Here is a 288,358-nt window from a genome sequence, read left to right as displayed (position 1 = left end):
CCGAACGTTGCGGGAGGGTCTAAGTCAGTAAGAATAGCACATTAGGTTTTTGAAATAGAACTTTTTAATAGCAGGAAAATGCACTGTAGATACCTCAGAATATGCATTTTGTTGGTTTTCAATATCAGAAATAGTGCTTGGCGGCGGGGCTTCGCCCCGCGCTGGAGGAGCTCCTAGCGCTCCCCCAGACCCCCTTGATAGTAATAGCGGGGAAGTTTTCTACTAACTCATGGAAGAACCTATTCTAGGGCACAATAAACGTCTTCCGAAAGCGAAAGAATGAAGGGTCAGAATGTAATAAAGATTATGTACACACACACACACACATAAATACATATAATTTTTTTTTCGCGGGGGAGGGGGGGGGTAGGGGTGGGTCGGGGGGGGGAGAAAAAAAATATATATATATATAATTTTGCTTTATTTAACTCATTTATAATAGATTATAATAATTTATTTAATATTGCGAAAAAAAATCTAAAAAGTTATTGGAATAGCTGTTAATGTTTTTAATGAAATCGGATAGAAATCGGATAGATTCAACCCATTTCATGTTCTTATTGAATAGATTAAGTATGCATTATTTTTCCTGCATTATGTTGATGAAAAGGGGAGAAATAATTTCCAAATTTTCATACACTAGGCCTACATTTTGCCAAGAGACAGTGAGTGAATGGTATGTAAGCCTATCATTGCACAACATATTGTATGATCGTTAGTTGTTCTGTTGTTTGTTTGTTTTTTGTTTAAATATGTTTTTGTTCCTACACAATGACTGTTCTCTGGCCCGTTAATGTTCGCAAAGAAAAAACTCTCTTTATTAGATTATAAAATAATCCAAATCAAGATGGGAAAATGGAATTTATGAATGACCCGTAATCGCCGTTTTTTCTCACAAATTTTTCCATGAATTTTAGACTATTATAAGTTAAAATCTTTAAAAAAAATTGTCGTGTTTTTTTTAAACAGTTATTTTTTTTTAAATGCTTCATAATATTTCTAAGCAGCCAAAAAAAACCCTCCTCCACCTGCAGATTATATTTACAAAGAAATGTATTACTTGTTAACAAAGACAAACGATCAATGTTTAATTTTGCGCTGAATCTACTAAGTTGGCATCGTTGCTGATATTGAAAGTGAAAACATGATTCGTTCTCATGTGACTGAATGACGTCATTTTACAACCACAGTTTTAAACGAAGTATAAATAGAATTTACAGACTTCCTGCTAATGCTGACAGGATCAGTAGTGCATATGTTTTTCCACCCAGAAGTGTTTATATTTATATACATTGTATATCTATATATGTAAGAACCTTTCAAATGTAGGCCTACTTGAACTGGATTTGGAGTCCTATGTGTTGAATATGCTATTTTACTAATCAATCAAACAAAGAAAGAAAGTTTAAAACGTATTCGTGTCCTTCGGTCAGACGAGCACACGATCTATCTATACCTATAATTACTATGCCGTTCGGAACCATTTTCCGTACCAGACGATCCACGCAATATGGAATAGTCATAAAACATTAAAACAACAAAACACAGGACCAGATTTACGCTACATTTTTTTTATTGAGGTAATTGAGAATGGATCCATCATTTGGGTCTCTTTATAGGCCCTATTCTATAAAAGGCAATTTTTTTTTTTTTGATTTTTTTTCTTAAAAATGATTGAAAATGAATGGAATAATTTCTTGTGAGCCTCCAATCATATAATAGCGTATGTGGCCTATAGGTTAATCCAGCTCTGAACATGTAGATGAAAAAAATGAGCATCCAATTAACAATTTTCATATCGTAAATTGTTGCATATTGTAAGGCAACAGTGAGTGGGTGGTGTGCATCGGAACATAATAGCTAAGCTTATATAAATAGCGACAGGTATGTTTGCACTTGAAGTTATTATCCTAAGCTGTTTTGAATACCTCTCGCTGCCTAGGCTGAGACGTAACAACTATATTCGTTTCTAAATAAACATATTTCCGAAACGTATAAAACAAAACTGCGCCGTCTTAGGCATATGGGTCATGACCGAATTTACAGACGTCAGTGTCCGTTTTCTAGGTTTTTTAAACTGCCAAATCTAAGTGGATATTGTAGGGACAACACTGAGTCTGAGGGACTTGACTAATTAGATAAATATAGAATACGATAATAAGTAGATTTAGAATCTAGATATCTAGACCTACATTTTCTGGTTTTATATAAGACTGTTACATACGTGTACGTTTGTTATTGTTTAGTTAATTGTGAATGCGTTTTATTTATTAGTCTAATCTAGATTCTATTTAACTAACTATAAAATATAGACCTATAGATTCTAATCTTAAATCTAGACTAGATCTAGATCCACAAAGACAAAAATAATCTTGTCATAAAACTTATATAATATATAAGTATTCTAGTCTAGTAATTCTACTTCTAGACTCTAGACTTAGAGTCTAATAGTAATAACTTTTAATAAGACATAGTGTCCTTATTTTCTATTGAAATTCATATTAGATCATCACTGTGAGTGTGACGCACTGTCACTGACTTTCAGAGACTTTATCATTATGAACTTGTAGACTTTACTTACTTACACAAGTAACTAGTCTAGATTTATAAGAAAGTAGATTGAGCTGTCTAGTGTCTACATTTAAATTTATAAATAATTATAATAATATTTATAATTTAATATTCATCAATTCATTGATAAAATTGATTGGATTTTCAATTCAACTTGTCTCTGTGAGTAGTGTGAATCAGTGAATGATGAATGTGAATGATTAAACTGATTATTTTCTAGACTTGCTACATTGCTAGATATCTAGACCTATTGTAATAATTGACCTAGATTAGGCTAGATCGTCCCTCTATAGACTCTTTACTAGTATATTTATATAGACATTATAGATCTAGATTCTAGATCTATATATTTATAATAATTTATCGAATATAGATCTAGAATCTATATTTATTATATATAGTCCATGACCATAGTTTCTAGATATTATATAGGTCTATAGTCATAGTAAAGTAATAGAAATTGTAAATTGTACTAGTTTGACTATATTAACTTATTAACTATATATAATTAATTATATATATATATGGCTCACTGTTTTTCTAGAAAATGATAATTTGTCTGTGCTTTATGCAATTTATGGGATCAAGTTGTGAAAGTTAAAAAGTTAGGGTCCTACAATTTTCAAGAAGTCCCTAAAAAGTCCTTTACACAATTTAGTTCCTTAAACTTACAGCACAAATTTAAATTACATTGATTTCACTCCAAACAACTCCTCTCCCCCCACCCCATTATTATTTTATATGCTTTCAAGTTATAATCAAAGTTAAATTTTCTGTAGAGTCTACTATGTAACCAGTAATTTGTCATTCATTCTATCATCTATATAAAAACTTAATTGTCAAATTACAATACATACTTTGCCTTAGTAATAAATAAGAGCCCAATAACAAGCATAGCTTTATGAAAACTTACCCAAGTATAAGAGCATAAACATATGAATCAAAAAGGTCATCTATATAGTTAATATAGTATCCTTAAGTTGATTTAGAATATTTTTTTCTCTGTGATTAAGAAACTCATATTCTTATATTCAGCCCTGAAAAAAAAAGTAGTATTGATTTTCATGTATCACTTTTATTTTTAGAATCACAAAATAAAAATGTCAAGATTATATCCAACACTAGAAGATATGAGAGTGGATCAACTCCAGACTGTGAGTAACATTTTGTTTTCAATTTAAAAAAAAAGAATTTTTAGAATAATTGTATCTCAGGGAATATTTCTCAGAAGAATATTTAATTGAATCTCACCGGGTTGTGATAAAAAGGGTAGAGTTTCAAAAGTACTGGTGAGATTATAGATCAAAATGAAAGGGAACTTTATTTCTTATGAAATACTTTTCAACTTATAATATACATAAATGACCCTCAAAAACTAACTATACTTGAATTTTAATTACAGTAGGTTGTCTACGATTCTCTTGTACTTTTCATTGAAGTTACATAACATTATTGTAAAAAATAGTTGGAAATAGTTATCTAGTATTTCCATGTTAACTCCAATGTTTGTATCATGTCAAAGGTTTGTTCTACTTTTATACCATTTATTTACTTCTATTTATTTTAGGCTCAGATCAATCATGAAAGGCAAGCCATTGGAGCTCCACAAGCCCAGTACCCCAATGTCCCCCCACAGGGTCAGTACCCACCTGCTCCCCTACAGTACCCACAGCAAACAGGCCAGTTACTATATCCTTCCCTCACAGAGTACATGGGGCTTGAGTTCACACCAGAAATGATGCAAGTCGTAGCTTCACAGGTATGTCTAAGACAAAAGTCTAATACTTAACCTGAAGTAAAACCCAGTAAAGAACTTAAGAAACTGAAATCTTTTTTTTTTAACTAATAAGTTATGGATAGATCAGGTAACTGAAAACCAAAAAGAAGGTTGAAAAAGGATAAATAAACAAATAAAATTTAACTTGTTTAAAGGTATGGGAAAATCTTTTTTAGAATTACATGCTAGACATGTAAGTAACAAAACATTTATTTGTTTTTTATTATAGGGATTACAAGTAGGAGTTCGTCAAACACAGTCAGGACAAACACAGATTGCACCAATTACTGGTAACAACTTGGCCTTGGCGAGGTCAGAAATCAAATCTGGTATCAGAGAAGTGGTACTCTGTAAAGATGGAGAAGGCAAACTAGGATTACGCATCAGGCATGTTAATAATGTAAGTAGCTTTTTTTTTTGTGAGTCTCACTGTTTTATAAGGTGGTTTGAGCTTTGGAGTAATGAGAGGGGAAAAAACTGTTTTGTAAGCATCCTTAGATGATAGGGAATAGCATATAAAACAGTAGACTGCTTGGAGCATCATATTGATAATCCCTAAGCCTACTAATAGGAGTTTGGATCTTATGCATTTCTGAGCATATCCAACTTAAATGAGTAACTTTTTCTGGTGACTGTAATGGAGATTGGTTATGTGTTGGCTATAATATTAAAATATCTAAATAAACTGTAAATCAAAAACAGAATGTTCAAATTTCATCTTTATGGGGGAGACTTTGAGATTTTGACTTTTTTTTCCTACTCACTTTTTTGAACAGTGTAAATGGTTTACATTCTAGATGGAATAAGACTTTCAAGGAAGTCTGTTTAGATCTTAACTGAAAAAGGCTGCTTAAGTATAAGTATACACCAAAAAAAATGATGTAAGACATTGACCAGGAAGTAAATAGAATGAGAGAAAGATTTAGAAAGAAATAGAGTGTTTATTAAACTTGGAGGAAAGATAAGTTGTTTTTAGGGAGTTGTTTAAGCTACATTGATTTATCATTTTAATGAGAGATTTTGTGTTGTAGTGAAATAATTAGCTGGGACACTTACACTTTTCTATCAATTGGAAATAATCAATTTAACGTCACTTTTTATTATGATTTATATTTATCAACTTAATTTGTATAGAATTTAGCTGGAATGTGAAAATAATGATTTGTGGCTAAAGCTTTTCTTATAGCTTACACATTTTTAAAATTAAAACCTACATGATATTGATATCTTTTTTTTTATTGAAGTATAAAAACAACATTACAATTTTTATATTATAAAATATAACCATGCTGAGTACTTATATTCTTATTTATTATATTTTAAAAACAATAACAGTTGGTTCCAAATTTAATTTTTAAAATTTTAATTATTTATTTTTAATAACCTATAACTGGCCCGTTACCGTAGTTTGTTTAAACAGATGCTTGGAATTCTACTTTATTAAATGTAAAAATAATCTTTTGACTACTCAGTGTTCACACCAATGTTTCAGGGTCTGTTTGTTGCCTTAGTTCAAGCTGGTTCACCTGCAGCTCTAGCTGGATTAAGATTTGGTGACCAGATCCTACAGATCAATGGAAAGACAGTAGCAGGCTGGGATAATGACAAGGCACACAACTTCTTGAAGAAAGTGGATGGCGCCAGAATCGATATGGCTGTTCGAGACAGGTACAAATTTTCTTTTGATCTCTTGAAGCAGCTAATTCTTAGCATCTACGGGTAATGTTTTCACAGACAATGAATCTGTAATGTTCTACCAGTCCTAAGTAACATTTTTTTAAACAAAAAATTAATGTTTTGCACTGATAATGTAAATATATGTATGGAAAGTGATTATAATTATGGACAGAACTTCTATGTCCAGAGTTTAACACAATTTAGTGCTATATAAATGACTTTATTTTTATCTTGCTTATAAAGATGTTTATTATTTGGTTTGTTAAGATGGAGCAACATGAGTAAATCTTTTAAATTATAAATGAAATATGATATACATTTTTACAAGACTTGTTGAATGGACTAATAAATTAATAGTGGCACTCATAAACCATTAGCTGTGAATATTTATGAAGTTGATCTAACAACAGTTTTGAAAGAGAACCTTTCATATTTTACGTCTATCAGCATTAGTCATATCTTATGGATTATCAAATGATATCTAAACAAACAAACAAACCTTTTTTAAAAAGACAATTCCTCCTTTATTGATTGTTTTTCATTTAATAACTAATGAATGTTAGATAAAAACAATGGAACGTTGTTTACCCTGCCCCCATCCCCCCTTCACAAAAAATTAAAAGTTAAGTTCCCCTTTCAGACCTTGTGGTCTATAGGGCAGATGATGTAAAGGTCATCTGTTTCTCTGGCCTACAGTTAACAAGGGTGTCATGTGGCCAGCACAACGACCAACCGCCTTTACTTTTCCCTAACTAATGTCAGGTACCCATTAGAGCTGGGTGGACTCAGAGGCGCCTGAAGATCCCGAAATTAAAAATCCAAGTCTTCACTAGGATTCCAACCCCGGGTCTTTACCAAGTGCCAAGTGCTTTACCGCTCAGCCACCGCTCCTGAAAGAATCTTGGTTAAGCAAATATCATCATTTTTCCTTTGCATTCCTCATGGAACATGGGGCCTCAGTGAAAACGTGCCACTTTCCACTGTCTCGTGTTAGTTTTTTATGGCTTTCCAGCTCTTTCCTGTCCTCTATGCTTCACTTAGAAGAAAATATGGATGTACTACACTTTATAATGATAGGCTTTTAGATCTAGACTTAGAAAATAATGTGCACAATTTTGCTGAACATCCATTTTTTAAACTCTTGAATCAATAATGCTTTACATTCCGAAATTCTAGAACACGATAGTACTTTCAAAAACCGATGTTAGATATAGATACCTACTTCTCTAGCTATATTTTTTTTCATTTTCTCAGATTGTCTAGGAATTCTTTTCTCAGCAATATACATCAACTTTTAAATTTCTAGGAAAATCATTTGAGTCATTTTGAGATCTGTGTCCAAGTTCATTCACCCACCATAAAGTTGTGCCTTGAATAGAGATATTCTAAAAAATTAACATTTAAAAGTAACTCTAATTGAGTAAATTTTTATTTAAATCAATATTTAGAATAATCTCCGCCCACCAGCTGCAACCAATATTTAGATCTAGATATATTACTGCGTGACCAAAAATAATTCTGAGACTCAGAAACATACAAAATTATAAAGCATTTGGGGTGGGAGTTTGAAACCTAATTAAGAAGGATAAATTTTGCTGCATCATGGTTGTTGTTTCTCTACTGATCCTCCTACTTAGATCAAAACAATACAAGATTTGAGATTAATATATTAAATTAATGTAAATAAATTACCTTAATAATTTTTTAATGAAAACTAATAATTCATCCCATTTTTTCAGGCCATTTGAACGTACAATTACAATGCAGAAAGACAGCAACGGCTATGTTGGATTTGTGTTTAAAGATGGTAGAATTAAATCTCTAGTGAAAGAATCTTCAGCAGCTCGCAACGGTGTCCTTACAGATCATCAGTTGATTGAGGTCGGAGGTCAAAATGTGGTTGGATTAAAGGTTAGCATCATAGTGTTGACATTGTTATGTGGAATGCTAATTGTATTTTACTTTCTAATCATTGCTATGTACTATCTTTTGTCTTGTTTCTTGTTCTTATCATAGTGATAGAAGTATCAATGTATTTGGGATTTGCTTGATGATGTGTTGAATTTGTATTTGCAGGACAAAGAAATTAGTGAGATCATTGATAGCTGTGGCAGAACTCTGACCATAACTGTCATGCCATGTTTTGTCTATGACCACATTGTCAAATGGTGAGTATTAGCTCACAAAAGCATTCTCATACTCTAGGTTTCTTTTAGTGTTACAAGTTTACCAAATAGAAAGTGTAATTTGTAGGGACACTTGCTTAGTAATTGGCATAGTTATGTGGTAATAGTTTTATTAGCTTATTATAGAAAAAAATATTTACAAGTTTGATTTGAAAAAGTACTTTCTATTGTTTTTGGCTTAGCCAATTACATAAGTGAATAATTAATTTGACTTATCCCTAGAAACAACAAAAATTGTGATTAAAAAAAAAATCATCTTCATGTCCAACTATTAAGGAAGTGCATATTATTTCATATGGTTATCCTGATCTAGCAATGACCTATATATTTTGTCATAATCTACTCTAATTATTTTTCTACTTGTTTTTCATCTAAGTTCTCTTTTCTAAGTCTGCACTTGTCTTCAGCAGTAGCTTTCTGTTGGCTGACAAATGTATGTTAGGATTTTCAGCAATATGTGGCCCTTCATGGGCAGCCTTGGTCCATAAACATAACATAGACTTAAAGTAGGCAAATATTTTGCTATATTAATAATACATTTCACATATCTGAGTGATTGAGATCAACGTTTGTCTTTCTTTTAGCATGGGTAACAGCATTGTGAAAAAGTTGATGGATCATTCTATCCCTGACCTATAAATGTGTGCAGCATGTAATTCAAGTACAAATCCAAGTCAAGGAATGTTGAATCTAGACAATGTCATCAAAACAAAAAACTCACAACTACTGTCTTTTCAGCATAAAAAAACTAGTTGGAAAAAATATAAATGATAATGAAATATTTCTACTGTTTTTACCTATATGTAGAAATCTTTTTCCTTTTAGAGAATTGTAATTTATAAAATGAGATGTCAAACTGTATTAAAACCTATGAATGAACCTACAACCACTTTTGTAGTTTTGAGAATAACTATGTCATTGATGTTGTCTTTATCTGATATGTACATACATTTTTTTTTTTACTTTTAATGTTGTTATTAATTAATTATTGTAGTCATTTATCAAACAGTTTTTCCATTCTCAACAAAGATTGAAATCAATGTCTAAACATATCCATAATGTTTGCTACTCAAAAGTCATTCATATTCTAACCCTATCAATGAACCAGTTTTCAGTTGAGTACTTTCATGTCACAATGTACTTTGATGTTAATTGAATTTTCCATTGAAAAAAAAAATCCATTTGAGATGAAATACAACACACATCCAAAACGTTAACATGTAACAAACTCTTCCAATCTTTTTTTTAGAATGATGTTTAATTTAATCCAAAGATTGTATATTTTGCTGTGTTAAATTTGTTAAGAATCTTTGAAAAAAAAATGTAAATTTGTAATAATTTTTTTTTTTTTTAATTGCATGCTAATTTTGTCAACCATTGCTGTTTTTGCTTTGTAGTTTTTCTTAACTTTGCACCTGCAAGAGGTCAGCCTCCACTCCTGCATATAGAAAGTACACAAAATAATGTAGTTTAAAAAAGTGCCACTGCACTTAATTAAGGGGGAAGGAATAAATAGTACAGCTAAATATTACTTAACTGTTTTACTTAGCTTTTAAAACAAAAATAATCTCAATGCCACCATAGTTGTCATCCACTGAACTATAAAACATCAAATATAGGCATCACTAAAGGTGCACATTCTTGTTCATTGGTTGAATTTTATTTTTTTTAATTATTGTTGAAAAATATGACTCTTAGGGCATAAAATTAAAAACTTTGTAATTTTATTTTTAAAAGTTATATTTTTCATTTAATAGTGAGCATCAATGCTAGTTGGTACAATTTGGGGGGGGGGGGGGCATTGCTGCCGAAATATTTTTTTTGTTTAGTTAGTCTCTTTGCTTACATATTTTTATCTGCTGTCAGAAAATTGAGTCAGATGTAAAAGTAAAGCAAAAGGCCCAGCAGAAAGACAAATTGAGCTTTAAGTCTACAAGGCTTTATGTCTGCAACAAGAAAATTGTTGTGTCTCAGTAAAACAAAACAGACAAAGATTTGAATTGTGTATTATTTATCCTGACTGACTGTAAATGTGATAACAACAGCTATTTGTGCCATTTAAAAAAAAAGAAATACATAATATATTTTCAAGAAGTGCATAAAATATATTTATAAAAAACTGTCACAAATTTCATTCTTTCATGTTTTAGCATGTTTACATTGAAAAAAGAACACATATAATTTGATTTAATTTGGATTTCATTCTATTTATCAAATGTCTAGTGCATTTAATTGAAATTGCCTGATGGCAATGGTATGTTTCATGAATAAATTTTGTTTCAGAAAAGAAGTTTTTTTTTTTTTTTTTGTTATGTTTATTTAACAAAATAAACGATTCGTTTTTCAACAATCTTGCCCCAAAAGTTTGCTACATCATACTTTTCAATGTAACTAATAAAACACTTAAAACCATGTCCATATTGTATGGCTTTAATAAAGCAAACACATTTTCACAGAGGAGTTACAAATGCATGTAAGAAGAATATCAACTGACACAATAAATCACGTTCATCAGATTGAATCACATTCGAAACTCTTTTTTTTTTTAAAGCAATTAAAAATTCAGTAGTTCATAAGTGATCATCTCCTGTATTTGTAGTTTTCTGCATAAAAAAAATGTACATGAGCTAAATGACTGTTTTCATTATTGTTATTAGTCATCAGTCCCAGAGTGTCCAACTCAAAACGTCAATATAATTTAGCTGTAGAAGTTAAGAAAAATGGTGGTTTGTTATTGGTTGTAAATTTCCTTGGTTCACTGTTGGCTAAAGGGATGAACTTTATTTCACCTGCCTTTGGATATAGACATCTTAAATGAACTTGATTTTGAAAACCTTAAATAGACAACATATAGTTCCCATACTCCATCTAACATTCAATCAAGTGATTCTTGATGAGTTTCTTTGTAAGACAACTTAATCTTATAAATTACAGACATTCCATTCCTAGTGCCATTAGAGAATGGGATGGGTTGCCTGAATCAGCCAGGAAAACCAACAACTTAGCAGAGTTTAAGTCACTGTTTTTTTTTTGTGTTTTTTTTTAAGTAACGTTTGATCTATAAGATAATGGTTCAGTGTTTTATATATCATTGCTAATTTTCTTTTTAGTCTTCTGACCTGAAGTGATTCTATGATTTTACTAATGGCGTTACTTTAGTTAAATGTGAATATTCATTTATTATACATCTCATGGATCTTTCGCATTTGTTCTAGTTTCTTTTCTTGAGTTGCTGGTTGCAAAGAGATGATGCATATAACGGGCTAACTAAATAGCATGTAAGTTTTATGTTCCTGTTTGATTGGACAAAATTTCATTTAATAAACCATAATGTTATTCTAGTAATTTCATTAAAATTGGGATAATTTTCTTTTATTATAATACCTAGATTTCAAACAACCAATCATTAAGCACATATTATAAACGATAACCAGTCAAACCTATTCACTAGAAACATTTGAAAGCTACTCAGACATATACACCAATGAATCAACCTTCAAGGCTACCACAAATGCTGGTCTTTCCTGAAAATAAACACAGAGTTTATTTAGTGCACCCAGCGGGACTTTTGCTTGAATTTTCAGACCAAAATTACAGACAGGAGACAACAATTGCCTCCCCGCAAAAAACAATATTTATTTTTATAGGCAAAGACACAGATTCATTCGTTCATTCTTTCAACTATCACATATTATCCTTCTTATGGTGGACGAAAAAATTCAAAACGCTAACCGTCATTACTTGCCTTGGGTCTAGAACAACTATGATATTTACCCGATCGAAAACGCAGCGTTTAAATTTACCAAAAAACGATTTTGTTTTAGCAATTTCGACCAGATATTACATTTTTTAAAGCCAACATATTGTAAAATACAAGATTATTCTTCCTTTTGTTTTTAATTATTATTTAAACTCTTTATGTGCGTAATCAAACAAAGCATTAGGATTTATTAAAAGAAAATTCTATAAATCAAATAAGAACATAAAACTAAAATGTTATTTAACCTTGGTTAGGCCAATAATAGAATATGCATCCTCCGTTTGGGACCCCTCAACTCAAGAAAACATTAAGAAACTGAAACAGACACAAAATAGAGCAGTGAGATTCATAACAAACGAATATTCACATTTGACTAGAGTAACACCTTTAGTAAAATCACTAAATTTAGAAAGCCTTCAGGACAGAAGGCTCAAAAGTAAAGTAGCAATTATACATAAAACACTGAACCATAATCTTCAAATACAAAAACAAAATTTGGTGAAATACTCTGAAAGACACAAAGATAAAGGCACATTCTTCATCCCATATGCTAGGACAAATTTGTACAAATACCCCTTCTTCCCTAGTGCTTTTAGAGCATGGAATGGGTTGCCTGAGCTAGCCAGGAAAACCAGTGACTTGGCAGAATTTAAGTAATTGGTTAATATGCATGACTAAATGCATGACGCGTATGACGTAATCGTCTTCTTTTTTTTGAAGTAACGTATGTATTATATAAGATAAGATAATGTAAACTTGGCATGAAACTTGCTTTTAAAGACATTGTATAAAACAATCTTTTTTTTTTTGTCATATAAAGCCGACTGAGTACGTGTTTTTGTGTGTAAAAATTTATAAAAACAAACTGAAATGTAAGTATAACTAGGCCCTGTTATATTTTGTGTGTTGAGGGTGGAGTTTTTTAAAAAAAGATAATAGAATGCTTATGTCAGAGAGAAGTGATATTCGAATTTACGGGCCTGCCTAATTCAATGTAGGCCTAATAGATACTTGAATTCGCTGGCCAAAGGAATATATGGGAAAGTGTTAAACTTGTGTGCCTTTATATTATTTTTGTTATACGTAAGAAGATCAGTGATGAATGCAGTATTTCTCGTGGCTGCGAGGCCCAAACTGTGACCTACATATTTTGCCAAATCCAGGGCAAGCATAACCATTGTCCGCAGGTGGTCGATTTAGATTTTCTTTTCGCCGTCTGCGTCTGTCCTCGGCAGTGGATTTTCTTTTGGTATAAGTAAGAAACTTACTTAGACTTAGGTCCTCCCGCGCCGTTCGGCGCATTGGGCGGCAAGCTGTCTCCATAATGATCTGTCACTGGCAATGTCTGAAGCCTCTTCCCATCTGGTGTCCACTGTTCTGAGGTCCTCCATGAAGGTGTGTCGCCAGGTAATACGAGGACGTCCCTGTTTGCGCTTTCCTCGTTTTGGCTTCCATGTTATCGCAACTCTTGGTGTGCGTAATTCATTTTGACGTAGAACATGTCCCGCAAACCTCATGCGACGCTCAGTCACAACCTCACTAAGTGTTCGACTCCCAGTTCGGCAAAGGATTTCCTTGTTTGAGATCCGGTCTGTGTAACTGACTCCCAAAATCCGTCTCAGCCATCTCTGTTGAGCCACATTTAGTCTTTTCTCAATTTTGACAGATGACTTCCACGTCTCACATGCATATGTAGCAGTTGGAATGACGATTGTGTTGAGAAGGTGTATTTTTGTCTCGAGTCCAATGGCTTGGCTAGTCCAAATAGGCTGCAGCCTTTGGAAAATGCTCCTTGCCTTTCCTATTCGGCACGCTACATCATGGTAAGCATCTCCATCATTTGTTAGGATGCTGCCAAGGTACGTGAACTAGTCCAGCTCTTCAAGCTTTGACTCGCCAAGTCTGACGGGGACACCCTTTGCCTTATATCCCACTCGCATAATTTTAGTCTTATCCAAGTTTATGCGGAGGCCAATTTTGGGTGCCTCTCTGTCTAGGCTCTCCGTCATTTCTTGAATGCATTTATTTGTAGCCCCGAGTAGTGCAACATCATCAGCAAAGTCCAAGTCCGTCAATCGGAGTTGTTCATGCCATGGAATACCAAAGGCAGTCTGGTTCATTGCTCTCCTCATTATGTAGTCGATGGCTAGGAGGAAAAGGAAGGGAGATAAGATGCACCCCTGTCTGACACCTGTCTCGATTGTAAAAAACTCTGTTGTTCCCTCTTCTGTTTTAATGCAGCAACTAGACTGACTGTAAAGGTGTCGTAGGATCTGGACGAATTTTTCTGGTATACCGTATTCTCTAACTATTTTCCATAGTGATTCTCGGTGGACACTATCAAACGCTTTTTTGAAGTCCACGAAACTGATCGTTAGACGTTGTTGGTACTCAAGACTTTGTTCTATGATATTTCGTAAAACGAAAATCTGCTCTGTACATGATCTGCCTCTTCGGAAAACTGCTTGTTCTTCTCTGAGCCCTTCATCTACAGACTGTTGAAGCCGTCTCAACAAAACAGTGCTGAAAACTTTGCCTGGGACAGAGAGGAGAGTAATGCCCCTCCAGTTGTTACAGTCTGCCAAGTTGCCCTTTTTTGGAAGCTTTACAATCACTCCCTTTTGCCAGTCCTCTGGGACTTTTGAAGTTCGCCAACAGAGATTTAAGAGATCAGTCATTCTGTTAACAATGCACTGTCCCCCATTTTTAGCATTTCTGCTGATATCATGTCTAGTCCTGGTGCTTTGTTATTCTTTAGCACTGCAATGGCCATGGTAACCTCCTCAGCAGTTATTGTGTCTGCCTTGACCTTGAGATCATTGTCTGGAGAGGGGTTCTTGAATATGTAAGTTAGGTCTGGCGACAGTTGGTTAAGGGTCTCTTTAAAGTGCTCTACCCATCTTGCATCCTGTTCTTCTTTCGTTAACAAAGTTTTGCCTTGCTTGTCTTTTATTGGTGCCCCATGTCCACTCTTTGCTCCAGTGAGATCTCGGACAATACGATGGAGGGTTTTTGTGTCATTTCTGCTTGCAGCTGCTTGTGCCTCTTGTCCCTTCTGCTCAATCCAGTCCCGTTTATCTTGCCGACAGCTTCTCTTTACTTTCAGATCTGCTTCCCTATAGGCTTCTTCCGCTAGGCTGCGATCCTGTGTTTCATTTTTCTGCACTCGTCCACGTTTGGCCTCTCGTCTATCAATTTCCATGTTCTGTCTTGTATCCACCGTTCCTTGTATGAACCTCGCCTCCTTCCGATAACTTCTTCCGCGCACCCAATAGTGGTATCTTTGAAGTTGGCCCACTCTTCTTCAAGGGTCAATATATCTGCAAGAGCCTCAAAGCGGTTCGTTAGTTTCAATTGGAACTGTGCTGCAGTATTGCCGTCTATAAGCTTCTCTACATTAAATGGGCGGGGTCGTGTGGCTCGTTTTGGTTGGCGTTTCAATCGGAGCTTACATTTGCCACTGACAAGGTAGTGGTCTGAGCCGATATCAGCTCCTCTGCGGGTCCGCACGTCTAACAGAGATGACCTCCATCGTTTGGAGATGCAAATGTAATCTATCTCGTTGAAGGTTTCTCCATTTGGTGATCGCCATGTTTTTTTGTGTATTTGTTTGTGCTTAAAATATGTGTTTCCAATTGAAAGGCTGTTGGATGCGCAGAGAGAAATCAAACGCTCGCCATTATCACTGATGTTTTCTGCAGAGCCATATGGTCCCATTACATATTCAAAGCCAGTTCGGATGAGATTGATTTTGGCGTTAAAATCTCCCATCAGTAGAATTAGGTCGTGAGTAGGTGTTTCATCAAGAGTGGTTTGTAGTTGATTATAGATCCCAAGGATGTCCAGCCGATAAGAGTCAAACTCTCTTAAAAGTTGGGCCAGTTTACCGCATTGATTCAGGGTTCTTACATTCCACGTGCCTATAAGAGTCGGTTTCCTTGCGTTGAAAGGCTTGCCATGTATCGGGTATTGGACTTCCAGTTGGCTTTGATCCAACACCGTCATCAGGGTTTGGCCGCCCTCGCCGCATGTATAGTTTTCATTATGTGTCGAGTTTGCCGTTTCTGTAGCAATAGTGGTTTTACAGGGTTGAGTCGCTAGCCCCACGCCTAGCCCTCCTCCTTTCTCACCCGGGCTTGGGACCGGCATATGGCGGATTTATAAGTAAGAAAAGAAAAGGGAAAATAGACAATATTTAGCTTGGGGACAAATCAACGGGCGTAGTCGGTGGTTAATTAATGCAATATTCCAACTAAGAACAGGACACTCCCATTTAAATTTAATCTTCACATAATAAATCACACTCTGTAGATACTGTGCCCACCCAAATGAAATCATGAGTTTTACCCTCTTTGAATGTTCAAATTTAATTTATCTTAGACACACCAATATATTAACCACTACAACCCAGCCTAATCAACACTTTGACAGTTAAAAAAAAAAGATCTGCAAAATGCATAGAAAAACTAACTTTCGGTCCAAGAGAAGATTGTCATAAAAAAAAAAAAGTAGATCATCCCACTGCATGGCCCGGGTCAACTATACAGATACAAGAAGTGTACAGATGTCACAACTTTCAACACACCTTTTGGTAGATTCAAGTTCCTTCGACTACCATTCTGGCTAAACTCTTCTGCATAAGTATTTGCAAAAAGATTTCACCAAGCTTTCAACAATATACAAGGGGTTGAGACAAAATGGACGAAATACTGATAGCAGGTAGAACAATAGAAGAGCATGACGATATAGACTTAGAAAAGTTCTTGACATAGCAATCACAAGATGCTGGAGTGAAGGGGATGAAGAACCGACAACAAAGATTAAAAACAAGATGGTCTGTCTTGATCTAAATCTAGCGAATGGCAAAAGTTGGCGAAAGTTGAAAAATGACAATCATGAATTGTATTCTAAATAACACGAATTTTTTTTAACTTTAAAAATGACTCATCCCTTGCTAACTCCCCTACTTTTGATGTCACAAAAAAATAACGTTGCGCATGGTTACGAAGCTAGCATACAAAATGGCGTCTCTTTTAATTGGATTATAATATTTTCCCTATTGCGCCAAACAAAAAATAAAAGCATGGCAGAGGTATTGATTTCTCAAAGGATAATTTTATATCTAAATCTATATAATTTTTTAATTATGTAATCAAATGAACGTATATCTAGGTCTATGACTAGTTGAACTCATCATCATCAGTCCCAATCTACCATGTTACGTAACTATTATAACTATATCTTAGGGGGATCTACTATAATCTAGGTATTAGATTAGGAGTGCTGTTGACTGCTGTGATGGTTCGCATAATCCCTCCAGCCATCTTGGTCAGCAGATGTCCATAGCAAGAGAAAGAACAGTCCTTTCATTTTTTATAGTCAACTTTTCTTTGGATGACCCTTTCTTCATGCTCTCTACACATTGATGCACTTTTTTTCTTCACAGTTTTAATAACTGAGGAATTTGAACAATTTCTCCTTTTTGCCAACCAGATTTTTTCCAGAAGAATTTACTATCATAAAGGCTTAAGTTATATTTTTCATCTGCAGTTTTTAACTTTCATAGCCATATATTATTATGGGCTATATGAGAAGTGTATAGAAACCACTAATTTTAATTTTACTTGGAAGCTGATGTTACTCTTCCATATTTCCCATAATTTAATAATAATGGATAAAGCTTGAATCAGATTTATAATAACTAGTCTCACGACATACATAGGCCTATTATTATTTTATAATTAAATCTACAGTACTAGAGTATAGAGATCATCAATAATCTAGAATTCTAAATCTAGATATTTACAAGAATTAAGAAATCTCCCTTTTCAATTTATGATAGGCTGCTCAATGTAACCTTTTATAATTGATTTGGTAGCCTATAGGATAATAGATCTATAGACTTAACCATCTAGAGATAAACTTGTCATAAAGACTGATAAAGATTTTGCCTAAATAGAGTTTCAGAAAATTATTTATCTAAAAGTAGATTCTAGAATTATAAATTAAATACTAGATGTACATATTTATAGAAAATTTTGGTTCAAGTTCATTACAATGAACTAAATTAACATTGCTCAGATGGTAATAGTTTGTGTTCATGCATTTATGTGTCCTGAAGTAATTAAGTTTTTGATTATTTCCAATGCTCATAAATTAATTGATTTTTAAATTATTATTTTCTTTTTTTTAATAGAGAACATTAAGTTGAATGATTTGAATTTCACAGCTTATAAGCTTAGATAACAAACCAAGAACACTATCAAATTAAATAATATCATTTAGATGATGATATAATGTCAACAGTATTAGTAGGCCTAAGTTTTTTTTTTTTTTAATTATTATTATTTATGTTTATCCTTAAGAGAATGTAAGAACATAACAATTTTTATTCAATGTGAAAATTTTTTTTTAATTTTAAGAAAGACAAGAGAGATCAAATGTATAGACCTAACAATACAAATGTAACAAATTTTGTAAACAAGCATTTAATTCATTTAAGTTTCAATGAAATTCAGTTTTATTTATGTTAGAAGTGAAACCATCATTTTTATTAGTCAGAATTATTTAAAGTTTTACTCTTCAATTTTTTATTTTTTTTTAGTTTATGTGACCATTTTTATTGGTCACTAAAAGTGGAAAACCTGCTATTAGTTTTGATGTTAAATACATAAGCAACATGTGTGTACTAATAAAAAGAACACTAGTAACATTTATATATATAAATCTGAGTCACACTAGTATGATCTAGTATGATGTGGTCTGTCTAATTGTAGTTATCCTAAATCAAGTAACCTACACAACCAACGATGCAGGTCATTAAGATTAGATCACAAAAAATAACTGCTGTAAGAATAGGTTAAAGAAAACAATAGCTGTAACAATAGACCACAAAACGCAATAGCTAGTAGAAACGTTATAACTTTTTATTTGGAAAAAAAACTTGAATTGAAGAATGAACCAGCACAATACATTCTTGAAATATTATAACACAATTTTGTAAACCCAGATTGAGAATACTGATATGGAAAACTAATGTTTCAATGACTGGCTTGATGTTTCCTTTGTGCCCCATTATATTCCTTGATTAATTGATTGATGAAAGAACAAGAATGAGAAGGACAATAACTTTGTATATACAGCTCATAGAATATTTTTTAGCTTTGATAAAAAAAAAATTCTTGAATAATAATTGCACAAGACCACTTCTATTATTATTAATAGGAGAAGCATTTTGATACAAGACAATCTGACTTGAAAATATTTAAGTTCATATTCATTTGGTTTCACTCCATGAAATGACATTTGTTTTGTTGGGCTTGTACATTTTACTTTATTTTGTGCATGTTTAGTTTTTCTTGAGTAAATTACACTTTATAGTTCATTAACATTCTCTAATAATTTTTGAATTTTCGCAGCATAAAAAGTTAGTAACAATAAAAAAAATTCAGCCAGATGAAATACAAAAGTTACCGCTATTGGTTAAGAGCAGAATCATGGCTGTAAGTTTACTCCTTTGTATGTGCACTGCTATGTTGTTAGTTAAGAGCAGAATCATGACTGTAAGTTTACTCCTTGTATGTGCACTGCTATGTTGTTAGTTAGAGCAGAATCATGACTGTAAGTTTACTCCTTGTATGTGCACTGCTATGTTGTTAGTTAAGAGCAGAATCATGGCTGTAAGTTTACTCCTTGTATGTGCACTGCTATGTTGTTAGTTAAGAGCAGAATCATGACTGTAAGTTTACTCCTTGTATGTGCACTGCTATGTTGTTAGTTAAGAGCAGAATCATGACTGTAAGTTTACTCCTTTGTATGTGCACTGCTATGTTGTTAGTTAGAGCAGAATCATTGTTACCCTTTGTATGTCTGTATGTAATTTTCTATTGTTTGCTTTGTTCTCTAATCATAACTTTAACATCTTACATTATAATAGCACATCTTAACCCTTTGATCTTTCCTATAGATAGATAGTTTAATATAAAATTCTATTGCTGTGAGTTTCTGGACAATTTTGAGTTGAAACTAAAATGTGATAAAAATTTCTTCCTTCTTTGTGAGAAAACACATGTATACATAGAAGCCTTAAAAAAATATCAAATTAAGATATTTTACAAAATTAGCTTAATTTAATGATGCTATGTAGGACTTGAATGTTATTTTTTTCTTTCTTTTTGTGAACAGTACCATGAACCTCCCAAAGATATCCAGGATGCCCAATATAATACAAAGAAACGTCTTATAGAGAGAAGAAAACTATTACAAGGGTGGGTAAGAGTTTTTTTTTTTACCAAGCTTAACCCTAACCCTCACTCACTCTGTCAATCTGTCTGTCAGGTAAAAAGGTTTGTACACATTATTTCTCACACACCCAATCTTGGATCAAGTTGAAATTTTGCACAATTATTTCTTGTACCTGACAAAACAAGAATCAATAAAAAAAAAACAACAGCAACAGGTTAATTAACTATTGGTAATTAATTATTTTGTTTGGTATAGAACAAGGTAAAGAAATCATACTTAACAGATGTGGTGGTATAAGTTGAATTAGTCCCTTTGAGGAGGCTTGAGCTCTGAGTGAACAAGTTTTATATGCATTTAAAAAAGTGATCATGGTAACATTTATCCAGATATGCTCTTCTCCCCCCTCCCCAACTGGTCCAGACAAGTGATAGAATCATAGCACATAGAGTAAGCTAAAACCATGGAATTGCGCTAAACAAAAACAATTTCTAAAAATATTTCTGATTGCACAGATTTATTATTGCTAATTTAGATTTATTACAAATTTAATCACATGACTGATCCACGCTAATTGATAAAACTAGCTTATTATAAGCTTTGTTTTTTTTTATGTTTTTCTTGTTTAGTAATATATCAACAAACTATTTCTTTAAAACAAAAAGGAATTGTTTACATGACAAATTCATAATACTCCATAAATAGATTGAACAAGACTGCTTTTCTTTGTTAATATAGACAAATATGTAAAATCTTTCTTTGATATTGAACTTATGGAATGGGTTGCCTGAGCTAGCCAGGAAAACCAGTTACTTGGCAGAATTTAAGTCATTGGTTAATATGCATGACTAAATGCATGTAATCATCTTCTTTTTTGAAGTAACGTCTGTATTATATAAGATAAGATAAGATTATATACAATACAACAAAATCATTAATTACAAATTTTCTATTCAGGCAAAATTTGACATCTGAAAAGGAGGACACAGAAAAAGAGAAGCATGCTAAACTGATAGGCCAGTTAAAGTAAGGGAGAGATTATTAGTAGTGTATTTCTTAGAATAACAAAATTATATTAGTGGTATGTTAACCCATATGGCCCCCTTCAATCACAGAGCAACATGGTTCATCTCATTTCTATGGAATGATGTTGCCCATACTGCAGCAGCCACCACCACCCCCCCCCCAATCACCTGGCAGCTTTTTATGTCCAACAGCAGGTACCTGATAAAACCAGTGGCAAGGCAGGTTCTGCCTGGGTGTAGGAATATGTGCTGTCATCTGCCTAAGGTTCACTGGCTCTTGATTTTTCCTCAATGTTGACTCCTGAGGCCTTTTCCATGTTTCTCTATAGCTTCACGCATTTAGGTGGGTAGCCAGCCAAGTCTAACAAACCCCTCCTGCCCAAAACTTTAGGCTCAAGTTGCTCGACTTCGCCCCTTCTCTTGCAAGTGATGGACTGAGCCATATGTGAAGGATTTGGAGTCACAGGCTATTTGAGACAACTGCCGGCCATTGGAAATAGGTAGTGGACTGCTTATAGCCATTTCCACTTCCCCACTTCCAGCAAAAAGAACCTTACTGAACAGCGTGAACCCATCAAGGCATGATAGAATTTTGAGCCTACAAAGTATTAGATAGTCAAGACAGCCAAAAGAGTAAAATATACTACATCCAGCCTCCAGATTTAACCAACTAGGCCAGAGGTTCTCAACCTGTATGTCAGGACCCCCTTGGGGGTTGAATGACGAATTGCCAGGGGTCGCCGAAGACCCCAGAAAATTTTGATTTTTTGTCTAATCATCATTGAAAGTTTTTTTTTGTCGATTCTTTCATGCTGTAACACGCATATCTGAACCAAACTTGATATTCAAGCTATTTCACATCCCGTTCTGTATGACATTGTGTTGCGCCTTCTTCTTCCATTTCCAAGAACAAATCTTTGTGAAACAAGGTTTTCCAGTTTTAGTTATTAAGTTTTAATTCAGAAGTAGACTTGATGCAGAAGGGGACATTTGTTGTGATACTGAATTCCTAATCTGGTGGAACAGAAACAAGCTCAACCTTCGCACTACTATTGGCATGTTTATAAATACTGTCGAAACACTATTTCTGTAACAATGTAGTTTACTGTCTCAAAGTTTGTTATCCATACATTATCATATTTGTCAAATTGTCTCTTAAGTAAGCAACATTATATTATGAATACACAATAGAAAAGTAAATAAATGCAAGTCTGAATAGTAACCTTTTTTTTTAAATTTAATTATGAGCACAAAAATTTATGGTTGGGTCGCAGCCTAGATGGAAATTATATTAGGGGTCGCTGAACAAAAAAGGTTGAGAACTGCTGAACTAGGCTGTTACCGTAATGAAAATAGCTCATGGGAATGATATTTAGTTGTGTAATGATAATAGCTCATGGGAATGAAATTAAGTTGTGTAATTGTGTAATGAAAATAGCTCATGGGAATGATATTAAGTTGTGTAATTGTGTAATGAAAATAGCTCATGGGAATGATATTAAGTTGTGTAATTGTGTAATGAAAATAGCTCATGGGAATGATATTAAGTTGTGTAATTGTGTAATGAAAATAGCTCATCTATAGAAAAACATCTAAAAATTTGTTAATTATTATTTAAACCAAAACCACCTTTTGACAACTTACCTACTATTCTTTAGGCCATTATCACATAGACCTTATACCAAAAAGCATTGATTCAGTCCAAGTATTAAATATTTAAATTCAATAGCATTTTTATTACAAGTATATTAGAAATCTACCATATTTTCTTTTAGTACAAGTTTAACTATATAGGAGAAAGATGTTTAATAATAATAATATTAATGATCTTTTTATCCATAAGGAAATTGTCTTACAATTTGTGCATTACACCAAACAAAACATTCAAACAATAGAATACCAAAATATACATTCACACCTTACTCAAAATTTACATGTGCAATATTTATATGGTTGAGTAAAAAAAAGTGTTTTTTATTTACTAAAAAGAGATCTGAATGCTAATTAATAAATAAGCAATGAATAAAAGGTGTAAGACTAATGAAGCAAAAAAATTTGACCATATTATTTTGTATTTTCATTTCAAGTAATTAGTTTTCTTTATAATTCTTTAGGGCTGCAGAAGCAAGGAACAGATTGAGAACAATAAGACTTCGCTATCAAGCCAACAAGGTGAGAAGAAAAGACAATTTTTACATAACATCAACTGATGTTCAATTGTTCATGCTTAAACATTTGACTAGTCAGTACTAGTTTCTTGACTGTTAGTTTTACACTACGTAAGCGTTCATAGCTCATAAAATGGTATTATTTTAAAATTGGTGTCAGAACCTTTACTGGGCTCAGTAAGGGTACTTTAAAATACTATGACTTCAATCATTGCAGATCGCTGATATACAAGCAATACTACTAAATATATTCCACAAAAATTCCAGCTATCCAAGAAAGAAGAACTTTAATATAAAAAAAACCCTCAGTGACAGAAAAAACACTGCACTGTGTCTAATGCAGATAAATCAAACGGACGTAACACTCAAATGTTATGTTGAGCCTACATTTTGTTTGTTAACAGCGCTGTATAAATGAAATTATTATTATTATTTTTATTCTCCCCCCCCCCCCTTTAAAAAAAGACAACTGATTTCATGCTTTAATAGAAGAAATAAAGGTAAAAGGATATCTTTGAAAAATCTTTAAGCTGTACTTTGACAAATGAACTGAAATGGCAGAAGAATAATTGTTGGTTTTATAATCCCTTATTGCCAGACTAGAACTGGAAAGTGAAGTGTAATTACTCTGAAGTCAAACTTACATTAGGCATTTAGGATACACAAAAAAAACACATGTTTAATTTGTTTTAGGCCCAGGAGATCTCCCATCTAATAGCATGCCAGCCAGTTGCTTTGAAGGCTGTCAGACTACAAGCCCTTGTTCCACCTCATTCAGAGATTAAAGAAAAAGGGGACCTTCTAGATAAATTTAGTGTGAGTATTTTATTCAGTGTCAAGGTTATTTCTGGCTTACTTATTAGGTTAAAAAAATGAATCCCATAAAATGTTTTTGTTTAAATAATTGTAGAGTAAATTTAGGGAAAAGATAAATAACTGGCTCAAAATGTTATTCAATTGATTACAGTCATATCCAGTTAATCAGTCTTGCCACTTAATTAGACAAAATCCTATTATAGAATTGATCCAATTAGTCAGACCAGCCAGGACCAAAACAGTAGCATTCGAATGTAGTCTGATTAACCGGATTCCTTTCTGTAAAAACAAATGTAGTGAGAAGGGGAGGGAAGAATAAGGATAAAGTAATAAATGTAAATACACAAACAACATTTGTCTCCACTTGGATTCTATGACATGACTTTTTCAAGGTTTCAAAAAAACAAAAAGATATTTTTATTAAGTATGAAGTGTAAGCTAATCTGAAGTAATTATCCCAATTAATGAGCATTGTAAATAAATCAAAGCTTATAGGTTTTTTAAAAAGTGATATTTAAATTAATGCTGATAAACAAGGTCTGAAAGGAGTACTTTATTTTACAAATTAATACTATCACAGAATTTCTAAATATTTGCTGTAATTAAAAATGAAATATATGTGTTCTTGTGCATTAAGTAGGCTGAAGCTCTGTATTAATTTTTGTTCATTTGAAAGATTAATTATCTATTATGATGTGATGTTTTCAGCGCCACAGAGTTGAAGCCCTATTGAATGACATGAAAGGTCTCCTGACAAACAGAGTCAACTGAGATCTTCTCACTGGTCTTACTAAATGACTTACTTGTAAGTAAAGTCACGCTGGAGAAGCAACCTACTGGAGCTTACAGCAGCTATGGTGTTCATCAAATATTTGTGTACAGGCATATTTCATTTCTATGGATATGTGTATATAGTCTCTGTACAAATACATTTCCACACACGATTTTTATATTATTTTATGTTTTTCTTTCTGAATATTATATTGAGATTTTGTTTTTCAATAGCTTAAGTTACATACAAACAATAATGTAACAATTTTTTTTATATAATTTATATTAAAATAAACAAACATGACTAAAAAGAAAGCTGTTGAATAATATATCTTTATTTTTTTTATAGTTTTTTGTAACATTAAGTTGTTAAAGAAAAACTAATTATGACATTTCTATGAAAGGATTTGATACCTTTTAACATATTTGAAGTTGGGTATTCAAAAAAAAAATAAATCTTTTTCTTATAAAAAAAGAAAGCTGTTGAATAATATATCTTTATTTTTTTTAGTTTTTTTGTAAAATATTAATATATTATAAAATTATTTTTTTTTTTAGAAACACTAATAATTTATTTTTTTTAACATTTTTATTTATTAACTGATTACAATGAATTTTAATTTCAAAAGTCTTAAAGATATGAACGTTTAAAATATATTTTGAGAAAAAAAAATTCTTTATAAAATGACATAACACAAAGAGTATGAAAATAAATCCTTTGATTTGTTGTACATACAAAAAAAAACTTTATTGTAAACATAATCTCAGTTTTACAGTAATGCATAGTGTTATTTGAAAATAGATTAAGATTTTACATATATTAACACGGAAAAATGCAGACCAGATACAATAACTTACTTCAAAAGATGGAGCATCAATAAAATTAGATAAAACCCTGTTTAAGCTAGACAACTGCTGCAATGAGAAAATCTGAAAGAGTAACATCAGCTTTCCAGTAAAATTAAAGCTTTGTTTTTCGCTTGTAATCTCTAATTCTACATGGTTGTGGAAGTTGGACATTGAATGCTGTGACCGAGAGAAGAGTAAATGAGAGTAAATGCTACAGAAAAATGATGGGTATCAGATACCAAGAAAAGAAAACAATTGAGTTACAAGGGAACACTCTGACTGGCAAAAAGGAGGAACTCCTCAATACTGTGAAGAGGCGAAAGCTGAGGTGGTGAGGTCATATTGTAAGACAATGACTCACTGTCTAAAGTCTTACTTCAAGTTACAATGAAAGGGGGAATGTCAAGGGACAGATAAGAACACAGATCCCATCTTCAAAGAAGTGTTAAATTAAGACATACATCTCAATATCCAATTAAAAAGATAATAGATACAAGATATTCTCATTTAAAGACTATTTGTCTTTATTTCATTCAATACAGAAAACAAAAACAACAATAAACTTATTAAAACAACTAAAATATTGTGGCTTACAGCACACTGTTACACTATTAAAATATCAAGACAGCATAAAGATTATTGCAAAAACCAATGCAGACATTCACACAATTTATACTGTGCAAGTATTAACCGAACAGGAAGACTAGAAACCAAATCAACATTCAACAAATTGGCAAACCTACATTGATACAGTATCTAGCTAACTATTTCCATAGTATCTACCATAAATATATATCTTTCATTTTGTAATACACAACTACTAGATGTGTCTAAGTCATTACATGCTGAGGTTAAATGGTTGGGTACCTTAAGTAAGTTGTCAGTACTACTGTCACCTATCACAGATATATCACCAGTTTCATTTTCATAGCTCAAATCATCTTTTAAAGATGTCTTGGTTGTTTTTTCCTGTACAGCTACTTCTTTAGCTGCCATTGATTCTTTTATGTTCAAGCTATTCTGTCAAATGATTAGTAACAAGCAAAATGTATTATCTATAATATAAAGAAGAATATAAGTATGTATGTATGTATGTATGTCCCGCATAGAAATCAAAATCGTTTGACCAATCTTGATAAAACTTGGCAAACACATTTCTTAAATCATGGCAGAGACTGTAGTTATGTATGTTCCTCCCAAAACCTGGGGGCCCCAAAAATAAAATAAAATACCTAAATTTATCACTATTAAAGAGTGAAACTTTTTAACAAATCGGGTACATCACAGTATTTTATTTTTTATTTGAATATGTCGGCTGACCTGGTAAACCCATTTTCACACTCTACTTTTATTTTCGTGGCAAATTTTTTTAAACATGTGAAAGGAATATTTGCCATGTTTGACAAAGATCTAAATCCAATCAATAGATCCATTACACCCAAACTAAGGCCTCCAGTCTGCGGGTCATATCCGACTAGTATTATCATATTTATACAGTCAAACCTCTATTATATCTTGTGTTTTACATAGCTATCTGTCTGTACTTATAGGTTAAATAGTAAGAATCAACAGAATCAATATAGTATTAAGAAGCTAATTAGCTCTCTGAAAGAACTAGATATTCAAAACTAATTAATGGTAGTACAATTGGAAATCTTGTTAATATCCAAAACATAAACCCAATCAAACAAACCCTTTTATAAATTAAATGCATAAAAAAATTATTAAAATAAGATTAAACACTCTTTAAAAACACACTATGCAGTCCTTTGAAGCATGTACAGGACACCAGTTTCCTGAAGAAAATTTCAATGTCTAGGCTTGCACCACATGCAAGTTGGCAAACACCACTTTAAAATTAAATATTTTCTAATTTTAGAAATACACTCACCAGATCAGTTTCATCCACTCCCGTCAATAGAACTGCTAAAGGCTTTTTCTTGGGGACTTTACGTTTCTGAAATAATGTGTACATCACAATAAATATTCTTTGAATAATCACTTTAAAGCACATAAAGTTCCCTAAGGGTGTTATTACCAATAAAATACTTCCAATGGCCTCCGCTAATAGCCTCTGACAACCAGTCCAAAGCCTGACCTTCACATGTGTCTCAGATATTGGGTCTGGTGGAACTATTATCACTGAAAGGAGAAGGGGCAATGGTGAGCAACTTGAGCCTAAACCAGTAACTTTTGGGCAGGAGGGGTTTGCTAGACCTGGCTAGCTACCCACCAAGCCGAAGGAAAAATCTGAATCCAAACCTCTGGGGCCTTGTGGCTATACCAAAACATGTGAAAGACTTCGGGACTTCAAAACAACACCCATAAGAGCTATGGAGGAAACTGCTGCCCTGATCTCTCTGGATGAAAGAAGAGAAATAAAAATCCTTTCCCAATTCACTAAATTGGAAACCTTGGAGAGGCACCCACTCAGAACAAAAATCCACAAAACTGGCACAAAAAACCGTCTCAAAAGGACCAATTTCATACAGGAATCTCTAAACCTAAAAAAGAAACACCAACTTGAAAAAATTACTCTGGAATCCTCGATACACTATAATGAATCTCCACCCTGGGACGAAAGCCCTCTTCCTACTATAAGGGACCATATTGAAAACATAAAAAGAAAATCTGATTACAGACCAACAGAGCTCAAGGAAATAGTGAACTGTTTTCTACATACCAATTACCCTAGCAATCAGTGGATCAGAGTTTACACGGATGGCTCATCCCATAAAGCCACCACAAATGGAGGAGCTGGAATACTTATCGAATGGCCAGATGGAGGAAAACTAGAAAAATCCTTTGCAACTGGAGAGCTCTCTGACAGTCACAGAGCAGAAAGGGAAGCACTAGCACTAGCTGCTACCATGCTAGCAAATCATCCAAGTTCCCCTCACAGTCAGATTGTCTTTCTAACAGACGCAAAAACAACCCTCCAAAGCCTGCAAAACTCTGATTCCCCTTATATTAAAAACCTCAGAACAGCACTCACAAAGCTCAACCACAACAGCAAAAAAACTGTTATTCAATGGATACCAGCTCACATACAACTAGCAGGAAATGAGAAGGCTGACACACTCGCCAAGAGTGGGAGAACAAACTCACAAGTAAACTCTGCACTCTATCCAGAAGAAATGAAGAAATTAATTGCAGATAAAATAAATGAGAAATGGACGAGCTCCCATCCAAATCACAAGAAAGATGATGCTTACTATAAGCTATCCCGACAAGACCAACGTCTAATCTTTCGACTCAGGACCGGACACAACAGAATGCGACAACACATGTTCCGGAAGCTCAAAATTGGAACCAGTGAAATCTGCCCATGTGGAGTATCACCAGAAAATGCCGACCACTTCCTCCAAAACTGCTCTCTCTACCAAGAGGCCCATTTAAGACATTGGCCCCAAATCACCCCAATAGAAAGAAAACTATATGGAGAGCTCCCTGATTTGGAAACCACTGCGCAGTTCATCTCATGTATTGGTCTAGTCATATGAACACTCCAACATAACAATGAGAACGATGAAGAAGAAGAAGAACTTCGGGAGGAAAAACCAGGTACCAGAACTCTTAGGCATTTTCCAACAAACAGTGCTAAACCCTGCTAAACCCAAACTATATTGACACTTGCTATTACTTGTGACACATCAGTGTGGACAACATCATTCCTAACATAGCTAATACCCAGGCTTTCACCTCATTTTTATGAGAAGATCCGTAGCCGCTTCTCAACTGAAGAAGACTGTAGATGAAATATTTATCAATGTATACAGTATCAAATACACATCCTCAATACTAAGTACCTTTTGAGTTCCAATTGATTTGCGCTGTTTCCTAGACTTCCATATATTAATGCCTTCATGGTACTCTTGGATATGCTGCTGAACATTCTTCTTGTAAAAAAAAATTCTGCCACAGTTCTCTATAGGGCACATCAATGGTTCCCTGGTTGTAGCATGTATTTTAATGTGTTGCGTCAAGTTAGACTTCTGTTTGAAGGTAGCTTGGCATATGGTACACGTGGGCACTAAGGAAACACAAGCAACATTATAAGTTAATATGTATTAGAATGTGAAAAGTAGTATAATGCTGCCAGTAAACTTTTAGAAAAGGCCAAGAGACAGAGTTAAGATTAAAGTCTGAATCTACTACTTGGAAAGTTAAGAAAAGCATGATTGTACTTTCTGTTTACACAAAGATGGCTGTAGAGTCAATTTTTTTTTAATATTTTTTTTTTACTTTATAGAGTTACAAATGAGACATGAATAGGCTGGCAAATGTTCTGAAACATTTTTTTAAGTCAATTATTCCCTCTTTGAAACAAAAGTAATGCCAACAAATCAAAATAAAAATTAACAATCAATTTGAAAAATCTGTAACAAATAAAAGATTTTACAATTTTGGGGGACATTTTGTAATAGTTTTGTTTTATATGTTTCATATCTCTTCAGAATTGAACATTATTACATCCTAGCCCAATTCTCCAGGATGGCAAGGAATGATGACAGGCAGGGTTTAAGCCCAGGACAATCAAGACAACAGTCCATAGTACATACCATACGACTAGGTAACTATTTATAGCTACTATTTATATTCAACTAGTGGTAACAATAGGATCAGTTCAAAGATTGAAAGAAAGTAAAACATGAAATGTACCTTGAGAATGATCCGCTGCTTTGTGTTTTCTTAATGCAGACCAATTAGGAAAAACTCGACTACATTCTTGAACATTGCAAGGATAACCTGAAAGTACAAAGTCGAGTTTTTACACACACCAAGTGGGATTTTTACATGTCAGCAATACAAATGAAAATTTATTAGGACAGCACTGTTAGTTTTAAAAAATCTTTTCTTCAGCTACCTTCATGTGTTTTCAAATGATGCTTTAATTTATTAGGAAAGCTGAAGGTTTTACTGCATCCTTCATAAGTACATCTGAAATAAAGCAATGGATAGCAAACATTGCAAACAGTCATTTCATTTTATTGTGTATGACATAAAAAAAAATGCTTTACCGTCTTTCCAAGATGTAAAAACTTATCTTTAAAAAAAAAAGGAGATTATGTCTAATGATTACTTTAGGTAAGGGGGAGAGATATACAATTATCTTTTTCACTAAAGACATAACCATCTTTAAAAAATAACAAGTAAACAAGCAAGTCAAAAAAAAATTTTTTTCATGACATTTTTTGCAAAATATGACATTTGTTAATAACTTCAAAAAGTCCCAAAGATTAAAGTAACCAAGTTCAGCTTTGTTGCCATCTTTATTTTCCATAACTCTTCTGCAGAGTTACATTAGAAAAAAAAAAAAAACACCAAGTTCCTAATCTAGAAAGTGACAAATTATTTTCTAGACTTTTGTTTTTTAGGAAAAGAATAGTTTCACCAAGCCAACGACACCAAGCACTCCTAGTTTAATAAATAAAAAAACCATTCAATTAGCCAATTAGTTATTACAAACTTTCATTCATGAATTTGACAGTTCATCATTTAAAAAATAATTGAATTCAAAGGACTGTAATTAAATAAAAAAAAAAAATGTACCAAATAATACTTGACCCACCTGTGACATTTATTGGCTAGTACTAACTGGGGGCAGTGTGTCAACTTATGAACGACCAGTTGTTTTTTCTTGTGGAATTTTTCTGTGCAATTTTCTTCAGTACACTACAATTAGAAAGCATAGAAGTGAACAATAGCTTGAAATACAAAAGCACATTCAGAAAAAAAGGTTTTATTTAGTACAGGATGATTATAAAGATTGAATTCACCTCAAATAATTTTCTTTTTGATGAAATGTTATGAGCTCTTTCCCTGTGATTGCTCAAACTAGTTTGATTTGCTAGCAGTAGATGGCACTCTGTACATCTTAAAAAAAAACACAAAAAAAACAGAGGTCTCAGTAATGTATAAATATATACATGTTGAAAAGTCGAAAGTTCTAAAGCTGTAGTTCATGAAATAAAGCAAAAAAAAAATTTAAAAAAAATAGAACTGCTTTAAATCTAAAACTCCATAGTTTGGAAGACACTAAACTTGTTTCTGCACAAGGAGAAAAAATATTAACCATTAATTTTAAGTATTTTTTTTAACTTACTCTAGCTTTAAACTTTCCTTGTAGTTGCTGTCATGAGTTCTTTTGGTGTGTCGTGAAAGATGCTGTGCTCTGGCATAGGATTTCTCACAGCCTTCATAAGCGCACACAAAAGGTTTCTAAAATTAAACATGTATGTGATTTATCAATGGATATTTAAAATAAAATGATGTCATTTACTTCACAACAAAGAAAAATGCTTTCTTAACTGAAAATAATTTATGCTCCATTAAAGAAAAGAGAATAATAGTTAAGAAATCATTTTCCGAAACTGCTACAGCTTGAAGTCAAACACTAGGTGATCCAGTTGGTACCCAAATTATTTTAAGTGATTTTTATCAATAAGAATTTACATCACAGAACTGTGTCTTTAATGGGGCAAACCTAAATGAATTGAGTCTAATCTGTTTCAAATAAATAGAAAATTAGGATTGTGAATAACTAGATATTTAGGATGTCCCTAAGTCCACCCAACTTTTAGGGTACCTGCCATTGGGGAAAGTAATGTGTGCTTGCCACATAATACCCTCATAAACCATCAGCAATCTATAGATCTTAACATAATCTGCCCCATAGATGAGAAGGTCTAATTAATGAATAAGTAGGCTACACTTAATTTACTAAATATTAGGCTAGTTTTAAAATCCCTAGATTTGATAAGATCTAGATTCTAGACTAGAATTTCCTAGTAGATCTATAATTTTTATTGACACCTGCTGTAATCAGTGAGTGTTAATTTATTACTCAGATTTGGTTAGATCTAGATCTAGATAAAATCTAGATATCTAATTAGTAATAGAATAGAAGATGATTGATATACTATGATATAGATAGTGATGGGCAAAAGTTAACTAAAAAGTTGCCAACTTTTAGTTTAACTAAAAAAAATTAGTTAAGGCCAAAGTTTAATTAAAAAAAAAAAAGTTTAGTTAAAATCCTAGTTTAATTAATTTTTTTTAGTTACAAACTAAAAAGTTTAATTACAAATTTTACAAACTTTTTAAACAGACATACCAATAAATATTTAGATCTATGTAATTTGGAGAATATATGTAATAAATAATAGAGAGGAGAAATAACTAGAGGGTGCACAGGTCACTAGAAAGCCTTTTGACCATTACCCTATAATGGTCGCTATTCCCGCCAATTCAATGTATTTGAAAGGCGAGAAAAATAAACGTGTTCATTATATTCTAGCAAGTTTCGCTGCTTGATAAATCCTGATAATTCCTTGCTTCTATTGATCTACATTTTGTTGCTTTTTTTTTTAAACACCAGTGTGTTCCTGTATAGTTGCAGACAAAGAATTTTGCTTTACTATAGATCTAAAAGAAATGTCGACTCTTTCTATTTTATTTTAAAACTTTTTACTAGTAGATAGATCTAGAGTCTAGTGACGTCTAGTCTATTAGTATTAGAATTAGTCTAGACTACTATAGTCATAATAGTCTATATTTAATTATTTTAGTCTCTAGGCTTAAGTAGAGTCTAACTCTTAGTAGTCTTAGATCTAGATGTAAATTTAAAATTATAAGTCAATAATATAGATCTAGGTAGTTTCGTATTCCCCCCGAGTCACGTGGTTGTGTGTATACAACGCGCACCGTGCTTAGTTTTAGTTAGTTTGTAGTGGGAATCTGAAGCGTTTTAAGTCAATATTTAGTGGTTTCAATTTACTCATTAGCGCTAAACTATAATTTGTTAATAACAGGAGAATCTACAGATAATTTTTTTTAATAGTTTCAACTAAAACAAATAGTTAAACCTTTGATAGAAGGTACCGAAGCGTTGACCTATAATCTGCCATACTGAGATCAAGATTTCTTGATCTACAATGAATGACTACACTTACAGTTCTTAGCGTTCGGGTAACCAGTCCTAGAAAAAAAAGTAACACTTTCATCCCCCCCCCCCCTTTTCCTCTCTGCCCAAAAGTAAACAAGCTTGAACTTGAGTGTGTGTATTGGTGGTCAGATAGCTCTAGGGCTAGTGTGTAGTCGATATGTCGACTAGTTGTTATAAAAGATAAAAAGACTGCCATGTGTTTTCCTTGTGCGTAATAGGCTTGAGTTGTTTAGCGAACAAATAACACATCTGATAGTCAAGGATAAATCGAGATCTACTCTTACAGTTACACAGGCCAAATGTGTCTTACCCCGCCCTTTCATTGTTAAATTTGGTTTCTAAGTAATAAAATAGATCTAGATCTATTTCGTCGACGCATTTTTGAAACTTTAATGTAACATTTTGTGAATTTCTTAAAAATGATAGAACTTTTAATAAAATAATAATACATCATGTATCCAACACAATAACCGGAAAATGAAATACATAACGTTAAAAAATAGCTGAAGTTTATGAAAATAACAATGTTTCAACTAATTTCGCCCATCACTATCTAAAGGTAACTTATATTAGAACTTGGACAATTACTTCTAATTTCTTTCTATAATAGTATTCTAATTCTAGTGATTCTATTAAGATCTACATCTATCCCATAAAGACATTTAAATCTTGTTTCATGTGCACAAATAAATGTTTATTACATTTTGCTAAAGAGATTGGTTGTGCTTTATATTTTTCATGTTTAGCTGCTTCGTCCTTAAAAAAGGTCAAAATAGTTTGTAAAGTTTCTTAGTTTAGTTTAACTAATTTTTTCAATTTGTGATTAACTAAAAGTTTAATTACTTTTTTTTAGTTCAAACTTGGTTTTAGTTTAACTAAAAAAATTTAGTTTAGTTCCCATCACTAGATATAGATCTACTCAAATGTACTGAATATAGAATAGATCTAGAGTGACTAGACTGAGATTAGTGAGATACTGTACTGTAGTCTGTACTGAAAAGAACTAGGTCTTACTAGGCTGCCTTGGACTTTGGCTTAAAATTGTACTGAATATTGACAATTCTGTTGATGTTCTTCTAAACTTCTAGATCTATCAGTCAATCAGTTAAAGCAACGCTACTAATACAGAGCCAGAGCTACAGAACAGAAGTCGATTATCAAGCTGTTACTGTAGTACTGTATGAATAATGAATGTATGTACTACTAGTAACTAGTCACTACACTATCATTTACTATGTCATGTCACTATGTCAACATCATTATTAAAAATGTCTATGTGTTGAGTAACAAAATAGTAACATTATTAGTTTACACTACTTAACTAAATCTAGATCTATAATGGCTATAATTAGAATATTTATATTATAATACTATACTATTAGATCTAATAGTAATACTAATTATAATTTTAGATCTAGATATTACTATGTCGTAGCTATGTAGAATGTAGTGTAGATCTAATTAGTCTAGTCTTAATTAGACTTTTAGTAAGTTTTAGTCGGGCAGTAATAATACTTTACTTTAATAGTAATATTTGAAAATATTTCTGAATTTAACTAACCAATCAGTTAACTCATAATCATATCTAGAGTCAGTAGAGTCTATATATAATATAGATCTAGGCACTAGGCAGGCTAGCCAGAGTAGCTGTGTGACTGTGTGACTAACCGCACGAAGTTTCACTAACCTCTCCTGTATGGGACCTAGCATGAATTTCTAATCTGTCCTTTCGTCGAAACTGTTTACCACAACTGTTGTAGGGGCACTTATAAAATTCATTTATTTCTGGCTGAGCGTGTAAATCACTTGGTTCCATATTTGTAAGGTTAGGTATCGCAGTTCATTATCATGCTTTCCTTTAGAACTTAGATCTCTACTTTACCATGTTTCTCAACTTTTCTCCGAGAGTGATGGGACTTTGTAAATGTCAGTGATGACTGACCTATACAAACATGGTCTGAAATCACTTCTTCAAGTTCCTCTTTTTAGGCAATTATTTAAGTTAATATAACCTACATCTAGTAGATATTCAAAGAAACTTCTGTGCCTGTGCATATCAGATATTGTGTTAAGGAATTATAGTTCAAGTTATTGTTGTGTTGCAGTGACTTATCTTACTATGATTGCACATCACACTCAAGGGAAACTGATAGTTGGCAGAAGGATCTCAGCTGACAAATCCTTAGTCTGCACTAAGTGTAGCAAAATAGGCCATATAGCTAGGTCTGCACTCTTTCTTAAGATAATTTTTATTGATCCAATCAAATGGAAATTATAGTTTAACTACAATTGACAACCTCAGCGTAACTACTGTACAATAACAATATAGATGCAAATACGAACAACATTCAGACACCAAAACACATATACACTCATAACCATCGCTTTATAAATTAGACTTCTATGTACTTCTCGATGACGACAGATGATCTTGTAACACTCTGATTGAAAGTGGCATGGAGGAGTTTTTAAATCTTTCTGTTTTAGTTCTAATGGAAAGGAGACGACCACTTCGTTCAGATCTTATGTAACAGTGGTTTAATGGAAGCATGTTATCTTTAAGAATCGTGAGTGTTTTGGAAAGGCATCTTTCATGAAATAGCTCTTCTTGAATCAACCGACTCAAAGATAATGCCTTATTATTATATTTATTTAAAGCATAACAATAAAAATATTTTTTTCAAGTACCATTTATCATGCAAGAAAGATGGTGAGACCAGAGGTAAAATGAGCTAGTAATTTAAAGTTATCTTTGTAACAATAAAGCAATTAAGTCCAATATAAATTTTTTAAAGTTTATTCTCTTTGAATATCCACAAGTCCATACATTTTGTTATTAAATATCACATTCTAATCATGAAATTGCTAAATGAAAGATTATAGGACAAAAAAATAGTTATTCAATTTAAATAGTTTTATTATTTATACATGTACCATTGGTATGCATGAGATTTATGAAAAAATTATAGACTACATATTTTTTAAAATATTTTTTTTAGCAAAATTTGCTACAAAAAATGTTTAGAATTGAAAATATTTATTGGTCATATATTTTTTTTTCACGTCTCAACATCACATGAATGATGAAAACAAGACTTAACAGAAACTTTAAATAGTACTGATCCAAATGTGACTAACACATTCAAACAATAAGAGATATAGAACCAAATCTATACTGAAGAGAACTAGGCCTTCGGCTTAAAATTGTACAAGATTGACAATTCTGTTGATCTTCTATCAGTTGTAGCAATGCCAATACAGAACAGAAGCCAATCCCCATGCCATGGCCAGCTGCCAAGCTGTATGCCCCATAAGTCACAAAGCCAGCAATTTGCCGAGTTGTGCAATCCACTAAATTATAGTTGGATAATGTTGAATGAGACTTGTATGATGTTACATCGGCACCTTCAACTTTCTTATTTTGACCCTCAGGCTCAGAGCTAACTGAACAATGAGATGACTGGGTTATGCTATTTTGGGAATTAATTTCTTCCTTTGACTTCAATTTTTTATTTCCCTTCTTTTTCTTCATCTCCTTTCTTTGTTTCCTGAAGGGATCTGGGTGTTTTTTCTCCACAGGTTCTGGATTATTACACTTCTTCACCAACATGCTTAAGTCACTAGCATTTGGAAGACAAATGTGGCTGTTCATTGTAGGCACACCACGTTTGATAAGTTTGACATGAACAGCCACTAGAGCTGAGGCAATCTGATCAGTTGAGTCAACAGCTATTGCTTTCAACAATGAACTATGACCTCCGCCTGAAGGAACTGCTTTACCCATACCTTTAGGTGTTTTTCTTTTTTCTTCCAGAAACTTTTTAGTTTGTGTCAAGGCTGAATTGAGAAGATTAAGAATCTTCTTATCCCTTAAAACAAAGTACTTTCCTTTATCTGACAAGTCTAAACAAGAGCTATATAAATGCTGATACCAGTCTCCCACAAGTTTCTCAAACTGAAAATAAAATGGTGAAGGGATACCCAGCTTGACGTAGTTAGGCCTTTTAGCTGGTGGTCTGCGGTTATATTTTAACTCAAGTTCCTTTGACTGACCCAAAAGCTCATCTTGACCAGATGATGTGTCTGGGTAGTCCCATGGTGTTGACAACTTCTTAGCCAGGAGATCTATATTGCGAGCCTCTTGCAGCCCGCCAACTCTAGCACCTCTGTACACCAAAGCTATCCAGAAGGCCATAGCCCAGCCAGCAGGTAAAATCAAATCCCAGCCACTTGAGAACCCCGAAGGCACAGAACTCTGGTGGTTCATGGAAGCTGCACCTGGCCGCTGAATGAGGATAACAGGTATTGCAGATTCCATTTCACCAAGATCCAATGTTGAGCCTGATGCAAGAAGAGTATTAAACAAGAGTTAAAAAAAAAAGAGGAATACTTTAAAAGACATGTAATATTACTTGCCCTTAAGGTAATAAAAACAAATCTTGTAAGAAAAATTATTTTTTTGTTCAATAATGTGGGAAATGAAACAAAAAGAAAGCTATATTTCTTTCTAAGAATGCATACTAGCTACCTTCTAACTTGAGTGGTAGACGATGCAAGACTAATGTAATAAAAGCAACTCACAGCTGATTCTTATCTGACTTGATGTAATTAATCATTTAAATACAGGCTTAAAAGAAATTTGTTAGTTTTATATATTTTGGATGTTGCTTTAAGATTAATACAACCTAGCCTAAACCTTTGGGCAGGATTCAACCCTGGAACCGTCAAGAAAAACAACCCAGAGCTCATGTCACACAATCAGGCACCATTTCTTTTAACCAATTTAATTTCAATTCCATAGCATGATAACGACCATCAAATTACGTCCAAAAAAAAAAAAAAAAGGCCACTCAACAAATGGTCTACAAACTGCAATACAGCAACCTATGAAATTAAAATCTTGCTATAGAGGCCAAGGGAACGTACTGTAAATTTATTTTGAATACCAATGATTGAAAATTAAACATTTTCAGTTTTGCGTTAGCCTTTGAATTTCCACAAAATCTCTAAATCGTGGCACTGGGTCAACATGAACAAAATAAACTATTTCAAGATTTAAATAATCTAAATGAGATGTTTACCTTAAAATAATAGGAAAATGAAAGCAGTGACTTACTTATAAGACTATGCATTACTCTAATATTGCTTTCAAGCCTTGGTCCAAGACCAAGTTGGTTTTTGAAAATTGTAGTTCAAGCACTGTGTCACAAGTGCACATTGAAAGTTTTATTTATAAAATTTTTGAGTTATATTAGAAGTAATCAATGCTGGTAGTATTGCAGTTACATTCATTATATTATCAATGGAGATCAATTCTTTATATTTCTTGCAGAGCTATCTCCCTTTAATCGGGATTTGAGAGGTATAAAATTTAGAGTGGGCTGAGATTGAGCAGCTTAATTAATAATAGAGTTTTCCCCTAAATTGCTATGAATTGATGTGGTTTAAACTATTGGGTGTTCACCACATTGTTTCTAGGAACACAAAAAGCCAATTTAAACTTCTTTTGTACTATTCTGACGAGTGACTTAACAATAACAAAGAATTTATTTAAAAGCCTACTACCTGGTATCTGGTTGTGACTCCTCATCTCATTCAATTTGTGCTCAGATATTTTAGTTGTTTTTACCAGGTTTCTGACAGTGGCATCCCATAATGCACTGCTTGCAACAGACTCAGTAAATAATTCATTAGGTAAGCTAGTAGTTAAGTTACCTATAAAAACAAACTGTGTTATTACTTATGACAATAGTTGTGTAATCTAAATTTAAAAAAACTTTTTATAATTTGTAGAGCTTTAAGAAAAACAAGCTGACAAAAAGACCCTTAAAAAATTATTTATACTTTTATCTATGCTAAAACAAAAAAATGATGGATTTATAACTGGGACAGGAATCGAACCTGTGACCTCTGGCATAATTACCAGCGCTCTGCCTTCTGAGCTACCCAGTTTGAACAAATATCTCATCATTCCTTAAACATTAGGGAAAAAAAATGTTGAAACTACAAGTACTGTCAAATTTGTGATTTTATAGAATTACTTACCCCTATTGACAACAGATACTTTTGTTCTCTTGGGAGGCAGCAACAATCTTGGATCCCTTACAGTCAGTCCAATGACACAATTATTGGGGGCTTCACCTGGTGAATGACACTTTATTAGCTGTTCCAACACTTGGGACTGATCACTGATAACATTAAGGGCATTCTCCTTTTTGTAATAGCCCTTCCACCATTGCCTTTTGTAGTCGGAATCATCCTCTTCTACACCAGCTTCCAAACTTTCATCATTGGGGCACTGAAGCCGGGCATCATCCTTTTCTAAGAATCCAGCAACATCATATAGTTTTAGGGTTTCCGACAGAACCATGTTAGAGGCAGGCCCAATAAGTCTAATTTTGACAAGCTCTCCTTTGAGCGGTGTGACCATGACATTGCTTGTCTCTATTCTCTCTTCAGAATGCAAGGCTCGGCTTGTTGTCTCAAAACATTTCTTCACTTCAGACAGAACTAACTCATAACTAGATCTATGACAGCATATCCACAGTGTTGAATCCTGATCATCCTGATTAAAACATGGCTGCCACAGAAATTTTACAGAACCTATAGCTTTATAAGGATAACTGTCATATGAGTACAATGTTAGAGTCCCTTCCCTTGTACCATGTGATGTAAGCTTAGCGGCAAATGTCAGCCCTTAAAAACAAAAAAAAAAATTCTTAAGAGTAAATAATATTTATTTATATGCTATAGGTGTGCAGAAAACCTAAGTAACAAGTAAAACTACACTAACGTGAATGTGGCAAAAAACTTAATATAGGTAAAATAATTTTTGTATATATACTAAGGATGAAAACTACTGTATTCCAAAAAGGATTGGGGAAAGGAAGGAGATGGCACATGCATAGATACACTTAATAATTTTATGCAATGAAAGCTTTGAGAATTATTTTATTTTAGACAGGTTTACCTCATTCCTAGAAAAATTATGGTTAAAACTGATTAGATGACCAGCTAAAAAAATAGCTTCACTAGTATATCAACTCAGGATTTGGAACTAATACAATTACCAGTACAAATATGAAAGTAAAAAACCATTACAAACCTGTTTTCTGACTAGTCAAGTGAGTCAAACCATTTAAGATCTGCTGCCTTTCACCTTTGATCTGTATATAATGCTCAAAGGACACATCCTGATGACAAAATAGTTTCATGAGGTCAAATCTCCAAACTTAAAGAACAATATAAGATATAATCCTCTATTAATGCTATTTAAATTTTGATTTTGTTTAATAATTTATTTTTTTTAATTTTCACTTTGAGCCCTAACCTTAAATTTTACTCTTCGGATAAAGACTTGGTTGGCACACAACTATTATAGCTTACTATGATAGGCTTAGAATGTCATCAGGCAACACTTTTCTTTTCCTATTACCTTTTATATTAACAGTGAAATTATAGTAGGAATGATAGGGAAAGTACCTTTAACACGCTGACATATATGGATCCGATGTTTAAAAACAGAGAATTATATTCTAAAGTAGAAGTTTCTCTTTTAATCTATATTAACTAACAAATGAACACATCTTACCTGCATTGCGCAATGATGACGAACGGCTCGATAGCAAGCCCTACCACTCTTGTCATTAGGATGGTGGGCAAGTTTACAGCCCCACCTCTCAAGCATTTTAAACCGTTTTGCATGCCAAATGTGTGTCTCAAGCCATTCAACTCTGCGTTTGCGTCTTTCATACTCAGACAACAAGTTTTTAGGTCGACGTCTGTGCTTTCTACTAGGACCTTTACCAGGTGATTTGGTCTTTTCAATCTGATATAATAATGTAAAAAAAGTATGAATGTAGAGATTAAATTATCGCAATTATTATTATTATTATCTGCTATTTCAATTATTATTAATTAACTCCTTATGTGAATTTTGTGATCAGTTTTATTCCTATTGTTGTACAAAGTCATAGGAGGTTACAAGCAGTTTTTTTTTAAACTTTTGCATAGGCAGAGCTCTTCATGTCTTGTACATAATGAAAAGATACATTTAGAATTTCCTAAATACCCAAAGTGAAAAGCTATTTATTTATTTCTCTTAACAATTTTCAGGTCTTGATATAAAGCAAACCAAAGAAATTTAGTATTTTAACCTAGACATAATGAATATTTTTTAATGTGATTTTTTTTTAAAGTTATCTCTCTTTGCTTATGACTTGATTATAATTTAATAAAACTGAAAACTGGGTTAATAAAAGGCTTAGATTGGATCATCCAGAACATAATTTGTCAAGAATTTAAAAATTCTAGGTCTTAATGAATTAAAAAAAAAATGACTGTTCATTTCACGATACCTCTGCTCGCACAACACTATGAAGTCTTCTTGGAACTCTTTTAAAATTATAACTCATAGCTCGTCTACGCATGTGGCGAGGGAGTTTTTGAAATGCCATATGATTACCACCAACATTTTTAACAACTTCTGAAAGTGCCTGTATTTCCAATGCTCGATTTTCTGCAAAGGCTTTAACTTTTATTGCTGGAAATATAGAAAAAAATTAGATTAAAATATATTATTACTTTCAATTTAAAAATAAGTCAACGTTTAACGAGATTCTAGATCATATTTCAATTTAAAAATAAGTCTACATTTCAACAAGATCATAGATCAAATTAAAACCTAGACCTATATTACTATATATTTATATATATATATCTTTAAACCTCTTTAATAAATTTAGGTATCAGCATATAATATCTAATTCTAGATTTTGACTCATACTATAGATATTCTAATTTATAATTTGTAGAATCTAGACAAAAGTTGTTAACAGTTAAAAACTTTCAATTTTATTATTTTTCTACATCTAGACTCATAAATATATTATAATAAATATTATTTATTATCATTAACAAGATTATCTAGATCTATAGATAAATAAGATAACCGATGCTATAATCAATGCTCTCTTTCCAGTACTAGTATTATATATGTATATATAGTATATTATATATAGTTAGTCCATCGTGGTTCGATGATGACCACTTTTTGTCATCCAGGGGGCTGAGGGCTTTGTGCCTCCTTTTGTGGCTGGTGAGACCTATGTGAGCTCGGAATGTTCGGCTGCACACTGGGCAGGTTATTCCAGCTGGAGCTAGCGTCATCATAGGCCAGCTTTTCTTCTGCCAGCAGTGTTCTCTTTTCCTCAACAATTTGTGCGCCAGTTTTCAAAGCGCGACGCCAAGATGCTCTGTCATGTGCTCCTCATTGTCGCCCAGGTGGCTGGGTTTATGCTGAATGCTTTCAGAGTATTATATATATATATATTATAATATATATGTAATATGTACTCTATATTGATCTATTACTTGATTCACGCATTAATAAAATGCTGCAAAAGTTTTATATATAGACTCTATTAAGATTATATTATATTTTTATTCTAATTTAGATCTATAGAATAGTCAATAATCTAAATCTAGATTTCTAGATAGTAGATTCTAGTCCTAGTTAGTCTAATACATAAATCATCAAGTAACTAAGTAAGTACCTCTAGTCAACTCTAAGACTTGAACATTGTAAGTCAGACAGAGTAGTAGTCTTAGGCTTAGTTGGAGTTGGTACAATCAATTACAATGTAGACATTACTCATTACTGAAGTCATTACTCAAAAATACTGTGATTACCATTCCAGGCATTGCCATTACATTACATGATTTAGATCTATAACATTTACATACAATGCCATGGTCATACAAACAAATTAAACAATCAAACATTGAAACATCATTACAAAAATTTCAATCAATATTCAAAGTATTGAAAGTTAAAAGTACCATTTATTGTTACGGCACCATTTACTCCCTCGTCTTCATCTAACTCGGTTTGATTCTCAATCCGTACTCTCTTTTGAGGTACGCTACCGGCAGCATTATCAGATACGTTGTTATTAGCAATATTTTTTCTCTTGCCCATTTTGCAGTGAAATAACGAAGTTGTCTATTTGTAACACATGTGTAACTAGAAGCACAAATCTATGAATGTTTCTATTTAACCTAAATCTTTTTGTTCTTCCGGGTCAATGTCTGTACGCTCAAAAGAGTATTCGCAATATAGATTTTCGGATCATCCATCAATATGTTTTGGCCTCCTTCAGTCTTAGAGCGACTATGGTTCATCTCGAACACTTTTTTATGTGACTGTGGGTCCCTATTTTGGAGAGACACTCCAGTCCACTTAGGCCTATATTGCAGGTTAATGTGGCTTTCACTTTGGTGGTAGATGAGCCAACCATTTTTCCTATGGTACACTTTTCTTCAAGAGCTGAGGCCCATGTTTTTTCGCTTTCCATAGCTTTCTTGGTCACTGTCTCTCTCCATCTAGTGCGGTCTAGGGCTATGTCTTCCCAATGATCAGTATCGATGTTCACTGATTTGAGGTTCCATTTAATTACATCCAAGTAACGGAGGTAGGGGCGACCAGTCGAGAGTTGTCCGTAGAGAATGACTTTCGGGATGCGATTGTCCAAGCCAACGCAGGCGGCGTTCTCTGAGGGCTGTAACGATGCTGGGAATACCTGTTCGGGTAAGGATCTCAGTATTGCACACTCTTTCTTTCCATGTGATTTTCAAGATCCTTCGGAGACATCGCAGATGGAATGAGTTTAGTTTTCTCCCTTGCTTTGCGTAGGTGGTCCACGATTCAATGCCGTACAGTAGCGTACTCAGAACGCATGCCTTGTAGACCTCCATTTTGGTCGCTGTAGTGAGCTTTTCTTCTTGTTTTCTTCGTGCTAATTGTTAAGCCATACTCTTTAAAGGCCTGAGAGAAGCGGGACATTAGTGACTGAAGCTACTCCTGTGAGTGTGCCACTACCGCTGCATCGTCTGCGAATAGCATATCTCATACGAGGGTGATTGTGATTTTAGTTATGACCCTCAGTCTGGCAATATTTAGGAGTTAGCCATCAAATCTGGAATGGAGATAGCCTTCGGTGGATTTGTCAAACGCGTTGTGAATTAGCAGTGAAAATAGTTTTCCAAAGAGGATTGGGGCCAGGAAACATCCTTGTTTAACTCCGCTGTTTATACTGAAACTTTCGGAACAGGCACCGTTGAACTGCACAGTAGTACGGTGCTAGTACCCATCATATTTTTGTGAAAGGAAACAATTACATTTAGCAGCTTGGATGGACAGCCCAAGATGCTGCATCTGTAAAATTTTAAAGAGGTCATCTCTGCTGACTTGGTATATATAGTCACGCCCATCATGTTAAGTTTGCCAATGACTAGCCTAATATTGCGATTAAAGTTGCGTTTCTGAGTGGGGAAAACATAAATGGAGGAAACATTAAAATTCTTTATTTTATTGAAAGTATCCGATATGAGATTCCGAGATTTAAACATAAACACGTAGCGGTAAAATTATTCACTTTCAGAAAAGAACAAAGTAGCCTTAGCATAAGAACTTAAAAGGTCTAAAATATCATTATGCTGGATTTTCAATATCTTTTCTAGTTTACGAGATCTAAAAGGGACGGACGGAAGGAGGGACGGACGGAAGGAAGGACGGACGGACGGACATTCCACATAAAACAAATAACTGCTATTTCCCTTTCGGGGGCCGCTAATAAATCTTTGTGATTTCAAATATTTCTACCAATAGTTTTTGTCTAGCACAATTTCATGATGATAGCTTTTTCAATACTCTATGATCCTATCACTTGTTTGGACCAGTTAAGAAAAGGGGGTGGGGCTAACAAATTTTAATTGTGGTTAGGTAATAATAAATAATTGTTTAAAGGTTCACTTTGATCGGAGAATAAGTGTGGGAGAGATAATGTGTACATTCAAGGGAACAAAACTCGACATATTAAGCCACATAGGCCCTATGTGAATACTGAAGTATTACTTTTCCTTGTTGGTATTAAACAAAATAATTAATAACCAGTGATTAACGGACTCATTTTTTTTAAATATATTAATTCATGTATTGTCTACGTAAATGAATAATTGTTTAAAGTTTCAGAGTTTTAGAGAAATAACGTGTTCAAAGATTTTAGCGGACAGACAGATAGACGGACAGAGTTGATATAAGCTTGATAAAAAGGAGAGAAAAAAAACGTTGAACTATATTCTTTTTTTAAGCAGCGTGAAGCACAATAAGTGAATATGAGAGGAAGTGTTAATGAATGAATGAAAAAGTAAGCACTTGAGAGAAAGAGAGAGCCAGAGAGAGAGAGGGGGGTAATTTAGTACGCCAGCAAGGTATCAGAGCTTGTCGGAAAGATTTTATTTTCAGTCGAAAATTAAGTGGCATTAGAAACTGTGCTTGTATCACATCGGAGTGGCAGTCGACTTCATTAGTTGCATGTTCCGATCACAAGTGTCAAAAAAAAAAGTTATTGATTAATAGCAATGCAAATATTCTCTGCCGGTTTTATTTGGTATGTGACCCATACCTACTATAGTACATCTGAAATACACGATTATAAAGGAACATGCCATTTTGCTTATTCGTACTACGAAAGCAGTGTTTCCCAAAATGGGGTATGCTTATCCCCCGGGGTACTGGAAGACGTTAAACTATGCTGATTTATTATATTATGTTATTAAATTAAAATAAATTAGTAATAAGTTTTAATTCACATTGTTTAATATTATTTGATTTTATGTTTACAAACTCAAAATCGGTGTTGTTAAACATCGTGAAAATAAATATTACAAAGATATGATATATGCTCTGGCTCTGTCATATAAATGCAAGTACATAGAGAAATGGGGGAGGGGGTTGACGAGGGGTACTCAGCAATACAAAAATTTTTAAAGGGCTACACATAGGTGTACGATTAAAAATGATAATACCAATTCAACTTCTACAGTGCTTTCGTTTTTTGAGACTTCGGGGTCTCGATCTTGCGGACTAATCGATTGCTTACATTTTGAGCGGCAGAAATACATTCAGGCAGAAGAACATAGCCGAGAACGTATTGAAATAGCAACAATAAAAATGCGAATGAATAGATCTAGTTTCGAAGAAAAAAAATCGCAGTATACGTCAAACGTGTAATTTTGAATATAGTGTGTCGAGGCTACGTTTTCAAGTTGTTTATTTAGTTCATCCGCTCGCCACGAAGGTACTCAAATGAAGAAACTTTAACTCAAGCAATTAACAGCAAATAATTTTATTAAGAAACTACAATCCTTAATATAGATAGTAGATCTTCAATTTTCGAGCACATTACTCATTCAAATGCTATCAACAATTCTAATTAGTCCAGCAAGTCAGTTTGTCATGAATGATACCACCTACAGGTCATTAGGCTCAGACAGCACGAAAACGCCTGTATGTCTGTTATCAATACTATTACATAGAAAAGAGTGGTAGGCTATGTTTGTGTGGTTTGAGCCGAATACAGCCATTCATTTTGTTTACAACTTCTCTTTACCCTTTCTGTGACGAGTCAGTGACTTTTTTAAATATCTGTAAAGGGCCCCCACCTACATCTGACGGAACTCTAAACCCTAACCGCATCCCCTTTGGGTTAAAACGCGGCGTTCTTGAGGTCAACTTCTGATGGATTTTTTTTACAAAGCTTATATCAACTCTAGTCTGTGTGTCTGTCTGGCCAAAAGTTTGTACACATTATTTCTCCGATACCTAATCTCAGATCAAACTGAAATTGTGTACAATTATTTCTTTTACCTGACAACACAAGCATCAATTTAAAAAATGACCAATTAGTTAGTAACTATTGGTAATAAATAGTACTTGATTTAATTGGTGATATATGCTGAATTAGTGCCCTTTCCAAGGGAAAGAAATAGTACTTGACTGAAGTGGTGGTATAAGCTGAATTAGTCCCCTTCATATTAGGCTTAGTGAACAATAAATAGCTATACAAACTCCCATGTTCATAGGCTCTTCTCTAGCCGAGTGTCTACCACAATGGCTTGAGTAGCTGAAGTCCACAAGTTCGAATTCAGGTCGTTCTCCTTTTTTTATATAAATTTAAAAAGCGATCAGCCAGATACCCTTTTCCAACTGGTCCATGAGATGCTATATATTTCATTTTCGACCATCTCTTGTCAACTCTGGGCAGAGAGGGGAACGCAGTTATATACAGGCCTAAGTACGATAATCGTCACAATAACTTTCTCGCCGTATAGAGTTATACAAACTAACAAAACGTTAATCGATTTAGTTTCTCAAGAGGTGAAATTATATGACAACCATTTGCTGACATTGACTGCACTGCCGCGTAGAAGAAGTTTCTTGGAATTAATTAACTTAGTACATATCACTACCCGTGTCAACACACACCACATTCGACTGTGCCGTAATTGAATTTTCTATTCACGGATTTATTTTTGAAGTCATGATTTTTACAGTACAATATAGGACAATTTTGTTTTTAAATCACAACGGAATTAGATCGATGTTTTATTTTTGACAAAAAAAAAAAAGATTTGAATTAGCCTCGGGTTTGTAGAAATGTCTCATTCACATCTTGAAATCGTTTCAAAGGTGCTTCACTATTCCTTCATGCTATCACTCATTATTGCTAACAGTCGAGGTAGGTTTTTCAGATTTTATTTGTTTATAAATTTAGGAAATGGGCTAAAAAAGATATTCATGCAAAATTCATGGTTAGCTTACATTGGGTATTGCTAACTAGGTAGGCTATACCAGACACCTGAGCGCCACCTGGGGACTTAAAGAGCAGGACAAAACTACGGAGGGATGAATAAAAAGGCATTTAGAATGCATTATAAATATTAAAAATCTCGAGATCGAATCCCGGTGGACTGGGTACCTAATATACATTGCTGGCCATATGATACACTCGTTAACCGTTGGCAATAGAAAGAGATGACGCATAGGGCGCAATATTTGAAAAGATTACCTGTTACATTTTATTGTATTTATTTAAACGCTTTCTTTTCTAATTGACGATGTCAACGTTGATTTGACCACCCATTAAACTTAATTGATTTTTTATTTATAAACTTTAATTTGTGTTGTATAGAAACAGCATGAACTCTCCTATGAGTCTATACAACATATAACATTTTCTGATAACAAACAAACAAAAGTTAATGAAGTTAAATCATAACAGGAGAGTGAAATACAAATGAGCGAAATGAATAATGCTATCGAAACGAGGAAAATAATAAAGGAGAGAAAGAGTTAATACTTCACACCATGGGCGTAGCCGGGGGGGGGTTGGGGTTTAAACCCCTCGAAATGAAATCTCTCCTGCGGGTTGGGGGGGGGGGAGATCGGAATTTAGTGTCTGATTTTTTGCTTTGATTTTGTTTATTTTAGGTGAGATTTTAATACTAAACCATCGCTTGCCCCAGCATAGCCAAGGGGGTTTTGAGTTTAAAACCCCCTCCAGCGGGGTTTGAAGCCAAAAAAAAACAACCCCTTCATTATATACAAAAATAAAAAATGAAACACTCAAAATGCTATAAGCGTAGCCCAAGGGGGGTTTAAGTTTACCCCCCCCCCTTTTTTTTCAGTTTAATGCAGAAAAATAGCTCTTCAATATAAATAAAAAACAAATTACACACTAAAAATTCTATGAGCGTAGCCAAGCCAAAGGGGGTCTTGAGTAAAGGACTAAGGGAGCGAAACGCTGTATTTTTCATATATATGGCTGTAATTAGCGATTCTTTCCATTAAATAGCGCCATGCGCATTTTTTTTTCTTTCGTAATTATCTGTTTATGTTCTAAGACATATTCTCTATTAAAAATTAATTAATTACGACTAATTAATTAATAGATTCGTTGATTTTTCGATTTACTAATGTGTTCTCGTTAATTATGATTAATTGTGTAAATGCTCAACTTGATCTGATTATGGGAAGTGGGAGAAATAGCGTGTAAACATTTATGACTAGACAAACAGACAGTGGTGAATTTATAAATTCTTTAAAATTCTATGCGACAATAAATTATCCGGGGCTGGGGACAGAGTCATCACATTGATTGAAACAAGTTTTTTTTAAATGACGCGCATAAAAGTGCACCCAATTTACGTCATGGCATGCCTATTGGATATTAAAAAGTGAAGTTCCCCTTTCAGACCTAATGGTCTATAGGGCAGATGATGTAAAGGTCATTGTCAAGTCTTTTATCTGAATGAGCGTTGTTCTTGTGTAATGTAGATACCTCTTCTGGTATCAATACAGTGTTCTTGCTTTGTTAATTAGAAATCTTTGTACACACGCTAAATCTTGCTGTCGCGTTTGTACACCTCTGGATCTACTGAGTAATAAGACCACAACATGTCTATTTAGAAAAACTCTCTAGCAGCACACGAAATATTTATTCTTCATAATAAGATACACAATGATTGGCAACTTCAGCCATCACAAAATAGCACAAATTATTTCACATAGAATAAACTTATAATCCTTGGAAAATTATCACATACATAGTTCTCAATACTTTTATCTTAAAAAACAAGACACGTCTGTCTTCTAACAAATCGGTGGGAAGCGTGGTCGAGAGGCTAAGTGCGCTTGAACTTGGCTTGTCTTGGCTACCTCGAGGTTTGAAACCCGACTCGGGCAGAGTTGTGTTTACTGAGCGCCTAAAGGCAGCACGGAAAACCAACTCCTAGATACCATCCCCCCCCCCCCCAACTGGTCCACAAATGAGATTGGACCAAAGCGCTCTGAGCATGCTATAAGCATGAAAGTAGCGCTATATAAAAGCTATAATAATAATCATGGTGTTGACTCTTTTTGCCCATGTGGTCTGCCCTAATCATGTGTCCAAAAATATTCCCTACTCCTCGTGAAATAACTTCTTCTTCATAAACTCACGTATCTCAACCAACCAATGTCACAGTCGACCCAATCATGGTGTGACAGTCATCTGTTTTTTTTTTTGGCCTACGGTTAACAAGAGTGTCATGTGGCCAGCACAACGACCAACCGCCTTTACTTTTCCCAAACTAACGTCGGGTACTCATTGGAGCTGGGTGGACTCAGAGGCGCCCGAAGATCCCGAAATAAAAAATCCCAGTCTTCACCAGGATTCGAACCCCTGTCCCCGCTCAGCCACCGCGCCTCCCAATTGGATATTAATAAACGTGTAAGAATCCTCCTTATTGGTTTAGGTTAAATTTCAGCATGAAGTTGTGAAAATGTATTGACAAAAATCAGGGAATAATAACATAGTATCTTAACAAGGATGCTGGTGTTATCTCCATCTCAATTTACTAGAGACATTTCATCTATGCAGGCATAAATTATGTTATTTCAAAAGTGAGTTTTAAACTCATTTCATATAAGATGTAAATGAGATTGAGAATTGGTTGGAAAATGAAAATAAAAAGATTTCTTCATCAGTTGTAGACCAGTTTCACTAATTGGATTTCCTATTGGGAAAACATCAATAAGTGGCATATATAATTACATTCTGAATTATTTATTTAAAAATACATTTTCATTCCAGTCTTAGCGCTTTGTTCTGAGAACTTTTTTGGCTCAAGATGCCAATACAAATGTCAATGTCAGGATCTATGTGAAGGAGATGGCAGCTGCGTAAGGAACAGTTCTCAGTGCTTACCTGGATGGTTTGGGTTAAAATGTCAATACCGTAAGTCAGAATTCAATAGCAATTGAGGTCATTGAACACTTGTTAAGTCCTACTCAATCAAATAATTAAGCCTTCAGATCTACATAAACACAAATCCCTATTTCAACGAATGTATTGTTTTGTTTACTAATGAGCAGAAGACATGGCAGAGACGGCAGATGTCCAGTCATGCTTGTCTAGTTCGGACAGACAGACATGTCAAAAAAGTTCCACTTTGGACACGATACTTTTAACATGGAGTGAGCCTCAAGTTTTTACCTGGCTAAGACTAATTTTGCTTGAAACAGGTGGGGTTTTTTGTTTTCTTCAATTTTTCAAATTGTCTAATTTTTGGATTCTCTAAAATTTCGTGATTGTTTTTTTTTTTTTGAAACATTTTACTATTTCAGCCACTTTCCAAGACATAGACATTAGGTTTAAAACGTCTCTGCATAACTTTGTTCTTGAGTGTTCCAATAGGATAAAGTTTCAACCTGACGAGAAGACAGTGGACATTGGCTGTGACTTAAATGTACCCATCAACAAGTTAAAAATTGTCAGCAAAGATGCGGCACAAATAAAATCTATATTTGTCAGTGGAGGTAAGACCCGGTACTATTCACACCACTGAACTATATATTTCTATGTCTATGTTGCAAACGTTTTAAACTGTTGATCAAAGAAAATGACTTCTTGTATAGGTCATAATGAGAGCTTCGCAATTTACCAACCCCGCTTAATTAATAAATGATAATCCAATCCCATTCACCTGGCCAGGCTCACACTAAACGATATTGTTACAAAATCTGTTCATTGAAAACGTATGAATATTAACAATAAAACATTCCTAACTATTCTATGTTGCTGAGGCATTTCACGAACATTGTATTAACTCTTTCTCTCCTAACTGACGATACCAGCATTGATTCCACCAAAATGTGGTAAATAATTTCGGAGAGAAAGAGTTAAAGCTATACGTTAGTAAGTTGCACTTCATCGTCTTCTCTTTATTATTATAGCTTTTATATAGCGCTACTTTCATGCTTATAGCATGCTCAGAGCGCTTTTGGTCCAATCTCATTTATGGACCAGTTGGGGGGGGGGGTAACTAGGAGTTGGTTTTCCGTGCTGCCTTTAGGCGCTCAGTAAACACAACTCTTCCCGAGTCGGGTGTCGAACCTCGAGCCCCCTTCTAGGTAGCCAAGCCAAGTTCAAGCGCACTTGGCCTCTCGACAACGCTTCCCTCTTCTGGTAAATCTGTCATGCCATGGGAATCGGTCTGTGCTTTTATGTTTTAAGACTTAAGCACAGTGGTGTAACTATAGTTGGGGGTCCGAATTTGAAAATCCTCCGGGTCCCCACTTGAGGGTTCCCCAAAAGAGTATTTGAGTTCCTCCTTATTTCTACATTAAATGTTAAGCTAATGTCATGTTATCATGCTATTCATGATGTTATGTCAATTAGTGACCATGTTGCATGTATTCCACGCATTAGACTTTAGACAAATATAAATATTAAGTAAATTATCTCATGTCATGATATCAAATGTCAAAATGCAAGGAGCCCTAAAGAGGCCAAGCCCCACTCCCTGGGTCCTCAAAATCCCTTGTTACGTCACTGCTTTAGCACAGTTTCCTATTTTGTAAGAAAACTTGAGTTGTCTGTTCAGAAAGATCATTTTATTGTCTCGAACTAGTTAGGAATTGCGTAACGCAGTGTTTCCCAAACTGTGTTCCGCGGAACCCTGGTGTTCCGCGAGGCCTGAATAGGTGTTCCACGAACTAATTAACTAGTAGGCCACCACGTGAATAAATTTCCGTAAAGGAAAAAGTTTGGGAAACATTGTCGTAATGTAATTTGGGGTCGGCTTCTTCGTGTCATTATCAATAGATAATGTGTGCCATATGAGGAGCGCCTCATGTGGCCTCTTCTGGAAAGCACACTTTTAGGAATTTTCTATCTAAACTTTTTATTTGGATCGTAAAGCACACCTTCGGACTTTAGACACTTTCTATACGTACCTTTATTTTAAAGCTCTTTTTTTTTTAAGTTTAGTTTGATCCCTGTTTTACTTTTCATTTGTTAAAATATAAGAAAATGATGAGCTCTTGTTTTAAATGCGTGCACCCAATAGAGTAGCTTTTTAGAAAGAAGAGCCATTGCCTTAGTTTGATTTTTCTACTATTTAACATTTATTGGAAGGATACTTGGATTATTTTATCTTATCTTATATAATACAGACGTTACTTCAAAAAAGAAGATGATTACGTCCTACGCGTCATGCATTTAGTCATGCATATTAACCAATAACTTAAATTCTGCCAAGTCACTGGTTTTCCTGGCTAGCTCAGGCAACCCATTCCATGCTCTAATAGCGCTAGGGAAGAAGGAGTATTTGTATTAATTTGTCCTAGCATATGGGACGAGGAACGTGCCTTGATCGGATGGATGTGAAAAGTTGATAGGATGAGGCATAACGATCTCCCACATTTGAAATGAATCTACCAAAAGAACTCAACTATCTACCAAAAGAAACTATCTAGAAAACAAGGCCTTTAGTTTTGAAAAGTATATACATTAAAAAAATAGTTTTGTTTTAATGGGTTTTCATAATTGTTTTCTGGTCTTGTACAGATACATTTCGACGAGCGCTAAGCTTCGCTATTACAGATAGCTTGGTTTCATTATATGCTTCAAAGTCCCGATGTTCAGCTGTCTAATTGTGAAAAAGAAAGAAAAATGTAATAATTATTGAAAATAGTAGAGACTAGTCCAACGAATGAAACCTGTCCCACCTCTCTACTGCCCATACGGTGCCCCCTCCAAATGTGGGAGATCTTTATGCCCCAGCTTATAGTATTTTAATGCTATCTTTGGTTCAACTCAGGTCGAAATGTTGCCTTGTTACAAAGGACATCCCAATCTTCTACGCATGACAGCGAAGAGCATTATGGAGCTCAGCGAGCAGTAGATGGCAGTGTAGTTCCTTCCTGCATTGAGCAAGGATGTACTCACACAAGTCTACAGGATGGACAGCCCAGCTGGACAGTCATGTTTGACAAGCCATACAATGTCAATAAGTTTGTTTTATATAACCGATGTAATTTGCTTTCAACAAAATGTTTATTTCTTCAATTGTTTATAAATTAAACGTAATCTAAAATGTGTTATTGTTGGAAGTTGATATTTGATATTTTGGGGGTTTCGGCACAATTAGGGCCATGTTGTGGCATTGTTGGAAGTAATGACCTTTGTATAAGTGCTCCATTATCTAGTAAAAGCTTCCAATGGCATGCGTCTCACATATTCTCTGAAAATCAGGTCAGATCATGATCTTCACCTGTGGCTCAGATATATGCCCGGTGAAATTGTTATCACTGATAGAAGAGACATCGGCGATTAACTGGAGCCTAAACCTGAAAGCTTCGGGCAAGAGGGGACTAAATTGCTTTGGCCGGACTTAGCCATGGCGGGGCCCTATGCGAAACGGATTGCGCGGGACCCAGCTAAGGTAGGGATACGGATAGTAAGTGAAAATTAAGAGTTTTGTATTAGACAAGAAATTCGTCTTTTTATTTTATTCATTCTGTACCACGTACAGAATTACTTTACGAGCCTTTCGTGTAGCGAAGTCATACTGTATATCATAAAAATTCTGTTTCATACTTAGATCACTCTCAATAGCAAGAATAACCAAAATGTTTCAATTTATCTTACAGAATTGTTGACCTCAAGTAATTCTTCATTAGTTTGAGGCGCGAGAAGATTCTTTCACCAGATTACACAATTATGCCTACGGGTATTGCAAAATGTCGTGTTTTTTTTTATCGCGCTTTTTCCATATTGAATTATACACCTAAATGACAATATTTCAGATTTTTATGAGTTTTCAAAAGATTCAAATAATTTCCCAAGATTTCTATGACTTTTTCTTATGTTTTGCAATTTCAGGAGATTTCCAGGAGCTCCTGGTAAATAAGGGGGCCGCGGGAAAATGTTTTAAGTTATAAAATAGATTAATTTAATAATTTACGCCTAGAATTAGTGCAGGGCCTATGAAAGTGCGGGGCCCACTGCGTTCACATAGGTTGTCGGCTATCCATCAGTCATAAAGAAAACTCTGATTGAGGGTTCCACGACAAATTGTTCACGACTATTTGTTCACCCGGAAAACCATTCACCCGACAATTTGTTCACACGACTATTCATTCACCCGACATAGCGTTCACTGACAACTTGTTCACAAACAACTTGTTCAATGACAACTTGTTAACCGAATAGGCCTATTAGTTAACGACAAATGATTCACATAACAACTCATTCGTTCACCGACAAATCTTTCACCGACAAATCGATCACTAGATCTAGATAGTAACTCTTAATAGTATATTCTCGTCGCGTATTTAGTTTGTTTACATTAAAAGTACAGTCGTTTTATGGTTGATGGCATCATTGGCATGGTAGAACTCTCAGACAGGGCTGGGGTTGAAGAGCCCTCAGTTCAGGCCTGTCTACCGGATAAACCCTTTCCGGTTGCCAACCTGGATAATGACGCCTATTCCAAAACTCGACATTATCCAAGGTAACAAATAGGTAGCAACATGCATGTTTGACATTCTCAATGTTATTCTAATAATGTTGATTTGTTTCGTTTCTATAAGTTGACGATAAGCCAGATCGACTAAAATACTTTGATCTTCAAGCTCTGGACTCCAATGACACCACAATATTTAGTTACCATGACGATCAGAGCACCCAGATGAGATACACTGTACTATACTTCCCTGGTGGACCAGTGGCATCTGTGAGGGTCAGTGAGGCATACAAAATGGACGATGAACCAGTGCCTATTGTCTCCATTAATGAATTTGAAGCTTTTGGAGGTAAACGTAGACCTAGACCTAGACCTTGACCTATCTCCCCATTAATAATTTTTAAAAATGATGCGTTTATAAATATTACATTTTAATATATTGCAGATATAGGCTTTTAAATGTTGTTTGATCTAGTACAGTAATCGCCAAAGTTCAATAAACTAAAAAGAAAATTAGAATAAATAAAAAGTTGCTATTGAGAAAAACACAAGATTATGGTGATTTTTATAAAATAACTTGATTGAAACGATTGTAGGCCTATATAGCCTATTATTATTATTATTTATTACGAATCAACATGTGCAAACCATAAAACATTTTTTTTTACAAAGACGTGGTCCTTTTATTCACAGATTGTGTACCTGGTCACTGGGGTTTGGATTGTAGGCTACAACGAAATGTCCCCAAGAATGCCAATTTAGTTGTCATTTGGAGACAGGTCTGTGTAGTAGGCCTTTTATTCTCTCCAGCCCAACTTCTAATGGTGAGCCACTGTTTCTTTAAACGTGTCTATTTTCTTTTAGAAACATAAGTTTCAAATCGAGAGACTCAATAGCTGTATTTTACAATACTGAGAAAGAGAGAGAGAAAGAGAGAAAAAGAGGAAGATATAGAGAAAGAGAGAAAAAGATATATAGACAGAGAAGAGATAAAGAGAGAGAGAGGAATAGAGAGATAGAAAGAGAGAGAGAGAGAAAGAAAGAGAGAAAAAGAGAGAGAGAAAGAGAAAAAGAGATATAGAGACAGAAAGAGATATATAGAGACAGGAAGAGAGAGAAAAAGAGAGAGTGAAAAAGAGAGAGTGAAAGAGAGATATAGAGAGAGAAAGAAAGATATATAGAGAGAAAGAGAGATATAGAGAGAAAGAGAGTGTGGAAGGGGGAGAAAGAGAGAGAGAGAGTAAGAGAGAAAAAGAGAAAGAGAGAGCAACAAACATACAGACAGAAAGAGAGAGACAGAGACAGACCGATTTCGAACATGTGTATTCTATAGTTTTAGTAATAAGAAGTTGATTTCTATTCTATTAAAAACGTGTTAATATATAGACCTACTTGCGTTTATGCGTTAATTAATGCAGCGGCGCCGAACGATACATTTCCTGGTCCTTAAGTAAATTGATATTGGGCGGTCCATGCTTCACAGTGATTGAAACTTGTTTGTGTGATTCAAGGGACTGCAATACGTTTGGCGCCAACTCATTTGCTGGAACCGCATGTGTGATTAATATAGTTTATATAGTTCATTGTTCCCAATACCAGAGTTGACTTCTGGGGCCTTAGCACTGCAAGGCAGTAGGGCTCTGAGATCAGAGTATTCATCAGCTAAATAAATCGCCATCTGACAAACTTTATGTCTGAAGCGCCCTTTTTTTTTCCCACACCAGGTATCATCCTTCACCCACCTATAAACATAAGTTATTTTTGTTAGACTTAAAAGGACTTAAGCCACTCAAATAGGTCAAGTGCTATTTAAGATCCACGCCATTTAAAGAGTATATTAAAGACAATCGGATGTTATCGCCAGAGTCAGCCTCGTTTTAAATACATTTGAAACTTGATGTGTATTCTATTAAAATTGCGAAGCAAGCAAAAAAAATAAATAAATTGTAATTAAACTTTTTATTGACTTGTTTTTTTATTCATGTCTTACAGAATGTGATAGTTTTGGCAAATGGTTTGGAGCAGGCTTCGGGGCAGGCATCGGAGTCACTTTAATAATTGGTGTCACTATTTTTGTGGTACTGTATTTCTTTCAAAACAAGTGTCGAAATTCGACTATAAAAACACCTCCAAACCAACATTCGAATAAAAATACATGCGTTACTAACACCGGAAGTTACAATTCCCATCACTATGACGCTGAAGAAAAACAATACGAAACCATATTCCGTATAGGAAATGTCAAGTCGTCCGAGATGCAGTCAGATAATATGGTGTATGAATCAGTGGAATAGTAGGCTTAAATTTAGTTAGTACTTTAAAAAAAATGTGATTGTGTAGTTCAGTGATGCCCAAACTACGGCCCGCGGGCCATATCCGGCCCGCGACGTGGTTCCGACCGGCCCGCCAAAACATCAGTACAAAATCTAGAAAATGAAAGAAAAATGAAAAGGTTGAAAAATTTATTTTCTTATTATTAGGACTTTTCTTGGAATTCATTCTAATCTATTGTCTTTCTAAAAACATTACAAAAATATGGTGGCATTGTTGGTTTGAGCCGCTAAGAAAAAATCGCTAATTTACGCCTAGAAGTAAGCGATTGACGAAAATATTTACCAAGAAGTCAAGTCAATGAGTCGGCTGTCTTGGAGGCTACAGAGTTGCTCACATTTAAAGAATAGAAATGTAGCGTAAAAAAATGCTTCCTACCAGTGATAGAATAAAATCGTCCTCAAAAAAAAAGTTGAAGCTTTGTGGCATGACAACTGCAAATTGAGTGGACGGTGTTGGTGAAAATCTCCATTTTAAATTAAACCATTTTAAACTAAAGGACAAAACAGCAGATTATGAAATAATTTCTATTGCCGCTGAGAAGTGACACCAACTGATTTTCTTACAAAGCCAGACTTCGCTTCTTGAGAAATTTCGAGCAATGCAGACGATAGATTTCTACAGAAACCTTTAGTAGAAAAACCTTTTTAGTTATAAAACACCTAAAATCCGTGTTACGTAATTAGCTTATGGGTGTACGGAAGCCAAATGGAGCCACGGGAATTGTAATAAAACAATTTAAAATGGTTTATTCTCAATTTCGAGGCGCGGTGGCTGAGCGGTAAAGTGCTTGGCTTCCGAACCGAGGTCCCAGTAAGAATCCTGGCAAGACTGTAATTTTAATTTCGAGATCTATGGGCGCCACTGAGTCCACCCAATTCTAATGGGTGCCGTACATTCGTTGGGGAAAGTATAGGTGGTTGGTCGTTGTGCTGGCCACATGAAACAAATAGATAACCTTCACATATTCTGTCACTGTCATATAGACTGCAAAGGTCTACCCCAACAATTCTCTATTTCACTTTTTTGTATTTTTTTTTTTGTTAACGTGGCCCGCGACCCGATTGTCGGAAATTATAATGGCCTGCAGGCCGTATAACGCTGGGCATCACTGGTGTAGTTAATGTCGCTATAGATCTAGTTTTTGTGGGGCAGACGCCTAGGAAGATAGAAACCAAATCAAGGACACGTATACCAGGATGGGTGGGTGAGTGTGCAATGCCCTAACCAACTAGTTTATGCTAACTTGGATAACTTATTTAAATGACTCAAAATAGATTTATAAATCAAATCCTTCACTGATAGCCTTACAAAGGACCGGCAAAAAAAAAAAAGACAAAAAGAGATTGACAAATCAAAGATATAAGGAACGAAAGATTGAATGAATGAATGAATTTTAAAAGGGCAAGAAAGAATGAATTCAAATGAGAAAGTAAGAGAACAAATGCAAAGAAGAAGAGATAGGAAAAAAAAAGAAAGAAATATATATGATACACATATCAATAAAATGAAGTCAAGTAAAAAAAAAAAGTTCCCTTGATATGTATTATAAGAAATATTGATAAATAAATGTTTGATTTTTTTTTTTTACTGAAATAAACAAAACTGTATGACGAGTGTGTTTGTTTTGTTTATGCACTTTCTCGTCAATATGACAAGAACAAAACAAAAGGCCCATGTAGCCCTACCAAGTTAATCCAGTGGGTGTATACTTCCAAGGTGCCCTACATCTCGCACAGTATTGAAGACGATCAACATTAAAAAATTCCAATGGCTGGATAAAACGTATATTTTAGCGTAAATAATACACTGAATTAAAAAAAAAAACTGATTCGCAGTTAAATTTGAATACAAATTTACATCACCACCATCCCCATTATTTATTTCTTGTAGTGATTTATTGTTGCAAGATGTCTTTCCAGTGAGCCCAATCAAACAGTTCTGTTAACTCTTTCTCTCCTTAATTATTTTTTCCACGTTTCGAAGGAATTCTTCTTTTTGCTCGTTACCATTTCACTACCCTGTTAGGATTAAGCTTCAATAGCTTTGTTGTTTGTGATTAGAAAATGTTTTAGTTGCTATAGAATAAAAGAGAAATGCATGCTCTTTTTATATAACACAAGTCAGGTCAAGTTTATAAATTCAAACATTAAAATTATTTAATGAGGTCAAATCAACGATGATATCGTCAATTAGGAGAGAAAGAGTTAATTATTCCTACGTAAATCATTGCTCAAAACTGGTAAATGTTCGTGTAATTTATTTAATTCGCGTATCCTTAGTAAATACAAAGGGACAGAACAGTTGAGTAGAGTGCGGAAATTCCCGCAGAAGTGAGCTCCAAATAAAAAGTCGTCAGCCAAATTTAATTTAAGATGATTATATTTTGAACGATTATAAATCTCAAACCAGAGTTTTTTATTGTTTGAACAATTTGGTGGTTATTTCATTTCCCTCAAAGATATATATAAACTGTCAAAATTGAAATACCTGTCCAGTTTTACTTTTTGAAGTTACCAATCTACAAGGAGTTATTGTAAGAACAACACTGGAGAGATGAAAACTACCAGCAAGTTATATATATATAATACTAATGGCAGTCTCGATACACGAGTACACATTCATTTCATAATAAGTATATGTATTATAATTGTATAAACATACTTGTATTTAGATTTCTTATTCCGTTTGGTAGGATTAATGCATACAAGAATTCTTTCTTTTTAAGTGAATGGAGCGGTTTGTCTCAGTGGCGTCAGAAGAGGGTGCAGGAGTAGGTGTAACAATCAATGAGTTAGCTTACTATTTTATTCTTCAACATAAAGAAACAAAATAAAAAAAAAGAGTTGTATAATTTTTTAGGGGGCGATTATTTTTTACCGGGGGGGGGGGGAGGTTAAATATATGACTAGATTGGCACATGAAATGCGTAGGACGTAATTCTTCATTTTTGAAGTGACGTCTATAGTTATATAATATGAGATAGGAATGGGAAAGGAGGCATTTAATAATTATGTACAATTTAAATTTCATCTTATTTACTAGTTACGTCTTATAGGTTATCTCTGGAGAAAATAATGTTTTAATGGAACATTTGTAAAGTAAGATCACATAATAATATGAAAATAGACTCATACAATCTTAACATTCAGTTAATCGTCCACACCCAGATCTCCATTGACCTCGCAGATGGGCTCAACTTGGAGAGTCAAGTGCCGTATCATACTCTGGCACTAGATCGCCATTTCCACCCAGAACATAGCCCAACTCGTCTGCTTCCACTTTTGCCTGACATCTCGATGCGTCCAGGGGAAAGAACTGTTGTCTTCCAATACGGCGTTCTATAAGGAGAATAACTCGAGTTATCCTTGTCTACAAAATGTCACGCGTAAGAACCGGCAGCTTGGTCTAAAAGGAGCTCCTTTCCCCACAGGTTTTTTTTTTAATAAGCAAAGGCGTCGCACTATTGGGTTTAAAAATACATTAATTAATTTTAAGAAAATTAATTTGAAGGGCATGGGAAATAATTGCAAGCCGCACCTTGTATAGTTTTATTGTAAGCTTATAGGGGTAAATGCTTATACATTCTGCTATAATAGTTCATATTACTATTAATATTAGCTAAGTGGAGGGCCTAGGTGGGAGTTTGGTGACCCCCCTCCCTTAGTCTGCACAGCCGAAAATTAGGCCCAGATAATATAGCAACACTATAGTTCTAGTCTTTGCAAATTCTTCTTATCAATCTTTGACACTATAGCTGTGTTATAAGAGGTGTAGACTTCAATGATTATTATTATATCCCAATATTTAAATGATACATAGAAGAGCTCCACAGAATGTCGAATAACTCCCTCCTTCTTTTACGTAAACAAACGCCAGCCATGCTGCATGTCTATTTTCATTGGACAGATTGGGAAACATTCATTCTATTCAATAAAGAAGCGAAACACGAGATGAATGTGTTACCCGTCCAGCGAGGCTGTCATTATGTCAGATTACCACGTGGGCCCTATTATTGAAATTACTATTTGTCATTAATATTTTAATGTGTTCTTTTTTTATTATTGTTTTATTTTAAATTTATTTTAGCCAACAAAGAGAAATTCTTGATAGTTTCTCAATAGTTGAGCACCACCTCCCCCCCCCAGAAAAAAAAAAGGAGACGCCTCTAACTTTACTCGATGCTAGAAACATTTAAGAGGAAATAGGCTGAGAGGGGTGGGCTGAGACTGGGCTGAAAAGGGTACATGGGGGGAAAAAATAATAAAGAAACAAAAGTTGGCAACAAGTCTTCAGGACTTTTGTCTTTAAAGCAGCCAAAACATTCAACTCTTTATGTTAACACTGGCTGGTTATAACAAGAATACAAAGTTCTGGACCTTCGTGAAAATTATCAATTTAAAAGTAAGTAGATCTATATGTAGCATTCACTTGTAGCATATTTTTTTGTAAAGATTAACACTTAGATTCTAACCTCCAATTAGATCAACAAAAAATGTGAATACTTCAGGAAGAACACGAAAAGAAAAATAAAATAAATAAACCGGGGGCGCCATGGCTGAGTTGTATGGCGCTTGGCTTTGAACCGAGGGTGCCGAGTTCGAATCCTAGTGAAGACGGATTTTTTATTTCGGGATCTTTGGGCGCCCATGTGTCCACCAACCTGACAAGGCTGACATTAGTCGGGGAAATGTAAAGGCGGTTGGTCGTTGTGCTGGCCAAATGACACCCTCGTCAACCGTGAGCTACAGAAACAGATGACCGTACATCATCCGCCCCATAGATCACAAGGTCTGAAAGGGGAACTTTACTTTTTTTTCTAGTTGACTAAACTAGACGTTGTGCATTTAGAAACATGTTTGTTTTTAACTACAAATGTAGCTTATAATGTATCTTCAGACCTTCACATACTTCTATCAAGTTCTTTGTCTAGGATTGCAACTAGTCAATATTTTCCCACGACTACAAGTCTTAATGTTCACGTTTAATGACAACCCAATTATTGGGAGTGTTTTTGTTATTGATTGTAATTTACTTTAAGACTTAAGACAACTTTTTGTTAATACAATTGGTTTTCCGTAACTCGGTGAGTTAGTTAGTCACAAATAAAATTACTGACGGAGTTGGATGGTCACAAAAGCAAATACTAAGGAGCGAAACATTATTTACTTTTTTTTTACAGTAATCCAGCTTTCCGTCATTAAAAAATTCAATAAAATTTAGGCCTATCATCGATTCGTCAATGTTATCGCCGACAAAGAATTGGGGTCATTTTTAAAAAGCTTATATCAACCTTGTCTTGCAAAAAGTTTGTATAGGGGCCTACGTTATTTCTCCCAAACCCAATCTGAAAGTTGAAATTTTTAACAATTATTTCTAGTACCTGACAAAACTAGAATCAATAATAATAATAATAATAGTTTCCTTTCTACGCAAATATGACTCCGAAGCAACCCCTCTGAACCTACACAATGCTGATGCCAATGTCAGTTTGGACGACGTAGGGCATGAGATTCGCCAATGGGAAGAAAAAAACCTCCAAGGAAAATTCCCGGCTTTATTACATGGGGACAACATCGACAAGGCTGCTTTCTTAACATGGCTCAAAGCAGGTCATCTCTACCCTAAAACAGAAGGCTTTGTCACGGCAATAGAGGACAGAGTAATCAGGACAAAAAATTACGAGAAGCATATCCTGAAACTCAATGTTGTCGACCAATGCCGAAAATGTGGAAATGTGGGCGAGTCAATTGAACACATTATGGCAGGATGTCCAGCCCTATCAGAATCAGCCTACCTAGGTCGCCATAACCAAGTTGCAAAGTTATTACACCAGCACTTGGCTTTGACGCACAATTTGATCGGTAAGGACACTCCTCATTTTAAATACTCGCCACAAGAGGTTTTTGAGTCTACTGAACATCTGCTGTACTGGGATAGGCCTATTCTTACCGACAAAACGGTAGATTTCATTCGCCCGGATCTTCTGTTCGTTGATAAAAAAGAAAAAACCGCTAGCATTATCGACATCGCCGTACCTCTGTCTCATAATTTAAGAAAAACTGAGATAGAAAAACAAAGAAAATATGGGAACCTAGGCTTGGAGATTAAGCGTCTATGGAAATTGTCCAAAATAACAATATACCCCATTGTTATATCAACCGAGGGGATAATAACAGCTGACCTCACAGACACCTTCAAGACCCTTAACATTCCTAGGAACATCCTCGTTGCCTGTTAGAGGTCGGTACTGCTGCAGACCTGCCACATCACCAGAAAATTCCTCAGTGGAAACTGTTAAAAGGGACTACGATGAATTATGTTTCTCTTTAGCGAAACTCGACCCTGGCAGCGCCGGAGAATGACTACTCGTTCATTTCTAACATAATAATAATAATAATAAACTACATGTATTGTTAATTCATTATTTTGTTTGGTATTGAACAAGGGAAAAGAAATCGTATTTGACAGATGTCGGGGTAGATATACGTTGAATTAGTCCGTTTGGGGAGGCTTGGGCACTGAGGGAATTGCCTAATGTATGTTTTACAATTTACATTAATGTCATTACGGTCCCCTGTGCATCTTATATTTATTTATTTTGAAACACTATCATTTGAAGATCAAGCACAATTGTGAATACATTGAAGTATACAGTTTGTCACATTGAACATGAATGGAGCTTCTCACCACGCTGTCAGGAGATGTCATAAACCCCAAAACAACGCAGCCAGAGAGAGGTCACGTGTGAAAACATTGAGGTCAGCCTTTCTTGACCTACAAAGGTCTCTCCCAGTAAGTACATAAGCATGTACAAACAATAACAAACGCACTTTAGTCAAATAAAAGCTGTGTATGTTCAATCTAATATTTATACAATTAAGAAAATTACCGTTAAACAGCACTTCATATGCCGCATTCAGGCTCATCTCACAGAACTTATTAGGTCTATAACTTTTTTATTTTTTTTTGGAGCGTCATTTTCATCCATGTTATTCGCATGTGAAAGTAGAACATGGCTGTGCGTTGAAGGAACCAGTCTTTTCCCGAGCGGCTCAATTTTCTTTGACTGAAATCAATTTTATGTCGCTGTCCGTGGCGTGTCTTGCTACCACTTCATCCCACAAAGTGCATGTATATCTATGTTCACAGCTCTAAAACCTCTTTTGATTCCATTCATATAGGAAGGTGGGACGACCAGTTTCTCCTATGTCAGTCGCTAGCTGCCGTAGAGGATGTCTTTTGGAATTCGTTATTCCTCCATGCGGAGGGCGGACATGACCAAGCCAACGCAGGCAGAGTTCCGCTATACCCCATCTTCTTATTTATGTTTGTTCACATTGTTTAAAGTGCAAAAGTACATCGTTTCCAAATGTGCGAAAACGGCAAACAGGATTAGATTGAAACATGTACACATGAAACATGTATATGCAATATTAGCTACACAGTCCTATACTTTAACATTTATGGTTTATGATTAATGGCTATAAAATAGCAACTATAATAATTATTAATTAGTTAAATGGCCCTTTCTGTTTAGGCTGTACCACCGAACACAAAACTATCAAAGCTGGATGTCTTGGTGTTGGCCACTACTTACATCTACCACTTGACCAAAACTCTGGAGAGACAGGATCACCAGAGTCTGACCAGTCCGGGAGTGAGCGGCTCCAACCTTACCTGGAAGCTGGACCACAGCTTGAAATCTCACGTCCGTCAGCACAGCGCTCCTCTCGTTTACCGCCCTCAAGCCCAGAATGCGTCTCGACACTGTAGACATCACGCTCGAGGATACCATGTTCACGTGACTGGGCGCGTGCTGGAAAGAGATGCGACAGAAGACCATGTGATATTGTCTCGTCCTGTGGGTGTCAGCTGTGGTTCACAAACTGCAGGTCAACATATGTCTGGTCAGCAACTGAGTGGACACATCGTGGATGCGAAGAAAGATGCGAGAGAAACTTCAGTAACAGGAGACAATGTTGGACATTTGAGTGCATCAACGACACACCGGACACTTGGAGTGTTACGTCCTGTGAAGGTATTCTAGTTCTATTATTAGATGTGACACGTCCTTAAACAAATGTGAGAGAATGAGAGGGAGAGAAAAAGAGAGAAGTAGAGAGAATGAGAGGGAGAGAAAAAGAGAGAAGTAGAGAGAAAGAGAGGGAGAAAAAAAAGAGGGAAGTAGAGAGAAAGAGAGGGAGAGAAAAAGAGAGAAGCAGAGAGAATGAGAGGGAGAGAAAAAGAGAGAAGTAGAGAGAAAGAGAGGGAGAGAAAAAGAGAGAAGTGGAGAGAATGAGAGGGAGAGAAAAAGAGAGAAGTAGAGAGAATGAGAGGGAGAGAAAAAGAGAGAAGTAGAGAGAAAGAGAGGGAGAGAAAAAGAGAGAAGCAGAGAGAATGAGAGGGAGAGAAAAAGAGAGAGGGAGAGAAAAAGAGAGAAGTAGAGAGAATGAGAGGGAGAGAAAAAGAGAGAGGGAGAGAAAAAGAGAGAAGTAGAGAGAATGAGAGGGAGAGAAAAAGAGAGAAGTATAGAGAAAGAGGGAGACAAAGATAAAGAGAAGTGAGAGGGAAAATGAGCAGGGAAGAGAAAAATATACAAAGATGGAGGGAGAACGTGCAGAAAATGAGAATAGAAAATGGGGGAGGGGGTAGAAACGTACGTAGAAAAAGGAGGGGGTGAAGTTTGTAAATAAGAGAAGGTAAGAACAAAAACAAAAAAAAGGAAAATGGATTTAAAGAGGGAGTAAAGAGAGAGGAAAACGAATAAAAACCTTGGAGAGAGAGAGAGAGAAACAGACAGAGACAGGCAGATAGAGATAGGCAGACAGAGAGAGAGAGACAGAGAAACAGACAGACGGAGAGAGACAGACAAAGACAGACAGAGAGATAGAGAACAAGACAGAGAGAGAGAGATAGAGACAGACTGACAGACAGAAAGATAGAGTGACAGACTGACAGAAAAATATCGGTATGATAAGGTGGTCAATCATGAAACAAGCTACATGTCCACATGTATGTTTATAGTCACAATAGAACAAAAAAATAAAATGTATTCTAAAATAAGTGGTAAGCAAGCTCATTAAAATGCGTGAGGGAGGGTGCGACAAATAATCTGATGATATAGTTCATGAAATGTATTTTTATCATTGTCAGGTTATTTAATTACCTTATGATTTTGTTTGTTAAATGTTTGCTTGTAAAATGTTTTACATGTTTCAGATGTTCCTTCAGAGTTGAAGATAATTAATTCCTAGTCCAAACCTCCCGCAGGACGACGGGGGTGGGAGCGGGCAGGGTTTGAATCCGGGACCATCGATAAATCTGAACGACATTCCGGCGCGCAAACCGCACGACCAGGCAGCCATCGTCTCTGTGAGCTATTAGTGAGTAAATGTTCCAACAGTTTGAGAAACGCGGGCAGCCAGACTGTTGTCTATTGCTTTAAAATAACGAAAAGGCCGACAGTTTCGCGAAGTTAAAAATGCTTCTTGGCCCACCCGAGGAATTACAAACCTACCAGGGTGCAAGAGTCAAGATTTGTGAATGGATCAAGTCCAAATGGTACGATAGCTGGGACCACTGCAGCACGAGACCGGAAGTCTTAGAAGTTTCTTAAAAGCCCAAACCGGAAGGACGAACCTAGGAAATTAGACAGGATCACGTGACACTGTGCGATGGGAACCTATTTCGGTAGGCTTCGAGAGAACCACGATCTCGGATGTCGACACTGCCACACAGGAGACGAAACAGTAGAAGACATCCTCAACGACTGCAGGGTGCTCTGAAGATACGACTAGTCTTGTAAACGATAAAGCTGGTGTATGCGGGGGTCTTGCCCTGTACGGAGACAGGCAAATCCCACAGAACACTGCCAGACCGTGCTGTAAGAGAGTAACATCAGCATGGAGGCTTTCTCATTGCTCCAGACAGTAAAGCTGGAAAATGGTTGGATAGTGTGCTGCCAAATTACACAAGGTGGTTTACTACATACATATATCATTCTCTGTGTACTATAAAAGCTGCTTTCCCTATAAACAGACCACTATAGAAAAAAAAACTATATGAAACAATATGGAGAGCTGCCTGATATGGCAACTACAGAGCAGTTCATCTCAGAAATTGTCTAGGCATTTGAAACCCCCTCCCCCCTACACACACATAATAATAAAAATACAGAAGAAGAGAAATTCAACTAACTATTTAGGTAGACAAACAGAGAGGGGAAGAGTAAAAATAAAAAAGAAAATTTTTGAGAGAAGTAGGCATGCAAGAAAGATGAAAAAAAAAAAAAGAAATAGTGGGGGTGGGGAAGGATGAGTGGAATGAGACTTTAATGGTCAATGCCTTTTTTATTTCTTTTCTCACAGAAGTGGCCAATGAGATCAAGACTTTATGACAGCATTCTGGGATGTACGACAAAAGGGACATTACTTTCACATTACAAGTGACTTTCATACTTAAGTTGTTTTTTTTTAATTAAAAAAATTCTTGAGTAAAAAAATACATTTGAGGGGAAGAAGCGACAAGAATTTGTCACTAGTAAGACAACCACTAACAGACATTTTAAAGCTTGAAAATGTAAACATCTTTTTTTTTTATTATTAATATGTGAGTGTTCAGAAATTAATACATGATTTTTCATTAATAACATATTTTACATACTACCACTCTTATAAGTACTAACATAGCCCCCCCCCCTCCTGTTCTGGGGCAACAACAGATTTCCCTGTTCTGAGGCAACTGCACATTTCCACAGTCCCCTGTTCTGAGCAACAAATTTCCATAGTCCCCTGTTCTGAGCAACAGATTTCCATAGTCCCCTGTTCTGAGCAACACATGTCCACAGTCCCCTGTACTGAGCAACAGATTTCCATAGTCCCCTGATCTGAAGCAACAAATTTCCATAGTCCCCTGATCTGAAGCAACAAATTTCCATAGTCCCCTGTTCAGGCAACAAATTTCCCAAGTCCCCTGATCTGAGGCACAAAACTCTGGTGATTTTGATATTTAATTATTAATATTGCAAGAATGATAATGAAGTCTTTGTCTTTGAAATCTGATGTTTAAGGAATACTTGTATTTTCATATGGCTAAATATTTGTATTAGACTGAAATCTCATTCACCTTTACCAGCTAACAAATTGTGTTCATAGAAATGACCAAAGTAAACAGAAATGTGTTGGAATTTTTTAAAAAATAATTCCTCTATATAGCTTACAAATTCATTGACAAAACCTGGGTGGAAAAACGTGGACACGTTCTAAAAAAAATGGCTCTAAAATATTCTTTGGGAAAACAATTGCCAACTATTTTGCCCCATTTGGAAAACTAGTTTGAATATTATCAAATTATCAAAGAAAATAATTTAAGTTTTAAGAGGAATAGACTAGACTACTTTTTCTGGTATTTCAGCATGTAGGCTCTATTCATTAAAATACTTTAATAAAGATCAGGAACATTTTGAGCAACATCTTCTAAGTCTAGATATTCAGGTCTAATATTATCTGACTCTGAGTAGATTTATACATTCACTTAAACAGAATTTTTTTCATGGGGATAAAATTGGGGTGGTGTAAAAAATGTTCCATTTTTTGTTTATTAAGAATAAAATATTTGATATTATGAAAGTCAAAGATTTTACAGAGGATGAATTATCTTTAAACTTTTTTTTTAAATTTTGCTTGTTTCAAAGTATTAATGCTTGATAATGCTATTTACACTAAAGTTGTCTGTTAATAAACAAATATATTCAACACCAATCTTTGTATTCATTAAACAGTCAATGTTTTATTTCTTAATATATCACATTTTTAAACTTGCTTGCACATTTTTAAATACCAGCCATCCTAATTTACAACACATCATGTCTATGTATATATAACATGTCTATGTACCAATTACAACACACGTCTATGTACCTTTTACAAAACATTTCACATGTAACAGACTCAATTGTTAAAGAGTATTTATATTCTGCTTTCATTTCTCAGTCCTCAAATTCTTCAATGATCAATTCTTCCTCATCTTGCTGCTGTTTCTGTACACTGGCTTGACTGCTGGATACAGTGTCCTCATCTTCTAAACTAGCACCATCCACACCTGTTTTACTGCCTAGGACAGGAAACTGAGATTCTAATGCGTCACTCTCCTCAAAATGATCTTCCTCTGTGATCACATCATTCTCATTGAGTCTTTCTTGCCTTGGTCTGTCAAATTAACATAACAATCAGCATTAAGGATGTATTACTTTGAAAAAGGGAATACAGCACAGAAACATAGTATTTTAAAGCAATAACATAAAACTTCTTGCTGAATAGTGAAAGAATGCTATTCAAATGTACTGTTAAGAAATAATTAAAAAAGAAGCAACTTTGACACTACAATCCCAATACATTAGAAAATGATTAGAAAGGTACTTTTATATCTGCTTGTTTAAAAAACGTTTCATAAAAAGAACTTTTTACCCAACAATAAAAAAAACATAAATAGGATGTTGCTTTTTTTCCATAATAAAAACCAAATGTTCAAAACTAAAGCTTAAATATGATAGATTAAAAACAAATCATGACTATCATCCAGGAAATTTGGCAGTTTATAAAGCTATGTGTTTTGAAAATATTTTAACTACAAATTTGATTAAAATTTTCAAATTCTCTCTTTTAATTCTTTTCTTCCTCTTTTTTTTACAAAGCTTATATCAGGTCACTGTCTATATGTATATATTATTTCTCCCACACACATTCTCGGATCAAGCTGAATATTCGCCTAGTTATTCATTGACATAGACAAGACATGAATCAATTAAAATAAAAGTAGCCAATCAGACAATTAATTACTAGTAGTTCATTATTTTGTTTGGTAGCAATCTTATCTTATCTTATATAATACAGACGTTACTTCAAAAAAGAAGATGATTACGTCCTACGCGTCATGCATTTAGTCATGCATATTAACCAATGACTTAAATTCTGCCAAGTCACTGGTTTTCCTGGCTAGCTCAGGCAACCCATTCCATGCTCTAATAGCACTAGGGAAGAAGGAGTATTTGTACAAATTTGTCCTAGCATATGGGACGAGGAATGTGCCTTTATCTTTGTGTCTTTCAGAGTATTTTATTAAATTTTGTTTTTGTATTTGAAGATTATGGTTCAGTGTTTTATGTATGATTGCTACTTTACTTTTGAGCCTTCTGTCCTGAAGGCTTTCTAAATTTAGTGATTTTACTAAAGGTGTTACTCTAGTCAAATGTGAATATTCGTTTGCTATGAATCTCACTGCTCTATTTTGTGTCTGTTCCAGTTTCTTAATGTTTTCTTGAGTTGAGGGGTCCCAAACGGAGGATGCATATTCTATTATTGGCCTAACCAAGGTTAAGTAACATTTTAGTTTTATGTTCTTATTTGATTTATAGAAATTTCTTTTAATAAATCCTAATGCTTTGTTTGATTTTTTTGTAGTTTCATCAATATGTGGATTCCATGATAGTTTTTCATTTATTATAACACCTAGGTATTTTGCGTTTTTAGTCTGTGATACTGGTTTGCCATGAATAAGATAAGTGGAATTAATTTGTTTTAGTTTTTTTGTTACTCTTAACAACTGACATTTTTCTGGGTGGAAAGACATGCTCCAATTTGATTCCCATTTCTGTAATTCATCTAATTCTCTTTGTGAAATATCTGTGTCTTGTGTTGTTTTTATTGTTCTATATATTATGCAATCGTCTGCAAATAATCTGACTTTTGTTCCTGAACTAATGCAATTTGGTAAATCATTTATGTAAATTAAAAATAGTAGTGGACCCAAGACTGTACCTTGAGGTACACCTGAGTTTACTGTTATCGGTGTTGATTTAGAGCCATTTATTATTACAGTTTGTTCTCTCCCTATCAGAAAGTCTTTAATCCACTGATGCAGTGGACCATTAATGCCGAAATATTTTAATTTTTTAAGCAAACTATGGTGGTGAACTTTGTCAAAAGCCTTAGAAAAATCTAGTAAGATAGCATCTATTTGTTCACTATTATCTAAACCTTTTGAAAAATCATCAATTAGTCCTATTAGTTGTGTTTCACATGATCTATATTTCCTAAAGCCATGTTGGTATGGTGTGAGGACATTATGTTTGTCTAAGTGGTTTATGATGTTGCTACATATTATGTGTTCTAGGATTTTACATGTGATGCTGGTAAGTGATACTGGTCTGTAGTTTCCTGGGTCAGATTTTTCTCCTTTTTTAAATAGGGGGGTGACATTAGCTTCTTTCCAGTCCTTTGGTACTCTGCCCTGGTTAAGTGAAGCCTGAAAGAGTATTTTGAACACTGGGGCTAGCTCATTACTTAGTTCTTTGAGTAATCTAGCTGGAATACCATCAGGTCCAGAAGCTTTATTTGGTTTGGTGTTGGCTAATAGTTTTTGAATTCCATTTTCTTGTACTACTATATCTTCTATGTTGTCTACTTGGTTCAAATTCAGTAATATGTCTTTGTCTCCTGGGGCTGAGAATGCTGATGCAAAGTATTTGTTTAGAATGTTTGCTTTAGTTTCATTATCATTATGTATTATGTTATGTTCATCTTTTAATGGCGCTACGCCTGTTGTTTCCATTTTCTTAGACTTAATGTATGACCATAGGTTTTTGTTGTTATCTTTAGATATTACATTGTTTATGTATTCACTCTGCAGCTGTCTGCTTACTTTTTGGGTTAAGTGTTTAATTTTTATATACTTTTTGTAAACTCTTTCTGCATTAGTTTCTTTAAATTTTCTATAGAGGTTTTCCTTCTGTTTACAAAGCTTCTTTAGTCTATTATTAAACCAGCATTTATTTATTTTGTTTGATGTGTATTTAGTTGGTATATGATTTTCTATAATGCTTTTAAGATGGTTTTTAATGAAATTCCAGAGGTCATCGACTGGTTGGTTAATGTCTTTTTCTAATAAGAATGTTTGTTGAAAGTTTAGTGCTGCTTGGTGTAGTTGTGTCAGGTTACATTTATTCCAGAGTAAGATTTTTCTTTTGGGTTTTGTATTGGCTACTGCTTTTATCTGACTGTGTATTTTTATGATCTCATGGTCTGATAGACCCGGGATAATTTCATAATCAACTACTAATCCAGGTCTGTTGGTTAAGAAGAGATCTAATGTGTTGTTTAATCTAGTTGGCTTTTTAATGATTTGATCTAAACTTAGGTTGTGTAAAGTTTCTATGAAAAGCTCATTTATGTCCTTAAGGTTTTGGTGTTTATCTATGGTTAGTGTTTTCCAATTTATATCAGGTAGGTTGAAATCACCCATAATCCAAAAAACTGCATTTTTATTTGTCTCTTTAAGTGTAGTAATCTGATTACATAGTTCCTGCATGTATTCTAAACTAGAATTTGGTGGTCTGTAAATGCTGCCTATTATTAGGGATGTTGAGGTGGTATTAATTTTACAAAATGTTGATTCTACATTTTTTGAGTTAGGTAAGGTAATTTCTTCTGCTATAAGAGTGTTTTTTATTCCTAAAAGAACTCCTCCATGATTATCAGCCCTATCTTTTCTAAAAATTTCATAATTACTATTGAAAATTTCTGCATTATAAATTTCAGGATGCAGCCAAGTTTCTGTTCCTGCAATTATGTCTGGCAACTAGGGAAACTAATACTTCATTATTCATAGATATAGCTCAATTTGTAGGGCTTAGTCTCCTTAAATAATTGTTAACGCATTCTCCGATCAAGTTGATATTTTAACAATTATTTATTGTACCTAACAAAACAAGAATCAATAAACAAAAATACTCAATTAATTATTGGTAATTAAATGATATTGAATAATGGAAATAACTTGTAAATTATTTGTAGATATAGTTGTAAATATGGAGTTCTCCTTTAAAACAAAAGCTTTGTTTTTTTAAAAGGATTTTAATTTTTTTGCTTGTTTTAATGTTATAAATAAAAAGAATGTTCATGAAACTCATTACTCTTTTTTATTTTTTGAGTCACTGTGTTCAGAACAGGAAGTAGACATTAATAGCTTGAAAGTAATAGCTTAAATTATTTTAGCAATTGTCAGTTCACTAACCTTGAGAAACTGTTTGATCTTATGAATTGAGTCATTTCTTGCACAAATCTAATCTGACCTGTAAAAGACATCTAGATACATTTATACACACACACAAAAACAGGATCTCTCAGAAAGTCAAGCCTAAGCAGACAATGACTATCACAAGAACGTTTCCTTTTTTTAAATCACCTAATTTCAAAAGAAAGTTCCTTGACTTTAAGTTAATGACAAATGTTGCTTTTAGGTAACAGTGAAAAAAAAACAACAACAGATAATGTCCTAAAAGTGAAGTTTTAAATAGACAAATTACCTGGGTCATGCAATGTTGGGTTAGTTAAACCAATGTAAGGAATAATCTCTGTGCACAATACTTCTGGCTCCCAATGGTAACCTGGAGACACAGAGCATATATGATCATCAATTTGAATTGAAAAGCTGTTGCAATGTTTTGTTCTGAAACTTTACATATGGAGCACTTCCAATATATTTCTACTTAGTTTAGAGGACTTTATGTACAGAAAATTGTAATGATTTCTTCAGAATAGTTCTAGCTAAGAAAAATGTTTTTCAAGTTGAAACAAATGAAAATGTGAGAGAAAAAAAAGGAGACTATTAGTTGTTGTTTGTTTCAAAAATACAGGTTTCACCCCAACATTCAAATAAATGACTAACAATTCATCCAATGGAACAAAGACAATTATTGAACAAAGCAAAAAAAAAATATTTATAACTATATATATAACTAAATTAATTAATTACCACTTATTGATTAACTGATTGGTTAATTTTTTTTTCAATTGATCCATATATTGACATTAACTATGAATAAATGTGCAAATTTCAACCTAAAGTGGGGGTGGGGAGTGCTTAAAATGTAATAATAGAAATAACTCCACATATACAGCCACACCTCTCAATAACTAGCATTTATTTCCCTCCCTTTTCAATACCAAACAAAATACAAACAAATAACTAATTACCCATAATTAATTAACTAACTGGTTAATATTTTTTTTGTTGGGTCATGTTTTGTTAGGTACAACAAATAATTGTGTTAAGTTTCAAACTGATCAGAGAATGGGTGTGGGAGAAATAACATGTACAAAAATTGTACCAGTCAGAGAGGCAAGAGTTAATATAAGCTTTGGAAAAACACAAAAGGTATAAATATGACTAATATATACATTTTAAGAAGAGTCAGAGGTTGAACAGTTTGACTTAATTTAACAATATGAAAAGTGTTGAACCAACCATAAATTCTTTCTCTTTTTTTTTGTAAGCCTACACTAACAACAGACTAGTGAGTACAATAAAATAGAGATAGATACCTCTAAACAGATGTCTGGCTGAGGCAAGGTTGTCACAGGTCTAAAGAGAAATTGAAACAACATTAGGATATTTTAAGTAAATTGAAACTTTGGCTAAAGAAAACAAGCATTTTTTTCCCTTGGTATTTCAATGTGCTTGAAGTAATTAGCTCAATTACTATTTTAGAAAGAAATCTTCATACTTGGATTAATCATGACTAAAGTTTTGTGTTATTTCTGAACAAAGCACAAAAGTCTCCTCTCATTTGATGTTAGAAACGTATTTTGTGTTTTAACAAAACAATTTCTTGCACATCTACAAATGTATACAAATGTTAGGTGCACACTAGACCTTAATTTCATTTAATTTCAACAAATGTTTTATTCATAAAAATAATCAAAGACATTTTTTTAGGTGTGATTTGAAATTCATCCAATCACCTCAACCCTAAGTTAATTCCTTACAAGAAATATAAGTTGTTTTTTTTCACTAATTTTTTAATTAAAAAAAAAAAATTCATTTTGCCATTCTGATGAACTTAAAAATCTTAAGATGATTTGACTGTTAATTAATCTCTATGTGGATGTATTAGGACCTACCTGTTTACTAACATGAAACCAATGAGATTTGTGTAAAGGCTTCCAGCCTTGGTTCTTTCTGATGCTATCATGATGACAAAAGTCTGTATTGGAATGGATATAGCCCCTTATTGCTATAGAAAGGGAATAGTCCTGTAATTCTTCTTTTGCCTATATTAATGTTAAATATAAAATGTCCTTAGCATACAAAAATTTAAGGTTTAAAAAAAAGAAGTCATGTACACTAACAATATCTCAACTTTGAAACCAATGAAATGTACAGTTTTGCTAAAATTAAAGTACAATGAAATGTACTTTTACTTTCCCCAAATATTTGTGTTGCAATGCAATTTAAAGTTAACAATGTTTTATGCTCCCATAATAATTAATTTTATTTACTTTGTCTTATGGACATTAAATATACTCTCAGGAATGCTTTCAAATCATTAAAATCTTTAATAAAAAATTTGATGCAGCTAATACTAAAAAGTAGACACATATTCTATATACCGTCCATAAAGCAGAGAGGTAATCAGCATCACTGAAATACTGTGTTGCCCTCTCCAAATCTTCCACTGTGGTCAAGAAATCCACATAGTTCTCATGAAGGAAAGAATTGAAATAGTCAGCAGAAACATGAGTATGGGAAACTATCTCCTGCATTTGTTTTAAAAAAAAATATATTAAAATAAAATTAAAATTATGGACATAGATTACATTAATTCTTATAGTTTGTATTGTATAGTTGAAATAAAAAAAATTTAAGTGCTCCTGGGATTCAGGGAATGAAAAGTAACTTTAAATCTTTAATAGTTAAAAGATTTGGAGTTTTTTTTTAAATGTCATGAATCAATAAAAAATTCACAATCTTTAATAGAATTTTAGTCTCTCTTAAGACTTAAGCTATAGCCTTTACAACTCAACAGCAAATCACTCTAGAAAACAACATTTTAAAAATCTAGCAAGTTTTCTTTATTTTTTTATTTATTTATCTTAATTTATTTTCTTTCAGTTAAAAATAATAGTCTGAAACTGTTACTGCATTATTTATGACTCAAAAACTCAACCATAGAAGATTATTTAAAACAAAAAAACAAATAATAACCTCAAGAAATTGTTTATTGTTTAGTATTTCTACTTTAGATTCTGAGGTGATATAAGACCAAGTTAAAATCTAGATGTGTTGATGTGAAAACATGTATATTTCTATTCATCAACTAGTTATCATACATGCATGTTTAACACATTAAGCAGCATCAACAATCTTATAAAATAAGACAATTTAGAAAGACTATGGCATAGTCCTCAGCACAAAAATTAGACTGATGCGTTCCTCAATTAAGGCAATATTACTGAAGGAATGCAAATCTGGGACTTTAAATGCAGAATTAGAGAGGAATATCCTAGAAATGGTTCTGAGATGTTATAGAAGGATTCTAGAAAACCCATTCAATAGCCGCTTTAAAAAAGTGGAAATTTGAAACAGGATCACAATTGTGATTGGACCCCATGATGACTTTCTGACGACTGTAAAAAAAAAAAAAATGCAAGTTAAGACTATTAGAGATCCTAGGGCTTGCAAAGATTCTATGCAGGAAAAATAGTAGCTGGGAAAGTTGGAGAGGCAGACATCGGAAGCAATGGAGGTCGAAATCACAGAATGGACACTGGCTTAATCCTGGACAAAGACAGAGATGACTGGATGAGATGGTTATGTGCCCCAATGTTCTAACAGACTAGGACAGGGGGAGGTGATGATTAAAAAATGAAATTTCTCAATGGATTTGCAGCTATATCTGAGTTAGAGAGTGGATGGTGTTATTTAATTTTAATACAAATCCTTTATATTTATTTATAAACTGCAATTTTAAGTAAAAGGGCTAACTATAGCCTAAGTAACAAAATATAGTATTTTCCTTAAAGAAAATAACAAGACACCAAAATAAAAAGGACTTGAATACAAGTCAATGATACAAGATTGTGTTTTTTTGTCCCTGTTGCACATCATGTGGTGAGCTAAATTAAAAAAAAGAATACAAGTGACAGAGTCATAAGTCAATACACTTACCTCAGGATGAAGAGATAGCGGGTCTCTCTCATGAATCTTTAAGTGAGATGGAAGCCTGAGATTGGGTTCAGAAGGATTTGCCTCTGTTCCTAATGAGGAAAAATGTTTTAAAAATTCTGTATCAATTGTCTTATACAGTTTGATTTTATTGTAGAAAAACATCTTGCAGAAAACAAATTAGATTTTGTTCTTATAATTACAGCAATCTACACACTTTGTTAAATTTAAGAATGTAATCGTGAACCAATGCAAGTTGCAAATAGTCAGTTCTGGTGACCCAAAGACCACTTCCAACAGTAAAATGAAAAAAAAAAGAAAAGTACGAAAAAGGAAGGTATTAAATATGTATATTTGTTATTAGAATAATTGTTGGTCTGGTATGGTTCTTATCATTATTACCCCACTATAACACCAGAAATACCTAACCTCATTCAACTAATAAATCTCATAATTGAAGGGAAGTAATTACTATTTGGTTAAAATTATAGGGAAAAAAATCTATACACAATTTACATTTTTGGTATTCTTATATTAAGTAAAAGCGAAGTGAAATGGGTAAACTAGGATACGCAGACCTATGTGGAATATCTTATAGCAATATGAGAAATAAAGGTGTCTTATCATGGAAATCATAGTTTGCTAAAACAAAATGTTGCAAATGGCATAATGAAGCTTTTTAAGTTATAAAATAAAAATAAACACTCAAACAATCACTTGTAAAATGATAAACTCTTACTTTTAAAATACAGAACTTTGCCAATAGTGTGAAAGAGAAAAACACTTTTATCCTTGGCCCCAATGACTAAGACATTTAGCTTATCATCTGTTTGTTTGGAAGTTTTAGATTTGAACTTTGTTCCAGTGCTGGATGATTTCTTTTTAGAAGTGGATGTAGAACAACAGAAAGATGCCAAGTCAGAAGTGTCTGGAAAAAACATTGCAGATAAAATTATAAATGTTGAAAGTGACAAACACAAAGGTGTAGGAATAATACAGCATCATTTTTTTTTTACAAAAATATCTTAAATTTTTCAGATGGTATAGGATATATATTTTTTTTTCATTACAATATAGTGGGAAGGTTGGGGGGGGGGGGAGGTACAGGTTAAGAATGAGATCATTTATTAACAAAATATAAAGAAAAAACAAATATTAATTGGAACATTCTGAACATATCCTTACATTTTTATTGCAAAAAACAAATTTGTATTTAAAAAAAAAACACTTTGAAATGCTAGCTTGCTTCAATGTTTTACAGAGTACAAGCAAATTATGAGGCCAGCACATTGACCATCTATTTTTACTTCTTCCCACAGTTTTCAGTTTCCCATTTAAGGAGAGTTCTATTTATAAACTGATTTAAATATGTTGTGAACATTGGCCTTTAGTTGAGAAGCAAAGTACTGTATTACAAAGGCTGTAATGTCATAAAAAAAATAACTGGATATTTGCTAAAATGAAAATATTAATGAAGCCAAATGTTTAATGACATAATTCAATGCTGCAAGTTTTATAGTCTTGTATGATATTACAATTGATTCAGCTTACCTAACTTGCAGGCGAACTGAAGTGCATTCAGTGCTGATCTCATGTCCCCTGCACTTGACATGGCTATTGTCTCAATGACAGAGGCACTGGGTTGTTTGATTAAACCCTAGTAAAGAAATTTTATTAAACAACCAGGTATGTACTTAATAATACTGATGATGTTAAAGAGTTAACTGATCAATTTTTTTTTACATTAAATAAGAAATATGTTCATAAAACACTATAATCAAGCTTTATAAAACAAAATTTTAAAAAATGTTATAGTATCAAATACAATTATCTATAAGATGGTACTAATACATTTAAAATGAAACAATAGATCAAAAGTTAAATTAGGTCAAGAAAGTTATTTCTAAAAAAAAAACAGGAAATTCTGTACACTGTTACAAAATGTTTGTCGAAGATAACATATTTCCTTACCATATTCTAGTCTATAAATACTATTTCAAAATACACATCAATTACTATAAATAGACATACCTGTAATACTTCTTTGTTAATGACTTTAGTTAAGACTTTGGACAATATAGTTGGTGCCACAGGGTTGAAACTAAAAATGTTTAATGTTACAAATTTCTTAGGAATTCTATACAATTGAAAGCATATAGACAGTATTAAAAAGTAATGGAACTAGTTCAGACCTTGCGATCCATAGGGCAGATGATGTATTTACTTTCTCTCAACTAATATTAGAGCTGGATGGATTCCAGGGGCATCCTAATAATTGTGAAATTCAAAATTTCAGTCTTCATCTAGATTCGAACCCAAGACTTCCTAGTTCGGAAGCCAAGCATTTTACCATTTAGCTATCATGCCCCCCATACAGACAGTATCAAGATTGGCTGCACTTTTTACAGCACAGAATTATTCAAACTTTGGGGTAAACAAAAATTGAAGCATAAAAAATATTGCTGTTCATAAGTTATGTTAGCTCCAAGTTGTAAATCTTTAGGTGTTTAAAGTAAAACCTACCTTATGTTGGTTAAAGTAAAACCTACCTTATGTGGTTACACCAAGTTGTAAATCTTTAAGTGTTTAAATTAAGACCTACCTTATGTTAGTTACAAGTTGTAAATCTTTAGGTGTTTAAAGTAAAACCTACCTTATGTTGGTTATACAAAGTTGATGTTGTAAGTCTTTAGGAAAAAGTTTCTGGATGTTAGAAGAACTGTTGTTAGATTCCGTCATGATTATAACCAGAGGACTTCTACCAGTAGACTGGTACTTGCTGGAATGAAAAAGCTTTGGGGGTGAATGTTTTTATGAAACATTTTCCTAAATAATTATGAAATATTGTCAAGTGCATTTAACAAATGTGGATTATAATAATAAAAACTTAGGGACCCATGTTAAGATCATACCTTTTTTACTGTAAAAACAATGTTGAAATAGAGTTGATTTTTTTTTTGTGAACAATGATTTATGAGAGAGTTGTGTGTGTAGCACCCATTTATCCTATTAGAAAAGGATAAAAAACTTTACCATTTATCAGATAAGAACCCCAGACCATTAGATCAGACTTTCCAGTCTGAAGCCTAACACGCTGTCCTTAATTATATAAGTTGGGTGTGGTGGCTGAGTAATAAAGCACTTCAGAAATGAGCGGTCTCAAGTTTTAATTCCGGTAGAGACTGGGTTTTGTAACTTTATAATTTTTACAATACCCCTAAGTCCACCCAGACAGAGAAAGCGATGGGAGGACACCATAAAAGAATGGCCTGCCATTGAAAGAGGTTCTAACTAAGGAGAGGAATGGAGAAAAAGTGGTCAGCGAGTCTTGCATGGTGCCCCAACAGTCCAACAGACTAAGGGATATGTAAAAAAAAAAGGTAAAAGGTAAGTTAAGGCGGCTGATCATTTGGTGGCCACATGACACCCTTTTGTTAGGGAGTGTATGTGTGTGTTTCCAATGTCCTGACAAGAAAAGGGCAGCAGTAGGTTATGGCTGAAGAGCTTCTGAAGAAACATCTACCATAAGTCACATGTGTAATAGTTGAGGGGAGTTATTTTAAGAGGTGTGAAACAGAAAGGACGTGTTTTGTTGTGACTCATATCTTGTTTTCATTTGTTTCTAAATACATCTACTTTCAAGTTGAATCTGAAAAGTTACATCAAGTCTCATTTAATCAAGAAGTTTATTCAAGTTTTTTCAAAGTTCTACAGTTAGATTATAAAACATCAGTTTAGTTGTATTTGGAGCTACAAACCAATGACCCAGCAGCAACACCTCTTTAACTACTAGCCATAGATACAGATGAATTTTGCATCCTCTTCCACAGAGATCACAAGGTTTGAAAGGGTTAACTCCTTCTTACCCTTCATTACATAAATATCCTACCTTAAAATGGTATGAAACTGTGTGGGGTCTCTCAAAAAGTTGTTTGGGATGTCTTTGACTACAATGACAGTATTTAATTGTCCACTGTTTTGGTTTGAGTCAACACTGGATGTCATTATGTCCAGTTTCTGATATTTATTAGCTCTCAGCAAGAAGTTGTGGAACAAAGCACTCTGGGACTGGCTACTGTAGGTATCTACTGTAGATCTTTCTTATAACAAAAAGAAAAAACTTTTTAAAAATAGGTTAAGAATAGCATAAGATTAAAGAAGACATAAACATTTTTACAAAGCTTATATTATTTTTGTCTGTCTGTCTGTCTTGTAAAAAGTTTGAACATGTTTTTCTCCCATTTCCCATTCTCTGATCAATTTGAAACTTTGCACAAATATTCATTGAGCCCGACAAGACACGAATCAATCAAAAAAAACAATTAATTATTGGTAATTAATTATTCTGTTTGATATCAAAATAAAGAGAAAAATTGCTACTTAATGAGAGATGGTTCCCCCCCCCTCCCCACACTTCCCATTCTTAGTTGAAAATTTGTATAATTATTATCAATGACAAACAGAAATCAATCCAAAAGTCAACCAATCAATTAGTAGAAATTAATTAATGTTTTTTGGAAGTAATTTACAGCTTTTTTCCTTAGATAAGCTTTGGTTTTTTAAAAAGTAATCTTTTTTCTATTGCTCATTAGAATATTTATTTTGAGAAAAAAAGAAAGATAACATTCATGAAATGTTGAAGACTCTTTGTTTAATTAAATGTTGTTTCTTTTTCTTGAATGAGTCTTTCTAAAAGAGTTTAGAACTTAACTTGATAAAGAAAACTGAATGAAGCCCAAAAGCTTCTTTACACACAAAATAAACTTTCACTCAGAAATAGTTACAGCATTTAATCTCAGTGTAGAAATATGTGAAAATACTAAATAAATTACAGGACATCAAATGGACAAGATACACATGCTACTCACTTCAAAACTACTGCTGTTAACATATATTAAACATTGTCATTCTGTCTCTCCCTTCCTCAGCCATTCACCCCCCTCTTTTATCCACTCATCTGGGAAAATCCTCCTTAATGTTTCATCAGATGAGAGACACACACACTCCATAACAAATGGACTATTATTGTTAACAAATAAACAAAGAAAACTGACCTGATCTATTGAAGTCTTCAGTAATGTACTGATCAGCAGCTAGTTCTGAATTGTTGGACCACTCTTGAACAGACAGACCCAACTCTTTGCATAGCAAGTGTAAACATACAGATTTACCTGCCCCTGCTGGACCTGTTATCAATAAGATCGCTGCCTTCTTCTGTGGAGAGAAAACACAAAAGATTTTTTACATTTGCAACCATAACTAGGTTAAGAGCTTCCAAAGTTTGCAAGTACTATTCATAAGCTATCAATACACTAGTTTGAGAAACACTGAGTACCTGCTTTATTGTCAGATATGCATATTCTGTATTTCTCATGCACCCTGATTAATAGTTGTGTATTTGTTTACTTAAGGCTGTCTGACTGTGTTTTTGTTCCCTGATGTCTGGTATGTTAATTTTATATCTGCTTGTGTGTAGCTGCTCTTGTTTGTTTCATGTTATCTTTTCTGTAGAGTGGCCAATACAGGGGTGCTCATCTTTTATCTATTTTCAAGCCCTGGGAGCAGACCAAGCTTTGGTTCCTGCATGTAGCTAATATTGCAATGGCCATGGGCAGTGTGGGCCTATGTACCCGTGATTACTCTTGGTGACCAAGGTGTGACAGTTGATTTGTATTTCTATTATTGAAATTTGAGCATTAAATATGGATCATTTGTATAGAGTTAATACAACTTAATTAAATTCCTGACATTTTCTAGACTTTTTCCAGACTTTCAAAAAAAATTTTGAGACTCAAATAAGATCATCATAATGGTACCAACTTTTAAAAAGACAAATAATATATGATTAAAAATCTTTTTTTTACTTACATAAAAATATTAATATATACACTATATACAAATGACAAGGAACTCAACAGTCTAAAATCTCCTGGAGCATTGACTGTTTTGTTCTTTCTAGAACAATCAGATCAGCTGACTTTGCTTTAACCTCATGGAGCATGTCATTAGATTTTGACAAAAACTTAAATTTTGTTGAGACTCTGCCTCATCAGCATATTTGTCAGCAGATGTCCTTCAAAATTTCTCTTCTTCCATGAGTTTTTTAACGTTTTCCTTTCAATTCTGACAGCTCATCGTCTTTTCCTTTTCAAATTTTTGGCTGTCTCAGCTTGTTTGGTCTTTTCTTTTTCTAAACAGTGTTGATTGTCACCAATCAGAGCTAGACTGATACAGGACATTAATCATTCTGACATCCAGAGGCAGCAGCTGTTATGTTAGTGATGCTTTTGTTATGACTACATTTGAAATGCCGCCAATTATTTTGAAAAAGTCACAAATCCTTTCTCTGTGGAACTAAAGTTTGCTGATGCATATTGTCAATTATTACCTCTTTGTTGCAAAAAAAAACCTCTTTCAACAGTCGCCTGGCCATGAGATAGCAAAAGTAAGGGTTTCAAAACATTCCAGAGAGCCGTATTTCAGGTTGTTATGTAGAAAATCATCCAAAGGTTCAGTAGCTGGATGAAACAGTTCAGTAACTTTTGTTTCAAATTGTTTTCCTCTAAAGCTTCAAGGCACTTGAATTTGTTGTATATCTGGTCACAGTCATTTAAAGCAATGCTTCCAGAATCTGGCAGAATTATTAACAAATCCCTAAACGGGAGGCTACTACTTGGGGAGATGATCCCATTAATGCTGGATTTAAACAAAACAATTTCTGCACCAAACGAATCATGACTGGTGATTTGTCTAGTAATTTAGCCATTAGACTTGCAATAAATTGTCTGCATTCATTTTTCAGTGTCATTATTTGCAGATTCTTCTTCTTCTTCTAGCCAGCTTTATTGCTGCTGAGCTGTGAGCTCTTTTGCAGACTGTGCCAAGGAAAAAAAGTGTGCTGTTTTCTTCAGTTGTTCAGCACTGCCGTACAGGGTGTTGGTTATGTTGGGCTGTAGTGGAAGTAGGGTCTGCCTAAGGTGGATTAGGGAGGGGCATTCAAAGAGGATATGGTTTACGGTTTCAGAGGGGTGGGTGCAGGGTCTGCAAAGGGGTAGTTGTGTGGAGTTTATTTTGTTCAGGTGGTAATTTAATAGTGGTGTGTGTCCTGTTCTTAGTTGGAAGATTGTAGATTGTTCTTTGCGGGGGAGGAAGTTAATACTGTCCAGTTTGTTAGGCGTAGTCATTTCTCTGTACATGGCTCTGCCTGTGTTTCCTGATGCCCATTGGTTGAGCCACTCCTCTTTGTGATTGTTGACTAACATTGACCTTAGGGTGAGGTAGTTAACAGGTCTATCTGGTTGTTCCATAGTTGAACCTGCCTTTGATAGCTTATCTGCCTTTTCATTTCCCATGATGCCAATGTGTCCAGGGATCCACTGTAGTGTAATATTGATATTTAATTTTGATATCATCTGGTGGATTATCACACTGAGTGTTGTCAACTCTCTTGGGCTGTTTGAGGTGCTGCTGTTAAGTGCTTCCAGAGTAGATTGGGAGTCTGTAAAGACAACAATATCTGATGGTGGTTGCACTCCTACATATAATTTGTTTTCTACTGTCTGGAGTGCTATGGTAATTGCCTCAATTTCGGCTTGGAAGTTTGAGCAGTAATCACCACAGGGTGCGCTTATCTCAAAGTGTTTATTTTTAGGGAAGACCAGGAAGGCACCAAGACCAGCATTGATGGTAGCTTTGAAAGCCGATCCGTCTGTATAAATATGGATAGCTGTTTTTGGATAGCTTTCGATTGTTTCAAGCGTGCCTACTTTGAGCTCCAGTGGATTTGATTCTTTTGTTAAGGTGTTATTTAGTAAATGTGTTTTGATGGTTGGTTGTTTGTAGTTTAGTCCGGGTGTAATGTTTGAAAACCTGGTAATTTTTTCTCTGTTATTGGGTAGGTGGTGTTTTAGGGCTAGTTCGTCAGTAAGTTGGATCAGAGTCCTTTGCTTTTTTTGGTTGTTTTTCCTATTTCTCTGTGTTAGTAATTTATTTGGATGATCGTCCTCCAACCTTCTGTATCTCTCAATAGCTTCTAATGCTGCTCTGTTGCGCCTTAACTTAAGAGGTTCAATATTGGAGTCTATTTCACAGGCTGCTGTGGGAGTAGTTCTCATACCTCCACTAATTAACCGCAAGGCTTGGTTTTGGATTGTATCTAATGATGATTGATAGGTTTTGTTGGCAGCTACTTGTATGGAGAGACAGTTATCCATTACAGATCTGACATATCCAGTGTATAACTGTCTTAAGGTTTTCTTTTCAGCTCCCCAGGATGTTCCTGCTAGGTGTTTTATTATGTTTAATCTTTGTGATGCCTTTTCTTTTAAATCTGCCATAAAGTGTTTTAGAGACAGTCTTTGGTCTAGTTTTACACCAAGATATGTTGGATTTTCTTCTTTATTTATTGGCTGAGAGTCTATTTTTAGGATGTAGTTTCTTTTTGCTGTTTTGTTGCTGTGGCTAAAGATTGAATAAACTGACTTTTCTTTGTTTATTTCCATTTTCCATAATTTTGAATATGTGGAGATAGTTGTGAGGGCTCTATTTAGTTTGGATCTAGTCAGCACTGGATATTTCTCTGTAGTCCAAATTAAAAGGTCGTCTGCATAAAGTGCCTTATTGACCGAAATGAGGTCCGGGAGGTCATTCATGAAGATTAGAAAGAGAGTGCAGCTAAGGGCTGAACCTTGTGGTAGTCCTTCTTCCAAACTTTTTTGACTAGAGATGGCACCTTCGAATCGGGTTTGGATGGTTCTGTTTTTTAAGAATGCTCTGATCCAGCTGTACATTTTTCCATGGATGCCCATTTTTTTCATCTTCAAAAATAGACCTTTTTTCCACACTCTGTCATAGGCTTGCTGCAAATCTATAAATACTGCTGTAGTGTGCTTGTTTTCATGAAACCCTTCTACTGTGTCCTGGATAAAACGAAAGAGGTGGTCTTCTGTTCTACTTGCTTTCCTGAAGCCAGCTTGTGCATTGTGGAGTGAGCAAGTACTTTCTAGCCACCAATAGTCGGTTATTGATCATTTTTTCTGCCATTTTGCCAATGTTGGATGTTAGAGAGATTGGTCTATAACTTTTTGGGTCTCCAGGTGGTTTATTTTTCTTTAAGATGGGTATTATGTTTGCGGTTCTCCATTCCTGTGGTATGTCTCCAGTTTTCCATGTATGGTTGATAAAGTTAAGTATACAGTTTTGGGCCTGTGGTCCTAGTCCCCGAATCATTTCATTTGTTATTTTATCGGGTCCAGGGGATTTTCTTGACTTGAGGCTTTTTAGGGCAGTATTGAGCTCATGTAGAGTGAAGGGAGTGTCAAAGATCTGACAGTTGACTGTTGGAGCTTTTTCTTCTTTCTTTAAGATATTACTGAAGGCCTGGTCCAATTGTTTTCTTGGCTTTGACTTGTTAATGCTGGCAAAATATTTATTGAAGGTTTCAGCCTTTTTAAGGTTTTCTGTTATTATGTCGTCAGTGTCTTTTATAGGTTGGGGGTTTGTTATTTGTTTCTTTCCTGCTAGCCGGTGCAGAAGGGTCCAGGCCTTTCGACCATCCTTGTTTAGATCTAGTTGTTCGCATGTTGTGGTCCACTTTTTCTTTTTTTCTGTTTTAATTTTGTATCTTATAAGCCCTGTCAATTTGTTGTACGTTGTCTTGTTCTCTCTAGTAGGATTTTTTTCTATAGTCTTCCTGGCCATGTTTCTTTCTTTTACTAATTTATCTAATTCAGGTGTCCAAAAAGGTTTGTATTTCTTAACTTGGCCTCGAGGGATGTATTTTTTTGCTGCTTGTAAGATGTTGGAGACTATAGTTGTGTAGGTTGAATTGATGTCTGTCTCAATTACGCTTGATAGTCTTGTGTCTGTTTCTTGTGAAAAAGCTGCCCAGTTAGCTTTTTTATAGTTCCATCTAGTTGTTTTGTTGGATTGGTATCTACCTGGCGTTCCAATATTGAGGAGTATAGGCCTGTGGTCACTACCTATGTCTTCAAGTACTGTTATTTTAGAAGAGTCGGTAATGTCTGTAGAGATAAAAGTTAGGTCAGGTCTGCTAGTTGTGTTGTGTGCTCTGTGGAGGAAAGTTGGAGGTGTAGTTTTGTTTTGCAGAAGGTGTAGGTTAGAGGCATTTGTTACATCCTCTATTTCTTTGCCACGCTTGTTGTAGTGTGGGTAGCCTAGGGAAGGTGTGTGTGCATTGAAGTCGCCAGCTATTATTGTCCTTGTGTAGTGTGGTAGTTGTATGTCTATTTCTGCTGTTGATGATGGTGGGCAATAGTAGTTTTTGATGGTGTACTTTGTTCCTCCTCTCCAAAGAAGTATTTCCTGCGTGTCGATGTCTGTATTGTTCTGTATTTGTTTTACTGTGGCTTGTGTGTCGTTTCTTATGAGGGTCATAATTCCCTGGCATTTGGTGGAAAGGCATCTGTACTGTGTGTAGCCTGTGATGTTTATTTTTTTCTTGGGCAGTAGTGTTTCTTGCAGTAGCGCTATGTGTATATCATGCTTCTTGAGTATGTGTTGGAGTTCTGTTGTCTTGTTTTGTAGGCCTAAGATGTTGAGTTGCAAAAGGTTTAGGTGTTTGCTGCTAGTCTGTTTTTTATTTCCAGTAGCTGACTTATCACAGGCAGTCCTGGAAGAAACTGCCATGCGCAGACCTTTTACGAGGCGACGTCTGAGCTCGTATGGATTTTTCGTTAAATTCCTTGGCATTTAGTGTAGGCTGGGTGTTTCCTCAAGCTTTTTTAAAATATATAAATATATAGTCCCCGCATTTTAAGGGAGTTTTCGGTCTTGGCAATTTTCTCCAATACTGACATAAAAGGAAACATCTAGGTCTGAAGACTGTAACCGGAATATCCATGGGACAAGGTGGGGTTGGCCAATGGTCCATTCTCCGCCATCCATAGAGCTCTCCAAATGGAACTTTTCTGCAGTAGAAAGCTTAAAGTGGACTGTGCCCTGGGTATGCTCTGTGGAATCGTCACATCCTGGATCCAGGCCCCTTCACGATATCACATTCACCAGATTTAGAAAAAAAACACTTCATGTTGGGTTTATGTCTAGTATTAGAATGTAGTGAGACAAGGACCTCCGTCTGGTGTAGTGCAATCCAGACCTCTGTCAAAAAGCACCTAGAGGGGGGGAAGGTCCACTATTATTCACTTAGTGAAATGCAAGTGGAAAGGCAGTGGGGTTATTTATTTCTCTTGGTCATTTCCAAGCCCCGATACCCACACGGGGGAGTATCGCCACAGAGTGGAGGTTTGGAGTCAGAGTTTTCCTTCTCCTAGATGGGTTGCGTTATTTAGGCTGACGTGCCCCATCAACACGAAGCTAAACTGGTTTTGAGGCGCCAGTGTTCCGCCTTTCATCCCTTCTCCTGTCAGTTTGTAAGAACAGATTCCGCCGGATTTTTGAGAAAATCATACGAGAAGGCCAGGAGCTGGATTTGACTGTCAGAGGCATTTAGAGACGCAAGCCATGAGAGCATTTCTTGGAAAGTGGGTGCTTATCCCCACTTTCACCCCCGGCATTGACAGTCCTTTGGAACCCTATTTGCAGATATGTTGCCTTACTCTTCTGCAACACTTTAGTAGATGCAATACCTATTTCAATCTTTTAAAAGGGCAAACAGATTTCTTTACTCTTTACATCAAGAGCAATCAGATCCCAAGGACTTTTAATTTTGCTCAGCTTTTTAGACTGAAGTATCCTTCCTAGCAAAGATTGAATGGTGGTGAGCTAATCATCAGCAATGAATGGTAGCATGGGTGTATTTGTCTGATATTTGGTCAGAAAAGGCTGGAGTTCTTGTGTAATGGACAACAAAATTTGAGCCTTGGCTTCTAGCAGAGCATCAGCAGCAAAGTCCACAAGATTTTTGTATGACTTACAAGTGGGTTCTTTTGATTTATCCCCCTTTTATTTTGTAGTACACTTTCACTGCAGGCCATATTTGTAGAGCTATCTGAATAGTATGAACAATTTCCAGCCACCTGTGTCCACAAAATCTAAATGCAAATGTACTTGTCCCTGTAAGATTAATAAAATCTTGTATGCCAATTAGTATTCAGGATGCAAGATAGTATGATCTTTTACTTGTAAATAATCATCATATTAAACAATTTATATGTTCATCATCAGTCATTAAGCATTATTTTTTTTAACCTTGTTAAACTGTCAAGCCCGGAAGATGAGCATTATTAGTTTACATAACCTAAAGGAATTTTTTTTTAAATCCATGTTAAGAAATGGTGAGTTAGGAAATGGCCCTTGCCTTTGAGCAAAATAAGAAATTGTTGTTAAGCAAGGCACTATTAGTTATTAAAAGTCTGATTAAAAGAGCATAATCAATAATTAATTTTGAGAGTCCACAGTAGCTCAAAGCATCTTTGAATTCTAACTTAATATGAAATCTTAATACAATGGATTATTTCTTTGGTTTATGAAGAAAAAAAATTATCTGTTGTGAAATTGTTATCGTTTTTTTAAATACTGACAATTCAGTGGTTTTAAAACTTATTAATATTTACTGCATAAATTTGATTTTCAATTACCAACCTGAAGACTATGAGATCAAAACCACCACCTCTTATAATATAACCTGCAGCCCAACATACTATTACTGATCAAAAACATTAAAGTGTTTACTCTATTGTGGTGGGTCAACAGCCAAAGTTAAACGTAAGTTAGTGTTATTGTTTTTTTTAATTTTTTTCCATTTCAATTACCTTTCCATTTTTAGAGGCATTCTGTAAGAGCCAATCAGCAACTTCCTCTACTTTCTTTTTGTGTATTGCCAACTCAGCCTAGTGAGAATATTCATTGGTTTAAAGATAATAAAGGAAATAGAATTATAAAAGAAAAAGTAAGGAATATATATTTTAAGAATCAAAAAATGTTCTTTCATCTTTTCAGGGTAAATGTATAATGTGCTAATCAAATGATACAACAGTCATGAAAATATAGAACTTAATTGCATATGTTTTCTTTTGGCTATTGCAGTAACTTTAAATTAAAAAAAAAAAACAAATATCAAAACCAAAAAAACTATTTTAATTATGATCCATTCATTTCATCAATAAGTAAAGATTATTTGATTCATATAATCAGAAATTAAAGAATATCAAGAAGGTAAAAAAAAAAAAAATGTTAACTAATGGTAAGAACTCCACATGTAGAGCTATATAATCTCAATAATGGAGAAGTTATTTTCCTTTTTCAATATCAAACAAAATAATTAAATAGTTAATTACCAATAATTAATTGAGTAATTTATTCATTTTTTAATTGATTCATCTTTTGTTGGGTACAATTAACATTGATTAAAGTTTAACTTGATATGAGAATGGGTGTGGGAGAAATAACATGTTCAAAATTTTTTACCAGACAAACAGAGTTGATATAATGCTATCTAAGCTTTGTAAAAATCAGCTTTGAATACTTCTTCATTTTTCATAGCCTAATTATCACATAAGTAGCAAAAATGTAATAAGAAGACTAAAAAAATGTGGATGGCTAAAGCATTTCTAGCCTAGCAGCTCCTTTACTTTCTTAGGGAAAAGGATTTGATTGCGATGACTAACAAGCATACAAGAAATCAGGTTGAAATACTGATGGGAGCAATAATTTTATTAAGGATTTTAGAAAATTTTATAGACTACCTATAGTAGTCAATGTTTATTTTTTGTAGCTTTAATTATTTCAGAGTCAGCAAACTTATATGTACACTACAAAATAAGGCTATTGGAGTATAGATCTTTCATAATTACTTTTAAATGACATAAAATTAACAGATCGATAAAACCTCTTACTCTGGATGTGGGTTTATACTTTTCGGACCATAATTCAGCCTGAAGCAAAAAATTCTGAAATGACTTGGATTGACTCTGATTTCTACTGGTATGTGGAGTTTCTCTTGGTCTTTTCCTGGATAGCACATCTTTAGCTGATGCTCTTTGAAATTCTAACAAAATTTTGTTAAAGTATCATCAAAGTTTGATTGCTGATGTTGATAATAGAAAGATTTAAAAACAGAATACACACATACACAAATAATATATTAAATTATTCAAAACAAAAATCATGTGGGCTACAATAAATTTTCTATAAATGTATTCTTTTTTTTTTAATAACAAAAAAAAAATGAATTAAAAAACAAATTCCTAATTTACCACTTTTGGATGGACACTGTGGGTTTGATGATGATTTATGTTTCTCGGGAGCAGTAATGTCACCAAAATTTCCAAATGATGAAGTCACCCAGCTCATTTCTTTCTGCAAAAAATTAAACTTCAATTAATGTATTCAATTGAAAATGCATATCAGATATTTACATTATAAATATGATGTTATAGCATTAGAAAAAGCACAGTTTTTGTGCTTATGAAAAAAAATAATTTAAGGTTTGGGTCGCCACATAGATCTAGTGGGGTATTGTAAAAAGGATGGTTAAGCTAAAAAAAAATTGAAAAGGTTGAGAACCGCTGATCTAGATCTATAATCTATAGCCTATGTAGATATTATAATAAATAATAATTATTCAATATACTATAATATAGGCTTACAGTAGACTAAGTACTAAAGTATAGTAGAGAACTGGGTAATAATAACTTATTAAATTATCTAAATAAAAACCTTTTCAGTAAATATTTTAAATTTTATATTAATAATTCTACATAATAGATCTAGATACACTTCTAGATCAAACTAGACTGTTAGATTTACTAGAGTTTACTAGTGGCCTAGCTTGGGTGGGGGGGGGGGAGAATTTGAAAATCCCCGGGCCCCCACTTGATAGGGGTCCCTTAATGAGTGTTTTTAAATTAAAAATTAAATATTACACAAAATGCAGGGGCCTCGAAAGAGGTCAAACCCCCAGGCCCCCAAATGATGGAAAATTCCTAGCTACTCAAACTGAGTTCACTAGTCAGTATAATATAATATTTAATGACTATATTTATATTATTATTAACTATAGTTATAGTTATAGACAGACATAGACTAATATAAATTATAAATAGAATATTATCAATAATTAGTATACTATACTGAGTATAATTTAAATAGAGAAGAGATAACTATCATACTATGTTACTTACAGTTACTCTACTAGTACTAGTAACTAGACTCTATGATTAAATTGATTAGTCTGAACTTATGATGTGACTATGTAGAAATACTAACTATGTGTATGTCTACTGTCTTGAGTAATTTGAACTAATCACTATATATATGTAATATAATAATATATGTTATAACTGATCATAATGATGATCGTGATATTGATAATCACAGATACTGAGACGTCTGAGATAATCAGTTACTCAGCAGTTAGTGAGTTACTGATTTACAATTACAGTATTAGTAAGTATTACAGTTACAGTGAATGATTTCACTGAAATTTCAGATTTAACTCGAGGCTTTTTTTTTTAATTTTCAAGATTTAGATCTAGAGATCTCACAAAAAAAAAGAGATTTACTCTAGATGTATAATCCTAAATATAGAATCTAGTTCAAGTAGTTCTAGGTCTAGTAGATCTAGATCTAGCTTTATAGTCTATAGTTTATTTAAAAATAACATTTCAGAAAAGTAATATAGATCTAGATCTAGAGATGTATAGGGAGAGTAACATCCCTTATGATTAGATCTAGAATCTGGATCAAAATCTTACTTTCTCGAAACAAATACAATTTAATAGATATATTATATATACACCTACAACAAAAATACTTTCAAACATTGGATTTAATTTTTAATTTATAATCTGTATTTTAATAAATAAAAGATTTAATAAATAATAGATCTAGATCTAATTCAATGTAGATCTAGATCTAGTAATTGTTTATTACATTTCTGTCAAAATTTTAACAATTTATTAAGGAACTCCAATGGCGGCGTAAATCAATGTAAACAACTGCGCCAAATTTAAACAATAAAAATGAAATAAAAAGTTGTTAATTGAAAAAAAAAACACTTTGGAAATGGCAAAATACTATTTTACTTTAATCGATATTGCAGTACTGTTTGTTTCTCTAATAACTCTTATTTTAAGCATTTGCACAGGTAAATATTGGAATTATTCAACTAGATCTAGAAATCTAGAGTAGATGATCTATCATCTAGATCTACATATCAGACATAGTTAGTACATCTAGAGATCTAGCTCAGTAGCTGCTAAAGTCTAAAGCTAGCTAGACTACTAATCTAGATCTAGAATCATTATCATTCTAATAAATCTAATTAGACTCTAGATCTAGTAGATCTAATCTAAATCTAAGCTCTAATGACTCTGCACTCTGTCTCTAGATTCTATATGTCTACTCTATGCAGACTAGACTCTAGACTACTGATTAAGCTTATCAATATACTTAGACTTAGAATAAGAATACCATTACTAGTATAGAGTAGTATAGACAGACAGTATTCTGTATAGAGTATAGTCATAGAAGTATAGAATAATTTAGATCTAGATAATAGAAAAAGATCTACTCATCTAGATCTAGATAATTAATAAATAGTAGTTTGGTAGATCACTGACACTGTCACTAATCACTAGATCTACTTTAATCTATTATGATTTACTCTTACTCTATAATACTCTAGATTCTAGAATTCTACTACTTTTTTAACAGTCTAACTATCTAATTATATTATACACTAATTAATAGTCTAATTCTAAAATATAGTAATCTAAATGTAATAGATCTATATACACTTTAACTTTAAGTATCATTATGATTATACACTTATGTCTTTTATACAGATTCTTAGTCTTAGAATGATTCTACTTCATTACAGATTATTAGTTCAATTCATGAAAATGATAACCAAAATGTGTATATAGTTAATATAGATTATAGATCTATAAGACAGAAACTTTTAAATAAGATAATTATTTATAGTAAATAGTATATACATATATAGATCTATCTTTCTTTGTGTAGTCCTTTAAAACTAAACTTTAGACTTCAGACTCTTGTGACTTGAGTAGTTTATTTAATATCCATTTTAGTGTTTTTAAAATGATAACACAAAAACTGAAAAAGTGACAAATTATGTCAAATAGATCATTTAATCTAGAATTTAGTAGAATCTAGATGTAGATTGAAAACAAATTTTAGATCTCATTTTTTTTTACAACAGGAAAAAGATTTCTTACTGCACCAAATGTATCCTTCAACTAGATAAGAAACATGGGGAGATTAATTTTTTGAGATAAAAAATTTACTAGATTGAAAAAATCTGATAGATCTAGTCCCTAGATCTAGTATTAGATCTAGATAGTATAGGAGAAAATGACACTATTTCTGCCTATCTCATGAGCCAATATCAAACTTCCTAACTAAAGAATAGGGAGAGTACACTTATGATCAAAATAATAAGTTTAGGCTTTGTTACCTGCGTCTGCAAAATAGCAAGCTTTTCTTTCTCACGCCACTCACTGTTTTCTTTTTTACTTCAACTTTTCTGTTTGGGTCTAGTTCTTGAAAATTTCTTTCCTGAAGTCCATCTGAGTATTTTTATTCATGTTTTATAATGAAGCCACCATCTGGCTTTAGAAATGATATTAATAAAGCTTATATTTGCTTCTGACAAATATGTCTTCTAGGCAGAATTTTTCAAAACCCTTCTGTATTGTGTATAGAAAGCATGTAAAATTACCATGACTATTTTATCAAAAGAGTGTGTTTTTGATTCTTACGTAATGGTTTTTTTTTCTTTTCATTTTCTTTATTTTCCACTAACCCATACATACTGTATTTTTTTTTAGATATCTTGATCTGTGTACAGTTTATGCTAGATGGCCAGATGTTATGGAGTTGGCTTATGGTTGGGTTCATCTCCCTGCCTTCGGTACTGATGAATAGCTTCAGCTTAGCCTGGCATGTGCATGACAAGACTATCACACCAACGGTCATTTTCTTTCATCTGTTGCTTATTGCACCCATTCACAGGTAAGTAAACGTATAATAAATTAAATTGTTTACTCAATTCAAAATTAATATTTTTAATTGCAAAAAGAAATATAGAGTTTTACTGTTGTTCAATACTTTAGACATTAGAGCGGGAGAACTTTGTTGGTTAAAGTCTTCAGATTTAACTTAATATTGCTAACTTTTGCTAGCACTGGCTAAAAGAGTGTACCATTTCAAATCTTTTAAAAATTATAACATATATGAACTGATTTGTAAAGACAGAGTATGAAAATTAGTGTACAACTCTGCAGTTAACATAGTATTTAAGATATTCTTGGTAGTGTTTTTATTTTAAACTGAAATATTAGTAAACTTTTAATATTATTTTGCAATAAAATTATTCATTAGTATATATTTTCAATAAGTGCATATATTTTAGTATTGTTCATTTGTTGAAGGTACTTGAAAGGAATCCTTTATGGCATCAATTCACTGAAAACTAGAAAGGTCACTCTCACTCAGAAAGCATTGAAGGAACAAAGTGATGCCACCATACTACGTTTGTTTGAGAGTTTTTTGGAGTGTGCTCCTCAGTTAGTTCTTCAGTGCTATATAGCACTCTACCAGAGAAGTGTTGTTTGGTTTGTAGGTCAGTTAATTTTAATTAAAAAATTATTTATTTTTTTTTGCACAAACATGTTAAGGCTTTGTAGACTTTACTGACATGAAAATCAAAAAAAAAAGATTAAAAGCTAATCTTAGTTTCAGTAGAGGGGAAAATAAGTCATAATTTATTAGTTTCCCCATTAATACCTTAGGTTTATTGATCAAGGAAACAGAGCTCACCTGTTTGTATGGCTATAGGTTTACAAAGGTATCAGATGATCATACTCTCTACTCTAATTGATATCAAGAATCCTGTAGAACTGCGTTGACTTATCAATATGTTCAATCCTGGTTTTCTTAAGATTTGAACCCTAGACCATCAACTTGGCAATCATGCCCATTCTGCTCACAGATTCCATTGCTCACCACTTTGATCAGTGATGGGAATTTTCCGACAATTGTCGGAATTCCGATAATTTCTTCTGATCCGATTTTCTAGAAAAAAAATCCGAAGTTTTCCAGACATTTTTTTTTTTCTAAATCCGATTTTTTTTTATGAAAAAAAAATCCGATTTTATTATTTTTCCATTTTCGGAAGAATGCGAAATAAGATTTTTGATTTGTTTTGAACCTGCGTACATCCGGTCTTTTGACACAGTTAAAGTTCTATTTTTAAAAAAAATGTGTGTTACCGTATTGTCTTATAAGTCTAGATCTTGGTCCAGACTAGAGTAGTTTGAATCAGTCTAGATAGATATATTCTAGATAAGATATCTAGATTCTTTAATTTGAATACTTTTGATCTAGATCTAGAGCATCTAGACTTCAATGGCTGCTTGCCAGCTTTTGAAAAGTATTTACTGTATTAGACTGATTAGACTTAAACGTAAGACTAAGAGTATCATGAATGATGCCCGGTCGCTATGTTACGTATGTAAACTATGTAGATCTAGCGCTAATCGCCGCTATTACTACAATTCTAGTTGTATTATTTTTTCGCTGTTGTTACAATGGCCCCTAGATTTTTCTAATTTGAACCCTGCCTGCCGACTTCCATGAGTTCAAACGGGATTAGATTTAGACATCTAGATCTATTATAATAATAATAAGATCTAGATCTACTCATCTAAATCTAATACTACTAATAGAGTTAGTGATACTGTGATAGACCTACCGTGTACCGGCCATCTGGATTTATATATAGATCTAGAATATACTTTTTTTTATATAGTAGTAAGTAGGCCTTCTTTAACTTCTTTACATGACTATAGTGAGTTACTGAGTATAAGCCTGATAGAATGTAGATATCTAATAATAATATATTGGATCTAGAGACTAGAGTCAAGTTATTAGATATAAGTAGCTCTAGATTATAGATCTATCTATAGTGAGGGATATATATATATTTTAATATAAAAGTTTAAAAATTTTCTCTAACTAATAACTTATCATTACTAATGCTATAAATGTATAAAAGCCCAGTGTGGTAGAGATCCATTTCTTCTAACCAACTTGTATCTGCATGAAAAAGAGTCACATAAGGAAGCCTTAATGTGCAGTTTTATTGCTAAACTTTCTCTTCTTCTAAGCATTGCTCCACATCTGGTTGTTCTTGCTTGTTTTGCTTAAGAACTCAGCTGAGATTCAGCAGCTTTTCAAAGCATTTTTGGTGGACTTCATGTGCAAAGCTTAATAAACAGTTTCTCCTGTACAAATGTGCAAAGCTTAATAAACAGTTTCTCCTGTACAACGTTTAATAATCAGTGAAACAACCAGAAGTGTAGCTTATACTTTTGAAGTATTTCTACAACTCAAGCATGTTTTTCAAACACATTTAATCCTTATAGTTGTTTGAGAAAGAAGTTGTTACAATATCTGTATATATCTATTATAGAATGCTCAGACTGCAAAAAGCTTTCTCCTCCCATCAATATATATACAAACAATAGTGCCATGAATGCATTTTGTGTGCAGTAATGCTCAATGCAGTGTAAATGTTATGTAATACAACATTAATTAAAGAAAATATTAAATAAAATGATTCTACATAGTTAAAAAAAAATTCAGCAACATCTTTTTTTAAGTCGCCACGACAGGCCAGTTCAAAAACGGGGGGGGGGGGGGGGGGGGGCGGCTTACAAAATTTCCTAAAATTTTTGCAAAGTCAGTTCCCATCACTGTTTGATTGGTTTTATTGTATTTGGTAAATGTTAACATTTTTAATGTGTAGTAATCTTATTGTAAAATATTTTTTGTAGGGATATCTGCTGCCTGCTCACTCATCTCTTTGACCTGGTCTATGACATCATACACAGATTCACAAAGGCGGGTTCACCCCACTAAAAGTGGCAGGCGAACCATAAGATTATTCCTACATTGGGCATGGCAACTCTTTGTAACAGCGTCAAGGATTGGAGCGCTGGTCTTTTTTGCTGGAACTGTTCACTATTGGATCTTTGCACTTATTGGTAATATTTAAAGTCAATTCTTAGTTACTTACAATACTTGATGTTTCTGTGCTAGTATCCATTCTCTTAAATATTGGTATACAAGATTATACAAGTTTTGAATTAAATTTTGCTATTATTTTTATAAGCAATTTTCTTTTCATGATATGTGAATTGTTCTTTTTAGAAATTAGTCAAAAACATTTATTAGCTTTTTTTTTTATAATGAACTGTAGTTACAAGCTTACAATAATATCTATAGCTAATATTTAGTTAGCATTATTTATTTAGTGTCAAAAAGCAATATAATATTAAGTCTATGGACAGGTCACAAAAAGAGAGGCATAGAAAGTTCCAGAATCTGAATTTACCTCTGATGTATTCAAATGACTGGAATGTCCTCTATATATGAGATCATGCAGGGGTTACAAAGGCATATAAAAATATTGTTAGATGATATATCTTGGTTAGTGTTGATAAAATATAGTCCCATGTACTGACAAGCCCAGTAAACGCTGCTAAAATCATGGCAAAAATAGGTCCACTGAACCTTAGAGTGGGGCAATCTGTAATAATATATATGTTATATTATGATTAATGCAAAATTTGAATCAGTTTGGAGTTTGAAGGCACAGTGGCTGAGCGGCAAAGCACTTGGCGTCTGAACCGGGGACCAGGGTACCTCTGAGTCCACCCAGCTCTAATGGGTACCTGACGTTAGTTGGGGAAAAGTGAAAAGTAAAGGTTGTACTGGCCACATGACACACTCATTAACTGTAGGCCAAAAAAAACAGATGACCTTTACATCATCTGCCCTATAGACCACGAGGTCTGAAAGGGGAACTTTACTTTACTTTAGAATGGAGTTAACTAATAATAATGAATGACCCTAGAAAATCTAAATGATTGATTTTGTTTGTTGTTTTTTTATTTTTTTCATCTTTCAATTTCTCAATTAATAACACAAGAAAATTTATTATCAATATTGAATCTATAACTGTCTTTTCTCTAAGTAACTTCTTCCTTATCAAATTGTTTAAGGCTTGTTTTGTTTTATTGCTTTTATTTTAACAATTTTTGTTTTTAATCTTCCCCAGGCTGTCATTGGATGATTGCATTTATCTGGTTGTCTGTGATGGGAACTGACTTTGGCACAGGACCTTGGGAGAAGTGGCTCTTCCGCCTTGTCTGTGGCTTCATCTATATATTTGTTTTTCTGAATGTGAATGAGGGGCCATCAAGATGGAGAATCACAACTTACTATGTTATTGTATTCCTTGAAAATACTGCCATGGTTGTTGTATTTCTGGTGACTGGAAATGGTGCGGAGATGGTCATCCCAGTTTCAATGATTGTTTTTGTTGCATTCTTCTTAGGTAAATCTTTAAATAGTTGTTTTTTTTTAATTTAAAGATAGATAAGTACCCATAGTAGCATTCAATGTGGTAAGCATACTATTAAGAAAGAAATGAATCTTACAACCACAGTGAATTACAGCTTCTCCCCAATAGTTTTTTTTTTTTACAAATTTTCTCTTAAATCATTGTTTTGTTTTGTTTTTAAATATGTTGCAAACTTTTGTAAGAAAAATGTTTTTTTTTTTAATTAATGACTTTTTGAATCTCCTGTACATCTCTATCTGTAAAATTTTCAGTGTTAAAATAATAGGTTCACCTTATTATTATATTATTATTATTATTATTATGATCTAGTATTTAAAGGAACTTAAGTTGGCTAAAAATTTCCTTTTTTTTTGTGTTTTTTTCTCTATACACTTTCTTTATATATCTGTACTCATGATGATGGAACCATTTTCTTTATTGTTAAGATAGGGAGGGATGTGAGAGTTGAAAGTAAATTATTGTGTTTTTGTTTCTGCCCAGGTCTCATGTTTATGATTCTTTACTATGACTTTCTACGCCGGACTGGACACAAAGGTCACATGAAAAGATTCCCTTCTACCAATCAGAGGGCTTCTGTCATCTCTGGATCTTCTGTAAGACTACTTTGTTCCATACCTTTTTATTTCAGATAGTAACATCCCAAACTTATTGGCTTCAGTTTAGTCTTTAAGTTTGAATTTTAACTTTTCATTTTCACGTTAAAGTGAAACAGAGACACAAAAAAAAAACAGCAACTCAAATTAATATGTAGTGTATTTGCCACTTTATAATTAATATAAATATAAGATGACATAGATGGTCAAGCAGGGACAGAAGAAGAGATAGCTGACTTGGTGATGCACAAGGACTTGTGCAGCATAAGGTATGCAAATCAATGCAGAAAAAAAACAAATTATGACCAAAACATCTTTAAAATGGACATCAAAATTGGAGTTGAAAAGCTGGAAAGTATTTGAAGTTTTAAGTACCTGAGAGTTATTGTTTCAGATGAAGGAGCCAAACCTTAACTACAGGCCTGAATCGTGCATTTCACAGCAGCACTTGCAAAGCTCAAAACAATATGAAAAGAGAAAGGCATATGCTCCTTGATCATGGTCACACTCTTGTTGGGAGGCCAAACATTGGATGCTAACTGCAGAATTAGAGAGGAGAATCCTAGCTATGAATTGAGATGATATAGAAGGATAATATATATATATTATCACCTACATAGATCTCATCACAAAATATGAAGATTTGAAACAGAATCACAATGGTAATTGGGCCTTACATCTGTCTAAAAATGCAAACAAAAACTTTATGGCCATATCACAAGACCTTCCTTCAGAGGAAAAAGAAAAAGATGCAGACAGAGAAAGTGATGGGAAGACAACATAAAGAAATGGATGGGCCTGTCATTGAGAGATTATATTCAAGTCAAATAACTGATAGAGATTATATTTAAGTCATATGACAGAAAAGGAGAAAGACAGTCGACAAATCATGTGTGGTGCTCCAACAATTAAACAGACTAAGTGACAGGTATAGGTCATTATACAGTCATATGATTCTGAAACTTATATCATTTGTGTAAGGAAAAAATCTCATGATTTAAAGATTGTGTCTGCCTTGTTACAATATTTGGTAAAGCAAGTGTGACAGTGTATGGTTAGGTTTGGGTGGATTGTGTGACTACATCACTTTGAGTTTTTAATACAAGAGTCAACCCTGAGGAAAAATCAGGAGCTGGCGACCCTAAGGCTGTTTGCAGCACCCAGTGCTACACTCTGGCAGAACCTGCGATGCCGCTGACCCTAAACTGTATCAGCACTGCCGTTCCTTTGGATACATCAGCTGCGAGGAGAGGGGGGAACTGATGTGTGGGCGACATCGTTCCGACCACAGCTAATGCCCAGGCATTCATCTCACCAAGATGATCCATAGTCGCTTCGCGACTGAAGGAGGCCATAGAGACAAGAGTAGTTAACACTGATCAGAAAAAAATTCAGCTTGTTTCTGTGTTTCTTTTATCTATAATTGTTTCACATTGGTATTTTTCTTTCAGATCCACTCACATGTGTTTTATATAATGAATTTTGCAAATATTTCTCCCATTATTTATTTTTTTCATTAATACATTGCATTTAAAGACATTTCAATTAATTTCAGATTGAAACAGGATCTCAGGTGTTTAGTGTAGAATCACCAAGTCCAGTTACTGTAATGCAGGAAACAGTCATAGACATTGACCATGACCTCACAAACTCCCACAATGCTACCAATAGTAGTCATCATGGACGACTGTCCCCAGTGAACTCCAGATACTCAGGATCAGAGAGTAATAGGTCACAGCTTTCTCTTCAGAAAGTCTGGCAGAGTGGAATGATTTCTTCATCTAGCTCCACTTCCTCTAGTTCACTTCTTTCTATGGTGGAATCTATCAATAGTGGAGTACACTCACCATCCATCAAATCCTCACGCTCCCATAATTCATCTTCCACCCTACTTCCTTCAAGACTTCCTTCTTCTGACAGTAATGCCCCTTTGCAGAATTTACAAGAAAATCTACTAGAAAGTTTACACAGTGTAGCCACTGACAGTCAGCTATATAAAAGTGTAAGCAACAAAAGCCCAACTCTGAGCAGAAGTTCATGGGCAAGGTCATCTGATCTCAATAGACATTCCATGGTTGTTGAAGACTTTACAGTATTAGGCTTTGACGATTCATCATCCACCGACAGAAAGACCAGTGACAGCAGCTCTTTTAGCAACCAACCCAAAAGCCTGTCACCACTAAATGTCTCTATTCTATGGAAGGACATCCACAGTCGTCTGCGGGCAACCATAGCTGCCACAATTGCAGAAGCTACAGGAAACGCATCATCCACAGAGTCCTCGCCAAATAAGAATCACTCCATTTCTTTCGCAGAAGACAGCTTAAACTCAACTCGTAAAACTTGGAACATTAGTCACAACAATGCTTTTATGGAGTCAGTGTCTAGCTTCAAAGAGGAATCCTCAAAACAAAGCATGGATTCTTCCAGACGTGAAGCTCTGGTTTCACTTCCTGATATTGTTGAAGCCCTTGATCTTATCTCAGAAATAAGCAGCCCAGATAAAACTTTTGTTAATTTGTTGGACTGTTCAGTTAAATCTATCCATTCACAACATGAACAGTCCAGTTTAAAGACTGAGTCCAGTTTACACCAGAGCAATGGATCTAAACTAAACACAAGTTCTTATCCTGAGGACTCAACTCTGACACTAAGTAAATTAGGAATGAAAGAATCAACTTCATTCAATAAAATGCAAAAGCAAGAACTTTTGTCAAGTAATTTAAGTCCAATGAAGTCCCCTGACCATTCTGAATTCTTCCCCTTACAAAGAATAGGTGAGGATGGCTCGCCATTCACTGATAAAGAACTAGTGCATGTTATGGCTAGCTCTTTACAGAGTTATATTGGTGCAAGCTCCTCTTATGACTCTAATGCTCGTGAGGGTTTGGCTTTGACGTTAGATGATCTTCAATTTGATGGAGAGACATCACCCACACAGTCAGCCGGCATGCTCAAAAAAAGTCGAAGTGCTTCTTCCCTTTTTCATGATAGTACTGAATCATCTCCAGCTAGTTCGGCTTCCAAAATGAACCAGGCACTTAGTATCCAAATGTCAGAAAAGTTTTCCCCTAATGCATTGAAAATCATTGACATCCCTAGCATTAGCAATTATACAGGAAGCAATTCGAGCAGACCAAAAAATGAAAGTGTTCCACCACACAGCTTGGCTCTGAGATTTATCATGGATGCCTATGGCTCTGGCACACCTGTCTCTAATAGATCACTCCATCTCTCAAAATCTAATTCTGTCTGTGCCTCTCTTTCATGTACTCCTAATGAACAAAGGCTATCTAATAGATCTGATGCTCCTAATTGGGAGGGTTCCAGTAAATTTGATGTTTTGCATCGAAGTCAGAATAGACAGCCCTTGCAAGTTCATGAGCTCAATAGACTTGACTTGCCAAAAAGTTTATCTAACAGAAGATCTAAATCGTCCTATAATGTTAATGACCCATCCATGAAAACTAGAGGTGCTGTATCATCCACAAAAAAACTCAGCGTTCATTTCTCTCCTTCGCCAACAAAGGAAGTGAAACTTGTTTCCTGTCCACAGAAAAAACTGTCATTGGTGGATTCTGACTCCGAAGTGAACTATGTGGCTGGGCATTATTGGCCTCCTCTATGTACAGAAGGGGACAAAGAAGTGCATCAGAAATCTCTCCCAATATTTTCCCCACATGCTATTCCTTCTAATTACAAATCTAATCGACCTAGTAATATGTTTGCAAACAAATCTTTGTCTAACTTAGAGTACTACTTTCCAAAAGTGACAAAAACCAGCCAGCAGAACATCACCCATCTACCTAGTCACACTCACAAAATGGAAAATTTAACTGATGATGAACTGCGAACGTCAGCAAGACATGTGGCCAGCTATTTCAGTGAGGCTCTAGACACACGCCAAGAGTCAAGACCTATCAAACATTTCTCACAACCTAATCTGCGTGTTCATCACCCAAGGCAACCTCTGCAGCCGCTTCACAATTCTCCTCATTTCTCACCAGAGTACATACAATCTAACAGGAGCCGCATTGAAAGTCTGCATGGGAGACAACTGGCCACACAGAATGAGCTTTCAAAAAGTCCAAGAAAGGTTAAGCATGTATCACATTCAAGCCACCCAGACCGACTCATTGTTAAACCACCATTGAAACATCTTCCTGGTAATCAATAGTGTATCATTGACATTAAACAAGCACCTTTGGTCGATGTTTTTCTGACAGCAGATCTTCTTCTGAACAATTTTGTTTGTAAATAATGTAAATGTAATACAAACATATTTGTCTCATAATTTCAAAACATATTTAAAAGAAATTGTTATTGTTATATAATTCAAACCTCAATTGCTCATGTTAAATACATATCTTTTAATTGAAGTGTTTTTACACAAACTATGCACAACTTTATACAAACTATAGATTATTGTATTGATTTTTTTTTCTCTATATAATTTTAATCATTTGTTTAATGTCTATTTATTTATTGTTTTTATTGTTGACTATTAATTTAAGATGTAATTACATGTGTAATTTGTGTTACGCCAGTATTTTAACAATATTTTTTTAAAGAGCTTTACACAACATTAACTGACAGCATTGACTTCAATACTTTTTATGTGTTTCAACTTTGAGATTATTTTTTTGCTTTTTAAACTTTTATGTTGTTTGTATTGTTCATGGTAAACTAGTCACTTGAATGTTGTTTACAGCATACAATCTACATGTAGATAAACTATAAGATTTTTTTTTTAGCTTACAGTTGTAAGCAATTTGATTCAATCAAAATATGTTGTTTTTTTTAATTAATTAACCATTTTTCTTAACATTTTTGTATAGTTTTTTAAACAAGCATTTTCTTGGTACATTCAAGATGGTTGTTCTTTCTTTTACAATAAAAATCTTATTAAAATTAAAAAGTTCTCACTTCCTTATTTGATATTCTGGAGTGTAAGATAAAAACATGGGCTGTCATGACTTTGCAATAGTAAAATGTCTGATTATGAAGCAGCTCAAGATCCTTTTTCTCTTTCCTATTGTCTAAAGTTTTTTTTATTATATAAAAAAGGAAATTCAGAAGTTTTGTCAATGTGTAGCTAAGAATCTTGAGTTTGACTGAGGAAACAGATGACCTTAACATCATCTGCCCTATAGATCGCAAGGCCTGAAAGGGGAACTTTATTTAATCAAATATTGGACTCCAAGACAAGCCTTATATGTAACTTATTTTTTAACAAACTGTTGATAAGCATTGTAAATATAAGAAATATAATTCACTGAACAAGTTTGTTAGGCAGATAAATTTAATAACATCCCAATACATGACAACAACATTATGTACATCTTCAAATGCACTTAGAATTTTTTTTTTTAATTTCACAGGACTCGATATAAAAACAAACATAATCTCCCAAGTTCTTAGTATAAATTCCGAGATGGAATCTGCAGTTGTAAACAATTATCATTATTTAAGATCATACACTAAAAAACAATTTATCAAGAGGAATAACTGAAAAATCTTTTGATAAGCTTAAGTTTGACTAAATATAAATTACATTAACACTGACCTGCAAAAGGGATAAACTCTAGACTGTCTTCATATTAGGCAAGAGAAAAAATAATGCACTACAATAATTGTACTAAGATAATATGTCATTAGCATAATAGCATAAGCTAATTGCATCATGAGAAGTAATTGCAAGGAGTAAAAAGGAGATGAATGAAAAAGAAATGGAAATAGAAAGCTTCTGGGTTTTCATTACTGCTAGGAAGTAATTAACAATGGCATTAATAAAAAAAAAAAAAAATTATTGAGTGACACTTAGAACAAGAATAGATCTAGACGTCTTGCCTTTTCTTAAAAAAAATATAATACATCACAGCCAATAAAAAATATTACTTGAACAAACTTCAATTTGAAAACGAAACAAAAAAAAAGTGATTCCTCCGTTATGAAGCTGATGAATTATCATAAGAATGATTATTTTACTCTTAATAACTAATGAATGATAGATTTTAAAACAAAATGGACCATTTTTTACTCTGCCCCAATGCCACCGCCCCCACGAAAAAAATCCTGGCTAAGTGAATATACACATCTACTGTATCATAAAATTCTGACAATAGGCCTATAGATCCAGAAAACATTTTCCTGAAGGTCTATTTATTTATTAAACTCTTTAATAGGGTCTACATGCAGGAATACCCGCTGGCATATATCTGTTCAATATTTCAATATAAAGATTGTCTAGACTAAATTTTAGAAAATTATTTTTTAAAATTATAGCTATCAAATGTAAGTTTTCCCAGTGTGGCCAATTAGCTAGTAATTCTTTTCCCAAAGATATACATCGTCAAATTAGTAGGAAAATTGTTTTCAAGAACTATGCCCACCGGGTTCCTACGATTTCGCTAGCTGATAAGAGAAATTGTAAAAAGTAGTTAAAAGGCACAAGCTAAGCTTTACATGTAAGTTTTACATGTTTCCCAAGTTCGTTCAGAAAGATTATTACATCCCAGCCTAAAATCCATCATGGCAGCAGAAAGGCTTTGAACACAGGACCATTGAGATGAGAGTGCATACCAAAAGACCTGGCCATTCAAAGGCAGGACAAGTAAATTTGAACAAGTTTTTGTTTTATTTGTTGAGAAGATAAATAAATAGACAAAATATTAACAATATACCCCACTCACATCTTAGAATTCTTACTATTGATGTATATCAATTTACTATAGCCTAAATCTTTTAGACATTTTTTTTTCTTGGTAATTTAACAACAGTTATGATATCCCTCTTTAGTATCTTTTCTAGACAGTTTAAGTGTTTTAATAGGCATTTCAACAGTATCAACAAAATGTTGGTTAGCTAGATCCCTATAGTGTAGTCAGTTAATAGTAACAAAAGTAGCCTAACATATAAATACAAATAATAAAAAATTAGAAGTTGATTAGCTAATTTTCATTAAACAATGTTCATAGACTAAAAAATTATGTCAAATGCATCTATTATTTAACATAAAGGGATGAAATATTTCTACATGGAAGATCCAGCAATAAGATCCGCATTAAAATAGCGTGCAAAGTTTTAAATTCTGTATTCCATTTTTTTTTTAAATCATGTCATTGAAACTGCTAGGACAAAAAGAGTACACAAATCACAGCATCACTCTACACCCATTCACTAAAGCAGTTTTCACAAGACATTACAGACAAAAAATGACTTTTTACTTCCCTTGTTTAAAAGCAGAGTCTGCTTAAATAGAGCTTTTTTTTCTGAACAAGGTAGAAAGTGGCATGTTGTAATAAAACCATTTGACAAGAATAGCTAAAAGGTCAGACATGTCCTGAAGTGGCTGTGGATGAGATGTGCACTGTACTAGTGGGCCCATGTAGAATGATGACTTGTTGAAAGTTTCTTTCGATTATTCCCATTCAAAAGACATCACTGTCACACTGTAATCACTGGTTCATTCCCAATTCTCCCAATCATCCTGATAGATAAGAAGAAATGAAGACTATAATTATTCATTAACAAAAATTAACCAAACAAAAACTGCAAATACTTGCATCAAATGAACTTAAATGTGGAAGGGCTAGAAATAACACTGCTAAGTAATTAGTGCAGACTAAGTTTTTACTTAGGACTTGCAGATATTGTAATGATGTTTACCTGACACTACAGAAAAAAAATTTACTATAATAATTAGTATTAATTTAATTTAATCAGGAAATGTAAAGTTAACCAGTTTTCTTAGTTACAGGAACTTTGTGTCCAAAAAATGACAGATCACTTTTACTTTCACCAACATTCTCATAATCCTGTACTAAAATCACCAGGACTTTATGTAACAAGGTACAACAAGGCAGCCTACTTCTTGGCCACAGTATCCCATAACTATACAAGTCTTTGGTCTAATCCAGCAGTTCTCAACCTTTTAGGCTTGGCGACCCTTTTTACACCCCCCCCCCCCACACACACTCTGCCAAGACACCCTTACACCCCCCCCACCCCACCCTGCACACACGCACAGGAACAGAAGAACAGACAAAAACAATCCATTTCTTCGATGGTCTTTGGCGACCCTGGCAAATCGTCAATCGATCCCCAAGGAGAGGTCTAATCCAAAGCATAATTCATGGTTTGGTGAGCATAAATACATTTTTATATCTAATAGCCTAATATTAAAACTTAAATATAAAATTAGAAAGTTGAGATACCCGTACTTTAACATTTTTTTTAAAAATTCAAACTCTAGATTATTTATTCGTCAGTTCATTTTTTAATAACACATTGCAACTCTGTAAAAAAAAAAAAAAAAATTCACACAAGAAATTAATAATTTACGTATCGTGCTCCTTTGAGAACATAGCAGTCTATGGAGCAGATAATATAAAGCTATGAAGGCAAGAAGTGATCAAGCAGTCACCTGACTGATGCATGGGAAGCTGAGCACCATACCACCACTGCTCTTCTTTAGACTACATTTACAACCTGAATTACACAGAAGAATCACTTACAGCATCCATATTAAGATTTTCACTCAATTTCTTGGCAATACTGTCAGCAGCCTTAAGGTCATCCTCTGTTATTTCAATGTCAAAGTCTTGCTCCCAGTCATCTTCTTGGCCCAGTTCTGGAACCAGGCACAAATATTCAGGTTTAGTGGCAGACAAAGATAAATAATAACTACTTTCTAAATTGACATATACATCCAATTAGAAGATAATATTGAAAAAGCATTGAAATTATTGTTTGTATTTTAATATAATTGTTATATATATATTTATGGAGATTTAAATAAAGCAAAGGGAAAATAAATTGGAATGAAAATTAGCAGAATCAGCAAAGTTAGGAACAATGTCATTGATGATTGGAATTTTTTTTTTTCGTTTTTGTTGGGGGGGGGGGGGGTGGAAGTGGGAAAAATAGAAGCAGGATAATTGGTTTAAAAATGTGAAAATTTTAAATTTTTTGTTTCAGTTTAAAAGTGTATGAATAAGTTTAAAAAAAAAAAAAAAAAAAAAAAAAAAAAAAAGCAATGGTCATAAATTGTATCAAGCAGCAGAAGTGAAGCAAAAAATAGGAAGGTATAACACCCATCACCAATGTGCATCCCACATTTTGAGGACCATTCAAAATGAAGTTGTTTATTTCCAACAATCAGCGTTGTCAAAATGTTGAGTTGGTTTCAAGAAATACAAAGAAAAAGAAAAACTGAAGATTTTTATAACAAAACAACCCAATAACAATTTCTAACAACTAATTACAAACTCACTTTTATCTACTGAAAAAAAAAATAAAGCAAGAAATTTTATTATCAGCAATAAGCTGAATTATATATATATATATATATATATATACACACATACATACACATTGTAAAAACTTTATTGCTAAGATGAGCATATATTTAAGACATGCATGTGATGTAAGTATAATGAAATACAAAATTTATTGATAAAATAATATAATACAGTATTGTCTGCAACTGTGCATCCTTTTTGTCTGTCAAGAAGCTGCATTGCTTTGAATAATTAAAAAGAGACTTATGATATAAAGAGTCTTATGATATTAGATCTTGTGTTATTAGAAAATTTGGCTCAAGAACAACAGTTCTGATCAGGGATAATGTATTTTATTGAAGCTTGGAAACATTTTAGTTAAACTTTACAGCTCTATAAAATATATTTTAATGACCTGTTAATCTTCTCTTATTTTTGTAAGTGGCTCTTTCATTGAGAAATGAAAAAGATTTAAATGTGTTTAGAGTGTTCGTTTTTTTTTCGCTACACGACTGACTGACTAAATTATATTGTAATTATCTTAGTTGGATAATCACCTTTTGTTTCACTGTTGTCAGAGAGTGGACTGATTCGTTCCCCTACCAACACCATGTCTCCCTTCACACTTATATTAATGTCATTGACATCCTGATCTTGTGGGCAATCACTATGACATGTGTTATTATCAGAGTTGCCTTCTAGAGTTACATGTTCTAGAGAGCTTTCACTTGTCTCTTCTGATGACTCTGAAGAATCCACTTTAGCTTGTGTCATTTTGGGTTCGAGGCAGGCACTTGGGTCGGGCACTGGAACTGATTCGAAAGGTGAGGTTGAATCTGGAGAAACACAAACCTGAGTCAATGACTCATCAGCTTCAAGTTTTTGAGTGGTCTGCTTAGCGCTCACTAAAGTTTCTACGTTTAAAACAAGATTGGGAACACTGGGTTTGTCAGCAAGACAAGTTGAACTTTCATTGGTAGTGACTCCACTAGAATCTTTTACTGTCTCTTGTTCAGTAACTTTGGAAACTAGAGTGGTTTGGTCATCAAGAACGAAAGAAGGCTTGCTGCCTGTGTCTACAAAGTCAGCTTTTGGAACATCTTCAGGAATATGTAGACTCCACAAGTTGGTCAGTGGAGGATTGTTGAGCTGAGAGAGGTGAGTCAGGTCATCAGAAACTTCTACAGTTTGACGTAATGGTACATCCACTGCATGGCTGTCCAGAGGCTCTGCAAAGTAAGCTTCCTCAGGTTCATCACCAACTTTTGCAGCATCTTCAGTTGGTGTAGCATTGTTCACACTCTCTGAAAGTTTATCAGGTAACAGATCTTTTACTTCTGTTAAAAGTAAATGTTCTTTTTGGTCCACTGTAGTAATTTCAGTGCTGCGTGTTTGAGGTTCACTTTCTGTTTGAGGCTCAGTCTGTTTTTGAGGATCAATCTGTGTAACAAGTTCAGTTTTTTTCTGAGGTTCAGGTTCATATTCATCCGCTCTTTGAGGTGGCTCAGGTTTTATCACTGTTATTTTCTGGCCACTGTGAGAAAGCTGGGGTTGCCGTGACACTTTTTCTCGATCACTGTGAGGATCTTCTTCTTCAGCACCACTCCAGTCTTCTTCATCTGAAAGGAAATGTTAAACAATTTCTCTCATTCACTAACCAATTCTTGTAAAGCTCATTGAATAAATTAGTAATGGTAATGGCACTAGATAGAATGTATATTTTCACTGAGTGGAATGTGTATAAGCCTGTGCCTTACTTTTTATTTTTTTGTTTAACTAATATAAAAGTCCAAGAGAAACAAACAAAAATGAAAAGTATAACTAATTATAACAAAAAAATGATTTTCTACTTGTTAATTTCACATTATTATTTCATCTTATTATTCTTACGACTTCACACAAAATATCAATAAGCAAATCAAATGAAAATGTATAGGTAGCACTAGTTTCTGATGTTTTTTTTTAAAGTTAATAAATGTTTTACATGTTTCAGATGTTCCTTCATAGTTGAAGATAATTTACTTCCTAGTCCAAATCTCCCACAGGATTACGGGGAGATGGCAGCGGGCAAGGTATGAACCCGGGACCATGGACAAGTACGAACGAACGACAGTCCTGGGTGCATACCAGGCAGCCACCATGAAGGTGGCATAGTAAAGGGTGAGAGTTCTTAAATTGATAACTCTTTAAACACCCTTGAACCCACACTGTTTTTAAAGATATCTAACATTAATTGGGGAAAGTGAAAGCAGTCGATCTTTGTACTGATCACATATAACTCAAGTGAATTTCGTGTTACTTTTAACAAAATTATGAAAAATCTATGCAGAAATCAAAAGATGAAGTCCCTAAGTACAATCATTACCATCCCACCCAAGAGAGTCTCCCCTGGCTTGTTCAGCTCTCTTCATCAAGGCTTGTTTCCTGGCTTCATCACACTCCAGCTGGTGGACCCTATAGAAATATCTTTGCCAAAACTCTGCATGTGACACTTCACCAGGCACCTGTGGATTGAGCTCATGAAAATAAACACTACTAATAAAATATAACACTCATAACTACATATTCTCAGTTATATTGCCTACACATAGATATTTGTGCATTCAAAAACCAACACAAAATTACCATTCTTGTGTAAAGAGCTCTGACTTCTACTTTGGACACTAACAGTTCAGAAATTTCTCCTTTGTGTTTGTCCATGTCAAAACTCTCCAGCCACATGTTGTACTGTTCAGGAGGACCTTTTGGTGGGTCCATATAGGTCCCAGCATCAAGTTGGATGGCATGTAGCCTGGCCTGAGGAATAATTTATAAGGTTACCAGCTTACATTTTGTAATGATATTGTTTTAAAATTACAACATACCCAACTAATAGAGGTGTGGTGGCTAAGTGGTTAAGTGCTTAGCTTCCTTGAGTCCTGGGTTCAAATCTCAGTGAAAACTGGGATTTTGAAATTTTGGATTTTTAGGACCCCCCTGAGTCCACCCAACTTTAATGGGTACCTGACTTTAATTGGGAAATTAAAGGCAGTTGCTCATTGTGCTTACCACATGACACCAGACACATTAACCGTTGGTCAAAGAAACAGATGACCTTAACATTATCTGCCCTATAGATTGCAAGGTCTGAAAGGGGAACTTTACTTTACTTTTACACAAATTATTAGCGCACAGAATATTTCAATCTTAACAATTTCAACTTCTCATTTTTACCTACATTTGTGCAGTATCATGATAATGAACTAATTTAATTAAAGATACAAATAAATTCTTAGATTATGGTCCAGAATTTAATTTTTAATTCAACAGGCTCATTTTGAATAGTGCTTTTGACTAGTACAATTCAACCTACAAAGCCAACGTAAGTAGAAACCAGAAATGTTATTATCAACAATTTGTAACATAGTGTTATAAACCTGGTGGTGGCACAGAGGGGGGTAGTGGTGTGAGTGTAGCCAGCCGACGCAAATTGCCCCAGGCCAGCGCTAGACGAGCGGTCAACCGTGAAGTTATAACGGTCAGCTGAGTCGAGTGTCAACATGACGTTCGGGAAGGATCACCGTCGTGAATAGAGCTCAGGAGCGTCACGAGGGATGTGGTCATGTGACGAAGCTAGAAACATCGAGCGATGTTCCGTCCAGTTCTAGAAGGCCAGCAGTGACCCTATATAAAGAGCGGAGATGTCGCAGTCAAGACGGTTCACGACAGGGGTACAGAACAGGGTCGACTATGGCACAGTTCAACGGTGTGGTTCTGTACAGAGCATTACGACGGTTCAGTGTGGAGTACTGTCAAGTACAGTTGAGCGACTGGCGTCTTGATCTTGGTCTGTGATTGAGTCTGACACAACGAGCCTAGTGTGTGAAGTCAGTCCTGAACTATTGAACCCAGTGCAAGCCCAGAACGAGACGGAGAGGCCAGTGCAAGAGTTGATACGGCGGTACATTGTTATCGGAGAGATATTTGTACAGTGTATGTGTTGCAAATTGTACAGTATTGGCTGTTATTTATTCAACTATTAAAGTTGTCAAGTTCTTTAAGTTGGTGGTGTATGGTGCAGTTTGCAGAGAGCCTGGATAGTGAGATTCGTAACAATATTTACAAAACAAAGTACGCTAACATTAAATAAAAAAAAAGCCCTTACCTTTCCTCTGTCATAGAGGCCGCTTCCATCAGCAGCTACCTTCATTGGCACATAATCATCATCTGGGGGGATGACCAGTACCTTAGAAATGTTGTCCAGAAAGGATGAAAAGCCAGCCTTGACCTTGTTTGTAGCTTGAGTTGTTTTCTCTTTCTAATAAAATAAATGTTTTTAGAGCTCAACCTTTTAGCAATATCTACTTCCTTTATTTACAGATGTAACTATGATAAAGGCAGTAGAACTTTAAAGCTACCTATGAAAAAAACAAAAACAAAACTTAGCTGTTGTGTGTGTGAGTGTGCATGTTATCATACAGGTCAAACAGGAATTATGAAGCTATGAGCAGGTATAATAGGGGGCATGAATGGTTGAGTGGTAAAGTGCTTGACTATTGAACTGATAGGGGTCGTGGGTTCACATCTTGGTGAAGCCTGATATTTTGAATTTAAGGATTTTTAAGATGCCTCTGAGTCTACACAACTCCAATAGGTACCCAAAAGTAAAGGCGATTGGTCATTGTGCTGGCCACAAGTCATCCTCATTAACTGTAGGCCATAGAAACAGATGACCTTAACATCATCTGTTAGATCTGAAAGGGTACTTTACTTTTTTTTTTTACAGGTAGGATACAGTTGACTGAGGTACCCTGACAAAATAGCACTGACAAAGTAGCGTGAAAAAATATTTTTTTCATTTATTTGCAAAAACTACTTTAGATATCGTAAAATATTAATAGAGCCAATATTTTTTTTTTATTTTAATGTTAACATTATTTTTAAATAATTTTGCAGGAAAGACTTTAAATATCTTAAAATACAAATATGCAACATTATGCAAAAATGAATCATTTCTAAAAAAAATCTTTTATTTATGTTCCATAAACGCACCTCAAAAACATGCTAATATACTTCTATATTTGTCAGATTTACACACACACATAAAGTTAAATTGTATGCAATGTCACACACTGCATAAGTGGCTTGTTTTCATACATTGGCATATAGCTGCAAGAAATCTGTTACGATAGAGGTGCTTTGTCTTGCTTGCAGCTTTGCTTCGTCCTCCAGCATTGTATCTTAGAATTTTCAGCGTTGAAAATCTCAGCGCTCTCCTGTTCTCGAGGAAGTAAGAAATAACTTGTAGACATTGGAGTGATGATCGTCAATAGACAGATGGAGTCACTCTGCGGTTTCGTCTCTGGCGACCAATATAGTTGTAATCCCGTCATACAAATTCCCTACAACATCTATCAGAGCATCATTAAGTTCTTCAAAGGCAGTATTTAAAGATAAGAATATTAATCGCCAGCTTAACTAATCGCCCTGGTTTGATCAAAGAGAGATGCCGCAGATAATCAAGATTTCTGATTATACTATTACACACATGTGTAAAACACACATCATCATATACCTAAATCTTGAACGGGTTAACTACATTTCAAAATAATTGTAATGCAATTTAAACATTGATGAAAAAGGAAAATGAGATAAAATTTTAAAGTACTCTCTTTCTCTGCAAATTTGCATACTTTTAGATCTATTAATATTGAAGAAGATAGAGGCCACAATGAAAATGCTGCTCAGGACCTTCACTTACTAAAATCCAGTACTTTTATACACATCATATATAAGTCTGCACTATTTATTCTTGCGCTATTTTGTCAGGAAATTTCGAGCTATTTTTGTCGGCGCTACTTTGTCAGGTGACCGTTGACTGATCATGCAAAATATAAAGTGTCATGCAAAAGTATATTCCCCAGGCTGCAAAAGCTTGATCAGGTTTTGATGGCTTATAGAATAAGCAGGGCTCATTCTAACACTTGAAAAAAAAAGATGTTCTTTTAAAATTGTGAATTCATTAGCACTGGAACCATATTTTTTATTCCATATTTTTAGATGATTTTACAATGATAAGGTTCATGCTAGGTTACTTTGGAGTTTAGAATGATTTACCATTTTGCCACAGAACAGGCCCATTCTGTGTAAGCCATAGTGATATCAAAACATGGATGACTTGGCTTTGTTTAGTAAGTCTGATAGCCTTAGTTCACTTCAGTTGTCTCTCACTGAGTGTTAATGGCTCTTTGAAATCTTTCTTAAATATTGCATTGCAGGTAAGGCAGTGATGATGATGATGTCACACTTAAGTTCTTGGCTTTTGTTAGAATGCAATATAATAACCTAAGAGCTAGCAAGTATTTTAGACTAAGTCCCCTTAATATGTCCTTCACAAATAAGAAAAGTCATTGCATTTACATGATTTCATTCACTAAAAATGTTTAAAAGCATGTCTATTTTTTGTTTAGAAACAAACATATTTTACTAACAATTTTAATTCACCTTTTTTCATGGTATAAAGTGGAAAAAAATACATACATTAAGAGTTTCAATTGTTTTCTCTACTGCCTTCTCTGTTTCTTTTTGCATTGTGCATGTGAACTCTGCTAAATCCTTCTTGACAAACTCTAAGGCTGTACTGGACTGAAACACAGACAAAGAAATGACTGACTCCATTAAATTAATTAGATTCACATTTTAACAGCATTTTGAATTATAATTTATTTCATGATACCATTTTCTAAAATTCAAAGAGAAGGGAAAAGTTACAATTAACCTTATTGTTTTCCTCTTTGAGCTCATGTTAAATAATCACAACTTAATTTGTTTGTATACATTGTCCAAGGGAAAGTTTAGTTACTTCTCATCTTTGGTTTGACATATAAAGGTCATATTGGTAAAACACTAAATCAGTGGTGTTGCAACCTTTTTCTTTCAAGGGCTGCATTAAAATAAATTGGGGAATGGGGGGGTGGGGGGGTGTGACAAGTCAAAAACTCGCTGTCAGAGTCACTCAAATTTATCACAGCATTAATTATTATTTTTCATTATTTATTTATTTTATTTTAATTATTTCCCCATCCAACCCCTAAATCATTCACCCGCCACACCTTTTCCGCTCCAGGCTAGACTTAGTCTACCACATTGGAGATAGCTAAGGCGCGTCCTTTCATTTATCTGCCCTTGACCGGGGCAAAGATAATCACACTATCTCTTTTGTCTTGCCCGCCGGATGTCTGAAGGACGGTCGCGGTTGACCCCACCTTGGTTTGAATGCAAGCTAATCCTTCCCCCCCCCCCCTTTCTCTCACGTCTCTCTTTGATCTAAGAGATTACCCTGGTCAACACACAGCGTGATATTCCAAGGTGCGACTCCCACCTCGAGTCAAATCCACCCACGTGTAAGAAAAATCTTAGCCTTGGACATTTCCGGTGTCCGCCCACACTTTTCAGGCATATATATATAGTAAACCAACTCAAATCACCCTCTCTTTCGCATACGAGCTGAGCTATCGAGTCTGGACTATATCACTTATTCTTTCTCCAAGAGGAATACCTGGTGGTAAGCCGAACTTAATCACAAGTTCCATCTTAATTACTCTGTGTATATTTCCATTGGATTTTATCATGTGTATTTTGCTTAGTTCATTTATATTTAATTAGTGCATTGTGTATTTCTCACTGGCGTAAGTAGAAAACATAAACTTGTGCTATGTATTTATTTATGTATTGCATTAATCTATTAATGCTACGTTGCTCAATTGATCGTTGATGCAACCATGTATATATTTGTACATCTTATTTTATTTCTTTTATCTCGGTTGACAGCCTTGATAATCTTACTAGCGCACTGATACTGCGTCTAGAAAAGAGATATGAATTATCTTCCCTGTAATGGATTATCTCCCCTTTACTCATTTTACTCTTATAAGAGTTACCCCGCTTGAACGGACACACTCTACATTCAAGCACGCTCCATTGTTCTCGACCCACGGTCATATGCAAACAAAGCGTCTCGGTCACTGACCACCGCCCAACTCACCCCCCCCCCCTTTTTCTTTCTCTATCCACCTGTGTTGTTTATTTGAGATTATTATTTCCCCTTCTATGTACATTTTTATATTATTACGTTCCCTTTCATGTACATTTTTATATTGCTACTATCTGCCATCTATTTTCCAAATCCCATTTGTCATCATCTCCCCTTTATGCTCTAAAGCAATTTTACCAATCTGACGAATGCACCTCAGTCGAGGGCATCGATAAGATGCATAAGAGACATGTCCTAACTTGTCTTTGTTTATCCGCAGCCTCCCTCAGGTGTCTGCCTATTTATGTGCTGAGTGCTATCCAGCACTGCACTGTCCTACTGAGACCTGCCTATTTATCGGATCACTTACCTGCCTATTTGCCTACTGGCCTATCTATGTGCTTAGTGCTAATCAGCGTTGCACTTGCCTAGTTGCTATCAAGAATCACCTATTGCCTAGTTACTGGATCAACGATCCATTTACCTGCAGTTGTGCTTAGTGCTATTCAGCGCTGCATTTGCCTACTGAGATCTACCCAACTCTACTACTTGGCGCTATCGGCATTGCCCGCCTATTCGACAGCCCACCTGTCAAGCTATTAGGTGCGACGTCCCTATAGACCAGATCTGTGTAAGACGTCATAGCTACGCCAACCCTCTGCAACTCACTGGACATATCCTGTCAACTACGCTGCCCACGGCAGATCAGCTCTGCCCGCAGTAACCTTGTGCCCACGGTATCCGGCCACCCGCCATACTGTGCCCACTACAGATACTAGAACTTGGGACTGAGACTCCACAAGAACTATATCGCCGGCGTCCCTCTATCCGCTAGAGCGCCACCTCCAGCTGCAGAACCTCAAGCCAGGACACAGCCAGCTGCGACATCAACAGGATAACCAGCTAAGTCAGAGGACAAAGTGACATACTCTCTTATTATGTGCAAGAGTGATGATTAAACATAGAATATACTAGGGATAGATGCAAACCCTCCCCCTTTTATTATTATATGTATATTTATGTAAGTAAATATCCTTTATTTTAACTTTTGTATCTATCTTTCATTGCTTTGTCTCGTTGCGTGTCTGCTCCCGATTCATATGTTGATAAGTGGGGGTGTGATTTCTTTTAAAAATAATCATCCCCTAGACATAAAACGAGCCAAACACACGTCACATTTCCCCACCTGTCACATTTTGGCGAGCCCGTCCGTGGATTTAACCCATTAGTACAGCAGGCACGAACAGGCAGCAATAACCAAATTTCCTATCAATATTTTTTTCTCTTAAAATATTTATAAGTATCATCACTTCGCATTATCAAGAGTGTCACTTTTGTCATATTTTCATTTATGATTATTATTGCATTTTATTTGTAATATTTCCTTGCAGGAATTTGTGATTAACGTAGGCAGACACCGCATTCCTTTTGCACTCTTTCCTGTAACCATCGACTCACTTTCACTAACCCACTTTCTTTAAGTCTAGCTCAATCCTTTTATCCATTCTATCGGCCCCTCCACCATCCTAGTACCTCTCATTACCCGCCCCTCATCACTATGGCCAGCGGCACACGCTCGAAAGCGGACTCTGACATGAAGCAGAAATTAGCTGAACTGAAGGATTTCGCAGCCACCATATTTGACGATGAGGCAGAACGGAAAGAATATGTGAGAGCACAATTTGAGGCGTTGAGAAGACAGGAAGACGAAAAGGAAGAAAAAAGAAAGGAAGACGAAAAGGAAGAAAGGAGATTAGCAAGGGAGCATGAAAGAAAGGAAGACGAAAAGGAAGAAAGGAGATTAGCAAGGGAGCATGAAATAGCTATGGAAAGGGAGAGAAGGGAAACTGAAACAGCGTTGAAGGAAAGGGAAGCGAGAAAGGAAGCTGAAATAGCTATTGCTAAAGAAAGAGAAGTCACAGAGCGAGAAAGAGAGCAACAAATAACGGCGAGAGAAAAGATAGCCGCGGACAAGGAGAACGAGGCCGCCCGCCAGGCTACTTCCGAGTCTCGCCCGGCTAGCCCAGCATCCTTTCAAAGTTCCTTGAACGGTCTACCCCACATGCCAATGGAGCACTTCGACGACAAGACAGAGAACATCGAAGTTTATCTTGTCCGCTTTGAGGAAGTAGCACGCTTTTACGGTCTGCCAGAGGAGAAATGGTGCTTCCGTCTATCCCAATGCCTCCGAGGCAAAGCCTACGAGGTTTACTCCAAACTTCCCTCCGGCCGGCGAGAGGACTACCCAGCCCTCAAACAGGCGCTACTCGTCCAGTTCGAGTTGACCGCCGAGGCCTACCACAAAAAGTTCAGAAGTTCCCACCTCGAACGCAGAGAGACCTACGGCAACCTCTGCGAAAGGCTGGACAAGTACCTTGTCAGGTGGCACGCCCTCAGCCAATTACCAGAGACTTTTGATGGCCTAGCATGCCTCATACTCTCTGAGCAGCTTTTGGAGTGCATGTCCCCAGAGGTCAGAGTTTATGTCAGGGAGCAACAAGCAACCGCACCCGCTGACATAGCTTCCGCCGCTGATAGGTACTTGAACGCTCGTAAGGACTTAAAAGGCAAAGCGACCGCGACAGACCAGCCAACGGACCAACCTACTTCTCCTGCTCAGCCCGACCTTCCTCCCAAAACTCCCCAGCATAACCAGGCACCAGGCCGGCAATCAGCCCCTAACAACCACAACAACCGCCCCAACCACCAGTCTCGCTATCACCAGGCTAACTACTCTCAGCGTGACACACGTCATAGCGCGCGTGACAGTAGACCCACTCCACAACGGCAGCGGCAGGCCCCACGGACCCTATCTACGGTGACGCCAGTCTCTCAACCCTCCGCGATCGATTCTTCTGACCAACCGGAGGAGGACACCTACTTCGTCTCCACGATGGCCGTGGCTCCTCAACCCACTGCCATTAATCTCGGCCAACCAGAACTCCCACCAGTGCTACCTCACCCCATCTCTTCTCCTCCGGGAGTAGAGAACATTCTGGCCAACGGTGTTGAAGTTTTGGGCCTATACGACTCAGGTTGTTCGTTTGGCGCGGTAATCAATAGGGCGCTGATTGACCCATCGGATTTCACTGGTGGAACAGTGACAATCCAGTCTATAGACCGTGGCACTCCTCCGCAGGTCCTACCTGTCGCGAGGGTACACGTGGAGTGCAGATACGTGCATGGCACCATTGACGCCGCCGTCATGGACACGCCAGTGTATGATTTCATTCTAGGCTCCAAATATGTCCCTCTTGGAGTAGTCAACAAACCCTACTTCTCTCTGCCCGTCGGTAGATCGACAAAGCAGAGAGGTGGCCGCAACCAGCAGGTTGGAAGCCCTGGTCGCCACGCTAACACGCCTAGTCTCGACTCATCAGCGAAGCTCAAACCACTTTGCCCTGGCATTGACACTGCTAGAAAGTCACGAGTTAAAGTGTGCCCGCGCACTCGTGAGGGTCTACTTGACCCAGGCTACTCAGCCAAAATTAAGCAACATTCCTCTGACATTGACAGTGTCAGAATGTCCCGAGGTAAGATTAACCCTTGCTCTCGTGGACTCACTCCTCTCCATGGCTCATCAGCCACTACTCCGAATCAACCTCTCCCTGGCATTGATAGTGTCAGGAAGTCACGAGGTAAGCCGAACACTCGCGCCCGTGAAAACACTTCTCCCTATGGCTCCTCAGCCACCATTCCAAATCAACCTCCCCCTGGCATTGATAGTGTCAGGAAGTCACGAGATAAGCCGAACCCTCGCGCTCGTGAAAGCACTTCTCACCATGGCTCCTCAGCCACCATTCAATATCGACCTTCCCCTGGCATTGACCATGTCAGGAAGCCACGATGTAAGCCACATTATTGCACTCGTGGGGACGTTCTCCGGCAGAACTCCACATTCTTTATCAGGCCACTCTTCCCTGACATTGATCGTGTCAGACGATACCGAGGTAAGCTGACTACTTACTCTCGTAAAGAAGCGCCTCACAGCGGCTTTGGAGGTAAGCCCCAACGTGCACACGTGCCTTGGGCACCCCGCCTGAGCCCCAATCACCCTCCCCAATCCGCCCCAGGAAGGAATTACTACTCATCCAATCGCCCAATCTACTCTCCCAAGCAACCCCAAAGGTTTCACCCAGGTGACTCCGTACTCAGGGACGGGAAGTAGACCACGGACAGACTTGGACAGACCCTCCTCCTGGCATGGCTACCCCTTTATTTTTCCAGATTTTTTTTTCTAATGCTGTGATAACAACTGATCTTAAAGTTAGAGTGACATCAGTCTGCTCGCACTTTATGGATCTTTCTGCGATAGATCCATCTTGGCGGCGGCGTATGTGACAAGTCAAAAACTCGCTGTCAGAGTCACTCAAATTTATCACAGCATTAATTATTATTTTTCATTATTTATTTATTTTATTTTAATTATTTCCCCATCCAACCCCTAAATCATTCACCCGCCACACCTTTTCCGCTCCAGGCTAGACTTAGTCTACCACATTGGAGATAGCTAAGGCGCGTCCTTTCATTTATCTGCCCTTGACCGGGGCAAAGATAATCACACTATCTCTTTTGTCTTGCCCGCCGGATGTCTGAAGGACGGTCGCGGTTGACCCCACCTTGGTTTGAATGCAAGCTAATCCTTCCCCCCCCCCTTTCTCTCACGTCTCTCTTTGATCTAAGAGATTACCCTGGTCAACACACAGCGTGATATTCCAAGGTGCGACTCCCACCTCGAGTCAAATCCACCCACGTGTAAGAAAAATCTTAGCCTTGGACATTTCCGGTGTCCGCCCACACTTTTCAGGCATATATATATAGTAAACCAACTCAAATCACCCTCTCTTTCGCATACGAGCTGAGCTATCGAGTCTGGACTATATCACTTATTCTTTCTCCAAGAGGAATACCTGGTGGTAAGCCGAACTTAATCACAAGTTCCATCTTAATTACTCTGTGTATATTTCCATTGGATTTTATCATGTGTATTTTGCTTAGTTCATTTATATTTAATTAGTGCATTGTGTATTTCTCACTGGCGTAAGTAGAAAACATAAACTTGTGCTATGTATTTATTTATGTATTGCATTAATCTATTAATGCTACGTTGCTCAATTGATCGTTGATGCAACCATGTATATATTTGTACATCTTATTTTATTTCTTTTATCTCGGTTGACAGCCTTGATAATCTTACTAGCGCACTGATACTGCGTCTAGAAAAGAGATATGAATTATCTTCCCTGTAATGGATTATCTCCCCTTTACTCATTTTACTCTTATAAGAGTTACCCCGCTTGAACGGACACACTCTACATTCAAGCACGCTCCATTGTTCTCGACCCACGGTCATATGCAAACAAAGCGTCTCGGTCACTGACCACCGCCCAACTCACCCCCCCCCCCTTTTTCTTTCTCTATCCACCTGTGTTGTTTATTTGAGATTATTATTTCCCCTTCTATGTACATTTTTATATTATTACGTTCCCTTTCATGTACATTTTTATATTGCTACTATCTGCCATCTATTTTCCAAATCCCATTTGTCATCATCTCCCCTTTATGCTCTAAAGCAATTTTACCAATCTGACGAATGCACCTCAGTCGAGGGCATCGATAAGATGCATAAGAGACATGTCCTAACTTGTCTTTGTTTATCCGCAGCCTCCCTCAGGTGTCTGCCTATTTATGTGCTGAGTGCTATCCAGCACTGCACTGTCCTACTGAGACCTGCCTATTTATCGGATCACTTACCTGCCTATTTGCCTACTGGCCTATCTATGTGCTTAGTGCTAATCAGCGTTGCACTTGCCTAGTTGCTATCAAGAATCACCTATTGCCTAGTTACTGGATCAACGATCCATTTACCTGCAGTTGTGCTTAGTGCTATTCAGCGCTGCATTTGCCTACTGAGATCTACCCAACTCTACTACTTGGCGCTATCGGCATTGCCCGCCTATTCGACAGCCCACCTGTCAAGCTATTAGGTGCGACGTCCCTATAGACCAGATCTGTGTAAGACGTCATAGCTACGCCAACCCTCTGCAACTCACTGGACATATCCTGTCAACTACGCTGCCCACGGCAGATCAGCTCTGCCCGCAGTAACCTTGTGCCCACGGTATCCGGCCACCCGCCATACTGTGCCCACTACAGATACTAGAACTTGGGACTGAGACTCCACAAGAACTATATCGCCGGCGTCCCTCTATCCGCTAGAGCGCCACCTCCAGCTGCAGAACCTCAAGCCAGGACACAGCCAGCTGCGACATCAACAGGATAACCAGCTAAGTCAGAGGACAAAGTGACATACTCTCTTATTATGTGCAAGAGTGATGATTAAACATAGAATATACTAGGGATAGATGCAAACCCTCCCCCTTTTATTATTATATGTATATTTATGTAAGTAAATATCCTTTATTTTAACTTTTGTATCTATCTTTCATTGCTTTGTCTCGTTGCGTGTCTGCTCCCGATTCATATGTTGATAAGTGGGGGTGTGATTTCTTTTAAAAATAATCATCCCCTAGACATAAAACGAGCCAAACACACGTCACATTTCCCCACCTGTCACAGGGGGGGGGCACACATTTTTTTTTTTGCAACACTGAGATCATTGCGCGAACGGGTCTTCACATCATCTTTATAGTCCTCAGACAACACCGCCTGCGCTGGCTTAGACATGTTCGCCGGATGGAGGACAATCGTATCCCAAAAGTCAATATTTTTGGGTAACTCGCGTCTGGCTCAAAAAAAACTGGTCACCCCATTTCCGTTATGTGGATGTAATAAAATGGGACATAAAAACAGTGAACATTGATACTGACCATTTGGAAGACCTAGCCCTTGACCGCACTAGATGGAGAGAGACTGTGACCAAGAAAGCTATTGGCACCAATAAAATATGGGCATCAGCAATTGAAGAAAAGCATGCCATACAAAAAATAGCCAGCTCCTCTAACACCAAAGCGAAAGCCACCTTAACCTGCTATAAATGTGGACGGGAGTGTCTCTCCAAAATAGGGCTCCACAGTCACATGAAAAAGTGTTTGAGATGAACCATAGTCGTTTTACGACTGAGGGAGGCCAAAAACTCAATATATATGTTTATTTGTACTTACAAATTCGAAAAATATGTGAAGTATTTAACTGTTTACACTCGTACTTAATGTTCCGGAATTGTGGAACTAGCTTACTAGTTGTTATCATTGTGACTGCTGTCAAATTACACTTAATCAGAATCGACTTGTTTATTTGTTGTTTATTTTCAAACAAGAAAAAATCTTGTTCACGATGTATGTGGACCCAAATAATGTGAAAGTTTAGCAGCAGAAGGTTTTTTATGCGTGGAAATACAGCTTCTGTCAACCTTAAAGCTGCCGCCAAAGAACTGACTGAAACTAACTTATCTTACAGATCATAATTTTTTGGAAGTATGTCTTCTGGACCTGAATCAGCTTCTGCACTAAATGGTGGTATTGAGGGTATTGAAGACAGGTTCCAAGCTCTTGACATCTTAAAATTTGCTTTCATATTCCAAAATCAAGGAATCTAAATAAGTCTTGTACTTTTCAACTTTTTCACTAGAAATAGTTTGACCTTTCAGCAAAGGAAAATGCCAAAACCTGTTTTTACTTGCTTGCCAGGAGAAATTGGAAATTTTTGTTTTAAAAGATTTAACATGCACATACGTTTCAAATGCAAACAACCCATTGCAATATTCTCATAGTAAAACGTGAAGACTGTCTTACATCCTTCATTAGAAATATTAGTAACAAAGTCACAGTACGTTCAAGGAACATAAAAATTTCTTCCTTGAGATCCCTTTTTTTTTTTTAAATGTGTGCCCCATGCTAAACCAGTGGATACTACTGTGGTACCAAACATTGGATTGTTTTGTTTACAAATCTTCAAATACTTTCCTGAACTGACTGTAGTTAAGACCCCTAGCTCTTATCAGTTTGATCACTAAAATAATTTAGTCAATAACATGTTTGATATTCAATGCAGTTTAGAGTTTATGATTGGGATATTGTTTTTTAATTTAATTTCTTTTTCTTAGTCAAAGCATGTTAGACCTGCCGTTTTGTTCCATGCCAACTCAAAATTTTCAACACAGTTCTTCATAGTAATAAAAATATTCTGGCCTAAGTTTGTGTCATTGAATGTTTTGAAATAAGAATAATCTTCGTTTACTTTAAACTTTTTAGAATGACATGTAGGGACAATGTTTCTTTAGCCTTTTCATCATAAGTGATAAGAGTCAGAAGTTTCAATGATTTATATAGATATTTATAATTATTTATTTCTAATATATTTGCATTTTTTATAAGTGTAATCTGTGAGCACACATGATTTCTGTATGAAGCTGGGGGGGGGGGGGGGGGGGGGGAACACTCTGGTAGGCTGCATGTGGTCTGCGGACCGTAATTTACCCACCCCTGCACTAAATGAATAAATTGACTTAAGCCATTAAAAACAATTTTATGACGTTACCTTTTCTTTTGCTGCTTGCACCCATCCTCCAAGCCAACTTTCCCAACTGTTCTTGTCTTGATTAGCTTGACTGTGAAAGTAATCATTATTCTCATTTATTATGCTTAAAGTACATACACTTTATTTATATCTATATTTGTAGAAGATAAAGATGATCTTGTTAAGATCTCTAGATCTAGAATCAGATTAGCAATTAGATTATATTTATAGTCTAGATCTAGATCTATTATTCTAGTAGTGAGTAGTGCTAGTGAATTAAACCAAAGTAAGATCATTTTATTTTAAATTATTTGAAGTTTGAAGCTCAAAATCTCTTCATGGTCTAGGATCCTGAGATGTAGAAGATCTAGTCCTAGAAAGATTCTAGATTAGATCTAGATCTATATATATATATATATATATCCTAGCAAAATCTCCCACAGGAGAGGGGAAGGTTTGAACCCAGGACCAAGTCCAATGGACCATCCATCATGATAACAATCCAAAGTCAAAAGTGCTTTTACTCCTGCGGGATGACAGGGGTGGATGGTGACCACGATGCCATTGACTTGGTTGACTTCAATTGACAATACAAAATTAAAATAGTCTAAATAGAGAGATCTAGACTCTAGACTCTACATTCCCTACATTTTTATTTTACTGAGTCACTGTCTCACTGTCTGTGTCTCTGGACTCAAGTCTCAGTCTGTGTCTCTGGACTCACTCAAGTGTCCCAAGTCTCTACTCTACTTTTTGACTCTACTCAGACTCAGTCTACTCTACTGACTTATCTCTGAACAGACAGACTACTGACTGAAATTGAGTGACTCTACTCAGACTACTCAGTTAACTCAGTACTGTCTCTCTCTCTCTAGTCACTCTAGAGTCAGATTGTCTAGTCTAGACTCTAGTAGTACTAGATCTAGATCTATTCTAGACCTAACCTAAGATTAAAATCATTAAAATTAAGTCATGATTATTAAAATTAAAGTTTTAAATTTAAATTAAAAACAAAGATTAAGATTAGTCTGGATTTAGATTCTAGTCTCTCTGACTCTAGGCTCATACTAGTCTAGTATATACTGACTCTATATTCAACTTCTTCTGATCTAGACTCATCTCTAGATCTATAGAACTAGATATAGTAGGTCTATACTATATGGATCTATTCTACTATTCTAGAATACTATTTTTTGGACTTACCCGTCTGCCATTGTTATTTGTTGTGATTGCAACAAATTACTCTCAAACTCAAAGATGTTTTTTTCACTGTACGTCTGTAGAATACAATATTAGATCTAGAAAATTATTATTTTATAATTAGATATATATTATTTTATTATTTTAAGATTATAAAATATATTAAACATAGATCTAGATCGATATATTATTTATTTATATTTGATTTGTCTTTTAAAGATAGGCTAGCTAGATCTAGATTTATGTCTGGTTTGAGAGTTTTGTCAAAAAAGAGAGATAACTCCATATTATTAGATTGCGAATAGGTGTATCATCAACACAAATACTTGAAATACACAGTCTAGATTTTTAGATCTAGGCTAGACTCTAGATCTAGTTCTAGTCCTATTTGTTAGTCTCAACGTTACGTTCTGGGAATTCGGTAAACAACCTCGTCCATTCAGACCATTCTTTTCTGTTTTTATCCCTAGTCTTCATATTCTCTAACGTTTTATCTTTATTAGCATCTTCATGATCTTGATGGTCTTGAGTAAATAATCAAAACCAGATTGAGATAAATCATATGTCATATGATAATATTAGAAGAATAAAATGTCTGAATTGTCTGGATATGAGTTTCATCAATGTCCAATGTTGTAATTTTTCATAGAGCATTTTTTCTAAATTTCATTTTGACACAGTCAGAGTTTACTGTGAAAAGAAGTTTTTTGACCAAAAGTTGTTATACTTTTTCTGTAAGGTAACTTTATAGAACATGATTAAACACCACTATTTAGATCTAGTATGTCAGTTTTCTTTCTTTCAGAACCAATGTGACATTACTGCATAACAGCTGAACAATGGACAATGACAACTACTACATTGTTCTGTGTAAAAATCCAATTCGTTTTGAACCAGTCAGCAAAGTCAACAATGTCTTCTTTGATGACGCCAATAAACAGGTCTGTGAGTTGTACTATTTTTTTTTTTTAATTTGCACTTATTTGCAGCTAAGCTGGTAGCTTTGTTTTCTTGTACATGTTGTTGATTGTATGCTGTTAAAGTTGGTTTCTAATTGATTTGATGGACTTGACAAAATATTGGGCATTTAAAATAATAAGATTTTACTGTTTTACATTTAATCTATAGTGGTGTTTGCTGATTTGTGTTAAATTATATAGTTACAGTTTTTTTATTATTTTTTTACTAGGCAAAAACCATCTTGATTATAAGATATTTAAATAATGTTTGTTTTCTTAACCAATCATTTCTTGACTTTTAGAGATAAAGTATTCTTACTTGCATATTTGAATATAAGAAAAATGTTTGTTCTTCCTGTGTTTTTTTTTTATGTAAAGATCACCTGTTTCTATGGCTTATTGTTTGACGAGAATGTTATGTGACTAACGTAGCGATTACAAGCCATGTACACATGTACATTTACTTTAAGAAGACATTTTTGTCTCTAGGTGTTTGCTGTCAGGTCTGGTGGCGCTATGGGTGTTGTCATGAAAGGGCCGGATGAGAAATCATCAGCATCGTTTAGGTATGATCTAAGTAAAGGGTCTTTGTTTTTCTAGGCAATATAAGTTGTAAAAGTTGCATCAAGTAGTTTGTGGTCAATGGGACTGGTTTCCCTCAGTTTCATTCAACTGTGCATATATATATTTATATATTTATTAGTACCATTTTTGATGATGATACAATTTTTTATTTGTTTCTTAAGATACCATAATAATAGTTTTATGTAATTAATAATATAAATTGAAATACAATTTTTTATTTGTTTTCTCATTTTGAAAATTTGAATAGGACAAGCTACAATATCATATGATCTTATCTTGACATTGTCTCATTCAATTTTTCTTCTTTTAATTTGCTTATACAGAATATACAGAATGGTCTTGCCACTGATTACTTTCAATTCCCTTTTTACCTATTCTAGAAAATAAACCATTTTTTATTCATGTAATTAAAATCTTGATTTGAAAATAATAATTTTTTTGTTTCGTTTTGTTTTTTTTTAGGATGGAAGACAGGGGTGATATAATTTCAATCAAATTTTCTCCAGATAAACGTATTCTAGCAGCCCAAAGAAGCAGTAAGACAGTTGTAAGTTATTGTCTTCTTAATTGAATTTTGTTTCTATTGAATTGTTATAACTTGATTTGCTTAACAAATAATAATGTCTATATTTTAGGTTGTTGTTTTTTTCAATTACTGGTGCTTTCTAGTTTTTGAACTGTCATTTTATGAATGTTCTATACAATAGGAAAAAAAAAATCAAGTAAAGAGCTTGATAAACATTTTTTGTTTTGTATAAATTCTGCTGTATGAATTCAGTGATCATACCAATCATTTTACAAATACCACTTTGGTTTATTGTAAATTTCATTTCATAGAACAGCTAAAGGAACTATGCTGGTCAATAGCAAACGTACAGGAAAACTTAATAAACTAAGTCATGTTACGAACAGTTTATCAATTTGTAAATAAATCAAAATAAAGTGCCCCTCTCAGACTTTGTGATCTAAAAGGGAGATGATGTAAATCTCATCTGTTTCTATGGACAATGACTAACGAGGGTATCATGTGTCCAGCACAATGACCAACAACCTTTACAAAAATTACTTTCCCCAATTAATGTCAGGTATCCATAAAAGTTGGGTGGTCTCTAGGGCATACTAAAAATCCCTAGCTTTGGAAGCCAAGCTCCAAATAAAATTTTAAAAAAATTAATTTCCCAACTAGCTTTTAGCTTTTCTCAAGTATATTTTTAAAAAATATGTAGGCTATTCCATTTGTGTTTGGGTTTTCACTAAACATTGTTTGTTTCTATCTCTTGACATTATTTTCAGGAATTTTTAAATTTTCAAGAAGATCTAAACACAGACCAGCAAGAGTATTCCCAAGCTTGTAAAGTAAGTTTTGAACTTGTGATGTACATATCCAATCTATTGACTTCTCTGCACATACTATTAAAATCATAATTAAAATTTCTCACATAGGGTAAAACCACAGAGATTCGAGGCTTTGTGTGGAGTTCTAATACTGAGATTATATTTATTACTAGTGGAGGACTTGAACATTATCAGGTATTGTGTGAACACTTCTGTAGCTTGTATTATAACAACTTAATTGAGTACACATATGTTAGTATATAAAAAGTAATGTGGTAAATAAAGTGTTGTTTTTTATTTTTTTAGGAAAAATTTCCCTTTTTTTTTTTAAGGTTGCTGGAAATAAAATGTTCTCACATTGTAATAAAAAACAGCAATATTAATTATAATGCTAGTTAAAAATATACAATCCATACCTGCATCTCCGTTATATTCAAATGCTTATGAATGAGACCCAAAAAAAATCAAAATAAATTTATTATTATGAAAAAAATCCTCATTAATTTGTTTTAGCAATTATTTTTATTGCTAAATATTTAAGTTTTCCTGACCTCATTGGGACTAATGTCCATAGAGAAGACATTTTTTACTGTTATCATTTTATCTGATGATTTTTTATCATAAATTATTTTTATGTAATATTTGGTAATATAAAATTTGTCATTTAACTAATATTTAACCATTTCAGGTTTTGCCAGAAAAAAGAAGTTTGAAAAGTTTAAAGACTCAAGCCTTGCAGGTCAATTGGTATGTTTGGCTGGTAGGTACAATCTAAGTGTCTGCGTGTGTTTCAAACAAATTAATTTTTTGTAGAGGAAGTTAGTATTGTTTTCAGGTTTTTTTAATATTGATAGTTTTATCAGACTACCAGCTTTATAATGTATCAGACTTCAGTAAGTCCTTTTCCCCTAACATACTGCTTTCATAGTATGTCACCCACAGAAATATTTGAACTTCATGTTGGAATTCTAACTGGTCTTAAAGGCGCAGTGGCCGAGTGGTAAAGAGCCTCTGAACTGGAGGGTCCAGGGTTCAAATCCTGATGTAGACTGGGATTTTTCATTTGTGGATGTTTAGGGCGTCTCTCTGTACACCCAGTACTAATGGATACCTGACATTAGTTAGGGAAAAGTAAAGGTGGTTGGTGGTAGTGCTGGCCACAACACCCTCATTAGCCATGGGCCACAGAAACAGATGACCTTTACATCATCTGCCCCATTTGAAATGGAACTTAACTTTTTTTTTTAAACTAACCTTACCTTTTTTAGTAAATTAGTCTTACATGATGGACAGAATATTTTCTTAATATATATATTTTTTTATTTTTTTTTAGGGCTCCAGCAATTTATTATTGATTTCTTCTGGGACACTTGGCAACACATTATATCCTTTTCAATTCAAAGTAAGTTCACCAGTTACTAGAGTTGTAAGTTTACAAATAGTATTAACCTATTTTTCTTGCCAGTTGATTATTTTGCTTAATTAACAAAGTCAATGTAGAGCCTAAAGAAAAAGTCTCTGTTTTAGACACCAGGTGTTATGACTAAACTTCCCAAATTTGAAGTGGACTTACCTGCTATGCCACGACCTCAGAAGCTAGCCTTATTAGACCGGGATGTCATTATGGCAGTTATGTAAGTCTAACATTCTTTTTTATTTAATTCTTTAACTTTTTAAAAAATGTTTCAGTGTAGAAAAGAAATTTTCATCAGCATTTATTTGAAGCACTTTAGCACTGAAATTGGATATAAGTAACAAATAAATATCTATATGTCATGGTACAAACATTAGACTGAACGTTGTAAAATTAAGGCTTAAAGTACACTTGATATGTGATCTTATAGGTAGCATAAAACACTAGCATAGTTATGGACAAAATAAAATGGGAGAAGAGAAGAAAAAATTGAAAACTTATTGCTGTATCATGTTGTTTTTTTTTTTTTTAATGTTCATATATAATTTACAGGTTTCTATGTTTCTGTCTTTCCAGTTATGAAAACTTGTACATAGTTGTGTTGCGTCATCCACCCTCTACATCCACTGGAGCAGAAATAGTTCTTTATCAAATACAAAAGTAGGTACACTTTGGTGATAAATGCTAAATTTTCATTGATCTGTGTATCAATAATTTTAACCCATATAGACATGCTTGTAAAAGTTTATTTTTTCTTAATTTTCTTAATCTTGCATGTCACATCCTGCAAAATTTAGACAATTTGAAGCTAAAATAGGAAAAAAATAGCAAATCCCAGTTTCCCACTTTCTCTTCATCATCATCATCATCATCATTCCTTTGAGTTCCTCATGGAACATAGGGCCTCGACATAAACACGCCACTCTCCACGGTCTCTTGCTAGCTTTTTGATGGTGTCCCAGCTCTTCCCGGTCTTCTCTGCTTCTTCAAGTACACTGCGTCGCCATGTTCTTTTTGGTCTTCCTCTGCGTCTTGTTCCCTGGGGGTTCCACTCTATGGCCTGCCTAGCTCTGTTGCTGGTATCTTTTCTAAGGGTGTGACCAATCCATCTCCACTTCCTCTCTAAGATCTGCACTTCTATATTTTTCTGTCCACTCATCTCCCACAGTTTGGTGTTTTCTACTTTGTCATACCAGTGTATTTTTAGGATATTTCTCAGGCATCTGTTGATGAAGGTCTGTATTTTTTTTGTTGTGGCTTCAGTTGTTCTCCATGTTTCAGAACCATACAGTAGGACAGCCTTGACATTAGAATTAAAGATTCTTAGTTTAGTCTTGTTTGAGATGTAAGGAGATTTCCAGGTTGGTTTTAGCTGTGTAAATGTCTGACGTGCTAGATTTATACGGCGTTTAATGTCTTCATCTGTTCCACCTGATATACTGACTACACTCCCAAGGTATATAAAATTTTCTACTTGATCTATTGTCTGAGAATCCAATACTATGTCTCCACTTTGTTTATTGTTTACTTTAAGTACTTTAGTTTTTTGGTGGTTTATTTTGAGGCCTACTCTTTTTCCTACTTCGCTTAAAGCTGTGACCTTTTCTTGCATATCCTGTAGTCTGTGTGATAATAGGGCTATGTCATCAGCGAATTCCAGATCTTCCAGCTTTTGTGTGAGAGTCCATTGGATTCCTTTCCCTGCGTTAGATTAGGCTTCTTTTGTGACCCAATCCAGTACTAGAAGGAACAGGAGTGGTGAAAGAAGACATCCCTGTTTGACTCCTGTTGTGACTGGAAATTCCTCTGACAGCTTGCCACAGTGTTAGTTTTGTAATATTGTCTATTTCATTGGTTATTCCATTTTGAAACAACTTGTATTTACAATAAGGATATTTCACTAATGGTGGACTAAACGATTTACAGTTGAAGTGATTTGTTTTCAATTTCAGAGAGGGTCTGGCTAGAAAAACTGATGTACTCAAGCTAGAAATGAGTGGACGATTTGCAATCAATGTTGTAGACAACCTGATCATGGTTCATCACCAGGCTTCCAAGGTTACAACTTTCATATCACTGTTTACATTTTATGCACATTTAACCAATGCTTCTCAAACCGTTGTCCCTAGCTTTTCTTCTGATGGCCTGACAGCAATTCTTTATATTGAATTGATAAATATTCAAAACTCTTGTATCTTATTTTCCAGGTTTTGTACTGTTTTGTTGAAAGTTATTTATTAATGAATATAAAGTTTTTGTGGGTTTTTGACTAATGATATCTTAAATCAAACCATATTTTGGGGTTTATTTTTACAGACATCTGTGATATTCGACATTCATTTAGAAGGCAAATCTGATGGCTATGTAACTTATCACTATCCAGTGTTATCCCCCCTTGGTATCAAACCCTTCAAACTTCTTCTTCCATGTAAGTTGAAAACATTGTGAGTACAAGTAAAAAAATTAATTCACACTTTCATAGACTTCATATAAATAGATAAAAGTGCTTACAATGGCAAAACTGCACAATAAAGAAACCTGCAATGGTAAATGTTTGATAGCTTCATTAGTGAGACATCTATCCCTTACATGGATGACATTACCAAAGCAGGAAGGGGTTACAGATGAACATCCGCAATGCACTTAAAGGATCAGTTCATGTATCAACTTTCTCTAACATCGTGAAAGGCTTGGTAGCAAAAAAACTTTTGATTGGAACAGCTAGAGAACTCTAAAACTGGCACATACATTTTGAAAAAAAGTTACCATTAAAAAAAAGGCACTGATGTTGAAAAAAATTACCTAAATCCCAAGCAGACTTCTTCAATTAAATGTAACAAAATATGCAGTTTTGTAGCCATCTGAAGTTCTGCAGTCTTCTTTATTGATGTGACATTAAAACAATGACTTACGATAAACAGTAGACTTACAATGATAGTGAAATAAAACCTTAATAAAATCAATCATGTTTTAAAACATTTTTAAATGTTTCAGCTCTAAATATGCAAGCTGGAACAGACAGAGCAGAATATAACTGTGAACTTTGTATCCTAAACAAATCTTGTTTAATTATATGTCCTGAAAAGGAAAAAAAAAAACATCTATAGTATATATATATAGCTTTTGATGAACGTTGTGTTTAAATAATAGAAATTTGGGCTACTGAACAAAGCTTTGAATCCTTGTGAAAATCTATTATGTCTAAGAATTTAGGTTTGGTCAGATATTATGATAGCCATGTATTATGATACCGATTATCATAGCAATGTGAAAACTAGACTTACAGCTCTTTAGAAGTTTTTGATGTTGAAGGTGATTAAAGCTAACTTAAATGACTATTTGAGTGAGGAAGGTTTTTATTTGATCTATTGCAACTTATTTTACATCTGTGGATTTTCTAGGACGATTACAAAAAAAAAAATGAATTTTAAAATCTTTATTTTGATCCAGACTTTATAAAACTGATCAAGTCTTTCAAACATTATAAACCCAAGTTGATAAACTGTGCTCTTCTGTGTTCAAACAAATCTCCTGTTTGTTGAACATAGCTCCTTGTAATTTTTTTTTACTTGGTCAGCCTTACGGCAGCCTATTCCTTGAAACAAAATTGTGTGTGTGTGTGAGTAGCTTTAGCTGGATATGTGAAATCAAAGCTTTAACCTGTTATCCTTTGTTGCATCCAGTAATAAGAAATGTTTAACTTGTTTCCTTAACTGACATCATAGACTCAGCAAATTGGATTGTATTTCAGCCAGATATTGTTATAGATGCCAAACTAGGTAATTTTTTTTATTATTATTATTTTTTTTTAAGCATCAAAAAATAAAAATAAAAGTTATTGCTGTTTAACTTTGTTAATGTTTACAAAAATTATCTTTCAGGCTGTTTATGGACTTTGCAAATTAGTTTAAACCCTTTAGTAACCATGATTCCAGATAAGGTAGGAAACATATTTTTACATACATGGGATATTTATAACAGAATATATTATAGAAATGATAAAATGTTTCTCAATGATGTAGATGTAATGAATACAATTTACATTTTTATGAAATGTAACTACCTTTACACAAACTCAAGACCCCCTGGTTTGGTAGCCTATTTCTTTACCACACCCCTAATACCAGAATTATATTAATAATGGAAATATGAAGTCACTTCTTTCTTTTCTTCATTGTCAGGACCGGTTGATACAGTTTCTTCTCAATCGTACTGACTCCAAGCCAGTGATACTAAACGTTTGTGCTCAGATGTTGGTGCCAGGTAAACAGGCTAGCTTGCAGTCTCTAGCCAAAGTATATGATATGCTGAATTTGACCTATAAACAACACCTGGACATACAGGGTCAGCTTTCTGTGAGTTCATTTTTTTTAAAACATAAAATTTTTTTTAATGTGAATTAGGTTGCAATTCTTGATTTCAAACATTTTTTTGTTCTATTTAGGCTGGTGAAACTGTCAGTGGAACTGGTAACAAAAAAGTTGTGATAGAACAGCCTGATATGTTCACACATGTTTTCTCAGTCTTTGAAGAACACAAGGTCATTAATTTTATTTTGCAATTATTGAGTAGTATTTTAATTATCATAAGGTTAACTATAATAATAATAAGGCTTGTCCAAAGATTAATGAGAATGCAGCATTTCCTGTTGCTATGCAGCTCCAGCTGTGACCTATATATTTTGCCACATCTAGTGCAGGCAAAACCATTGTCTGCCGATGGTCAGTTTAGAGTTTCTTTTCACCCTTTACGTCTGCCCTTGGCAGTGGATTTTCATTTGTTCACAAATGTTATCATGCAGCCTTTGTAAGTGACTTCCAGCTGTTTCATTCTGAAGCCCGCATGCAACCAGGTGCTTTCTTCTATGTCAGTTAAAGCAAGTTGGTCTTCATTCAAAGTGTTTCCGTGGGGCACATCTGTTACATCAGCCACCTTTTAGCTCACCCAAAAAAGATTGCTTTTGGCATAGTTTGTACTCGTATATTATAGAATTATATGATTTTTTTTATATAAACTCAAGAGGCGCAGGATGTGAAATTTTTTTTAGAACTAATTGTTCAAGAAAGATTTAGTTGATAACCAGCACAACAAAACCAGTCTTTAGTCTAAATATAACTTTTTTCCCCCCTAAATCTTTAATATAACTTCATTTAAAATGTATGTGTATGTGCATGATGTACTGACTGATAGTTACAACAAATGATGTATGATTGTCATATTTCAGGACATCAAATACAAGTTTATTGTAGCTGTACTCATTGAATACATTAGATCTCTAAATCAGTTTGGTATACTTGTACAGGTAAGAGGTAGAGTTTACGTTGTTGTACTGTTTCTCTTTTTTTCTTGTAGTGTTAAAGTAACTAATTATTATATTAGGCTTTTTGGGCAAATGTTGAGTTCCTTTGTTTCTGTTGTTACTGATTAGCACTTCGTCTCTGCATGTCCAGTGAAATCATTTTTAGTAACTATTGTTATTTTCCACAAAAGACATTTATATCTGATTGATGCTGAGTAAACTTCAGTCTAGGATTTAAAACCAATACCTTTGTTTAAATAGTTAATACTAACCACTAGTATGCCTTGACTTTTTTTTTAAAGGAAACGATAAATTCAGTATTACCTTTTTGTTGTTGCAGAATAGATTGTAGATATTTAATTCAGTTTTGCAAAAGTGATCAAATTTATCATTAAACAAAAGGTTGTTAGATATTTGTATGACCATCAATAAAAAAAAAAAGCTTGTCCACATCAAGTATGTTAGATTATCTACTTTTGTATCAATTTACTAATACCTTGAAAGTATTTTTTTCAGTTTACTTTATATTAGTTTATTGAAGGGAAATATTATGACTTGTGTTTACCTTTTATGTTTTCTATTTTATTAATCATTTTGTAACGGATATTTAATGTGTGTATCTTTGTGCAGCACTATCTCTATGAACTGATCATCAATATTCTAGTCCAGAACAATTGTTTCTACCAACTTCACCAGTTTCTTCAGTATCATGTTCTCAGTGACTCAAAACCATTGGTAAGGCTCATTTGTGTATGCAAATATTTTTTTTACAAAACATTTTTTTCAAAAAACAATTTTTTCATACATCCTTAATTTAAGTAACAGAGAGGACAGCATTATTGACATTATTTATAATTTTGATATAATCATCAAACTCCATTTGAATGAGGGCTTGAGAGGCTCAAATCTTCTCTTGCAAAAGCCCTGGACAGAAACCCCCACTGTTTTGCATAGTGCATACATGTCACTATACAGGTCAAAAATTTTTGGCTTCCTAGACCTGTCGAGATGGAGATCAGCAAGTCTGGGGCAGTCAAAAAGATTTTGAGACACGGTTTCCTCTTCTTCCCCACAGTAGGGGCACCCTGAGTCTAATTTCTAATTTGGCCATAGCTGTGAGAAATATGAGCCAATGGTACAGTGGCCTGTCCTGCTTTGTGCTATAATAGTTTGCTGATATAAATATTAGCAAAAGTCTATTCTGTTTAATTAGTGTATAAACAAGTTTTGATTCAGTATTACATAACTCTTGTTTACATACTGTATAAGCAATTAATTCTTGTTCTTTCTCAGGCTTGTTTGATGCTTTCATTAGAAACAGTTTATCCTCCTGCCCACCAGTTAGCCTTGGACATGCTCAAGGTATCACTCAGTCATTAAGATGTATATTTTAATCAGTACGATTTTTGTTTCTTTTGTTAACAGATTATTTTTTTTTAGTAATTTTGTCAAAATTGAATGAGCTTTTTATAAAGCTTATATCAACTCACTCTGTCTGTCTGGTAACAGGTTTGTATACATTATTTCTCCCAAAACCAATTTTGGATCAAGTTGAAATTATTTTTAATTATTTCTTCTACATGACAAAACAACAAAATAAATACATAATTAATTAACTATTGGTAATTAATTATTTTGTTTGGTATTGAACAAGGGAAAGAAATCATACTTGAGCCAAGAGTGAGCAAGTTTTTTTTATTCATTTAAAATGTAATCATGGTAACATTCACCCAGATATCCCCAACCATCCTTTCCCAACTGGTCCAGACAAGTGAAAGCTAAATGCATGAAATTGCACTAAACAAAAACAATTGGAAAAAATATTTCTAATCTCACATGTATTGTTAGTCTAGATCTATTACAAATTTAATTACATGACTTATCTGAACTAATTGATACAATTACACTTAATATAAGCCTTGTTTGTTTGTTTTTTATATTAATTAGTTTTTCTTGTTCTTTATACTGTCGTCAGAGACTTCAGACAGCGAATGAAGAAATTGTGGAAGTTTTACTTTCTAAACAGCAGCTGTTACCTGCACTCAGGTTATCTATTGTCTTCATATGTTTTTAAATATATGGAGATTATGATTTGCTTATAGTTTGGAAGGGTTGATGCAAAAATGTTCTTGTCAATTTGCATATTTAGTTCTAAAATTTGTAATCAACAATTCTCTAGGAACTACTTCATTTACTTCTACAATGTTCTATTTGCTGATTTATTTAGTACAATAATTCTCAATCAACTGGTATATTTCTACAATTCTCTATCTACTGACACATTTTGAGTTATCACAATCAAATGACACAAATCTACAATTCTCTTTTTTCTGTCAATATTTAGTTCTATAATTCTCTATGTATTGTTATAATAATTTCAATGAAATGGTTTATTTAGTTCTACAATTCTCTATGAACTGGTTTATTTAGTTCTACAATTCTCTATGAACTGGTTTATTTAGTTCTATAATGCTCTTTTAACTGGAACATCTAGTTGTTTAATTCTTTATCAATTGTCATACTAGCATTTAGTTCTGCAGCTTTCAATCAACTTAAATTTTATAATTCTAGGAATCAGAAAAACTGCAGACTTCTAATTCCATTCTTCTCTTTATATTAAAAGCTTGTACTTTGATTCCTCTATCATTCAGCTTGTCCATTTCTTTCTTTTCTTCTTTTAGTTCAATGCTTGGCCTTTAATTTTTCTTTCAGCTTTTTTTTTTGTGTTATATTAACAGTAACTCACACTATTACTTTGCAGATTTATTCGAAGTGTTGGGAATGTTGATGTGGTCTCTGCCAGAAAGTTTCTAGAGGCAGCCTTGAACACAAATGACAACATGATATTTTATACAGTTTTTAAATTCTTTGAACAAAGAAACCTGAAGCTGAAGGCCAACCCCAGATTTCAAACAGGTAATACAATCATCACACACAGAAACTGAAATGTGAAGTTCTGTTTTGTATTTTAAACATTCTTTTCAATTGCTAAGAAAGTATATTTACTGGAAATATAATGTTAAAATGTTTGAAAGTATTTAAATTATTTTTTTAAACTTTCATATTGTCCTTTTACAGGGATTTCTCACCACCTACTTTCTAATCCTTTTAATTTTGTCTAGATTGTTTTGTTGAATATTTCTTTTCATACAAAAGTATAATGTAATAGTGTCTCAAAACATCTAAACAATTAAAACATTAATATTTTTTAGTTTGTTTAGTCTCTCAAGAGAAAAAGAATTGCTACAATTTCCACTTTATCATTGGAAACTGCGTTTTATGTTTAATTTAACTTTGTATAAATGTGAAGTATCTGTATCACCAGCCAGATACAAATTCTCTTCATACTGTAATATTGCATTTCTTCTGGCCTTATGCTTATTTTTTTTTCTTGTTAGTTCATGTATTTACTTTATTTTCCAGGTGAACATTGTGAGCAGTATGTCCAACAGTTTGAATCTTTGTTTGGCTATGAAGCTTTTATGTCTTTACCTACAGTACAGTAAAGTCTGGAGATTTGACAGGACAAGCCACAATGGATAGGATTAGAGATGATTGATGAGTCAAGAAAACTTCAGACATTTATTTCCAGAAACTGAACATTTGAGATTATCTGATGTACAGATCAATAATTTGCCTGTTAATACAAATACTTTGATATTTATTTACTCTTTATTTATCTACAGCTCAGTTTTTGTGAGCCAGACACCAGTGGAAGCAATACTTAGAAAACAAAATGAATTTATTGAGGCTTATAGCGAAACAGTTTTTGGATTTTGTAAAGTTTAAAAATTAAACATTGTTATAATATCATATTTGTAGTCTAGTGAGAATGTTAGACTAGGTTTTTTTTTAGGATTTTTTTTTAAACAAAAACATTTTTTTAATTTGATCTCACTTGTGAATACCAAACTAAAAGTATGACACCCTGTTAATTATAATTTCAAAACAATGTTAAGTATCAATATGATGGCTGCCTGGTCCTGCGGTTTTTGCATGCTGCACTGTCGTTCAGATTCATCGATGGTCCCGGGTTCAAACCCTGCCCGCTCCCATCCCCCGTCATCCTGCGGGAGGTTTGGACTAGGAAGTAATTATCTTCAACTCTGAAGGAATATCCGAAACATATAAAACATTTTACAACATTTTGCAATATATAATTGACATTTCTGATCATTTTGATGAATTTGAAATAACCTATTGTGTAATTATACAATTTAGCACTTTGCATGGGTTATCTGTGCCTATCAACTCATAGCAATAATGCATTTACTGTCATCTATCCTAGTGCTTCACAGAGACTTTTGGCCTACATGAACATAAACTTATCAGGTTTGTAGGTGTATCCAAGATTCATATACATTCAAAATAAAGTGAGAGGCTGCCTTTTTATCAGATCACTTGGTCCAAAGCAGCATGCTTAGGATTCTTTTTCAGAATATGCTTTAGTGTGCACCCATGTCTATAAGATTCTTTACTCCTCATAAGAAAAAACAATTGTCTTCAGTCATTGCACATCCTTGGTACCCTTGTTAACATGTGATCTCTTCAAAAAAGTAATTTAGAATATTTATTTCCAATTTTTCTGAATCAGATTACTTTCAAAATGGAATGATACATTTAAAAAAGGCATTTCAATGTCAATAATTGAAACTAAAATATTGAAAAGCAAGATAATAATTCATTGTTTTTTAATCTAATTAAAAAAAAAAGAAAACAATTTCAGGCATTGACATTGCTCACTATGCAAATTAAGTCTGTAGATCTTTGTGTGCTAAATCTGTTATTATTAAATGTTTGTTAAGAAGGAAAGCAAAATATGCAGAAAACATTTAAACTTACAAATGCAAAACAATTTTATAGATACTGACACAAAATAAAAAAGTACACTCTTTTTGTTGCTAGGAAATTATTTTTTTTTCCAAGTTTCAATTGTAACAAAAAAAAAAGTGTTCAAACCTAAATGTGTCAGGAAAATGGAATCAATGTGTAGATTGAACAAATGTACTGCATCAGATGTACTCATCTTTCTGTTCATGTCTATTACTTCTATGAAGTATGTATGTTTATCAAATGTATAAAGATGGTATTGAGTGGCATTGAGCTAATAATAAACATTTTTAATATCACTTGATAGAAGAACGACAAGCCTGTATTTGTATTCTCTGAATTAGGTCTGTTGGTAGCTGGTAGTTGAAGAGATAACATAAGAAAGTCAACTTAAAGATTAAATTGAGCAAGTCATCTTTATTTTCCACTTAACAAGTGCCTCTAAATTTTCTGTTATTTCATTTGTTCTATGAACACATTGTAATGTTTTCTTATAAACACTCTGTGACTTGTAAATGTATGTATTGTTGAATGATGAGCACTTTGTTTATTTATGTGCACATATAATAGTGTTTTTTCTTTTATGAACAGGCATTGTATTGTTTATTTATTTATTGCACATTGTGTTGTTTGTATATTTATGTACAGTGCACATATTCTGTAGTAAATGAAATATTTGTAGAAACCAAAAAAATGTATTGAACCATCTTATTGAATTATGCTTAAATATGAGGAGATGTCAATATCTTGACAAATTTATATTTGCTGAAAATATTTTGAAAATCTCTCCAATTTTGTAGGCCTATTTGTCTGTTTCGGTCATCCTTTTGAGTGTCCACTTCCCCTGACATAAAAAAAAAAACTCAAGCTGTCATTCCTGGTAACGTCAGTGTGGTATTTTATTTTCCCATTAATTGTATTTTGTACATAACACACAATAAACAAAACAAAAAAAATGTTCGTGTTGTTCTGCTTGTGTTATAGGAAGTGATCTTGTGAAAAGTAAAAGCCTTGACTTACTCATCACTAATTCTCGTCACTTCTAGTTGTTGACTTCCCTTCAATCAAAGAACTACTATAGTTCATCTGTAGAGCACTTACTCTTGTAGCTTGTTCTACACCTATTCTGGATCTAGTCATTTTCCACTTTTCTTGAGCTATAGCTGCCTAGTGCATAGCTTTGCCTTGTCAGCAGGAAGGAACTATTTAATGATTATGAAGATTGTAACACAAAATCTCACTTCTTGGAATAACTAAGCACTGGAACGTTCAATGATAATCTGAAACTGATTGCAATTTTCCATTCTTATAGAAAACTTCTAGAAAATCTTTTCTTATTGATTTAAGTTTGATTAGAGATTAGAGACTCTAAGCGACAATTGAATAGTACAACGTAAATAAAATCAAAGTAAAAGTTATCCAGAACCTCTACAAGGTGACCACTAGTGCGGTGTACTTCAACAATAACATTGGGGACTGGTTTAAAGCCACGGTTGGAGTAAGGCGACGCTGCTTACTCTCACCAACACTTTTCAATGTCTTCCTTGAAAGGATAATGGAAGATGCTCTCGACGGCTATTGAAGGTAGGCTACTTTAAGCATTCGAGGAAGAAGAATAACTAACTTGCGCTTTGCTGATGATGGCCTAGCAGGGACAGAAGAACAAGACTTCCACAGTATATGTGGTCATGTGTTTTAATTACCGTTATGACGTCATTGTTTGTTGTGACTGTTTTGTGAAAAAGTCTTCTATGTCCACTTGTATAAACACAAAGTCTCTGTTATTATTATTAATAATAATTAATGTCTACAGTATATTATGTTATTTATTTATCTGTGACAACAGAACATTGTGTCAGATCTGATGCCAGATTTAGTGTCAGATTGGTTTAAGGCGCTTGTAACGGGTAGTGGTTTCTAAATTGCTAAAAGTATACATTTTATTTTTATCAAGTGGTGTTGTTAGTTCATTTTATTTTAGATCTAGACATGGAATCTAGAATTTATACGAATAATTATTTTTATCAAGTGGTGTTGTTCATTTTATTTTAGATCTAGACATGGAATCTAGAATTTATACGAATAATGGAATTATTCGATCCTCCTAAACCGTAGTCACTAGACGGTAATCTATCTGAAAGATGGAAAAAATGGAGACAAAGTTTTGAACTGTTTATGGTCGCCACTGAAAAGAATACGAAGCCCGAGCCAGTAAAGAAAGCTTTATTGTTACACCTGATCGGTGAACCCGCTCGAGACGTCTACAATACTTTTCAAGTATTGTGAAGATGAGGCTGTAGACAAAGTAATTGAAAGGTTTGAGAATCATTTTTTGCCTAAGTCCAACACTGTGTACGACAGATTTAAATTCTTTACAAGAAATCAGAAAGACGGTGAAACGTTTAACAGTAGGCTATTATCATGAGTTGAAGAGTTTGGCAAAAGAATGCAAGTTTGACAACCTTCGAGATGAACTCATCAGAGATCGATTGGTATGTGGTATACAGTGAGAGGGAGACTTTTGAGAGATGTAGACTTAACTTTAGAGAGAGCAGCAAGTAGGCCTATAATTCGTGCTGACGAGCATACCTAGAACCCAATGATAGATATGAAAGGAGTAAATGTAGATGCTGCTTATAAATTAAAGAAGACAGAACATAGAAAGCATGTCAAAAACTCACAGGAAAGAATGACAAAGAATCATGTAACAAGTATCATTAGAAATTGCAGATCTTGTGGTAGATCTCACGGAAAATACAATTGCCCAGCATTCGGACAGACATTAGGCCTATTATAATTATAGCTTTTAATAGCGCTACTTTCATGCTTATAGCATGCCCAGAGCGATTTATGGTCCAATCTCATTTGTGGACCGGTGGGGGTATCTAGGAGTTGGTTTTCCGTGCTGCCTTTAGGCAGCTCAGTAAACACAACTCTGCCCGAGTAGGATGTCGAACCTCGAGCCCCCTTCTAGGTAGCCAAGCAAAGCCAAGGTCAAGCGCCTCTCGACCACGCTTCCCATAGACATGCCGAAAATGTAAAAAGAGAAATCTTTTCGCTGCAAAATGTCGATCGAAACATTTAAAGGCTGTTGGAAGATGAAATTCAAGCAAGCCAAGTAAACCTAAATGGGTTGTGGTTTGAGTCAATGGGTACTGACAACAATGTCAGAGTTTGGATGGTTGTTGTCAATATTATGGGGAAAATAGTCAAAATGAAGATTGACACAGGAGCACAAGCTAATATCATGTCAGATTCAACGTGGAACACTTTAGAAACTGATAGTCAGTTAGAACACTCAAATACTACCCTACGAGCATTAGGGGATAAATCATTAGAACTGAAAGGAGTTGTATCGGTCACATTGAAAGTCGATAATGTGGAAGTCAAAGATGATCTGTATGTGATCAAGAACGAAATAAACCCAGTTTTAGGTATGAAGATATCTATTGCTTTGACACTAATTGAAGCAAAAGAAAACGTTGAAGTACATGATGTCAAGCGACAGAATGAAGTTCAACGAGAGTTGATGCAGAGAAATCATAGCGCGACAGCACAATTTCCGGGAAGTGATCAGAAGATTGTTGAGATTAGACGGAAAACTGAATCTGATGCTAAATTGAAACTAGTAATTAATTATGTCAGAGAAGGTTGGCCAAAGTTAAAAACTCAAGTTCATGAAACAGTAAAAGTGTATTGGTCATTTAAAGACAGTATTCGTGAAGAAAATGGAATTTTGTTTTATGGGAACAGAATTATAATTCCTTCAAGTATGAGAAATGAAATTCTTGAAAAGTTGCACACAGGTCATTTTGGTATTGAGAAAATCGAAGGAAAGATAGAGTGTGTTTTGGCCAGGATTGTCCAAAGATATTTTTTCGACAATAATAAAATGCTCAACATGTGCAACGTTCAAAAGAAATAATGTGAAGGAAAAATTACTACCTCATGCTGTACCAGACAGACCATGGAAAAAGGTTGCGACAGATTTGTTTGAATGGCGGAACAATTACTACTTGCTAGTTGTCGACTATTTCTCCAAATACCCTGAAATAAAACAACTGGAGAACAAAACAGCAGAATGTGTTATCAGGGCACTGAAAGGTATTTTTGCTAGACATGGCATACCAGAAGAAATAGTGAGCGACAATAGCTATCAATATAGATAGTTTGCTTCCGAGTCAGGCTTCAAGATAATCACATCAAGCCCCAGGTACCCTCAATCAAATGGTCAAAGTGAGGTGTATGTTGGTTTCGTAAAGCAGATATTCAACAAAGCATACAAAAGTGGGAAAGATCCATATCTCGCTTGTCCGAGTATAGAAATACTCCGATAAGCGGACTGCCTTATTCACCATGATGAGTAGTAGACTCAGGGACATCATTCCAACTGATCCCAAATTATTGAAATCATCGTAGCTGAAAATGCAGAGACATTACTAAAAGAACGACAGATGAGAAGTAAAGTGAAATACGATGCAAAAGCAAGACTACCTGTCGGAGAGAAAGTGAGAGTTCGTCTAGGACAAACATGGCAGAAAGCAGTTGTTAAAAAAACATTCATCACCCAGATCTTACATCATAAAGACAAATGATGGAAAATTCTACAGAAGAAATCAACGTTTTTTACATAAGAATTTCGATGAAGACACCTCTTGGTACTATGATACCGATGAAGACAAGGAAAAGCAAACTGTTGGAACAAACGAAACAGACAGTTATATACCAACGTTTAGAGAATTTGTTGTGCTGGTCAAGACAACCAGAAGTGGCCGAGTTGTTAAGGTTCCTTGTAGATATCAGTCTTAAGAACTTTAAAAGGAAGGATGTGATAATAACTTCAAAAGGAAGTTTGTTGTGAATGTTTTGTGAGAAAGTAATTAACAGGAAGTGAGGCAATAAAACAGATAGTCTCCTATGTCTACTTGTATAAACACAAAGTCTCTGTTATTATAATTATTATTATTATTAATTAATGTCTACAGTATGTTATTTATTTATATGTGACAACAGAACAGCATATGGCATGCAAATAAATGCCGAAAAAAAACCTCAAATTATGATCAAATGGGACATCGGCATTGGTGGTGAAAAACTGACAAGTGTCAGTAGTTTTAAATACCTCGGAGCTATGTCTCGGACGAAGGAACCAAAACTGAGCTACTGGCCCGAATTGCACAGTCCACAGCAGCACTTGCAAAACTCAAAACAATATGGAAAGACAATGGCATAGGTCCTCGAATCGACACCAAATCAGACTGGTGCGCTTCCTGGTTATGGCCACATTCTTATATGCTTGCGAGTCCTTGACGCTGACTGCAGATCTAGACTGCAGATCCTAGCAATGGAATGGAGATGCTACAGAAAAATCCTAGGTATCACATTTAAAGAAAGAAGAGATCAGAGACAGTGTTACTATAAAACAGCGATTTAACCCCACGATGACCTGCTAACTATTGTAAAAGAAAAAATGCAAACTGAAACTCTATGGCCATATTACAAGGTCTTCGGGGCTCGCAAAGACTTTCCTTTAGAGAACAGTACCTGGAAAAGGAAGAGGCAAACAGAGAAAGCGATGGGAAGACAACATAAAAGAATGGAGGGGCCTACCATTGAAAAAGATATCCAAGGCAAAAGATAGAGAGGAATGTAGGTTGACAAATCTTGTGTGGTGCCCCATGAACGGTCCAACAGACTAAAAGATGAAGATTAAATGTGTAATAATGATTAATATTGCTCTCTCTTTCTCTCCCCCCCCCCTCTCTCTCTCTCTCTCAAACTATTGGACTAGAGGTAAGAAGATGCTCCAGACGTTACCAGTGACAGATCTTTATGGAGACTGCGATACGCAAAACGGCGCAGGAGGATCCAAGTCTAAGTAGATTAAGTAAGTATGATTTTGTACTCCTTTTTACAAAGCTTATATCAACTCTCTGTGTCTCTGCTTCTCTATCTCTCTGTCTGTTTGGTCAAAAGTTTGTTTATACGTTATTTCTCCGACACCCAATCTCGGATCAAGCTGAAATTTTGCATAATTATTTCTTTTACCTGACAACACAATAATTAAATTTAAATTAAATGAATGTACTTTTAATGTAAAATTAAACACGCGACGACAATATAATATTAGCAGTAGCCTATGTTGCTATCTAGTGAACGATTTGTCGGTGAACAAATTGTCTGTGAGCCAGGCTAGTTAGGTGAACGAATATGAGTGTGAACGAATTTTCGGCTGAACGAAATGTCAGTGAACAATTTGTTGTGTTCTAACCTCAAAGTTGGTGGTTGGGAATGATCGAGGGCTTTCCTAATGGAGGATGCACACACACAAAAAATGCTGGCTGTTTCACTGATTATACAAGGGCCAACAAGTGTATTGTTGAATAGTAGTGTAATGAAAGTTATGTGTGTAGGCCTATATGTAGGTCTACGTATTTCTGTTTGTGAAGGGTGGGGGTTATAATGCATAGGTTTATATAATAAGGCTTGTCTTCGAGTCCGAAGATTAATGAGGAATGCAGTATTTCCCGTGGCTACGCAGCAGCCCAGCTGTGACCTAAATATTTTGCCACACCAGGGCAAGCATAACCATAGTCCGCCATTGGTCGATTAAGATTGGTTCAACCGTTTCAACGATAATTCGTTCACTAACATTTCGTTCACCAACAAATCGTTCATGACTTTTCGTTCACCCGACAATTCGTTCACCCGACATATCGCTCACCGACAGTTGGTTCACGACAAATCGTTCACCGACAAATCGTTCACTGGATAGTAACATATTGTTAATATTATTTATTGTCGTCAAGTCTTTAATTTATATATATATATATATATATATATATATATATATATATATATATATATATATATATATATATATAGATAGATAGATAGATAGATAGATAGATATAGATATATATAGAGAGATTTAAAGGAAAATTGCTTTTTTTTTTTTTAACTCATTCGCCCAAAAAAAAAAAGAAAGAAAATCTCTTGACATTGCCTGTTAATACTAATGTATAAAATACAACCAAATATTATTTGCAATTTTAATTTTCTTAAAATATTTTTATTGTTATCATTAAATAATTTATTTAATATACATTAAGATTATTTGTGCTACTTTTAGCCTATAAAATAATGATAACTTCTTTATATAATAAATTGGATAATAATTAGATTTAGATCTCGATCTATATAAATTATAATATAGATCTAGCTAGTGTTTATCAATAACCATTGCTCTAATCTGGTACTGCCGGGTGTTATTACATTCAAGATGGGTCTTGGTGACAAAGTTATTGCTGCCTCCAGTCCTAAAGAAGAGGTTTGTACAAATAAAGTGACCTAATATCTTGACATAGTCAATAATTATGGCAGTCTTTATATAAATCTAGTTAAAAAAGAATATTTCATATTAATAAATCGAGCTTAGACAGAATAAAAGTATTAAAATGATTGACCTTGCCAGGAGTTGCCACACAACTCACTCAAGTCAACTCACTGTTACTGTTAGTGTTACTCAGTCAACTGACTTGCCAGTTGCCTCACTAACTCACTTGAGTCGACTTGGTCCCCTTGGTCACAGTTGGTGTATGAATGAAGTTAGTGACTACTCTGAGCCTGGTTCAGTGGTTGATTTTGACAATAATAATATATGGCTCCTTTTGTCTCGAAAGGCAATGGATGCGCCCAAATGAGTCACTGGTTTTGGCTTAATCTTGAGACGGGGCAGAATCTGGTGTGGCTAATCAAGCCAATTCTAGAACGGCAGACTTTGCCACAATTCGTACATGTGTATGCCTCTGATTTAGGGCTAGCAGACAGGGCAGCTTTCTTTTTATCCCTCTTGATTAAAGCCGCTTCAATTCTTTTGTTCTCAGCAAGGGTTGTCCCAGCACGCACAGTCTGTCTCCATGCACTCTGGTCTTTGGCTATGTTTTCCCACATACTTTCGCTGATGCTTGAGGCTCTCATGTCTCGCTTGCAGACATCTCTATATGTTAGTCTTGGGCGGCCCTTGGCCTTGGGTCTGACTCCTTCCACAAGCTCAGCATATAAGATATCTTTCGGGATTCAGCCATCTGGCATGCGGGTGACATGTCCGAGCCAGCGTAATCTTCTTTGTGTCAGGAGAGTATACATGCTGTTCATATTGGCCAATCTTAAAACTTCCTGATTGGAGACATGGTCCCTCCAAGAGATGCCCATTATGCGTCTCAGGCAGCGCAAGTGGAAACTATTCAATCTGTGCTCTTGGTACATGTATGTTGACCAGCTTTCACTGCCATAAAGGAGAGTGCTCACAACACAGGCGTTGTAGACTAGGATTTTGGTCGCTGTGGTCAATTTACCATTTTCCCAGACGTGCTTGGAGAGTTTTGCCAATGCTGTGGTAGCTTTTCCTATCCTTTTTGACAGCTCGATGTCTAAGTCTAGGTTACTGACAATTGTTGAACCCAAGTAGGTAAATTCCTGCACCACTGAAAGGGTGTGGTTCCCAATTTGTATTATAGGTATTTCTGCGACGTCTTGTGCCAGGATTTCGGTCTTGGAGAGACTTATAGTAAGGCTAAACTCTTGACAAGCAGCTGCTAAGGCGTTCACTAGCTTCTGTAGACCTCCTTGTGAGTCAGATACGAGTGCCGCGTCATCGGCAAACAGCAGCTCCCTTATCAAGATACGACGCCTTTTCGTTTTGGCTTTAAGACGTGCCAGGTTAAAGAGCCTTCCATCGGATCTGCTATGGATGTATATTCCGTCTTCCAGGGATTTAAAAGCACTGGATAGTACGACTGAGAAGAAGATGCCAAATAATAATGAAGTTAGTGACTACTCTGAGCCTGGTTCAGTGGTTGATTTTGACAATAATAATATATGGCTCCTTTTGTCTCGAATAAAAGTATTAAAATGATTGACCTTGCCAGGAGTTGCCACACAACTCACTCAAGTCAACTCACTGTTAGTGTTACTCAGTCAACTGACTTGCCAGTTGCCTCACTAACTCACTTGAGTCGACTTGGTCCCCTTGGTCACAGTTGGTGTATGAATGAAGTTAGTGACTACTCTGAGCCTGGTTCAGTGGTTGATTTTGACAATAATAATATACTATTCCATCATACAACTAGATCTATGATATTATATGTTTATTACTATATGAGTATGACTATGAAGTATGATCTAAATTAATCTAAAATCTAGTCTAGAAACTTTAGACACTTTAGTTATGAGACCCAGTACTTGCTCTCAAGGGCTAGGGAGGTGAAATACAAATATATCTTTGAAAAAACAATTTTTCGTTAGTACATCATTAAAATACTTTAAAAGAACTTTCCAAATGGTGTATAAATTATGACCGTTAGAAATTTATGATTTTATTTGTGGTGTTTTGACCTAACATTAACATTGGTTGACATGGAACAAGTAAGATGAGAGCGTTGCTGGCTAAGCTGGAAGAGACATACCTCCAGATCAAAAGTTAAAATGTTTGAATTGAGTTTCATAGACGATAGATTTACTTATTAAAAAAGAAATTTAATAGTAGATCTAGTATTAGTAGTAAATTTATAGCTCAAAAATCTGATTTCATTTATATTTATGAACTTCAAATGTTTAAAATGTAAATATTGATGAAATAAACAAATTATTGGGTCTAGAGCTACAAGAAATGTCAGGTGTGGACAAATTGGCGGCGGCGTAATGGCAGAAAATAACAAAGTATTTAAAAATTGGGATCAAAATCGCCTGAAACAATTTTTTTTTTCAAATGCGTTTCTAAAAAATTGCAAGGTAAAAACTCTATAAACAGTATCTAAATCTATAGCTAATAATATCTACTGCAAGATTATAATTTCACTTGTTGTTGAAACGCAATATCTTCTATATAAAAAAATTAAAATCTGAAATGTCCATTGAGGTCAGTGTTATTTTGTTTTTTTTAAAGTTTGTACAATGTTGTCGATTGATTGATCTGAAAATTGGTAGGAATATAGCCAGACACATGTACTATAAGAAGGAAAAAAAATCAACACTACGACTTATCTGTAATGAGTATCAGTAAAAATAAAAATGTATATACTTTCAATGCAAAATATTTAAATAAATTTTTTTTTTTTCAAAAAATTGTCAAAGACAAAAATGTTCTCCATCATCAAAAGTAATCGAATTCACTCCTTTTAGCAATGATATCTTTACATATACTGTGCATAATCAATTTCAAACAAAGACCTATGTAGCAGTAAGAAAAACCCTATCTCAAGATTTTACGCCATTTTTGGACACAGGAATTTCCGGAATTTCACCTCCCTACTTATACTAATAGCAATTTTATAGTTTATAGATCTAGATCTAGAATCATGATTACATCTATTCTAGGTCCAGGTCTAGGAATCTAGACTATAACGTCTATAAGTAGTAGAGACAGTAGAGTTAGACTAGTCTCCAAATTTGAGATTTGTAGTCTATATTATTTTATCTAGAGTTCAAGCAATTTTTCCCAAACTGTGTTCCGAGAACACTGAGGCCTGAATTTTACATTTGATTTAGACTAGATCTGTAAAGTAAAAAGTAGTAAAGATTTCCTTTCTGATCTATGGTCAACTTTTCTGTGGCACACAGTTAATGTCATGTGGCCAGCAAAATGTCCACCCACCTTTACTTTTCCTCAACTAATGTCAGGTACACCCAATAGAGCTGGGTGGACTAGAGGCTCCCAGAGATCATAAAATAAAAAATCCCAGGATTTGAACACAGCACTGGTTTGAAAGCTTAGCACTTTACCAGACAGCCACCACACCCTCAAACTAGATCTTTTCCATCAAAAAAGTAAAAGAAATTGTGATGTGTTCTACATAGATTTAGACCTATTATTATATGCTTAACAAATGCTTATTTTTCACTATTTGGTGAGAAAATATTGTAAGATCTCAATCATATTATAGTAATTATATATGTTTGACTACACTTGACTGATATTATACGAATCAAAATATGTGTCTATTATCTTTCTTTCTGAGTATTTTATTAGCTAAAAATGTTTTAGTAATTGTTATAGTTTGTTTGTTTTTTTGTAAAATTACTCTTCTGTGTTATATTGAGTAACTTTACCAATAGTGTTGATTTTGTGTTGGGTGCTTAAGTATTTGCTTGTGATAAACATCACTGCTACACTGCTCTTGTTTTATTTGTTCTAGTATCTTTAATTTCTTGTTAAATTAAGAGAAAACATTCTTTTATAGATGCAAGATTGTCTGTCCTGGCCTGCAGTGATGCATACTTTTTGTTTTACCTTATACTTAGGATGCTTCATCAGTTTTGAATATAATCACATCCTAGCCCAAACCTCTGGTAGAACAATAGGGTTTTAACCTGGGACCATCAAGACTTCCAAACAACAATCCAGAATGCATACCACTAGATCAGGCAGCCCAAATCAAGTTTAGGAAAATTCCTTACTAGCCTGACTGATTATTGGTTAGCTTTAACTTTTTTTTTTTAATCAGATTTCATTCAGTCAAAGAAAAAAAATTAATTCAAGCTACATTTTTTTTTCAGCTTTCATCTGAAAATAGGGCACAAATTACTTATCAAAACAAACAAATCCAAGTATTCTTGTTAGACTGAAAGTCTTTATACTGTTGATTTATTCTAAAAACAATCATCTTCTATTCTCAACAAACTGCTACATAAAATTACACAGTAAAATAATGTAAACATTTTTACTTGTTCAAGTCTATGCCAATTGCACATTGCTAATTATAAACAAATATTAGTTTTCTAATATTCATGTATGCAAACGCGATATGAAGCTCTTCAAAATCGACACTGGCAACTGGGAAGAGGTGGCACTGGACAGATCCACATGGAGAGAGAGCATAAAGGAAGGGTCACGGATTGCAGATGTCATACACAACAGAAGCAGAAAGAAGGGTGAAAATGCAACAGCGCCTGGTGATTACATATGCCCAACCTGCGATCGCAGCTGTGTACCAAGGATTGGCCTCTTTAGTCACACAAGAAGTTGCAAAGGGAAAAGATCGTCTCTCGAGACGTAAAATGCCACAGAATATTCATTCATAACACTGTCTAGCATTTGTTTTAACCAATGTCTTCATGAATCACACATTACACAGACTTCATTGCTCTCCCAGTTTCCCCATAGTCTGTCATATCCATTTCTCTGTTGCCAGTTAAATATATCAAATATCAACTGACAGATTGTTTTCTCCTTAGCTCCTTCACTAAATTAATTACTCATGCACACATGCTATACTGTAATAGCTGAAAAAGTAATAAAAGTGATTAAGATAAAAGTTTGTTGCATCAGTATCAATGCTCCCTACAAAGTCATAAGTAATTTTTTTATTTTTTTTAAAATGAGAATAAGTTTATAAATCTGATTTTTCATTTAAGAATTTGTTTTGTATGTGTATATTCAACGTAGTGTTCTGCTATTATTTGATATTAAAAAGAAAAACAGTAATACTTAATGTAATTTTTGAATGCAAAAAAAAATCTTATTTTTTTAGATGGTAATAAAATGTTGTAATGTATAAAACTTGGTATTCAGATGTGATTTTGAGGAAATTGTAATGATATGTTACATTGTTCTTGACAGAACAATATCCTTCTCACTTCTGGGCTCAAATCAGATGTCTCATATTAATATCATACTATGACTATTCCAGTTGTAATTAAATTACTTTCAGGTGGGTGATAAAGCTAAACAACTCTCCGGTGAGGAGAGCAGTGACGGTGGGATTGAGGGTGATGAAGATTGTTTTTGCTTATGTTTTTGTGATGATGACGCAGATAAAGCAAAGGATAAGCCAGAAGATAATGCTGGCTCTGAGAAAGTAGGAAACAGTGTTAAACTTTTTTTTTTTCTTGTGGTGGTGTACAGGAGACCTCACTTTTTGACTAGTTTCTCCCCATTTCTTAGTTCACCAGCTAATGTAAAATTCACTATAAATACAAAATGGTCATAAGGCTTGAAACATTTTTTAACACACTATTTTGATGCGATGCCTTTAGTCTTAAATGAAAAGTTGTACTGTTGTGATACATGTTTCTCCAGTACACCATTGCTTGTTATCACATACAGTTATTCTTTAGTGTGTGAGATTTCTGTTCACTCAACAATTTTTTTTATTTTTTTATTTTTATTTTTTTATTGTAATAGTTTATCATTATACAGTTCATGTTTTGCTTAAGTTTAAATACGATAGTTAATACATCATGGCCATTGGTTGTTGGATAGCCCTTGTCTTATTTACATAACTACTTGAGTAAAGACCACTATGATATAACAATGTATTGAAAAACACACACTGTGTTCCTCTTTGCTTGAACAATTTTAGTATGGTGTTACTCTCAGGGAGTAACTTCGCTAGCACTGGTGTTTGCAGCATTACTCTCAGCGAGTAACTTGGTATATAATATTTATTTCAGTATTATGGTCAACTTTTTATTTCGCTCTTTTAAAAAAAAATTTTTTTTTTATTTTCCATATGTGAGAGTGATTGTTCTATGTTCTGGTTGCAGTTTTCCACTGTGTTCTAGGAGTTCCTCTTTTTTCATTTATTTCACTGGATCCTAAATAATGTAAATAATACAATTTCTAAGTGCATCTTTTATTAAATTTGAAGTGACAAAGTGATTTTTTAAATTAAAAAAACCAAAGGAACCCCCCCCCCCCCCCCCCTCTTCCAGATCTCGGGGAAAACTCCATATTTTCAATGAAACAATACCCGCTGAAAGAATTCAATTTTAAGTTCCCAATATCTTCATTTTCCTCTTATTTCAGTGTGTTTGTGTGTGATGTTCATCTCACCTGCAAGTATTGCATAAGATTCTTTTAAGATTCTTTTAACTCCAACCACATTTGTCATTATGATTATGTGTGTTTAAAATCCATTTGCTATTATGTATTTTATTTAATCTTGTGTAGTGAGGCATCAGTATTAGCACTGTATTTTTGGCTCCTTTGGTTTTAACGGTTTAGATAACATTTTAATAGGAGTACCGGCTAATACCATTTTTTATGCATTTGATTTCCACAGGGCAAATGTGAATGTTACTGCATATGTGCTGCTGATTCTAATGTTCAGTAACATTATTCAGATATTGAGTTACATTGGTGTCTTTGTTTGTTTGTGTTTTTAAATTCTATTGATTACTATTTAGCCATTGGTACAAATGTTATATTTTTTATTTGTAATTCAGAAAAAATTTGTATTCATTTTTTTTTTTTTATCTTTGTTGGATGATTTTATTATGCTGTATAATTTATGTTTAGCATTAATTAGTTATTTTACAGTTTTTAATGTCATATTGATGTTGAAAATATTTACCTGCAGCTTAAATATCTGCCATATTTATTTATTTTTTAAACTTATTCTAAGTTGATCTTAAAAGTTAAAATTATTAGAATTAATTCATTTTACTTTTTTTTTTCCCTCAGGAAGAGGAAAGTGCTGATTTAGTGGTAAGTATTCTTTTGTTTATAAAGAGAATTGTATTAAAATATTTCTTAGTTTTTCATCATAGAGTGTGAAGCTTATTGTATGGAAAAAGATTTGGCAAAATTCAGCACTAACAGCTTCATATTATTGGAAACATTCACAATTTTTTTTTTATAAACATTAACTGTCATGAAAATGTATATATTTGTTTAAATTTTATTTTTCCCAATTATAAAAATTTATTTTAGAACACAAAGTGAAATGTAAAGATTACTTTCATCATTGAACGCACATTTAAACTATTGAAAGGACCAAATACAGTTAAATTTGTTTGTATTAATTTAATTTCCCTATCATGCTGACTGTCATTTCTAAATTACTTGCCACTTCATATCATCTTTTAGACATAAAAAGTACTTAGTTCTATAAGCAAGTACCTTATCTTTGCTTTGACCTTGTACTAAAGTTCGTTGAATGTCTTTGACTCTCTAGGATCCATTTGTTGAGTTGAAAGAGAAATGTGCAGAGAAGCCTGAATGTGCTAAATACAAACAGAAATTAGATGAGTGTACAGCCAGAGTAGAGAGTCGGAGCAAGACAGCTGAAACTTGTACTGAAGAACTCATTGACTTTTTACATTGTGTAGATCATTGTGTAAGTGCATTTGTGTATGCTTCATTTCTGAATTCTTCCATACCATAGTCAGCTTCATTATGATATCATTTTTTGTTGTGCTATATTTGAATGTATTTTTTTAAAATTAATTTATAAGTGTTAGATTTTATTTGTGGTTTTTAAACTAACTTCATAAATTAAATAAGATGGATCATTGTTTACAATTACTATTTAATCTGGAACTATTGTACCTGCTTCTGTAAAGGGGAATTATTGGATCCCCAATCAAACAATTTAAATTGTTAGTTTTGAGGCATTAATTAATGAAAGTATATATATATATATTCACCTTAACTTATTGATAATAGTGATTTCGATCTCAAATGTATCTTCCAGACTCTCAGCTGCTCTGAACAATTATAAAAACTTTAGAAATCATATAGCAGTTCTAGCAAGTACCTAGGCCTCAATATTTGTAATATGGGAGGAGGGTTAGCTGCTGGTAAATATTTCCGTGTCAGTGGAATGGTAGTCTATTAAGTGAACCATCTTTAATTCTAATTTCAATATAGTTCACTTAAAAATATGTAAAGTATTCGAAGTTGACATCTATCAGCTTCAAAACAGTAAGAACAACCTCTATAATTAAATGGGCTGGTGTGCAGTTTGTCTTTTGTGTACGTCTTCATGTGGTCATTGCAAAAGCTGATTTGAGTATTTTTTTATGTGTCTTAGAATACAATGTTTTCCACATCGTACCATAGGTTTTGATGATTTCTCATGTAAAACTTTTTTTGATAAGTAGGATCTCTGTAATACTGTTATTCATTTGGCATACCTACTTTCTGGCATGAGCTGTCTACAGTTTTCACAACTATCTATACACTGTGCATCCATGAAATGCTCATTCTATCCATTCAGTGTGCAGGTTACATGGTGGCTATCCAGAGAAAACTACATGTCAATCTATAGTGGCTATCCTGGCTCACACTAAGACAATTTCATTTTCCATTGTTTCCGTTTGAATCTCTAATTTGATACTCATGCTAGAACCTCATCAGTTTTTATTACATCTAGCATCTACATTAATGCATCTAATGCAATTTTTTTATTAGGACCTAATTTAAATATTCCTATCTATTTCAGGCATCAAAATGTATATTTTCCAAGTTGAAGTAGTCTACACTGAACAGATGTCGTTAGTTGATCAAGAATTTTGTGTTGTTCAAGTTCTGCTTGATAAATATCTCTGTTGAATAACTAGATGGATTGAAAGAACTAGTTCTTAATAGATTAAAAACAATTTGTGATATCAGTATAAACATGAATCTGGCTCGCATACTAGGAATTTTTTCAATGGTCAAATCATCATTGGAATAGAATTGTACTGACTGTTGTATTACTGATGCATTAAAATGATTTTTATAATATTTAAGTTGAAGTTGTTGTTTTTATTGTTATATGTATTTGATGTTATAGCATTGAATACTTACTTTTTTTTTATATTAAATTTTTTTTATTTTTTTTTAATCTTTATTATAAATAGAAAAAAAAAATTTGAATAAAAATTAAATCAAACTTAACCTAATTTTTAGGTTTTAAAATGAAATACAAGGAAAGCCTAGATACTTCTTGCTATATAGATCTAGTAGATGCTCTTTTATTTAGTTAATTGAATTCTTAAAACAATTGTAACAAATAAGTCAAGTTTCTAAGCATATCCTTCTTACTCCTTGTTATTGATTAATATAATTAATTTTAAATGGCTATACATTTACAGGGGTTTCATAGTACTGAAGTAATCCTGCTGGGACGGTTTTAGATAAATTTATGTAGCCTCTTTTGATTTCAATTATCTAATAAGAACCTATAAACTCTTGTGCAATTACAACCTCGTTAGAGTCTATTTAGTTAATGAGCTTTAGCGAAACCTTGGAAACTGCTTACCTACCACCTGATCAACTTCTGTAAGATGCATCAGTAGCGGTTTTTTTTTTTTTGTGGGGGGCATAAACCGATTAGTTTCGGTATGTTTCAGAAGTTCAATTAGAAATGAAGATATTTTTTTATAAAAAATAGTTGCACAAACTTTTAGCAGGAAGGCAGGGGACAGTGGTGGGCGTGTTTCGAACCCGATACCGTTTTGACGACATATACCACCCTACCTACATAGAGAGTTGAGAACAGAAGGGGGCCAAGAAATACGACTTCTCGTATCTCACACTTTCTTCTTAGTCAAAAAAGTGGTCAAATGATAGAAGGTGGTAAAGGTTATAAAAAAAAGCAATCATTTATTACAGGCTGAAATTTCGAATTTAGTAGTAGCCTATGGCTGTTGATAGAGCGTCGCACTAATACGTAAATCTCGTGGAGTCCCATACTGGGCAATTTTTTGTTCTCTTTATTTTTCAATGACTAACAAAATATCATTTATGCTTAGTTTTATTATTTGTGCATAAAGTAAGAATGGATTTTAAAAAACAACAACAACATAGGCCTATATTATTTTTATCAGATTATTATCCGACACTTACTCTTCTTTTACAATTAGACTTAACGCTCGGTCCCAATGAGTCTGCGAAAGATAAACCAGTCCATTATTAGATATTCATAATAATAATAATAATCTTTATTATCGGTAAGGAAATGTGTCTTACAATTTGTGCATTACACCGAACAAATAACATAACTATAAGAAACCAAAGTGTACATTCACACCAGACTAACTCATAATTTACATGTGACAAAGTTTATACCAGATTGTTCTTATTTAATGATTTGATTGCCAGGGGAACAAAAGAGTGTTTGTGTCTGTTTGTCTTTGCTACCGGTGTCTTGTATCTCTTTTGTGATGGTAAAATCACAAAATCCTGACACAAAGGGTGATTCTTTATTTCGAGGATCTTGTTAGCTATTTTAGAGATGTTTGTCTCAAACAACTGCCCAAATGGGGTTTGTTTTTTGCCAGCAGCATTTAGGATTCTATAAAGTTTATTTTTAATGCTCAGATTGCCATACCAGGCAGTGATATTGAAACTTAAAATATTGCAGATGTGAGCGTGATAAAACATAGCCAAGGCCTTTTCGCTAACATTAAACGAGGACAGTTTTCTTAGTAATCGTAATCTTTGCTGCCCTTTTTTGCTGATATAATCAGTATTTGTAGTAAAATTTAGTTTATTGTCTAGGATAGTACCCAGGTATTTAAAGGTTTGCACAATTTCAAGTCTCTCCAGCTACAGAAACAATATCATTTTCCTTCTTGTCCCTACGAAAATCGATTATCATTTCTTTGTTTTTTTTTTACATTTAATAATAAAAAATTATCTTTACAGTATTTTTCAATGTGTTCTATTTCTTTGAAATACTCATTTACGTCTGAGCTTTCTGAGAGCAGGGCAAGAAGAGCCGCATCATCAGCGAATTTTGTGAAAGAGCAACAAGAACTATCGGATTGAAAATCATTGGTGTACAAAATGAACCACAATGGCGATGTCACAGCCCCTTGGCGCGCCCCTGTGTTAACTATGCGTTCATTAGATATAACATTGTTTACCCTAACCCTCTGAGCTCTCTGGGTCAAAGATTCATTAGCCCATAGTATTATGTATGGACTAATCTGCAACGCTTTCATCTTTTCAATGAGTAAATGAAGTTGTATAGTGTTAAAAGCTGATGAGAAATCAATAAAGAACAATCTTACATAAGTGTTCGGTAAGTCCAGATGTTTGTAGACACAGTTTAAAATATTTAGGATGGCATCGTCTACACCTTTACCCTTTTGGTAAGCAAATTGTAAAGGGTCTGAATAACTTATTACAAAGATCATTCAGAAGAAACATTCATATTCACCCATCTAGGCCTACTCTGCTACCGTCTTCCAGGTTGCAATATAACTGTAATGAAGTTTTTAACAAATAATCTTCGAAATCTTTTGAACTAGATAATTTATCGACAAATACAGAAATAATTTATCATACACGCACCCGCCAGAGGCGTAGTAAGGCACGGGGGGTGGCTTGATCTTTTTAGGGACCCCTGCATTATGACATGAGGTAATGTACTTAGTAATTATATATATTCCAATTGGCATAGAAAATTTGAACTAGTGAAATCTGCCCATGAAGTGTGTCACCAGAGAATGCAGACCTTGTCCGTCAAAACTGCATTCATTATCAAGAGGCCCGAACAAGACACTGGCCCCAAAACATCCCTATTGAAAGAAAACTGTATAGATCGAGAGCTGCAGGGGCGGACTGGGTGTCAAAATCGGCCCGGGCATTTCTATAAAATTCAGCCCACAAATTCTCTATCATGTGATGGGCATCCATTTCTAGGTGTATCGGTCCTTAAAAATCATTGTTAAGTTTGATAATGTATCGATATGCATGCATACAGTGAACTCTATATTTTAATAAGCAATATAGCGTCTTTTTAAATCAGCAATTATGTAGGCCCTAAAAAGATGAAGCTTACTAGTAGCACTGTCTACATTCTACATTTTATTTTAGGAAAATGTGTTCGATTAAGATAGTATTACACTGTAATGTCTGTGAAATATTTGTTTAAACACGACGCTCAGATGGCCTGTTATACAAATAATAATAATAACATAATAAGAATATTATAAAACCTTTAACAACTTGATATGTGCCATAGTGACTTCGATCAGGCCATTTCGGTGGCCCTACCGGCCCATTAGGGTACCGGCCCACCGGGCATTTGCCCAAATGCCCATATAGCCAGTCCGCCCCTGGAGAGCTGCCTGATTTGGAAACCACTGCACAATTCATCACATGTAGGATGATGTAGGCCTATTAGTCTAGTCATCTGAACTCTCCAACATAATAGTATGAGAACGAAGTAGGCATATATAAGTAAAATTAACAAAGCATAATCATTTAGATCATTTAGATTTAGCTTTTCATGAATAATGTCGTTGTTTATCGTACTTTCTGTGCAGGAAAGGCATCTATAAAATTATCTAGATCAATGCTGTATTTTTGACTCCACGTGAATAGCAAGATTACATGGCTGTGGTACAATATTTAATTTAAAATAATTTAGGGCTTTCATAATCAAGTGGGGGCGGGAAGGGACTTTCGAATTTGGACCCCCTCCTCCCCACCCTAACTACGCCACTGGGCCCTGGCACCCGCCAACTACACCATTGGTTGACTGAAGCCAATAAAAAATGCAGATACAAAGAATAAATGTATAGTAGTATATATAGCATTCAAACTTAAATATATTTAGATCTACTAAGTATCCAAAGTTGGCAACATAAAAAAAAAGGGGGGGGGGGGGAGAGCACTGTTACATGTGTTCTTAAAATAGGCACCACTGGGAGTAACAGCAAGCTCGAAGCGTCAGATGTGTCTTAAAATAGAAATGACGTGGCACTTCTGGCGGTCGCTCATATGAATCTGATTCACTGATGATTACATAACTTTAACTACAAAGAATAGTTCAAAGTGATGTTCAATTTCGAAAAGTAAAAAAATAATAGTTAGATCCATTTGCAATTTATTTTTAAATGGTGTTATTTAAACCCATGGTCTCTAAATAATAGCAATAATATTAATATTATGTGTTGTAGGCCTACGTATGTTCTCATTTGTGGAAAGTTGTGTGTTGTTTTTAATTGAAAAAAAAAGTCATTTTCATCACATTTCCTGTAAGGATCAGTAAAGCATCATACTTATATCTAGTCTTAACCTAGACTGAATAATTAACTGGTATAAATTTGAACACCATATCAATTAACAATTTATGTGAAATGAAAAATACAATTTTAACCATAGGCCTACATTATAGGATTTACCATTCGGTTGTAAATGTTAACTTTTGGGTTTTCCTGGAAATACTGGACGTAAAAAAATGGTAATCTGGCTATATTTAGCAAATTGTAAGTTATATTACACATTTTAGATGCTACAAAAAAAATTGATCAACCCCGACAAAAACAGAAGTAGGCTACTAAACATAATCTCAATGGCTTAAGGAATTCGGAACTTAAGTGGAGCCTATCCTCAATTTACATTTAGGCTACACAATTAAAGAGTGGCCTTTTTAAATAACTTGTTTTACATCTGTAAGCGTTAGGTCTGCATGCTATAAAATTCTTCACTTGCTCGTTTTCTGATAATTAGGCCAACTTAGATTTGGATTCTATATTTAATAGGCCTAGGGCCTCCAGTTGGTGGGAGCCTCGCACAGGACTAAAAAAAGAATTAGAGAAAAAAATTGCGAAACTAAAATATATTTAAGCATTATGACTCTATGTTTACTAGTCTAATTCTTTCTCTACTACGGAAATTACGTTTTAAGAATTTCAGTTAGGCCTATCTGTCGACCTATAGACGGGCATGTTTTTAATAAATTCTGTAATTTTATTTTTTCTTGATTTTTTTAAAAAATGTCATTTTATTTTGGGCCACCAAATCTACTTTGCCTTGGGCCTGCAATACCCACGTTGGCCCTGTCTCCCGTGCCGCTCGGCTCATCGGGTGGTAAACTGCCTCCACATAAATCGGTCTCCTGGAATGTTAGCAGCCTTCTCCCAAAAACTGGTGTCCATTACCCTGAGAAAAAGGCTGAGATCCTCATTGGAGGTGCGGCGTCCCGCCATGGTAGCGTGTGTCTCGTTTTGGCCTCAATGTTAATGTTTTTAAATGCTACCCTCGGGACACGTGTCGATTCTTCTGTCGGAGAAAATGTTCCTCAAACCTCGATAAGTGGTCGAGTACCATTTCGGCACAGCATTTCTCTGTGACCCAATCTCAGTGACTCTTAAAATTCGTCTCGTGGGCCCCATTTAACCTCTCTATTTTTGCAGATACAAAGTTGATGTGTATAATATTTCACATCTTTATTATAGCCTGAGTAAGAAGACCTAATTTAAAATATCAAATTAAATAAAAAAGGAAACGTTACCCTACGTATCTTAAATTTTAATAATCGCTCTTTGGTATAACATTACGCATAGGCATTTGAGCTTCTGTACGTATATGTAGAGCTATAGCTCTGAAAAAAGGAGCTATCTAGGCCTAAGGATTTTTAATATTTCAGGGGTTTTTTAGTGGAGATTTTTCTACTAAAAGTTATTCACATCAATTTGCTCTTAATTCTTTTAAAATACAAATGTGAGTTTTTACTTTTTAAACCGTGAAATAATTAGACAAAAGACAGATGGAGAGAGATGGTTGTCAGATCATGTGTGGAACCCCAACGCTACGGGGAAAAATAGGAGACGAATATAGATGAATAATTGGGGGGGGGGGGAATCCTGTGACTGCTTTTTTGCTTTAATTTTATTAGGCCTAGGCCTATAAGTGAGAGTTTAATGTTAAACCATATTACTTCCCCAGCGCACCTAAGAGGGGTTTTGACTTTAACCCTCCCATCCAGATTTTTTTTTTTTTTACATTGAAAACCCCCTCTTCAATATTAAACTAAAGTCTCCAAATTTTATGAGCGTAGCCAGTGGGGGTTTTGAGCTTAAATTAACCTCAAGATGAATTTGAGTTTAAAACCAAACAGATGGTCTTAACAGATGGATCTGAAGATAAACCTCTCTTTTTCTATAAAAAATCTAAAGCAAACTATAATGACCAAATCCATTATGAGGGTAGCCAAGAGGGGTTTTAAAGTTACCCCTCCCCTTTTCAGCAAAGGGAAAAGCAAAGTTACAATTAGCCTACTAAATTTCATGAGCGCAGCTAAAATGGATTTTGCGGTTTCCCTCCTACATTTAATAAAAAAAAAACATAATAATAAAGCAGATAGCCTATATAGTTACCATTTTCTGGGTTCTATTAATAAAGTGCACCGAATCGCATATTTGGTTTTTGACCTAAATTTTTTTTTATAGAAGAGTAGCAGGATAATACTTCAGAATTTATTTATTTTTTTTTTTTTTTAAGTTTTAAATACCGGAAATAATGCTTGGCGCCGGGGCTTCGCCAGACCCTCTAACTGGCAATGGCGGGGTATCTACTGTCTTTCCAATAAAGGAAGAGTGTATTCTAGGGTACAAAAAACGTCCGAAAGACTGAAGGGTAATAATATAATGAATTAATGATTAATTACGTATATACACACGCACACACACATTGGGAAAATCCCCCCCCCCCTGAACAAAATCTTGGCTACGCCCATGGGCCTACTTTATGTATTTTTTTAAAAATAGGATCTGAACAATCGAATCACAAATATATATTTGAATGCACCACCTCCCCTTTTTTACTTTAATATATCTAACCTTTTTAAAACTTTGGTTTTAAAAATATGTGTTTATATCATAATTCTGAACAAATTCGATCTTTATATTAAAAAAAATATTTAAGAATTTTATCTATGTAATATATAGTCTATGATCCTTACTAAAGTAGCTGCTACACAGATTGTTATTATTGTCATTGAATTTTCTTGTAAACAGCATAGGTGTTGTATCTTGTTGCCATATTAAAAAAAAAAACAACAACAAAAGAATTGCAAGGTATTGATCAGGATTCAGGATTTCCCATTGTCACAACCAGCATGGCACGACAATGGAGGCGCGGTGCATGAGATAGTAGCAGGACACGAGAGACGTTTCACGGCATGAAAGAGTTGGCAGAGCATGTAAGAGGTGAAGGGGCATTTTGGAATATCAAAGCGAGAGTTTACTGTGATAATAGGGGATCAAATCAACAGGTGTTGCCGGTGGGTAAATATAGGCATAGGCATATATATATATTATTTCCGGAATATATATTAAAGTCCCCCTCTCAAACCTTGCGATCTATAGGGCAGATGATGTAAAGGTCATTGTTTCTGCGGACCACGGTGTTAACGAGACCAGCACAACGTCCAAACGCCTTTACTTTTTCCCAACCAATGTTAGGTACAAGCTGGGTGGTCTCAGATAGGCGCCCTAAAAATCCTGAAATTGAAAATCCCACCCGGATTCGAACTCAGCCAACACGCCTCCACACACACATATTTACATATTTTGCTGCAGTGATCTATCTATCTATCTATCTATCTATCTATCTATCTATCTATCTATATATCTAGTTTTGGAACTTTAAACGGTTAAACGAGTGAATGTTTTATTAATTAGCACTTGTATATGACACTATAGATCTAAACTAAATCTAGATTGATTGAATATAAAATAAGAATATTGCTAATGGCTGGTTGCCTGGTCCTGTGATATGCGCTTCGGATTGCCGTTAAAATCGTCCCGAGTTCGAATACACGTGACCTCCGTGTATGTCGAAGGCGCCGCTGTAATCCTCTGTCGTCCTGAAGATCCCTGGAATTTATTTCCGACGATACCACCGAAACTTTTAAAACCAAAAAAAATCATTTATTCTTTTTCCTGAATGACCCACTAAAATATTTCTAAAAAAATAATAAGCCTCGGTGAATCATTATTATAGAGTATAAAGGCCTAGGGGAATTATAAAGTAGATAGGTGTAGAGTAAGTATCTAGATATACATAGATCTATAACTAATTTTAATAAGCAATACCTATTTTATAATAATGTCATAGGAAAAATCCTAATCAAAATATGTCCGTTGTCGACAGGCAGGGCGTATGCAAAGGCTCTATTTTTAGGGTATGACTAAGAGGATTTTCTCGTCGACCAACGTCGTGGCGGTGTTTACACCACGTGATGAAACGTAAGCAGAATGTTGCTTAATCTGCGTTTGTCACCGGCTATAAAAAGGACTGAACATCTGCGTTCATGATCATTCACTTTGAACAACTTGTCAGGCGATGATGACTAGACGCTTTCTTGTCCATGATTAAGGAACACCGTATTTAACTATAGGATATATTAAATTTAAGTAAGTATTCCAATAACTTTTATAATTTTTTTAGATACGTCTTGATAAATAGTTTTGGAATAAGTGGGCCTAATAAACATATCTCGTCTGATGACCTTGCCTAAACTGTTTCCCCACGTGGTGTGGGCGTCTTTGAATGACACAATTGCGTGATATTTCCAGAATGTTCGTTCTGTATATTTTAATAACAACATTTCTAGACACGATTTAGATTAGGTTTAAATTCGTCACTAATCTAATGAATTTTAGTGAAAAAAGACTCTACTAGTCTATCACTAGATCTAGAATCTAGAAGTTACTAGATCTAGATCTCTAATAATACGACTTTAGTCGCTTTATAGTTTATATTATTAGACTTATTAATATTCATTATTAAACTAGATCTAGATAAGACAAGTAAATCTAGAATAGATTCACTAGTACTAGTAGTAGTAGATCTAGATTCTAGATCTACTTCTAGATCTAATCTAAGTCTAAGTAAGTCTAGTCTAAAATGGTCTCAGTGACTCTTAGTTAGATTCTATAAGTATTTAAGTCAAATTAAGTATTATTATATAGTTAATATAGATCTAGAAATATAGACTATAATTTTAAATTATAGTATTTATTATTATAGTATTATACTTTATAGATCTAGATTCTAGATCTATACTCAGTAATACTAATAGTCTATCTACAATAGACTACATACTAGTACATAGTAACATACTAGATCTAGAATAATCTATAGATCTTTTTTTCTATAGTATAGTCTAGATTATAGACAGAATAGTTTTATATGTAGATCTAGTTTTAGTAAATTTTAGTAATGAAACAAATCTAGAGACTATTTTTACTATTGTAAAAGCTACAAGTAGTATAAGATTCTTACTAGATCTAGATCTACTCCTCTAGATCTAGAATCTAATGACATTATACACACAGTTAATAGAATATAGATCTATTATTATTTTCTAATAATAATTGATAATTGTCTAGATATTGACTCTTCTGTTGTTTACTAGATCTAGAATTTATTAACTAGACTCTATCTAGATCTGATCTCTATAGAGTCTTAGATCTTACATTTAAATTTGCGGCAATAGGACAGTAGCATAGTTGGACATGTTATATATTATCAGGATATAATTTACTACTTGAATCTATATCCAAGTACTTATGCATTGTATAAATTGACAGTTTCTTCAAATAGTTACTTTAACTCCATTGGACAAAGCTAAATAAGGGTTACATTATTAAAATGTAGATGACTAAGAAATATGTGTAGATTCTAGATGTATTAGTAAAGACTAAGGTCAACCTTACATGGCATCCAGTCTTGATAAACTCACATAAAAGCATGACAGTTTAGTGACATTCCGATTCATAAATTAAAGGGGCTCTGTCTTGATGCAAAGATTACTTAGAGATATTTATGACATGTAAACTTTCTAAATGATGATTCAGAATGTTTTACTATCCAGTGCTTGGACTTGTTGACATAGCTGCTAAATTTTTTTTTTTCTTGATCATTATTATTGAGAAATATTTATAGCAGTTCTCTGAAATCTATAGTTTAAAAAACCAGAAACAATTTTTAACAATTTCAAAATTGTTTTAATGTATAAACCTCTTTAAATAATACTTAATTTAGATTAATTCCTGTTGTATTTAGAATAAGCATATTCTAATTTTTTATATATTTTTTATGACAGATTAATACTTGTTTGAAGATGACATCCCAAAAAAGATATCGTCACCATCAGGAAAACCATAACAATCGTTACAGAGATTTGCCACCAAGATTTAAACGACAAAAATCATCCAGCTCACCTCCACCACCAGCTCCAGTAACTTCACCTGATAGCATTTTACAAGAAATTTCATCTCCAACATCCAAGTGTAATAAACTTTCTGTGGATAATACAACACCATGTGCTCTCTATTTCCCTCATTCTGAGTCAATTGAACCCACCAGTCCAGGAAAAGCTTCTGCATCTACTATTGACCCATTGAAATGGTCAACTCTGACAAGGAAAGATGTTCCAGTTTTGTCCACTGTAGACAATCAATATTATAACATCACTCCTATCATTCATGTTCCTCTTGGAACTCAGTTTGGTTACAGTCCCCCCCTCTCCCCATGGAATCAAGCCAATGCTACAACTATATCTGCATATCAAGGCCAGCCAAACTCGCTCTGTAAAAGTGATCCATGGTCTCAGACTCCTGCAGAATCTTATATTAGTCAGAGACTTCATAGTCCAGCTACCCTGAACTTTAACAACGAGAATCATGTACCAATGCATAATAAAGTTCAGCAACTTAGTCCTCCATTGCAGTGGAGCAAGTCTTCTAACATACCAGTACACACCCCACCTATTTCACTGCAGCAAAATGAGAAAAAAAATCAAAATTCAGGTAAAAACACACCAGCTAAACAAGGTATTGACTATTCTGATCCAGATATTCGTACTATTGAGATGCTGCGTGAGCTAGAAAGAGTTGCGGATGAAAAGCAAAATGATGATTTTGGTGTAGACAGAAAATCCCTAGTTTCTCATCATTTAAGAATGTTAATGTGTGCGGTAGACAGATACACAGAAGGTATCGATGATGATGTTTACAAGGATGAAGTAGCCAGTAACACAGATTCAAGCCACACTGTCAAACAAGACTCACTTGTCTCAGAAATGTGGCCAAAAGATCATTCTATGCTCTTGTCAGAAGATTCCAGTCCTACTAAACTTCATCCCTGGACAAACAAGATATTGTCTGCTGGTCAAGGTCAGCAAAGTATGTTAGCTTCAGAGTCACCTCTAAAGTCCTCTCCATCCAATACTTGGGACCTTTGGTCTAGTCCCACATTTGATATTTGTGATTTCTTCTTGTCTCAACCATTGCCATGTAGTGTTTCCGACTCAGAGTTGCCTCATTTTGACCTCTTTGGTAGCTGTCAAAGAGGAGATGACATTGAAGAAATAAAACCAAGAAAACCACTGTATAAACGTTAAACTTTTGAAAGTGAACTTTTAAGCATTTGATTATAGAATATGGCATATAAAGACTTTTATATATATTATATTATATATAGTAAATTTCTATTGATTAAATTTTTTTTGATCTGATGTGTTTTCCCATTAACTGGATATTTATAAAGAACGGTTAATAATTTTGAAATGCAAGGTCAATGATTTATTAAAGATTTTTCCATCGGATTTGTATACCTGTGAAAGAGATTTTGGACTTAACAATTTTTGTACAGTTATTGTCCTTTTTTTTTCATTTTGTACAAAGCCTTGTAAATGATGTATATGAATAGTATTGTACTAAAATGTTTATTTACTCAAGTAAATAGTTGTCATAAAAAAAAATCTAAATATGCAAGTTATGAAATGTTTTTATATTGATAGCATGTACTCAGTGTGTATATATAGGATTGTATTTATTTAGTATTGTATATTAATTCTGAGCCACTACTGTAAATTGTAATTTACAATTATACTGCTTTACTGATATTCTGTATACTGCACAGTAAAATGAAAAAAAAAAAAAAGGGGGGGGGGTATGTATTTAGCTAAATATGATTATACTGTCTTCGGTTTTTCTTTCAAGTCATCAGGGGAGATATTCAGATCTTTCATGTATAGAAATACTTTTATTTGAATGTTAATATTGTACAGAGGATTCTATTAGCATGAGACTTTGCTGTAAATATATGAAATAATTTGTCCATATTATTTTGTGCCATCACTTGTTTATACCTTTGGCTGTCATGAATTGGAAAGGTGGAATAAACTTTTTTTTTTAATTTGTCAAACATGGTATTGTTGTATTACATGTTAATGTGAAGTCTTGTTTATGGTTGATATATATATATATATATATATACACATACATCTATATAGTCATTCGACTTTTGAGGAAATATTTTAAAGAAATATTTATATTATAGCTGGCCTAAATTTTCATGCATGGTTCAAAATCATTTCTATAAAAATCTATTCTCTAGCAATATACAGATTGTATGTAAAAACTTGTGAACAACAGATTGTTCACCCATCAAATTACGTTTAAGAAAATAAATTGAGCACTATAGCACCGGTAATTGTGCTGAGTACATTACCGGTACTTAGAGAATGAACACTTGTACAATATTTTGCCCATGATGAATTGTGTGAGGGTACACATGGATCTATCAGTACCATGTGTATGTATGTGAAAAAAAACCAGGACAGCTGATCCCCACTTTAACTAGTCCACAAAAAAGACTGGACTAAAGCGCACTGAGCATACGGTAATCATGACCCCAAAAAAATAGTTCCACAAGAAGAAAGCTCTTCTCCAATGGATTTCAGCACAAATTGAAATAGAAGGGTACTGTAATGATTTGGATATCTCAGCTTTAACAGTGTAAGCTATAACAATATTGCACTGTACTAATAGTGGATTAAGACAAGTTTCTCGATCTTGTGTTGTCCCACTCCTGTAGACAAGATACATTCCTTACCAGCTATTCAAATTGCAATTTTAAGATAAAAAAAACATCTCTATTATTTATATACCGTAATCATACATTTATTTCTTAAAATCAATTATCTAAGTAAGCGTTTACAACTCGATATAACATTAAATATATAATGAGCTACATGTGCTGCTGGATCTCTTACATTAAAAATCTGCTTTGTGCTACTAGTAAGATAAAAAAAAGTCCGAATTTGATTTTCTCACTAGAATAGACTTTCATGGCCAATATATAATAGCCTCAAGCAATTTCGAAATTGGCTATGTTGAACATAAGAAAACTTAAGATCAGAAGCGTAGGAGGGGCGGCTTTTGAAATGGAATCAACTATACGGCTCCAGAAACTGTAGAGTTGTTTTTAAAAAAATGCCATACATCACCAGCATAATTTGATGTTTGTAAAATGTTTTACATGTTTCGAATGTTCCGTCAGAGTTGAAGATAATTACTTCCTAGTCCAAACCTCCCGCAGGACGACGGGGGATGGGAGCGGGCAGGGTTTGAACCCTGGACCATCGATAAATCTGAACGACAGTCCAGCGCGCAGGCAGGCAGCCATCCATATTGGAGAGATATAAATTATACTGGGTAGGCGTTAATTGTGAACTTCACACACCGTATTGTAGATGATTCCCTAGTTAAAAAGTAATCCAACAAGAGGAATATTATAATAGTCCTTATGAAAGGACGAGAGCAGTAGCGGTAACTTCCAACCTGTCGAACCATGAAGAATTACAAAGTCTGATCCCTAGTTTACACAATGTCGTAAAAGAGGTTAAAAGCAGTTACTGTAATACACAAAACAAAATCAAATTGAAGGACTTAACCCCAAAATGTACACAGTCTTTCAAATGTTGCTAATAGGCCTAAGACAAGAATTACAGTCGAAACTAAAATGAAAACAAAATTACTTAAGAAATGCAATGGGTCAGGAAAGACTTCAAGTTTGGCAGTTTTATCGTTAAAGCCGATAAATTGTAATACTAGAGCAAAGGATTTCGGTAAGGCCTAAAAAAAGAAAGTTTCTGTTTTTATTATTCCATTTTCTTAAATGTCATTTTTTAAAACATAAATTGTACAGTTTCGTGTCAATTATTTTAAAATAGGGCCTACATACTTTGCAGCACATGAACCGGGGGAAGAGGACGCTCACAAAATATTCTTCGCTGAGATGACCAGATATTTGGAGAGCGAAAGTGACACATATGCCGATCATTGAACTTATAAGGGACAGGATATAACTTTTGCCGATCATTGAACTTATAAGGGACAGGATATAATTTTTGCCGATTATTGAACTTATAATGGACAGGATATAATTTTTCTAGCAATATTGCTTTCAACAGCTTAGACTTTATAACAATATATCAGAATGTACTTACACACAATGTAGGCCTAGACACACAATAATAAAAAAGGTTTCTGTGCGATCCATATGAAAGCGTTAACCCTGTCAAATAGGCCTCTTCTCTCTCTCTCTCTCTCTGAAAGGCCTACTCTGTACAAATTTCGTTAAAGTTTACTAATGTCGCTGCTATATATTTTTTCCCCCACGAAGAGTGGCATAAAGAATTGTATCGTCAGGGGAAATAATTTCACGTTATTGTGGGGCTCGAAGCGTCCGTGAACGCTGTCAAAAAACTGGGCATCACTAACCTGCTTCTTTACTTTATTCATTATATAAGAGCCAAAACTTAAGTAAAAATTGCTTCACATTTGGTTCTTGCAAATTTGTATTTTGGGATCATTCATTTTTAAGTAATTTCAAAGTGAAATTAATTAGTTGAAAACAGTTATATGAAAAACTGTGATAGTCAAAAGTGCATTTAGCGGCTTTGAAGGATTTGTCACATAAGTAGGCCTATTTAAATGTTGGAGAAGTAGGCCTACCTTAATTGAAAATTACGATCTGAATGCTTGGTTTAATCACAGAAAATTGTGTTCGACATTACTAGTAGCCTATCTCACTCCATAAATTGTGGTTGTTGATTTTTTTCTTGCCTTCTTTATAAACGGAAACTCTGTCTGTGAACTTCCATGCTCGTTTTGTCTATGACATTTCTTACCCTGTCATCGACTTGAACAGAAGAGAATGCAAAGCGAAGGAACACTGTATGATGGAATTGATTAACAGAATCAGCGAGAAGCACGAAGAACAACAACACACAAAAAGTCAAAAGAAAACGTTCTACATCAGTTTCTAAGAATAAGGCATGATGCTCCAAGCTAAAAGTAGGCTACTAGGCCTACCCATGCATTGAACTAAGGAGCCTGCTAAGCGGTGAACATGATCAGAATTAACTCTTTCTCTCCGTAATTATTTACCACATTCTGGTGGAATCAACGCTGGTATAGCCAGGTAGGAGAGAAAGAGTTAAGGATAAAGAAGAAAACCCCGCAAGGTAGTACTTTTAAGTTATTAGTCAAATATTAAGAAAGATTTTAAAATAATAGTTTGAAACTGATTGACTTTTTTTTAATGAATGCAAGGCATTGGTCGTCCTACTAGGACATATTATGAAAAGCGACAGACGGTTGAAATTCAAAGCGGGACTGTCACGCCTAAATCGGGACGTCCGTCAACTTATCTTCGCCTACATAAAATTTCGGTCTTGCGCCGCCACTGAGCACGAATAAATGGATCATAAAAGTTCACACTTTGGACAAGCACATAAAAAAAAACGTAGGAAAAAAATCCAAACCAAAACTATAGAAATCGGTCTATTCTTGATTGGGCAATATACAGTGCTTTTTTTTTTGTAAAAAAAATAAATAAAAAATAAAAAAATAGGTGCTGTACTCAGTATTTGATTGCCTAACTTTTAACTACTAAAAATTGCGTTAAAATACAAGAAAAGTAATATTTTTTTTCAAAAAGGTGCAGGTACGCCGTACCGGTGCGTATAATACCGTATAATGCATATAGTAAATATATATATTAGAGAGAGAGAGAGAGAGAGACTGTCTGACAATACATCTAGACTGTCACTTAGCATATCTAGATCCATGGTCGTAGCCAGGGGGGGGGAGGGTTTTGGGGTTTAACCCCCCCCCCCCCTTATCGGAATTTAGTGACTGATGTTTTGCTTTGATTTTGTTTATTTTAGGTGAGATTTTAATACTAAACCATCACTTGCCCCAGCACAACCAAAGGGGTTTTGAGTTTAAAACCCCCTACCATGGTGGTTTTGAGTTTAAAACGCCCTACCAGGGGGGTTCGAGTTTTAAAAAAACCCTACTAGAAGGTTCGAGTTTAAAAACCCCTACCAGGGGTTTTGAGTTTAAAAACCCCTACCAGGGGTTTTGAGTTTAAAAACCCCTACCAGGGGTTTTGAGTTTTAAACCCCCTACCTGGGGTTTTTGCAGTTAACTCCCCCCTCTTCTATAAAACAAAACAAAAAAAAAGGCAAACGACAAACCCCTAATTCCAAGAGCACAGTTAAGGAAGATTTTGATTTTAAAACCCCCTCTTCAATATAAAAAAAAAAAAGCTAATTACGCACTCAAAATGTTATGAGCGTAGCTAAATGGGTTTTGACCCAGTTTTGAGTTTAAACCCCACTTCAGCGGGATTTGAAGGTAAAAAATACCTCTTTAATAATAAAAACAAAGCAAATTATACACTCAAAATGTTATGAGTGTAGTCAAAGGGGTTTTGAGTTTAAACTCCCCTCCAGTGGAGTTTGAAGCTAAAAAGTACCTCTTCAATATAAATAAAAGCAAATTGCTCACTCTAAAATCTATGAGCGTAGCCAAAGGGGTTTTGAGTTTAAACACCCCGCCAGGGGGGATTGAGGCTAAAAAGTACATCTTCAGTGTAAGAAAAAAAGCAAATTACGCACTCAAAATGCTATGAGCGTTGCCAAAAGGGGTTTTGAGTTTAAACCCCCATTCAGAGGGGTTTGATGCTAAAAAATACCTCTTCAATATAAATAAAAAAAAGCAAATTACACACTTAAATTATTTGAGCGTAGCCAATCCAATCGGAGGTTTTGAGTTTAAACCCCTCTTCTACAGATGGCTTTTTTAAAAAGTTTCAAACCCCTCCAGATGGTTTTGAGTTTAAGATCACCCTACAGAAAATTTTGAGGTGGAAAACCCCAAACAAATGATTTTGACGATAAAACTTCTCTTTTCAATATAAAATCTAAAGCAAACTACAGTCACTTAATTCCAAGAGCGTATTCAAGAGAGGTTACACATTTTTACCAGTGGCAGGGCTCCATTAATAAACTGCAGTGAATAGTCATCTGCCGAAATTGAAAAACACTAAATGTGGCTCAACAAAGATGGCTAAGATAGATTTTAGGAGTCAGTTATAGAGATCGGGTCTAAATCAAGGAAATCCTATGCCGAACTGGGAGTCGACCCCTTAGTAAGACTGTGAGAGAGCGACGCATGAGGTTTGCGGGACATGTTCTCCGACGAAATGAATTACGCATAAGAAGAATTGTAATGATATCCTAGAACAACTTGACGCCACTGATCATTCATGGCAGGTGGGAAGAGGCTTCAGACATTACCTGTGACAGATTTTTATGGAAACAGCTTGACGTCAAATGCTCCGAACAGCGCGGGATTCGAGGGTCTAAGTCAGTAAGAATAGCACATTACTGACATTAGGTTTTTGAAATAAAACTTTTTAATAGCAGGAAATTGCGCTGCAGATACCTCAGAATATGCATTTTGTTGGCTTTCAATATCAGAAATAGTGCTTGGCGGCGGGGCTTTGCCCCGCGCTGGGGGAGCTCCTAGCGCTCCCCCACTATAGCGCTCCCCCAGACCTCATTGCTAGTAATGGCGGGGAATCTACAATTTTTCCACTAACTCATGGAAGAACCTATTCTAGGGCACAATAAACGTCTTCCGAAAGAATGAAGGGTCAGAATGTAATAAAGATTATGTTTGCACACACACACATAAATACATATTAAAAAAAAAAATTCGCGGGGGGGGGGGGAGAGAAAAAAATCCCCCCTCCAACCCCCCCCCCCCCTTCCGAAAAAAAAAATTCTGGCTACGCACATGTCTAGATCTATAATCTATCTAGTAGATTTAGATTGCTACAAAGAAGTTGTAAATACTCTATAGATATATATAGATTCTATCTCAAACATCTATAGATATGTATGTAAGTATGTTGTATATAATGCATAAAAGAAATTATAGATCTATATAGATCATGGATCTATGTATATATATCTAGAATATAAATTGCTTCGTGAAAATTGGACCTCGTCATAATTTTGTATCCCAAGAGGTTGGGATCAAAGTTCAAGAGACAGTGTTGTCTGTGGGTATGAAAACATGGCTAGCTTACGACTGTGTATGTTGAGTCGAAATGTTAACTGTCGATTTAGGCCTAGCTTTGGAGGTATGATGTGAGAGTTTCATTTAAAATGTATTGTTTAATATATTTATTTTATTGGTGATACAAAATATTACTGAAGCCTATATAATTCACACAGAAAAAAAAATTAATTTAGATCTAGGATCAATAGATTTTTTGGCTTTTATTTCATTTTCACTTGCTTGGTTTCTGATTTCTGATTTATCTTTATCTAGATCTAGATTTAAATCTAAGCTCAAAATTATATATATAGAGAGCAATCATTTTTAAATCTGCTTTTTTAAAAATAGGGTACAAATTATGAAAGAGTCTATATTCTATATTATTATATTAATTTAAAATTTAAGGCTTAAGGAAGTTGTACTTAGACCTTTTAAAATGTATTTTTTTTTAGTTATTTCTGAACTTTGGACTTTGAATATTGCTTTGCTATTGTCATTGATAGATCTAACCTTCTAGGCATACAATAAAAAGCTTAGATTATAAATAATTTTATTCCCCAAGTCCAAGCCTATTTCAATAAAAAAAAGTCTTATCCCTCTCTAGATCTAGAATACTTGTTAGATTTCAAAATTATAATTTTATTTAAATGATAATGTTTAATGCTAAATGAATTTTAAAAAATCAACTATTTTTAACTAACTTTTAGACTTAAAAAAAGAAAAATTATGAATCTCAAAATTATAAGTAGTTTAGTTTTACTAAAAAAATATTTATTAATGCATAATTTTAATTAGAAAAAAAAGTTTCTTTAAGAAGGAAGTTCAATTTTTTGTTAACAAACTTTAAAAGTTTATAAAAATTTTCATCATGTGTTAGCAGTTGAAACGCACATCCTTATTTTCTGATCTTGTGATATCAACAGATTTGATTATCAAAAAATAATGCAATTAACAGCTATTTTGTCACAGTCTGGATTTGACAAAGGACCGGACAAGATGCTTGTAAAAACTATGCAGCCAATATCTGCACTTGAACATAGCAGGATTAGAACATTTTTTCCCCAAAAGCCACTGTAAAGCTACTCTGCAATATCATGATTGAGGTTAGAAGTGAAGTATTGCCAAGAAAGGCAATAAAATTACTGATAGGTTCCTTGCCAGTTTGCCACAAGTAAAACAAGAACCTTTTTGAACCTCATTTAATATTGTTAACAAAAGAACTGTAATATCCTTAGACTGCCAGGCTCACTACTTACATGACACATTAATATTTACATATTATTAAAGTCACCTGTATTAAAATGAAATCTTTTATTTATAGCCTTAAATCACAGTTTTCCTAGGCTTCTGTCTACAACAAGTACAATGAATGGTAAGTCTTTTTTTTTTTAATGAAAATATATCCTTACAATTTAAACAAACTGGTGGCAGAGAATATATAAGAAGGAAAAAAAGAAAGTAGAGCATAATAATCTGTTATAATGATGTGAATTCTAGTGTCCCTTTAGTTTGATTAAAACCCACTTGGAAACTTCAAATGTATATTAGCAGTATTTTATTTTGACAGGGAAATATCTCCAGCTAGATGTTCAAAATGATATTGCTGTCATTCGATTTGACAATCCAGATTCTAAAGTAAGTAATGTTGAGATAGACATTACAACACTCTACTCTGTTCACTTCTTGTAATAGTTTGGTTTCTAACACAAATTAAATGGTGTGATAAAGAAATGAGTATTTTTGTGTGTGTTTTTGCTTATCAAAACTTATCCAACTCAAAGGATGTGGTTGTAAGGGTTAAAGAGCAGAGCTAAGATACATAATCTTAGTGTTTCTAGTTCAGGTCTTATTAATCACATATATATTTGCTTCTTACCCAATAATGAAAGAACCAAATTTCAAAGAAAATGTGCCTTCATTTAATCATGGTTGAATTTGTCAAACCTAGAAAACTGGGAATTTGAATGTCAGAATTCTTCAAATGCCTCTGACTCCACTCAACTTTAATGGGTACCTAACATTAGTAAAGAAAAGTAAAAGTGGTTGGTCATTGTGCTGGCCAAATGACATCCTTGTTAACCATTGGCAGATGAAAGCAGATGAGCTTGACATCATCAGCCACATTGTTTGCAAGGTCTAAAAGTGACACTTTACAAACTCTTTATACTCACTTGCTACATATAGCTACTCTGACAAGCAGTATGCTCTTTATGGAGTAGGTCATTCCCTTTCTTGAAAGAAATGTTAACCTCCCTTTAGGATCTCTAGGGCTCAAAGCAAACTTTACTTATAACTAGTTAATATAAAGAAGGAGAAACATTTTTAACAGTATCATTTCAATTTGTTCTTTCATTGCTACATATATTTGCATATGTCATTGTGATTAAGGTAAATTATATTGAAAAAAAAACAACAAAAAAAAAAAGTTTACATTGAAACAATAACAAGTCATTGTTATTACCAGGTGAACACACTGTCTACTGCCATGCAAAGTGAATTTGAGGAAGTTGTTCGTCAGGTGAAAACTAATGACAAAATCAAAGGTGCTGTGGTGATTTCTAAAAAGCCAAATTGTTTTATAGCTGGAGCTGACATCAAGTAAGTGTGTGAATACATTTACATTGCAACCTATTTTTAATTAAACTGCATTTTATCCTGTTAAAAATTCAGAGAAAAAAAAATACAGCCTTACATCTTAAAAAAACTATAAAGAATAAGTCTATAGTGATTGGGTATCATATTTACAGATGAATTTAAAAATGATTTATCAAATGTAAGTGCTCCTTAAGGATCAAAACTACATGCTATAGACTTCCTGGCATTTATTCTGTTAATCTGAGCAGCAGTATTTTTTTTTTTTTTTTTTTTACTGATACCAGTATTAGAAATTGTATTGCAGGATTAGCAGACTTGTTGGTAGACACAAACACAGTAGAAACTTTCTAAAAAAAACAAGGCTAAAATAGAGCCTTTAAAACCCTAAGTAAACTATAGTTTTATTTTATATCCCCATCTAGAATTCTACTTTTCTCATGTAAAAATTGAGTGTCTGTTTCAAAGCCATTACAAAGTTTATGTACAAGGTCGTTTGAGCAGCATGACTAAAATAATATAGCTAGTGAAGAGCCTCAGCCTAGTTAGTGCTAATATGTCATGAACCACCAGTAATTTGTAGTTGTCTTTAAGGTTATATGCAGCTACTTACTGTGCACAATGTCAACAGAAACTTTTTCAAAACATTGAAAGAAAACATGTTCAATTATTTTAAATATTTCTCTACATCTAAGTTTATAATATACAAAACCATAATAAGACCAGCAGCAATGTATGGAAGTGAGACCTGGACACTAACAAAGACATCTGAAAATTTACTTAACACTTGGGAAAGAAAAATTCTTAGGAAAATCTATGGTGCCATACAGGATGAAACAGGGTGGAGGACACCACTAACCATGAGATATATCAATTGTATGAAGACCCACCAATAGTGAACAAAATAAAAAAGAACAGACTACGTTGGGCAGGTCACCTTGAAAGAATGTCAGACAACAGAGTATACAGGCAAAAACCAAAAGGCAGGCGACTCAAAGGCAGATCCCGAATGCGATGGATAATAGAAGCAGATCTGAAGCAGCTTGGGGTTAGGGCATGGAGACAAAAGGCCCAGGAGAGATCTGAATGGAAGGATGTGTTAAAGCAGGCCAGAGCCCTCCATGGGCTGTAGCGCCACTGGGATGGATGGATGGATGTAAAAAAAAGTTTTTGCGTTAATTATATATATTTCTTTTGGTTTACTATTTTAAGTTTTATTTAACTTCATCTGTTTAGATTTTTAAAAATATTGTATGGCGTTGTATTGATTTTAAGCTGTAAGTGCTATTTTATAATTTAATATTATTTTTCAGTATGCATCATATATGTTTGTGTTATGTTTCAGTATGATAGCTAGCTGTAAGTCCAAAGATGAAGTTAAAAAACTTTCTCAGAGAGGCCAGGAAGCCTTCCAAGCCATAGAAAGCAGTCAGAAACCCTTTGTCGCTGCTATTATGGGACAGTGTCTAGGAGGGGGTTGTGAGGTAGGGGATACTTGAAACAAATTTAATATATAGTATAGGTTTTTAAAATTCAGACGTTTTCATTGCACAGTTTGATGGTTAATACATTTTGAATAAGTTAGAGCTTTCCTATCTATATTAACTGGATCTTGAATATTTATCCAAAACTTAGACTTAGCAAATACAAAATTGTGTATGTTTTATACTATAGATAATAAGGTCTGAAAAGTGTACTTTACTCTTTTGATACAGCTAGCTCAGGCTTGTCATTATCGCATTGCAATGGCAGACAGAAAAACTGGACTTGGGCTACCAGAAGTAATGTTAGGACTTTTGCCAGGTGCTGGAGGTACACAACGTCTACCTAAATTGGTAATTTTAATTTTCTATTCTATACACCTCTAATTGACGTATACCGTATTGTCACAATAAATATATCCTTATCCATTACCCTTAGGTCGGTCACATGAAGTTCTCTGTTTGATGCAAACTTTTCAGTCTCATCCCAGTCAATCAATTTTATTTTCATGTCTGTTGCTTTTGGTTGATTTAACTTGCACATTGTCAGACTTTCCTTCAGAAATGAATCTTATTGTCTTAACCCAAATTTCCTGCAGGACTGAAGGTTTTGTTTCTATTTGCTGTATACTTATTGGTGTAGCTTAATCTTTTTTTTTTTTTTTTTTTATCAAGTGAACAAGATTGATTTATTTATTTATAAAATCCACTATTTTCATCTTGATTTATCAATAAATTTTTTCTAATTCCTGATTAGTCAATCAATTTATCAAATTCCATAGCTAGAAAATAATGTTTTTATTGTTTTTACTGTTATAGTACTTAATTGTGCCAGTTAAATGAGTTTTAAAAACAAGTTTTTTTTAGGCAGACAATTCATGTAAGCATTCTAATTAATAGTATAATTGCTATATTAATATATTGTAAAAGTTTTATTGTAAAATGTGTATTTAAATGATTGTGTATATTTATTTAAATGATTGCATATATTTATTTAAATGATTGTGTATATGTATTGAAATGATTTGAGTATATGTATTTAAAACAATCCACAAAGTGTTGTAATAACTGACATATTTGTTAACATCAGGTTTCAGTTCCAAATGCTCTAGACTTGATGTTAACAGGGAAAACGCTCAAAGCTGATAAAGCCAAAAAACTGGGTCTTGTTGACTTAACAGTACAACCTTTAGGTAAGTTTCTCTCTCTCTCTCTCTTTCTCTCTCTCTCTCTCTCTCTCTCATTATTTGGTCTTCAATTTTTGTTCCTAGTTAATTTGTTACTGAAAGTTACACAGAATGGGATGTTTCTTTTTTTTTTTTCATTTTTTATGACAATTTTATAACTGTTATAACACTTGACTCTAACTACATTGAACATGATACTAGCTTTCCTAGTCTTTCCATCTTTTGGATGACTGTCAAATCTGTTATCTTTTATTCCTGTGCATGGTCTGAGGCACCACTGTTGATTCATAACATGTCTCTATCCTCTGCTGCAATTCCGGTATCTGCAAAGTACAGATCAATCCCTTCTCTTTTGAATCTTTTTTAGCGGCCCCCGAAAGGGGAAAAGACGGTATTAGTTTTGTGCGAAATGTCTGTCCGTCTGTCCCGTTTAGATCTCGTAAACTAGAAAAGATATTGAAAATCCGACATCACAATATTTTAGACCATTCAAAGTTCTGATGCAACGGCTACTTTTTTTTTTCTGAAAGCGAAAAATCTAATTTTTAAAATCAGTTATGCAAGCAGTTTTTTAAAGAGAAAAAGCTAATTAGTATGCATTATAAGATAAACCTAAATTAAGACGAATAGTAATCTTATAAACATCATTTTCGTGAACTTTTTTTTATTGCAAATTTTTTTTTTTTTTTTTTGAGCATTCGAATAAGAGATTGGGCCTTTTCAAAACAATTACATCAAATATAAGACTTCAGTTAGGCCAGGAGAGGCGCGGTAGCTGAGCGGTAAAGCGCTTGGCTTCTGAACCGGGGGCCCCGGGTTCGAATCCTGGTGAAGACTGGGATTTTCAACTTCGGAATCCGGCGCCTCTGAGTCCATCCACCCAATGGGTACCTGATATTACTTGGGGAAAAGTAAAGGCGGTTGGTCGTTGTGCTGGCTACATGACACCATCGTTAACCGTAGGCCACAAAAACAGATGAACTTTACATCATCTGCCCTATAGACCACAAGGTCTGAAAGGGGAACTAGTTAGGCCAAGTTCACCTATCCTTTGATCTGCTGTACCGTTGGGGCACTACACAAGATCTGTCAACCTTCTTTCTCCATTCTTATCTCTCATTTGTCTTTGATATAATTTCATTTGGATGTTCTTTCTGAAAATATTGAAGCCTGCCTGGGTGGACCACTTCGGGGGCCGATTTTGAGTTTGTGTTTCCACACAAACTGTCTTTGTAATCTTGTTTAAACCTGATATGGTGTCATATAAGATATTTTTTGAAAGGCTTTTGGACTTTGAGAATTCAAGATATTTTATTGAAAGTTATTTTTTTTAAAGCCTTATTGATTCTTGAGGAAATTTGTTGTGACTAAAGGGACACTTTTCTCAAATAAAAACAAGTTTCCATCTTTATGCATTATCATGTCTGCTGTACATGTGGTACTTGATTTATTATCTCAAAATGTTTTCTTTTAGGTCCAGGTCTAAGTGACCCTGATACCAACTCATTAAATTATTTAGAACAAGTGGCCATCCAAACTGCAAGGTAAACATTTTTTCATTGCTCATGGACAACTGGTCTACAGTCATTTCATGTTAATCCAAAATGTACATAATTTATTTAGGATTTTATTGTAAGGCAGAGATTAATCTTTTTTTTTTATGCAATAATAGAATATATCTAACAACTTAGACGTTGAACAAAAATCCAAAGAGCATTATGTTGAACTGAAATGAATCTAATTTTTTTAAAGTATATGGTTAGATTTAACTAGCCATAAAAACAAATCTTGAATACAATAAATGTAATTCATGATGCTTTTTGATGCTATTTGGAGTGTCAACTCAAGATGTTTCAGTATTGCTTAGCATGAAGCTTTGTATGTTTCCTGACACAAAATATAAGCAATAAATGTAAAGAAATGACTTTTTGTTTTTCATTTAGAGATTCAAATTTTTAAATCTTTTAGCAACAAAATAATTTGTCCGTTTACATTCTGTCCAAGTTTTGTGCATTAAAATATTTCCTGCCATTTCTATCATGGTTTCAGTTGTATCTTAATGTGTCAACTGAATTTATTTATTAGTGTTTTCTCTTCTTTTGAACCTTGTTGATGAAGGCTGAATATTTGAAATTTTAGTGTTTAATTAAGTTCACTCAACTCACAAAAACAGAACTGCCATAAACCAACCATAAACAGCTAGTTTTTTTCTTAACATTATTACATCAATAGAATATTGTTTAACACAATTTTGTATTTTAGAGACTTGGTTTCTGGGGCATTGAAAAAAACACCAAAGAAAAAAGCTCTTCCAGACAGTAAGAACATTTTAATTAATATTTTTTTCTTTGACTAATAAAAATTCCAAATTGAAATTTATTTTGCTTGCTCAAAATCTTAATTTACAATTATTTTTACTTAACATTTTTTTTTGCTTAAAAAAACTATCTGTTATGATCTTGAAATACTTAAGTTTTCTATTCGTAGAGAATGCACTTTTAATTGAAATGTTTAGATAATAATAATAATGCTGAGCTGTTTCAATTACTTTTTATGACTATAGAAGTCATGGACCTAATGTTGAAGTATGATGTAGGCAGAAACTTTGTCTTCAATAAAGCTAAAACACAAGTCATGAAGTTATCTAGGGGATTGTATCCTGCACCCCTCAAGATTATTGAGGTAAATGATCTTCTTGTTAAATTAAGATTGTTTTGTGAGATATGTGTTTTAAAACCACAAATTAAGTATAAAGAAGGAAACATTTTTGTGAGAGTATTTAAAAAAAAAAAATTTTCACTTGTTTATGAAAAGAAGTACTTTCTGACATCTAGTACTTAACTTACTTACTTACTTAGACTTAGGTCCTCCTGCGCCATTTGGCGCATTGGGCAGCAAGCTGTCTTCACAAAGATCTGTCACTGGCAATGTCTGAAGCATCTTCCCACCTGTTGTCCACTGTTCTGAGGTCCTCCATGAAGGTGTGGCGTCAAGTTATACGAGAACATCCCTGTTTGCGCTTTCCTTGTATTGGCCTCCATGGAATGGGTAGCTCATTTTGTCAAGAGAACATGTCCCGCAAACCCCATGCGACACTCTGTCACAACCTCACTAAGTGTTCGACTCCCAGTTCGACATAGGATTTCCTTGTTTAAGACCCAATCTCAGCCATTTTTGTTAAGCCACATTTGGTAACAGGGTAACAAAAATAATTAAATTTCTATGGAAAAAGTAGATCATATAATATATAAATTGAATTTCATCAGTAAAAATATAAAAAATCACTTTCTTTTTCATTCTATTTTTCAAGGTAGTTAAAAAAGGTGTTGAAAAAGGACCAAAGGCTGGTTACCCTGCAGAAGCAGAAGTAAGAGTTACTCATCATTATAGTCTGCTCTTCATTTTATGGGCAAACTTAATAATATTTAGCTTGATTGAGCATCTGTTTTTTTTTTCTTTTTCTTTTAGGCATTTGGAGAGTTGGCAATGACCTCTCAGTCTAAAGCTCTGATTGGTCTTTATCATGGACAGACTGCTTGTAAAAAGAATCCATTTGGAAAACCACAAAAAACTGTGAAGTAATTTTTTTTTTATTTGTTGTTGTTGTTGACTATGTACATCTTGAAATGAAGCTAATAATTTTTTATTTCCCCCATTAGGCTGGGTGTTTCCTCAGGCTTTTAAAAAAAATATATAGTCCCCGCATTTTAAAGGAGTTTTCGGTCATGTCAATTTTCTCCAATACTGACATAAAAGGAAACATCTGGGTCTGAAGACTGTAACCGGAATATCCATGGGACAAGGTGGGGTTGGCCAATGGTCCATTCTCCGCCATCCATAGAGCTCTCCAAATGGAACTTTTCTGCAGTAGAAAGCTTAAAGTGGACTGTGCCCTGGCTATGCCCTAAGTTAGTCAACAATCACAAAGAAACCGTAAACCATATCCTCTTTGAATGCCCCTCCCTAATCCACCTTAGGCAGACCCTACTTCCACTACAGCCCAACATAACCAACACCCTGTACGGCAGTGCTGAACAACTGAAGAAAACAGCACACTTTTTTTCCTTAGCCCAGTCTGCAAAAGAGCTCACAGCTCAGCAGCAATAAAGCTGGCTAGAAGAAGAAGAAGATTTCCCCATTGTTATTGCATTCTATGGCAAATGTATTTTTTTTCTGCACAGGACTATTGGTGTGTTGGGAGCTGGACTCATGGGTGCTGGAATAGCTCAGGTTTCCATTGATAAAAATATGAAGGTAAATGCAGCATTGATTATTTTGTTTAGATATGCATGATAACATCTTTGATGTAAGAAGAACATGAGACTCTTTAAAGTAATCAACAAAGAACTTCAAACTCATGTGTTACAACATTTTTTTGGCTTTTTTCTTTTTTCCCCATTTCAATACACTTTCATACCATTCCACATTAACACCTAGCTTTCCACTGACCATTTTAATGTTTTTGGTTGTCTCTTGTATCAATATAGCTATTTAGTTTGTCATACTATTTGATCATTGGCTATCTAATTTGTCATACCATTTGGTAATCAGCTATGTAGTTTGCATGTGTAATGGGTAGCTATCAATATTTTTATATTAATGCATGCAGTCTGGCTATCTTATAATATATCAATTAATTGCAATGTAAACAGCTAAATGTTCTGTTATGTTCTTACTACCTGGCTTTTTATAATGATGGTTTCAATACTCTTGATTATCAAACCAATAGTCTTGAGTACAAAATTTGATAAATACTGTACGTTTAATTTGGGACTAAATATGAATGTTTTCACAAATAGCCCTCTCCTACAATTGCAATGGGATGAGTAGTGGTAAGGCTCTTGGCTTCTGAACTGGAGATCCTGGGTTTGAATCCTGGCAAAGACTAAGATTTTTACTTTTGGGATCTTTAGGGCGCTTCTGAGTCCACCCAGCCTTAATAGGTACATGGCATCAGTTAGGGAAAAGTAAAGGCGGTTGGTCGTGCTGGCTCCATGACACCTTAGTTAACCATGGGCCTTAGAAAGAGATGATCTTTACATCATTTGCCCCAAATATCACAAGGTCTGAAAGGGGAACTTTACTTTTTACTATTACAAATGCAATGTGGATTTGTAAAGAGTAATTCTAATGGTAGATTAACTAATGTATCAGGAGTTATATGTTAAATGTTAATATATTATATATATTATATATGTTATATAATACTCTTCAGGTTTTATTGAAAGATATGTCTTTGAAAGGACTTGCAAGAGGACAAGATCAAATACAAAAAGGATTTGATGGAGCAGTCAAGAAAAAGAAAATCTCAGCGTAATTTAGTTTAAAATATTTTTATTTAGACTTACAAATTCAAAGTTGGGAATAAACTTGTTCTCCCCAACTTTGTTAAGAAATAGATTACTGTCTTTGTATACTGATGTATCTTGTTGTGACACTTAGGTTTGAACGAGAAGTCATTCTGTCCAACCTTGATCCTACACTAACATATGATAGATTTAGCTCATGTGACATGGTCATAGAAGCTGTGTTTGAGGATATCAACATTAAACATAAAGTCATTAAGGAACTTGAAAAGGTGTGTACAATGTGCCCTTTTTTTTTTAGACTTTGAAACTTGACTATTAAAAGTGTTCCAGCTACCAAAATATGTTAGTAATGATTAGATGATGGTCATAGTTAAGTGAGGTAAAGTTACCATGATCTTTTATTTGCTTTAAAAAATGATACAAAACAAGGTGATGTAGGAAAATAAGCATTTTGTCAGTTGTATTATAAAGAAAATTTCTTAGAAATATTGACATAGATTTAAGCTACTAGTTTAATATTGCAAGATACACACTAGGACATTATTATATAAATGGTATTTGTTGAACATAATCTGCCATTAATGGCTTACTTGTCTTCTCTACAGTTCACAACACCAGAATGTATATTTGCATCAAACACATCAGCACTTCCTATCTCTAAAATAGCAGAGGGACATTCTCGACCAGACAAGGTACAGAAAAGTCCTTTTTTTTTTTTTATTTTTTTTTAATTTTTATTTGATGATTATGCCCCAGTTCTGTGTCAGAATACTATAGAGCATAAATTGAATATCTCTTTTAAGACAAATAGTTACACAAGAAGTTGTAGTATCATACATCTTATGTTAATTATTCAGGAAAACTTCCTATAAAAATAGATCTACCTCATATGAATATATGTTTATATAAACTTGAAATGCTGCTTACCTTTCTTAACCCGCTAGCTCTGATTTCTGGTTTGAAAAATTAAAAAAAAAAAGAAAATATAAAATCTAGTAATACTAATAAATAAATAACATAAAAAAATGTAACAATATGTATAATACCTTATGAATAAAAAAAAAACTTTAAAAATACTACAGTTTCTGGGAGGAGGGTTATACACTAATGTATGGGCACTTTGTTTGCAAAACTCTCAGAAAAAAACATATTAAAAAAGCTTTACACATCTGGTTTTCATTTTAAAAAAAGTCACCAATCTCTTGTTCTGAATATACATGAAGAGCTCTTCTAATAGGAAAGTAAAAACAAATGCATTAGGACTTGATGTCTACTGTGCATCCTATTGTGGTAGGAGCTAGTGAGTTTAACACCTTCTTAAAAACAGAAATAAAAACAATTACGGGAGATAGCTCATTGTTTCACTGAAACTAGCAAAGGGAACTACTTTTGGGGGAAAAAAGAAAAACATGAAAGGAGCTATTTTATGTCAACGTTACGTTTTAGTTTGGACTAAAGAATATCAGAAAGAGATTATTCAAAGGTGAGAGTGACTAAGAAAGTATAAAAAAAATTGTAACGAATATATAGAAGAGTGAGCTACAAGAGGCATGGAGGGATGAGTTAGTAACAAGATTACTAGAAAGACAGATTACATGAGAAAGATGGAGGGAGAGATAGTAGTATAGATGGAGGAAATCACATTGGGATCTAAAGAATCTCTTAAGTATGAAGTGTCTTTCAACAAATATTTTGATTTCTGAATTCCTTTCTCACTATGTAAATTCCTATTCTTACCTTTTTGTTTGCTATGGCAGGTTTATCTTTTATGTACAATTTCTATGACTCAGGTTATTGGAATGCATTACTTCTCTCCTGTGGACAAAATGCAACTTTTGGAAATCATCACAACAGATAAAACTTCCAAAGAAACAGCAGGTATGTCATTTTTCCTTTATAGAATATTCTTAGAAAAAAGTAAAGTTACTCCTTTCAGACCTTTGTGGTCTATAGGGCTGATGATGTAAAGGTCATCTATTTCAGTGGCATACGGTTAACAAGGGTTTAATGTGGCTAGAACAACGATCAACTGCCTTTACTTCTCCCCAACTAAAGTAATGTTAGAGCTGGGTGGACTCAAAGGCACCCTACGATCTCAAAATTAAAAATCCCAGTCTTTACCAGGATTTGAACACCGGACCTCGGTTCGGAAACCAAGCGCTTTACCGTTCAGCCACTCCTCCTCCAAACATACAGTAACACTTATTAGAGTGCTTCAGGTTCCTCTTCACTTACTTAATAAACAAATTTATGTTATAAAGTGCCCCTTTCAGACTTTGCGATCTATAAGGCAGATGATTTAAATCTCATCTGTTTCTATGGATAATGGCTAACGAATGTTCTTAAGCAGGGCTAATTTATAGAATTCAGGATAGAAAAATTATAGAAAAATCAGGACTATTGTGGAGTTTTGTTTAGACTCATTTAGAAATCTCTTACTCTGGACAGTTGTGTTTTTTTTTAGGTCTTTTTTAGTATCATTAATTTTAGACATACCAAATATCAATAGTTAGCTCAAAACTATACAAACTCTTGGTGTGTTCTGATGAATATATTCTAAATCCATTGCCCTACAGCTGCAGCAGTTGATGTTGGCCTGAGGCAAGGTAAAGTTGTCATCACTGTGAAAGATGGACCAGGGTTCTATACCACTAGAATGTTAGCACCAATCATGATAGAGTTTATTAGAGTGCTTCAGGTTCGTCTTCACATAATTGGCTTAGTCATTTGATCTCTTCTTGTGTTTGTGAACTTTTCATGTATTCTAAAAAAAATAGATAATAAGAATTTACCACTGATATTGCAAGGGTTATTTTATCATTCTAACAAAAAATGTAAACACATTTTGTTTTTCAGCAATGAATGATAGCAATATATATTGCACTCTTCCTTAATCTTTTTTGTTTTTTCTGTTCAGATATCAATATGCCTAACTTTTAGCAGATCATGTAGCTTTTTTTTTTTTTCTTTATTTTATACATGAAAAAACAAAAACTTGGTTGAACTTGCTGCTTCATTGCCAGTTTCTGTGATGTAACTATTAATCTCCAGCTGTTGAGTTTTTTCAGAATACCTAGAGCTGTCTTTTGAAAACTGTTCTACTGTCATAATGTTTTTAAACTAATGGTCAAACATTTTAACAGTTCAAAAAAATTCAACTTTTTTATTCGTTACCAAATTAATGGAGATCTCATTCTCTAAACAGTAAAAAAAAGTAGTTGATTGGAATGTGATGCTACCATATTTACTACTTCTAGGGCATGATTGGGGAGGATGACAGTAAATCAATAAAAATGTTTACCATAGCAGACAAAATATTACAAAAGAGAAAAAAAAAATGTGCTGAAATTTTCTGAGACAAAATAGAGGTTGAAAAATTGCTTTCGCATGTTTGACATTTCAGGAGCATATCATTATTATGATGATATTTGCCTTATACAAACATATGTTTTTATACTAAAGTTCTGATTCAAATTGTATAACTTAAACAGTTATTACAAATAGAAAGAAAGAGAATTAAAACTTGCCATTGTTTAAAAGAACAAAACTTAAAATGCTAACATACACAATATTTCAGATATTTAAAAAAAGTGACATGTATGTAATCTTGGAATCTTTTTCATCCATGTATTATGAGTATCTAGTATCTAGTTTAGCTTTAGTGTATGCATTGCTTCTTTCATCTCTCTAGGAAGGCACAAGTCCTAAGAAGTTGGATACCCTAGCTAAAGATTTAGGTTTCCCAGTAGGTGTGTCCTCCCTCTCAGATGAAGTAGGTTTAGATGTGGCTGCCCATGTAGCTGAAGATCTCTCAAAAGCATTTCCAGATCGGTTCAAAGGAGGTAATCCTGAAGTTCTTAAAACAATGGTTGCTCAGGGATTTTTAGGTAAGTTATCCTTCTTATGAGCATAAGGTTATAAATATGGAAAATCTAATATTTACAACAAAAACATTCAATATAGATGATTTTTGGACTTCAAATTTTGTAAGACTGTAACTGGTGTAATAAGGTATAACCCTAACTATTATGGTATTATGCTAACCTTGATTATATTTTATCAATCAATATAATGACCAACTTTGACTTTACTAACAACTGCAATCTTCTATCTAGAGTGCATTTTAAAAGAAATCTTTTAACAAGCTACATATTTACATTTATTACATTTTTACTATTTATATGTTTAAAAATGTATTACATTATTCTTGTCAATGGTATTTTCAGCAGTATATTAAAATTCTGAAGTTAAAACTGTATTTTTTGCTAGTGATCTCTGTACTCCTATATGGTTCTGAAATTTGGACACTGAGGCTGAAAGCAGAATTGAAGCCTTTGAAAATAAATGCTACAGAAAATTTTTTGGGTATCGAATTCCAGAAAAAGAAGACAAATGACTTTGTATTTTTACAACTCGACACTCTGGGTGGCAAAAAGGTGGAACTCCTCAATACTGTGAAGAGTTGAAAGCTGAGCTGGTTCAGTCTAATGGTAAGACATGACTCGCTGTCAAAAGTCATCCTTCAATTGGAAGGAGCATGAAAAAAGGGTCATCCAAAGAAAAGCTGGCTGGACAAAGTAAAAGAATGGTCCGGCTTCTCTCTGAGATATCTTGCTGACCAGGAAAAGTGAAGAGATTTGGTGACAAGAACTGTCACAGCATGCCTTGGATGAAATTGAAGGGATAAATGATGAGATAATTATGATGTTTTTAAAAATAACGTGACCTGTCAAGTGCATTAACAAAATGTGACTTTTATTTTATTTCTTTTTGTATCTCAAGCTAGTTTATACTAAAACCATGTGAGACTTGTAGAGGTCATTGAAGTAAATCCTCATGGAAATCAGTGTACCTTTGTTTTACGGGTAGTGTCACCCTAGTTCAGTGTACCTTTGTTTTATGGGCTATATCTCTTCTCTGTGTTGCAGGCCGTAAGTCTGGTAAAGGTTGGTTTCTGTATGAGGAAGGAAGTAAAGACAAACCAGAAAATCCACAAGCTCTAGAAATTCTGAAACAGTTTCACATTCCTCCAGCTGCTGGGTAAGAAAACTAGTTTAGCCCTTAATGTATTCTTAAAGGCAGTGATTTCTGCCAAACTTGTGAATCACAGTCTGATTTGCTGTCTGGTCTTTTGTGACAATTCGTCAGCACATCTGGTGTCATCCATCCATCCATCCCAGTGGCGCTACAGCCCATGGAGGGCTCTGGCCTGCTTTAACACATCCTTCCATTCAGATCTCTCCTGGGCCTTTCGTCTCCACGCCCTAACCCCAAGCTGCTTCAGATCTGCTTCCACATCATCTATCCATCGCATTCGGGGTCTGCCTTTGGGTCGCCTGCCATCTGGTGTCAATTTTGCTTAATTCTGTAATGTGCAGTAGTGACTCTAGAAAGTTCAGGGACCTCTGCCCTCTTTACTTTTTGTTTACATAAATGCAGATTTTTTATACAAGAGTGTGAACACTGGTTTGTGCCTTTTATTTAGGGAATGTGAAAGTAATCTATAATTCAAGCATTTAAGCTCTGCAGATAGATGCAAGTCTGTGAGTCACACAAACATGTTTTGTGAAAGAAAAAGGAAAGTGATGGTTTTGACAATCTTTGATATGTTTTAATTTATAAATAATTAATATATTATCATTGATTGATGTTGTCAATTGAATAATAGCAATATTAGTTCTAGAGCTAGAAAGTCTATTTATTTTTCCTTCCAAGAGCAGTTAATGCATTAAGTTAAATAATATCTAGATCTAGTTAAAATTAGGTCTACATCTAGATAGATATCTAGGTCTATTTATTTAAAAGGAAAAAAGTTAAATCTGTGTTTAGATTAGACCTAGCAGTCACTGTAAGAAGTGCAAGAATGGTGTGATGCAAAACTGGTTATATCTAGATCTTCTTTCAGTATTGTTGAAGGGAATGACGTAGGAACCAGTTAAAAACTCATTCTATCGTAGTCCAGTATTTTTTCAGATTTGAAGAATTTAATGTCCAATTTATTAACTATTAATGTTTCTAATCCTCTAAGGAAAAAAAAAAGATATATTGTTTATTATAACAACTTTTTACTCAGAATCTAAATATATCAATAACTCCAATTGAAAAACCATAACGTTCCCTTTAAGTTGGCCAAAGTATTTTTAATATATTTGATTCTATAAGTTCTTCAAATTTAAGGTTATAGTTTTTTCTTTTTGAAATAATTTCTAATATAATTTTATTTCTAGTGAAAACATCATAGTAGCTGTTTTGAAGTTAATTACAACCTAAATATGAAAATAAATTAATTAAACTTGATGACTCCATACTGATTAGATGTAACATCTACAGTTGTTCACTTTCTGTGACGCTTTACAAGCATCAAAAATAATTTTGAAGAGATAATTCAAGTGCTTAAGCAAAAGTTTGCATTTAAAATCCTTCAAAGAACTGTCTTTGAACTTGAGTCTAGAGGACTAGGAAAAAAAAGGAGCACTTCTATGAACTACACAATACAGATTGACCATAGAAAAATGTGGTGGCATCTAAATCACCTACCATATTCAGATGTATGTATCATAACATATTATTTGACAGAATCACAGATGAAGACTTGAAATATCGTCTGCTCTATAGACTAGTCAATGAAGCTGTATTGTGTTTACAAGAAGGAATCCTTTCTAATCCAGTGAGTAATGTTTTATCATCATTTATCTTGAAGGCAACCCAATCTCCAAATTTTTGTTCAACTTGAGCTCAGAATGTTGATAGGTTGCATTGCTGATTCTTTCTTAGAAACTTATTTTATTTAAAAGATATATGTTTAGTATCTTTATGGGTTAAATTTTAGGTTGGCTTAATGATATATGTTAACAGGCTAAATGATATATGTTAACAGGCTAAATGATATATGTTACAACTAAAAAGCTCCATTCATTTAATTTTCAACAGCTTGATGGAGACATTGGAGCAGTATTTGGTATTGGATTCCCTCCATTTTTAGGAGGTAGGCCAAATTACTTTTTATTTTTTTGTTTCACAAACTTTATATAGCTAGGTTTTTGTTTTATTTATTATTAGACCACCAAAGAAATGTTTTGAGATGTTGAATATTGAAACTTTTGGCTTTAAAATAACATTTCTTTCTGTGGACTGCAATAATTGACCTTGTTAATGTTAATAAATTGTATTATCTGAGTATTGATTGATTAATTCCTACGGTAAATGACAAAATACCAGGATAATTTCATTGTATCATTCTTTACAAATTAAATATTTCAAATGTTAACATGATACCTTAGCTTGTATTTATTTAAATATCAAAGAGAAAAAGTTTTGTAAGATCTTTTAGGCCTAGACCAATGTAATGTAAATAAAAACTACCCATAAAGAAACCAGAGTATATATAGGATAAATTTAGTAGACTTCCTTCAATAAATTGTACTTCTGCTATTAAGTCTTATTGCCATCATAAAAACTAGAAGTGTCTTTGAATAACTTTTGCTCTGATTTAATCAGGTCCCTTTAGATACCTTGACATCCATGGAGCTAAGCCAGTTGTTGAACGAATGTTGAAGTATCGTGATTTGTTTGGTGCTCAGTTTGAACCTTGCCAACTCCTGAAGGACCATGCCAATGACTCTAGCAAGAAGTTTCATCAATAATGCTAGCTCAACCAGACCCACAGTGTTGACCAGATAGTTGAAGGCAGTGTAAGCTATAAATTTGCCCTCTATGTGCCATGATGTACAGTCACATTCTTGATCAATAAATAGTTTTGACAAATTTTTGTGATAAAACAATTTTTATACATTGTCCATATATTATATACTAAATAATGATGTGATGGAGCTTAGCTTTGTTATTTGTTTATGTGATTTATAACGATGTGTACATTTACTCTGAAGACTGTTTTAGGATTGACTCATCCTTTACTTCATTATCACTGGTGACATGCCTAGTTGCTTTTTAAAACCTATGTTGGCATTGTACTCTTATTAAATGTATAGTCATTAGCTACTTAACAAATTACAGCACAAACTGCTAGGCTGCCGTCATTGATAATGGTAAAGTGCCATGTTATGTTTATTTATTGACATTTTCTTTAAAGAGTTCATACATTTTTCTTTACCTTTTATTGAAAATTAAAAATTTTCTTTTTGTAATATTCAGTTTTCTTTTAGTTTATTGGCTCTAATAAATGTTTTGTATTTAATGTGGAGTTAAAGTACACGAGGGAGAGGGTTTCAATTATTCTTCCCTTTTCCTACTGATTGGAATTCCACTTCCCTTGATAAATAACAAAGCAGTTTATGGCAGACAGCCACACATAAGACAATAATAAATCCTGAATAAAAATGTGAATATAAATATTTTATTTACATCAATTCATGAGCATGAGACCTTAATCTTCTAACAGCAAATATGTGTCATTCTCTCTAGACAGTCTTACAGTTGCAGCTCCATAATAATCTAGTACATATGCAGAGCCATCAGAAGGATTTAATACCTGGAAATAAAGTATTGGTTGATTAAATACAAAGAATTCATTGTAATTAAACACATACAAACCAATCGGAGGTGCAGTGGCTGAGGGGTAAAGCGCTTGGCTTCTGAATCCTGGTGAAGACTGAGATTTTTAATTTCAGGATCTTTGGGCGCCTCTGAGTCCACCCAGCTCTAAATGGGTACCTGATATTAGTTGGGGAAAAGTAAAGGCAGTTGGTCATTGTGCTGTCCACAAGACACCCTCATTAACCATAGGCCACTTTCTTTTTTACAAAACCAATCACTAATTTTAATGAAATTACAGAAAATAAAATCTAGATACATACAGGACCAAAATATAATGAACATTGCATTAAATGAATTTGAAGCAAAAAGATAAACAAAGCAATTTAGAATGCTCAGTGTAACTTGTATTTGCACAAAATGTAAGTTTTAATCAGGTACTAATGACCCTTGAGAGCGATGTCTGACTGTTAATGCACTTGGTTTCCAAACTGGGTTCAAATCCTGGTTACAACTGGGGGTTTTTAATTTTGGGATCTTAAGGATACCTGTGAGTCCACCAATCTCTAAAGGGTGGCTGACATTGGTATGGTAAAAGTAAAGGCAGTTGGTCGTTGTGCTGGCCACATGACACCCTCATTAACCACGGGCCACAGAGCAGATGACCTTATAAATCATCAGCCATATAGATTGCAAGGTCTGAGAGGGGAACTAGTAATGACCTTGTTAATGGAACAACAATGGGATTGAGCATAAATAGATTAGCTGAATGACATTTTGCCTGGTGAAAAATGAGTAGTTATTTCTCCCACACCCATTCTTGTGTTCAGTAGAAACTGCACAATTACTCATTAGCTTATACAATGAATCGATTCAAAAAAATTAAACAATTACTAATTATTTTGTTTGACCACTCAGTATTCACATATGTAGGGTTTTGTCTCTGTAGATAGTTTACACCACACCACTCCCATTCTCTGATCAAGTTGAAACTTTAAACAATTATTTATTGTACCTAACAAAACATGAATCAATTAATTATTGGTAATTATTCTGTTCGACATTGAATAAAGGAAATAACTTCTACATCATTGAGAAATATATTGTAAGCGTAGATAGGCTTTGCTTTTTAAAAAAGGATTTTTTGTGTGTATTTTTTTGCTTGTTTACCACTAATGTACTATAAGACAGTTATAGAGTATTTTTAAAAGATTTTACGACATAGCAGTCCATAAAACAGGTAATTTAAAGTTCTCTTATTTTAACAGTTAATGAAACCACCATGTAGCCTGAATAATGACACAAAAGTACCAATAGGTTGCTGGGTTATGCAGAGTTTACAAATAGACATTTTTAATTGCTGGGTTATGCAGAGTTTAAAAATACCCATTTTTTAAAAGAGACTCCTCTGTTTATGTAGCCCAATAGTTACACACTCTACCACCCCTGCCCTTATAATATGGTATATATTGATACACTAACTACAGACCAAAGAAAAGACAATTCCTTACCTGTGTTGCTATCAATAAAATATCTATGAGTTGTCCTAAAAACATGAAGCCCAATGTGGAAAACTTTAAAAGACCTAAATAAAACAAGAAACAGTTGTTTGAAATAATGTTTACTTTTTTTTTTATTTAGATAAAACTTTATTTGAAAGAAAAACAAATCAGTACTCTACAATACTTTAGCTCTCTAAAATATCACTAGCAGACTACTATAATCCTATGTATCTATTGCTTGTTGTCCTAAATATAATCAATGGAGACTTATACCTAAAGTACAGTTGTATGTTATACAATTTACCTATAGCAGGGTATCCTAAATAAAATCTGTCAACTCCAAACATTCCTAAAAATACAGAGAGCAATAATGCTGTTTCAAAGGAATGTCCATTTCTGAAATAGAATGAAGTTTATTTTTATTTGCATTACTTACTAAGAGTTACAATGATTAGTTTAAAAGAAATACTGGCTTCTAAAACACTTACAGAAAACATTAACCAGTCTTGCTTTAAAAAAAAAATTCAGTAACAGTACATGGAAGAAAGCTGATCAAGCAGAACAATGAGTTCTTGGACCAAAATTAATATGTAAGGTAAATCTCATACCATTTTCATTGCACAGATTAAGATCTTTCAATACACTTACGTCCATTTACAAGGTACAGGTTTTAGAAATGTTCCATTGTTGAACTGACCCTCACACACAACATCTGGAGCAGTTTTACACCAAGCTGAACAATGACAGAAAATACAAAGCAATGACACAAAATTTATATACACTTAGTCAGTGAAAGAGATTTATTAAAAAACTAAGCAAGAGAAAAGAAACTAATAGAACGGTAATAAGCTTTTTCAAAATGTTTAATATTCACAAAGACCTAAATAAATATTAATGGTAAAGTAGAAATGTCACAATTTAAAATTGCCTCATTATTCAGTAAAAAAAACCTTAACAGGTTAACAGGATTTTTTTCCTAATGTCTCATGGTAGGATTAGGAGAAAAAAACCCAAGGAAAATATACTGTGAAGAGATGAAAGTGGAGCTGGTTTGGTCATATTGTAAGACATGACTCATTGCCAAAAGTCATTATTCAAGGTACAGTGGAGGGGACATGAAGAAAGGATCATCCAAAGAAAAGATGGCTGGACATTGTAAAAGAATAGACATGGCTTTTCTCTTGATATCCTGCTAAGAAAAGCTGCTCACTGGGAAAAATGTAGGGATTAAGTGACGTGAAATCTCGCAGCACCCCTATGATGAAAGTGTGATAGGTGTGATAATTGTATTATTTCTATAGTTAGTTGGTATAAATCTTCTAACTTAAAGACAAGCCTTATTAATTATTAGTTGGTATAAAGTAAGTAAGGGGGCGTGGTGGCTTAGTGATTAAGTATTTGATTTCATGGGTTCAAATCTCGGTGAAGACTGGGATTTTGAATTTTGGGATTTTCAGGGCGCTCGAGTCCACCCAGCTCTAAAGGATACCTGAATTTAGTTGGGGAAAGTAAAGGTGGTTGGTCGTTGTGCAGAAAATTTATGTTTTTTTTTTTATTAGATTGTTTGTTTGAAAGAAGGTGTTAAACTGCTAGTTAGTGGATGTTTGTGGGATAGTTAGTTTTGTTATGGAGTATATTTTTTAAAATGTACACAATCAAGTAGCGCTATTTTCTTCTATAGGCGATGGCATCATTTGTCGTAATTATATTTTGTGTATTTTTTTTTTACTTGTCCTATTGTCATAATTAAGAGTGACGTAATGTATTAGCTCTTATTTTGTGGTGCATTTTACGCCATTTTGGTCTTGATGGAAAAACTAAACTGTTTGTGGTCCTGAATGATTTTTTTTTTTTTTTTTTTTAATACTGGACAGCCTTAGCATATTGCCTTGAAGTTATTCTTGGTAGGACCATTTGACCCCTGTTTAGGGTGAGATTTATTTATATTGTAAAGATAATTTTTTTTATATGGATTTGTTTGTATTTGTAGTTTTAGATCAGACGTTAGAATCTCTTATTTATTTCTATAGGGTTTCAGTGTTGATGTACATATTGACACTGTGGGTTCTGATATTGTTGTCATCATCTTTGTCATTCTTGTTAGTCGGAGGTTAATGAAAGTTCTTGTATGCTATCAAGATAGACATTTATAGACAGTACCTAAATCTTTGGTAGAAATGATGAAACTGTGATGTTGTTTAATTCAATATTATCAAGTAATATGTAATGGGCAAATGATGTTGCTAAATTATTAAGGTGCTTACCTTATTTATGCTAATTAAGTAATTACTTGGACTGAATTTATGATGTATTATTTTCATATGTATATGTAATAACTTATCATTCACATTGTTAATTTTCATACCATTGTATAAATATCATTGTATTAACTTCATAATTTATTTTAAAATTATCATTTACATCATCTAGTAATTTATGTAAAACTGAATGTGTATGGTGTGTCTGTTAGGCTGAACTTTGGGACTAGTATAATTATCAAGTACAAACACTCATACATATTACAACTAAAATTATATTCTATTGCCTAGACATTTAAATATCTAATAATACATAATCAAAGTCCTGGCAGTTTGTTTTTGTGGTGAGTGGAGTTACTGCCCTTGGGCCAATGTTTTAATCCTGGGCATAATAATCTAATCAGAAAAGCAGTTTTTTTAATTTCAGTAGTCTTTTAAAGGAAATAATTGTTCATATTGTGAGAACACTATGGTAGGTCATTTGTTGATTAAATGAGCAATAACCATGAAATGGAAAATATAGCATAAAGAGAAAAGGTATGAAGTAACAGCAGTGAATAAAAGCTAATAACAAATAATAAATGTAACCTAAATACATATTTTAATGCTAGTAAGTAAAAGTAGAAATTGAAAGAACATACATTACCATTAACATATTGTTTTTCTTTAGAACACCCCAGAGGTTGTTGAGTGTCAAGATCAATCTCAGGATTAGAGCATAAATATCTATAACAGCATTAAAGAAAGTTGTTTTTTTTTAGTAGCAAAAACCTGCTTTGACTGAATGGATAAAAACAGTGGCTATAATAATATAGATTATGGTACTTCTGAGACAGTGAATAGAAATGTAATGGGCAAATGATGTTGCTAAATTATTAAATTATATACAATTGGAATAAAAAAGGATACTGGCCTAACAATAATTCACTACATTTCTTTAAACTTCCAGTTCTTTCCCCCTGAATATCATTTTCAGCCATTGTGACTAAAATGTGGGATAAAAATGTTCCAATAAGAAATAGCTTGTTTTTCTGACATAAGCAGAGAAAAGAGTAAAAGACATCCATGCTTTAATTTACAAAACTTTAGTCTGAACTAGAATGCTACACTGGATTTCCTTGATCATTACAGGAGACACTTGATAAGGATTCCAGGTTCTGGAAAAGAAAAAAAGTTTCAAAAATTAGTCAGCCAGTCTGAAGTCAACGCTTCTAGTCCTGCCATGTTTCTCTCTAAAAAACTACAGTCTGCAGGCTTTTTCAGTGCACAGATCAAAGGTTTGGAACCCACCCCCACTTATCTTAGACAGACGACATGCTACAGTACATTCAAGAAGAACATTAAGACCTAACTGTTTAAAACCTTTTTAGATTAGTTTGTCATTTTAGCTCTTGTGTTTATGTTTGTTATCTCAGCACCTTGAGCCTACATTTTGTTTGTTAACAGCACTCTTTAAATTAAATTATTATTATTATTAAGTCTATGTCAAACATTAAACTCAAAAGTTAGTATACTAGTATATTAAGACACTGCATGCTTTTAAAAATAGCTATCTGTACTCGTCAGACTAACTTGTAACAACAAAGTAATGATTAAAGTGCATGAGCCTCCTACATATTTTTGGCACAGATGATGTTCTGCTTCTCTAGCTGGATTATGAAAATGAGTGGAACATGCATTTTTACTTGTACCAGTATATGGAATGTCAATACACAAAAAATGGGGAACAAGGGAAGGGCTAACACAATACTCAAAAACACATTTTATTTATGTCCAACAAACAAAAGTACTGCAGAAAAAATAATTACATACCAGTGGGGTAGCTAGGGTAGGAGGAGGAGGGGAGGGGGAATTCGGCAATCCCCCTGGGCCCCCGCATGAGTGTATTTTACATTAAATATTACACAAAATGCAGGGGCCCCCAAAGAGGTCAAGCCCCCCCTGGACCCCAAATGATGGAAAATTCATAGCTACGCCTCTGTTACATACTATGTGCATCCATGTGTTAATCTAGTTATGCATGTTAATTAGCAATTAGAGACTATAATGTAAAATGTATTATTTTGTGTATCCAAAACATCCAGGCAAACTTGAAAGATGACATGTGAACTTTAGGTAACCTCAATTACTTGCCTAAGAAAAAAAATGAATAACCTAGAGGCTTTAAAATAAGAATTATGGTCCATAAGAAACTAAATAATCCAGTGCAAATGACCACAAAAATAATTATTAGAGACTTAAACTCTGCTAAGTCATCTATTTCCCAGGCTGATTGAGGCAACCCATTCCATGTTCTATTGGCATTAGGGAAGAAGGAGCACTTGTAAGAATTTTTCCAAGCGAATAAGAAATGTGACTTTATCTTTGTGTCTTTCTGAGCATTTTTATTAGACTGTGTAAGTTTTATGTATTATTGCTACTTTACTTATTTATTATTATTATTTTATTCTTTTGTCCTGAAATGGTGTTAATCTATTCAAATGTGAATATTTATTTGTTATAAATCTCATGGATCTATCTAGATCTAGAAGTACTACTTACGACTATACTAGCTTTAGATCTATTATATAAATATAATTATAAAAGATCTATATGATCTTGACTAGAATTTAGATAGTAAATTTCTAATTTTTCAAAATTGCAATTAAAGGTAGAACTTCCCATCGAAGGCCCCTAGTTTTTCAGGTCAATTATTTGGCAGCTGTCTATTCGCACGTACGATGACATACTGACATGACCTCATTACGTGCGCGTACATAATATAGATCCAGAGTTTTCACCTCATTAGAGCATGACAAGATCTACTACCGACACCATCTAGCCGGTTGTGACCTTGAGACCTGATTACCATAGCGATAGACAGCGCGGTGCTGCCATTTGTGTCACATTCTTCAAAAGGGTCCTTCAATGGGAAGTTTTACCCATAATTTATGGTCCTCATATATAAAATAATATTCAGAAGAACAGCCAGCATTACATAAATAACATTGCATAATTTTTTTTGCTTTCTCCAATAAAAAGTCCTTATTCCTAACCACACTTTTTTTTTCATCCCTCAAAATTCCAAAATAAAGGCAGTTTTAAACAAAGCATACACTTCTTGAATCCTCATTGCTTTCGAGCATATTAAATTTCTCCCAAACTACACAAATTTTAACAATATAGATTATTATAGATCAGTGATGCTCAACCTAATTCGACCTGCGGGCCATTTTAACTTTCGACACGCGTGTCGCGGGCCACATCAACAAAAAGGTAAAAAAAAAACAAAAGTGAAATCAAAATTAACCTGAAACGATTTAAAACAACTGGATCTAGAACTTACATTAATTTAATGGGATATTTAAAGTATATCACTTTTTACGCATCTAAAAATGGCTTCATTTCTCTACTTAAAATGTGAGCAACATTTTAGTTAACTTTATCACCAACTTATTTTCTTATCTCTTTTTGGTAAATATTCCCATCGACCCTCCAATCTCTTGGCGTAGTTTAACCATGGTGGTTTAACCAATCTTTTATACGCAGCTCAAACCAAGAAGGCCTTCATATTTGTTTTATATTGCCTCCGTATATGTTGTTGTTTCTGAAACAGTCAGACTTTCTTTACAAAACTATTATGTTAACTTATGTTCCACAATAAGATCCATTCACTCTTTCTGGAATTTCATAAACTCATAAACGCACTCGTTAAACGTCATGGTGACCAATCCATCAGAGAAAAGTGAGGGCCCTAACGAAGATAAAGATACATTTTCAAATTTTTTGAATGGAGGAGGATTTTCTACTTTTTGTGCCGACGTTTCGGCGGGCCGGATGGAACCATGTCGCGGGCCGGTTCTGGCCCACGGGCCGTACTTTGGGCATCACTGTTATAGATCTAGATTATAGCTCTAACCTCTATAACTTCTAACTCTAAATCTTCCAAAAAAAAAATATTCAAGTAGGCCCTTGATAATATATTAAATATATTATAATTTTATATTGCTTATGATTACTTATGATTATCATTTCATTATCATTCATTATGATCTTTATTTTATGATTATGTAATTGACTCAGTTATTAGCCTTATAATTAATATAATCCTAGTGACAATTTTTAGGATTTTACATTTTTGATTTAGATATAGATTGGAGACCTACTTGTAGATATCGATCTAGTCATTCTAAATTTTCTACATATTATCGTTTACTAGAGTCTTTAAATTTCAAACTGTAGTACTTTGCTCCACGTATGCTTTCATACAGATGTTTCGTGTTCTTTGAAAAGACATTTGTATGTGTTAAACAGCAGTAACGAGCAGTGTAAAAGTAAAAGTATTTCAGCCATAACCTATATATTAATAGAACCCTTTCTGTATTATATCTCTAATCGTGCCCACCATATCTAGACTTCTAGACTATGTCAGGCGGGCATAATGATTATGTTTTGGGTAATAGTTTAGATACGCAGATACCTTTGCCGACCACCATGTTGTTTGTTAAGCATATTTATCTCCCTTACCTATATTGAACTTTCAATAACTTTTTTTAAAGAGAGTTTTTGTTCTTATGCTGTCAACTTATGATTTTTTAAGTGTATTTACTGAAATGAAGGTCTAAATAAAATGTTATTAATAAATTGATGAACTTGTTATTTCTTCTTTTTTTCTACTTATGAAATTATTAATTAAAAAATATATGTTAACAATTAGATCTATAATTAATATATTAACTCACCAAGCAAAGCGAAACAATGATAAAATAAAAAACAAATATGCATGAATTAAATGAAATGAAACACGCATCTAGATATACATGTTATGTTTAATTATTATTATTTTTTGAACAAAATTATGCATTATGACTTAGTGATCTTTTTAGAGCAATGACAATAAATGATATAGATCTAGTACGGGAAACTTATTGCTATAAGAAATAATACTTTTATGTTTATCTGTTGATGATTAAGACTACAGTTAGATCTATACATTTCTAACGAATTTTGAGCGCTCTCTATTTTCGTAAAATCACACCACGAAGAGTAAGAATTGTATGAAGCTGACACAGATCAGTGTCCCTTTCTCTTTCGCCGTGAGGTCTTCTGAGTGGAGTCTACTGTCTACCAGAGATTGTTTGGCGTGTGTTTTATGATCAGATAGGACTAATGTCTGTGTTTATAACTCTTACCACTACCTCTGGCTCCACCTCTCTTGGAGGGAGGATAGGTCGAGTGTAACTAGATCACGAACGTCTTTGTTAAACGTTACGTAGCACCTGTTAAACTATCATGTTTCACAATCTGAAATTTACATTGCGTAGAGCCAATGTATAAAGAAACAGATAAGAAGCATATACACTACTATTTAGACAATTTATGCATCTTTACTTTCGGAGTTCATTAAAAAAAAAAAACTCCTCACCTATTACACTAAATTTGTTTAAGATGTGTAGTTGTTGGGGGGGGGGGAGGGTTAGCGACTCCACCTACCAACCCTTCTCTTCACATGGATCCACTAGCGCCCATGTATTACATTCCGTTACGGAGTCCAAAGCAAGTTTTTCTCTCCCGCCGTACCGTACAGGTGGCGATTGTCTCCGTTTATTCTTACGTACCTTTAAACCCTCGCTGCGCCGGCCGTCACACGCGATCTTTGTCTTTATGGCAGAACTAGGTGTGATGTAACATCACCTTCCCCTGCTCGGAGCTTCGCCGGCGCCGTGGTCATATTAGGTCATCTACTGCTAGGATCGCTGGTATGCTCATAAAGGGAGAAGGGCAAGGTACGGTGTTTTACTTGGTCAAAATTTATCCTTCTTTGCTTTCTTTGTCGGTTCGTTTCACCGACATGCAGTTCAACTGAGGTCTAGTCGGATGAGACTAAGACTGAAACGTGACGCAACATAACGATGTCACGATCAAAACTCTCTTGGTTGTATCCTATAATGTCGGCCAGCTTGTACAGATAGTTATGTACGACAAAAACTCCCGTGGTTGGATCATATCGTGTTGGCCGGCAGTCTATAAGTAGTTACATCAAGAAGTAGTTACGTATGACAAATACACTCTGATTGTCATAGATTCTAGTCCCCCTCCCCTATTTGGTCCACAGAAGTAGTGACATAGTATTTTTATCTTGAAGCTCTTTCATCTCATTAAAGAGATTTGATAAAGCCTTTGATTTTCATCGCCCCATCCCTATTTGGAGCCATCACAAGGTTACTAACTATGATGCCATTGTAACATTTCCGGAATCTGTTATAAAGGAGTTCCCTTTCACTCTTCAGTCCTATCATTACTTTCTCTACCTTGTTGTAGATATTGCTTGTTCTTATATTGTGCATTGTTTTTCATTCAATATGATTATAAGTTACCGTACATAATAAGAGAAGGATAAAGAACTTGTACTTATAGCTACCATATTTTTTTTTTAACAGCAGCATATGGAGCTGATGAAAAAAGATACAACATGGGCCACAACTGCAGAAATGCTTGCAGCTGCTACACTACTGCAAAGAGACACCTATACATTCTCACCAAACCACAACAAAACAAAATACTCATGGCTATTATTAAAACCTTTATTTCATGATGCAAACACATACATACTATCTCACACAGACAACCATATATGCTGCAACACAACACTATTGCATACAAATGGTAATCACTTTGATGTGGTTGTACCACAAAAGGCCACATGTAACTGTTTTTTGCCAAATCCACTGCTTGGAGTATGATGCTTTAGCCTAAATTTTTAAGTGTTGATTAATATTTCATCTTACAATCTATTCAGATTAGATCTATTTGGCTATTTGATTTTTTTCTTGCATGCTTTTAATATCTTAAATAACATTTATTGTCTATTATTTTCACATATTTAAAGTCAGGGTACCGGTATCTATTTATTTAATTACTTTTATTTTGCCAATAAAAGATATTTTGTTAGGCTTAGAGTTATTTTTTTATTTTTTCTATTAATTTTTTTGTCTGTTGTTATTACTTTAACTACATGATTTTAATTTCGATTTTTAGTTATTTTTCAAAGTACAAAAGATTGTTTGCATTTTAAATGAATTTTAATATTAGATCTAATAGCTGCTAGAAAGAAAGACAAAGCAGCAACAAAAAAAGGTGGCAAGTAATTCAAGGGAGATAGTCTAGTACTAAGCCTTAAAACCAAAATGGCGTATTTCCAATGACAATTATGGTAATTAGAAATAAAACTTAAAAATATATATTTTAAAAACTATTTATCTCCGAGGAAATCAAATTACATATTTGTAATCTGCATTTTTTTCTGCATATTCTGAAAATATAACAGAAACCTAATTTAGCGTTTCTAGTGTCGTATACTAATACCCTAGATCTATGTCTAGAATAAGTCTAGATCTAGCTCAACCGTATCTTCGTAAATTTAGGACACAGTGACAGTGACTCACACACCGGGTCCGGGAGGAGATGAAATGTAAACAATAAATACAGACCTATATATATTTTATTTTGCATTCAGTATTTTCATTTCGCATTATTAATAAATAATGAAAAATCGGCAATTTTTTAAATTTTTTTTTTTTTGTGTCGGAATTCAGACTTGGCGGAACAAAAAATCGTGAATGCGGAACGGCGGAACATGTGAGCTTTTTTGGTGTTTTTGCGGGACGGTTCCGCATAATGCGGGACTGTAGGCATAGCGTTTTCGTATTTTGCTACATGTAAAGAGATTTTGTAAGACGCTCACAAAGTATTATCTTCTCTATATGATGTAGAAGAGAGATTGTGTGGGTCTGTCTATTCTGATCTTTGAGTGTTCAAACGTTTTTCAAATCTTCATCTATTTTGTCAGGGTGCAGGCAATGCCTCAAATGATCCTCCAGTATAATTGATTTCATATTGGTATAAAAAGGCACTTAGGCAACCGCTAGTAGGCCTATGACACCCTCGGCCGATCTTTCCTTATACCTTTAAACTTCTATTTCTTCCCAACACTGTGACAGAAATAACCATTTTTGGAGCCTCTGTATACCGTGCTGCCTGTCTCCGCTCCTTGAAACCGGCAGACATTAGTTATCCCGGTTGCTGTTGTGCCTTTCTTGTGTTTGGCGTTCACGACCCCGGAACACTATGATACAATCCCTTTGCATATGACCAGGGGTGTTGCAATTCCAGCAGCGAAAGGGTGTTCTATCGTGACCTCCGTGTCGAAGGCGCCGGTTCTATTATGTCTGATGTAGGGTCGCCTTTCGTCTCTAGTCTCTTCCACCACCCTTCTGACCAGCCGTGCAACATCCTCCTCCTGGGGTCGTCTTTCGTCCATAGCCTCCCCCACCAGTCTTCGTACGGTACCAGCTGTGTAGGATCTTCCTCCCGAACATCTATCGTCCGGCTGTAATGAGTGGCCTTCGCTAAATCTCTGGCCGCTTCGTAGGACAGATCATAGATAAGGGCTTCACTTACGTTCCGTTTTCCGCGGATTCGGATGGCTTTTTTAAGTTCCGCAACTCGCACTTCATCTATGAAGGCATCTGTAACAATAACATCCAAAAATTCTGGTGTTGCCAATGGATAAACAGGATGGGGAGCAAGGTAGTAAAAAGTGTTTTGCAAGTGGAAGGACAATTTGATAAAATGGTGTCTCAAGCGAAAGGAGGAATAGGGCAAGATGTAATATCTTGGGGAAGAATGTTTTTTGACGACAACAGCTATAGGCTGACGTCAGGTTCTAAATAGCTTGAAGATGATAAGCTCTTACGTGGTCAAGGGCAATTGAGGCCAGATGATGAAATGATTATAAAAAGAATAAAAATGAAAATGACAGGTAAGAAAGAGAATAGAGAGATTACAAAGAAAGACAGTAAGAGAATAAAGTAAAAAGCGAGGGGGAAAAGGACAAAGTGAAAGTGAAGAAAAAAAGAAGGAACTTAAAGAGAAAGAGAACAAATAAGCAAGAAAGAGTTAGGAGAGAGAAAGAACTATGACAAAAAAAAAAGAAAGATTAAGGAAAACAATGCTCATCAAAGAGGTAACTCATTTTTATCAGACCTATAATAAGTGATATAAAGCCTTTAAAAGTAGACGAAAAAATGTGTTTGGGTAATCTAAAGAAAGAGAGACAGAAGAGGGAAAAAGATAGTTAGAAAAAATAGACAGGAGATAGGCCTATAGGACTAAGAGAGACAGAAAATAAAGAAAGAAGAGACAGGATAAAGAAAGGACTAAGAGAGACAGAAGAAAGAGAAAGGATGTAAAAGGAATAAGAGAGACAGAAGAGAAGAAAGCAGCAAGAGACAGGAGAGAGAAAGATATGAGACAGAGATGAAACAGACAGGAGATAGAAAGGACTAATAGAGATAGAAAGAGAAGAAAGAGACAGGATATAGAAAGGACCAAGAGAGACAGAAAGAGAAGTAAGAGACATTAGAGAGAAAAGACTAAGACAGACAGAGAAGAAAGAAGTAAGAGATAGGAGAGAGAAAGAGGACAGTAAGATTAGAAAGAGACAGGAGAGTGAAAAACTAAGGGAGACAGAAAGAGAAGAAAGAGAAAGGAAGGACTAAGAGAACAGAAAGAGAATAAATGAGAAAGAGACAAAAGAGAAAAAAGACTACCTGTCACAGAACTAGAATAAAGAAGAAAGAGATGAAAGATGAGAAAGAAAAAGATTTCAGTGAGGGAAGAGAAAAATTGAAAATACAAAGAAGAGGGTAAGATAGAAAAAAGAAAGAGGAAATTTAAGAGAGACATAAAGAGAATAAAGAAGAAAGAGACAGGAGAGAAAACGGACTAAGAGAGACATAAATAGGATAAAGAAGAAAGAGACAACAGAGAATGGACTAAGAGAGACAGAAAGAAAAGAAAGAAGAAAGAGACAAAAGAGAGAAAGAACTAACAGATACAGAATAAAGAAGAAAAACACCCAAAGAGAAGAAAGTAGAGACAAAAAGAGAAAGGACTAAGAGAGACAGAAACGGAAGAGAGAAGTAAAAGACAGGAGAGAGAAAAGACTAAGAGAGACAGAAAGAGAATAAAGAAGAAATTGGCAGGAGAGAGAAGTGACAAAAAGAGACAGAAAGAGAATAAAGAAAAAAGAGAAAGAAGCGATAAAGGATTAAGAAAGAGAATATATAAAGTAGAAAGAAAGAGGAAGGAGAGAGAAAGGACTTTGAGAAAGAGAATAAGAAAGATTGAGTAGAAAGGCGATGTTGGGAAGAAGAAATGAGAGAGACATAAGAGAAAGACCCTATCTGATGTACAGTATTGGTATTTTTTTTATATGGAGTTGTTTGCGAGAGAACGAGAGATGAAAGATGAGAAAGAAAAAGATTTCAGTGAGAGAACAGAAAAATTGAAGATACAAAGAGTAGAGAAAGATAGAAAAAAGAAAGAGGAAATTTATTGAATAGAGAGAAGAGATGATAGAACAAGAGATAAGAGAGGAAGACTGAGACAGAGAGAAAGAGAAAGAAAAAGAAGTGAGAGAGAAAGGTAAAAAAGTGAGAGAAAAAAAGAAGAATGAAGAAAGTTTAGGAAAGAAAACGTGTAATTACTTGAAATCAGCGATTGGCGTTGAAATTTTAAGCATGTTATTTTCTCCTATATGTGTGTTGTTGTCAAGTTGCATAATGTGCTTTAATGAGTCGTTCTGGCGATTGCTGGCATGTAAATTTTAGGGTAAGTATGCTCCGTTTATATATTGGTTTTCGCATGTATCATCTAGTTTTCTTTTAGGACCCTCTACCATCCAATCTTCTATCACCTCAAATTATAAACTGAGAGCGCGAACGTTTAAGTAAGCAGCGGAGCAGTCTAAAAGGTGCACATCCTTTCTACATCCTTTAGTAAGTCAGTAAGGGTAAGTGTCAGGGAGAGGTATGGCGAGAATGATTGATATTTTGATATGATTGTTATATCCCCTTGTTATGAATGTGAAGTGTTGCACGTGTTGTGAACTGAGTGATTAAGTCTTCGTTGAATGTGCGAGAGAATGTGTTAAGTCAGTAGTGTCTTGCTCCCGGTCCAGGAAGGTTGGATAATCGCTTCCTGGACTGGTGTTTAAGTAATATTTATTGTGCATTATTTGAGCTATATTGGATATTAAAATATCATTGTTATATTCTTGGAGATCTAGAGTTGGAGTTGATGTGTATCTAGTGGTAACTGTTCGTATGTGAGTAAATAAGCAAGTATTAATAAATGTAATTGAATATTCATACCCCTAACGAGCCAAATTAAGAAACACAAGAGAGAACAAGAGACAAGCAGCAGCATATATATATATTAAGTTAAACCCCCCTGACATCTGGAGGCTTCGTCCGGGCAGGTATCGTTGTACCTGTTACCTATCATTTATCTATTCGATCAGCCATACGAGATACTACCTTGACATATTTGAGTGGATTTAAGAGAATCTGTATTATTTAACACCAGTGTATTAACCAGTGTACTAATACAGTATTATTCTTGACATCTGAGGGCCTGTCCGGGCAGGTCTGTTATACCTGTTATGTCATTCGTCACGTTAAAGAAGTCGATAAGAAAATAAAGAATAAGCAACACAAGCAAAGAAATGGATACCGATTTTTTTTAGCTTCGTCCAGTCTGGGACAGTAACTATTGTACATGACATTGTCTACTCAAGTTGGAGTCAAGGCAATCTATTTGTAACCTACTCCTCGTTGACATTTTTGGGCCTCGTTCGGCCAGTATTTGAGAGTCTTTCGACACACACTGAAGAACTTGACATTGTTTACATTTTTGAGCACAGCGAGAACACGGAGGAACTAATTTTTTTTTCGCCATCAACACGTTATTGTTGAAGTCAAGCAGTCTACTAGAACTCTACGAAAGGTCATTGACTAATTTTGACTTGCAGCTACTTCTGGTATACCGAGGTCATTGCGTCACCCACCATTTAAAGAGACATCACCATTTAAGGAGACATCACCATTTAAAGGGACATCACCATTTAATGAGACACTACTAGTACTACTACTACTTACTTACTATTGGATTATTGGATTTAGAGACATCACCATTTAAAGAGACATCGCCATTTAGAGAGACATCGCCATTTGAAGAGACATCGCCATTTAAAGAGACATCGCCATTTAAAGAGACACAACTACTACTAGTATTCACTTACTATTGGATTATTCTACATGAATGCAATTACTCAAGTAATCGGGATTTATCTTCCTTTGTTACATTGATGTTGGATTATACTGGACTTTAGCGCATCGATGCCCTCTTGGTCATTGTTGAACGTAAAGGAAATAGCAAGTGCCGGTATCACTGTCTCTAACCTATGGGACTGACTTGATTATTTGTATATCTGGTATCTTTTGGATTATTATTACACTACCTGACTAGATAGTATTTTTTTTTGTATGCACCCATTATTATTATTAGTATTATATCAATGTTTCAATAATTTTGTTTTGTATTTGTTTCATTCTCTAAATCTGCTGTGAGTCATAAAGTGTTTACAAGGAGGCCGAACAGCGTCCTGACACTCCAGAAGTTCTACATTCTTAAAGCAACACTGTCGTGTGGAAAGAGTTGTCATTTCTTTCCTGGCATCAGACACAGATAAGTTGAGTTTTCTTTTGTCTGTTGTATAGGGCATTCAGGGTCGAGTGTACATTGCCTTTTCAGTAGTGGGGTGAAAATTTTTTTCTGTTGATCCTTTTTATAATTTATTGTCTTGTGTAAATTGAACAATGTTACTTGTTAACTTAGCCTTTATAAATTAATTTAAGCTTATTCAGTAATATTTCTTGTTATTTGTGATTACCATGGGCGAGTTTAAACCTAGGTCAATTGAGGTAGCCTATTAATAGAACAGGCCCACATGTTTGGAATTGAGGGTGATGAGCTACGAGAGTTTGTTTTAAACCAACAAAAGCTAGATTTAGAAAGATTAAAAGATTTAAACCAACAAAAACTAAATATAGAAAGATTAAAATTAGAATTAGAAAGAAAGGCAATAGAAGTGGTAAAGTTGAAAATGGAACTGGAAGTAAAACTGTCATTACAGGGAGATGTGAACTATAAAATAGAAATTGAAAATGAACATATTAACTAATTAGGAACAAAATAACTGTCAGGATATTGATAATAATATAAATGGGATAGAAGATAATGAAGAAATTGAGAATGTCTTATCAAGTAAGGAACTAAATGATTGTAATTATACTGTTTATGATATTAATGAGATAGAAAAGGGAAAAGTAATTGAATATGTCTTCACTAATATGGAACTAAAGGATTGTAATTATATTATTAATGATATGAGAGAGACTGAAGATAAGGAAGTATTAATTGAAAATGTCTTAACTACTAAGGAACTTATTGATAAGGAACTTATTGATTGTCAGTTTATTGACAATAATATTATTCATGTTCTGAGACCATTTCACAGAGTACACAAACCATTAAAGAGATTAAACCTAACAAAAGGAGTTTATCAAGTTGTTGGTACTGGTAAAGTTTAACCAGACGCCAATTGGCTACAAATGTTTTTGTACCTAAAAATCCACAGAAGACGAAAAATAAGTCTTAAAGAAGTTTGTCAAGTTGTTGGTGGGGGTAAAGTTAAACCAGACCCCAATAGGCTACAAATGTTTTTGTTCCTAAAACTTCCAAGAAAAAGAAAAAAGAAATTTTGACGTAGTGTTTCCCTCTCCCTGTTGCTGAGAAGGGGAATATCCACGAGGGTCACCTGAATTCCCGAGTGCGACTTGACAATAGAGAAAATTCAGCCTTGTTTGTCCTCTTCTTGTATTATATTTTTTTTTTACCAAATCTTTATACATTGTATTATGTAAACAGTACACCCAAAATAGCTTGCTGTGTGTTTCACCAAGTGGATTGCATTCTTCCGGTAAAGTACCTCGGCAGAGAGCTGATCCATAGAGAGTGGCATTATGTCATCAGCAGCGAGTGTCCGACGCCTAGACAGATACCTCTGATACTTATGTGAATTCACAATCCAGTTTGACCACAGACCATTGTCTATTAGCAGATACACTGTCAAAACGTAGCATAGTTGTATTAGTTATAATTGTTAGAATTCATCTTTTTTTTTCCCAGTACAATGAGAAACGCGGCTTTAACTGTTAGAGATTGTTTAATTTTTGTATATTATTGCTATAGACATGAGTTGATCCTTTCTTTTGTTTCTGGTGTTTTTTTTACATATAAAATACAAACTTTGAACGATTAGGCCTAATTCAAATTGTAATTTAACTCTCCACGCCACTATTTTTTTTTTGTTCTCATTTTTTTTTAAGGTTAATAGGGGCTATTTCACTTTAATGTACATTATATACATTTGTGTGTAGATATATATATGTTTATATATATGTATATAAGTATGTGTATGACACAGTATATATATGTATATTTTTGAATGACTGTTATCTAATAAGTCATATCGTGAAAGGGGGGATGTCAGGGAGAGGTATGGCGAGAATGAATGTTAGTTTGATATTTTGATATGATTGTTATATCCCCTTGTTATGAATGTGAAGTGTTGCACATGTTGTGAACTGAGTGATTAAGTCTTCGTTGAATGTGCGAGAGAATGTGTTAAGTCAGTAGTGTCTTGCTCCCGGTCCAGGAAGGTTGGATAGTCGCTTCCTGGACTGGTGTTTAAGTAATATTTATTGTGCATTATTTGAGCTATATTGGATATTAAAATATCATTGTTATATTCTTGGAGATCTAGAGTTGGAGTTGATGTGTATCTAGTGGTAACTGTTCGTATGTGAGTAAATAAGCAAGTATTAATAAATGTAATTGAATATTCATACCCCTAACGAGCCAAGTTAAGAAACACAAGAGAGAACAAGAGACAAGCAGCAGCATATATATATATATTAAGTTGAACCCCCCTGACAGTAAGCATAAAGCTTAGTGATAAGACAATGTTCAAGGAGATATAATAGTAATGCATTAGATTTCAAAGATTAAACAAGATGACCCATAAAAGAGGCACATAAAGCCCAAAAAAAGAGGCAAAGACAAGAGGCCTAAGGCCCGAGGATTCCTATGATGATAAAGCTAAAACTGAATAGCGCAAATTCTGAGGTTAATTACGTAGAAAGAGAGAGACATGTCTAGATATTAATGATAGTATTTTTGTTCAACATTCATGCCATTGATTAGAGCAGATCTAGAATATAGAAATCTATATTCTAATATTTTTTATTGAGGTTAAAACCCTCCTCTTCAATAAAAAAAAAGTTTAAGTTTAAACACCCTCAAGATGGTTTGGAGTTTTAAAAGAAAACACAGCGGGGTTTTGAGCTGTAAACCTCTTATTCAATATAAAATTCAAGCAAACTACACACACACACACACAATTCTATGAGCGTAACCAAGAGTTTAAACCCCCTCTCCAGATGATTTTGTGTTTAAACCCCCTACAGATAGCTTTGAGGTGGAATACCCGTACCCTTCTTCAATATTATTCTAAAACAAACTAGTCACCGAATTCTATGAGAGTAGCTAAAGGGGGGGGGGGGGGGAGTTTGTTTAAAAAAAAAAACTAGCGATTTTTAGTTTTGATGATAAAACTTCACTTTTCGATACTCGTCCCGAGACATGACGTTAAACTGCGCTCCTCTTTCCTTAGCACTTTTGGAGCTCAAAAGTGCCCTACTTCTTTTCTATCATTGTGTCTGCCTCCTCTTTTCCTAAGTCTGCCTTCATTGATCATCACACTGTCTCCTTAACTTTAAATTCTCACTACGTCCGGTGGCTGGAGGGTCAATCAGGGAGCTGCTGCATCGGACACATGTCCGATGTAGCAGCTGACTGAGTATAGCACCTGTGTAGCCCTGGCGGGCTCATTCTGGACATCCGAATGGCCCGCCCCCTTGTTGGACTCGATGGCGGGTGGGGAGCACAGGTGCCGAATTAACCAAAATATATATGGACAAAAAAACACACACAAAACTACTTGCCCCAGACCTATGCCTGGGCAAGAAACGTCGAATAGACGATAAAAAAGAGGAGGTCCCAAAAAGCTGTGCCACCTGGCCATCATTTCTGGTGGTTAGGTGCACAGAGGAGGGTAAAAGCCTGACAAAGTTGAGCCCTTTTATTATCTATAAGGGACTCAAGTCAGTAGTGGGAGAGCCCAAGAGTGTGTCTAAGCTACACAAATCAATGGAACTCCTTGTAGAAGTAGACAGCAAGACACACTCTGATGGGCTTTTAAGATGCAGAAGACTGTGATCTCCAAGTGGAAGTCATGCCACACAAGAGTATGAACACCAGCAGAGGTGTAATCAGCTCTAGGGACCTACTGGAATGTTCCGAGAAGGAAATAGTGGAGGGCATTGAAGGAGTCACCCATGCCCGGCGCATTACCAGGCGCAGGGAGGGTGAGGAGGTCAAAACCGCCACTATTATCCTCACATTCGGAACTAGGACACCGCCAGAGTATGTGAAGGCAGGATACCTACGAGTTCCAGTGAGGCCCTACATACCTAACCCCATGAGGTGCTTCAAGTGCCAGGGTTATGGACACGGCGCGGCAGTCTGCAAGAGGAACACTGTGTGTGCCAGATGTGCTGGAGAGGGTCATGAGGACAAGGGCTGCACAGCCTAGTTCAAATGCACAAACTGTCAAGCTGGCCACTCAGCCTACTCCAAGGACTGCCCTGTGTGGAAACAGGAGGTTGCCGTGCAGGAGTACAAGGCAAGAAACGGATGTACCTTTAGCCAGGCGAAATCGGCTGTACTGGCCCTACCCAAGGGCCAATTCGGCTTGACAAAGACCTACGCCCAGGCTGTTGCTAAGAAAGGAAGATCCATAGCCACACAGAAGGACACATTGACCCCACCACCCCCTCCTCCTCCTCCAACTCAGAAGAAAACACCGCCAAAGAACACACCTCTGAAGAAACAAGAAAGCCCTGTTGTCATGCTAAAGAACAGGTTCTCTGTGCTCACTGATGAGAGCATGGAGACTGAGCAGCATGTCAAAACCAATACTCCGGGAGAACCCGGAGACATCATGTCTGACACAGGTTCTCCTCAGAGAACCCAGCCAGACACCCCAACCTCTACCGAGTTAGAGGTTGACCAACTCCCTAAGGGGAGAAATCAAAGCGGAGAGGATGCCCGAGGTGAGAGAGGAGGAAATAACCCTCTCCAGAGAGAAAGACTTCCCCCAAAAGGGGGTTGTCCTCCTCTCCATCCAAACCCAAGAATAAAAATACCAAGGTCACTGGAATAAAGGGAAACCCCTTCGGGGGCCTCCCAAGGCCAAATAGCTCCAAGTAGGTCATCTAGAATAAGCCATGGATTCCAGAATTGTACAGTGGAATTGTAGAGGCCTCAAGGCCAATTACGAGGAAATGCAGCTACTGATGGACTCTGAGACTCCTGTAGCTGTCTGCTTACAGGAAACATTTCTGAAAGATTGCATCAGCTTCCGAAGCTACCGTGCTTACACCAAGAATGTTGAGGATGCAGAGAGAGCATCAGGTGGAGTCTGTATCCTTGTGAAGGATAGCATCCCCCATGAGAGGGTAGAACTACAGACCACACTACAGGCCGTAGCAGCTAGGATAACCCTTCACAAGGTTATCACTTGCTGCAGCCTGTATCTACCACCAGGCGCTCCATTAAACAGAACAGACATGGAGGACCTATTGAAACAACTCCCCCGGCCTTATTTAATCCTTGGGGATTTCAATGCCCATAACACCATGTGGGGATCCAACAATACCGACACAAGAGGTCGTATGCTGGAGGATATCTTCCTCCAACATGATTTATGCATACTTAATGATGCATCACCGACCTACTTGCACCCAGGAACTGGATCATTCACATGCATTGACCTCACCGTATGCGTCCCCGGACTTCTGGACGATTTTAAATGGTCAGTTAGCAATGATCTACGGGGAAGTGATCACTTCCCAATCATCATTACTAACAATCTCCCTTCATTGGGACGACCTCAGCGGTGGAAACTGAATAAGGCCGATTGGGAACAATTCCAAAAAAGATGCTCTGAGGATATCACAGAAAATATCCTCCATGAACAAAACCCAGCTGATACCTTTGCTAGCAAGCTACTAAGTATAGCCAGGAAAGTTGTACCCCTAACCTCTGCAAATCCAAAACGGCCTAGCAAACCATGGTTTGATACAGCTTGCAAAAGTGCTATTGGTGATAGGAAAAAACGACTGGCTGCATTTATAAAGAATCCTTCCCAGGAAAACCTAAAGCTATTCAGGATAGCTAGAGCAAAGGCTAGACAAACCATACGGTCAGCCAAAAGGAATTCCTGGAGAAGTTTTGTCGGCAGTCTGGATGCCAAAACTTCTGCTAGAGCGGTTTGGAAGGCAGTAAGGCGAATCAAAGGGAAAGAATCAAATGCAATAGGGCATTTGAAAAACCAAGGACGAACTGTCACGTCCCCCAGAGAAATAGCTGACTGCCTTGCATCCTCAATAGCAGAAAAATCATCCACTGCACACTACACGCCAGAGTTCCAAAAAGTCAAAACCAGGGAGGAAAGACACCCCATTGATTTCAGGTCAGAGAACAATGAAGACTACAACAAACCGTTCTCGCTTGAGGAACTGAGGGAATCGCTGGACAAGTCACATGACACAGCGCCTGGAGAAGACGAAATCCATTACCAGTTCCTCAAGCACCTCCCCGAACCCTCATTGGCAGTCCTGCTAGGGGTCTATAACTGTGTGTGGCAAACAGGCGCTTTCCCAAACAGCTGGAGGAAAGCCACAGTTATACCGATACCTAAACCGGGAAGAGACGGCTCTGACCCAGCTAACTATCGACCAATAGCACTAACAAGCTGCATCTGCAAAACCATGGAAAGAATGATTAACAGTAGGCTGGTCTGGTACCTGGAAAGGAATAAAGTGATCTCAAACTACCAGTGCGGATTCCGGCAGGGGCGGACAACAACTGACCACCTGGTAAGGCTGGAAGCTTATATTAGAAATGCATTACTCAGAAGAGAACATCTAGTAGCTGTATTCTTCGATATAGAAAAGGCCTATGACACAACCTGGAAACATGGCATTCTACGTGACCTGGCGCTTATGGGGCTTAAGGGACACCTCCCCCGTTTTGTGGAGGAATTTCTGAAAGATCGAAAATTTCAGGTTTGAGTGGGCAACTCCGCTTCTGACACTCATGACCAGGAAATGGGTGTACCCCAGGGCAGCATTCTGTCAGTCACCCTGTTCAACATTAAAATAAATAGCATCATAAATGCGCTGTCCCCTGGCATAGAGTGCTCTTTGTATGTTGATGACTTTGTCATTCTTACTTATGGGAAAAACATGAACACCTTAGAAAGAAAATTACAGTTATGTTTAAACAAAATTCAGGGTTGGGCAAACTATAATGGTTTCAAATTCTCAGACTCCAAAACAGTTAGTATGCATTTTTGTAATCTAAGGGGACTCCACCCAGACCCTGAACTATTTATACACAAAAAGAAGATCCCTGTCGTGAAAACTACAAAATTTTTAGGCCTCACCTTAGATTCCAAATTTAATTTTCTCCCCCACATTAAGGAACTTAAGAAGAAATGCCAAAAGTCATTAAACATACTAAGAGTACTCAGCCATACGGACTGGGGAGCTGACAGAGATACCTTGCTGCTGCTCTATCGGAGTCTAATTCGATCCAAGCTAGACTACGGATCCATAATATATGGAGCAGCAAGGAAGTCGTACCTAAAAATACTGGAACCAATACAAAATGCTGCCCTGCGTCTCTGTCTCGGCGCGTTTCGTACATCACCTATCCCAAGTCTCCATGTGGAGGCTGGAGAACTCCCCATGGATATAAGAATGAAAAAGCTTGCAATGCAGTATATAGTCAAGCTAAAATCCAACCCCACGAACCCTGCTTTTGACTCCATATTTAACCCCACAGAGGTAGAATTATACAATCGAAGGCCTAACGTCATACAGCCGTTGGGCCTTCGAATAAGAGAACCCATCCAAAATTTAACCCCACCCATTGACCAAATCTCTAAAAATAGAAACCCCTCAGAATCCTCCTTGGCTAATGAATAAACCCAAATTAAATTTATCCCTCCTTAATTTCAAAAAAGAAAATACAGACCCAAGCATACTACAAGTCCACTTTAGGGAACTGCAGGAGAGCTACGGAGATTGTGGCACCATCTACACAGACGGATCCAAAATGGAGGGAAAGGTCGCGTGTGCCTGCTCCTTTCGGAACAAAACAATCTCCCGTAGACTCCCCGATGGCTGCTCCATCTTTACGGCCGAATAGCACGCAATATTGCTTGCACTTATGGCCGTAAAAGCATCAGAAAGGAGTAAATTTATAATCTGCTCCGACTCCAAATCTGCATTGCAAGCTTTGGGGCGGATGAAGACTGACATCCCATTGGTACATAAGAGCCTGAAGCTGTTGGACCAAATAACAGCCGACCGTAGGCATGTCACCTTCATCTGGGTCCCCTCCCATGTTGGCATTGAGGGAAACGAAGCCGCAGACAGAAAAGCAAAGAGAGCCCTAAATCATGCGGTGTCAGGAACCCAAATTCCCTACTCGGACCTGAGACAAAGTATTGCCTCTGCCACCTATCGAGAGTGGCAGAACCGATGGGAGGCTGAGACTCACAGTAAACTCAGGCAGATTGTGGCGGATGTCAGGTGGCGGCCCACATCTAAGGGTCTGACAAGGCGTGGTAGCACAACCATGTCCAGACTTAGGATTGGCCACACCTACATCACGCACTCTTTTGTACTGAAGAGAGAGGAGCCCCCACTCTGCGAGTACTGTGACTCTCGCCTCACCGTGGAACATATCCTCGTTGATTGCCCCAGATACCAGGATGTCAGGGCGAAATATTTTAGAGCCACTAATCTAAAAACACTATTTAATAATGTCGACCCTGGGAAGGTACTGGGCTTTATTCGGGAAGTGGGGCTATCTACGAAGATGTGATTTCTGAATTTGTGAACATGCACTATTTCCATTAGATTTTTACCAAATATTTAAATTTTTACTACCTTTACTATTTTAACTGTGAATAGACCTTGATTTTAATGATATGACTGTATAGAATCTGGCCCTTGTTGTTTAGAGAGAGAGTGGTCCTTGAGGGACTGCAGGCACGACATGGCCTAAATTGTGCCGATGTGCCTCAAATCAAAAATCAAATCAAAATCAAATCACTTTTCGATATAAAATCTAAAACATTCCCCAAATTCCAATAGGGTAGCCAAGAAGAGTTACAAATTTCCACTATTCGTTGGGCTCCATTAATAAGGTGCAGATTAGCAGATTTGGTTTTTGATTTAAAGGGGTCCATTCGGCTTTACAAAGATCTACATCCAGGCTGTGGTTAAGGTAGGAAAGTCCATAGCCACACAGACGGACACATTAACTCCATCATCCCATCCTCCCCTCCAACTCAGAAGAAAACACCGCCATGAAGCAATCCTCCAAAGCGAAATGAAAAGGAAATATCCATCTAATTAAAGCGGAGGCTATTTTCTCCTTCCTCATTTCAGGTATCTTCTACTTTAGTTTGGCTTCCCATAAAAGTAAATAAGCTAGGTTCTTTTTTCTTAAATTGATTCTTATGTTGTCAGATAAAAGAAATAAGTGTGCAAAATTTCAGCTTAAACCGAGATTGAGTCCCGGAGAAATAACGTATCCAAACCATTTAACAGTCAAGTAAATTGAAACAAGTTTTGTTTGTAAAAACCAAGATGACAAAGAGTTGGTCTTCCTCATAGATCTACCCAGGGTTACGCTGTTTGCAATGCATGTAAATAGACAGGTTTCGGTTTTTTTAGCATGCATTTCAGAGTCTATGAACTTACAAAGTATTTATATAAGACATTAGTCTTTGATAACCCAGTGGACGAAACAGCCAACGTGAAAATTGCACGGTTTTCTACATGTAGAGAAAGCGAAAGCAACATTTGGTGTAAGTCTTTCACGGTCTTCGTAGTGGCACTCTCAATAGAAAACAGAGATGAGAACAGAGAAGAGGAATCATAATCACATGGGAGCTTCCAAAATACCCTGAACATTGCTGGTGGTAAGGAAGAACTCCCTCGAGGGGCTTGGATGTGGCCTAGCTAAAGTAGAGGTAACAGAACAATAGCGAAAGGAGCCAAGACAATATTGTAATAACTTAATAGAGCCAACTCAACGAGACATAGATGTTTATTTACAGGGACATCACAGGTACACAAAATAACATCTGTCTTTTCACATCGGCTCTCGACTTGGGCGAAAATCGTTCTTCTTCCTAATGTTGACATCCTTTTCATTCTAGCCTATCACAGTGCGCACCTTCTAGCTTAGATGGCAATGCGCATGGCACATAGTTATAACAATATGCAGAGTGGATGAGATAAAATTAGCATCTAGTTGATGAAAGCGGGGGTGGGAGGGGGACGGGAAGGGGAGGTGTGAATGACCAATCTCTTATTCCTGGCCTCTGGAAGGCTAACTCCTTCTCTTTGGTCGTTAGGTATCTCATAAGGCGCTTTGGCTCGACTCTATTGAAAATAACACTGCTTACATATAACTTTTAAAAAAGGCTTTACTTTCAAACAATTGTCATAATGGATTAAGTGATTCGCTCGTTATACACAGGATAACTTGTAATCTTAAGTTTTGTTTCATAATTTATAGACAATTCTCATTCTTATGAAATTTGGATATTAATTGCATTTTAATTATGATTAGCGTGGAAATATTGACAAAAATGTTTCAACCCCTTAACAGCCGCCAAATGAGTTGCTAAATGAGTTGAGCGAAAACATATATGGGCTGAAATGCTTTAAAATCTCGTAACTAGATTAAATAGTAAAAAAAAATAGTCTTTTCTGTGCAAGTTTAGCCCAGTTAAGCACACAATATACCTCTTATTCTTCTTGTCAAACAAGAAAAACATTAAAAATACTATTTAAAAAAAAATATTTAAAATGATAAGCCCTAGATACAGACTTAATAAATCTTATAAAGCGATTATTTTACTTGATGAAAAAAAAAAAAACAAGACATACAGATAAAGTTTTTATAAGCTTTTTAAAAACATAACATTTTAACCCCCCCCCCCCCCACAAAAAAAAATCTGGTTAAGGGAATGTATAGATCAATTATAATCTTAATAATATTCTATTGAAATACCGTTTGGCCTTTTTCGTAAAATGATTCCACCCTCCTTTGTTTTGCACACCCATTTGGAATGTGCGACTTGAAAAGAGGCATGTAATAAGCCAAAGCATGTACTCCTAGTTGAGACCTTCATCTTTCTATCTCCAATGTGTATCTTGCGTTATTTGTAAAAGTTCTCAGGCTATATTTTTAGGAAGTCTATCAGCTGTTTCTCTTGTCAGTGAGGCCGATTGAGCTGCAGCTGATCTTTAAAGCACTTCTTGAGGGTAGGGCAACTTTGATGTATATCTATGCAATTTGTCTTATCTTATGGGATAAAGAATGTGCTTTTATCTTTGTGTTTTTCTGAATATTAGTGGCTTTTTGAGTATTATAATAATATATGATATCTTATACATAAAGATTATGGTTCAGTGTTTTATGTGTTATTGCTACTGATACTTTACCAAGTCTTCCATTCTGAAGAGTCTCTGAAATTGAAGGATTTTACTTAAGGTGTTACTCTAGTCGATTGTAAATATTTGTTTGTTTTAGCATTTCTCTTATCTTCTGAAGAGAGCACCTGGTTGCATGCGGCCTCAAAACGAGACAGCTGGAGGTCACTCACAAAGGCCGTGGGATACACATTTGAGACCATAAGAAAATCCGCTGCCGAGGACAAACGCAGATGGAGTAAAAAAAAACTAAATCGACCACCTGCCCTGGATGTGGCAAAATATGTAGGTCACAGCTGGGGCTGGGCAGCCACAAAAAAACTCTGCATTCCTCACTAATCTTTGGATTCGAAGACAAGCCTTATTTTTATCTACTTAACATTAAAGGATTGGACTCCATGTACTCATTTCACTATAAGAACATCTTTGACTAAATTTACATTAAATATCATCTCCCTTCTTCCGTTTGGGTGAAAAAGTATTTTTAACTATGAATTAACTTATTTGAGTTATAGGCCTACCAATGCAGAGACATGTTTTAAAGTTGTACCTGATGAATTATTTTTAATTTATAATTAGTATAAATTTTATTTATTTAAATTAATTCAAAAGATCATCATATTATACTTGTTTTTTGCTTGGCATGCTTTTTTGAAACAATGTTTCACATTCTCTTTGTGTGTGCATGTACTGAAATATACATAATAGTTTATTTAAAAAAAACACTTAAATATTCATATATATGACTATAATTTAATGACAAACAACAACTTAATTATTTTAAGACATTAATATCTTTAAGATCCATTGATATTTTGTATACAATTTCAAAATACAAAATGATGTAGAATGGCCAGGAAATTGGTATTCCTTCCTTTCATTGTTCAATTACTGATTCAAAGTTTTTCTGTCTTGTAATCATTAGTATTAACTATTGCATTGTAAATAAAAGTAAATTACCCCTTTCAGACTTTGGGATCTAATACGGCAGATGTTGTAAAGGGCATCTATTTCTATGGCCGATGGTTAACTAGGGTGGACAGCACTTCAGTCAACACTTGGCCACTATACCCCAACTACACATCTTTTGTAATACCATAATATTTTTTCACTTATTATGAAATGTTGAAATAAATACCTTTGATTCGGCCGGATGTTGGTTTTGTGGCTCTGCCTTGTTTGCATACAAATTTTAGCCACTCATCATGACGCGTAGGACGTAATCATCTTTTTTTTTTTGAAGTAACGTCTGTATTATATAAGATAAGATAAGGATTCTTTTAAAAAATTAATAAAACTTTATTTATAATAAATGGAGAAAGTTTAAAATAAATCTCTCTATATTTATTTCCAACTAGGACTACGTTATTTTCATTCAAAATTACAAGCTACTTTATTTATAATTTATTATTTGTTTTATTTATTAGAAGGACTTCAAACAGTTATTTCTGTTAGTAGATTTTTTATATAAAATTCGGAACGATTTTTGTGACGATTTGTAAGAAAATTAAAGTAATGTAGGTTGATTTCTTTTTCAAAATCAAATCCGGAACATTCTTAACATATATAAAAAAAAAATATAACTGTTATGTTTCAGCAAGAGAATTCAATGTAAAATAAGTCTGAAAAGTGTTTTTCAATAATCGTTTCTAGTAACTTACTTCCTTTTTTACAAATTCTGAACGACCTATTGTCGATATTTTTTTTTTTTTAAAAGTCATTTGACATAAATTTGTTTTAAGTTGAAAATACGGAACGATTTGATATCGATAATTAAACTATAGTGACGTATTTTCAAAGAATACACACCTGCACATGTACTCACCACTGATCTACATATTACCAATTACCAGGTCTAGTAAACCACAAATTCTTTACCTGTATGGTGACATACATGCAATAGACAAAACAAAAAGGCTTCTACTTCATTAATATTCTAAACTAGAGCCCCTTACCTTATATACTGCCCATTATTTAAGATGTTGAGATGGTATTGATTTTTTCCCATATTTCATTCCATTTTCTCTTTTGATAGAATAGTTTCTTTTTGCTATCGGTGTGTGTTTGTCTTATATTTTTTTTTTTAGAAAATAACTCTTTAATATTCATCTGACCTGTCATTACTAAGAAATTCAAAATAACTTAGATTAGATTTTAATTGATCTGATGGTGCAAAAAAAAAAAAAAAGTGGCTAGAATTTGGCTACTCAGAATCCAGGGGGGTGCAAGTGCACCGCTTTGCACCCCCCTGCGGGAGCCCATGTTGGCAATGACAACAGAGGATATGAAGAGATCATGGGAAAACATTGATTAGGTGAGATGAATGAAAATGGAGAGAGATTTGCAGATATGTGTGCCACAAGCAACTTCGTGATTGGAGGAACTGTCTTCCCATACAAACGAAAACACAAAACAACGTGGATATCATCAGACCTATCAACAAAGAACCAAATAGACCATGTCTGTACTGTGAATAAGTTCCGTGGATCTCTTCAGGATGTACGTAAAGACGAAAAGAAGATGTTGCTTCAGATCATTTTCTGTGGCAAAAATCAAATCAATAATTTCTGCGTAATTTGATGAGGTCGATTGTTTTTTGCTCAGCGGAAGGACCGTCACACCAGGACATTAAACTACTTATAATTCGGTACTTTTTTACACATCGTATATAAGTCTTCGCTATTTTGTTTTGCGCTATTTTGTTGGGAAATTTCGCGCTATTTTGTCGCGCTATTTGTCCGCGCTTGCTTTGTTTTGTCGGGAAACCATATACCAGCCTATAGATAGATAGATATATCATTTAGGGCATTGATGCTCAACCTTATTCAGCTGGCGGGCCATTTTAATTTACGACACTCGTGTCGTGGGACATATCAATAAAATGTAAAAAAAAAAAAAAAACTAAATATTTTATACCCGTGAATCTAGTATGCTTACTTCAATTAGTCCATGAGAAGTTTATAAAAAAAAAACTTTTAAACATCTGATCTGCATATATGAGACACCAAGTCAGAGCACTGAATCTAGAATTTTAGATGTTTGTTTGTAAAATGTTTTACATGTTTCGGAAGTTCCTTCAGAGTTGAAGATAGTTTACTTCCTAGTCCAAACCTCCCGCAGGACGACGGGGGATGGGAGCGGGCAGGGTTTGAACCCTCGACCGTCGATAAATCTGAACGACAGTCCAGCGCGCAAACCGCACGACTAGGCAGCCAGATGTTCGTCCATGAGACTATTACGTAACATGGGTTCACTACACGATTCATCACTGAAAATTATTGTAATTATTGTGATCATCGTTAACGCTTGTTTTCCGTCGATATTTAGGCAGGTTTCTACAAGCAACGCCGATTAGAAATCAACTGCCTGCATCATTTGAAATTTATCAGGGATGTTTTTACTTTCATCCCATGTAGCCTAAGTCTATCAGTTCTAGTTGCAGCTTTGTTAGGGCCCTTGACACATTATTGGCAGCAGAGGGATTTTTGAAACGACAAATATTGCTCAAAAATCTGAACACTATCATTATGACATGGTTACGACCTGATACCTTGCCACATAGATTTTGTTGGTGAATTATTCAATGAAGCCACAGACGCTCGGTTCCCTAGCTTTGATTTGACAACTTTTGTAATAACTCTTGGAGTCAACCACACTTGTGACACCATCATTAGTCACTGTCACTAATCTCTCCCAAAAGAGAACGTTCCTCTGTGATGGTTGAAGGATTTTACCAGAGGTCGACCCATGTACACTCCTCATATCTACTGACTTCTCTTATTTCAATACGGTTGTAGAACTATATACTCCGAATAAATATCAAGATTTTGAGACGTATAATGAGGGGTCACGATGCCCAATACGTCATCCTAAGTGAGTGCCACACGCAGAGAGGCACCAAAAAAAATCTGTCGTAGATTTTTTAGTTAAGTAATACTTTCTTAGGTTATTTTCATCTTCCTTTTTATTTATAAGCCTGGGCCTACAAGGCCTATATTTCTATGTGATGTTAATGGATAATGGCCCATGGCCATGGGGGATGTGGGGCATTGTTTCTTGCGGGCCGTATTTTGGGCATTACTTCGTATTACTTTACGTAAGTAGATACGTAATACCACCATAATATTACAGATACTTTGATCTAGATCAGCATATTCTAGATTTCGATTACTTTAGATCTAGTCGCTAGAAAATTTTGATTATACTTATAGATATCTAGAGCTACTCAGTTAATGTTTTTAATGCTTATGTTTTGAAGTGGTTTACTAAAAACGTGAATCATAACATCAAGTGTCCTGAACTTGTAGTTCTAGATTATAGCAGACTAAGCAGACAATGACTTCATTTAAAACTTTACAGCTTACTTTAGCGTTGATAAAACCAGATATTGTTGCACACCCGCATATTTTAAATGTTTGTCTTTTAATTAAAATGCTGTTCATAGATCTAGATTTAGATAAGAAAACATAAAATACAGAAAACCTAGTAACTAGTAGTACTAGCTCTACAACTCTACACTGCACAGTACGCAGTACTCAAGTACTGTACATGATCTGAATTTCTGAATGATCATGACATGATAGATCTACCAGATCTAGCCTAGAGTCTAGATGTAGATCTACATAGATCTAGATCTAGTTGATAGATGATAATAGATCATTATCATATAAAAATCATAATCTACATCTATTCTAGATATCTAGATGATGATAATTAGGTATACCGATAATTATATCTAAATCTAGATCTAGCTAGACTAAGTCTTCTAAGTCTTAGACCTTATTATTATTAGATTTAGATCAATCATCAGAGCAGATCTATCTAATCTATTCTAGGTCTAGAAATTAGAATAGATAGAGAATTAGAGTTTAGACCAGTCGAGTCTAGACTATTTTAGAATATTCTTAATTCTATCTATAATTTTAGTCTATATCTAGATCTATATCCTACTCTTCTACTTTCACTACTAGATCTAGTATTTATTAATTTAACGCACAATTAGGCTTATCCTCAAGCCTTAGGCAGGCTTAGATTACTTAGAATTAGTCCTAATTAGAATATCAATAGTGACAATAGATTTAAAAATAATATAATAATAATCTAGAGCCTAGTAGATCTAGATTTCTAGATCAAACAAATTTTTTTTACTAAGCTAAGCCTTAAATTAGTCCTTAAGCTAAGACTTATTTAGATTTAGAATCAGACTATTAATTATAATATAAATATTATACTCACTAGAAGAGTTAAAATCTACTACTAGAGTAACTAGTGCATGGGCGTAGCCAGTTTTGATGTTCACCCCTCCCCCACCTGATTTTGTGACTGTTGTTTTATTAATTTTTTATTTTATTGCAGGAAAAGTTTTAATGTTTAACCATCACTTTCCCTCGTATTGCCAAGGGGGGGGGGGGGGGTTAGTTTTTAAAGACCCTATTCAATTTAAGTCTAAAGTCAACTACAGTCACTTACTTCCAAGAGCTTATTTAAGGTGGGTCCTGAGTTTAAAAAGCCCTCCAGAGGGTTTGGATTCTAAAACCTCCCTCCAGTTTTTTTTCATGGATTCTAAAACCTCCTCCAGGGGGTTTTGAAGTTAGTACTTCTCTCTTCAATACAAAAAAATAGTCACAAAATTCCATGAGTATATATGAGTTTAAAACCTTCCCAAACCATCTTCAGAGGAAATTGAGTTTACCCCCAGGTGGTTTCGAGGTTAAAAATCCCACCCTTCAATAAAAAAATTAATAGGACTTACAGTTACCTAATTCCATGAGCCTAGCCAAGGAGGATTTTGTAAAACTTTCAATCAAAGGTCATAGATTTTTCAGGTCAATAATATGGAAGCTGTCTATCTGCATATCTTTATGTCTTTAATTAGGGAATTTTAGTAATATTATAACACATATTTTTTTTTTTTGCTGGTAGTAACCTTCAATTGTGACCAGGTGACCTTAGTGATAGACACTGGAATGCCACTTGCATAACATTCTTCAAAGGGGTCTTCGATGTAAAGTTACACTGAATAATCTAAATAATTACATACACATAGTGCTTTATTTGTGACAATATGCACCGGTATGGCGTACCGGGACCTTTTGCAATGTGAGGGGAAAAAAAATATTTTTCTTGTATTTTAACATTTATTATTAATTTATTAGTAGTTAAAAGTTAGGCAATCCATCACTGAGTACCGGCACCTTTTTTTTTTTTTTTACAAAAAAGCACTGCATACACATAATATCATAGCATTTTATAAGATATTAAGTACATATAGATCTAAATCAATCAATTATTATTTTTATAAATAACTAGCATTACATACACACCGGCTATGTCCGTTGATTTATTCTTAGGCTTTGTATTGTTTATTATGGCAGAACAAAAAGCAGATGATGTAACAGAGATGCCCCATGGAAATGCTTTAAAGACCAGCTTAGACACCACCTTGGTTTAACTGATATAGAAGAGAGCACCTGGCTGAATTAAGTATCGGAATGGGACAAATGGAGATCACTTCCAGATGCTGTAGGATACATTTTTGAAGCCAAAAGAAAGTCCATAACTGGGAACAGATGTAGATGGCAAAAAAAAAATCTAAATTGACCACCAGCAGAAAATGGTTATGTCTGGGCTGTGTGGCAAAATATGTTGGTCACAGCTGGGTCTGTGTACTCACAGGAAATAATGCATTCCTCATTAATCTTGTGACTCGAAGACAAGCCTTATTGTGGCTAGAATATATTATAGATTTATACTCCATTTCACTTCGAATCTAGATCTAGATCTAAAAAGATAGCTGTAAATATAGATATTAAAATGATGCTGTATTATACTACAGTGAGTAAATTATAACATTAGATATATTCAAGTTAAATTCATGGACTGTAATTCAGTAACTATCATACAAAATTTGTATAATTGCAAACATACTTAATATTTATGCTTGAAGCAGCATAGTACATGGTGCATAAATTTTCTGTTTCAATTTTATTTTTTAAGTGTTATTTTTAAATCCTTCTAGACAGGTTTCCTCAGTTCGAACCCTGCCTAAAGCCATCCCCTGCCATCCTGCAGAAGGTTTGGGGTATTATGTAATTATCTTTTAATCTGAAGGATTTAAATGTTCAGATAACAGAGAGAAAAAAAATCAGGCTTTCATAATTAAAATATCCATATCCTACACATGGATTATTTAAATTAAATGATTGTTATTTTGTATTTGTGAGTTATATGTTTATCCCTGCTCATAAAATAATAAATTCACCACATGTCATTGTCATATATAAAAAAATACACTCCTAATTTTTCATTTACTTTTTGTAGTATGCTTATTAATTCTAACCATGTAAGAACTTTATTAATTCTTTAGTTTTATGGATTTGTTGTTACAGAATGTAACAAGGATGATATTAGAGAATGGTTTTTATGTGATAGAATCCAAGAGACTGATCCTTACAACATCTCAAGCTGAGCAGTTTTATGCAGAACATAAAGGCATGTGTAAACTTTTTATACATTGGACGAATGAGCAATGAGAGTATTAGAACTATCTTAATTAAATGGAATATAAGAATATTGGAATGTATTTTCTATTTTAAGTACAGAAGTTTTTTTCCCCCAAAGCAAAACAAGTTTTATGGTAAATCATGTTTTAAAAAAAGTTTCTATGTAATGAATTATAAATAAACAGCTATGTATGTTTTATTTCATTACAGGAAAATTTTTCCAGAATAGATTGGTTTCATTTATGAGCAGGTAATAGTTTTTATTTTTGCTAGGTTATCATTTGAACTAATTACATTTAAACTATAATTAATCTTATCAATACAATTTCACTATTTTTAGCACCTATATAAATTTCACTATTTTTAGCACCTATTTAGCTTGATTAGCTAACCATACACTCTCTGCTATTTCATGCCGGTGTTGTTTTTTTTATAAGTTTCAGGCACTGTTTTTGAAATGAAATGTGCTTACCCAAATCTCCTGCAGGAGATGTTAGGAGGGTTTGAACCCAGAACTGTTGTGATAACAGTCCTAAGTGTAAACATGACCTGGCAACCTTCTACTATGCCAGTAAAAATGAGATGATGCCTTAGCTTCTAGGGAAAACCTCTTTTGTGCAATCCTTTATTTGATCAACACTTCAGTCAGCATTGTCGAGGGAGTAAAATTACTCCTACCAAGATAGTGAAAAAATATGAGTTATATACCTTTCTTCTTCTAGCCGGCTTTTTTGCTTCTGTGCTGTAAGCTCTTTTACAGACAGTCCCAAGGTTTGCTGTTCTCTTCAGTTGTTTAGCCCTGCCATACAGTGTTGGTTATGTATGGCTTTAGTGGTAGTAAGGTGGATTAAGTTAGGGCGTTCATAGAGGATATAGCGTTACGGTTTCATAAGCATGAGTGCAGTGTTTACAAAGGAGTGGGTGTGTGAGATTTATTTTGTTAATGTACTAATCTAAAGGTAGAAGATTGCTATTTGCAGGGGAGGAAGTTAATACTCTTTGTTTGGCATGGTGGGTTAAAGTTAACCTTTAATGAAGTCCAGTAGGGAATCCGTTATCCCTTTGATTGTTAGAAAGGATTTTATCCAACAACCAGGCCTGTCTGAGGGCTCCCAGTAGAAGCGGCCATAATGACTGGGTAGGAGTGGACCGTATCACTTACACAGCGCCCCCGGTACTATTTATTCCACACGCTTTAAGTGGCAGAGGGCAGCGCTAACCATGGGAAGCTTGTCTCATATTCCTTTACTGTTACCTCCACTGTTCCATGAGGGGCTGTCCCTCCAGCTATCTGGTTACTGATGGCGGCCCCCTTTGTGGAACAGCATGGCAGACTTTTTGGACTGGGGTTCGGGCTATTTGTTCCATCCCTACCCCCAGTGAGATAAAAAAAAAAAGCTCACCCAGGGAATACCGCAAGGGCCTTGTTCACTAGTACTTAGCCTATCTAGTTCCACTACTAGATTTTTCTACGGTGGCGCCAGGCTGAGCCTTTAATAGTTAATCAGCCTTTTCATTTCCCATGATGCCTAGTGTCCAGGGATTCACTGTAATGATTATGGTATTAAATTTTGATTATCCTGATTATTGTTGTCATCTCTCTTGGGCTGGATAAGGTACTGCTAGAGGATTGGGAGGCTGCAAAGACAATAATATCTGATAATAATTACATTCCATTATAGTCCAGAAGCTATGTTTGAAAATCTGCTCATTTTTTCTCTGTTGGATAGTGTTTTAGGGCTAGTTCATATCTTATCTTATCTTATATAATACAGATGTTACTTCAAAAAAGAAGATGATTACGTCCTACGCGTCATGCATTTAGTCATGCATATTAACCAATGACTTAAATTCTGCCAAGTCACTGGTTCTTGGCTAGCTCAGGCAACCCATTCCATGCTCTAATAGCACTAGGGAAGAAGGAGTATTTGTACAGCTGGTACCACCAGATTCTAGGCCTTCTATGAAGGTGTGGCACCATGTTAGAGGTGCCTGAGCTGGTTTTTAAAGCATTTTTAGAGAGCATCTCTGTTGGAAGGGGTAAACTATGTAGGAAAGGATTGTGCAAGCACATAAATAACCATACTCCTCCATCAATGCTAACTACTAAGACTAAGGTCCTCCCGCGCCGTTCGGCGCATTGGGCGGCAAGCTGTCTCCATAATGATCTGTCACTGGCAATGTCTGAAGCCTCCTCCAACCTGGTGTCCACTGTTCTGAGGTCCTCCATGAAGGTGTGTCGCCAGGTAATACGAGGACATCCCTGTTTGCGCTTTCCTCGTTTTGGCTTCCATGTTATCGCAACTCTTGGTGTGCATAATTCATTTTGACGTAGAACATGTCCCGCAAACCTCATGCGACGCTCAGTCACAACCTCACTAAGTGTTCGACTCCCAGTTCGGCATACGATTTCCTTGTTTGAGATCCAGTCTGTGTAACTGACTCCCAAAATCCGTCTCAGCCATCTCTGTTGAGCCACATTTAGTCTTTTCTCAATTTTGACAGATGACTTCCACGTCTCACATGCATATGTAGCAGTTGGAATGACAATTGTGTTGAGAAGGTGTATTTTTGTCTCGAGTCCAATGGCTTGGCTAGTCCAAATAGGCTGCAGCCTTTGGAAAATGCTCCCTGCTTTTCCTATTCGGCACGCTACATCATGGTAAGCATTTCCATCATTTGTTATGATGCTGCCAAGGTACGTGAACTTGTCCAGCTCTTCAAGCTTTGACTCGCCAAGTCTGACGGGGACACCCTTTGCCTTATATCCCACTCGCATAATTTTAGTCTTATCCAAGTTTGTGCGGAGGCCAATTTTGGGTGCCTCTCTGTCTAGGCTCTCCGTCATTTCTTGAATGCATTTATTTGTAGCCCCGAGTAGTGCAACATCATCAGCAAAGTCCAAGTCCGTCAATCGGAGTTGTTCATGCCATGGAATACCAAAGGCAGTCTGGTTCATTGCTCTCCTCATTATGTAGTCGATGGCTAGGAGGAAAAGGAAGGGAGATAAGATGCACCCCTGTCTCACACCTGTCTCGATTGTAAAAAACTCTGTTGTTCCCTCTTCTGTTTTAATGCAGCAACTAGACTGACTGTAAAGGTGTCGTAGGATCTGGACGAATTTTTCTGGGATACCGTATTCTCTAACTATTTTCCATAGTGATTCTCGGTGGACACTATCAAACGCTTTTTTGAAGTCCACGAAACTGATCGTTAGCCGTTGTTGGTACTCAAGACTTTGTTCTATGATATTTCGTAAAACGAAAATCTGCTCTGTACATGATATGCCTCTTTGGAAACCTGCTTGTTCTTCTCTGAGCCTTTCATCTACAGACTGTTGAAGCCGTCTCAACAAAACAGTGCTGAAAACTTTGCCTGGGACAGAGAGGAGAGTAATGCCCCTCCAGTTGTTGCAGTCTGCCAAGTTGCCCTTTTTTGGAAGCTTTACAATAACTCCCTTTTGCCAGTCCTCTGGGACTTTTGAAGTTCGCCAACAGAGATGAGATCAGTCATTCTGTTAACAATGCACTGTCCCCCATATTTTAGCATTTCTGCTGATATCATGTCTAGTCCTGGTGCTTTGTTATTCTTTAGCAATGCAATGGCCATGGTAACCTCCTCAGCAGTTATTGGGTGTCTTGACCTTGAGATCATTGTCTGGAGAGGGGTCTTTGAATATGTAAGTTAGGTCTGGCGACAGTTGGTTAAGGGTCTCTTTAAAGTGCTCTACCCATCTTGCATCCTGTTCTTCTTTCGTTAACAAAGTTTTGCCTTGCTTGTCTTTTATTGGTGCCCCATGTCCACTCTTTGCTCCAGTGTGATCTCGGACTATACGATGGAGGGTTTTTGTGTCATTTCTGCTTGCAGCTGCTTGTGCCTCTTGTCCCTTCTGCTCAATCCAGTCCCGTTTATCTTGCCGACAGCTTCTCTTTACTTTCAGATCTGCTTCCCTATAGGCTTCTTCCGCTAGGCTGAAATCCTGTGTTTCATTTTTCTGATCTCGTCTACGTTTGGCCTCTTTCCTCTCATCTATCAATTTCCATGTTCTGTCTTGTATCCACCGTTCCTTGTATGAACCTCACCTCCTTCCGATAACTTCTTCCGCGCACCCAATAGTGGTATCTTTGAAGTTGGCCCACTCTTCTTCAAGGGTCAATATATCTGTAAGAGCCTCAAAGCGGTTCGTTAGTTTCAATTGGAACTGTGCTGCAGTATTGCCGTCTTTAAGCTTCTCTACATTAAATGGGCGGGGTCGTGTGGCTCGTTTTGGTTGGCGTTTCAATCAGAGCTTACATTTGCCACTGACAAGGTAGTGGTCTGAGCCGATATCAGCTCCTCTGCGGGTCCGCACGTCTAACAGAGATGACCTCCATCGTTTGGAGATGCAAATGTAATCTATCTCATTGAAGGTTTCTCCATTTGGTGATCGCCATGTTTTTTTGTGTATTTGTTTGTGCTTAAAATATGTGTTTCCAATTGAAAGGCTGTTGGATGCGCAGAGAGAAATCAAACGCTCGCCATTATCACTGATGTTTTCTGCATCAATGCAGGCTTATATATTTAACATTACTCATTTTGATAAAATAAGATTTTTATTAATAGATTTGATCATTTCTTGTTTACAGCGGTCCATTATGGACTTATATTTTATGTGGTGACAATGCTATCAGTAGATGGAGAAAGTTAATGGGACCAACTAAAGTTCTCAAGTAAAAGTGAATAGCAAATATCTTTATTATAGATTACTTTAATTTATTTTATTATTTCAAGAAAAAAAAATTAGTTTAATTTTTAGGCCTTAAAATCTTAGGTCATTGGAGTAATAAATATTTATTTTTTTACTCAGAACTGTTTATGATGAACCATTAAGTATAAGAGGATTGTATGGACTGACAGATACAAGAAACTGTACCCATGGCTCAGGTAAATCAGAATGATATAGCCTAAAGAATAGCAATTGGGTTGGAGAAATAGAAATGTAATACTGAATTTTAGCTGTTCCCTTTTATTAATTTCAACTACATATAAAATAGTCCAATAATATTGATAGTTCAAATTGTATGAAATTCGACTCATAAGAGTTGTTGGCCTTCCTCAGTCAAAGAAAGCTTATGGTTCATCTCATAAAACACTTTTTCATGGTGATGTAGAGCCCAATGTGAAGAGACATCTCTTCCACATACAACACAGGCAAAGGTGGGCATTGGCATTGGTGGTTAAGGAGCCAGCCATATTTCGTTTGTTTTGATTTTCTTTCAGAGCTGTCGCAAATAATTTTGTTTACTATCAAGAGCTCCTTTCTCTCTCCACATAATGTGGTGTAGGGATTATGTGTTCCCAGTAGTCATCATCAATGTCCACTGCTTTAAAAGTCCCATTTGATTACATCAACATAACAGAGGTGGGATGACTAGTTTTTCTTGTGCCTGTTTTAAGTTGTCCATAAAGGATGGCTCTCAGGATAAATTCTATAAAATCTTTAAAACTAATGAATTTTTCTTGTGAAAAGAACAATGGGAAAAAGAAGTTTGTGTTGCTTTTGAGTTTGTAAATGTTTTTAGCATTACTTTTTTATGTTACTTAAAAAAAAATTTTTTTTAAAAGTAAATTGATAACTAGTTTACTTTTTTATGCAGAAACTTTATAGGGAAACAACTTTTATTTTTGTTGCCATTTTTCTAAAAAAAAACAAAAACAAAAAATAAAAAACTAGAACTAACCACAGTTGTTGTAAAGCATTATTGAGAATTTTATTTAAAACCATGTTGTTTAATGTAAAATACATTTGATAATTTTAGATTATTAAAAACTATTTCAAAGGTTTTTCAAATAGCTTTTTTAAAAATAAAATAATATTAAATTAATTTTCATAATGATTGAATATTCTGAAGGAAATTAACATTAAACTGTAAGTTATAAACATTTGAAAAAAAAATTGTGAAAAATGTTTTTAATCAAAACTATTATCACCTATAATACTACTTGAATATGTACAAATAACATCTTTATTTTGAGTACATGTCTGACACTGAACCAAAAACTTTGTTGCAGATTCAGAAGAAAATGCTGAAAGAGAGATACAATTTTTCTTCCCAGAATTCAATATAAAAAAATGGTATGAGACAGAGCATGATTTCTTCAGGCAAGATTTTGTTGAATTTGATCATGATAAACTGAAACATGTTATATGTTCATAAAATACTAAACTATTCAAAAGTAGGCTATGTTTTGTCAGACAAAGTTATATGTGATTACAGTACTGTATCATTAAGAATAAATCATGCATTTTATATAAACATTGTTCAGCAGTGAATAGTCACTTGTACAATATTGTAATAAATTTATAATTAATGTAAATAATAAACAATAATATCCACTTGCTGAGAAGGTATAAAAGTTGATTATAAGTTGATTATTAGAGACCAATTTATTAATCATATTGTTTTTTTATAACATGCTTAGAAATCAGTTTTTATTTCATGTCAGTATTGATGTACATTTACATTTGGAAAAAAATGAATTCTCTGTCTTTTTGAGAATGTATAGTTGACCATATGAACTGTTTACAATTTTTCCTCAAACGTGTAATAAATATATATGATTTTTGAATCATTTAATGAAATAACTTTGAATTATTATTTGTTGCTGTACTATCTTTTGCTTTATGTTACCTAGATGCCAAAAAAACAACAACATTGAAATATTGATTTGAATATTACCTATGAGTGTTGACAATTATTAAAATATAAATAATTTAAATTCTATCAACTTCCAGAGCTTTACAACATGTCAAATGAAAAAAAAAAAAAAAAAAAAGCATTAAACATTTGTTTATTCCTGGTGACATTTTATCAACATTAAATTATTGCAGTCTGAAGTTTTCATTTGTAGCTGAAGTTTCATAGTCTTTGAACTTAGTGTTTAACTTAAGAAATTTCTTCACATTTTGATAGGTTAAGAAAATTTGCATATTAATTTAAAAAAATGTTTGAATATGTTCACACTCCAGTTAATTATAAACTAATTCAATGTTGTTCCTTAAAGCATTGTCATAGACTCATATACACAGATGAAGAAATAGCCCAAGATTCCAGATGCTAGGGCGGCCATTGAAGCATTAAATGTAAGCTTTGAGTAGACATTAGCTTGATTATAGTTTCCTAGGGACTTCTCGATAGAACACTGCAGAAAATAAATTTTCAAAAGAATATCAATAATAGCTTTATAATCCTGGGGAAAAAATAGTTTTACTTCAGTCCATTACACTGAGCAAACTATAACAAGTGAAATGTTCCTTTATTAAACATCTCATTCAAAGTTTACAAGTGGAGTTGACATCAGGAAATGTTCACATGACATGGGCTAAATTGTACCTGGGCCACATTGTGTTGATGTGCCATAAAGTCTAAATTAAAAAGTTTCCTTTCATTCAATAATTTATTTACATTTTAGGCCCCAGAGGAAAGACCTTGTAGAGGGCAGACGCAGAAAATTTAAGAAAAACTTATAGACCCTGGAAGACAATAGAACATTGACATTATCATTATTATTAAATTATTTTGGAAATGTATGAGGTTTCTCTAAATTCAAAAGTGACTACCTAAACATTAATGAAAAGACACCGATAGGATTTTTAGGGCTCCCCTGAGTCCACCCAACTCTAATGGGTACCTGACTTTAGTTGGGGAAAGTAAAGGTGGTTGATCATTGTGCTAGCCACATGACACCCTGCTCATTAACCGTTGGCCATAGAAAAAAATGACCTTAGCATCATCTGCCCCATAGATTGCAAGGCCTGAATGGGGGAACTTTACTTTTTTACATATACTAGGAAGGTTGCTGTTTTCCTAGGCTCCGAGTCATCTTTCATTTTACTGGTAACAGAATTCAACTGTACGCCCCCACCCCCTTTTTTTTAAATTTTGAGCTGGATCGGAATCCAAAAGTCTATCCCTTGATGACCTCCTTCCAAGCAGATCGATATATATATATATATCTACACTATATGTTGACTAAACTGACCATGTTTGAATAGTAAATAGCCACCAGACCAACTGGCCAACAAAATAAACAGGAAATAAATGCCAGGGCTTGATAGTCAGACTTTTCTTGGATCTCGAAGCTTCCATTACCGACCACTGGCTGGACCTGAAAATGGACAGTTCTTGTGAGCATTGATACTGATAAAAATCTTTATAGGATGCCTTTTACCTACTTGTTTATATATGAGTGTGTGTAACTGAAGTGTGCCGGGATATGCTTTTTCCTTTCTTTTTCTCTTTCTTCTCCCTCTCTTGCTTTCTCGTTTTTTCCCTTTTTCTTCTCCCTCTCTCTCTCTCTTTTTCTCTCTTTCCCTCCTCAACCTCTCTTCTCTCTCTTTCTCTCCGTCTCTTTCTTTCTCCCTCTCTCTCCTCCCTCCCTCTTTCTCTCTCTCGCTCCCTCTCTCACCTTCTCTCTCCTTCTCTATCTACAGGCACGACATGGCCTAAATTGTGCCGATGTGCCTAAAATCAAATCTATTTCTTATCTTTGTTGTTTCCTAGCGTTGAATGATGAGCATCTTCTTATCTTATATAATACAGACGTTACTTCAAAAAAGAAGATGATTACGTCCTACGCGTCATGCATTTAGTCATGCATATTAATCAATGACTTAAATTCTGCCAAGTCACTGGTTTTCCTGGCTAGCTCAGGCAACCCTTTCCATGCTCTAATAGCACTAGGGAAGAAGGAGTGTTTGTACAAATGTGTCCTAGCAAATGGGACGAGGAATGTGCCTTTATCTTTGTGTCTTTCAGAGTATTTTTATTAAACTTTGTTTTTGTATTTGAAGATTATGGTTCAGTGTTTTATGTATGATGAGCATCACTTCAGACTCAATCCAAACAAAAAAGTCTGCGTGTTTTTGTAGGCCTATATCGCATCTTTCATGTCTTGGCATGCTCAGTACGCTCTGGTCTAATCTTTTATGTGAGCTCGACAGACTGGATAGGTAACCAAGCGGGTTGTCTCACTCGGCCACACATCGCATTCAACAGCTTTCAACTTTGTGAGTTCCACATAATTGAATTTGAACGAGAAGTATTCATAACCATTGAGTAAACCTGGTTCAGTTATCTTGTTTGTATAATGTGTGAACTTTGTGTGTGTGTGTGTGTGTGAATTAGACCTTTATAATTTAAAGCACAAACTCTATGCAGCTGGCTACGCACGGTATTTAGAACGAATCGTTATCAATCTCTATTCAACGGCATATTTACCAATCTAAATTACATTTACAACCAAACTTCTTCTTCTTCGTTCTCATTTTTATGTTCAGATGACCAGACCAATACATGAGATGAACTGCGCAGTGGTTTCCAAATCAGGGAGCTCTCCATATAGTTTTCTTTCTATTGGGGTGATTTGAGGCCAATGTCTTATACGGGCCTCTTGATAAAGAGAGCAGTTTTGGAGGACGTGGTCGGCATTCTCTGGTGATACTCCACATGGGCAGATTTAACTGGTTCCAATTTTGAGCTTCCGGTACATGTGTTGTCGCATTCTGTTGTGTCCAGTCCTGAGTCAAAAGATTAGACGTTGGTCTTGTCAGGATAGCTTGTAGTAAGCGTCATCTTTCTTGTGATTTGGATGAGAGCTCGTCCATTTCTCATTTATTTTATTAAGAATTATTTCTTCAATTCTTCTGGATAGAGTGCAGAGTTTATTAGTGAGTTAGTTCTCCCACTCTTGGCGAGTGTGTCGGCCTTCTCATTTCCATCTAGTTCTATATGAGCTGGGATCCATTGAATAACAGTTTTTTTGCTGTTGTTGTTGAGCTTTGTAAGTGCTGTTCTGAGGTTTTTAATATAAGAGGAAGAGTTTTGCTAGCTTTGGAGGGTTGTTTTCGCATCGGTACAACCAAACAAGAAGCAGGAGTGTATAATTTGAACAATGCGAACATATGGAAGAACATAACTTACCATAGGTTCACGTTGCTGGCGTGAGGCTGGTTTTAAAGAGAAATGATCTCCCCTTTCTTTCTCCAGAATGAACTGAGCCTGGGGTTGGAATGACCTATAACCTCTGGGAGTATCCACTACTGCGGAGCCAGTCTCTACACATTCTGCGTACGATGGCGGTGCAACCGCTGCAAATAGATTGAATACATCCCTAATTATTATCTATATAACAGCTAGCCACAGGACAATAGACTTAATCATGATTAATAAATACCAGTCAAAACAATATTTCCAATAGCAAGTTTCTATGACAACCAGTCCCTTGCTCTTCAGTAAGTTTTAACCAGGAGGCTCTCGTTAACCTTGACTAGGACAAAGAAAACTGAATTGGAACCTCTGCTGCCCAGCAGCTGTACCAAAACATCGAAAAGGCTTCGGGAGTCAACCCAGTTGCGTAGCAAGTTACCCGTGGGCCCGGATTCAAAACTATGTTTTTGGGCCTCCCCCCACCCCCACCATAAACTAATTTAATGCGCGTCTAAAAATCGAGTAGTCCGTATATTGATCAAAATACATTCCAAAGCCAGTAGTTTTAAATGGGCTTTTACAAAAGTGCAAAGTGTCATCCCCTAGGGATCAATTGGGCACAACCCATGGGTCTATAAATGCAATGAAACCCCCACATGTTGTTACGTCACTGGTGTGGGCCGCTAATGGTCCTAGGCCCGAATTCATTGAACCCCTTCGCGCCGTGGATGCTTCGCCACTAGTAAACCCTTAGAAAAATCATGTGACCGTGACTCTTAGGCAGCTCCCAGCACATTGTGCTACACCCTACAGAATCTGCCACGTCGCTTATCCCAAACAGTATTAGATACCTTCTATTAGACACATCAGCTGCGAAGAGATATGAGAACTGTTGTGTGGGCCACATCGTGCCGACCAATAGCTAATGTCCTGTCATTCATTTCATTTCTATTGAATGAATTATAGTCAACTCTAGTTAACAGGAATTATTATGGTATAGGGTCAAAGGTCTAGCTGCCATTGAAATCACTACTTTGTCTCATCATTTTTCAATGCAATTCTTAACTCCCTATTATCCTAAAACCAATGTGATTGTGAATGTAGATATTTATTTCAATCTTGTCAAAATATCAAGTTGATCTCATTCGTTTTACCGTCAACATGATTAGGTCAACATTATTCTTTTGTTTTTCAAAATGTCAACAAACAAAAAATCCATGTCTGTCGTTAAAGTTTTATCAATATTTACCAGTTGATGTCGTAATATAATCTAATTGTATTTCACTTAAAATTATTAGTAAAACAAACCAGTTTGACCCATGCTCTTTGCATGACCTCCACTCCATTCTGACGGGGCAGAGAATGCCCCATATTGAGGTAGTTCTACCAATGCATACATAGGTGACGTATTCATCTTTAATGTCGTCTGCTCTTGAATCTCCAGTACACTGGGTGATCTCTCTTTGTGCACAAGGCTAGAGTAAACTTGGTCGGTACAAATCATAGCAACAGATAGTCTTTCATTGCTTGGTTTCAAGGCTGGTGAGGTCATCCCCAAATAGTCGTCGTTACTTCTTCCGGGTTGAAGGAAAGTGTCGTGGCGGACGTTGGGGCTAATGATATTTGCATAAAGAAATCTTTCAGGAGGGCTGGCAGCTAGCAAGTGTGCATCTAAAATTATTCCTTTGCTTGATTGGGTGGAGGCGTCCATATTTTGTAAAGCTGTAGTCGATTGGGTACAAACATCAACAATACGTGAATCTGTTGTTGATTGAATGGAAACGTCCGCTTTTTGTACCGCAGATGTTGATTGGGCGAGAATATTGTTTTTCTGTAAGCCCTGCTTTGATTGATAGCCAGCTTCCATTTCTAGAAATGTGTAGTTTCCCACCTGCAGAAGTCTCCAGTAGAGAGTACACCTTTGTTTTGATCAGCACAGAGAAATGGATTCAGTGCGTATGCCTTGTTAGTAGGCCTAGTAGCTCTAGCATTGGGCAAAGCCTGAAAGTGGAAGACGTTGTATCAGGTTTTTACTGTGTCGTTAACGTCATGCATTGATTTGCACCTGAAAATAATTGATAAAAGCAAGCATAGTTAAATATACAGTTTATAGACGCTGCTTTTAAATGACGACTCTAATGTTTTGTGATCATGGATCCTATAGAATTTGCTTAGAACTTTTAAAATGTTTACTGTAGTTGTCATTGCACTGTAAATACATAAAATATAATGTAGTTTATTGTTCCCCCCTCATTATCTTCGTCTGTCTTTATTTTACCCAATACTCTCTCTCTCTCTCTCTCTCCCTCTCACTCCCTCTCTCCCTCTTCCTCTCTCTCTCTTTTTTACTTTCATCGTTCACCATGTTTCACATTCTTTACTTTTTATAACATTTTCAATCATAAATTAGTTTCAGTCAAAGATATTCCTACTCTAACCCAAACTAAAGGAAACAAAAGATGCGCAACATAATGTTGTAACACAAGGGATGATCAGACAAAACATATTCCAGAACCAGCGCCACACGTATTTTGTGTAGTGCTGTACATAGAACCGGGGCTAGGTTGTGTGGTTTCATCTTCGACCTTTTCAAGCGCCTGAATCATACACAAATCAGAGTGGGTCCCAGGCTCCCATAATGCGCGGTATTTTGGCGGTCACCCCTACACTGCTCTTCGGTGCTCTGTGGCTGTTATACACGTTTCTTAATATCTTGAAATCTGCCTGGTGTGATGGACATCAAGCGGACGAATAGTCAATGACATGTCATCGCATTAGAAGACCTAAAATCCATAGGCACTAGCTGGGAAGAAGCTGTAGAAGGGGCCTGTGGAAGTGACCTCTGGAAGTGGCCTGTGGAACAGTGGAAGTGGCTCGTGGAATTGGGTTGTGGAATTGGCTTGTTGATTTGGCCTGTGGAAGTGGCCTGTGGAAGTGACCCGTGGAAGTGGCCCGTGGAAGTAACCTCTAGAATTGGCATGTGGAAGTGGCTTGTTGATTTGGCCCGTGGAAATGGCCTGTGGAAGTGACCTCTTGAATTGGCCTGTGCAAGTGGCTTATGGAAGTGGCTTGTTGATTTGGCACGTGAAAGTGGCCTGTGGAAGTGGCTTGTTGATTTGGCATGTGGAAGTGGCTTGTTGATTTGGCCTGTGGAAGTGGCCCGTGAAAGTGGCCTGTGGAATTGACCTCTGGAAGTGGCCTGTGGCCGATCTCTGTGAAGAGAGCTTTCCGCCCTGGCGTGAGAGGGTTTATCTTTAATTATACTATCTCAATAATGAGACTCTAGGCGACGCATACTGGGCATGGGCGGCATTATGGGGGGGGGGTATTGGTAAGTGGTTGTCTTAGGGGAACCCCCTTGTCCGCGATAAAGAGAAAAGTCACCGTCAGCACATCTTAGAAATATTCGTGGCCCTGAAATGACACTTGCACAGTGTCCCGCGAACTGCTAAGGCCGCCTCTGGACTGTGCAGGGTTAAGGGGAAAAAAAAGTCATAAAGTAACCAAATGCAGTTGTATCTAGATTTTAAATCTGGTATATTATATATTTATAAATCGTCCTGACTGACTCCTGACTTCAAACCAATCATCCAATATATCATGTTATCTAGATAGTTAGCTCTAAATGCGACAATGTTACGTTATTGATACTCCAGAAATATATTTAAAAAGCTGATGCCAACAATTTCTGTATTTTACCTCAATCTTGCCTCATCTTCTTCTTACATTATGGTAAATACAATTATCTAATCACAATTAGATCTACATTTTAATTTATTTATCTGCATATTTCATTGACAGGAAGGAAGTCTTTCCGGATTTAAGAAAGGGTTGTAACTCGTACTGTACACCTATATAACTCGTAATACCTTTGATAAGTGATAAAAATAAAATAAACTCCCAAATCTAATACATACAATTACACCGAAACTTGTGCATTTTGAAATCGTTTGCGGTGTTTATCATGTACTGTGTATATCAGTGTTTCTCAAACTTTTACCGGTGGTGCCCCTAATTTAAAAAAAAATAAATTCGTTGCCCCTTCCCCCCCCCCTCCCATTTTTAGCCCGAACGTCGCGCCCCGGGGGAAAAAGAAGGAGGGGGGGTCGCGCCTTACAGTTTGAGAAACACTGGTGCATGTAGTTCCTGTTGTAGCTCATTTCCGAGTAGGTCCTACCGACCTACGTGTAGGTGTGCATTTCTAATTGGATAGCGAAACAAACCGATGTAAACTGACTTGTCTTGACGGCATAAGTGAAAGGAGCTTTTTATGAACTTTGAGGTTTAGCTTGACATTCGACGGTTGCATTCGTTATCAAACTTAGTTTTACAACTAGCGCGAGATGTAGGCGAATGTAGGCTTATATTAGAGTTTAGGCCTAGAATTTTCGGACGCCATCTTGACATTTTCTGACCATTATTAGATCATCTCGCAGAATCCCGTAGTTTTTTTTTTTCAAATGTACAAATTATATTTAATTCATTTTTTCAATTTCCATAGAAATATCTTCCCTAGTGCTATTAGAGCATGGAATGGGTTGCCTGAGCTAGCAAGGAAAACCAGTGACTAGGCAGAATTTAAGTCATTGGTTAATATGCATGACTGATTGCATGACATCATCTTCTTTTTTGAAGTAACGTCTGTATTATATAAGATAAGATATCAAATATGAAGATCTCGGATTATAAAACACGTTAATTTGCCTTTAAAAAATGTGAAAGCTTCTAATGTACCCAAACTTGTCATCATCAATTTGGTTCTTTTTCCGTGTCTTCATACGTTGTTTTTCTGTTAAGTTTCACATGGATGTATGACTTAGTGTCGTTTGTCTCTTAACTCTTTCTCTCCTAATCGACGATACCATCGTTGATTTTGACCTCATAAAATTAAAAACATGTTTAATTTTTTTACATTGATTTTGAATTGTATAAAAAGAGCATACATTTCCCTTTAACTCTATACCAGATACAACATTTTCTGATAACAAATAACAAAGCTATTGAAGCCAAATCATAACAGGGGAGTGAAATAGTAATGAGGAAAATGAAGAATGCCTTCAAAACGTGGAAAAATAATTACGGAGAGAAAGAATTAATCCAATCTTAATCTTGGGGTAACGGGTAGAGATCCCATTCAGATATAGTGGTTTTTAAAATAAATAAATAAATAAAAATTAAAAAGGACATTTCAAATCAGTCTTTGGTCTCAAACACGAATTCTGCATTGAATACATGAAGACATAAAGATAATTCTGAAAAACCTGAAGGATGCAGTCAGGTAAAGGTTACTGATTAACATACATAATTAGATTGACACGTGAAAATGCTTAGGACGTGATTTGATTTTTGAAGTAACGTCTGTTATCTATAAGATAATATTAGTAAAATATCGTCCCTTTTCACCTATGGAGTGCTGTTAGCAATAAAATAGGCATCTAGACTTCCATAAAAGTTTGTAATATTTGCTGAACCTTCTATAAAAGTGTTGTTTTTTTCATTCTAGTCACCACTTGTGGTGTCATGACTTATTAATACATTATTAGAACTAGAGAGTTAATTTAAGACAAGTAATGAGTTGCTTGAATCAGCCAGGAAAACCAAAGTCTTGACAGAGTTTAAGTCATTGATTAACATGAATGACTACATTGACAAAATGAAAGCGTAGGGCGTTAACATCTTCTTTTTAAAAGTAACGTCTGTAAACTATAAGATAAGATTAGATGACCAGGAAGTGATTTGGTTTATTGAAAATCATGAATTACAATAATGTAAAAAAAAAAAAGTAAAGCTTCCCTTTCAGACTTTGTGGTCTATAGACCGGATGATGTAAAGGTTATCAGTTTCTGGGGCCTACGGTTAACGACCAACCGCCTTTACTTTTCCCCAACACGAGAGAAATTCGAAGCTCGATAACTGCATCCAGAAGTTGAGCATGAACTGTACTTGCGGCACTTCACACAGAAAACAAACAACAAAGTATTTATACTCCTGCCATCATCTTTGGAACACATCTTCAACTTGACCTTGAAGTGACCTATCTCCTAGACGTGAGACTGTTAGTTGAGAATGACTGCGAGCGCATTGGACTCTGGTCTCAACGTGGCTGCATGTGAACCTGAAGCTCCCTTGAGAGGCGTCTGTCGGGGGAGAGTCTGCTGAAACAGCGTGTCCAATCAACAGCTGTGCAGACGAAAACAGTGCTATGTGTCAAACAATCACGTCATCGTTGCAACTGAAGAAGAGAAAGCTACGGTCGCAGAGAACAGATGACTTCGTGGGGAGCACGCTCCCTGCCGACTTGGACCCCTTCCCCCCGATCGACCTCCACCTGAACTGTCAAACCTGAACTGCGCTGTTTCTTTTCGGTACGAAAAGCGCTTAGAAGGGGGCAATGTTGTAATCTTGCCGTACAAACCGCCATCCAAGATAGTGCAGAAAGGTGCGCACCATTAGATGTTGACATTAGGAAGGATAGATCGATTTCCGCCCATGTCTAGAACAAGAACCGATATGAAGATGCTATGTTCAAGGCAGACGTATTGAAATGCATTCTTTAAAAAGAGACACTTTCTCTTTAGGGCCTATAAAACAAATAGATTGGCTTATTATTGACACCAATCTATTTACCTTAACGTTGGGAAATATTTTATTTCAATGTTTTTTTGTTTTTTTTTAAAGAGATTTTCTACTTTGTGCCGACGTTTCGGTGGGCCGAAAGGAACAACATCGCCGGCCGGATGTGGCCCGCGGGTCGTATTTTCTGCATAACTGATAAAGTATCAACTTGATCGAAAATGCATGAGGGAGAAATATTTTTAAGGGGACTTAACCCAACAAATTTATTCATATCTGTGAATACTGAAGTACTAGTTTCCCTTGTTTCTATAAAATAAAATAATTAATTACCATTAATTAATTGTCTAATTGGTTACTTTTTTTTTATTGATTAATGTCTTGTTGATATCAATGAATAAGCGAAGTTTCAACTTGATCCGAGAATGGGTATGGGAGAAATAACGTGTATACACTTTTTTACCGACAGACAGACAGACACAGTTGATATAAGCTTTGTAAAAATACACCCATCGGTCGAGCGAGGGAGGTGAAGGATTATCGCCCTTATCATTGTGATTGAACACAATGCAATCTATTAAATGAAATGCACTAAACAGAACATATTGTACATGAAAATGTAGTCAACACACATCACTATGAAAGTATAGAACACATTGCGTTTAAACGCTAATGTACTAAATAAACACAACAACGTTATCTCATAACTTTAATGATACTTTTCACCAGGTGTGACATGAGTATAAGTGCAGCCCATGACATGACAAGTCCAAGAGGTAAGTACAAGCCAAGTCTTATGTCGACAGAACTTTTAGAGACACTCTGAAAAGTATTACAAATAATTTTATGTAGATATTATATTGATTATTTATAGTGAGGTTCTAGGCAGTAGATTCGTATAATTATAGTGATGCAGATAATGTAATTATAGATGCTCTAGACCAGGGGTTCTCAACCTGTGGATCGCGACCCCCTTGGGGGTTGATTGACGATTTGCCAGTGGTCGCCTAAGACTATCAAAAATAAGGATTGTTATTGTCGATTCTTCTATTGCTGTGTGTGTCTAGGGGGTGGGGGGGGGTCGCGGCAGAGTGGGAGATTGTAAAAAGAGGTCGCCGAGCTTAAAAGGTTGAGAACCGCTGCTCTAGACAGTAAATAGATAGATAGTAATGCTTTAGGGTTAGACGTAGATAGATGTACTTGTAATCATGTTCCAAACACTACATTGATGTATATATAGTGATGTTTTAGACCAGGGGTGGGCAAATTACGGCCCGCGGGCCACATGCGGCCCGCCGAAGTGTTTTATGCGGCCCGCCAACACCTACAGAAATCAGGTGTGCCCACAGTATATAAATTTAAAAATGCAAATATTAAAAATAATATCTTTATAAATTATTGAAACTGTCTCATTTTTAAAAGTTTCAAGTAAACGAAGATTATGCTTATTGGCTATACATCAATATACTAAATTCAAGACACAATCTCTGACTGTTGGGTAGGCTTGGAACAAGGTGGCAAGTGTATCAACTGATGGAATTCGATCTTTGACTGAGAAAAATATTATTTTTTAAAATAAAAAAATCGCAACCATAATCTCTAAACAGGAAAGTTTGCACAAAGCTGCATAAAATTTCTTCATTTTATATGAACGGAAGACATCGTAATTAAACAAAATTCAAACCAGTGGAGTTCACCACGAGTTGTACCGATTTATGAACAAACTAATCCAATGTATCCCCTAGCTTAGCATGGCGCATGAAAATAATATAAAAAAATAAAGGAAGAAATAGCTATGTTACTTGAAAGACATTGACTGTGACTTTGTTACAAATATTTCTAATAAAGAGTGGAAGACAGATTTCATAATTATTACAACAATGATTGCACTTGTTTGTTGACATGAAATGTATATGCATGTTAAATCTTTTCAAACAAGGCTTTCCTATTTCTACAGGCAAGCAATAGAAAATAGTTTTTGTCATTTTCCTATGGTGAAAGGTGAAACTATCTTTACTGAAATGATTAACAGTACAACACTAATTATTAAGATTCCATAAGTTTGCAATTTATAAAAGCAAATTTTACGACGTTAAGAACCAGTTTTCAATACCATCAGCTTGCCATTTAGCGCAGAAGCTGATTCAGCTCCAAAGGACATGACTCCAAGCAAAGAAGTTTACAGTCAGTAACTCCACGGGAGTCTTATGGGTGCCAGAAGCTGTATTTCGACACTTTAAAAAAACAACTGTGCTTCTGTTCACACTATTTGGGTACACATACATCTGTTCTTCTTCTTCGCTCTCATTTTACATGTTGGAGGGTTCAGATCAGTAATCCTATATCTGAGATGAACCGCAATGTGGTTTCCAGATCAGGCAGTTCTCCAAATAGTCTTTGGAGAGTCTTGTTCGGGTCTCTTGATTTAGTATGCACCACTGAAAGACATGGTCAGCATTCTCTGGTGATGCTCCACAAGGGCAGGTTTCGCTCGACCCGACATTTAACTTCCGGAACATATTAGTGTCTCATTCAGTGAGCAAAAATTGTTTTGTGGAAACTAAACAAACATTATCACTGGTCAATGTTTACTGACTGTAATTTGACAGCAGCCACAGGGGTAACAACTAGTAAGAGTTTCACAGTTCCGGAACATTTTGCACGAGTGTAAAAAGTAAAATATTGCACATTAAGTACAACTGTAAATTTGTAAGGAAATTGTGATATAAAATGACAACAGCAATTGTAAAAAAAATCGTACAATTGGTTTCAATAATTGCTAACTCTTGTAATTTTTTAACGCGTGGAGTGTGACAAAAAAAAAGATACATGAATATAATACAATGTAAATATGAATTAAAAGACATTCTACACAGTTATCTAGCGTATCTTTCTAAGATATATATATGCGGCCCGCCATTCCCAAATTTGTTTTTATGCGGCCCTCGATACAGAAAGGTTGCCCACCCCTGTTTTAGACAGTAGATTCGTGTATATATAGTGATGTTTCAGACAGTAAACCATGGGCCATAACCTATTGTGTTGTAGGAATAAAAATGTTGACCCTTTGCCATTTCCTTAAAATACGCAGTCAAATACTTTTCAACACAACTATGAGACTTCTAGGTATATACGGAAAGAAACTTTTACCCCGGCGGAATGTGACATAAAGTTATTGAAATCATAACGGTGATGTATTAATACGCTTTGCTGCGAACGTAATTCCAAAGACAGGTTCAAGTAGGCCTTTTGCTTTCATAATTTGTTTTCTTTTCCATGTTTCGAATGTTCCTTCAGAATTGAAGATTATTACATTCAAGCCCAAACTTTTAAACGACGGCGATGTGACGGGCTGGGTTCAAACCCGTGACTAAAGATCAGAATGCACACTGCATTACATGGTACCATGGGCGTAGCCAGGATTTTTTTTTCGGGGGGAAGGGTTGGGTGTGTGTGTGTCACTAGCGGATCCAGAACTTTGAAGTGGGGGGGGGCGATTTTTTTCCAAACCCTAACTCTAACGCTCAATAAACCCTAACCCTATGCATAAACGTGCGTAGAGCGCGCGCGCACACACACACACAAACATATAAATAAATATATATATATATCATTTCTCAACCTTCGTCGAAAACAAAACAACTGGGGCAGCGCTATAAGGTTCTCTTGTGGGGACAATAGCGTTTTCTTGCTTTTTTCACTGTAGAAACGTATTCTCCTGACATCTGCAGCTCATTACTCATCAATGGAGTTCGGGGCGAAGCCCCGACGCCAAAAGCATTTTCCTGCATTCTTCATTGCAGAAACGCATTCTCCTGACATCTACAGCTCATTATTCACCAATGGAGTTCGGGGCGAAGCCCCGACGACAAGCGTTTTCTTGCTTTTTTCACTGTAGAAACGTATACTCCTGACATCTGCAGCTCATTATTCGTCAATGGAGTTCGGGGCGAAGCCCCGACGCCAAAAGCATTTTCTAGCATTCTTCATTGCAGAAACGCATTCTCCTGACATCTACAGCTTATTATTCATCAATGGAGTGGGGGCGAAGCCCCGACGACAAAAGCGTTTTCTTGCTTTTTTCACTGTAGAAACGTATTCTCCTGACATCTACAGCTCATTATTCATCAATGGATTTCGGGGCGAAGCCCCGACGCCAAAAGCGTTTTCTTTCATTCTTCACTGCAGAAACGCATTCTCCTGACCTAAAGCTCATTATTCATACTATTAAAAAGGACCTTTCGAATAATGTTGTACTTGAAAAATATTTTAATATAAATGTATAGGCCCATAATACATTGCAAATAAAACTGATTTGTTCCTTGAAAAGATAGGATACCCCACATATTTAGATTTTTGCTTTGAGGATCGCCGCCGAAAAAAAAATTTTTTGATAAATAGTATTTAAGAAAATATAAGTATAAATTGTGAGCTATAGTCCCAAATTTATTTAACTAGAAAAATATCAGATTGAGTAAAGGTTGGGAAAAGGCGACTATGAAATTGTTGAGTTTAGAACTCATCTCAATCATGACTTTTATACTGAAAAATTTCGTTTGAATTTTAACTTTTCCAATGCATAGTCTTTCTTAAAATAATTATGATAAATTCATGTGAAATTACATAAACTTTGGTCTGGAAATGGGAGGGGCGGTAGAGTGAAAACGATTAATCCTCGCTCCTTTAATAATTTCTGCTAAAGATTGCATTGGGCATTAAAGAATAGGTATGGGGCGACTCGATATAAGAATTTAATTTATAGTATATATAAATTATATTAGTGACAGATTTTTTAAAATTTTGTAATTTCTTAACTATAATACAAAAAAAAAGTATTGATTTGTCCGATTGGGGAAATGCGATTGCATGTATCGCCCCTCCCACCTGGTACAACCCTTTTTCATTTACTAATGATACAATTCGAGATTAGAGTGTGGTACGACATAATATACAATGGGTCACATATCAATACGTAGTTTATATTATATAGATGTTCAACTAATTTTGTTCACAAACTATGATTCTCCACAAAAATAGGACCGCCCCCCCCCAGCACTCAGAGGGCTAGAGTGGGGAGGGCAGTACATGCAATCGCCCCCCCCCCCTCACCCCACCGAATCGGCCAAGATACCAGAAAGGAAGCGACATAATATACAATTTATATATTAATTCAACTAATTTTGTTCACAAACTATGATTTCTCCATAAAAACGGACCGCCCCCCCCCACTCAAAGGGTTTAGGTGGGAAAGGCAGTAGAGGTATTCGCCCCCCCCCCCCCACCAATCGGCCAACAGGGAACGACATAATATAAAGATCGGTTAAAATATCAATAACAAGTTTTAAAAATATAGATATTTAATTGATTTTGTTAGCAAGCTGTGATTTCTACAAACAATTTGGACCGCCCCCCACTCGAAAGTGCAGGGGGGGGGCGGGATTGATACCATCGCCCCCTCCCGACCCCACCAAATCGGCCAACATACAAGAGTTGGGGGGGGGGCGAAATAATCTAAAAATAGGTTGAAATATAAATAATTAGTATATATTTTTAACATAAGTAATAAATTCGTATACCAATTGTGTGAATCCTATACTAAAGTTCGTCCGCCCCCCCCCCTTCCGGGGGGGGGGTCGGCCGAGTGGGGGGGGCGATCGCCCCTACCGCCCCCCCCCTGGATCCGCCAGTGGTGTGTGTGTGTGTATAATCTTTATTACATTCTGACCCATCATTCTTTCGGAAGACGCTTATTGCGCCCTAGAATAGGTTCTTCACGGTGTTAGTGGGAAAATTGACTCCCCGTCATTGCCAGCAAGGGGATCTGAGGAAGCGCTAGGAGTTCCCCCAGCGCGGGCGGAGCCCTTCCGCCAATCACTATTTCTGATATTGAAAGCCAACAAAATGCATATTCTGAGGTATCTACATTGCATTTTCCTGCTATTAAAAATTTTTATTTCAAAAACCTAATGTGCTATTCTTACTGACTTAGACCTTCCCGCGCCGTTCCGCGCATTTGCTGGCAAGCTGTTTCCACAAAAATCTATCACTTGTAATGTCTGAATTAGGATTACTTCGCAACTCTTCTTGTGCGTAATTCATTTTGTCGGAGAACATGTCCCGAAAACCTCATGCGACGCTCTGTGACAAGCTTACTAAGGTTTCGACTCCCCATTCGGCATAGGATTTCCTTGATTTACACCCAATCTCTATAACTGCCTCCTAAAATCTGTCTTAGCCATCTTTGTTGAGCCACAATTAGTGTTTTTCAATTTCGGCAGATGACTATTCACTTCACTTTATTGATTGAGCCCCGCCACTGGTAGAAATGTGTAACCTCTCTTGAATACGCTCTTGGAATTAAGTGACTGTAGTTTGCTTTAGATTTTATATCGAAAAGGGAAGTTGTATCGTCAAAATCATCTGTTAGGGGTTTTAAACTAAAAAATCTCTGGAGTTTTGTGGAGGGTTTTTAAATTCAAAACCCCATTTAGCTACGGTTATAGAATTTAGTAACTGTAGTTTGCTTTAGAATAATATTGAAGATAGAGGTTTTCACCTCAAAACGCTCTGTAGGGGGATTTTAAACTCAAAACCATCTGGAGGGGTTTTAAACTTAAAAAAAAAAACATCTGTAGGAGAGGGATTTAAACTCAAAACCCCCCATTGGCTTGGCTACGCTCCAATAATTTTAGTGTGTAATTTGCTTTTTTATATCGAAGATGTATTTTTTAGCATCAAACCACTCTGAAGGGGGGTTTAAACTCATTTCATTTCGTGGGTGGGGGGTTAACCCCAAACCCCCCCCTTTCGGCTACGCCCATGCATGGTACCATTCTATTATTTAACTGAGATTATCCACCAAACAGTTTTAAATAAAATCGTATTCAACAAACCTTCAACTGGACAGAATCTTTAAGATCAGACGTGACAGCGTTCAAAATCGAACTAGAAGACGTCACTTGTGATGATTTGGCCACAGACGTAGTAGGTGTAATGTATTCACTTTCTGTTGTGCCTTGATTGTTCAACATTGGATAAACCGTCGATGTCGCTTGTGTGGCTATGGGAACTGTGGTCGATGTTGCTGATGTAGTTGTTGTTAGGGTAGTTGTTGTAGGCGTAGTTGATGTCGCAAAAGTCGTTGTTATTGGCGTGGTTGTAATTATGGTTGTTGATGGTATGGTTGTGTTTGTGGTTGATGTTGTTTTTGCAGTAGTTGTGGACATTGTTGTAGTGGCAGCTGTGCTTGTGGTCGAGAAAGGACTTAATGGTGTTGTAGACGTAGTTGCTGTTGTGGACATGGGTGTGGATGTAGACGTCGCTGTTGGTGTTGTTGTGGATAATGTAGACGTTGTCGTTGTGAGCGTGGTTGTAGATATCGTAGACGTGGTTGTTAATGGATGAGTTGTTGTGGTTGTAGAAGTGACTGTTGTTGAGGGCGCTGTTATTGATGTGGTTGTTTGTACCGATGTAGTTGTAGGAATAAATAAAGTAGCTGTATCTGTTGAAGGTGTTGTGTATGTGGCTGTTATTGAGGAGGTTGTGCTTGACGTAGGCGTTGTTGTATATGTGGTTGCTAAGGGTGTTGTCGTGGTTGTTGTAGTTAAAGTAGGTGTTGTTGACGGCATGGGTGTACTTGAAGTAGATGTTGTTTTAGTTGTATTTGGTGTTTGTGTGAACGAAGTCGTGATTATAGTTGAGGCCGTGTTTGTTGTTATAGGTGTTGTGGTTGAAGTAGGAGTTGTACGTGTAGTTGTTGTTGGTGGGGTTGATGATGTTGTTGTTGTGGGCGTGGTTGTTGTTATAACTGTTGTGGCAGAAGTTGGTGTAGTTATATGTGTAGTTGTTATAGGTGTTGTGGTTGAAATAGATGTTGTTTGTGTAGTTGTTGCTGTTGGCGTGGTTATTGTTGAGGCCGTGTTTGTTGTTGTAGGTGTTGTGGTTGAAGTAGATGTTGTTTGTGTAGTAGTTGTTGCTGTTGGCGTCGTTGTCGTCGCCGGCGTTGTTGTTGTTATAGGTGTTGTGGTTGAAATAGATGTTGTTTGTGTAGTTGTTGCTGTAGGCGTGGTTATTGTTGAGGCCGTGTTTGTTGTTATAGTTGTTGTGGTTGAAGTAGGAGTTGAATGTGTAGTTGTTGTTGGTGGTTTGGCTGTTGTTGTGGGCGTGGTTGTAAGTGTTGTGGTTGAAGAAGGTGTTGTTACACGCGTAGTTGTTGTAGGCGTGGTTGTCGTTATGGGCGTGGTTGTTGTTATAAGTGTTGTGGTAGAAGTTGGTGTAGTTATATGTGTAGTTGTTGTTGGCGTGGTTGTAAGTGTTGTGGTTGAAGAAGGTGTTGTTACATGCGTAGTTGTTGTAGGCGTGGTTGTCGTTATGGGCGTGGTTGTTGTTATAAGTGTTGTGGTAGAAGTTGGTGTAGTTATATGTGTAGTTGTTGTTGGCGTGGTTGTAAGTGTTGTGGTTGAAGAAGGTGTTGTTACATGCGTAGTTGTTGTAGGCGTGGTTGTCGTTATGGGCGTGGTTGTTGTTATAAGTGTTGTGGTAGAAGTTGGTGTAGTTATATGTGTAGTTGTTGTTGGCGTGGTTGCTGTTGTTACATGTGTTGTGGTTGAAGTAGATAGTGTTGTATGTGTAGTTGTTGTTGTTGGCGTGGTTGTCGTCACGGGTGTTGTTGTTGTTATTGGTGTTGCGGTTGAAACAGATGTTGTATGTGTAGTTGTTGTTGTACTTGATGTTGTTGTCGAGACTGTGGTTGAAGGTGTGGTTGTCATGGGTGTGGTTGGTGTTGGCGTTGTGGTATGCGTGGTTGTTGTGGGCGTGGTTGTTGATGTCGATGTTGTCGTTGTGTTTAGCGGTAAAAGTGGTTGGGAGGTGAAGTTAATGAAGTATGTAGCAAAGCTCTCTACCACTGTTGCCCTAAGGGGGGAAAAAGTGAAAGCAATCAAAATATTTAATCCAATGGAGATCTTTTGATTATACTTTATTATACAGCACATTTATATGTATTTGTAAACTATGGTACATACAGTTATTATACAGCACATTTATATGTATTTGTAAACTATGGTACATACAGTTATTATACAGCACATTTATATGTATTTGTAGACTATGGTACATACAGTTATTATACAGCACATTTATATGTATTTGTAAACTATGGTACATACAGTTATTATACAGCACATTTATATGTATTTGTAGACTATGGTACATACAGTTATTGTGGAACTATGCGCACACGACTTCAGGGGGTTGATGCGCACACCAAAGGATTTCCTTTTTTCAGTCAGTAACCATCCGGTCGTATCAGTCCGGCATGTTTATTGGATCAGCTTTTTTCCCCTGACCAACCCTTACGTGTGTTCCTTTTAAAAACAACAGCAGCAACAAGAAGAATAGCAGCTGACACAACAACAGAAATAAGAGTATACAATCAAAATGAATTCGAATAAATAGGCCTTCAGTGTAGGGGAGTTGACCAGTTGAGTCCTATGTCAAATTACTTTTGCGGCTCTAAGTTCCACTGTATGCCAAACTGGATTCAGTCAAAAGTCAACAGTAGAAATGATAGTAAACTAGAATGACACAAAGGAGTTCGAATGACTGCCTGAGCTGTCCACGACATGCGCTTGGTCTTTCTTTAATATGGTCTCCTTCAGTCTCAAAAAGACTTTGGGTCAATTCATAGAAATGTCGCCCTCAAGCAAACTTCCCTTCTCCACGCAGCTAATGTATCCCAGGAATCGGCGAGTGCTGATACAGTTTGGGATTAGCGGCATCGCAGGCTCAGTCACAGTGTAGCACCATGTGCTGCAGACTGCTTAAAGGTCGCCAACTCCTGATTTTTCCTCAAAGTTGACTCCAAAAGCCTTCCCCATGTCTTGATATATCTACAAGGCAGCAGGCGTTTGAATTCAGGGTTTTCTTTCTCTTAGATGGGTAGCCAGTCAACGCTAACGAGCCCCATTCAGCTCGAGCTTTCTATTATAGCATTTTAAAAAGACCTCTAAAAACAAACACAATAACTTTCGACCTTTTCCTTCAACATTCCCTCTTGCCGTCCAGTCCAACATGTTTACAAAGCGACTGGTCAAGGTCTAAACTTGAAGGTTCGCTCATTTTTATTTACTTTTGACCCACTTTGTCAAAACCTGCCTGTTGATCAAATGCGTAACCGAGCGTATTGCTAGTGGAGAACTGAATTCGTTTCAGCATTTAGCCTAAATCTGCTAAATACTTGTAAAAATAAATTATGACGCTTTATAAGATAAAACTGAATGGAAAGAGAACAGGGGAGCTAAAATAGTATCCCGGTAAAGAAATAAACGAAAGGAAGGCCACCAAATGCAAACCACGAATACGATGGTTTAATGATGCAGAGGCAAATCTCGGGCATAAAGACAAATCATAGAGGATAGATCTGAATGGAAAGATGTGTTGAAGCAGGCAAGGGCCCTCCATGGGCTGTAGTACCGATATGATGGATGGATTTATGCCTTGGCTTTGGAGGATATTAGGGGCATCATCATGCGGATAACCCTGTGAACTACGCACACTTTGTTGGATTCTGGGACTTTATATTTACCTGAAAATGACTCTTCCAACGAGAACGTTTGGAGCTCGCCATGTTGCTTTCAAAGTTTGTTTCAATGCAGAAGATACGTGAGTCAGAGTCTGTTCAGTGAAAACAAACACAAGGTATGTTAAAAACATGAAGTTTATAAAAATGATGAAAAGAAATGTGGAAGCTGTGAAAATCGAATAAAGATATTTACTCTTTTTTTTTTATAAGAACAATTGCTAACAGGTATCTTTTCTTTTTCTATCCTGTCTATTTAACAGGAGATACTGTAGGTCTCTACTCTACACGCTATCAAACTAGGTCTAGTACCCTAGGTATTTTCTTTCAGTTTGTTTCTATGTTATTTAATCTTCAAAGCAAACGTTAAGTTAACGATTACATGCTTCATCAACTGAAGTGCTTCATACAGAGATCTCTAAGCCTACTTTATTTTTAGGCATACCGGTATATTGTTCTGCTATTTCTGAATTTCTCAGAATCTAAATAAAGTTAGGGCCCACATATTTAAAAAAAAAACTCAAAACAGGTCTACAAAGTTTAAATGGAAAGAGAGTTGAAATATAGGGGGAAAATGTGTAGTTCAGAACTGAAGGAACGTCTGTAATTCATAAGTTTAAAAAATAGTATATGAATCATAGTCCTATTAAGTACTAGCTGTAGGCATGCTACAGTTTAGTGTGTAAGAACATTAGGCCTTGATTAGGCCTACTAATAGTTATCATTTTTTTTTCCAAAGCTTATATCCGCTCACTCGGACTGTCTGGTAAAAAGTGTGTACACGTTATTTCTCCCACACCCTATCTTGGATTTATCTGAAACTTCGCACCACTATTCATTGACATAGACAAGACATGAATCAATTTTAAAAAGTAACCAATTAGACAATTAATTACCGTAATTCATTATTTTGTATACTAGCAAGAAGGGAAACTAATAATTCAACATTCACAGTGATGGCTCAATTTGTTGGGTTTAGTCCCTTTAAATAATTGTTAACGCTGTTTCTCCCTCACACATTCTCCGATCACGTTGATACTTTAAACAATTATTTATTTTACCTAACAAAACATGAATAGATAAACAAAAATACTCAATTAGTCAATTAATTATTGGTAATTAATTATTTTGTTTGATATCGAATAAAGAAAATAACTTGTACATTATTGGTACATAGTTTAAAGGTTTTTAGTTCTCTCCCTGTTGATAAGCTTTGTTTTTCTTTTTTTTTTTTATGATTTTTTTTATTTTGCTTGTTAATGTTGCCAAAAATACCCAGATTCGTATTCGAGCCATGTTTTATATTTCTTTTCTGGTCTGAATTTTAATTATTTAAAAGACATTATTAAAACTAATTATTATCGAAATCTTCACCAATTATCACCAAATAGGGAGATTAGATTAATCAAGAAAGAGATCAAGTTTAGACTTACCGCCAAACAAATTGGCTGAGCTTCTGGAGGGATTGCAAAACTGCCAACCAAGTTACTATTGGCATCCACAGCCTGCAGTAAAAAACCTTTGAATGGTGTTAAACTTGTGCTGTTCAGGGTAACTGTTGAAATGAAATTGAACTGATTGACTAACAATGTCTTCATTGTTGACTTTAGCCAAATCTTCACTAGTGTATGTAGCAATGTATTTACGAATGTCTTAAGCCTTGACTTTACTCAAATATTTAGCAACATCTTCACTAATGTCTTACGAGTTCTCTTTACTTGCATTTTTTTAAAATTAAATTCCTAAAAGTAATAAGGAGCATCTTCATTAATATTTTTTTTTTCCATGTGGTTCCTAATGTGTTGTAATGTCTGCACATGAGTGCTTTATTCGTGTTTTTACAAGCTGTGCTCTAATTGTTACAAAGCTTATATCAACTCACTCTGTTTGTCTGTCTGGTAAAAAGTTTGTACAGTGGCGTAGCTAGGGTGGGGGAGGGAGGAGGAGAGTTTGAAAATACCCACGGGCCCTCCCCCCCCCCACTTGAGAGGTGCCCCCAAATTAGTGTTTTTACATTGAATATTAAATATTACGCAGAATGCAGGGGCCCCCAAAGAGGTCAAGCCCCCCCCTGGGCCCCCAAACAATGGAAAATTCCTACCTACGCCCCTGTTTTTGTCCATGTGGTCCCTAATGTCGTGTTTTTCACTAACGTCTTTACAAGCTGTAGCTAATTTGTACAAAGCTTCTATCAACTCACTCTGTCTGTCTGGTCAAAAATTTATACACGTGTTTTCTCTCACACCCAATCTCGGATTAAGCTGAAATTGAGCACAATTATTTCTTTCACCTGACTAGAATTTTGTTTTTAATTAACCATTTAGTAAATTAACTTTAAGTAATTAATTATTTTGTTTGGTATCTTGATCAAGGGAAAGAAATTGTACTTGACAAATATGGTGATATAAGTTGAATTAGTCCCCTTGAGGAATCTAGAGCCCTGAGTTAACCCCTTTTTTTTCATTTAAATACAATCATGTAAACATTCACCCCTTCTTCCCTCCCCCTCCCCCCTGGTCTAGACAAGTGATAGGGTCATAATGTATTGGGAAAACTAAAAACTAAAACCAAACAATTGGGTCAAATATTTCTATCGCACAGATAGGTCAAGCATACATAGAATTACATGGCAGATCTAAAATTAATTGATACAATTACACTTAATATAAGCTTTGTATTTTTTTAAAAAGTATTTTTGTTATAGTTGACTTGTTAAGAATGTGTTTTGCCATGCAGTACAAATATTTGTGGAGGCGTAGAGGGAAGGTATGGGGGAAATGTTCTTGTTAATATAATTTATGATTTTATAGACAGCGAAAAGGGAACCTAAATCAACCACAACCGGACAACGTTTAGGTCTGCGCTGTAAAGTTTCCCTTTCAGACCTTGCGATCTATGGGAAGAGATGATGTAAAAGTCATCTGTTTCTGTGGCCTACGGTTAACGAGGGTATCTAGTGTCCAGCACAACGACCAACCGCCTTTTCTTTTCCCCAACAATGTCAGGTACCCATTAGAGCTGGGTGGGCTCAGAGGTGCCCAAAGATCCCGAAATTAAAAATCTTAGTCTTCACCAGGATTTGAACCCGGGTCTGCTCTGGATGTGGCAAACATTTTTAGGTCCCAACTGGGACTGCGTATCCACGTGAAATACTGTACTCCTCATTAATCTTCGGACTAGAATAAAAACCTTATTTTATTATTATATATTTAAATATTTTACAAAAAATAAAAGGATGTAGAATTTTTATAATATAACACATTGGAGTATAGTCTCACCTTCCACTGTATCTTGCGGTAGATATGTTGATTTGGATAAACTCAATCTGTATGGGTTGTTGGGCTGGTTGTTTGAGCCGCCATGATCTGGAATCATTGTATCACACACGAAGTCCGGTGCACCAGTTGGGTAAGCTCCAACAAAGTGAATCAGCCAATACAAAACAAGCAACGTCTTGATATGCATTCCTTGTATCTTCTAGACCATTCAACTGTTTAGTATACAAACGTTTTATTTGAAAGAGTTCTGTTTGGTTTATATAGTAGAGTGTCTGCTTGTGTAGCCTACTGATTTAATGCTACAGTAAAGCTTCTTGCAAAGTATTTTAGTCGATTCTTCTCCAGATGTTATATAGGAATGTACAGCAATACGTCATAGTGTAGTATCTCAGTGCAATATTTAAGTGGATACCATTGAAGATGTCTATATCCTAGTAGAGTGTATTCATTGTACAATATTTTATGAAGAGAAAGATGTGTACGTGTTTAATATCTATGCATGTGCTTTATTGATCTGTTTTATCGGACTAAGTTAATTATTTTATGACTGATGATGTCATTCCACTACGTATTTCATGAAATGACAAAAGATGTCAAAATGATGACAAAATTCAGATGTCCTGTGGATGAAAAAAAAAGTTGATGTGAATATTTTCATGTAGAGCTTTAATCTATATTCTTTTTATTCTTTATTATTTAAAACGTATTGAAAAGTTTCTTTCTAGAGAATAAAAAATAGGTTTATATCTTATTAAGGAACACATATAAGACATTTTATTTCATAATTATTATTACATATAAAACGAAACAAATGAAAGGAGATGAATGTGTTACTATTCCATGACATCAAACTTCTTCTCAATGATCGAAGATGGTAACGAAGATGTTTTACTCATTAATTGAAGACGACTGTGGGAACTGTGTAGTAACCTAAACATTACAATAAAATAACTGGCATACAATCATCATATTCGTTTCTATAGAGCGTGTATATTATAAATAAATACAAACTTGTTCAAAACTGTTGCCAACAACAAATTAGTTCCCAAAGTAATTTTCTTTCAGCATCATAAAGACAGACTATTGTTTCATTATCTTCCTACATTGCAAGAAAAAGGCTAATTTACACACCCAAAACCTTGAGATCCTCATTCGACACGTCTGACTCACTAATACAATAGGATCACACAGTTTACAGGTGAATCTGAAAGATACCTGTCTAGTGACGTCTATTTATTAATATTTTATCTGCACTTCATATCTACCTTTCTGACACAAGTCGGTATTAGTGTTTATTTAATCTGTGAACATACACAGTTAAAGTATAAGGTAAAAGGATTAGTGTGTTTTATACAAAACAGTTTTATTAAAAAAACAAAGATTATACGAAGTGCAATTGTATCATAAGTTTGGATCAGTCATGTAATTACATTTGTAATAGATCTAAATCAACAACAATAAATCAGTGCGATTAATAATATTTTTACCAATTGTTTTGTTTAGCGCTATTTCATACTTTTAGCTTTCTCAATACGCCATGATCCTATCACTTATCTGTAAGGAAAGGGGTATCTGGGTGGATTTTACCTTGATTGGTTTTTTAAAGCATTTACAAAAAAAAAAAAAAGGGGCGGGGGAGGGGAATGACCTCCTCGGGCCGACATGCTGACCACTCTGCTAATGAGCTACTTATGACTAGAGAAGTTTGTATAGTTATATATTGCTTATTTCAATTTAGAGCGGAGACCTATAAAGGGGAATAATTCAGCTTATACAACCACTTCAGTCAAGTTTATTATCTTTCCCTTGTTCGAGATATCAAACTGAATATTTAATTACCAATAGTTAATGAAGTAATTAATTAATTGGTAAAAATTTGTATTGAATCTTGTGTTGTCAGGCAAAAGAAATAATTATGCAAAATTTCAACTTGATCCGAGATTTAGTGTCGGAGAAATAACGTGTACAAAATTTTTACCAGACAGACAGAGTGAGTTGATATAAGCTTTGTAAATACTAACCAATTCCCCCCCCCACACACACACACACCAACTTCATAGTATGTGTATTTACATTGGTCACTATAAGCATTTAAGTAGATCGAGATCAAGTAGATCATAGAGATCAAGAAATCGAGTCATTTCAAAACTGGACAGATGGTCAATTTCCAATCGCTAGCTGACCCTAAATAGAAACGTGGAAAATCTAAGTCACAAGTCACGGGATCGTTCACTGGACGATCTGTTCAGATGCTATACACTGCTGCTACTTTTTGTGTGTAAAGATCTGAATAGTTGTCAGTATCAATCAATTTTTTTTTTGGTCTTTCCTCACTTGGTCAATTACAAGAATGCCAGCTCCTGTATTCTCTCGAAATCTTTAAATGTTTTGATTTTGAGCAGTCGGAACCATTTGGGCATTTTTAAATATATGTACATATATAAGGATTTAGGCCCTTTTTTACGTTTTGACACGTTTTTTTCTTTTCATGGATTTATGCCCCCTTTTACGTCTTGATACTTTTTTTTTCATGGATTTAGGCCCCTTTATACATTTTGATAAGTTTTTTTTTCATGGATTTAGGCCTCTTTATGCATTTTGATAAGTTTTTTTTTTCATGGATTTAGGCATTTTTTTACGTTTTGATTTTTTTTTTCATGGATTTAGGCCCCTTTATACATTTTGATAAGTTTTTTTTTCATGGATTTAGGCCCCTTTATACGTTTTGATAAGTTTTTTTTCTCCCAATTCCCACTCTGGGATCAAGTTGAAATTTTGCATAATTATTCATAGTCAATGACAATTCACGAATCAATCCAAAAATTAATCAATTAGCTAACCATTTAGAACTAATTAATTTATTTTATTTTATATATCAGAAAGGGAGCTAAATACTGTAATTTCCAAATAAGTGGCAGTAATTAGTGGTTCTTTCCCTTATATTAGCTTTGTGTTTTTTTTTAAGTATTATTTCTCTGTTGCTTGTTTAGTCTTCTGGTATTAGCCTGATAGTTTGTAAGTATATAGAAGTTTCCCTTTTTTTTTCAATAAACCGAATTAATTTAATTTAATTTTCAAATTACATCTGGATTCCCAGATCTTTTCTATTGCTGCATAAACAACAGAAAATACCATATATGTTCTTAATCTCATTTAATCTCAGCATGAAATATTTTCGGAAACTCAGTGAGGCCTGAGTGATTCAATTAATGTACCCACAACGAAAATTCAGAAACAAAAATTCTTAGTAAAGAACGCATATTCTGTGAAGTAAATATGAATCAAGCAAGGGTCCTACATGTCTGCTTAATCAATATGTTCGTCATTACTACTTCTTAGGAATTTTCTTCGTAAAAAGAAATTTAAAAAAATACACATAGTATTTTTCGAAGCTAAAATGAAGCTTAGGGGAGGGGCAACACCGGCAAAAGTTTGAGAAACACTTCTATAGCAATTACAATGTTATTGTGTTATACATAGTACATTTCATTATTTTTATATTGGAATATTGCAGACCTATCTTGGAATATAAATTAGAGCCTCTGATATGTTTGGAAACCAAATAATGAAAATTAAGATAGGCACGAAGTATGATAAATTTTAGGTTTAGGTAAAGTAAATCATACATTAACATACAATAATAGAAAATTTAATGTAACGTAGGTTGGGTGGAGGAGTGTAGGTTGGGACGAGCACATGATGGAGAAGAGGTTGCGCACGCGCACAGGGCGGATGGTGAGGAGAATGGTGACATAGGGAGCATAGGTTGGGCACGTGCATAGGTTGGGCACGGACATAGGTTGGGCACGGGCATAGGTTGGGCACGTGCATAGGTTGGGCACGTGCATAGGGAGGATGGTGAGGAGAATGGTGACATAGGGAGCATAGGTTGGGCACGGACATAGGTTGGGCACGTGCATAGATTGGGCACGGACATAGGTTGGGCACGGACATAGGTTGGGCACGGACATAGGTTGGGCACGTGCATAGGTTGGGCACGGACATAGGTTGGGCACGTGCATAGATTGGGCACGTGCATAGGAAGGATGGTGAGGAGAATGGTGACATAGGGAGCATAGGTTGGGCACGGGCATAGGTTGGGCACGTGCATAGGGAGGATGTAGACGACTTGAGTCACATAACGTGACTATTAATCAAATAAATCAAACCCTAAAAATAATTAAAAAAACGTGTGAAGTGTTACCAAAGATTCTATCTCCTTTGAACTGTTATTTCCTTAGAGTCAAATCCTGTACAGTTGTCTTTCTTAGAAAGTGGACGCATCAATTCCGGTTCGTTTTGTATTGTAGTAATAATGATGATCAGAAATTCACAATTTTTAGATTTTGATTTTTTTTTTATTCCTCTTCTATTATTAATCTTTCACCAAAACAACAGTGAGTCACGAGCTTCTCTATCTCTTTTATACAGATTACTATCTAACTTTAAACAACAATGGTTATCACGTGACAGTTTTTTTTTCATTGTTTTATCAATATTATCACATGACTGTTCGTTTTGGTGAATGAGGTCCATTTTATAGACAAATACACACACGATTCAGAGATGTAATACATTATTTCATCTTTTTATAGACATGCAATAAGCTTACACACAGGCTAAGCCGTAACAAACTTTTTAGCGATTTAGTGTATTTTTAGTGATTTTGTGTATTTTTAGTGATTTAATGTATCTCTTACTGTGAAAATTCTTTTTTTCTCTTTCCTTCTTTTTCTCTCTCTTTTTATCTGATCTATAACTCCCTACTTAATATAGTCACATACGCTTTAGGCCCGTGAATTCTAGTATCTAGTAATTTCTAGTATCACCTACTGATCATTTGTTTTTCTCTTTATTTTTCAATAAAACTATAATGCTTCCTCTGTATAGAGAGAGACAGACAGACAGACAGAGATGGACAGAGAGAGACAGACAGACAGAGAGAGCGACAGACAGGCACAGAGAGAGACAGAGAGAGAGAGAGTCAGATTGAGAGAGACAGACTGAGAGAGAAAGACAGAGAGACAGAGAGAGATTGAGAGAGACAGACAGACAGATAGAGACAGACAGACAGAGAGAGACAGACAGACAGACAGAGACAGATAGAGAGAGCGACAGACAGGCACAGAGAGAGACAGAGAGAGAGAGAGTCAGATTGAGAGAGACAGACTGAGAGAGAAAGACAGAGAGACAGAGAGAGATTGAGAGAGACAGACAGACAGAGAGAGACAGATAGACAGAGAGAGACAGACAGACAGAGACAGACAGATAGAGAGAGCGACAGACAGGCACAGAGAGAGACAGAGAGAGAGAGAGTCAGATTGAGAGAGACAGACTGAGAGAGAAAGACAGAGAGACAGAGAGAGATTGAGAGAGACAGACAGACAGAGAGAGACAGACAGACAGAGACAGACAGAGAGAGCGACAGACAGGCACAGAGAGAGACAGAGAGAGAGAGTCAGATTGAGAGAGACAGACTGAGAGAGAAAGACAGAGAGACAGAGAGAGAGATTGAGAGAGACAGACAGACAGACAGAGACAGACAGACAGCGAGAGACAGACAGACAGAGAGAGACAGACAGACAGACAGAGAGAGAAAGAGACAGACAGAGAGAGAGTGAGTTACAGACAGACAGAGAAAGACAGAGAGAGAGTCGATAATGTAGCTCCTTTTTTAATAATAGGCCTATTTAAATAAATGCTATTACACTGTGTTCAGTTATACGCTGTTTATACATCCACGACTGCAGCTCTATACATTTTATGAGGTCTGTCTGTCCGTCTTTCACGATTATATCTTTAGAAAAACTTGGAATAATTACTGAAAATCTGGTTCCGTTATATTTTGCAGGTTATATTTATGTTAAGTTTATTATAATTTTACATTCTCTCTTCGTATAATACTGCAAGTATTTATTAATACGAGAACAAAGAGGAAAATTACTGTGGGGTGCTTACTTTAGAATGATAACATGGTTTGTAAAATGGAACCGCCCCAGCCCCCCTTCTTCCCGCAGTTTACTCCGCCCCTGAGTCCGTTCGACACTAGTTCTGTTCTAGCGCATTATCGAATCAAACGAAAGTGGTCTCAAGTGAGCGGTACTTGAGTGTGGGGCAGGAGAGAGGACGAGTTGGCTGGTGGCACGCGATACTAAATCACCGACTTCGTCTGCCAGTGAAACATCGCTGTGTACGGTGTCACATCAACACTTTGCACCAAGACAAAATAGTTTCTCGAAGGCACTGGGTAAGTTTTAATTTGTCTTGCAGCCAAGTTTACTCAATTGTTTTGTTTTTTTTAAGTTTGTGAATATAAATTATAAAGATGGAAGAACTTTTATTTAAATAAGTAAAGTCTTCGATGCGAAAAAAAAAAAGGGTTAAGGATAGTTCACAACGCACGTATATTTCACTAAAAGTATTTGAAATATTTTGTGTCGTACGAAAAGGAAATACATGATAAATATTGTATCTTAAACAAATGCTTGTTTACTTAAAAAACAACAACCTAGCCATAGATCTAACTCTTTTTATGGGAGATATCACTAGTAATACGAAGGCTGTTTTCTGGTCTTTATTTAATTTTTATTGTTAGCGGCCCCCGAAAGGGGAATAGACGCTAATAGTTTTGTGTGGTCTGTCTGTCCGTCCCGTTTAGATCTCGTAAACTAGAAAAGATATTGAATATCCGACATCATGATAATTTAGAATTTAGACCATTCAAAGTTCTGATGCAACAGCTACTTTTTTTCTCTTCTGATAGCAAAAAACAATTTTTAAAATCAACTATGCAAGCAGTATTTTTTTAATAAAAATACACCATTTTTACAATCATTCACTATTAATTCTTTCTCTCCTAACTGACGATACCAACGTTGATACCAGCGTTGATTCCACCACAATGTGGTAAATAATTACGGAGAGAAGAGTTAATAGTAACAAATACGGGAGGCTATTTAGTAATGGAGACGACTATTTACCATATTCATAACATATGTATGCAAACGGTTTTAGATTTTTTTAAAAAAATATTTGTTTCTGAAATTATATTGCTAAGTAATTTCTGTCATATTTAACTACTACATTAAAAAAAAATGTTTATCTTTCATTTTTACAGAGAACATTTTTTATTTAGTATGCATATAAGTAAACATAATTTAAAACAACATATTATAGCGTGAACTGCGATAAGCCACCCTAGCTATTGAATACTAGCCGCTCTCTTTTTTTTTTTTTTTTTTTCCTTTTTTTTTTTAACACTTTACGTAACAATTAGATCAATTAGACAATCGTTATATGACATTAGCTTGGCCAGGTTAACGTCTAACTCCTTCACTTTCACCTATTCCTTGGTCTGCTGGACCGTTGGGGTACCACACAAGATCTGCCAACCTTCTTTCTCCATTCTTCTATGTCATTTGCCTTTGATAGAATTTCATTCTTTCTGAAAATATTGAAACCTGCCTTTTACCTGCTTGGTGGACCACTTTGTAACCTTGTTTTATTGATTGTACAGTGCTACAAAGTGCAAAAAAAAATATTATATATGGGGTGGTAAACTATATTTATATATTTATATATATACTGTTTCTAATATTGTAAAGTTTATCAATTATTCCGCATTCTGTACACTGGCTACACAAAAGATGTTTAGTTTTATCTTCATTTTACGAAAATCTCAATTATAAGAAAATAATTTATTTTGTTTATGGTGACACAATAAATTTTCACTATTGATATTAAGCACTAGATTTAGTTTAATTAATTTACGCAGACGTCTATTAATGTTTTCTTTAATTATGTCTTGTAACAGTCTTGTTGTTGTTGTTGTTGTTTTAAATTAAATTCCAATTCGTTTTCCGTTTCGACTTCTTGAACCATAGACATAAATAAATACTAAAAACACTAAAAAATTATTTAAGCTAAAATTAGCAAATAAATAAATGAACAGTTTCTGTAAATGTCTCTATTTATATCCTGAATGTGCAAGAAATCGTTGGGGAGGTGCTAGTAAAAAATGCGTTGTAGACGCCGGTAGAATGATTTTCTGAAGCTCAAGATTATAAAAGTGTAACATATGTTAAAGAGCCCTATCTCTTTGTATTAATGTCGCGGCCATGGGAGATAGTAAGTTGAGCAACCGCCCCAGGCCACACGCCTAAGGGGAGGGGGGGCAGCGATAGGATATTCCCTTGTCACCGTCAGCTTCGAAAACGAAACCAGTTGTCATAATTAGAATTATTCAAATTTCATGAAAGCTCTTATATTGTATTTGGTTTCGAAATACTGTATGCTGTATACCTACCTAAAGTTCTCCGTCTTGTACCAATAATAAGGTCTACATCATTAGAGGCTTACGGCTCACGGGCCCACGTATAACACTCGACCGGGGCCCCACCTACTGCTAAGGCCGCCTCTGCGAGACAATTCTTACCATGTACTCTGCTGATTCTTGACACAATGAAAACTTATTTTTTTAAAGTCACCTTCAGCTTTCCCTTAGTTTGTTGAACCTTTTCGGATCCACACAAGATCTTTTGCCCATCTTTCTCCAGTCCTCTTGTCTTTTGCCTTAGATAGACTATCTTTCAATGAAAGACCTTTCCTTTCTTTAATGTTGTCTTCCCATCGCTTCCTCTGTCTGCCTCTTCTTCTTTTTCCTGGTACTGTTCCCTAAAGAGCCTTGACGATTTTGTTATATGGCCATAGAGTTTAAGCTTGAGGTTGTTTTTAGTTAGCCAGGTCATAGTGGAGTCCTATTGCTGTATTAATCATGTTTCTAATCTCTTCACTCCTGGTGCGGTCTTTGCAAATGATACCTAGGATGTTTCTGCAGCACACAACTCCATTGCTGGGATTCTCCTCTCCAGATTTGCAGTCTCTTTTAAATCAGCAAAACCTAGATAGAAAAAAATGTGAAGAATTCTTGTCAGATACGGTATTTTAAATGAACTCATATTTTCTTATGTCTAACTAGAGCTACAATAATTTAAATAAAATAGTAAAAACAAATAATAGAAATAGAAAATAAATACAATTCATACACTGAAAAGAAATGTTTCTTACAAACAGTTAACTCGTCCATTTTAGTTTCTTTAACACTTTCTCTCCGTAATTATTTACCACATTCTGGTGGAATCAACGTTGGTATCGTCAGTTAGGAGAGAAAGAGTTAATTACATTTGACACGTTTCTCCGTTTTCTGCGTTTTCTCAGTCTTACTTTTAGTTCCTTCATAGGAATCACAGGGTCAAAAACACTAACAAAAAGTGCACAAATGTAAGAATTTATTTTGACTTCTCTTTGTCCTTATCGAGTTGAAATTTCACACATAAACTCGTACTGCGTGACAACACGTGTATTTACATTTCAGAAAGATAACTTTATTAATTACTTTCCGGATATGACCCGCGGGCTGCAGGCCTTAATTTGGGGTATATCTGATGGGGAATGTTACCTTGACATTTTTTAAATATAATTTTGCAACGAAAATGAAAGTAGAGTGTGAAAATGGGTTTACCCGTTTAGCTGACATATTCATATTAAATATAAAATACTGTGAAGACGGCTTACCCGATTTGTTTTAAAGTTTTGTTGTTTAATAGTAGGTACTAGTAGGTACTTTTTTGTCTATAAGTTGTGGATGGGACATTAAACATACACTACGGTCTCCGCCATGATCTATGGAACATTTATGCCAAATTTTATCAAGATTGGTCAAACGATTTTGATTTTTTATTCGGGACATACATACATACAAACACACATACATACATACATACATACATACATACATTCATACATACACACACATACACACATACATACATACGCCTTACTTTCTTCTTTATATAATAGATTCAACAGATTTTTTGTTATGTGTTGTGTGGAAAGAATAAATCATCTAGTGCAGCTATTTCATCCCTGTATGATATTATTTATAATAGTCATCTCATAAAATAGTTGTTTATACATGTTACAATTTAACAACGGATTAAGATGTTTTCATTTCGGCTTCTGTATTAAAGAAGCCGAAAATCCTCATTTTTCAAAACTTTTTTTTTTTTTAGTTCTTTTACAGGAAAATTAATGGCAAAATATGAATATTTAATTGATATTACAATATTAAAGTAGAAATTGATTTTGTTTTTAAAAACTTGTTCAACTGTAGCTTTTCTTTTCAAAGCTAGACCCATTCACCTGTTTATAAGCAGAAAATCTCACTATTAAAGTAGCTGACTTTCATTAAGCTCTACCGTACGAGGTATAAATATCCTTTCGACAGTGTTGCTCATTACACGCTCTCGGGCCTTATCCGGCTCATGTCTCAATGCTATCCTGCCCGCTCAGCCACCGCGTCTCCATATGGTTGGTATGCTGCTATTTAAATGATTATTCGTGTTTGTATTATGTTTGTTTCAATAACATCACGATCGCAAGTCCTGACCACATAGGTTTAGTCCCATTAAACTCAACTTTTTTTTTTTTTTTGGCAATGATTTGGCACGTGACACGGGACTCACGTGTGTCAGAAGTAATAAGGGGACAAAAATTGTGAAAATAAAAAGTTGAATCAGTTCCTGATGTTATTGAAAAAAACATAATACAAACACAAATAATCATAGCAGCATATCAACCATATGGAGACGCGTTGGCTGAGCGGTATAGCGCTTGACTTCCGAACCGAAGGTCCAGGGTTCAAATCTCAGTTCTTTTTAATTTCGGGATCTTATGGCGTCTCTGAGTTCCCCTAGCTATAATGGGTTCTTGACATTAGTTGGGAGAAAGTAAAGGTGGTTGGTCGTTGTACTCGTAAACCGTGGGTCCCAGAAACAGATCTCATATCTGCCCTATAGACCGCAAGGTCTGAAAGGAGAACTTTACTTTTTTACTACACCAATCATATATAGAAACGTTGAACAAACCGAACAAACGAATGCCAAAAACGTAAAATCATTTTTTTATAATAATAATAATAATCTTTATTATCCGTAAGGAAATTTGTCTTACAATTTGTGCATTACACCAAACAAAAAACATTGTAACTATAAGAAACCAAAGTGTACATTCACACCAGACTCACTCATAATTTACATGTGACAAAGTTTATACCAGATTGTTCTTATTTAATGATTTGATTGCCAGGGGAACAAAAGAGTGTTTGTGTCTGTTTGTCTTTGCTATCGGTGTCTTGTATCTCTTTTGTGATGGTAAAATAACAAAATCCTGACACAAAGGGTGATTCTTTATTTCGAGGATCTTGTTAGCTTTTTTAGAGATGTTTGTCTCAAACAACTGCCCAAATGGGGTTTGTTTTTTGCCAATGATTTTGCCAGCAGCATTTAGGATTCTATAAAGTTTATTTTTATTTTTAATGCTCAGATATTGAAACTTAAAATATTGCAGATGTGAGCGTGATAAAACATAGCCAAGGCCTTTTCGCTAACATTAAACGTGGACAGTTTTCTTATTAATCGTAATCTTTTCGAATACTTCTCCAAATTCTTTTAGTTCTTCGTTACATTATTTCCATAAGAACTAGTGTAGCTTAACAGTTTCTTATACAGTGACACGGCACTGGTACTGAGGGTAAAAGCCAGCAGGGTGTTAGCTTCTTTTTTATTTTGTGTACTTTCTTGTATACTGCCTCGACCCCCGTTGAAACCCGCTGTGCCTATTTTATTGTTTTCTTTGCACGCGCCAGTGACACTAGGGGAGCGGTCAATGATATGACTATGTAAACTAATTAGAAGAACTCTCTAGTCAGGGAAAGAGTGGAGATCTACATAAAATAGTCACCGCGCGAACTAGCATCACGGCGCGTCATAGCGCTCCAGATAACATTTGTTTATATAAATCTCTAACACCTACCGAGAGAGGAGAGAAGAGGAGACGGACAGAAGAGAAAGAGAGACAGAGATGGAGAATGAGATACAGAGTGAGAGCGACTGGGCAGAAGATAAAAACCTTTTCACAATCTCAAATGTTTTTATAAAATTAAATAGAAAATTTATTTAAAATCATCAAAGTGCATGCAAACTATAAGTTACCCTAACCGCTGAGCTAGCCCCAAATTTTAACCCAAACCCATTACTAGCACGCATCATTAACATTTGGGTTTTTAGTCCAGCTTATTCTTGGTGTATCCTGCGGAAAGGTTCAAGCAAAGTCAGGAGTAAGAACTGAAGCAGACGTGAGTTATGGGGGTCAAAGAATTTGCAAACTATGTCATAATAAACAAAGACATCCAGAATAAGAAGTCGATAGTCTGCTAATTCAGGGGGCTAAGAGGATTTTTAAAAAAATCAGATTTAAAATGAGAGATTTAATTCCCTAATTTATGAATCTGCATAGCAAAACAACTGTATTCCAGTAATGATTTTTTTTTATTTTGCACGAGGACTGCTCAAATTGGAATCACTATGAACTGTCGCGTCTTCACACTCACTGAGCGGCGGCCAGCGCAACACACGATAAATCTAGAGCACGTACAATAAAAAAACAAATAGAAAACCGGCTCATGACATTTTTGACGACTTTGGCCCCCATGCTATTTCATAAACTGGATGGACGAATTCCTAAATGGTCATGGCCGTTCAACTTGAAGCCATATTTGGCGTTTCCCCATTTGGCCGACCAGCTTCCACTTTGACCTTTTTCGGTCTTTGGACATAACATATTTATTTGGACTGCTCTTCCTTCACATAAATGCCGAATATGAAATTAATAGGGCATTTCATTTTAACCCTTTCTCCCCTCGGTTTACTATTGCAAAGTATCATTTTAGGACCTATAAGGCAGACATGTTAGTTAATCGGTATCATGATTCTATAAAGTTATGTGGCCAGCAAAATGACCATGTTTTTCACGAGGAACGTCCTAAAATCGTGTTCTTTATAAAACAAAAACACAGAAATAAATATTTGGATAAGTTTATAACATGGATGCTCATTTGAAAGATTAAAACTATATTAGTGATAGTTAGAGCCAAACCTAACCCACCCCAGACCTAACCCACCCCACACCTAACCTTAACGTGAAACAAAGAGACAAGCAATCAGTGAAACAAAGGCACGAAGAAAGAAGCAATCAGTGAAACTAAGAGACATGCGATCCGTAAAACAAAGAGGCGAAGATACAAGAAATAAGTTAAACAAAGAAACAAGCAATCGGTGAAACAAAGAGACATGCAATCCGTGAAACAAAGAAACAAGCAATCAATGTCTTGTATCTCAGTGGTCATCCACTTAGCGGGCCACTTGTGACGTCCCCTGCTCAATTTGTAGTGCGTGTCGTACGATAGACTAAAGTGTTCTAGAGTAGAGTCTTCATAGTTTGTTTTTAAATTTATGTATAATAACTAGATTTAGTCTTTATATAGATATATCTATAGTAGAATCAAAGGAAAAGCCTTAATTGATTTCATGTTTTCCGTCTGTCCTTCCGTCTGTACGTTTATTCTATTTAAAAAAAAACTCTTTATGGAACATTTGGCATGTTATACTCAAAAAAGATGCAATGAGTTTCTTTTTCTAAAAGCGAACACTATTTTTACAAAGCTTATATCAACTCTGTCTGTCTTTCTGTGTGTCTGTCTGGCCAAAAGTTTGTACACGTTATTTCTCGGACACCCAATCTCGAATCAAGTTGAGATTTTGCACAGTTATTTCTGTTACACAAGAATCAATAATAATAATAATAAACAAATTAGTAATTTAATGATTGGTAATAAATTACTTTGTTTGGTATCTCAAACAAGGGAAAGACATAGTTATTGACTGAAATGGTGGTATAAGCTGTATTACCTTTATATTAGGCTGCCGTCTGAGGCTTAGTGAACACAAACATGAAATAGAAACAATAGATAACTATACAATCTTCCATGTTCATAGACTCTTCGCTAGCAGAGTGGTTACCGCGTTGGCTTGAGAAGCCTGAGAAGTTAGAATTCAGGTCGTCCTTCCCACATCCGGAAAAACCTAAAAATTTTTTTTTAAATACCTTAATTTATTTCTATTAAAGAACGAAGCTTTTTAACAAATCACAGTATTTTATATTAGATATCAATATGTCGGCTAAAATGTAGGGGAACTTCGCGCTAAATTAGTGATATACAAACTAAGGGCCGCGGGCTGCGGATCATATCCGGCTATAAATAAATAAATATACCTGCACTAACATTTAGCGCACTGCCTTATGTATATATAGTGGGCTCGGTGGCTTAGGAATTTGGGGTCCTGGGTTCAAATCTCGTGAAGATTGCGATGATGAATTTTGGGGTTTTTAGAGCCCCATGAGTCTACCGAACTCTAATGTGTACTTGACTTTAGTTGGCGAAAGTAAAGGTGATGGTCGTTGTGCTGGCCACATGACACCGTTGGCCAAAGAAACAGATGACCTTAACATCACCTGCGCCATGATCACAAGGTCTGAAAGGGAGCTTAACTTATGTATATATAAAGTTCCAGTCTTCATGTCCTTGTAAAATCATTTGCTAGATCGTTCATACAAGAAAGCAATTGAAATAAGGTCATTGGCACCCTTACTTGTAATAATGAAGTACTGATACTCTGTAATAAGAAAAAATAAAATTTAATTTTTTCAAATCCTATAGGTCAGATGGCTCTAAAGGTAAAATAAAAGGAATTCAATAATTAATGAAGTAATCTTTCTAAAGTTTAAGTAAAATAAAATGATGTCAAATTTTAAGATTCATTTTTTCGTTACTATGACGAAAAGTTGGTAGTAGGCACTGACAAATCGTCTCTAGTATATATTACAGTATAGCAGTAGTATAGTAGTAGGTCGTGAAAGAAAGTTAAATACATCTTTGTAGTTCAATGACAAGTATACTTACACTTCTGTCTGGTTTTGTTTCTCAACGTTCAAGAGAACCTGCTAGAATTGTGTGTGGCCGAGAGGCTATGTAGCCTTGAGTTTGGCTTGGCTACCTATTCAAGGGCTCAAGGCTCGACACCCGACTCGAGCAGAGTTGTGTTTACTGAGTGCCTAAAGGCAGCACGGAAAACCTTCTCCCAGATACCCCTTTTTCGAACTGGTCGACAAAAGAGATTGGACCATAGCGCTCTGAGCATTCTTATAAGCATGAAAGTTACGCTATTTCAAAGCTATTCAAAATCAAGAATAATATATTTTTTAAATCCTTTAAAAAAAAAAAAGTTTATTTAAGTGAAAGAACTCCCCACTTACAACTATATCTCTCAATAATGTAGAAGTTATTTCCCTTATTCGATATCAAACAAAATCATTAATTGACAAATTTTTATTTTTTTTATTTTTAAAAATTGAATCGTACAATAAATAATTGTTAAGAGTTTCAACTTGATGCGAGAATGGTTGTGGGAGAAATAATATGTACACACTTTTTACCAGACAGATTGAGCTGATATAAACTTTGTAACAAAAAATAATAATCAATTCGCGGTGTCAATCTTTTTTTTGTCTGACTGCTAAATAATTTCCCCAGAGTCACGTGCCTTATCTGCGCCTCAAAGTAGCAGAAACCAATAGAATCATACCTCTGGAGTTTCCTTGTGATTTAAGGGACCGGTATAGCACTGAGTCACGAGCCGGATGTGATCCGAGGGTGGTACCTTGCACATCTCTCAATCATTTTGTCGTGTTCCCTTAGGTTTTGTCAACACGAAATTTTGTTCGGATCTACTCTTCTAATGAATCTTGGTGTTCCGATTTTCTTTCTTTCTAAGAATCCCCCCCTCCACTCCCAACGTTGACTGGCTAGACATAGGCGCACAACGTTCACTTGTTATCTGCTGTGTATCTAGGTCAGTTACACTTATAAGTTGCTTGGACATCAGATGTAGATGAAGGATTAGAAAAGGGGAGAAGAAAGAACTGCTTTGTTCAGGTCCGAAACGATTCAAGAAATTTAAGCGCACAGCTTGAGCGTTCATGTTGTGTAGCTGTACTCAGAGGCGGACCGGACTGGTTGATGTTGTTTTAATGGGAGATTGCGGGTGGTGGGTCGGATTAATAGAAACTGCAGCGTTTTATTTTGACCATTGTGAAATAGTTTCTCTTTCGAACAAATAAGATTAATGTTACTTTGACTTCATAGGTTGCCCTCTACACCTGACTTTTTAATGACAACATGTTTTACCTTCTAGGTGTAGTGCACTCTTGACGGAGGAACATGTTTTACCTTCTGGGTGTAGTGCACTCTTGACGGAGGAACATGTTTTACCTTCTGGGTGTAGTGCACTCTTGACGGAGGAACATGTTTTACCTTCTGTGTGTAGTGCACTCTTGACGGAGGAACATGTTTTACCTTCTGGGTGTAGTGCACTCTTGACGGAGGAACATGTTTTACCTTCTAGGTGTAGTCCACTCTTGACGGAGGAACATGTTTTACCTTCTGGGTGTAGTGCACTCTTGACGGAGGAACATGTTTTACCTTCTGGGTGTAGTGCACTCTTGACGGAGGAACATGTTTTACCTTCTGGGTGTAGTGCACTCTTGACGGAGGAACATGTTTTACCTTCTGGGTGTAGTGCACTCTTGACGGAGGAACATGTTTTACCTTCTGGGTGTAGTGCACTCTTGACGGAGGAACATGTTATGTAGTTCAGATACGTTTCAACTTTAAACTCTATCTATCTCTTCATCTCTATCTTTTCTCTGTAATTCTCCATCCCTCTCTCTCTCGGTACTTACCAGTTCTCTCTCCCTCTCTCTCAGTCTCTCTCTCTTTCTCTCTTTAATTTACAGTTCTCTGTTTCCTTCTCTCTCTCTCTCTCTCTCTCACTCTTTTTCTCTCTCTTTTCCCCTCTCTTTATTACCCCATTACTTTTCTGTTTCCCTCTCTCACTCTCTCCTCCTCTCTTCCTTCTATTAACAAGTGTAGAAAAAAGCGTGTATTATTTGAAACAACATGGTGGCCCAGGTTGTCTGCAAGTGTTGTAACACGAGTCTTGACGAGATTCTAATAGATAGGTCAGCAGCCACGCGACTAGCTCCACATCTCAACATTACTTCAAGCATCCAGACTTCTTTTTCAAATCTCCCCGTGTCAAATATGAATAAAAATAAAAATACATTTATCTAAGGGAAACAACTTTGCATTTACAACTATTCTCAATCTATCTATATATATAATTTTCTTCTTCCCTCAAGAGTTTGGACGAGAAGTAAAGGAAAGATCACTCTCTTATTTCTGCAAATAGTCCACAAGAAAACAAGAGTAGTATTCACACTACAGATGACTGACTGCGCGATTGACTGTCGTTTAAATTTATCAAACCCTGCCCGCTCCCATCCCCCTTTCTCCTGCGGGAGGTTTGGACTAGGAACTAATCTAAGTAATACACTATGTATAATTATATATATATATATATATATATATATATATATATATATATATATATATATATATATATATATATATATATATATATATATAAAGCAGGGCCGGACTTAACCATTGTGGGGCCCTATGCGAAACGGATTTCGCGGGGCCAAGTTTGGGTAGGGAAGCGGATAAAAAGTTAAATTTAAGAGTTTGTATTAGAAAATTTTTACTACGTACAGAATTACTTTACGAGCCTTGCGTGTAGCAAAGTCATACAGTATATCATAATAATTATGTTTCCTACATAGATCACGCTTAATAGCAAGAATTATCAAATTTTTCAATCTATCTTTGAGAATTGTTAACCTCAAGTAATTCTTCATTAGTTGAGGCGCGAGAAGCTTCTTTCACCAGATTACACTATTAAGGCTGATGCATAATGCCGCGCGTAAGATTGTCGTTTTCCATATTGAATGACACCCCAAAATGACAACTTTTGTGTATATATTTCCGTGTATTTTAAGGACTTTTTTCTATATTTTGCGATTTCGTGAGATTTCCAGGAGCTCCTGGTAAATCGACAGGAATGCGCTGGAAATCTCTTTTAAGTTATAAAATGGTTTCATTTAATAATTTATACACCTTGAATTAGAGCAAATCCTATGAAAGTGCGGGGCCCACTGCGGTGGCATAGGTTGCAGTGGCCTAAGGCTGCCCTGCCATATCATAATAATTCTGTTTCCTACATAGATCCCGCTCAATAGCAAGAATCACCAAATGTTTCAATCTATCTGAGAATTGTTGATCTCAAGTAATTCTTCATTAGTTTGAAGCGCGAGAAGCTTCTTTCACCTTATTACACAATTACTGCTAATGCATAATGACGTTTTTATTTATCGCGCGTAGGATTGGTGTTTTCCATATTGAATGACACCCCAAAATGACTTTTTTTTTCTATATATTTCCGTATATTTTAAGGACTTTTTCGTATATTTTGCAATTTCGGGAGATTTCCAGGAGCTCCTTGTAAATCGACAGGAGGGCGCGGGAAATCTGTTTTAATTTATAAAATGGTTTAATTTAATAATTTATACACCTTGAATTAGCGCGGATCCATTGAAAGAGGGGGCCCACTGCGGTCGCATAGGTAGCAGTAGCCTAAGACCTGCTATGCAAAATAGCGGCGTATGCTACGCCGCCGGTCGACTAGTATCTATATATTTCTCTAGAAACTACCTTAGTTTCTCTCTACGTCTAGGTGCCCTTGTGTTCTGCTGTAGTTACATCAAACACTTGACAACTCGATCAAAGCAAAGAAACTTTATTTTACTTCATGGCACATATTACGCGCAGGTCTCCCTTCCTTCTGTCTGACAACTAACACACTTCCGGTCATTCGCGCATTTGTAAAAATAGACCATTCACACATTTATCCGTGACAATTACCTATGTTTAAAAAAATCTTTTAAATCTGTACCAAACAGACGGACGGAGTGATTTAATATAAACTTGGTAAAAACAGCTCAAGAACGGCTCCTCTGATTCCGTTTTACTTTCACTTCTTACACTCACTCTTCTTAGTTTGAGAACACCTGGGTTGTTGACACCAAGAGAATGAATGTATGAAGCTCAGAACGAAAAACAAACAAACAAACAAAAAAAGCTATGTCCGGCTGCAGAGGAGGAGCTCTCAATGCTTCCCCATACCCCTTGCTGTCTGGAGGAGGACCTGCTGCGTCTCCAAAACGAGCTCCAGAAAGAGTAGTTTGTACAGAACACTTTAAAATTATCTTCAAAGCACGTAGATTTGGATTTCAATCTAATTGTAAATCTGTTGTAAATGTATATGCAGCCCTCTCGAACACCGATGAAAATATAAATCTAGATAACGAAAATGCAGCTATAAAAGAAAGTAATTCTTTAAAAATAAAAAAAAATGGCCGTTTTCGCGAAGGGTTGAGAAACGCTGTCATAGCCCAAACTTCCAGCATGGATGGCATAGGGCAGCATTCGAACTTGGAGTCATCGTGACCACAGTCCGAAGAGCATACCAGGCAGCATAAAAACAAAATATTGCGCTGTGTTATTAGTCCTTAGAGGAAATATGTTAAGCATCAAAAGCTCATTCTAGGTCAGGGATGGGCAACCTTTTTCCATCGAGGGCCGCATTAAACAAATTTTGGGAACTTGGGGCCGCATAAATTAATATGACATATTTAATTACAAATCAGCAAAATATGCTAGCTGAGTGTAGTATCTTTTAATTTCATTTTTTTTTTCATTTACATTTCATTTTTTAACACTCCCAAGTGATGAATTACAGCAAGAGCCATTTCTGAAAATAATTTTACGAAACATTTTTATAGTTGTTTTTTTTTTATATCACAATATCTCACCATAATTGTACAGTTGTACTTAATGTGAAGTATTTGACTGCTTACACTCGTGGAACTGCGGAACTAGCTTACTAGTTGTTATGCTGTGAATGTTGTCAAATAACTTTCAGTCAGCATCGACCCGTGATTACACTTGTTTACTTTCAAACAAGACAAAAATACTTGTTCACAGATGTCTGTGGGCCTGAATAATGTGAAAGTTTAGCAGCAAAGTTTTTTTTAAAGTGTGGAAATACTGCCTCTGGCACCCATAAAACTTCCGCGGAAGAACTGACAGGAAACTCTCTTTTAGGTCATAATTTGCTTGGAGATATGTCCTCTGGAGCTGAATCAACTTCTGCACCAAATGTTAAGCAGAGGGTATTTAAAACTGGTAGCAAACTTTTGACATCTAAAAATTTGCTTTCGAATTCACAATCAAGGAATCCAAATAAGTCTTGTACTTTTCAGCCATTTCACTAGAAATAGTTTAACCTTTCAGCAAAGGAAAATAACAAAGCCTGCTTTCAATTGCTTGCCTTGAGAAATGCGATAGCTTTGTTTGAAAAGATTTAACATGCACATATTTCATGTGGAAACAACCCACTACAATATTCCCGATGTAAAAAGTGAAGTCTGTCTTCCACGCTTCATTAGAAATATTAGTTACAGTCAATGTCTTTCAAGGAACATAATTTCTTCCTTGAGGAGTTGAGATACCATATTCTTCTCAATACCATCTTACCCATGCTAGGCCTGCAGATACCACTGTGGTACCGAACATCGGAATGTTTTGTTTCCAAATCTTTAAGTACTTCTAGGAACTACCTGTAGTTAATTTCATTAGCTCTGATAAGTTTGATAATTGATTACTGATACAATTTGGTCAATAATATGTTTGATATTCAATGCAGCTTTGCGCAAACTTTCCCGTTAAGAGTTTATGGTTGGGATATTGTTCTATTTTTCTCAGTCAAAGCACGGTCTCCATCAGTTGTTACACTCGCCATCTCGCTCCAAACAAACCCAACGCTTTCAACACAGTTCTTCATGACATTGAAAAAATACTAAACTGAGTTTTGATTGCTAATAAGAATGATCTTCGTTTAACTTAAACTTTTTAGAAAGACAAGTAGAGACCAGTGGCGTAGCAAGATACATATGGGCCCGGGTTCAAGAAAATGGTGGTGGGCCCCTACCCTACTTTGGGTAAAATAAAAACATATCAAGTATGCATCAGTACATTTTTAAAAAGGCTTTCTTTTGTCGGTACTAGATTTTAGAAGTAATAGAGTCATTACATTCGATTTACTTCTGAGACGCTTACTTAGACTTAGGTCCTCCAGCGCAGTTTTGCAGTGTCAAGCAGAAATCGGTCTCAATGTTAATCATGTTTACATCCCTTTGTTAATTTTTTTTTTCAATGTTAGATATTAATACTTAGTAAATTATATAAGAATTTGCTAGATTCCAAGTGCCATTGTGGGTCTCTATTGGTCATGGGCCCGGGTTCATTGAACCCCTTCGCGCCATGGATGCTACGCCACTGGTAGAGACAATGTTTCTTTAGCCTCTTCCTCATAAGTGATACGAATCAGGACTTCCTATAATTTATGTAGATATTTAGAATGATTTATTTTTAAATATATTTGCATTTTTATATGTATAACCTGTGGGAACACCTGAATTCTTTAGGAGTCCGCGGGCCGCATAAAAGACTCTGGCGGGCCGCATGTGGCCCGCGTGCCGAAATGTGCCCACCCCTGTTCTAGGTTAATGTACCATGAAACTATAGCCAGTATTGAAATAATTAAATCTGCTGATAACTTGACATTCAATAAAACAGCCTCCAGTGGATCTCATGTTTGTAGAATATATACCCCCATGGATGTGTTGACAAGTGGGCGGGTAACTCTCACCTCCTTATCATAGAATCAACAGAAGGAATCAGCTATCTATCTATCTCTGTGGTCCAGTAACCTTACACAGCGTGGGACGTACAGGAAACAGAACACGATACCGTCTGGGGAAGTAATTCTTTCAAAAGTTGGACCACAGATGACCAGGAAGCCATTTTTAGTGACATTTTTTACTATGTAATAGCTCTAAATCTTTGTGGCACTCATGGATCACTTGCGCCTCTCCTTTTCAAAATATTGTTCTTTGCAAACAGCTGCTTTGTATCATGAAAATGGAAGTTAACTGTCGTTGGAGGACATCTTTGGAAATACAACGAAAGAAGGACGCAGGGCTCGTGCAGCGCTGCAATTCAACATACAACAATGAGTTGCAAAGCTTAGTCTACTGAAAACAATGAAATAAAGTCAAAAGATTAGCGTATATAGAGACAATGTACCTAATACGATGTAATACAGTCTAGAGTTGAAAGACCAACCCCATAGACAATTCTTATCTGTCCTAGCCATCAGTGCAACTCTACACGTTGTATAAATATATCTACCGGGCGAGTTGTTAGAAATACTATTCTTGAAACAACATGGGCAATGACTGCCGTCTTGAAGTGTGAGCACAGAACTTTAATCTGAAATCTGACTCCATTCTCTTATCTTTAAATTTTAAATGCGCACTCGCCATTGTATGTGTACAATTTTTTTTTTGTATAAATCAATGTACATATGTCAGTGTCAATACATTTTTCACTTAGAAATGTTTTCTTCACCACTTCTCTATATTAGTATTGGAGATGTGTACGACAGTATATTGATAACTAAAGTGGATGATTTTGTAGTTGACTTCTCGGGATAAGAACTTGTGCTTGAATTATTTAAAGTTGTAAAGGGTTATGTTGTGCTTTATTGTCAGAAAACTTTACAAGTTAGCCTATCTAAAGTCTATCCTAAGTCGGAGATCTGATCAATGACTTCAGGAATATCTGCAAAAGAAATTCCGTAACTTCGAGTCTTAAAGTATAAAAATTATAAGTTCGATCCAATATCTTATTTAACTTAGACCAATATCTTATTTATCGTATATCAATATCTTATTTATCTTATAAATTACAGACCTGCCTTTAAATAAAAGGAAGATTACTATGTCTACGCGTATCCCGATGTTAATCTAGTCGTGGATGTTAACTCTTTCTCTCCTAATTAACGATACCATCGTTGATTTGACCTTATTAAATTAAATTAATTTCTGGTTTTATAAACTTTAAATTGTATTACATAAAAAGAGCATGCTATAAGTCTATACCAAAAGTAACGTTATCTAATTACAAACAAATATGTTATTGAAGTCTAATGTTAACAGGGTAGAATGTTGACATTTGAAAATGAACAATTCTGTCAAAACGTGGAAAAATTACTACGGAGCTAAAGAGTTAATTAGGAACTTAAACCCTGACTTAAGACTCGAAGTTACGGAATTTCTCTTTTAAACCCTGACTTAAGACTCGAAGTTTCGGAATTTCTCTAGCAGATATTCCTGAAGTCATTGGTTTTCCTAGCTCATTCAAAGCTCTAATAGCACTAGAAGTAGCACTTGTACGAATTTATCATTACATATGGAATTAGAATTTTGTCTTTATCTTTGAAAAATGTTTACAAGAAAACTGTTAACAAGAAGGCCAGAGAAGTTGCAGATACATTATTCTATTCTAAGGTCTACACGTAGAAGTGATGTAGTGCGTTCGTTTTTATTCAAATAATTATTAAACAATAGAAATATTTCCAATGTTTACAAAGTATCTCAAGTTCAGCGGTGGATGCTCGTCAATTTGGATTGTTGTGTGATTGGACTGTAATAATGATAAATGTCTTATTACATTCCAATCACACAATACAATTTGCTTCTAGCTTCCAACCATAAAATATATTCAATTCAATCTTCCAGTGTTATAATATATATGGTTCCGTCTTCCAGCCATACAATAAACTAATATTTCGTTTGGCTTCCAGCCAAATATTTACTTCAATCTTATTTAATGTTTGGCTTTATTTTAGAGCTATAGAACATATTAGCATTTACACCAGATGCATGACTGCATTTATCATTGATACTGACTAATGATTAAATGATCATTACTCTACCCAGCCAAACCTAAACGGGATGCTTGTTACAATCTCTTGGCTATTTTTCGGCTTATCAAAACAATGTTGAAAATTTGATAGGCTTTATGTTGCTTTTTTTTGGTAAATAAAAATTTAAATACCACCTCCCCCAGAAAAGCTTTATAAAAAAACCCATAGTTTAAATCTAAATTAATATGCCTCATATTTATTGTGCGAATTTATTGGAGCTTTAGTTTTAAATGTATATTACATGTCCATCAGGATCTAATCTTTTAGTATAAGTTACAGGCGTTCCTTTTAGCAAAGGATAGTCTTAATAAAATAGTACTTCAGATGCTTAAGACTTGAAGAGTAGATGTGTAGAATTCAAATTAGGCCTTGAGCAAACAGGAAGTAAAAACTTTTTGAGCAATTTAAAAAAAAAGGAAGTGCACATTTTGTATCGTGTCGTCTTTCCAAAACATATTAGGTCGAAACTGTGAATAAATAATTGTATGTGGTAAATTGAATCGCTGCGGTTTCGATCATGAAAACAATGTTCTTGTCCTAGAGTGCCCTAGACCAAACTTTGACCAAAGTCAAGTGATATCATGTTAAATTTTCGTATTTTTTCGTCCACGGCAAGTGTAAGAATTAGGGAGGATTGAATCAGGGCGATTGTAAATGTTTTATAGATTTTTAGTTCGAATTAAAATAAAATTTTAATTATTCTCGATTCATTTAAACTTGCTCAATTTTTTATCTAGATAAATATTTTTTTCTAGTTTTCTAGTTCCTAAAAAAAAAAACTCCGTTTAGACAAATAAGTTTGACTTTACATATTTCATTTCATTAAAGATGAGTCCTCCATCGTTCCTGCACAAAACCAATTCCCGCCTCATCATTCAACGTGTTTTGTTGTTTCTGTTTTTGTTCCAGCACAAATCAAATCTATTGGTTCGTTTCCCGGCAGAGAAATGTCTGACCAAACTTGGGATGCTGTGGATAGTGCTGAGGATGAGGATGTGTTTGTTGAAGACGATGATGACGAAGTAAACATGTACATGACAGATGACATCTACATGTCAGACAATCTCTACACATCACACGACTTGGTGTCCCTTAAAACGTGCTCCTCTGAGGCAGATTCGTGTGGTGGCCAGTCTTCACAATCTAACAAGTGGTATGGTAGTCACATTGTTTATCATAGTTACATTGGATATTATGTATCATTGTTGTATTGGACATTATGTACCGGTGTCATAGTTATATTGTACATTATGTATCAATTGTTAGGCCTATATTGGAATTTATGTATCAGTAATATTTGACAGTATCATATTTATATTGGACATTAGAGAGCAGATAATGTAAAGGTCATTAGTGTCATGTGGCCAGCACAACCGCATTCGCTTTTCCCCCAACTAATGTCAGGTAACCTTTAGAGCTGGATGAATCCCGAAATTAAAAATCCCAGTCTTCATCAGGATTGGAACTCTGGACCCCGCCACCTAAGCAAAATAAACATTTTAATTAAATTTTGAAAAACAGTTGTAAAAAAAATCCCCATTAAAAGATCGTAAATTAAAACTCATAATTAGTTTATATGAAATATGAATAGGAATCTTAGCAAATTGTTTTAAAATAATTCTATATTTCGTATTAATGTTTTAAAACTTGGTTTTGTCTACCTCGTCTGCGTGCCACTATTAGATTTACTTGTATTCAAACCAGCCCTTCCTCCCTAGCTATACATTGAAGTAGTTTTTGACACTCCTATACGTTTTCATTTATTTCAGCACTCGGCTCAACGGCAGATGTAAAATTCCATCCCCAGAAAACTGCCTGGAACACGAAGAAACCTCGTCTGACTCCTTCCCTAGGACAGGAAGCATGCTACTAAACCAACACACCGGGGACACTCCGCGTGCCACGGGTACCGGAAGTCGTAAACTGGTTCGGCGCGTGTTCACGAACACAAGAGAAAGATGGCGGCAGCAGAACGTCAATGGAGCTTTCTGCGAACTGCGAAAACTTGTCCCCACCCACCCCCCTGATAAGAAACTAAGCAAGAATGAAATTCTGAGGCTGGCCATTCGTTACATAGATCTGTTAAATAAAGTTCTACACTACCAACAAACTCAGCAAAGCTCCACACCAGCAGTAACTCGTGGAAACAAAAAAGCCCCATACAAAGACTTAAGGGTAAAACTACGTCACGCAGAAGCAGACGCTGTGCAGATCTCGGGGACACCATCAGACGAGATAAGCAAACTAAAACAATTGTCCAGTAAACTCAACGGTTCGTCTCTTTTTGGGGAAACTCTATCCGGGAAACGAATGGGCGACACAAACCGTGATGAGAACATTGCCGAAGATAGAGTCCTTAGTTTCGAACCAACCATGGATTCCTCTGCTTCAAAAGTGGACTCTCTTGGACTCGGTCGAATTTCGTCTGCTAAAAACTATGATATGCCCGAACGGAGACTAGTGGCCATGAACTCAAATAAGGTCAATAGAGCCAGCGAATTTAAGCATAAAAAACTAAAGGCTAAAAATATCATCTGTTCATTTTCGAACAAAAACAAAACAATGTGACGGAAATACTTGTGAAAATCTTCAGTTCTATTCACACAAAAGTTTTGAAATGAATCTACGTCTAGTTGGATTAGATCTTTCATTAAATGTAGAACAAAGATATCAATGTTTATAGAAATAAAATGTCTGAATAAAATATTAATACAAATATTGTCCAATCGTATTCATTTGTTGTTCACGTTTGGTAAGAGTAAAGAAGTTCGTCCAGCCATCTCTATATCATTATATGTGTGGTTTTCATAAATAAAGTGTTTGGTTGTCATGGAGTGTGTGTGTGTGTGTTTCCAAGGTGATGATGAAGAAAGGGAGCATTAATTTTTGGTCTTGGAGAATGAGCTAGAGATATGAAAGAGTAAGACGTGTTTTTTGTTGAGTGAGATAAGGTTTAAATAGCAGTTTATTTTT

At 35.1% G+C, this 288,358-nt stretch overlaps 18 protein-coding genes across 32 annotated transcripts; 11 read left to right on the top strand and 7 right to left on the bottom strand.

The window, feature by feature from the left end:
* The first annotated feature begins 2,078 nt into the window (after positions 1–2,078).
* On the top strand, positions 2,079–10,501 carry LOC106057671 (syntenin-1-like). Of its 2 annotated transcripts, none has more exons than XM_013214982.2 (8): positions 2,079–2,226; positions 3,657–3,725; positions 4,139–4,330; positions 4,578–4,748; positions 5,841–6,016; positions 7,765–7,936; positions 8,102–8,193; positions 8,796–10,501. In XM_013214982.2, the coding sequence occupies exons 2-8, from the start codon at positions 3,672–3,674 to the stop codon at positions 8,848–8,850; spliced, it is 912 nt and encodes a 303-aa protein (XP_013070436.1). In that variant the 5' UTR covers positions 2,079–2,226; positions 3,657–3,671; the 3' UTR covers positions 8,851–10,501. The 2 variants fall into 2 exon arrangements, with proteins under 2 accessions (XP_013070436.1, XP_055886573.1); XM_056030598.1 differs by having other exon boundaries at positions 2,103–2,252.
* Positions 10,502–16,956: 6,455 nt separating this feature from the next.
* On the top strand, positions 16,957–25,311 carry LOC106057670 (protein LKAAEAR1-like). Of its 2 annotated transcripts, none has more exons than XM_056030600.1 (6): positions 16,957–17,063; positions 20,156–20,238; positions 21,170–21,238; positions 23,352–23,409; positions 24,099–24,221; positions 24,930–25,311. In XM_056030600.1, the coding sequence occupies exons 1-6, from the start codon at positions 17,055–17,057 to the stop codon at positions 24,990–24,992; spliced, it is 405 nt and encodes a 134-aa protein (XP_055886575.1). In that variant the 5' UTR covers positions 16,957–17,054; the 3' UTR covers positions 24,993–25,311. The 2 variants fall into 2 exon arrangements, with proteins under 2 accessions (XP_055886575.1, XP_055886574.1); XM_056030599.1 differs by lacking the exon at positions 16,957–17,063 and adding an exon at positions 19,617–19,650.
* A 282-nt stretch (positions 25,312–25,593) lies between these two features.
* Positions 25,594–35,671, bottom strand: LOC106057669 (transcription factor IIIA-like). 2 transcript variants are annotated; one of them, XM_013214980.2, is made up of 9 exons: positions 35,477–35,671; positions 31,948–32,063; positions 31,622–31,718; positions 31,414–31,517; positions 30,709–30,782; positions 30,504–30,590; positions 29,651–29,874; positions 27,733–27,798; positions 25,594–26,861 (listed from the first exon to the last, which is right to left on the bottom strand). In XM_013214980.2, the coding sequence occupies exons 1-9, from the start codon at positions 35,603–35,605 to the stop codon at positions 26,598–26,600; spliced, it is 1,161 nt and encodes a 386-aa protein (XP_013070434.2). In that variant the 5' UTR covers positions 35,606–35,671; the 3' UTR covers positions 25,594–26,597. The 2 variants fall into 2 exon arrangements, with proteins under 2 accessions (XP_013070434.2, XP_055886572.1); XM_056030597.1 differs by having other exon boundaries at positions 26,678–26,856.
* Positions 35,672–36,555: 884 nt separating this feature from the next.
* Positions 36,556–43,846, bottom strand: LOC106057668 (ribonucleases P/MRP protein subunit POP1-like). Its single transcript, XM_013214979.2, has 7 exons — positions 43,630–43,846; positions 42,147–42,331; positions 41,381–41,617; positions 40,895–40,982; positions 39,835–40,485; positions 39,355–39,504; positions 36,556–38,130 (listed from the first exon to the last, which is right to left on the bottom strand). The coding sequence occupies exons 1-7, from the start codon at positions 43,766–43,768 to the stop codon at positions 36,932–36,934; spliced, it is 2,649 nt and encodes an 882-aa protein (XP_013070433.2). The 5' UTR covers positions 43,769–43,846; the 3' UTR covers positions 36,556–36,931.
* A 4,108-nt stretch (positions 43,847–47,954) lies between these two features.
* LOC106057666 (uncharacterized) lies at positions 47,955–58,256 on the top strand. 2 transcript variants are annotated; one of them, XM_056031365.1, is made up of 8 exons: positions 47,959–48,368; positions 51,264–51,407; positions 51,545–51,694; positions 51,797–51,988; positions 54,274–54,486; positions 56,048–56,269; positions 56,614–56,744; positions 57,913–58,256. In XM_056031365.1, the coding sequence occupies exons 1-8, from the start codon at positions 48,287–48,289 to the stop codon at positions 57,973–57,975; spliced, it is 1,197 nt and encodes a 398-aa protein (XP_055887340.1). In that variant the 5' UTR covers positions 47,959–48,286; the 3' UTR covers positions 57,976–58,256. The 2 variants fall into 2 exon arrangements, with proteins under 2 accessions (XP_055887341.1, XP_055887340.1); XM_056031366.1 differs by lacking the exon at positions 54,274–54,486 and having other exon boundaries at positions 47,955–48,368.
* Positions 58,257–62,516: 4,260 nt separating this feature from the next.
* Positions 62,517–69,935, top strand: LOC106057665 (uncharacterized). Its single transcript, XM_013214977.2, has 4 exons — positions 62,517–62,655; positions 64,874–65,046; positions 65,792–66,292; positions 68,622–69,935. Exons 2-4 carry the CDS (start codon positions 64,924–64,926, stop codon positions 68,700–68,702), a joined length of 705 nt encoding a protein of 234 aa, XP_013070431.2. The 5' UTR covers positions 62,517–62,655; positions 64,874–64,923; the 3' UTR covers positions 68,703–69,935.
* An 86-nt stretch (positions 69,936–70,021) lies between these two features.
* LOC106057664 (cell cycle checkpoint protein RAD17-like) lies at positions 70,022–93,863 on the bottom strand. 2 transcript variants are annotated; one of them, XM_013214974.2, is made up of 17 exons: positions 93,738–93,863; positions 92,430–92,532; positions 92,070–92,221; positions 90,987–91,064; positions 83,310–83,469; positions 82,145–82,355; positions 80,909–81,034; positions 80,287–80,356; positions 79,807–79,912; positions 78,995–79,183; positions 78,259–78,347; positions 76,701–76,847; positions 76,212–76,361; positions 75,633–75,672; positions 74,615–74,695; positions 74,323–74,380; positions 70,022–70,460 (listed from the first exon to the last, which is right to left on the bottom strand). In XM_013214974.2, exons 2-17 carry the CDS (start codon positions 92,524–92,526, stop codon positions 70,241–70,243), a joined length of 1,974 nt encoding a protein of 657 aa, XP_013070428.2. In that variant the 5' UTR covers positions 92,527–92,532; positions 93,738–93,863; the 3' UTR covers positions 70,022–70,240. The 2 variants fall into 2 exon arrangements, with proteins under 2 accessions (XP_013070428.2, XP_013070427.2); XM_013214973.2 differs by lacking the exon at positions 93,738–93,863 and adding an exon at positions 93,357–93,450.
* Positions 93,864–94,142: 279 nt separating this feature from the next.
* On the top strand, positions 94,143–106,158 carry LOC106057663 (uncharacterized). Its single transcript, XM_013214972.2, has 7 exons — positions 94,143–94,321; positions 96,030–96,213; positions 96,633–96,823; positions 99,039–99,248; positions 100,325–100,603; positions 101,111–101,223; positions 102,779–106,158. Exons 1-7 carry the CDS (start codon positions 94,240–94,242, stop codon positions 105,398–105,400), a joined length of 3,681 nt encoding a protein of 1,226 aa, XP_013070426.2. The 5' UTR covers positions 94,143–94,239; the 3' UTR covers positions 105,401–106,158.
* Positions 106,159–106,507: 349 nt separating this feature from the next.
* Positions 106,508–128,337, bottom strand: LOC106057661 (BSD domain-containing protein 1-like). 2 transcript variants are annotated; one of them, XM_013214967.2, is made up of 9 exons: positions 128,197–128,337; positions 127,015–127,084; positions 117,024–117,128; positions 114,649–114,801; positions 113,130–113,300; positions 112,870–113,008; positions 111,062–112,123; positions 109,740–109,915; positions 106,508–108,712 (listed from the first exon to the last, which is right to left on the bottom strand). In XM_013214967.2, exons 1-9 carry the CDS (start codon positions 128,205–128,207, stop codon positions 108,689–108,691), a joined length of 1,911 nt encoding a protein of 636 aa, XP_013070421.2. In that variant the 5' UTR covers positions 128,208–128,337; the 3' UTR covers positions 106,508–108,688. The 2 variants fall into 2 exon arrangements, with proteins under 2 accessions (XP_013070421.2, XP_013070423.2); XM_013214969.2 differs by having other exon boundaries at positions 109,740–109,855; positions 128,197–128,335.
* Positions 128,338–128,458: 121 nt separating this feature from the next.
* Positions 128,459–141,650, top strand: LOC106057662 (regulator of MON1-CCZ1 complex-like). The gene is made up of 23 exons (XM_013214971.2): positions 128,459–128,614; positions 128,999–129,134; positions 129,642–129,718; positions 130,200–130,284; positions 131,031–131,093; positions 131,181–131,267; positions 131,761–131,832; positions 132,406–132,474; positions 132,600–132,706; positions 133,063–133,146; positions 134,439–134,544; positions 134,803–134,914; positions 135,481–135,531; positions 136,212–136,265; positions 136,368–136,426; positions 136,668–136,841; positions 136,931–137,026; positions 137,711–137,788; positions 138,416–138,520; positions 139,079–139,147; positions 139,761–139,831; positions 140,547–140,701; positions 141,209–141,650. The coding sequence occupies exons 2-23, from the start codon at positions 129,033–129,035 to the stop codon at positions 141,289–141,291; spliced, it is 1,959 nt and encodes a 652-aa protein (XP_013070425.2). The 5' UTR covers positions 128,459–128,614; positions 128,999–129,032; the 3' UTR covers positions 141,292–141,650.
* An 8,198-nt stretch (positions 141,651–149,848) lies between these two features.
* LOC106057646 (cytochrome b-c1 complex subunit 6, mitochondrial-like) lies at positions 149,849–159,130 on the top strand. 2 transcript variants are annotated; one of them, XM_056030721.1, is made up of 6 exons: positions 149,853–149,945; positions 155,326–155,472; positions 156,679–156,720; positions 157,080–157,103; positions 157,573–157,734; positions 158,842–159,130. In XM_056030721.1, exons 1-6 carry the CDS (start codon positions 149,898–149,900, stop codon positions 158,872–158,874), a joined length of 456 nt encoding a protein of 151 aa, XP_055886696.1. In that variant the 5' UTR covers positions 149,853–149,897; the 3' UTR covers positions 158,875–159,130. The 2 variants fall into 2 exon arrangements, with proteins under 2 accessions (XP_055886695.1, XP_055886696.1); XM_056030720.1 differs by lacking the exon at positions 158,842–159,130 and having other exon boundaries at positions 149,849–149,945; positions 157,573–157,797.
* Positions 159,131–167,380: 8,250 nt separating this feature from the next.
* Positions 167,381–171,335, top strand: LOC106057660 (uncharacterized). Its single transcript, XM_013214966.2, has 2 exons — positions 167,381–167,536; positions 169,231–171,335. Exon 2 carries the CDS (start codon positions 169,249–169,251, stop codon positions 170,527–170,529), a length of 1,281 nt encoding a protein of 426 aa, XP_013070420.2. The 5' UTR covers positions 167,381–167,536; positions 169,231–169,248; the 3' UTR covers positions 170,530–171,335.
* Positions 171,336–177,264: 5,929 nt separating this feature from the next.
* LOC106057657 (trifunctional enzyme subunit alpha, mitochondrial-like) lies at positions 177,265–196,046 on the top strand. Its single transcript, XM_013214964.2, has 23 exons — positions 177,265–177,413; positions 178,653–178,703; positions 178,899–178,966; positions 179,796–179,929; positions 181,269–181,407; positions 181,639–181,758; positions 182,495–182,597; positions 184,066–184,135; positions 184,854–184,909; positions 185,155–185,273; positions 185,902–185,958; positions 186,060–186,169; positions 186,773–186,845; positions 187,807–187,904; positions 188,034–188,169; positions 188,506–188,592; positions 189,691–189,778; positions 190,477–190,598; positions 191,592–191,787; positions 192,829–192,940; positions 194,477–194,567; positions 194,831–194,885; positions 195,398–196,046. The coding sequence occupies exons 1-23, from the start codon at positions 177,347–177,349 to the stop codon at positions 195,541–195,543; spliced, it is 2,298 nt and encodes a 765-aa protein (XP_013070418.2). The 5' UTR covers positions 177,265–177,346; the 3' UTR covers positions 195,544–196,046.
* A 191-nt stretch (positions 196,047–196,237) lies between these two features.
* LOC106057658 (TM2 domain-containing protein CG10795-like) lies at positions 196,238–204,443 on the bottom strand. Of its 2 annotated transcripts, none has more exons than XM_056028899.1 (7): positions 204,296–204,443; positions 201,060–201,307; positions 200,797–200,876; positions 198,541–198,625; positions 198,197–198,288; positions 197,902–197,975; positions 196,238–196,388 (listed from the first exon to the last, which is right to left on the bottom strand). In XM_056028899.1, the coding sequence occupies exons 2-7, from the start codon at positions 201,215–201,217 to the stop codon at positions 196,284–196,286; spliced, it is 594 nt and encodes a 197-aa protein (XP_055884874.1). In that variant the 5' UTR covers positions 201,218–201,307; positions 204,296–204,443; the 3' UTR covers positions 196,238–196,283. The 2 variants fall into 2 exon arrangements, with proteins under 2 accessions (XP_055884874.1, XP_055884875.1); XM_056028900.1 differs by having other exon boundaries at positions 204,375–204,437.
* A 23,295-nt stretch (positions 204,444–227,738) lies between these two features.
* On the top strand, positions 227,739–237,847 carry LOC106057656 (nucleoside diphosphate kinase 6-like). 4 transcript variants are annotated; one of them, XM_056030320.1, is made up of 7 exons: positions 228,031–228,154; positions 230,116–230,263; positions 231,130–231,232; positions 231,454–231,493; positions 235,869–235,952; positions 236,090–236,166; positions 237,295–237,838. In XM_056030320.1, exons 3-7 carry the CDS (start codon positions 231,142–231,144, stop codon positions 237,438–237,440), a joined length of 438 nt encoding a protein of 145 aa, XP_055886295.1. In that variant the 5' UTR covers positions 228,031–228,154; positions 230,116–230,263; positions 231,130–231,141; the 3' UTR covers positions 237,441–237,838. The 4 variants fall into 4 exon arrangements, with proteins under 4 accessions (XP_055886292.1, XP_055886293.1, XP_055886295.1 ...); XM_056030317.1 differs by lacking the exons at positions 228,031–228,154; positions 230,116–230,263 and adding an exon at positions 227,739–227,837 and having other exon boundaries at positions 237,295–237,847; XM_056030318.1 differs by lacking the exon at positions 230,116–230,263 and having other exon boundaries at positions 227,999–228,154; positions 237,295–237,834.
* Positions 237,848–237,923: 76 nt separating this feature from the next.
* Positions 237,924–243,078, bottom strand: LOC106057655 (uncharacterized). Its single transcript, XM_013214960.2, has 4 exons — positions 242,520–243,078; positions 241,206–241,372; positions 239,266–239,391; positions 237,924–238,425 (listed from the first exon to the last, which is right to left on the bottom strand). The coding sequence occupies exons 1-4, from the start codon at positions 243,076–243,078 to the stop codon at positions 238,282–238,284; spliced, it is 996 nt and encodes a 331-aa protein (XP_013070414.2). The 3' UTR covers positions 237,924–238,281.
* Positions 243,079–243,274: 196 nt separating this feature from the next.
* On the top strand, positions 243,275–288,103 carry LOC106057686 (uncharacterized). 2 transcript variants are annotated; one of them, XM_056030315.1, is made up of 4 exons: positions 243,275–243,422; positions 248,514–248,560; positions 286,295–286,538; positions 287,155–288,103. In XM_056030315.1, the coding sequence occupies exons 1-4, from the start codon at positions 243,397–243,399 to the stop codon at positions 287,951–287,953; spliced, it is 1,116 nt and encodes a 371-aa protein (XP_055886290.1). In that variant the 5' UTR covers positions 243,275–243,396; the 3' UTR covers positions 287,954–288,103. The 2 variants fall into 2 exon arrangements, with proteins under 2 accessions (XP_055886290.1, XP_013070458.2); XM_013215004.2 differs by lacking the exons at positions 243,275–243,422; positions 248,514–248,560 and adding an exon at positions 267,730–267,888.
* LOC106057654 (mucin-2-like) lies at positions 248,480–262,830 on the bottom strand. Of its 3 annotated transcripts, none has more exons than XM_013214959.2 (6): positions 262,773–262,830; positions 261,642–262,261; positions 259,797–259,918; positions 258,370–258,458; positions 254,678–256,697; positions 248,480–248,606 (listed from the first exon to the last, which is right to left on the bottom strand). In XM_013214959.2, exons 2-6 carry the CDS (start codon positions 261,826–261,828, stop codon positions 248,481–248,483), a joined length of 2,544 nt encoding a protein of 847 aa, XP_013070413.2. In that variant the 5' UTR covers positions 261,829–262,261; positions 262,773–262,830; the 3' UTR covers position 248,480. The 3 variants fall into 3 exon arrangements, with proteins under 3 accessions (XP_013070413.2, XP_013070412.2, XP_055886289.1); XM_013214958.2 differs by having other exon boundaries at positions 262,653–262,824; XM_056030314.1 differs by having other exon boundaries at positions 261,642–261,853; positions 262,653–262,824.
* Positions 288,104–288,358: the final 255 nt, after the last annotated feature.

Source organism: Biomphalaria glabrata, chromosome 5 (genome assembly GCF_947242115.1).
Source record: "Biomphalaria glabrata chromosome 5, xgBioGlab47.1, whole genome shotgun sequence".
NCBI lineage: Eukaryota > Metazoa > Mollusca > Gastropoda > Planorbidae > Biomphalaria > Biomphalaria glabrata.
The sequence above is the reverse complement of the archived record's forward strand: the minus strand, read 5'-3'. Positions and strand labels throughout refer to the sequence as shown.

Excerpts from the sequence above, each read along its gene's own strand:
- LOC106057671 (XM_013214982.2), top strand. The coding sequence starts at position 3,672 with ATGTCAAGATTATATCCAACACTAGAAGATATGAGAGTGGATCAACTC. Across the intron at positions 4,749-5,840 it reads GCATCAGGCATGTTAATAAT|GGTCTGTTTGTTGCCTTAGT; the intron begins GTAAGTAGCTTT and ends CCAATGTTTCAG. Across the intron at positions 8,194-8,795 it reads TATGACCACATTGTCAAATG|CATGGGTAACAGCATTGTGA; the intron begins GTGAGTATTAGC and ends TCTTTCTTTTAG.
- LOC106057670 (XM_056030599.1), top strand. The coding sequence starts at position 19,621 with ATGTTGTTAGTTAAGAGCAGAATCATGGCT. Across the intron at positions 19,651-20,155 it reads TTAAGAGCAGAATCATGGCT|TACCATGAACCTCCCAAAGA; the intron begins GTAAGTTTACTC and ends TTTTGTGAACAG. Across the intron at positions 24,222-24,929 it reads ACCTTCTAGATAAATTTAGT|CGCCACAGAGTTGAAGCCCT; the intron begins GTGAGTATTTTA and ends TGATGTTTTCAG.
- LOC106057669 (XM_013214980.2), bottom strand. The coding sequence starts at position 35,605 with ATGGAACCAAGTGATTTACACGCTCAGCCAGAAATAAATGAATTTTAT. Across the intron at positions 31,719-31,947 it reads AAGGAAAGTTTAAAGCTAGA|ATGTACAGAGTGCCATCTAC; the intron begins GTAAGTTAAAAA and ends TTTTTTTTTAAG. Across the intron at positions 30,783-31,413 it reads CTAGCCAATAAATGTCACAG|ATGTACTTATGAAGGATGCA; the intron begins GTGGGTCAAGTA and ends GCTTTATTTCAG.
- LOC106057668 (XM_013214979.2), bottom strand. The coding sequence starts at position 43,768 with ATGGGCAAGAGAAAAAATATTGCTAATAACAACGTATCTGATAATGCT. Across the intron at positions 42,332-43,629 it reads TGGTGCCGTAACAATAAATG|CAATAAAAGTTAAAGCCTTT; the intron begins GTACTTTTAACT and ends CTATATTTCCAG. Across the intron at positions 40,983-41,380 it reads GTCATCATTGCGCAATGCAG|GATGTGTCCTTTGAGCATTA; the intron begins GTAAGATGTGTT and ends TTTTGTCATCAG.
- LOC106057666 (XM_056031365.1), top strand. The coding sequence starts at position 48,287 with ATGTCTCATTCACATCTTGAAATCGTTTCAAAGGTGCTTCACTATTCC. Across the intron at positions 56,270-56,613 it reads TGAATTTGAAGCTTTTGGAG|ATTGTGTACCTGGTCACTGG; the intron begins GTAAACGTAGAC and ends TTTTATTCACAG. Across the intron at positions 56,745-57,912 it reads CTCCAGCCCAACTTCTAATG|AATGTGATAGTTTTGGCAAA; the intron begins GTGAGCCACTGT and ends CATGTCTTACAG.
- LOC106057665 (XM_013214977.2), top strand. The coding sequence starts at position 64,924 with ATGAATGGAGCTTCTCACCACGCTGTCAGGAGATGTCATAAACCCCAA. Across the intron at positions 65,047-65,791 it reads ACCTACAAAGGTCTCTCCCA|GCTGTACCACCGAACACAAA; the intron begins GTAAGTACATAA and ends CTTTCTGTTTAG. Across the intron at positions 66,293-68,621 it reads GAGTGTTACGTCCTGTGAAG|AAGTGGCCAATGAGATCAAG; the intron begins GTATTCTAGTTC and ends CTTTTCTCACAG.
- LOC106057664 (XM_013214974.2), bottom strand. The coding sequence starts at position 92,526 with ATGAGCTGGGTGACTTCATCATTTGGAAATTTTGGTGACATTACTGCT. Across the intron at positions 83,470-90,986 it reads ATGCCTCTAAAAATGGAAAG|AAGAAGGCAGCGATCTTATT; the intron begins GTAATTGAAATG and ends TTCTCTCCACAG. Across the intron at positions 79,913-80,286 it reads TTAACAAAGAAGTATTACAG|GGTTTAATCAAACAACCCAG; the intron begins GTATGTCTATTT and ends TTTCTTTACTAG.
- LOC106057663 (XM_013214972.2), top strand. The coding sequence starts at position 94,240 with ATGGCAAAATACTATTTTACTTTAATCGATATTGCAGTACTGTTTGTT. Across the intron at positions 96,824-99,038 it reads AAGTGTTGTTTGGTTTGTAG|GGATATCTGCTGCCTGCTCA; the intron begins GTCAGTTAATTT and ends TATTTTTTGTAG. Across the intron at positions 100,604-101,110 it reads TTTTGTTGCATTCTTCTTAG|GTCTCATGTTTATGATTCTT; the intron begins GTAAATCTTTAA and ends GTTTCTGCCCAG.
- LOC106057661 (XM_013214967.2), bottom strand. Across the intron at positions 117,129-127,014 it reads TGCAAGCAGCAAAAGAAAAG|TCCAGTACAGCCTTAGAGTT; the intron begins GTAACGTCATAA and ends TCTGTGTTTCAG. Across the intron at positions 109,916-111,061 it reads TGACAACAGTGAAACAAAAG|AAAGTAGTTATTATTTATCT; the intron begins GTGATTATCCAA and ends ATGTCAATTTAG.
- LOC106057662 (XM_013214971.2), top strand. The coding sequence starts at position 129,033 with ATGGACAATGACAACTACTACATTGTTCTGTGTAAAAATCCAATTCGT. Across the intron at positions 131,268-131,760 it reads GAGGACTTGAACATTATCAG|GTTTTGCCAGAAAAAAGAAG; the intron begins GTATTGTGTGAA and ends TAACCATTTCAG. Across the intron at positions 132,707-133,062 it reads GATGTCATTATGGCAGTTAT|TTATGAAAACTTGTACATAG; the intron begins GTAAGTCTAACA and ends CTGTCTTTCCAG.
- LOC106057646 (XM_056030720.1), top strand. The coding sequence starts at position 149,898 with ATGGGTCTTGGTGACAAAGTTATTGCTGCCTCCAGTCCTAAAGAAGAG. Across the intron at positions 155,473-156,678 it reads ATAATGCTGGCTCTGAGAAA|GGCAAATGTGAATGTTACTG; the intron begins GTAGGAAACAGT and ends TGATTTCCACAG. Across the intron at positions 156,721-157,079 it reads TATGTGCTGCTGATTCTAAT|GAAGAGGAAAGTGCTGATTT; the intron begins GTTCAGTAACAT and ends TTTTTCCCTCAG.
- LOC106057660 (XM_013214966.2), top strand. The coding sequence starts at position 169,249 with ATGACATCCCAAAAAAGATATCGTCACCATCAGGAAAACCATAACAAT.
- LOC106057657 (XM_013214964.2), top strand. The coding sequence starts at position 177,347 with ATGGCTAGCTTACGACTGTGTATGTTGAGTCGAAATGTTAACTGTCGA. Across the intron at positions 181,759-182,494 it reads CACAACGTCTACCTAAATTG|GTTTCAGTTCCAAATGCTCT; the intron begins GTAATTTTAATT and ends TGTTAACATCAG. Across the intron at positions 187,905-188,033 it reads AAGAAAAAGAAAATCTCAGC|GTTTGAACGAGAAGTCATTC; the intron begins GTAATTTAGTTT and ends TGTGACACTTAG.
- LOC106057658 (XM_056028899.1), bottom strand. The coding sequence starts at position 201,217 with ATGGATGTCTTTTACTCTTTTCTCTGCTTATGTCAGAAAAACAAGCTA. Across the intron at positions 198,289-198,540 it reads CCTGTACCTTGTAAATGGAC|AAATGGACATTCCTTTGAAA; the intron begins GTAAGTGTATTG and ends ATTCTATTTCAG. Across the intron at positions 197,976-198,196 it reads TTTAGGATACCCTGCTATAG|GTCTTTTAAAGTTTTCCACA; the intron begins GTAAATTGTATA and ends TGTTTTATTTAG.
- LOC106057656 (XM_056030317.1), top strand. The coding sequence starts at position 227,748 with ATGTTAATGGATAATGGCCCATGGCCATGGGGGATGTGGGGCATTGTT. Across the intron at positions 227,838-231,129 it reads ATTACTTCGTATTACTTTAC|AATGTAACAAGGATGATATT; the intron begins GTAAGTAGATAC and ends TTGTTGTTACAG. Across the intron at positions 231,233-231,453 it reads GTTTTATGCAGAACATAAAG|GAAAATTTTTCCAGAATAGA; the intron begins GCATGTGTAAAC and ends ATTTCATTACAG.
- LOC106057655 (XM_013214960.2), bottom strand. The coding sequence starts at position 243,078 with ATGGAAGCTGGCTATCAATCAAAGCAGGGCTTACAGAAAAACAATATT. Across the intron at positions 239,392-241,205 it reads GCCAGCAACGTGAACCTATG|GTCCAGCCAGTGGTCGGTAA; the intron begins GTAAGTTATGTT and ends GTCCATTTTCAG. Across the intron at positions 238,426-239,265 it reads CTATTTACTATTCAAACATG|TGTTCTATCGAGAAGTCCCT; the intron begins GTCAGTTTAGTC and ends TATTTTCTGCAG.
- LOC106057686 (XM_056030315.1), top strand. The coding sequence starts at position 243,397 with ATGTTTACTGTAGTTGTCATTGCACT. Across the intron at positions 243,423-248,513 it reads ACTGTAGTTGTCATTGCACT|GTGTGACATGAGTATAAGTG; the intron begins GTAAATACATAA and ends ACTTTTCACCAG. Across the intron at positions 286,539-287,154 it reads TCTTCACAATCTAACAAGTG|CACTCGGCTCAACGGCAGAT; the intron begins GTATGGTAGTCA and ends CATTTATTTCAG.
- LOC106057654 (XM_013214959.2), bottom strand. The coding sequence starts at position 261,828 with ATGCATATCAAGACGTTGCTTGTTTTGTATTGGCTGATTCACTTTGTT. Across the intron at positions 256,698-258,369 it reads GTTGGAAGAGTCATTTTCAG|GGCAACAGTGGTAGAGAGCT; the intron begins GTAAATATAAAG and ends TTCCCCCCTTAG. Across the intron at positions 248,607-254,677 it reads AAGATTCTGTCCAGTTGAAG|AGTGTCTCTAAAAGTTCTGT; the intron begins GTTTGTTGAATA and ends AATACTTTTCAG.